The following is a 288,358-nucleotide window of genomic DNA, read 5'->3' on the forward strand; positions in this document are numbered from 1 at the left end:
ATGGAAGGCCTTCAGCTGAGGAGAGAGCTCTGTTAAGGATCTCAGAGAAATACCAGTTGCTCCTCATGATCCCATCTGGTCACAGCCTAGACGTCACCCTGTTGTGCCTGTGAGCCTTTGGCCACTAGAGGCCAAGCCAGTCTTAACAGGGAGCTGCCAGGAATCCTGCACCTCCCTGAGAGCTGAGACCAGCTGTTCTCTACACCCAAAAGGTGCCATTCACAGTAATCGGGGTCAGACAAGGCTCCCCCTGGCAGACGCTGCCCAGGGTGTGTTAAAGCACACCTTTAGACTTAAGAGTCCCCTGCCATATATCGCGCGCACCCTCCAGGGCCAGAGAGGTTCAGTAATCTGCCTCAGGTGTCCCCACTAGAAAGTAGAAGAATTAGAACTACAACTTAGTTTTCCTGCTTCTCCATTAGACCAACCTCATCCTAGGAGACATCTGGTGTTTCTGCATCATTTTCACTCCCTTGCATCCAGCACTTTCTGGCAACCCTTCCTTTAACAAACCTTGGAAACTCTGGGAACAGCAACTCATAACCCAGACTCCTCTGGCCACCCCGGCTGCCACCTCCACTATCATCTGGTGGTCCTAATATATCATCGCTCCCCTGATATGGGAAAAGTGGGACCCAGTCGAGGTAATGATTAAATATGCTAATCCTTCCAGGATAAGTGACATTCAAACAAGGGATCCAGGGAAGCTTTTTAAAAATACATTTCTGAGGCAGGTGTCTATCTTTAAGTCAGACCAGTCCTATGCCATACCACTAGATAAACGTTTTGGACTGCTTTCTCTTTCAATTATCCCTGGCTCTTATCCCCAAATCTTGGGGTGGAGGGAGATTTGGAGGTTACACAGAGAACTTAGCAGGCCACTAAAAAAATTGACCAACCTGGTTCTAAGCTCCAAAGCTCAGGCTTTGAGCAGTTTTCCTGCCCTGCTCCAACCAAATTCAACAACAGTACATATTGATACCTCCTTTGGACCAGTAATGAGGATACAGAAAAGACCATTAATGATAGTAGCAAACACTTACTCAGTGTTCATTTTACTCTGTGCCGGTCATCATTCTGCTTTACATGCATTAACTCCTTTATTCCTCACAAAAACTCTATGAGGTGGGTACTATGGCAGGCCACCCCAAAATGTGCTGCTTTGGCATGTTGATAAGTTACTTAAAAAGCCAGTGCAAAAAGGATGCTCTGCCTCCCCACCCACCCACTTTGTCCCCTGAAAGCAAAAACATCTCCATGGGAGAGTACCCCCCCTGTACCAGGGGCGGGACCTCCCCATCACCAGAGAGAGAACTGAGGGCTGAGAAGGCTGTTTAAACAAACCTTGTTACTTCACTCATTTACTACCCCAAGCCCAGACCCCTGGGTCTTGTCAATTCCTCATGGATGTGTTTGTCTAAAAGGTGTAAAATGTGCCTGCTCCGGTCACTTCTTTGGGTCTCATATTTTCATATGAGTATGTACGAAATTAAATTTGCTTTTCTCTTCTTAATCCATCTTCTGTCAATTTAATTATTAGACCAGCCAATGAACCTAGAGGGGAAGAAAGAAGTTTTCTGCCCCTACAGTATGAATTCTTATTGTACAATTGAAGAAAGAGGCACAGACAGCAGGTGGCTCCCTGCCCTGAAAGCACTTCGGGTGGGGACAGCTCTGAGAAAGACAACAGGTATACAGCCAATGGGGACAGAAGTCAGGGCGCAGCTGATCGCACCAGGATGTGAAAGAAGAGCTGCGGGAGCCCCAAGGAGGGGAAGAAGGAATGGAGAGAACTTCTCCAAACAGGCACTTTGGGAGCTAGACTTTGAAAAATGACTAGGGTTTTGGCCTCGGGGGAAAAAATGAGAAGTGGGCAAGAACATTTTGGAGAAGGACCAGCAAACGGTCAATGCTCGGCTGCCGGCAGGCATGAGGCATGTTTGCGAATGTTCACCGGGACTGAGCGCGGGGTTCTCCAAGAGCCACAGGAGGAGATGAGACAGGAGGAGTGAGGGGCAGGTACCTTCAGGAGAGACTCTCTTTGTTTTAGAAAAACAATTCAGATGGTTCTGTGAGAGCTGTCCTGGACGTGGAAGTGGCCTGGGGTAGAGAGAGCCATTAAGAAGATGCTGCTATTCTCAAGGTAGTATATGTTTCAGCTATTCGTGGAAAAGGTTGCGGCACTAGGATACAGAGGTGAACACAACATAATCCTTGATCTTTTAAAATTTGAATTCTGGTGGGGGAAGACAGGCAACACATAATAATACAATTTAGAGAGGGATAAGAACTATGTAGGAAATCAAAAAGGTGCAATTATAAAATTACCAAGAGAAGGGGTCACGATGGGCTTTCTCAAGTGGTTATTTCCCCCGGAAATCTGAATGATGAGGAGTCAGCCCCCAAACACCCTGACAGCAAGTACCAGGGGCACAGGGAACTAGTGAGTGCAAAGCCTGAGGCAGGACTGAGTTTCCTGTTCTCTTGGAACTGAAAGGAGGCCAACAGCAGCTGAAACCAGGAGGGGCAGGGGAACGATGCGAGCGCCAAGGCCCTCGGCCAAAGACCAGGAGAAACACACCTGTGGTTAAGCAGGTGCTTTATTCCTTGTTACAGCGAGGAAGAATGAACACCATGGGAAACTATGGGGTGTCTCAGTAAGAGAGTGTTGGAACTTACTGTAGAATGAGGCTTCCGCTGGGTGCCTCTGGGGAGGGCCTGGGAAGGCAGAGGTTCGCTCCCGCTTGGACACTGTCAGAAAGGGAGGGCAATTCTATGATTGGGGCTTGGACACTGTCAGAAAGGGAGGGCAATTCTATGATTGGGGATTTTCTGGGCACCACAGGGACTGTGCTTTTGTCTGTGATTAGACAAAATTAGGAAGTGGGCTGTTTGTTTCACTTATCATGGTCTCAGGATAGCTTTCCGTGAGGTAATGGTTCTATGAGGTTTAGATCGGACGAGCTTGTGACGCTACTGCAATCGAGCTGCGCACCTCGGATCAACGCTGCACATCAGCGCCTGTTTTCTCGCTCACGAGCGGGAAGAGTCTGTGTGGAAAGGGATCTGGGTGTTGTTTTAACTGCTGAACACAGACAAGTGTACAACCAACTCTGACAGCAGCCAGTATGGGGTTGATGTTTCCACCCAGATAAAAATGAACCCAATCATAGAATTGCCCCTGCTTTCCCACAGCACCCAATTCAGAGCAAAACTATACTTCGCTGTATCCTTCTCCAAACTAACCCAAGTCCAAAGCCTATAATGAATCCCTGCTTACACTTCCTTACTGAGGTGCCCCAAAGTTCCCCATGAGATGCTGCCGTCTCCCTCACTGCAACAAGCCAATAAACCCATCTTTGACTGCAGGTGTGTTGTCCTAGGAGTCTGGCTAAAGGGTACCGATACTGCAAAGAGAAATCACTGGAAATGTTTAAGCCAGTAAGTGACATAAGGCTTACATTTTTAAAATGAGCACTCAAGCTCCTATGAGCACGTGGGTTTATGGGGGCAAGAGTGGATGCAAAAAAAAAAAAAAATCCTGATGATGGAGAACCTAAATTAAAAGTGACAGGGTATGGAGAGAAGGGGCCAGCTCTGATAATCATGGCAGAGGAGTTAGCACAGGAAGCTGGGGAGAAGGACACTGAGCTTTAGGAAGAGGGAAGAAGCGCAGAGTACCCTCTCCCAAGTAGGAGAGTGAACAAATTAGGCAGGAAACATGGAAGGGGCAACAGATATTGTGGGTAGCATAGGAGAGCACAAGTCTGGTTTTTATTTATTTTTTTAAGACTTTATTTATTTGACAGAGAGACACAGCAAGAGAGGGAACACGAGCAGGGGGAGTTGGAGAGGGAGAGGGAGGTTTCCTGCGGAGCAAGGAGCCCAGTTGGGGCTCGATCCCAGGACCTGGGGATCATGACCTGAGCCGAAGGCAGACGCTTAACGACTGAGCCACCCAGGCGCCCCTCAAGTCTGGTTTTTAAATATGTTGAGTTTGAATGTGGAACATAGCAGTCACGGAAGGAGTGGGGAGGTGAGTACTGAGGAATGAAGCTGGATAGGAAGGTGAGGGCTCTGCCACAGGGGCCTGGAACATCATGCTAAGGAATTTAGATTCATTCCGTAGGCAATGAGGAACCATTCAAGGTTTTATATCAGTGACCCTCTTAAAGTTAGCATGAACAGGACCAAGACCAGAAGGAAGGAAAAATCACCATGGGTCAGGTCACTTCTTCTGCCTTAGTTTTATAGGGAACTGCAAGGGTCCCCTTGTCCAAATCCAAGTGCAGAGCCCCCTGTGATTCTGGATGGTCACCAGAGATTTAGTTGTCCTAAGGCATATCAGGAAATCGCCCTACTCTCCACCTTCCAAACTGGGCAAATTTGCGTCTCCCAAGAAGGTTTTCATCATAGCCAAGTTGGAACTAAGATTGAACTTAGCAACAAAAATGTATAGAAAGGACCAAAATTTGGTTCTAAGCTCTTCAGAAGTCAAAATAAAGACAGAGACCTCTTTATTTTATGTGACCTGCAGTGTCCATAAGATAGCAACAACCCCATTGTCCAAGGCTGCTCCAGGAGACAACGTTGTGTAGTGTCCAAGGAACAACTCCCTGATGGTAGCCTAGCGGTCTCCATTCTGTCAGTGCCTGGGATAGGATGCTGGATGGTTGCACCATGCTGCTACCTCCCCTTCGCCCATTCCTTTTATTTATTTATTTATTTATTTATTTATTTATTTACTTACTTACTTACTTACTTACTTACTTACTTACTTATTTATTATTTCCTTACTTACTTGTTTACTTATTTAGCCTACTTGTCTAGAATATTTTGAGACGGTGAAAACTTGTTTTATTCACATTTCTATTTATTCAAGCACCTTATGATGGGCAAAATGGGGCTTAAAACTGGTTTATTAATGAAATAATACATTGAATAATCTCAGAGGAACAGGTAACCTAAAAGGATTTGATAGCTGGCTCTTATTACTTGGGGTCCCGCAAGACAACTTCTGGTTTTCTCTCATTCAGCAAACTTGTACTCATTAGGTGTTCTGCCTGATGCTGAGCTCTGGAAGTAACTATGATGAGCAGACTATCCCTGCCCCCCATCCAAAGAGCTCACAGTCAATTTGGGTCAAGAACTCATGCCAAGTGACCAACTCACAGTGACATGCCTGCTAAAGAGGTTGAGAGGAGTAAGAGAGGATTCTTCCCGGGAGATTGAAGGAGTGTGTGAGGTAGGAGGAGAAGAGGCAAATAGAAATGTATTGTCAGGGGCGAATTGAGACTATCAGGAAGGAAAGAATCTGTTGAATCCTCCCAGGCCAGCAGAACTGAACCTATTTGAAAATGTGCCTACCTGAGACCGAGCCCTGTCCCATCCAGGAAGCCTTGCCAGATCCTTCCCACTTAGAATTTGTGTCCCTCACTTTCCCATAATGTTTTGTTGGAAGCTCTGTGACATTTCCACAATGAGTAATTTCTATTTTGTGGGTGTCTGACCCACTCAGTTGTAAGTCTTGATGATACATCTTTGTGTATCCAGTGCACTGCCACTCACCTCCGCACATCACCATCAGAATTATCTGCACATTATGGGCTGCCTGGATGGCTCGGTTGGTTAAACATCTGCCTTCAACTCAGGTCATGATCCAAGGGTCCTGGGATAGAGCTCTGCACTGGGCTCCCTGCTCCTTCTCACTCTGCCCTGTCCCCCCGGCCCCCCTACTCATGCTCTCAAATAAATAAAATCTTAAAAAAAAAAGGGGGGGGGGCGCGTGGGTGGCTTAGTCATTAAGCGTCTGCCTTCGGCTCAGGTTGTGATCCCAGGGTCCTGGGATCGAGGCCCACATTGGGCTCCCTGCTCCGCGGGAAGCCTGCTTCTCCATCTCCCACTCCGCCTGCTTGTGTTCCCTCTCTCGCTGTGTCTCTGTCAAATAAATAAAATCTTTAAAAAAAAAATTATCTGCACATTGTGACAGCTCAGGGTGACGTGCCAGGCACTGTACTAAGGGATTTCCTTGCATTTTCTTGTTTAATCCTTGTAACAATTTGTGACATCAGTCTCATGATTATCTCCAATTTATAGATGAGATTAGTTCTCAGAGAGGTGAGACGATTTGCCCCTGTAGACAAGCAAGTATTCTGGGACTGGGACATGAGCTCAGGTCTGTCTGATTTGGCTCTGGGATCCCACTCTTAAGGCAGTGGCAAATCAGACCTCATAGATTTAAATTTAAATTTAAATTTAAATTTAGAAAATTAGTTAAATTTTAAAAAGTCTAGACTGTTCCAAAATGCTTTGTATCTATTAGCTCATTTAGTCTTCTCAAGTAACGTAGGAATTTAACATGCTACCTCCATATTATGGAGGACCAAATTGAGGCACAAGGAATTATCAGAGGCTGATATTTGACTTGGACCAAAGCCATAGACTTACTGCTAAGCTCAGCTGCAGTTTCTTGCTTCTCTGAGCCTCAGTTTCCTTTCTGGTAAAATGGGGATATTCCCAGTACCTAATGAAAACCATTTTTCAAGCAATTAAACAATTTTGGGGTGCCTGGGTGGCTCAGTTGGTTAAGTGTCTGACTCTTGATCTCAGCTCAGGTCTTGGTCTCAGGGTCATGAGTTTGAGCCCCATGTTGGGCCCCACTCTAGGCGTGGAGCCTACTTACAAATCAATCAATCAATTAATAAACCGAACTTTGCAAAGGGCAAAGTCTAAAACTCAGTAGGTACCAGGCATTAGTATTCGTAGTATTGGAGGCATGAGACTTTGGGCAAGTCACCTAACCTGAGCCCCAGTCTCCTCATATGAGCATTACTTACTGAACTTAGGGTTGGTGAAGATAAAGTGAGATGCTTTTAGAAAGGTACTTCTCACATAGAGAAAGTCTCTATAAATGGTAGTGATCACAAGTCCGGAGAAGGCGAAGGACAGGCAACAGTCAGTCCTTAGCTGACTGTCTGCTCCGATGTGCATACATCACAGCAGCAGGAGAGCTGATCTCAAATAACCCAGTGTTACTCGGATTTCAACTGCCTCTTCCTCTCAGGATTTGGAGTTGGCCCCAATACTATCTCATCAGTATCCGGGTATCTTCCCATTTGTAGCTTGAGCAGTTGAAATACCAAGAAGTAAAACCGAAGTTAGGGAAGTGGGGTCTTGTCAACCCTGTGAGGTCATGCTTTCCAACTACCGGAGCCTGGAGTCTCTCCATGTGCCTTCAGAATTGGCTCTAAAAATTCACACCCCAAGAGGCCATTTGAACTAGGTTCTGCATGCCCTGTGGTTCTAAAGTTTAGGGTTTAAAGGGACACCCTCAGTTTGCTCTTGTGACAACCAGAGACCCACTCTGGGGTTAAATTGTGATGAAGCCTGTGTTTCAAGAACGTTACAAAACTGGCTCTCCAAGAGACGGCTGTCTTGGGTTAGGGAATGGCAATTCACTCTGGCATACCCGAGCTAAACAGCACCTCCACCAGGAAGGCTCTCTGATAGGGGTGGTTGGAAGTGACGTAGATTTTGGGGATGCATGTAAGTTTTCCAAAGTTAAGCTTCCTGGTGCATCCTTCCAAAACAGTGGCCCTGTTGATTCCTTCCTACCAAAGACCATCAGGAATACACCTGTATTTGAACAAATTTGGGCTTATTGGCCCCTTACAAAGAGGGAGAGGAACCTGTGAACCACAGTGGAGAGGGTGGGGCTTCTCAGCAAGAGGGTGTCAGGGCAAGGGACCGACAGGACTTGAGTGTTAGGTGATTTGGAAGAGGGTCTGAGGAAACACAGTGTAGTTCTACAATGGTGCCTTCCCAAAGTGCAACCAGTTCTATGTTTGGATGTCTGACTTTTTATCTAGGTGGTAGAAAGAAGAGAATGGGCTAAAACCTTAACTAGTAATGATGCAGGAGTCCTGTTTGGTTATTTTTAAGTTCGGACAGAATTCTTGTCATTATCTATGCATTCGGACTGGGCTGGGTTCTGCAGTGGCTTGCTTGGGTGGCCCCTAGGCCCTCTGTTCCTGTCAGGATGCCTCCTTACAGTCTCCTGTGCCCTCTCCCTGCCCCCCTTAATGACCACTGGACTCAACCAGGACAGAGAGCCTGCGGGTACTGCTGCTGTTAAGCAAGGGGGGGCCTGGAAGAAATGGGGGCATCCGGTCAGCTGTCTGCTGCCGGTCCAAGAGGGGCCCAGCCCTGAGGCAGGAGAGGATTTGGCAGTCATCGCTGAGACCACCCTGGTATTCGTTGTACCCTGAGGGGCACTTCGTGGGGTGGTCCGTGGGGCTGTCCAGATAGAACATCTCCCTCAGGGGCCCAGGGCTCTCTGGTCCTTCACAAGGCCCAAGGGATGTACCACCTGGCAGCTGAAGACAGCCCCAAAGGGGACGGCCTGGACTGCACCCAGCTCTGGGTCACTGCTGACACACACCTTGAGGTGCGCCCGCGGGTGCAAGTAGCAGGGGCAGGCCTGGGCCCCGGTGAGCCGACTTGCGGACTGTAGGGGGCCTCCGAAGAGGACGCCCAAAGTGGCGGGCAGGGAGGCCTGCGAGGCGCACCCCCACACCGTGCTGCTCCCGGCGGGGTGCACCGCCTGGCCGCGGGGAGGGAAGAAGAGCCGGCCCTCGGGGCGGGGCGGGCCCGTCTTCAGCTCGACCGCGGGAGCTGGCCGGGCAAGAGGCGTTGCCGGCGAGCGGGCTCGGGGTGCGTCCTGCACGCACGCGACCTCGCCCTCCTGGTAGTCGGCCCCCAACGTCAGTTGGCACAGCGGCCGCCCGCGCGCGAGCCCCGTTTCCGGTGGCTCGGGGGTTAAAGGCGGGCGCCGCGCGCCTCAGGCAGCCCGGGAGCGCGGGGAGCGCGGAGTGGCGGCGGATGGCGCGGCGCGCGGCGGCCGCCCACCTGTAGCGCGGCGGGCACCTAACTGCCGCGGGCCTCCCGCCGCTTCTGCGGGGTGACGCCTGCGGGGACTGGGTGGGAAAACGCGGCGGAGGCGGCGCACGTGACGTCGCTCTTCCCGCGGGCGGGCGGGTAGCGGCTCCCGCCTCACCTGGTCTTCGCGGGTGAGTACGCGCGCGGAACCTCGGCACGGCGTCTCTGCCAGGGGCGCGGCCCCGCTGGTCTCCCGAGCTCTCAGCGTCCGCAGATGCTGCCGAAAGGCGGCCTGCGAGTCCGGGGGTGCAGGGCTCGGGGCCTTCCTGGAGGAGGTGCTGGGGCGTGACCGGCTGGGACTCCAGGCTGTGCATCTCCACGTCCCGGCAGCGGCCGGAGAGCGCGCCGCGGAGGCCCGGGAGGAGGGAGAGCGGGACGTTGATGGAGGCCGCCCAGGCGTGGGTGCAGCCGAGCCAGTGGGCAGTGAGCTCGGCGCGCTCTCCGTGAGCTCTGTGAAGAAAATCACATCTCATCTATTGAGCACCTAGTATTTTAGTCTCTCGCGGGCTCCTGGTCACAGGATGCACGTAGGGCCCCGCTACTGCTCTTGCACTGAATGAGGAAGTCGCCCAGGGGCACAGCCTGGAAAACTGGGTCTTTTTCCCCTTGACCAGGCAGCTTGTGCGTGAGGCCCTGTGGCTGGGAGGTCACACTTACTGCAGGCTGATTTCCGGGTGGGCCTTCGGCAGATATTCCAAAAAGGAGCCCCTTTCTGGCTGGGGCAGGCTCGAAGTAGCTCTAAGGTGGCTGTGTCAACGCTCCAGAGCCCGGGTGTATGGGCAGGGCTGAGCTTCTGAAGGGGGCTTAGCTACCGGTAAATAGTCCAGGGTCCAAGAACTGTCATGCTCCTTTCCCAGCTTGGAGCTCTCCAGGGGTGCTCTGTTCCTGAGATCAGCAGCTCCTCTCAGTGTGCCTCTGGGCGAGGTGCTGTATAACCCTATTTTAACCTCTCACCAGTTGCCTTTTACATTTTAGGAATCTGAGGCCCAGAGAAGTCAGGCAAAGTAGCAGGGTCACAGTTGGGTACACAGTGGAGCGAACATTTGAATCTAGGTTCAGTGAATGCCAAAACACACCATCCACGGATCTGTGCCTGTCCTTCCTAAGCAGTGTCAGGGTCTGGATTTGGGATCACTTAACCCAGTGGGATCACTCTTGGGTAGATCTGGTTTCCGCAACATACTTAGAGCAAGTCTTTTCTCCCCAGCATGTGTGGGAGAGAGGGCACCATCCAGAGGAATGGGTGCTGGCCTTCATGTCCCGCTATGAGTTGGAATCCGGGCCTTAGCAGTTTCATCAGCTGGGCCCTCCCACATTGTGGCTTTCTTCCCAGAGTCCCACTTCTCTCGTCTGTTATACATTGAGAACAATACAAACCTCTTCAGACTTGAGCTATTAGTGTAAAATGCCCAGCAGAGTGTCTGGCACAAAATAAGGTGTCCATTTAATAAAGTCGGTTAAGTGACTTATTCAAGGTTTGGACTTGCACCCAGGTTGGTCTGAATCCAAAGCTACATGTGGTGCCTTCCAATCTCTATTTGTGCATTCTTTTTTATTAAAAAGTGTAATTGATTTCTCATAAGGTACTTTGGGGTGGATTATTTGCTAGAGAGAAGACTATTCTCTGGGGAGACAGTAAAGCCTTTTCCTCCTGTTTGTGTATCTTCCTGTGACAAGAACAAGTAATCATGCTGCTTTCGCACATCCTGCTCAGTCCCTTGGGCTTGTGACTTAAGAACAAACACCTCACGTCACTGGAAATCTAAAGGAGTCTGGAAATTCATCGTGTTTGGTGATAGCGCTTTCCCAGGACCTGGGGCAGGTTTGGGCATTTTATAGCAGTGGACAGGGGAGAAGATAAACGTGCTTCGGCTGAGTGGTGGCTGAGCATTTGCTGATGTGGATCAGATGCAAGCAGGAGGAGGGCAAGGAAAATTCTGAAGATGTTTTGTTACCAGCCCAGGGCAGCATTTGCTGAGGTCTGGGACACGGGGGTCAAATGGTGGCCAGCACTCACATCCCCTAATTGTTCAGAGGCAGCATAAGGAACATACAGGCAGGACAGCCTTGAGTTAGATGCCAAGGCGCTGTGGCCTCGGATAAGTGTGACTTCCTCCAAAACTGGAACAGATAGGACTTTCTTCACTATTAACTTGAAAAAAATTACGGCAAATGCTTGTTGTGGAAAATTAAAAGAGTAAAGACATTAGACAAAGTGAAAAAGACCTCCTCCAGCCTGTTCCACTCCCCAGAGATTACCACGTGAACAGATGGGTGTATCTCTTTTCACACATGTGAAAGACACATATACACACAGTTTTCTTTTACAAAAATGGTACAAGGCCATACACACCTTCATTTTACCCACAGAGAAACTGATTCCCAGAGAAAGGGATGTGCACAGGGTCACACAAAAGAGATTGTAGCAGGGCTGGGTCTGAGTCCCTGCTTCCTGACTCCACATCCCAGGCTCAGTCCACGCCCCACCCTGCCTCACGGCATCTGGGCCATCCTTATTCCAGCGGAGCTCTCCAGGGGACACACATACAATTGCCCCTGCAGATAAGCAGAGGAAGTAGTCCAAATATTTAATGCAGTGCACATTGCAGTCCCAGCCAATCAGAATCCACACTGGCTGGAAATGGCCTTCCTGAGGTTACTAGCTAAATATTGGCCCGCCTGGGGAGGTCTCATTTCATACCTTATCTGTCTCTCAACGCATAGTTAGGAAGGGAGGGAGGGAGAGATGAAGGAAGGAAAGAAGATGCAAAATGGTCTTAAATAAAACCACAGAGGAAGAAAAAAAATGCTTTCAACAGAATCACAATGTTATTAACAGTAGCATTATCTATTATTTTTTAAAATAAGGACAGAGGCAAGGGAAGCAAAAGTAAAAATGAACTATTGGAACTTCATCAAGATAAAAAGCTTTTGCACAGCAAAGGAAACAGTCGACAAAACCAAAAGACAACCGACAGAATGGGAGAAGCTATTCACAAATGACATAACTGATAACGGGCTATAATCCAAAATCCATAAAGAACTTATCAAACTCAACACCCAACAAACAAAAAATCCAGTCAAAAAATGGGCAGAAGACATGAACAGACATTTCTCCAAAGAAGACATACTAATGGCCAACAGACACATGAAAAAATGCTCCACATCACTCAGTATCAGGGAAATACACAACAAAAGCACAATGAGATACCACCTCACACCAGTCAGAATGGCTAAAATTAACAGTGCAGGAAACAACATATGTTGGTGAGGATGCTGAGAAAGGGGAACCCTCTTACACAGTTGGTGGGAATGAAAACTGGTGCAGGCACTCTGGAAAACAGTATGGAGGTTCCTCAAGAAGTTAAAAATAGAGCTACCCAATGACCCAGCAATTGCACTTCTAGGTATTTACCCAAAAGATACCAACACTGCACCCCAATGCTTATAGCAGCAATGTCCACAATAGCCAAAACATGGAGAGTCCAGATGTCCCTCAACAGATGAATGGATAAAGAAGATGTGGTATATATATACAATGGAAGATTACTCAGCCATCAAAACATGAAATCAGATGGGGATATAACCAGACAATATTATGCTAAGCAAAATGAATCAATCAGAGAAAGACAATTATGATATGATTTCACTCATTTGTGGAATTTGAGAAACAAAACAGGATCCTAGGGGAAGGGGGGAAAAATAAAATAAGACTAAATCAGAGAGGGAGACAAACCATAAGAGACTCTTAACTATAGGAAACAAACTGAGGGTTGCTGGAGGGGAGCAGGGTGGGGGATGGGGTAAATGGGTGATGGGCATTAAGGAGGGCACGTGATATAATGAGCACTGGGTGTTATAGGCACCTGATGAATCACTGAACTGTACCCCTGAAACTAATATAATATAATATAAACTAGTATAAATAAATAAATAAACTAATATAATACACTATATGTTAATTTATTGAATTGAAACAAAATAAAGTTTAAAAAAATAAGGACAAGGAAATCGTGCTGCTTAAGAGAGGGGAAGATACAACAATGAAAAATGAAATAAATAGGAAGAATTTGGCTGAACTGGATTTGGGGTACAGCTTTGCACTCAGTGGCTCTGTAACCTTGGACTTAATCTTGAACTTCCTTTCTGTAGATGTCTGTGAACGTGAAGAGGGAGGGGAGGAACAAAGAGGAATTGAACCAAGATAACACCAGTTAAAGACTTGAGGGGTCTGGGACACTTTTAGTCTGATGGCCTAGATTCCAGATGGGCGTCTTAAGGTCTTTCTCACCCTGAGTCCAAGCTGATGGGGATTCTGGATTAAACCTCTAAATAAGTTTCATTCTTCAAAGTCGTATGGTTTATTTGGTAGAGGCTGGGGTACCTGTTGAGAGGATATGGAGGTGTAGTTTATAGGGGCAAGTATAAGGGGAAAACGTGAAGGATGGGGTGGCTTTCAACCTCCTCTGTTTATGGAGCAGCCTTTTAACTGAGTTTTTACCCCCAGCAGCATACTTTCTGCCTGCTTTAAAAGCCATGAGTGACCGTAAAATAAAAGGCTCATGGAGTAGGGAATTTGATTTTACTCTAGAAGCCGAGCGCTCCTCCCTGCATCAGCTTCCCTGACCAGCAGAGGGCAGTGCAGACAGCGACATCACTGGTTTGTGGTTTGTGCCCTGAAGGGACTTTACAATTTTTTTTTAATCCCAATTATGGTAAAAAACAAACAAAAAACAAAACAAAAAATACACACGTAACATAAAATTTACCATTGTAACCATTTCTAATTGTATAGTTCATTAGTGTTAAGTCTATTCACATTGTTGTGCAAACAACCTCCAGAACTTTTTTAACTTAACAGAACCGAAGCTGCATACCCCTTAAGCCACTACTCCCCATTCTCTCCTCTCCACAGCTCCTGGCAAACCACCATTCTCCTTCCTGTCTCTGGGAATTTGACCGCTCTAGGTACCTCGGATAAGTGGCATCATCCAGTGCCTGTCTTGTTGACCGGCTCATTTCACTTAGGATAATATCTTCAAGGTTCATCAACAGTGTGGTGAGTGTTGGGCTTTCCTTCCTTTTTGAAATGATTATTTTTGCCTTTTGCACAGTATGCAAATGTCACAAATCTCCTCTTGCTTGATTTGAACTCTTCCTGGTATGTCACGTATCAGTGTCCCCCTTCAAGTCCTGCCTGTGCCAGCCACGTATGCATGTTCACTGGACAGCTTGGTGCTCCCTGTGTGGGGTTGACTGGAGGAGGGGAAGCCTGGTGCTCCCTGTGTGGGCTTGACTGGAGGAGGGGAAGCCTGGTGCTCCGTGTGTGGGACTGAGTGGAGGAGGAGGTAGGAGCAGGACACCAGTACATTCACTCAGTGAGCTGTCCCTGCAAAGGGCATCTTGGCTGTGTGTATAAGACAGGATATTTCTGCACACTCCCCTTTAACGCGGGGTTTCCACGTCTGGGGATCCATTTGAAAGAAATGATTCAAATAGAAAGACAAATTCACATTCAGTACATTTAGAAAGTCATCCGTGGTGGTGCACAGCTCACAGCTCCCTGCAAGAGGGAGTCTGCTGTGAGGCCTCCAGTTGCTGCCCATTTGGGGTCTGCTCCACATTTGGGCCAAGTGTACACTCTTCTAGGGCATGGGAGGAGATGTCTCTTAGGAAGTGGGCTTTAAGCTAAACCCTGAAGGACACATAGGACTTACTCAGACCAAGAATGGATAGAAGAGTATTTAGCAGAAAAGTTATTTATAGGTCAGGCAATCACAGAATTTCACCCCTCCATCTTGGTTGCCAAGGTCTGTGCTCCCACTGGACCCATCTTGTTCCCACAAATGGCCCCAGACATGCCCTCACCTTGAATCTGCAAATGCTACTTCTAGTTAATGATGCTTAGCCAGCGAGGGACCTCTTGTAAATCCCCTAGGTGTTTAAAGATTTATTTATTTAAGAGAGAGAGAGAGGAAGCGGTGGTGGGGGCAGAGAGAGAATCTCAAACAGACTCCCTGAGCACAGAGTCTGACATGGGGCTCAATCTCACAACCCCGAAATCATGACCCGAGCTGAAATCAAGAGTCAGACACTCAACGGACTGAGCCACCCAGGTGCCCCAATCCCCTGGATGTTTAAAATAGACTTGCTAAGTGTTGGTGCAGTGATCAAGGTCATATGTCATCTCCCAGATGGGTTAGAAAAAGAAACAGAAATAGAATGGACTTGGGAACACTGGGGGAATCTATGCAAACACAAAACGTGTTCTTTTTAGCTCCGGCATAAATATCATAGAGAAATGAGCTCAGTTTCCAATAAAAGAACAGTCACTCCTACCTGCTCTTGTGGGCAGAGGATGACTGTGTTAAACCTAGGCCACCTGTCCACCAGCACCTGAAGCTCAAATGAGTCCCTCAGGTTTACATGGAAGATTGTACCATAAACTTGTAGCAGCCCAAACAAGAGGGAGAGTCAGACATGGGGAGCATCCCATGCCTGTGAATAAAGCTTGAAATAAATTCACACACAGGCTTCTAGGGTTGGAGTCTGTGTACAGCATGTTCACCACTGGAGACCCTTTCCACTTAGGCAAGGCTAGCAAACTGCCTTGGGAGTTCAGCTTCTGGTGTGTCCCCTTGGAGGAGTAGGCTGGGAAGGCTGGAGGGGAGCTATGGTATATAATCTTAACATAGGGACTTGGCTTGTTTACCGCAGGACTTGTCTTTCTCAGGCCTAAATTGCCTGGAATAGGAGCTGCAGGCTTGTAAAACCTGCAAACAGGTGATGCACCTAAGCCTTCCTGCCCTTCAAAGACACCCCACGGAGGCAGGAGGAGTGAGGGTGGCTCAGGGCTGCCACACTCCAGAGCATTCACCTTTGACTGTATCAAAGTACAGGAAACCGCCAGGACGTTGGAAGTGGGATGGGATAAATAAAAGAAGAGCTGCATGCCTGGCCCCAGTCCATGCTCAGAGACATACATGCTTCAGGGCTGAGACAGAAGGCGAATTCCATGTGGTTTCCTATCACGGGCAGGCTGGGAGCCTGTCGCTCCACCCTGAGTCACCCCTCCTAGTCAGTGGCATTGTAGTCTGTCAGCCTTAGCCTGAAATCCGGCCACTGGACAAGCACTGGGCAGCTTGAGTTGTTAGTAAAAGGGTTGAAAGCATCTCCTTCCCAACTGATCAAATGTGCTATGGGCAGGGAGTGGGGGAGTGTGTGCTCACGCCCCTGAGCTTCTGGAATGGGGGTTCTTTGATAACACATTTTGAAGTAGGCTGGGAACTTTGGTGTAAGACATCTGCTTTCAGACACAGTGGGGGTGCTAGGAGGAGCCTCTCTCCCTCTCTTTCTCCCTTGTTTGAAACCATTTTTTATAATGTGAACTCTCTGCTGTTTACACTTCCTTATACTCATATTCATATTCTGCCAACCATTCTAGAGACCAACCGCAAACAGGGCTAAAAACCAAGAGAACACAAGAGAATAGTTATGCCAAGTGAGGGCAGGTGTAAAACCAGAAATTGCTGTAAAATAGAGAAGAATAAATTAAAACGATGATATTAAAACAAAAGCTGTAAGCATCCTAAAATAAGAAGAGAAAAAATTTTTCAGGAGTGCAAAATTTTTTTAAAAAGATTTATTTGTTTGTTTCAGAGAGAGAGAGCAAGCGAGAGAGTGAGAGCACAAGCAGGAGGGGCAGAGGGAGAGAGAGAGTCCCAAGCAGATTCTGTGCTGAGCGTGGAACCCGATGCGGGGCTGGATCCCATGACCCTGAGATCATGATCTGAGCAGAAACCAAGAGTCAGTCGCTTAACCGACTGCACCACTCAGGTGCCCCATGAGAGCAAAATTTAAATAAAATTCATCAATAATAAGATTGAAAAAAAGGGAAATCAGGAAAATAATATTTATTCATGACAATAACTATAATTAGCTAAAAATGTCTCAGTCGTTATACATGAGGTACTGTCTGAGCACTCCACGGGTCTCACACACTTCTCACAAGGACTCTGAGTGAATACAAGCAGTTATTCCCACAGAAAGGTTAATGACCTGGAGGCCTGACAGATCAAACAGCTGTTTCAGGGCCAGCTAAGCTAGTGAGTGTCAAAAATGGGATTCCAACCCAGGATGTCTGATTCCAAAGCCTACACTCAAAACTGGATAAAAAGCTTCAGCCGTTTTTATTCACATTACTTCTGACATCAAATGAGAGTGTTTTCCTTTTCCTCCAACACCAACTACGTGGTAGCTTTTCAAATGTCACTTCTCCAACCCTCTGAGGCCAACTAGATGCCCAACAATTAAGTTCCATTCTGACACTGGCAATGAATACAGACCGACAGGTTAGAGGCTCAGTTCCACAGGACGGTCCCATGTCGGTCGTAAGTCCGGGGCACCTGTACTTCTGACAGATTGGCTATAAATCAGAGGATCCCCTGACCCCCTCCTCAGCCTCCATAATTTGCCAGAATGGCTCACAGAGCTCAGGAAAGCACTTTATTTATGTTTACTGATTTCTTATAAAGGATACAAATGAACAGCCAGATGAAAACGCACATAGGGAGCGGCCAGAAGCATCCTGAGCGCACAATCTCCTGTCCCTGAGGCATTGGGGTGAGCCACCCTTTGGGCATGTGGATATGTCAAAGAGGAAATTCTCCAAGTCCTATCACTTAGGGGTTTTTATGGAGGTTCCATTACATAGGCACAATTGATTAAATCATTGAGCATTGGTAACTAAACTCAATCTCCAGTTCCTTTCCCCTCCCCAGAGGTGCAAGAGTGAGGCTGAAAGTTCTGGCCTGCTAATCACATTGCTGGTTCCTCTGGCAACCAGCTACCTTCCCCCTCCTGAAGCTATCTAGGGACCCACCTAGAGTCACCTTATTAGCATAGACTCAGGTATGTTTGAAAGGGGTTGTTGTGGATAACAATAGATTCTTCTGTTACCCCATTGCTTAAGAAATTCCAAGGGTTTTAGGAGCTCAGTGCCAGGAACTGGGGGGCTCAGTTGGTTAAGCGACTCAGGTCAGGATGGAGTCCCGCATTGGGCTCCTTGCTAAGCAGGGAGTCTGCTTCTCCCTCTGACCTCCCCCTTGCTCATGCTCTCTCTCTCAAATAAATAAAAATAAAATCTTAAAAAAAAAAGCTGAGCAAAATTAAAAGAAGTATTGTGTCTTTGATTTGAACTTCCCTGACGGCTAACGATGATGAACATTTTTTCATGTGTCTGTTAGCCATTTGTATGTCTTCTTTGGAGAAGTGTCTGTTCATGTCTTCTGCCCGTTTTTTGACTTGATCATTTGTTTTTTGGATGTTGAGTTTGAGAAATTCCTTATAGATCTTGAATATCAGCCCTTTGTCTGTAGTGTCATTTGCGAATACCTTCTCCCATTCTGTAGGTTGCCTCTTTGTTTTGTTGACTGTTTTCTTTGCTCTGCAGAAGGTGTTTATCTTGATGAAGTCCCAAAAATTCATTTTTGCTTTTGTTTCACTAGTCTTTGGAGATGTATCTTGAAAGAAGTTGCTGTGGCCAATGTCGAAGAGGTTACTGCCTATGTTCTCCTCTAGGATTTTGATGGATTCCTATCTCACATTGGGTCTTTCAGCCATTTTGGGTTTATCTTTGTGTATGGTGTTAGAGAATGGTCGAGTTTCATTCTTCTGCATGTGGCTGTCCGATCTTCCCAGCACCATTTATTGAAGAGACTGTTTTTTACCCATTGCATATTTTTTCCTGCTTTGTCAAAGATTATTTGATCACAGAGTTGAGGGTCTATATCTGGGCTCTCTATTCTGTTCCACTGGTCTATATGTCTGTTTTTGTGCCAGTACCATGCTGTCTTGGTGATCACTGCTCTGTAATACAGCTTGAAATCAGGCAATGTGATGCCCCCGGCTTTTTTTTTTTTCTTTTTCAATATTTCTTTGGCAATTCGGGGTCTTTTCTGATTCCATACAAATTTTAGGATTCTTTGTTCCGGCACTTTGAAAAATGTCATTGGAATTTTGATCAGGATGGCATTGAAGGTATAGATTGCTCTGGGCAGCATAGACATTTTAACAATGTTTATTCTTCCCATCCATGAGCATGGAATGTTTTTCCATCATTTTGTGTCTTCTTCAAATTCTTTTGTGAGTGTTCTGTAGTTCCTAGAGTATAAATCCTTTACCTCTTTGGTTAGGTTTATTCCGAGGTATCTTATGGTTTTTGGTGCTATTGTAAATGGAATCGTTTCTCTAATTTCTCTTTCTACAGTTACATTGTTAGTTTATAAGAAAGCAACTGATTTCTGTGCATTGATTTTGTATCTTGCCACATTACTGAATTGCTGTACGAGTTCTAGTAATTTGGGGGTGGAGTCTTTTGGGTTTTCCACATAAAGTATCATGTCATCTGCAAAGAGAGTTTGACTTCTTTGCCAATTTGAATACCTTTTATTTCTTTTTGTTGTCTGATTGCTGTTGCTAGGACTTCTAGTACCATGTTGAACAATAGTGGTGAGAGTGGGCATCATTGACATGTTCCTGATCTTAAGGGAAAGGCTCTCCGCTTTTCCCCATTGATGATGATATTCGCTGTGGGTTTTTCATAGATGGATTTTATGAACTTGAGGAATGTTCCCTCTATCCCTACACTCTGAAGAGTTTTAATCAGGAAAGGATGCTGTATTTTGTCAAATGCTTTTTCTGCATCAATTGGGAGGACCATATGGTTCTTCTCTCTCCTCTTCTTAATGTGTTCTATCACATTGATTGATTTGTGAATGTTGACCCACCCTTGCATCCTAGGGATAAATCCCAGTTGGTCGTGGTGGATGATCCTTTTAATGTACTGTTGGATCCTATTAGCTAGGATTTTGTTGAGAATTTTGGAATCCATATTCATCAGGGATATTGGTCTGAAATTCTCTTTTTTGATGGGGTCTTTGCCTGGTTTGGGGACCTTACACTAGTAGAATGGCAAAAATTGACAAGGCAAGAAACAACGAATGTTGGAGAGGATGTGGAGAAAGGGGAACCCTCTTACACTGTTGGTGGGAATGCAAGGTGGTACAGCCACTTTGGAAAACAGTGTGGAAGTTCCTCAGAAAATTAAAAATAGAGCTACCCTATGACCTAGCAATTACACTAATGGGTATTTACCCCAAAGACACAGATGTGGTGAAAAGAAGGGCGATATGCATCACAGTGTTCATAGCAGCAGTGTCTGCAATGGTCAAACTGTGGGAAGAGCCATGATACCCTTCAACAGATGAATGGATATAGAAGATACGGTCCATATGTACAATGGAATATTACTCAGCCATCAGAAAGGATGAATACCCAACTTTTACATCAACATGGATGGGACTGGAGGAGATTATGCTGAGTGAAATAAGTCAAGCAGAGAAAGTCAATTATCATATGGTTTCACTTATTTATGGAACATAAGAAATAGCATGGAGGACATTAGGAGAAGGAAGGTGAAAGTGAAGGGGGGAAAATTGGAGGGGGAGACGAATCATGAGAGACTATGGACTCCAAGAAACAAACTGAGGGTTTTAGAGGGGGGGGGGGGGAGGGTTAGCCCTGTGATGGGTATTAAGGAGGGCATGTACTGCATGGAGCACTGGGTGTTATACGAAAACAATGAATCATGGATCACTACATCAAAAATTAATGATGTATTGTATGGTGACTAACATAATTGAATTTTAAAAAAGCAATGAACTAACTAAAAAAAAAAAACCAATTCCCTTCACAGTACCATCAAAAATAATAAATCACTTAGTAATAAATTTAACCAAGGTGGTGAAAGATCTGTACATCAAAAATAATAAATCACTTAGTAATACATTTAACCAAGGTAGTGAAAGATCTGTACACTGAAAACTACAAGACTTGGATGAAAGAAATTACAGATACAACCATGTCATTTTCGTCCTTAAATTTCCTTAATTCACCCTGTTTTTTCAGGCCTTATGCTTTGCAATTGCTATTTTCTCTGCTTTGAATTCCATCCTACCCTGCCACCATATAAAAAAATCTTATTTCAACATGCAGCTTTGGTAAAATTTCCACTGGGAAGCATCTCTGAATCTCTCCCTGAAACCTCCAGCACATATAATTTTTTTCTGCCTTGTTTTATTGACCTTATTAATGACAGTAGGTTTCAATAACATGCAGCATCTTAATGGGACGGCAGTATCACAATGAGAAGTTGTGAGTTAATGTGAATGAGTTGGTATGGTTTACAAAAATACTAATTTAAAGGGATACATGCACCCCGATGTTTATAGCAGCATTATCTACAATAGCCAAATTATGGAAACAGCCCAAATGTCCATCGACTTGAGTGGATAAAGAAGTTGTGGTATACACACACACACACACACACACACACACACACACACAATGTGATATTACTCAGCCATAAAAAAGAATCAAAATTTGTGTTTTTAAAGGTAGGAAATATATTTTTCCCTTAGGTTAGGAGTTAAAAATTATTGATTTATTACAATTTGGAAGTATAGCCTGGTATATTAATTATATTAATATTATTATAGCCTGGCATATTAATTATACTAATTTCCTTTAATATCTTTAAAAAAAAGATCAGCCTCTTACCTATGCCATCAACATAATCTTAAGTTAGCACATCCTTCCATTGGTTGCCTCTATTCCCACAAACCAGATGCAGGAAATGACAAAGTGTGTTTGGTCTTTAGCATCAGCAGGATGCTGTTTGGGGGCCTGTTTTGAAAACAAAACAATGAATGAATATGGAAGTGTACCATATGGTTTTAATTAACTTTCTACCTGTGCTGTTTCTTTATCTTGTTCATTCTTCTGTTTCTGCACATTTCATGCCATGTTGTAATTTGTGGACTTATCTATATTCTCCTCTAGGCTGTGGATTTTTTGGGGGATAAGGACTTGTTCACTATCACTATGATTCATTTCTATATCCCTAGAATCGATCACATTGTTAGGCACATGATAGGCACATAGAAAATATGAACACAGAAGCATATTCATTCCACATCTGGCACCTTACCTGCTTCTGAGGGCAAATAACTACTGTGTTAAAATCAGACCTCTTGTCCACTAGGGCCTTTAGCTTGAATGGGTTTCTCTGGTTGCCGCATTCCAAGAAAGGGCGAGAATCAGCTTGTTAGGAAGGGATGGTAAAGTGCCTTGTCTGATCAGGACAAGGATTATTTCCATGAAAGAGTGAAGTTTTATGATTGGAAGTTACCTAATGAGCATTTATGCCAAACAGTTTTTAGGTTCTACTTTTTTGCCTCATAAATATATCTTTTAAAGACTTTTTAAAAATTATTTTAGAGAGAGAGATTGCAAGCAGGGGGAGGAGCAGGGAGAGGGACAAGCAGACTCCACATTGAGTGCAGAGCCTGACATGGGACTTGATATCACAACCCTGAGATCGTGACCTGAGCTGATCAAGAGTCAGATGCTTAACTGACTGAGCCACCCAGGGGCCCCAATAAATATATCTTTTAAAAAATATTCATATGGTAAAATTTTCAGACCTTATAATTTGTGAATAAAAATCATGAACTCTCCCATTGTAAAATTTAATAAGATCTTTAATGGATTTCCTTCTATTCATGTACAAACATAATACCTAATGAAAATTGAAGTGAAAATTTTCAGATAACATTTGATTTTGAAATGTTTTCCTCTCATTGAATAAATATATTATAGCCATATTTCTTTTACAAAAAATAAAAATGATTTTTAATGACTGCATAGCATTTTATAATATGGATGAACCAACATTAATTTTTTTACACTTTTTATTCATTCACATGAAGTAGCAAAGATAGTACAAAGAGGTCCCATCTACTCTCACCCAATATTCCCCAATAGTAAATCTTAAGTCACTGTAGTACAATGTCAGAACTAGGAAAATGTCAATTTTGGCACATTGGCACAATGTGTGTGTATGGCATTTTATCCAGTAGATTCATATAAACACCACCACAGTCAGGATACAGAATTACCACCACTCCTAGAGCTACCCCTCATAGTCAAACCCACCCTCACTTCTCTCAACATTGACATCCTTTTACCCTCCTCCAATTATAGTAGATTCTATATATTACATAATCTTAAATATTCCTTCTACATACACTGATAACCACATCAGTCAGTGTTACAATTTTTATGTCAACAGTTAAATATAATATAGAAAACTCAAGAGGAAAAGTCTTTTGTATTTATCTATATTTATAATTTCCATTCTATTTTTCTTATGTTCCAAGATTTCTTATTTTGTTGTTTCCTTTCTATTTAGAGAATTTATTTTAGCCATTCTTTTAGGATAGGTCTGCTGGCAACAAATTCTCTTAGTTTTCCTTGATTTTCTCTTTATTCTTGATGGATATTTTTGCTGGGTATAGAATTGGTTGGTTGACAGTTTTTCAGCCCTTGAAATATCTATGACATTTTCTTCTAGCCTCCATGTTTTTTGATGAGACATCTGCTGTCATTCAAATTGGGTTTTTTCCCCTAGAAGTAAGGTATCATTTCCCTCTTGCTGCTTTAAGCATTTTTTCTTTTGTCTTTAGTTTTCAGAAGTTTGACTATATGTGTTGGCATGGATTTCTTTGGGCTTATCATGTTTGGGTTACACTAAGCTTCTTGAGTCTGTAGGTTCATGTATTTTGCCAACTTTGGGGAGTTTTCAGCCATTACTTTTTCAAATACTTTTTCAGTTCCACTCTGTCTCCTCTGTTTTGGGGGCTATAATACTGCAAGTGTTAGACCTTTCAGTATAGTCCTATAGGTCTCTGAAACTCTCTTCTCTTTACTCCCCAGTTTTTCATTTATTGCCATTGTTTTTGTAATTGTAACATTTAATGATGGATGCTTTAAAATCCTTGTCAGTTAATTCTAAGATCTGTGTATTTTATTGTTAGTATCTGTTGATTTTCTTTTTTCAGTCAAGTTGTGGTTTTTCCTGTTTTTTAAATGATAAGTGATTTTTAAATAGAATCCTGGACATAGTGTTGGACAGTATGCTATGAGACTCTGGATATTATTTAAATTTTCTGTTTTGGTTGGCTTTCTCTGACACTGCTCTGGCAGGGGAAGAAGTAGGAAGGGGAGGGATATTCCTTACTGCAAGCTGGAGGTAGAAGTCCAGGTTCCCCATTCAGCCTTCAGTGACACCATAGCGGGATAGAGTCCACCTATTATTATGGTAATGGGAGTTCCAGTTCCTACCAGACCTCCACTGATACCCTGGCTTAGAGGGACTGGGTACTGTTTTGCTGCTTTCCATGTACTCTACACTGATGCCATCATAGGAGTGTATGGGTTCTTTATTGCCTGGTGGTAACCAGAGTTCTTGTTTCCTTAAGAATGACCCATTCTCCCCTTTAAGGACTCAGGAAGGTTCTTCCTCAAGGATTTTTCTAGCATCTGAGCATCTGTGAACCCTGCAAGTGGAGCATGTTAATAAGTAATAAGTCTGGAGAGAGGACCAAGAAACAACCAGGAATGGAAAATTATGAATCAATAGTGACTAGACCCACATACCTCTACCTGGACCATAGAAAGTAAGAGGTGAGATAAATTTTCCCACTTCTAAAATAACTGCCTTAGGAGGGGGAAAGAAAGTATAGTCACTCTAGATCTCTAGACTTACTGTGATAGAAATTTGGGGTGGCATAATGAAAATTTTGAGAGGATGACCTCATAGAAGACACCAGGAACACAGGAGAGTAGCAGGTTCTACGCTAATGGGCAAGCTCAGGACCTTCTTCAGTGCTCTTTATTGGTGTCACTCTCATTTAAGTACTCACCACCTCCAAGGGAGGATGAGACTGGCAGAAAGCACAGGGTCTCTTTTTGATAATTTACATTTCACTTTCTTACACTACCCTCAATGTCAATCATTAAAGACACATTTATTTTAACAAACACATTCTTTAAATACACAAGTGCATCTTTTGGAATTGAGTTGCTGTCTGTGATTATCTACTGTCACCACTAACAAGCTACGTAATCTTCAAAAGGTTACTTAACTGGGTTCCTGGGTGTCGCCATCAAGTGTCTGCCTTCAGCTCAGGTCATAATCCCGGGGTCCTGGAATCGAATCCCACATCAGGGTCCCTGCTCCACGGGAAATCTGCTTCTCTCTCTGCCTCTCTTTGTCTGTCTCTGTCTCTCTCTGTCTCTCATAAATAAATCAAAAAAACTTTTTTAAAAAAGGGTTACTTAACCAATTTGTACCTTGGTTTCTTCATTAATAAATTCTACTGTAAACAGATCCTAACTCAGAAAATTGTTGTAAGGAGTAAATGAGTTAGTGCACATTATGTGTATAGAAGGGTTTCTAGCATATATTAACTCAAAATGTTATTTTTAATATTGTTATTATTAATATTATCAGTGACAGTTAACTACACAACAGTTTGAATAATCCATTGGATTGTGTTTCTGTGTTGAAGGCATGGAAGGTAACTTTAACTTAGACCACAATGGGAATGCATTGGTGCAAATAGTGCCCTTGGAAAAATACTAGTACATATATATCATAGCGATGGTATGATGATCAAATGGGGTAATCCATGCCCTGGCACCAAGGAAATGAAAAAGTGCATGTAAAACTCTCAGCAGAATGCCTGGCATAAAATAGTATTAATATGCATTTGTTATTATCATTCCATGGAGGAAGCAGGAAAAAGATGGTTTTATGTACTTAGTCCTTTAGTGCTGAAGCACTTTGGCTTCCCAGATCTGTAGCTAGCACATTCTTGTCTTTCTTCTTTTTAGAAACACATGTCCTTTGGGATGATCAGTTAAGATACAGACTTGTAGAGATAAGATTAGTGTTGTTTACTTTCAGTGGGAAAATGTTTCTGCTTCCAAAGATCTCATTAGCTTTTTAGAACCTGCTGCATGAACAGGTTTGAGATTGCTTAAAGGAGTTAATATTCTCGACCTTTCCATGTCCATGTGCCCTATCCCTCAACCCCATTTGCTCCTCATTCCTTTGGGGATACCAACAGGCCATTTCCCCTTCTAAATCTACTTATTGGTTTGAGGAAAGGAGAGTCTTTGTCAGCATCTTTATAGCTGTGGTTGTATCTTTTTAAAGAAACTTTACTGCTGAAAAACTTAAAGAGGTGTGGTTAAATGCATAAGTGTACAGCTCTACAGGTTTGACACATGTATATGCCCATGAAACCATCATCACACTTAAGATCTATAACATTTCCTTCATCCCTAATGTCCCTGAATTTCCCTTTGTAGTTGGTTGCTCCCCCCTGTTAGCCAACTCAAGAATTGATCAGCTTTATTTTTTCTTAATAACATTCTTTTTCTCTAGCTTACTTTATTCTAAGAATACAGTATATTATACATATATAAATTATAGGTGAATTGTTTATGTTATTGGTAAGACTTCCAGCCAACAGTAGGCTATTAGTAGTTAAGTTTTGGGGAATCAGAAGTTATATGTGGATTTTTGACTATGTGGGGGGGGGGGTCAGTGCCCTTAACCCCTGTGTTGTTCAAGGATCAACTGTACTTCTCTCTCCTGCTTAACATTTATCCAAGGAACAAGCTGCCACCTTTAGAATGTTTCCTAAAGGAGTAAATAGAATATTGCCCTTGTAGTATCCTTATACTACAAGTGTGAAATAAATGTTACTTGGATAAGCATCCTTCCTTACAAATGTTATTACCTCTCCATTCACTCACTGCCTTTCCAAAATCCTTCCATACCATTTATCTTTTCAGACAGGAAACCTGACTTTGTCCTTCCAAGAATATTTTCCACAGTATATCTGCTGGGTACATTGTAGGTACAGATGCATTATTTTTCAAATTGAATAGATTGCCTTTCCTCTGGTGTAAGTGTCAGTAAAGAGGGGCGCCTGGCATCAGGGAAATCCAAATCAAAACCTCAATGAGATATCACCTCACACCAGTCAGAATGGCTAAAATTGACAAGTCAGGAAACAACAGATGTTGGCAGGAATGCGGAGAGAGGGGAACCCTCCTACACTGTTGGTGGGAATGCAAGTTGGTGCAGCCACTCTGGAAAACAGTATGGAGGTTCCTCAAAAAGTTGAAAATAGACCTACCCTATGACCCAGCAATTGTACTACTGGGTATTTACCCCAAAGATATGAATGTTGGGATCTGAAGGGGTATGTGCACCCTGATGTTTATAGCAGCAATGTCCACAATAGCCAAACTGTGGAAAGAGCCAAGATGTCCATCGACAGATGAATGGATAAAGAAGAAGTGGTATATATACACAATGGAATATTATGCAGCCATCAAAAGGAATGAGATCTTACCATTTGCAATGACGTCGATGGAACTGGAGGGTGTTATGCTGAGCGAAATAAGTCAATCAGAGAAAGACATGTATCATATGACCTCATGGATATGAGGAATTTTTGATCTCAGGAAACAAACTGAGGGTTGCTGGAGTGGTGGGGGGTGGGAGGGATGGGGTGGCTGGGTGATAGACACTGCAGATGGTATGTGCTATGGTGAGCGCTGTGAATTGTGCAAGACTGTTGAATCACAGATCTGTACCTCTGAAACAAATAATACAATATAGGTTAAAAAAAAAAGAAGATACAGGAGGGGCAGAATGAAGGGGGGGAAATCAGAGAGGGAGTTGAAGCATGAGAGACTATGGACTCTGAAAAACAAACTGAGGGTTCTAGAGGGGAGGGGGTTGGGAGGATGGGTTAGCCTCGTGATGGGTAATAAAGACGGCACATTCTGCATGGAGCACTGGGTGTTATACACAAAAAATGAATCATGGAACACTACATCAAAAACTAATGGTGTAATGTATGGTGATTAACATAACAATAAAAAATTTTAATAAAAGAGGGGTGCTTGGGTGGCTCAGTCATTAAGTATCTGCCTTCGGCTCAGGTCATGGTCCCAGGGTCCTGGGATCGAGCCGTGTATCAGGCTCCCCGTTCAGCGGGAAGCCTGCTTCTCCCTCTCCCACTCCTCCCTGCTTGTGTTCCCTCTCTCGCTGTGTCTCTCTCTGTCAAATAAATAAATAAAATCTTAAAAAAAAAAAAAAAGAAACTCAGCACTTCCTATCCAAAACCAACAAGAGCATTTGCTTTTCCCCACCTTGTTGTAGGAGAATAGGAAGGAGGAGGCATCACAAAGCAGTGATTCTCTCCAGTGAGATGAACACTCACCTGAAAAATTGTCTCCACACAGAGAGGTCCCCAGGAACAAAAGAGAAGCAGCAGGCTTTTCCAGAATATGAAATTCCCTTTGTCCTGGCATGTACAGCTAGGACCTGTAAAATGTGTTTTTTTAATTTAAATTCAATTAGCCAATATATAATACATTGTTAGTTTTAGATGTAGAGTTCAATAATTTATCAGTTGTGTATAACACCCAGTGCTCATCATATCACGTGCCCTCCTTAATGCCCATCACCCAATTAACCCATCCCCCTACCCACATCCCCTCCAGCAACCCTCAGTTTGTTTCCTATAGTTAAGAATCTCTCATGGTTTTTCTCCCTGTCTGATGACTTCCCACTCAGTTTTCCCTCCCTTCCCCTATGATCCTCTGTTTTGTTTCTTAAATTCCACATATGAGTGAAACCATATGATAATTGTCTTTCTCTGATTGACTTATTTTACTCAGCATAATACCCTCCAGTTTCATCCACGTCAATGTAAATGGTAAGTATTCATCCTTTCTGATGGCTGAATAATATTCCATTGTATATACCACATCTTTATCCATTCATCTGGTGATGGACATCTTGGCTCCTTCCACAGTTTGGCTATTGTGGATATTGCTGCTATAAACATTGGGGTGCAGGTGCCCCTTCAGATCACTACATTTCTATCTTTCGGGTAAATCCCTAGTAGTGCAATTGCTAGGTCGTAGGATATCCCTCACACGCACACAACCGTGCAGACATGCAGAAACCCGGGCAGGTGGCCAAACCCCTCACAGATATCAGACACAGATCTCCCCACATCCCAGGTTAGCCGTGTAGATCCAACCCCACGATACCAACGGGCATTCAGACACACATAGGATGGCAGGGGTAGCTCTATTTTTAACTTCTTGGGAACCTCTATACTGTTTTCCAGAGTGGGCTGCACCAGCTTGCATTCCCACCAACAGTGTAGGAGGGTTCCCCTTTCTCCGCATCCTCACCAACATTTATTGTTTCCTGTCTTGTTAATTTTAGCCATTCTGACTGGTGTGGGGTGGTATCTCACTGTGGTTTTGATTTGTGTTTCCCTGATGCTGAGGGATGTTGAGCATTTTTTCATGTGTCTGTTGGCCATTTGTATGTCTTCTTTAGAGAAATGTCTGTTCATGTCTTCTGCCCATTTCTTGACTGGATTATTTGTTTTTTGGGTGTTGAGTTTGATAAGTTTTTTACAGATCTTGGATACTAGCCTTTATCTGATAAGTCATTTGCAAATATCTTCTCCCATTCCGTAGGTTGCCTTTTAGTTTTGTTGACTGTTTCCTTTGCTGTGCAGAATCTTTTTATGTTGATGAAGTCCCAATAAATTTTCTACAAAAATCACTAAGCTGAAGCTCTTAATGTAGACCTAGACCTTTTAAAAAGCTGGAGGTGTGGATAAGTTTCTATTAGTTGGTATAGGAACCAGAGGCATTCAGTTTCTCCCTCTGGGTCAAGGGTTCAGAGAACTGGTTCTGCAAGTTTGGAATTCTGGTTGTATCCCAGGGTTTGGATCCTGAGGCTACCATTTACCAGTTGTGTGTCTTTGGCCAGTTATCTAATCTCTCTATGCTTTAGTTTCCTCTTATGTAGGTGGAGTTAATAATACTACCCACTGTTACTAATTGTTTTTTTTTAATTAAATAGGTTAGCATTAGTGAAATGCTTAGGCAAGTTCCTGATGAATATAAAATATATATTGTGTTTCTTTTCTTTTTTTTTTTGAAGATTTTATTTATTTATTTGACAGAGAGAGAGAGCGAGAGCAGGAATACAAGCAGGGGGAGTGGGAGAGGGAGAGGGAGAAGGAGGCTCTCCGCAGAGCAGGGAGACTGATGTGGGGCTCGATCCCAGGACCCCAGGATCATGACCTGAGCCAAAGGCAGACGCCCAACGACTGAGCCATCCATGCGCCCCTATATTGTGTTTCTTAAGTGAAACAAAACAAAACAAAATTACCCTAATGTAGGTTAGGTTGCCTATGTAAATGTGTCTCTCAAAATACTGAGTGAAATACTTTTCCCTGTGGTTGGAGATCCAGCCCCTTTTTGATATGATTATGCTAATAAAGAGAAAAATGATGCAACGAAGAGAAGAATATAAAAAAGAGATGATATGTTGTCCTACAGCACAGTCGTACACAGTCCAGATAACTGTGTGTGCTTTTCCTGTTAAACGTCCTCATCAAATTCCTCATCAGTGTTGACTCAAGGCGACTATTCCTAACCAGCTCATTATATGTAAGTGGAAATGTTCAAGTCACAAAGTTAGATAAACCTTTGCCTTAATTTGAGATTCCTGGTATTGAAGAAAAGCAAAATCATGTTAAAACATTATCCAAATGTAACCAGATATCTTAGCAGACATGAAGTAACTTGAAAACAGATAAAAGTATTGAAGTTGTCTCCATCTCATAAGGGAACTAACTTAGGAGAGGAAGAAGTCGTTTGAAGTCAGGTAGGATTTTATTTATCTTAGACTAGATTGTTCCAACTCACCTTTGGTGTTAATCCAGTGTGTTTGCAATGGCACAGATTCCCAGCAGCTGGCCAAAGAAAATCCAAGCCTATTGTAGTACCCCTAACCCTGTGGGCTGAAGTACATAAGCTAGTTTGCTATTGCTATACGGCTTGACGAGTGTTATTTGTTATGAGAGATAATTGGAAGCACAGTAATAGATGACCACCTTGGGCTGTCCAGTTCCAGTTCTCAAGAGGTGTCTCATCAGCTAGCAGGTATAATTCCAGGTGTACTTGACACTTTCAGACTCTTTGAAATGACGCACGGTCCACTGAGGGAGCTGGGGGAGAGATACACTGGAATGGCCTAAGATTCCCACAGTCCTGGCATGGCATAAAAGAATGTGATTCCCTTAGAGGATAGGAAGACAAGAGACTTTTGTGAGGTATGTTTAAATTTGCTAATGCTGTGGGTTTTGTATATCTTGGTTTTACTATGAACAAACAGTTTCTGATTCTCAGGAATATTTTATATGTCCATCTTTACAGCACAAGGACATTTCCTTCTTCTATATATTGTACAAAAAGAGTATAATTATTGGTAAGATTAATGTAACAGTATGGTACCATCTTTAAACTTCTTTCTATGTCTAAGAATTTTGAACCTTGTATTGCTTTGTTAGGATAACTCAAGGTTTCAAATGTTTGAGTCCTTGTGGGGGTGCCTGGGTGGCTCAGTCAGTTAAGCATCCCACTCTTAGTTTCAGCTCAGGTTGTGATCTCATGGGTCGTGGGATCAAGTCCCACGTGGGGCTCTATGCTCAGGGGGGTGTCTGCTTGCAGATTCTCTCCCTCTGCCACTAACCCCCTACTCACTCGCTTTCTCAAATAAATCTTTTTTTTTAAAAAAAGCAAATATTTGAGTCTTTGGGATCTGATTTGCAGTATTACTACCAAGAAAATACCTCTGAAAGCTCACAAAAAGCTAGTATGACCGAGTGTTGGAGTGATTCATGTGGTTAAGATTGAGTGATAATATTTGATAAGTTTTATCAAATTTGGTCAATTCTTGTTGACAAAACTTTACAAAAGTGTTGTTCCCGCAAACATTCCATGAATGTTTATCAATAGTATCTTTCTAATCTTCCTAAAGCCTAGTTGTTGACCAGAATATCATTGTTCAAAATTAAATTCAATAGCATCAGTTGAATATATGTTCATTATTTGTGGGGTTTTCCCCAGGAGCGGCCCTGTGTAGAAATTCTTTAAGTTGACTGCATTAGCAATAGCTTGAAAGAAATAAATTATAGAATTAAGATGGAATTGTCCTTAGAACCTAAAGAAGTTGGGGTGCCCAGGTGACTCAGTTGGTTAAGTGTCGGACTCTTGATTTTGGTTCAGGTCTCGATCTCGAGCCCTACCTTGGGCTCCAGACTGGGCTGGAGCCTGCTTAAGATTCTCTCTCTCTTTGTTCTTCTGCTCCTCTCCTGCTGTGTTCTCTCTCTCTCTCTCTCAAAATAAAAAAAGAACCTAAAGAAGTTAATTAGCAGTTAAGGGGAATATTTGACAGAAAATCAGAATTGGATAACTTTAAACTGGAAAAAAGGATAATACAATAAAAAATCAAAACAAGAAAGGATATAAACATGTGAAGGAAAATGGGACTATTAGTAGAATCTTGTTTCTGTGGTCTTTAGTGGAAGCTGAGAAATTTATCTGGATTTCTGGTTTTGTTTTTGTTTTGCTTGTTTTCAGGCAGTCATCTTCTGCATACTATCTGCTTTCAGAGGTTCCCTGGAAAAACTGCCTTTACAACTTTTAATGGGTGAATTCTTCCAATTCTTTTCATCTGGGGATAAGCCTTTGTGTAAGCTTACAGCTATATTGGCTATCAGGAAAACCCGATAGAATCTTTTACAGTGAGGGCCCAGGGCAGTCTTTTTTAGATTTCTTTTTCCAGAATTACCTGCTTTTATTTTTTTTCATTTTTTTAAATTGACTAGAGGTGACACATCCTGTTACATTAGTTTCAGATGTACAGGATAGTGGTTCAACATCTCTATACCTTATGCTGTTCTCACCACAAACACAGCTACCGCCTGTCACCATTCAGCACTACTACAGTATCATTGACAATATTCCCTAGGATGTACCTTTTATTCCCATGACTTATTCATTCCATACCAGAAGCCTGACTACAAAAGATCCGTCAGGTCAGATTTCCAACAGCCCTGGTAAATGGTCATCCTGGGCAACTCTTAGCACCCAAAGGTCTGTGTTTTTCCATGGAACAGTGTTCAATAGCTGAAGATATTCTTTTCCTTTATTAAAAAATCATTCTCTAGTGAGCAGGTTTTATGGGGAAGTAATGAAAGTATAATGTGGTGTCTGCCTATTGCACTGTTTAATGACAATGTTTTAGAAGCTTTAGCAATTTATTTTTTTAAAATTTTTTTATTATGTTATGTTAGTCACCCTACTGTACATCATTAGTTTTTAACGTAGTGTTCCATGACTTATTGTTTGCCTATAACACCCAGTGCGCATTGCAACACGTGCCTTCCTTAATAATGAAATAATATTATCAATTTGAATGTAAATTTACATTATACCTACAGAAGTAAAACAATATGCCTAAGTAGTGTGCAATATGAATTTTCATCTATGGCTTTAGGACATAATATATTCTATTATTTCTCTAAACCAGTGGTTATCAAAGCCTGGTTCGTGGACCAGCAGCATCAGGATCACCTGGAAACTTGTTAGAAATTTAAATTCTGGGGCTCTACCCAAAATCTACTGAATCAGAAATCTAGGAGTTAGGCTACAGCCTGTGTTTTAACAGCCCTGACAGTTAAATCACAGTCTGTGATTCTGATGCAGGCTCAAGTTTGAGAATCCTTTCTCTAGACCAGTGTCTCTCAGTCACAGGTGACTTTGCCTGCAGTGCACACTCAATATCTGGAGACATTTTTAGTTGTCAAAACTAGGATGGAGGATGCTACTGGCATTAGTGGGTAGAGGCCAGGGGTCCTGCTAAGCATTCTACAAAAGCACAGGACAGTCAGAGAATTGTCCAGCCTAAAATGTCCAGTGTGCTAAGGTTGAGAAACACTGACTGGCCAAGAAATTAAACCTCAGTCCATTTCTGTGTGTGTGGGTGGGTGGGGCACTTCATCCCCAATTCCATAGCCTAATGCCAGGCTTAGGTGGACCAGAAGGAAACAGGTTCTTAATCCAGGTGATTTGCTGGGGCAAAGGAACCCTCCCAGCTCACCTGTCCCTACCAGGAAGAATAACCTGCCACACTCCCAACCGGATTCTCCCATGAACTTCATAGAATTCAGGCATCCTGAAATAACGTGCTGAGGACAAGTGGGGCAATACATATCCATACCCTCCCTATCATCTTCTGTCTCTTCTCAACTACTCCCTGGTTGCTCCCACTTCCCTCTCTCCATAAACTCACCCATGCTCTCCCCATCACGAACCACTTCATTTCACCTTATGCAGTAAAACACAAAATCTCTTTATTGTTTTGGGTTCAGGTGGGTTTAGGAAAGTGTGGGAGTGAGGACAGGCTAACATATCTCTTTTTCTTATTAACTCTCTCTGCTACATCATGTGTAACTATGTTTAACCTAACATCTCATATATATATTTGTATGTATTTAACGTACTTCTAAAGCAGCAATCAGAGGATAAGATAATCTCTACAAACCTAATGAGCAGAATACACTCGCTGATAACTAAGGAAACAGCCAAAGAAAGGAAGAGGAATAAATCATAATGCCCAGAAAATATTACCCCTCCCTGAAAAATTTGTCAAAGCTCTACTAATCCATGTCCTAGGAATTCTGGGAGAAGTGATTTGGGGCAACATATAGCTGATGAACGAGTGTCACAGAGATCCCAGAAGTGTGTGTGTGGGGGGCTCAGTTATGTAGGGGCCACATCGGGAATACCTGGGGCTGTTTCATACTGATAAATCTAAAGAGGCCCACCTGCAATTTGTGTGCAGGGACCAGGGTGGTTGTGTTGACCAATCATGATGCTTCCCCAGAGCCCAAATAGTGGCATTCCTTTAGTGATGGTTACATTTACAATTTCTTATTTCCCTCTGTCCACCCAGGCCCAGGCCCATCTGACATGGTCTTATGTTCAGGGCTGCTTTACAGAGGCACACAGTACCACTGGTTCCAGTCACAGGGCATGGGGACGTAATGCAGCCTGTAACACATCTTCTGCATAATTTTGTTATTCTTGTCTGTGTGAGAATACAGGGGGAAGCCGAGTTTGTCTAGAGCCTGGGTCTGGGAATAGATGATGTGAGAGATAAGGCCTTGGTCCCGGTACTCAGGCACGGTCCCCGCCATCCGCATCTCGCCTGTCTGGTCCATCAGGTCCCAGGACACAGGGGTCCCCTGGGGCCCCAGCAGGCAGAAGGTGGGGAAGGTCCGGATGCAGCGCTCGATGAATCTCTGGCTCCTCTCATTGCCACCGAAATGCCAGAATTTATTCACCAAGGGAGCGTGGGTAACATCCAGGGAGGAGAATTTAAACATCTCTTGGTTGCTATTGGGGGTCCAGGAGAAAAACAAAATCTATGAGAATGGAGGTTTGTGTTTGTTCTTACCTCTATTGTCTCGAGAGACAGAGTAGTCAGGGGAAATAGCAGATGCAAAGTCCCTGAGTATTGGTGAGCTTGCGGTGACAGAAGGACAGAAAAAGGCCACTGTTGTTGGAGCAAGCATGCAGGAAGAACAGGATAGATCAAAGAAGCGGGCAGAAGTTTGATATATTCCAGATGAGAGAGGAAATGGTGGAGTATTTTCAGCAGAGGAAGAACATGGTCTGCGTTACATTTTTTTTTTTTTTTTAATTACTCTGGCTGCCTTGAAGAATGTTGATTGCAGATGGGCCAGAGAGGAAGCAGGGAAAGAAAACGGGAGGCTACATCACAGTGGGGTTTGCGAGTAATGCAGAGTGACTTGTAGCAAACTCACATAGCCTTGGGTTTGCCACCGCTGGGTGACAACTTCTTTATGTCCAGCAGGGAAGGAACCAGTTTCTTTACTGCTTTAGCCATCATATAGAGAAAGCACTGTGTTTGCTTGACTTGGACAGATTGAGAGGCTGCAAGATTTTCTATCACCTCATTCAGGCTGGGCTGTGAACCTAGATGGCATTATAAGGAGAGACGGTGGTTTAAGAACATTCTGTGGAGAAGCGTTCCAGTGGAATAGAAAGTGTCTGGGATTTACAGAGAACTAGGCTCAGTGCTGCTGCAGGATTTGTGAAATTTCCCCCATTTTACATACGTGAAAATGGGCCCGGAAATTCATTAAGCCATTAGTGGCAAAGCAAGACTGGAACCAAGTTTTCTGGACTTCATAATCATGTAGTTTTGATAATGAAAGGAGAGAAGTGTTTTAGAAAAATAGTAGTCAGTGTCCATTGTGCACTTACTGTGTTCTCAGCGTAGTACATTGTTGCAGGAATGGCCTACATTTGCCCACATGTCCTTGTATCCATTTCCTGGAGTAGTCCTCTCCTGCACTGCATCTAACCTTGGCCATATGATTTGCTTTTGCCAGTGGGGAAAAATAAATTTGATGCGGGGGAAAAACTTAAAAATGCTTGAACACTGGGGCTAGCCCTCTCCTTGTGGTCTCGATTACCTTGAAACCAATATCATATGAATAGGCCTCAGCTAGCCTGCGGAAGTCACGGGCTCCTAACATGCCATCACCATAGCAGCCAACCCTGATGGCCAGAACCATCATTCCGACATGTGACTGAGGCTATGCTGCAGCAATCAGCCCATAGTCCACCCACCAATTGACTGCAACTGCATGAGCAAACTCAAGTGAGACCAGCCCACACTTGATTCACAGAATTATGTGGTTTGCTACACATCAAAAGTTAACAGACCCATCCAGGTATTGTAATAAGAGATTCATATTCAAGATTTCATTTAATCTTCAATGCCCCTGTGTTCTAGAAACTATCACTATCCTCATTTTTGTATATGAAAGTCATAGTCTCAGAGAGGTTAAGTCATGTGACTAGAATCACATAGCAAGTAACAGGCAGATGCCGTTCTAGGGAGTCTGACTCTGGGGGCATGTCCACAACCATGACAGTTGCCCTTCATGATCTGGGAGGAGCTTTATGGCACAAGTTGTCATTCTTATTCCAGGAATGGAAGGCCCTAGGGGAAGCTCTGCTTTGGTATCCAGTCATTCAAAGGGATCCTGGATATGTCTGCAAAATATGCCATAAATCCTTGGCTATCAAGAAATTATACTGTGGTTCCTTATAAAACCCATTCTTTGCAAGCTTTGAGGGTATTTTTTCCTCCCTTTACAAGTGAGTTAAAAATTTGGCAGTAGGCTGAGGGTCTGGAGCTCCGGGGGTAGGAGATATGACTCATAGGGAAAATTGTTCAGGACAGAGAAGTGAGTCTGCACACATCCCATTTCTCTTACTTTGGATCTGCAAATGCTGTTTCCAGTTGATGACTTCTGGTGAGCCAAGGAATTCCTGACAGTTCTTGAGGTCCTTGGAGTAGATTTGGTAAGTATTGGTGTAATGATCAAAATCATCTATCATCTCCTATTGTCATTGGGAAAAGGGGAATAAAATAAATTCTTCATGTTTCATGGTTGCAATACTTTTTTCTAAATTCCACTCTACTGTGAATTTTTAAAATTGAAGTGTAGTTGACACACAATGTTACATTAGTTTCAGGTGTACAACATAGGGATCCAACAAGTCTGTAGTCTATGCTGTGCTCACCACAAGTAGAGCTACCGTCTCTCACATACAAGGCTCTTCCACGCCCACTGACTGAGTTCCCTATGCTGTAGCTTGTATCCGCATGACTTATTCATGCCCTAACAGGAAGCCTGTCCCTCCCACTCCCCTTCACCCATTTTGCCCATCCCTCCACCCTCTTCCCTTTCGGGAATCATCAGTTTGTTCTCCGTATTTATGGATTTGTTCCTGATTTTTTTTTAAAGATTTTTATTTATTTTTGACAGAGAGTGTGTATAAGCAGGGAAAGCAGCAGGCAGAGGGAGAGGGAGAAGCAGGCTCCCCACTCAGCAGGGAGCCTGATGCGGGGCTCGATCGCAGGCCCCTGGGATCATGACCTGAGCCCAAGACAGGTGCTTAACTGAGTGAGCCACTCAGGCGCCCCTTGTTTCTGATTTTTGTTTTTTGCTTGTTTGTTTTTTAGATTCCACATATGAGGGAAATCATATGGCATTTGTCTTTCTCTGTCTGACTTATTTCACTTAGCATTATACCCTTTAGGTCCATCCATGCTGTCACAAATGGCAAGATATCATTCTTTTTATGGCTGAGTAATACTCCACAAACACTAAATTTTTTTATCCATTCTTCTATCGATGGACACTTGGGTTACTTCCCTATCTTGGCTATTATAAATAATGCTGCTATAGACATCAGGGTGCATCTGTCTTTTCATATTTGTGTTTTCCTTTTCTTTGGGTAAATATCCAGTAATGCAATTATTGGATTAATGGTATTTCTATTTTTAGTTTTTTGAGGAATGTCCTTACTGTTTTCCACAGTGGCTGTACCAGTTTAAATTCCACATATGAGTGAAACCATATGGTACTTGTCTTTCTCTAACTGACTTATTTTGCTGAGCATAATATCCTCCAGTTCCATCCATGTCATTGCAAGTGGCAAGATTTCATTCTTTTTGATGACTGAGTAATATTCCATTGTACATATACACCACATCTTCATTATCCATTCATCTGTCAGTGGACATCTGGGCTCTTCCCATATTTTGGCTACTGTAGACATTGCTGCTATAAACATTGGGGTGCAGGTGCCCCATCGAATCACTGTTTGTATCCTTCGGATAAATACCTAGGAGTGCAATTGCTGGGTGGCAAGGTAACACTATATTTAACTCTTTTTAAGAACTTCCATACTGTTTTCCAGAGTGGCTGCACCAGTTTGCATTCCCACCAACAGTGTAAGAGGGTTCCCCTTTCTCAGCATCCTCACCAACATATGTTGTTTCCTGCATTGTTAAGTTTAGCCATTCTGACTGGTGTGAGGTGGTATCTCATTGAGGTTTTGATTTGTATTTCCCTGATACTGAGTGAGGTGGAACATTTTTTCATGTGTCTGTTGGCCATTTGTATGTGTTCTGTGGAGAAATGTCTGTTCATGTCTTCTGCCCATTTCTTTCTTTCTTTTTTTTTTAAGATTTTATTTATTTGACAGAGAGAGAGAAAGAGGGCACAAGCAGGGGGAGGGGCAGAGGGAGAAGCAGGCTCCCTGCTGAGCAGGAATTCTGCCCATTTCTTGACTGGATTTTTTGTTTTTTAGGTGTTGAGTTTGTGCTTAGTTCTTTATAGATTTTGGATACTAGCCTGTTATCAGATATGTCATTTGTGAATATCTTCTCCCATTCTGTAGGTTGCAGTTTTATTGATTGTTTCCTTTGCTGTGCAAAAGCTTTTTATCCTGATGAAGTCCCAATGGTTCATTTTTGCTTTTGTTTCCCTTGCCTTTGGAGATGTGTCTAGCCAGAAGTTGATGTGGCAGAGGTCAGAGAGGTTGCTGCCTGTGTTCTCCTCTAGGATTTGGATGGATTCCTGTCTCACATTGAGGTTTTTCATCCATTTTAAGTTTATTTTTGTGTATGGTGTAAGAAATTGGTCCAGTTTCATTCTTCTCCATGTGACTGTCCAATTATCCCAGCTCAATTTATTGAAGAGACTGTCTTTTTTCCATCAGATATTCTTTCCTGCTTTGCTGAAGTTTACTTGACCATAGGGTTGAGGGTCCATTTCTGGGCTCTCTATTCTGTTCCATTGGTCTATGTGTCTGTTTTTGTGCCAGTACCATACTGTCTTGATGATGACAGCTTTCTAATATAGTTTGAAGTCCAGGATTGGGATGCCTCCAGTTTTCGTTTTCTTTTTCAACATTCCTCTGGCTATTCGGGATCTTTTCTGGTTCCATACAAATTTTGGATTGTTTGTTGCAGGGGTCTTTTTTTTTATACATTATGATACCCTATATCTTTTGATTGGAGCATTTAGTCCATTTACATTCAGAGTAATTATTGAAAGATATGAATTTAGTGCCATTGTAGTACGTGTAAAGTCACTGTTCCTGTAGAGTGTCTCTGTTCCTTTCTAGTCTTTATTACTCTTGGTCTCTCTTTCTGCTCAAAGGGTTCCCTTAAATATTCCTTGCGGGGCTCGTTTAGTGTTCATGAATTCCTTTAGTTTTTGTTTGTCTTGGAAACTCTTTATCTCTCCTTCTATTCTGAGTGACAGCCTTGCTGGATATAGTATTCTTGGCTGCATATTTTTCCCATTTAGCACATTGAATATATCATGCCAGGCCTTTCTGGACTGCCAGGTCTCTGTGGACAGGTCTTCTGCCAGCCTTATGTATCTACCCTTGTAGGTTAAGGACCTCTTGTCCCCAGCTGCTTTCAGAATTTTCTCTTTATCTTTGTAATATGCAAGTTTCACTATAATATGTCAACGTGTTGACTTATTTTTGTTGATTTTGAAAGGAGTTCTCTGTGCTTCTTGTACTTAGATGCCTGTTTCCTTTCCCAAGTTAGGAAAATTCTCAGCTGTAATTTGTTCAAATTAACCTTCTGCCCCCTTCCCCCTCTCTTCTTCTTCTGGGACCACTATAATACAGATACTGTTTTGTTCTGTGGAATTGCTGAGTTCCCTAAGTCTGTCTTCATGATCTAATGCTTTTCTTTCTCTCTCTTTTCAGCTTCCTTATTTTCCATCATTTCATCTTCTGTATTACTGATTCTTTCTTTTGCTTCATTCATACTCATTTTTATGGCCTGTACTTGGGGCTTCATCTCAGTAATAGCAGTTTTTAATTTTGGCCTGACTAGATTTTAGTTCTTTTATGTCTATAGTAAGGGATTCTCCAGTGTCTTCTATGCTTTTTTCAAGCCCAGGTAGTGTCTTTATAATCGTTGTTTTAAATTCTAGCTTGGACATCTTACTTATATCCATATTGATTAAATCCCTGGCTGTGAGTACTATCTCCTGTTCTTTATTTTGGGGTGAATTTTTCTGTCTTATCATTTTGTCCAGAAAAGAAAAGAAGAAAGAAACAACAACAACAACAACAATGAAAAGACCCCCTTGGTCCTGGGTGTGTTTTGGTATGCTTGTTAAAAAACTAGATCCCAAAATAAGAAAGAAAGAAAATATATATGTATATAATATATATACATATATGTGTATATATATAAAACACAGTACAATGATATATACATATATATAATATGTATATATATAAAATACAATACAATGAAAGGAAACAAAAAATGAAACAATAAAGATGTAAAGTATGTATAAAAATAAAAAAAGAATAAAAAATAATTGAAAAAATAATACTAAATGACTAAAGGATAAAAATACAAAGAATGCTGTATACTGTTTTCCCCAATAGCTGAAGCTTTGCAGGCCTCTATGATCAGTTAACTTGATGTGAGCGAGTTGTTTGTGCTGGTGGGAGGCACCACTTGAGCTGCTTCTTAGGAGGACTTGTCCTAGTGGAAATGCACCTCCAGCGTGCAGAGGCAGAGCTCAGTGTAAGCAGCTCCAGACTCCACTAGGTGGTGCTGTTTTGCTCCGGGAAGGCTTTCAGCACTGAAGCGGGGGGATGAAAATGGGGGAGCCAGGCTCTCTAGCCCTGGAGCTGAAAAGTCTTGGCGCCCACTCAGCCGTGAGCCCTCAGAGAAAAGCAATCAATCACTGTTGTCTCCTTGGCTTTTGTCAGGATTCTGTGTTCACCCTACACGTATCCAAGCATTTTTATCTCAGGCACATGGCTGAGTTTCAAAACTCCGCAAATTTTAGGGACTCCTGTGGTGGAGACCTGCGCTGTTCCTCCCAGGGAGGGTCTCAATATGCTTCTGCTTTTTGCTGGACCTGTTTGCAAGAAAGCTTCACACAACCACGCAGCCATTTGCAGTTTATAGCAACACAGAGCAGAAAGCCAGCACCTACACTCACTGTTCTCAGCTGTTTTCCCCGTTCCTACACCTGGAAACTCTGCCGCACTTAGGCACCAGCCTCTCTTCTTGCAACCCAGGGGATCCTGAGACCATGCTGTCACACCTGGGATTCTGCCCCAATTCGCCACCTGAGCCGCTTCACCAACTGAGCACCGTTAAGCCAAGCACATCCCCCACTGTAGCCGACTACTAAAAGTTCCAATGCTGCACTCCACTGCTTATAATACTTTGCAATAGTCTCCTTAAGCAGGCTCTCTCCCTGCCTCTGTATCCTCACCTGTATCACCCCAGATTCAAGTCTCTGTACCTCTTACCTTCCAAACAGTGGTTGCTTTTCTACTTGTAGACTTGTATTTGTTTTTTCAGATCTTGGATTGTTTTCTTGGGTGTTTAGAATGATTTGATAAGTATCTAGTTGTATTCGAGGGATGAGAGAAACTTAGGGTCCCCCTACTCTTCCATCATCTTAACTCCTTCTGATAACCGATGGGATTACTGGGCAAAGGGAGGCATAGGAAAATATCACCACAGCTCAGTGCAGAATTAGAAAGCTTCTTAAAAAATAATTGGAAAATGTGCCCAAAAATACACTGACAAGTAAGCAAGGATACCCACTAATACATTTTGTTCCTTAAGATCACGTTTAACATAAAAGATTAAATAATTTTATCTCAGTTCAGTTTTTATTACTAATACAAATTTCTTTATATATTATTTAATTTAGTGGTTTTCAAATAATTTTATTTCTATGAAAGATATAATATTTGTATTTTTATAAATTTATGATTTTACTGGGTGTTTAAAGATAAGCTTAGGAATTTTTGTCTGGAATGTATTAACTGTTTAGTTTCTCTAGTTTTTAAGTGTTTCCCCAAAATGTGGGCATCTGGGTGGTACAGTTGGTTAAGTGTCCAACTCTTGGTTTTGGCTCAGGTCATGATCTCAGGGTTGTAAAATCTAGCCCTGCATCAGGTTTCACGCTTAGTGCGGAGTCGGCTCGAGATTCTCTCCCTCTCCCTCTGCTCCTCCCCTGACTTATGCTCTCTCTCTATCTCTAAAATAGAAATAAATCTTTAAATGTTTCCCCAAAATGCATATGAAATTATAGTTTTATAAATTTACTTTTAATAATCGTTCTACTTCATCGTTCTGTCTCACACCTTCCTATCTTGACCCTTGGCGTTTTCTCTGGTTAGAATGGCCTCTTTTTCTTGTCAGCCTAACACTATCTACAAAATATGCACAAAATCCAGTGCAGATGAAACCTCCCAACAGGAAGTATCTCTGACCTTATCCTGTAACCTCCATCTCCAACCTCCATAGTTGAATCAGCTTTCACCTGGGCTACTTCTGTGTTGTACATCTTCTGTTCTTGCACACTTCACACCGTGTTGTTTTATTTGCTTATTGATTTTTTCTTCTAGGCTACGAGCTCCTTGAAGACAGAGACTTGCCCACCATCACACAATTCATGTCTGTATCCCCTGGGGCTGCCACACTACCAGCTCCATGGTAGGCACACAGCAAAAATGAACACAGAGGCATATTCATTTCACATCTGGCACCTTACCTCCTCCTGAGGGCGGATAACCACTGTTGTAAAATCAGGCCACTTGTCCACCAGGGCCTTCAGCTTGAATGGATTTCCCTGGTTTATGTGGAAGACAGTCCCATAAACCTACAGCATCCCAAGTAAGGGAGAGAGAGTTGGCTTGTTAGGAAGGGATGGTAAAGTGCCTTCTTTGATCCAGACAAGGATTATTTCTATGAAATCATGGAATTTTATGTTGGAATAAGGCCAAATAGGCATCTAGGTCAAACAATCTCCATGTACTACATTTTTTTTTTTTACCCTCTAATGAGGAGAGCTTTTTCTCCCCATCCAATATAAATCACTCCCGCATACAGTAAAATGTTTGGACAGATAAAATTTGATGATTTTAAGAATACCACTCTTCATTTTAGGATTTAAATATATCTCTTCCAAGACTTTCTTCTATTCATACACATAGAAATACACAATTTTGCAAACATAAAATGATCTGCTATATTGTGTTTTTCCCCACTGAATGCATTGTGGGCATATTTCTTTGTTCATAAACAGCAAATTTTTCAATTATTTTATGATGGCTGCATAGGATTCTATCATATGGCTGTATCACAATTCAATTTATTTGCATATTGGTGGTAATTTTAGCAATATCCAACTTTTCACTTTGACAAATAATTCTTCATAGAACATGCTTGCACAGAAATCTTTGTGCAGACACCTATTTTCTTAGAATATCCAGAAGAGTAGTTGCTGGCTCAAAGATTATGCACATGTTTAAAACTCCTTAACATAAATGACCACATTATTCTCTGGAAAGATTAAATGAACCTCCACCAACAAGCAGAGGCTACAGCAAAGTGCTCAAGAGAATAGGCTGTGAGGTCCCATGGATTGGGGTCCAGTCTTGGATCCCCACCCTCATCCTGTTATACGAGCTGTTGAGAGAGTAGGAGGAGGGGGAGAGAATGAATGAGACCTAGCCTGTGGACACTGTGTTTTTGTGGTTTGGGGATTGGGGAATACAGCCATGGATACCAGCATGGGCCTCATGGCAACTGTAAACATGAAGCCTCTGCAGATACCAGCATGGAAATATGCAAGTGCCCGAGGTCAAAAAGATGGTGTATACTTTAATAATTTCCACCATGGATAGATGATGACCAAGGACTATACCAGCATAATTCCCCCCTGCTCTCCACCCCACATAAATTATTGATGTTAGACCAGGGAGAAAGAGAAGGGAAAAAAACTCAGTTGAGGAGTGCCTGGGTGGCTCAGTCGGTTAAGCATCTGACTCTTGGTTTTGGCTCAGGTCATGATCTTAGGGTCATGGGATCAAGCCCTGCATCAGGGTCTGCACTCAGTGGGGAGTCTGCTTCTCTCTCTCTCTCTCTCTCTCCCTCTCCCTCTGTTCCTACCCTTGCTTGAGCATGCTCTCTCTCTCTCTAAAATAAATAAATAAATCTTTTTAAAAAATCTCAGTTGACTGAGTTTATCTAAATTTATTTTGCTTTCAACCATAAGTGGAGTCTTGATATAGAAATTCAGTATAGTTTGGCAAAATATAGATGTTATCTTTTTACACATTTGCAGTTGGGGCCTGTAAAGTTAATTTGCACTACAAAATTATCCATTATGGGACCTGAAAACATGTAGAACTCTTACTCTTTGTTATTCCCATGGCCTAATTAAATAAAAATTTTTTTTCTTTTTTCCTGCTAAATTCAGAACATACCAGGCAGCTACTCTAAGTTGACTCAACTGGAGTTGACACAAGCACTACAACATATTTATTTATTTATTTATTTATTTATTTATTTATTAGATTTTATTTATTTATTTGAGAGAAAGAGCACATGAGAGGGGGGAGGGTCAGAGGGAGAAGCAGACTCGTTGCCGAGCAGGGAGCCCGATGCGGGACTCGATCCCGGGACTCCAGGATCATGACCTGAGCCGAAGGCAGTGGCCTAACCAACTGAGCCACCCAGGCGCCCAAAGAATTTTTTTTTTTTAAGGATTTTATTTATTTGAAAGAGAGAGAGAATGAGAGATAGAGAGCACGAGAGGGAAGAGGGTCAGAGGGAGAAGCAGACTCCCTGCCGAGCAGGGAGCCCGATGTGGGACTCGATCCCGGGACTCCAGGATCATGATCTGAGCCGAAGGCAGTCGCTTAACCAACTGAGCCACCCAGGTGCCCCGCACTACAACATATTTAATATCTAACACTTAGAGGAATGGCTGGACTTTTTCTCAACTGAGACTCAAGTAAGTTTTGAGTTTTAGGTTATACATCCATTAAAAGTACCTGGCATACAACTATTCTAGATTTCAGTTGGGGGGAAATGTATATCTTTAATATGCAACCAAAGGAGAATGCTAATCCTTCATGAAAATTGAGGCACTAAGAGGGCCACCTTATCCTACCACAGAGATATTCCAAGAAAGGACACTTGGGATGTACCAAGAGTTTTCTCAAAATATTTGGGGTCCAATTAACAGAAGAGGTAAAGAGAAATTTAAATGACAAAATTCTACACTAAAGCACAAAGAAAAACTTGTGACCTGAAGAATTTATAAAATAGCTACTCACCATAAAAATATCTTAGGCAACTGTTGGTAGAGTGTCTGACTAATGCAACCTCCTCCCCCAAAATTGACTGTCTCTCTGCAAGGTTGCCTAGATCTTAAGGATTACCAAGGGAAAGGAGTTAAATATTAGGTAAAGAGATTAATGTTAGTGAGAAACTATGAAAGTGGGTGACTTTAGTTTTGGATCACAGTTAGTCCTTGAACAACATGGGGGTTAGGGACACCGATTCCCCGCATGGTGGAAATCTGTGTATAACTTTTAATTTCCCCCAAACTTAACTATGAGTAACCTACAATTGACCACAAGCCCTACCAATGATATGAACAGTCGATTAAGATGCACTTTGTATGTTATATATTGTATTGTTACAGTAAAGTAAGTTAGAAGAAAATGTTATTAATAAAATTACAAGGAAGAGAAAATACATTTACAGTAGTGTACTGTATTTATTGAAAAAAATCCACATATAAGTGAACTCATATAGTTCAAACCCATGTTCTTCAAGGGTCAGCTGTGGCTCAAAGTCATTTTTTTCATAGTAATTAAAGAATAGTGAAACTTGTTTCTAATAATTAAAAATTAAGCCATGTGATCTTCAAATAAAGTAATGCTAATATTTTTCTCCTTTATACTGAAAGAAGGGAGTAACAGACCCGTGAGGAAGTGAGGGAGTGAGGGAGGCAAATGCATTTATCTTATCTAAAATGTATGCATCTTATAGGGATGTCTTATAACAGTAAAAATCTAATTTCTATGTCTACAGAAATTTCTTTTTCAGGGAAAAACAATTGTCCTCTAAACACACATACACAATACACAAAAACACACAGTTGTATTTTGGTTCCACTGGAGTGCACCCTATCCCTTTGGTGCTACTGAAAAACACAAGCTGGGGCACCTGGGTGGCTCAGTCATTAAGTGTCTGCTTTCAGCTCAGGTCATGATCCCAGGGTCCTGGGATCGAGCCCCAAGTTGGGCTCCCTGCTCAGTGGGAAGCCTGCTTCTCCCTCTCCCACTCCCCCTGCTTGTGTTCCTGCTCTTGCTATCTCTCTTCAAATAAATAAATAAAATCTTTAAATGAAGGGGAGGAAATCAGAGGGAGAGACGAACCATGAGAGACTATGGACTCTGAGAAACAAACTGAGGGTTTTAGAGGGGAGGGGGGTGGGGGGATGGGTTAGCCTGGTGATGGGTATTGAGGGCACGTACTGCATGGAGCACTGGGTGTTATACGAAAACAATGAATCGTGGAACACTACATCAAAAACTAATGATGTATTGTATGGTGACTAACATAACAAAATAAAATTAAAAAAGAAAAAAAAGATTAGTAGAAAAAAAATCTTAAAAAAAAAAAGAGTCCAGAGCACCAACCGAGCATGTCATTAGAGTTGCTCTTGCACAGTTCTGGATGTAGGTATTTATGTGTACATCTTACTTAATCCTGAGATTTCTGATCAGTTGTACTAGGTTAAGGAAGATACCGGGAGTCAGTCACAAAATAGCCTGATGTGCAGTCATTCAGTGAAGCTAAGAATTTTAATTCAAAATAGGAACTGACTTCTTATGAATTTTAGAGAGGACATGATGGTTAACCTCTCACCTAGGAAGTGTTCTTCTCAGGAGAATAATTTAAACATTAATATGTAGTCTCAGTGAACTTTGGAAGAGAACTCTGGACAAAATTCCAATGTTATTACAGAATGGTTTTTTTGGAAAGGAGTAAGGGAGCACTTTATTTTTTTCACATCTGTTTATCTGAGAGAGAGAGTGAGAGAGAACATGAGCAGGGGGAGGGGCAGAGAGAGAAGCAGATTCCCCACTGAGCAGGGAGCCTGACGTGGGCCCCGATCCCAGGACCCTGGGATCATGACCCGAGCCGAAGGCAGATGCTTAACCGATTGAGCCACCCAGGAGCCCTGGGGAACACTTTTGTAACTACAGAGCACAAAGCAAAAGGCAGTTAGGTTCCAAGCATACCTATGTTCATAACATAGCACTGAACTTACTATTTATGTGGTATTAGGTAAATCACCTGAGCTCCATCTTCTCATCATTGACACAGACATGATAGCAAATATCTTGTTGAGAGGTAATGCAAACTCAGTGAGAGAAAACACCACTACCACCTGTCACAGACCAGATGCTCTTTTCTTGTTTCACAGGAAGTGTCTATTCTTTACCTCCCCCCGCCCCACAGAATTTTCCACTATCACCTTTAAAGATTCAGGAAGGCTCTTTCTCAGGGCTTTCTCCAGTGTCTGCAGCATCTGGGCACCTTGCAATGGGAACATTGTGGAAGATACTTTAACCTAGAGGGAGAACCAAGAAACAGCAGGAATGAGAAGAAGCTGGAGGCAATTCAGAAAGATGAGTAGTAAGTTCTCTTCCAATGGCCAGGTCCCCCCTTAGTGTCTCTTCATCCGTGGGACCTTCACTAAAATCTTCACCAACTCCAAGGAAGGATCAGACTGGTAGAAAGCACAGGACGTGCTTTCTACATTTTTTAGTTCGCTTGCTTACACTTCAGTGTATTCCAGCTATTAGTTTCACTTTAGATTAACAAGCACATTTTTAAGTATAAATAATATCTTTTGAAATTCATTTGCCGTTAGTGATTCTCCTGACTCCACCAGGAAAAAGCTGTGTAACACTGGGGAAGTTACTTACTCTTTCTGAGCCTTGGTTTCCTCTGTTAACCTAAAAAATAAAACTCATTTATTTTACCATCAAAAATGGCTTACTTGCGAATAGCAAGGAATTGCAATCCAGGATAAGGAAGCTATAGAAAATTGTAGGCAGGTCTGGAGAACAAAGGAGAGAAACACTCTTTTATAGAAGGAACAAAGAAGTTGGGAAGGCTGTTCTAAACAAAAAGCCCATTGGAGGAAAGGAAGGGTTTCAAGTCTGGAGGCTTTTTATTGGCTGAGTTGTGACCCTTGCTCATTGGCTGGGCTGTTGCTAAGGGGAGGAGGAAACCTTTCTTCCTGCTGCATGTCCAGGTAGGAGCTAGAGTAAGATGGACTTAGAAGGTGCTTACTTTTTTTTTTAATTTAATTTAATTATGTTATGTTAGTCACCATACAATACATCATTAGTTTTTGATGTAGTGATCCAGGATCCATTGTTTTCATATAACACCCAGTGCTCCACGCCGGACATGCCCTCCTTAATACCCATCACGGGGCTAACCCATCCCCCCACCACCCTCCCCTCTAAAACCCTGTTTGTTTCTTGGAGTCCCTATTCTCTCATGGTTCAACTCTTCCTCCGATTCCCCGCCCCCTTCATTTTTCCCTTCCTTCTCCTAATGTCCTCCCTGCTATTCCTTATGTTCCACAAATAAGTGAAACCATATGATAATTGACTTTCTCTGCTTGACTTATTTCACTTAGCATAATCGCCTCCAGTCCCATCCATGCTGATGTAAAAGTTGGGTATTCATCCTTTCTGATGGCTGAGTAATATTCCATTGTCTATATGGACCACATCTTCTTTATCCATTCATCTGTTGAAGGGCATCTCGGCTCTTTCCACAGTTTGGCTATTGTGGACATTGCTGCTATGAACATTGGGGTGCATATGGCCCTTCTTTTCACTACGTCTGTGTCTTTGTGGTAAGTACCCAGGAGTGCACTTGCTGGATCATAGGGTAGCTCTATTTTTAATTTTTTGAGCAACCTCCACACTGTTTTCCAAAGTGGTTGTACCACCTTGCATTTCTACCAACAGTGTAAGAGGGTTCCCCTTTCTCCACAGCCTCTCCAACATTTGTTGTTTCTTGCCCTGTCTATTTTTGCCATTCTAACTGATGTAAGGTGGTATCTCAATGTGGTTTTGATTTGAATTTCCCTGACGGCTAACGATGGTGAACATTTTTTCATGTGTCTGTTAGCCACTTGTATGTCTTCTTTGGAGAAGTGTCTGTTCATGTCTTCTACCCATTTTTTGATTTGATTATTTGTTTTTTGGGTGTTGAGTTTGAGAAGTTCTTTACAGATTTTGGATATCAGCTCTTTGTCTGTAGTGTCATTTGCAAATATCTTCTCCCATTCTGTGGTTTGCCTCTTTGTTTTGTTGACTGTTTCCTTTGCTGTGCAGAAGGTTTTTATCTTGATGAAGTCCCAAAAGCTCATTTTCGCTTTTGTTTCACTAGCTTTTGGAGATGTATCTTGAAAGAAGTTGCTGTAGCCGATGTCAAAGAGGTTACTGCCTATGTTCTCCTCTAGGATTTTGATGGATTCCTGTCTCAGATTAAGGTCTTTCATCCATTTTGAGTTTATCTTTGTGTATGGTGTTAGAGAATGGTCGAGTTTCATTTTGCATGTGGCTGTACAATTTTCCCAGCACTGTTTATTGAAGAGACTGTCTTTTTTCCATTGCATATCTTTTCCTGCTTTGTTGAAGATTATTTGACCATAGAGTTGAAGGTCCATATCTGGGCTCTCTATTCTGTTCCATTGGTCTATATGTGTGTTGCCCTGTCCCCCTGTTGCAGGGGATGGGCTCAGTGGGAACTGGTTTTTTGGGGCTTTTGTTCTCTGGCGGCTTTCCCTGGCAGGTTTTTGTGTCTCTTCCAAGACTCAGAGCAGAAGAGACTGTTTCCAACCCTCTGCCTCAAAGCAGAGAGATTGCAGTCTGTTATTCAGTGAGCTCTCCAGGCCACAGTCTCTCTGTTTCTGTCTATGCTGCTATAAACTGCAGTCCTGGGTTGTGCGCCCCTCCACAGTGTTCTCAGTCCTGCCTCCAGGTTGGGGCACATCTCTGCCCTTTGTGCTTCTAAAACTGCCAGCCGCCCCCAGTTCACACGCATGGCCACACTGCTCCGGTTTCCGTCTAAAGTCCTTTCCCTGCCACTACCGGTCTGCAAGTCTGTGCCCTATCCCCAGAGCAGGAGGCTGTCACTCACCAGTGGTGTAGGATCCCCGCCGCCAGGCTCCCTCCCGCTGCCGTTTATCCTCTGATATCTGCCCGCTGAATCAGGGCTCCCCGCTTTGTACCTCGAAACCAACTGCTGGCGATCTTCTGTTTGTAGAGATCCAGATCTAGCTTCTTACATCTCAGGCTGATTTCGTGGGTCCTCAGAGTCTGGTAGATATCCAGCTCAATTTCCTGGGACCAGTTGGAATAGGGTCCCCTACTCCTCCGCCATCTTTTCCCTGCCGCATGTGATGCTGTTTGACAGCATTTTACCCATAGTAGAACTTTTTTTTCAAAATTGGAGTCAATCCTCACAAACCCCACCTCGTTTCTATCAGTGAAGCTTATGTAACATTCTAAAAATCGGGCAAGGAGCCTGATGCGGGACTCCATCCCAGGCCCCAGGAATCATGACTGAGATGAAGGCAAACGCTTAACTGACTGAGCCATCCAGGCATCCCAAAGATTTTATTTATTTATTTGTCAGAGAGAGAGAGCGTGAGGATGTTAGAGCACAAGCAGGGGGAGCAGCAGGCAGAGGGAGAAGCAAGCTCCCCGCTGAGCAAGGAGCCTGCTATGGGGCTTGGTCCCAGGATCCTGGGATCGTGACCTGATCTGAAGGCAGATGCTTAACTGACTGAGCCACCCAGACCTCCCAATTTACCATAATTCTTAAGGGCCCTAGGATTTTCAGAATGTAAATGAACACTGGCTTTAACTTAAAGTCACCAGCTACATTAATCCCTAACAGGAGAGTCAGCCTGTCCTTTGAAGCTTTGAAGCCAGACATTGACTTCTCTCTAGCCATGAAATACCTAGACGGCAACTTTCAATAGAAGGCTGTTTCATCTACATTGAAAATCTATTGTTTAGTGAGGCCACCGTCATTAACATCACAGCTAGATCTTGTGGATAACTTGCTGCAGATTCTCTCTCAGCACTTGCTGCTTCACCCTGCACTTTGATGTTATGGAGACATCTTCTTTCCTCAAACCTCATTAACCAACCTCTGCTAGCTTCAGACTTTTCTTCTGAAGCTTCTTCACCTCTATCAGCCTTCATAGAATTGAAGAGAGGCCTTGCTCTGGATTAGACTTTGGTTTAAGGGGATGTTGTGGCTGGTTTAATCTTCTATCCGGACAACTAAAATTTTCTATATCAGCAATGAGGTTGTTTTGCTTTCTTATTATTCTTATTATTGTTGTGTCTCAGGGAATAGAGAGGCCCAAGGAGAAGGAGAGAGACATCAGAAGGGCAGTCAGAACACACAGCATTTAGTGATGAAGTTCATCATCTTATATGTGCACAGTTCATGGCGTCCCCAAAAAATTACAAATGTAACACCGAATATCACTGATCACAGAGCACTGTAACAAATATAATAATGAAAAAGTTTGAAATACTGTAAGAATTACCAAAATGTGACACAGAGACACAAAGGAAACAAATGCTGTTGGAAAATGGTGCCCATAGACTTGCTTGATGTGGGTCACCTCAAACCTTCAATTTGAAAAAACACACTATCTGCAAAGCACAACATAGTGAAGCTCAATCAGACAAGACACGCTTGTATTCATCTACTTCTTGCTTTTCTGACTTTAAGTATCGCAACCTTCTTAACAGTCACATGCAGGGAAAAAAAACTACCTCCCTTGTAATATAACCAGAAGGATTAAATATGATATTATGTGCAGTCCCCACACATTAAGGGCTCCATTCACCCCCTGCTTCCAGAAAGTGTCCAATCTCTCCTCATTCATTTATTCGTTCAGATCAGAGACCTGCAAGAATTTTTCATATTATATAACAAGTTACCCTTCACAAACTAAGTGCCAGATACATGTTTCTTAAATTATTCCTTTTCCTTAAGTATATTTGCCCTCATAGTCTGATCACATTTTGATTTGTCTCACTTAAGTGGAGATGAGGTCATAAAGCAATGGTTATCTTTTTTTTTTTTAAATATGAGTCCCCACCTGGAAAGTTGTCTCCACACCAATCCTTGCAGGTGTCCCCAGGAACAAATGAAGAAGAGCAGACTCCTAGAGGATGAAATTTCCCTCTGATGCTGTCAGTTCGGCAGGGTTTTGCAGACTGCGTTTAGGTTTGTCTCCTTCAGAAATTACTGAGCAGACCTTGCATGTAAGCAAAAAAGTCTGAGTGTCAGCTCTTGTGAGATGCAGCCCTTCTTCTCTGTAACTCTTGTTGAGGGAGCTAGCTCTGATAGGGTGAGAGGCTGGCCATGTGCCACCTGAACTTATTTTTCCAAAACACCAGATTGCTCTTTGCTCCAACCAGCCCTGCCAAAATTCTGCAATCCTAAAGCTGTGTGATACCAAAAGACCGGGTCCCAGGAGGGGCATGTTGCATTCCCATTCTCAAGTACCTGCAATGAGGGCAAGGTGATAGGAAAGATAGGGAGGTGGTCTGATTTGCAGAATCTGGTGTCTTTTCTTACATGTACGCAGAAAAGAAAATATTTGCATGGAGTGACTAGAGTTGTTAGGATCCTCTTTTTTAAGGATAAGCTGTGCCCTCTCCCTTGCCCATTTTGAAGCTGTGGTTAAACACACCAGTGACTCAGTGTGGGCATTTCTTAGTCTCACTATTATGGAGGAGGACACTGGGGCTCAGTGTGGCTGAATTAGATAGAATTTAAACCCAGAGCCTTTTCACTCTGAAGTGCCCACTACCCCAACATTATCACAGTCTTAGCACTTGCTCTCCCATTCTCAGGAAAGAAAGGATGGTTCAGAGGAAAGATATTTTGAGTCTCCTCTCCTCTGTGTAAAACAACCAAGAAGGGAAGTTTGACACTCTCTGGGTCCTTGTCCTCATCACCTTCATCCTTATTCACTGGGTTAGTGGTTGGTTTCATTATAATGGGAAGAAGAGTCCTTCCCATCAGAAGAGCAGGGACAGAAGTGACGAGTGTCGAGAGAGAAAGTTGAAAAAGCTTGTGTGCTCCTTCAGTCCATGGACCAGCAGAGCACACGTCTGCACATATTTCTCTCTGTCCTTTCTAGGAGTCTTGATTCCCAGAATACTAATTCTCAGTTTTATCTCCTATGGTTGAAGTCATTATAATCATTCCTTACTCTTTCTCCAAGGCCAAAGGCCACTGAAACTGCTCTGTCCCTATCAGCAGAGTGGGCGCCTTGGTCCCTGTAAGAGTCCACATCTCACAAAGGCTGACTATAACAAAAGAGTAATGTCCCCTGTGCCCCATCCCCCGACACCAGAACCCTGAGCCTCTGTCTCTTTCAGCCTTAACACTCAGTCAGTCAAGATTTGGGTCTCTACGACCTGTATCTTAAACTAGTCTTTTAACCTCTCTGGGTGGTTTCCTCAGCTGACAAAAATGTTGTATCAGGTAACCAAGAATTTTTCATGTTCTTCCTTGACTCTGTGGTTATTATCCTTGCTCTGTTATATGAAATAAGAGTTATAAATCTTCTCACACACTTTGGGGTCAAATACAAGGTGAAAGGTTCAGGAGCAGTGACATTAGTTCTATCTATGTGTTTTCCTCTGGGTGCTGGGTGCAGGGCCAGGTAATGATGATAGAAGCCACATCATAGTGGCTCAGAGGGAAGATGATGGGGCCAAACCAACAAGGTTGAGATCCTGACTGCACCACTTTCCTGCTAGATGACCTGGGACAAATTATTTCCTCTTTCCATGGTTCTGTTCTTGTATCTAGAGAGAGGAGTAAAGAATGGCACTTACTCTGCAGGGTTTTGAGGAAATATTAAGTCCTTCCCCTGTTCTGCCATAAGTGAGTCTGTGTGTCCTTTCTTACTGAAGAGGGGCCCTTCCTTAACTGGAATTCCATCTGTTGGGTTGCCTTGTGCCTGCAGATCCTTAATGAGTTCCAGAAGAAGTATGATTTGTAGTTTATCCAGCCTTCTCTTATCATTAGTGTGGGAACAATGCTTTTTCCAGCTTCCCAAACCCTACATATAAGCAGAAATGAGATTACATCTTTTCTTCATTTAGATATACATAATTATAATGGCATAGACAATAATTGCTCAAAGAAGTTCCTGATACATGGTAAGCATACATAAATGTTTTATTAAATAAAGAAAGGATAATTGAATATAATGCATTATGCATGTACAAATATTTAGTGGAAATAATTCTTTTCTGGTGTTCTAGGTTTAGTCCTTTTCCATAAGGCTCATATTCATGAAATGACAGAAACAGTTCTTTAAAAGTTTTCACTGCTGGGGGGGGAAGCAATATGGCGGAGGAGTAGGAGACCTAAATTTCGTCTGGTCCCAGGAATTCAGCTAGATGGGGATCAAACCATTCTGAACACCTACTAACTCAACAGGAGATCAAAGAAAAGAATAGCAGCAACTCCCTGAACAGAAAAGCAACAACTATCTGGAAGTAGGACGTGCAGAGAAGTGAATCCGAGGCGATATTTGGGAAGATAGACGGCGGGGGAGGGGCCCTCCGTCTGCAGCTTCTGGCAAATGATAGAGCAGCAGAGCACAAAATTGGAACTTTTGGAAGTCAGCTCTGCTGAGGGACGTCGCTCCAGTGGCTAAGCCAGTGTTGGAACACTCGCTGGGACAGTGTGGTCTCAGGACCCTGGGGGTCACGGAAAAACCGGGGGTGCCTGAGTGGGCAGAGCTCCCAGGTATCAGAACGGGGAAGCCGGCTGCAGAGACGGAGCTGAGGCGCGGGCTCTCAGCTCGGGGTTGCCATAAACCGTGATTCGTGGCACACTCGGGCCACTGCTCCTCCAGCAGGGACCCAACAAGCAGCAGATCCGGGGAGACTCCCCTTCCTCGCCCAGGAGGAGCAGCGCGGGAGCACACCACAGGGATCTGCTGGGTTTGGAGACTCCACACAGGGTCATGAGCCAGAGATAGAAATGCTCAGTCACAGGCCAGGTGAGCACGGAGTGAGGCTGGAGACTGGGAGACGGGAGTGATTGACTTTTTTTCTCTGGGGGAGCACTGAGGAGCGGGGCCCCAAGTTCTCAGCTCCTCTGGGGCAGAGATTGGGAGGCCGCCATTTTCACTCTTGTCCTCCAAAGCTGTGCAGAAAGCTTGCAGGGAACAAAAGTTCCCAAGAGCAACCCCGAGCAGATTAGTTAGCCTGGACCTGGCAAGGGTGGGGCAATTCTGACTCTGGCAAAGACATTTGGTAACCACGGCAACAGGCCCCTCCCCCAGAAGATCAGCAAGACCAGCCAAGACCAAGTTTACCGATCAATGAGAACGGCAGAACTCCAGCGCTAGGAGAATACAGCACATAGAATTCATGGCTTTTCCCCCCATGATTCTTTAGTCTTTCAAAGTTAATTTTTTTTAACTTTCTTTTTCGTTTCTTTTTTTTTTGAATTTTTCTTTTTTCCCTTTTTCAACCAACATCTTATCAATCCGTTTTTTAAAATTCTTTTCATTTTTCATTTTTAGAGTCATATTCTATCCCTTCATATTAGTTAACCTTATTTTTGGTATATATATATATATAAGTTGTTCTCTCTTTAAAATTTTGGGATACAGTTTCTTCTAAGAGACCAAAATACACCCTAAATCTCTAGTGTATGGCTTTGTTCTAGTCGCCTGCCTGATCACATTCTCTCCATTTTTTTTAAAATCATCTTCTTTCTTTTTACAACCAACTTCTTATCTTATAAATTCCTTTTATAAAATCTTTTATAATTTTCATCTTTAAGGTCATATTCCATCCCTTCATCGTATTAACCCTTATTTTTATACATATATAAGTTTTTTTTCTTTAAAATTTTGAGAAGCACTTTCTTCTAACAGACCAAAATACGCCCAAAATCTAGTGTGTGACACTCATCTATGCACCAGCCTGATCATATTTGATCATATTCTGTTTTTTGTTTTTCTTTGTTTCTTTGTTTTTATATTTTTCTTTTTCTTTCTTTTCTTTCTTTCCGTTACTTTTCCCCCGGTTTCAGGTCTCTTCTGATTTGTTTAGTGTATATTTCGTTGGGGTCATTGTTACCCTGTTAGCATTTTGTTCTCTCATTCATCTGTTCTCCTCTGGACAAAATAAAAAGATGGAAAAAATCACCTCAAAAAAAAAAAAAAGAACAAGACGCAGTACCGAATGCCAGGGACCTTTTCAATATGGACATTAGTAAGATTCAGAACTAGAGTTCAGAATGATGATTTTAAAGATACTAGCTGGGTTTGAAAAAAGCATGGAAGACATTAGAGAAACCCTTTCTGGAGAAATAAAAAAACTAAAATCTAACCAAGTTGATATCAAAAAGGCTATTAATGAGGTGCAATAAAAAATGGAGGCTCTAACTGCTAGGATAAATGAGGCAGAAGAGAGAATTAGTGATATAGAAGACCAAATGATGGAGAATAAAGAAGCTGAGAAAAAGAGAGATAAACAACTACTGGATATTTAGGGCAGAATTCGAGAGATAAGCGATACCATAAGATGAAACAACATTAGAATAATTGGGATCCCAGAAGAAGAAAGAGAAAGGCAGAAGGTATATTGGAGCAAATTATAGCAGAGAACTTCCCTAATTTGGGGAAAGAAACAGGCATCAAAAACCAGGAGGCACAGAGAACCCACCTCAAAATCAGTAAAAATAAGTCAACATCCCGACATCTTAATAGTAAAACTTACGAGTCTCAGAGACAAAGAGAAAATCCTGAAAGCAGCTCCAGACAAGAGGTCTCTAACCTACAATGGTAGAAATATTAGATTGGCAACAGACCTATCCACAGATACCTGGCAGGCCAGAAAGGACTGGCATGATATCTTCAGAGCACTAAACGAGAAAAATATACAGCCAAGAATACTATATCCAGCTAGGCTGCCATTGAAAATAAAAGGAGAAATAAAAAATCTTCCAGGACAAACAAAAACTAAAGGGATTTCCAAACACGAAACCAGCCCTACAAGAAATATTGAAAGGGGTCCTCTAAGCAAAGAGAAAACCTAAAAGTAACGTAGACCAGAAAGGAACACAGACAATATACAGTAACAGTCACCTTACAGGCAATACAATGGCACTAAATTCCTATCTTTCAATAGTTACCCTGAATGTAAATGGGTTAAAAGCCCCAATCAAAAGACACAGGCTATCAGATTGGATTAAAAAAAGCAAGACACATCATTATGCTGTCTGCAAGAGACTGATTTTAGACCCAAAGACACGCCCAGATTGAAAGTGGGGGGTGGTGGAAAACCATTTACCATGCTAATGGACACCAAAAGAAAGCTGGGGTGGCAATCCTTATATCAGACGAATTAGATTTTTAAACCAAAGACTTTAATAAAAGATGAGGAAGGACACTATATCCTACTTAAAGGGTCTATCCAACAAGAAGATCTAACAATTGTAAATATCTATGCCCCTAACATGGGAGCAGCCAATTAATAACAAAAGCAAAGAAACACATCGACAACAATACAATAATGGTGAGGGACTTTGACACCCCCCTGACTGAAATGGACAGATCATCTAAGCAAAAGATAAACAAGGAAATAAAGACTTTAAATGAAACACTGGACCAAATGGACTTCACAGATATATTCAGAACATTCCATCTCAAAGCAACAGAATACACATTCTTCTCTAGTGCCCATGGAACATTCTTGAGAATAGATCATATCCTAGGTCACAAATCAGGTCTCAACTGGTACCAAAAGACTGGCATCATTCCCTGCATATTTTCAGTCCACAATGCTTTGAAACTAGAACTCAATCACAAGAGGAAAGTCAGAAAGAACTCAAATACATGGAGGATAAAGAATGAATGGGTCAACCAGGAAATCAAAGAAGAATTAAAAAAATTCATGGAAACAAATGAAAATGAAAACACAACTGTTCAAAATCTTTGGGATGCAGCAAAGGCAGCCCTAAGAGGAAAGTATATAGCAATACAAGCATTTCCCAAGAAACAAGAAAGGTCTCAAATACACAGCCTAATCCTAAACCCAAAGGAGCTAGAGAAAGAACACCAAATAAAGCCTAAACGCAGCAGGAGAAGAGAAATAATAAAGATCAGAGCAGAAATCAATGAAATAGAAACCCCCAAAAAACAGTAGAACAGATCAACGAAACTAGGAGCTGGTTCTTTGAAAGAATTAACTAGATTGATAAACCCCTGGCCAGACTTATCAAAAAGAAAAGAGAAATGACCCAAATAAATAAAATCATGAATGAAAGAGGAGAGATCACAACCAACACCAAAGAAATACAAACAATTATAAGAACATACTATGAGCAACTATATGCCAGCAAATTGGATAATCTGGAAGAAATGGATGCATTCCTAGAGATCTATCAACTACCAAAACTGAACCAGGAAGAAATAGAAAACCTGAACAGACCTATAACCCTAAGGAAATTGAAGCAGTCATCAAAAATCTCCCATCAAACAAAAGCCCAGGGCCAGATGGCTTCCCAGGGGAATTCTTTTTTTTTTTTTTTTTAAGATTTTATTTATTTATTTGACAGAGACACAGCAAGAGAGGGAACACAAGCAGGGGGAGTGGGAGAGGGAGAAGCAGGCTCTCCACTGAGCAGGGAGCCTGATGCGGGACTCGATCCCAGGACCCTGGGATCATGACCTGAGCCGAAGGCAGACGCTTAAAGACTGAGCCACCAAGGCACCCCTTCGCAGGGGAATTCTACCAAACATTTTTTTTTTTTAAGTCAAGAAGGATTTATTGCAAAATGACTACATATGGAATGTTGTGAAAAGTATCGAGTTGGATAAGAATATAATTATTTCATTATCTGCCTCTCCAGACTTCTGTTTTTTACCCCAAAAAAAGACATTACCATATCCTTTTGGTTTTTTTTGTTAAATTTTTTTATTGCTATGTTAATCACCATACATTACATCATTACTTTTTGATGTAGTGTTCCATGAATCATTGTTTGTGCATAACACCCAGTGCTCTATGCAGAACGTGCCCTCTTTAATACCCATCACCAGGCTAACCCATCCCCACAGGCCCCTCCCCTCTAGAGCCCTCAGTTTGTTTTTCAGAGTCCATTGTCTCTCATCGTTCGTCTCCCCCTCCGATTTACCGCCCTTCATTCTTCCTCTCCTGCTATCTTCTTCTTCATTTTTTTCTTAACATATATAGCATTATTTGTTTCAGAGGTACACATCTGTGATTCCATAGTCTTGCACAATTCACAGCGCTCACCATAGCACATACCCTCCCCAATTTCTATCACCCAGCCAACCCATCCCTCCCACCCCCCACCACTCCAGCAAACGTCAGTTTGTTTCCCGAGATTAAGAATTCCTCATATCCGTGAGGTCATATGATACATGTCTTTCTCTAATTGACTTATTTCACTCAGCATAACACCCTTCAGTTCCATCCACGTCGTTGCAAATGGCAAGATCTCATTCCTTTTGATGGCTGCATAATATTCCATTGTGTATATATACCACTTCTTTATCCATTCATCTGTCGATGGACATCTTGGCTCTTTCCACAGTTTGGCTATTGTGGACATTGCTGCTATAAACATCGGGGTGCACGTACCCCTTTGGATCCCTACATTTGTATCTTTGTGGTATATACCCAGTAGTACAATTGCTGGATCGTATGGTAGCTCTATTTTCAACTGTTTGAGGAACCTCCATACTGTTTTCCAGAGTGGTTGCACCAGCTTGCATTCCCACCAACAGTGTAGGAGGGTTCCCCTTTCTCCGCATCCCCGCCAACATCTGTCATTTCCTGACTTCTTAATTTTAGCCATTCTGACGGGTGTGAGGTGTTATCTCATTGAGGTTTTGATTTGAATTTCCCTGATCTTGAGCGATGTTGAGCACTTTTTCATGTGTCTGTTGGCTATTTGGATGTCTTCTTTGGGAAAATGTCTATTCATGTCTTCTGCCCATTTCTTGATTGGATTATTTGTTCTTTGGGTGTTGAGTTGGATAAGTTCTTTATAGATTTTGGATACTAGCCCTTTATCTGATATGTCATTTGCAAATATTTTCTCCCATTCTGTCGGTTGTCTTTTGGTTTTGTGGACTGTTTCTTTTGCTGTGCAAAAGCTTTTTATCTTGATATGTGTCTGTCTTTGTGCCAGTACCTTACTGTCTGGATGAAGACAGCTTTGTAATAGAGGTGGAAGTCCGGAATTGTGATGCTGCCAGCTTTGCTTTTCTTTATCAACATTCCTCTGGCTATTCAGGGTCTTTCCTGGTTCCATACAAATTTTAGGATTATTTGTTCCATTTCTTTGAAAAAAGGAGATGGTATATTGATGGGGATTGCTTTAAATGTGTAGATTGCTCTAGGTAGCATTGACATCTTCACAATGTTTGTTCTTCCAGTCCATGAGCATGGAACGTTTTTCCATTTTGTGTCTTCCTCAATTTCATCCATGAGTATTTTATACTTTTCTGAGTACAGATCTTATGCCTCTTTGGTTAGATTTATTCCTAGGTATCTTATGGTTTTGGGTGCAATTGTAAATGGGATCGACTCCTTAATTTGTCTCTCTTCTGTCTTGTTGTTGGTGTATAGGAATGCCACTGATTTCTGTGCATTGATTTTATATCCTGCCACTTTACTGAATTCCTGTATGAGTTCTAGCAGTTTTGAGGTGGAGTCTTTTGGATTTTCCACATAAAGTATCATATCATCTGCAAAGAGTGAGAGTTTGCCTTCCTCTCTGCCGATTTGGATGCCTTTGATTCCTTTTGTTGTCTGATTGCTGTGGCTAGGACTTCTAATACTATGTTGAATAGCAGTGGTGAGAGTGGACATCCCTGCCGCGTTCCTGACCTTAGGGGAAAAGCTCTCAGCTTTTCCCCATTGAGAATGATATTTGCTATAGGTTTTTCATAGATGGCTTTTATGAAATTGAGGTATGTACCCTCTATCCCTATACTCTGAAGAGTTTTGATCAAGGAAGAATGCTGTACTTTGTCAAATGCTTTTTCTGCATCTATTGAGAGGATCATATGATTCTTGTTTTTTCTTTTGTTAATGTATTGTATTACGTTGATTGATTTGCGGATGTTGAACCAGCCTCGCAGCCCAGGGATAAATCCCACTTGTTCATGGTGAATAATCCTTTTAATGTACTGTTGGATCCTATTGGCTAGTATTTTGGTGAGAATTTTTGCATCCATGTTCATCAAGGATATTGGTCTGTAATTCTCCTTTTTGATGGGGTCTTTGTCTGGTTTTAGGGTCAAGGTAATGATGGCCTTATGAAACGAGTTTGGAAGTTTTCCTTCCATTTCTATTTTTTGGAACAGTTTCAGAAGAATAGATATTAATTCTTTAAATGTTTTGTAGAATTCGCCTGGGAAGCCATCTGGCCCTGGGCTTTTGTTTGTTGAGAGATTTTTGATGACTGCTTCAATTTCCTTCGTGGTTATAGGTCTGTTCAGGTTTTCTATTTCTTCCTGGTTCAGTTTTGGTAGTCGATAGATCTCTAGGAATGCATCCTTTTCTTCCAGATTATCTAATTTGCTGGCAGAGAGTTGCTCATAATATGTTCTTATAATTGTTTGTATTTCTTTGGTGTTGGTTGTGATCTCTCCTCTTTCATTCATGATTTTGTTGATTTGGGTGATTTCTCTTTTCTTTTTGATAAGTCTGGCCAGGGGTTTATCAATCTTGTTAATTCTTTCAAAGAACCAGCTCCTAGTTTCATTGATCTGTTCTACTGTTTTTTGGGGGTTTCTATTTCATTGATTTCTGCTCTGATCTTTATTATTTCTCTTCTCCTGCTGCGTTTAGGCTTTATTTGCTGTACTTTCTCCAGCTCCTTTGGGTTTAGGATTAGGCTGTGTATTTGAGACCTTTCTTGTTTCTTGGGAAATGCCTGTATTGCTATATACTTTCCTCTTAGGGCTGCCTTTGCTGCATCCCAAAGATTTTGAACAGTTGTGTTTTCATTTTCATTTGTTTCCATGAATTTTTTTAATTCTTCTTTGATTTCCTGGTTGACCCATTCATTCTTTATCCTCCATGTATTTGAGTTCTTTCTGACTTTCCTCTTGTGATTGAGTTCTAGTTTCAAAGCATTGTGGACTGAAAATATGCAGGGAATGATGCCAGTCTTTTGGTACCAGTTGAGACCTGATTTGTGACCTAGGATATGATCTATTCTCAAGAATGTTCCATGGGCACTAGAGAAGAATGTGTATTCTGTTGCTTTGAGATGGAATGTTCTGAATATATCTGTGAAGTCCATTTGGTCCAGTGTTTCATTTAAAGTCTTTATTTCCTTGTTTATCTTTTGCTTAGATGATCTGTCCATTTCAGTCAGGGGGGTGTTAAAGTCCCTCACCATTATTGTATTGTTGTCGATGAGTTTCTTTGCTTTTGTTATTAATTGGCTGCTCCCATGTTAGGGGCATAGATATTTACAATTGTTAGATCTTCTTGTTGGATAGTCCCTTTAAGTAGGATATAGTGTCCTTCCTCATCTCTTATTAAAGTCTTTGGTTTAAAAATCTAATTCGTCTGATATAAGGATTGCCACCCCAGCTTTCTTTTGGTGTCCATTAGCATGGTAAATGGTTTTCTACCCCCCCACTTTCAATCCTGGGGTGTCTTTGGGTCTAAAATCAGTCTCTTGCAGACAGCATAATGATGTGTCTTGCTTTTTTAAATCCAATCTGATAGGCTGTGTCTTTTGATTGGGGCTTTTAGCCCATTTACATTCAGGGTAACTATTGAAAGATAGGAATTTAGTGCCATTGTATTGCCTGTAAGGTGACTGTTACTGTATATTGTCTGTGTTCCTTTCTGGTCTACGTTGCTTTTAGGCTCACTCTTTTAGGCCTCTACGTTGCTTAGAGGACCCCTTTCAATATTTCTTGTAGGGCTGGTTTCGTGTTTGGAAATCCCTTTAGTTTTTGTTTGTCCTGGAAGCTTTTATCTCTCCTTCTATTTTCAATGACAGCCTAGCTGGATATACTATTCTTGGCAGAATATTTTTCTCGTTTAGTGCTCTAAAGATATCATGCCAGTCCTTTTGGCCTGCCAGGTCTCTGTGGATAGGTCTGTTGCCAATCTAATATTTCTTCCATTATAGGTTACATATCTCTTGTCCTGAGCTGCTTTCTGGATTTTCTCTTTGTGTCTGAGCCTCGTAAGTTTTACTATTAGATGTCGGAGTGTTGACCTATTTTTCTTAATTTTGAGAGGGTTTCTCTGTGCCTCCTGGATTTTGATGCCTATTTCCTTCCCCACATTAGGGAAGTTCTCTTCTATAATATGCTCCAATACACCTTCTGACCCTCTCTCTCTTTCTTCTTCTGGGATCCCAATTATTCTAATGTTGTTTTGTCTTATCATATCACTTATCTCTCGAAATCTGCCCTCGTGATCCAGTAGTTGTTTATCTCTCTTTTTCTCAGCTTCTTTATTTTCCATCATTTGGTCTTCTATATTGCTGATTCTCTCTTCTGCTTCATTTATCCTAGCAGTTAGTGCCCCCATTTTTTATTGCACCTCATTAATAGCCTTTTTGATTTTGACTTGGTTAGATTTTAGTCCTTTATTTCTCCAGAAAGGGTTTCTCTCATAACTTCCATGCTTTTTTTAAGCCCAGCTAATATCTTTAAAGTCATGATTCTGAACTCTATGTCCCACATCACACTCATGTCCATATTGAGTAGGTCCCTGGCAGACGGTACTATCTCTTGTTCTTTTTGTTGAGGTGATTTTTTTCATCTTGTCATTCTGTCCACAGGAGAATAGATGAATGAGAGAACAAAATGCTAACAGGTGTAACAACATCCCCAGAAAATATACTCTAATCAAATCAGAAAAGACCTGAAACCAGGGGGAAAGAAAGGGAAAGAAAGAAAAAAGAAAGAGAAAAAAAGAAAAAGATAAAGATAAAAACAAACAAAAACAGAACAAAACAAAACAAAAAACAGAATATGATCAAATATGATCAGGCTGGTGCCTAGATCAGTGCCACACACTAGATTTTGGGTGTATTTTGGTCTGTTAGAAGAAAGTGCCTCCTTAAATTATAAAGAAATAAAGACTTATATATGTACAAAATAAGGATTGATACGATGAAGGGATGGAATATGATTGTAAAGATGAAAATTATAAAAAAATTTTAAAAAGAAATTGATAAGATGTTTGAAAAAAGAAAGGATTAAAAAAAAGGAAAGAAAGAAAAAAAAAGGGGGAGAGAATGTGATCAGGCAGGAGACTAGAACAAAGCCATACACTAGAGAATTAGGGTATATTTTGATATGTTAGAAGAAACTGTATTTCAAAATTTTAAAGAGAGAACAACATATATATATATATGCCAAAAATAAGGGTAACTACTATGAAGGGATAGGATATGACTCTAAAAATGAAAAATAAAAATGTTTTTTTAGAAAAAGGGATTGAAAAGATGTTGGTTGAAAAAGGGAAAAAGAAAAATTCAAAAAAAAGTTAAAAAAATTAACTTTGAAAGACCAATGAATTATGGTAAAAAAGCCATGAATTCTATGTGCAGTATTCCCCTAGCGCTGGAGTTCTGCTCTTTTCATTGATCGCTAAACTTGGTCTTGGCTGGTGTTCGTGATGATCTTCTGGGGGATGGCCTTGTTGCCATGGTTCCCAAATGTCTTTGCTGGAGGCGGAATTGCCCCGCCCTTGCTGGTCCAGGCTAAGCAATCTGCTTGTGTTTGCTCTCGGGAGCTTTGGTTCCCTGCAAGCTTTCTGTACAGCGTTGGAGGACGAGAGTGAAAATGGCGGCCTCCCAATCTCTGCCCCGGAGGAGCTGAGAACTCTGGGCCCCCGCTCCTCAGTGCGCCCCCAGAGAAAAGCAGTCACTCCCGTCTCCCCGGTTTCCGGCCACACTCCGTGCTCACCCAGCCTGTGACCGAGCGTTTCTATCTCTGGCACCCGACCCCGTGTGGAGTCTCCAAACCCAGCAGATCCCTGCGGTGCGCTCCCGCGCCGCTCCTCCCGGGGGAGGAAGGGGAGTCTCCCCGGATCTGCCGCTTGTTGGGTCCCTGCTGGAGGAGCAGTGGCCCGACTGGGCTGCAGATCACAGTTTATGGCCACCCCGAGCTGAGAGCCCGCGCCTCAGCTCCGTCTCTGCAGCCGGCTTCCCCGCTCCGATACCCGGGAGCTCTGGCACACTCAGGCACCCCTGGTCTTTCTGTGACCCCAAGGGTCCTGAGACCACACTGTCCCGCGAGGGTTCCACCCCCCACGTAGCCACTGGAGCGACGTCCCTCAGCGGAGCCGACTTCTCAATGTTCCGATTTTGTGCTCCGCGGCTCTAGCACTTGCCAGAAGCGGCGGACAGAGGCCCCCTCCCCCACCATCCATCCTCCCGAATATTGCCTCGGATGCACTTCTCCGCACGTCCTACCTTCCAGAAAGCGGTCGCTTCTCTGTTCAGAGAGTTGTTGCAATTCTTTTCTTTGATCTCCTGTTGAGTTCATAGGTGTTCAAAATGGTTTGATCCCTATCCAGCTGAATTCCTGAGACCAGACGAAATCCAGGTCTCCTACTCCTCCGCCATCTTGCTCCGCCCCCTGACCTCCAGTCTTAAGCAGGACCTCGACACCTATATGCCTGAGAGGGGAGTTCCTCAGCATGCTTGCCCCTCCTCCTCATGGCAACCAACCTCAGCCTTGTCTCTATGCAGGAACTGCATGGAATAGTATTTCCTACCACTCCCCCAGTGGTAGCCTACGTTTACTAGTGTTTAAATAGGATCCTGGGCTCAGGACAATTTCCTGTCCCTCTCCAGGAACAGTGGGCTTTTATTTATTTTACTCTTCTCCAGCAACAGTGCGTCTTTGCTTATGCCTTGAGGGTGGCAGGAGTTGTTAACTCTCTTCCAGCAATCTAACAGTTTTGCTACATAAGAGAAGAGAGCCCAGATAGGGGCTGCATTGTATGCCTTTCCCAGAGAGACATTCCCTGCAAAACCAAGGGAGGCACTTTCTGGTCCTCAACCTGTCCCCATTCTTTAATATTAGCACCTGGGGAAGGCCCATGGAGAAGAATCTGTGAGTAGATAGGACTCTTGTGTCTGGGGCTCCAGGTGCTTCCTACTGTCACACTAGCTCACGTTCAGTCTTAAGCAATTTAATAAAATTCTAACTAATTTCTTACCTGTTGTTATGGAAGCCACCTTGTTCTTCTTGTGCTCTGCCACAGGTAAGACAGTCTATGTGTCATTTCTTCTTTTCCTTGGTATTCAGCCTACTCGGTTGTCCTGTGCCCTCGGTTCTCTAGTGAGTTCCAAAAAATTATGATTTTGTAGTTTTTATCCAGCTTTTTCTCATCATTAGGGTGAGACCAGTGTTCTTTAAATCCCAGTCAGAAGCAGAATTAAGGTTATCTTTTCTTAATTTAGATATGCATTATTCTACCTTACCTTTGGTATCAATCTAGAAACTACATGAAGGGTTGGCAATGGCAAAAAATAAAAAATCCAAAGCTATTCCTTTACTCATATCTAGTTGGACTATAAAATTTTATTTGATTCTCTTGGTCAGGGTATGTGTTATGGTCTGAGATATTTATTTTGCCAGCTAAATTGAAGGATACATGTAACCATCCAATATGTTCATCTCCTATGGGTAAGATCACCCATTATCAAGAATCCATTCTACCAGTTATAATGTGCACCCTCAGGAAGGTTTTTTTCCACTTCAAATTCTTTGTAAGGAGAAGTAGTCCACTAAGAATACTTGTAGTCAAACACTTGGAATGGCCTAAGATCCCCAGAGGACAAGGAGTCTTTATCCTTGATTGGCACAGAAAAGCCAGAGGCCCATAAGTGCAAAGAAGCCAGACACTCCTCAAGAAAGTAATCAACTTTAGTGGAGCTGTAAGTTTATTTTCTCTGGGTTTTGACATGACAGACCATCTCAGGTACATCCAAGAATATTTCTACCTCCTCTTTCAGCACAAGACCATTTACTTCACTTAGATGTTGCTTGTAAAAGTTGCATTATCAAAAAGGTTAGTGTAATATCCTATTATTCCATCCCCAGCTTTTTCTATACCCAAATGTCCCAACTTATTTCTTTTTTAGGAATTATTATTCATGGTTTCAAATGTTGAGTCTCTTTGTTATTTAACTTTTAGTATCTATAAAAAGAAAATATGGGAAATTGACAAATGGAGGATCGTCTGGGTGGCTTAGTTGATTAAGCAGTGGACTCTTGATTTGGCTCAAGTTGATATCTCAGGGTCGTGGGGTGGAGCTCTGCATCGGGCTTCACACTCAGCATGGAGTCTGCTGGAGATTCTCTTTCCCTCTCTCTCTGCCCCTCCCTCTGCTCTCACCCTCTCTAAATAAATAAGTAAATAAAATCTTTTTTTTTTAAATATTGACAAAGGGAAATATCTTTTGGAATTGAACTGATTCATATGATTAAATCAAGTAATGATATTTATGTAAGTAGAGTTGTAGCAATCCTACCTTAGATATTTATTTATAGTTATTTTATTTTTGTAAAGATTTGTTTATTTACTGGAGAGAGAGAGAACAGGAGTTGGGGGAGGGGCAGAGGGAGAGAATTGTCAAGCAGACTTCTCGCTGAGCACAGAGCCTGACTTGGGGCCTGATCCCACCACCCATTAGATCATGACCTGAGCCAAAACCAAGAGTCGGCCACTTAACCAACTGAGCCATTCAGGTGCCCCTATTTATAGTTATTTTAAGATAGTTTTTATTAGAATTTTTTTTTAGTTTTTATTTAAATTCCAGTTAGTTGACATACAGTGTAATATTAGTTTCAGGTATACACTTTAGTGATTTAGCACTTACATAGGACACCTGGTGCTCATCACAAGTGCCCTCCTTAATCCCCATCACCTATTTAACCCATTCCCCCATCCACCTCCCCTCTGGTAGCCATGCATCTGTTCTCTATAGTTCAGAGTCTGTTTCTTGGTTTGCCTCTCTTTTTTTTCCCCTATGTTCATTTGTTTTGGTTCTTAAATTCCACATATGAGTGAAATCATATGGCATTTGTCTTTCTCTGACTGACTTATTTCACTTAGCATAATACTCTCTAGCTCCATCCATGTTGTTGCAAATGGCAAGACTTCATTCTTTTTTATGGCCGAGTAATATTCCATTGTATATTAGAATATTCTTTTTTTGCATATTAGAATATTCTTGATCAAAATTCATTTTAAAAACATCAATTAGAGGTATGGCTATTAACTGGGTTTTTACAGTTGTCATATCCCATAATTCAGTAAATTAATTCTACTAGCAATAGCTTGGGGTATCTAAAATATAGACTGACCCTGTCTAGGTCATTAATAACAGTAAGTGCAACATTTATGCTATGAAAAACCCTACGAACTGTTCCTCTGAAGATTAAAAAATAGAACTACCATATAACCCAACTACCATATATACTTTGGGTATATAATCAAAGGAATTGAAAATAAGATTTTGAATAGCTATTGCATTCCATGTTCACTGCAGCATTAGTCACAGTAGCCTAGATGTGGAAGCAACCTAAGTATCCACTGACAGGTAAAGAAAATGGATAAAGAATGGATAAAGAAAATGTGGTATAACATAAAATAATATAATTCAGCCTTAAAAGAGAAGGAAGTCCTACATGGATAATAACTCAAGGACATTATGGTGAGTGAAATAAGCCAATCACAAAAAGACAAATACTGCATGCCACCCACTCATGAGGTGTCTAAAATAATCAAACTCATAGAAGTAGAAGGTAAAGTGGTGGTTACCAGGAGCTGGGGAAATAGAAAAATGATGAGCTTCTGTTGAATGGATATAACATGTCTATATGCAAGATGAGAAAGTTCTAGAATTCTGCTGTACAATATTGTGCTTACAGATAACAATAAGGTACAATAATATACACTTAAATATTTGTGAAGGGCTCATATTATTTTTTAACCAGAAATAAATGAACAAACAAATAAATATTAAAAGTAGGGGACAAAGCCATCAGAGACAAAAAAAAAAAAACAACCCACATTTCATACAGGGAGCAATGATAAGAATTGTGGTTGGGCAGTTAGAATGGCAAAAATGGACAGGGAAAGAAACAATAAATGTTGGAGAGGTTGTGGAGAAAGGGGAACCCTCTTACACTGTTGGTCGGAATGCAAGTTGGTAGAGCCACTTTGGAAAACAGTGTGGAGGTGCCTCAAAAAATTAAAAATAGAGCTACCCTATGACCCAGCAAGTGCACTCCTGGGTATTTACCACAAAGACACAGATGTAGTGAAAAGAAGGGCCATATGCACCCCAATGTTCATAGCAGCAATGTCCACAATAGCCAAACCGTGGAAAGAGCCGAGATGCCCTTCAACAGATGAATGGATAAAGAAGATGTGGTCCATATATACAATGGAATGTTACTCAGCCATCAGAAAGGATGAATACCCAACTTTTACATCAACATGGATGGGACTGGAGGAGCTTATGCTAAGTGAAATAAGTCAAGCAGAGAAAGTCAATTATCATACGGTTTCACTTATTTGTGGAACATAAGGAACAGCATGGAGGACATTAGGAGAAGGAAGGGAAAATGAAGGTGGGGAAATTGGAGGGAGAGATGAACCATGAGAGCCTATGGACTCTGAGAAACAGGTTTTTAGAGGGGAGGGTGGTGGGATGGGTTAGCCCAGTGATACAATATTAAGTAGGGCACGTACTGCATGGAGCACTGGGTGTTATATGAAAACAATGGATCGTGGATCACCACATCAAAAACTAATGATGTATTGTATGGTGACTAACATATCATAATTAAAAAAAAAAAAAGAATTGTGGTTGGCTTCTTATCATTACAATTCAAGTTACAGTGCATTGGAACAACATCATAAATAGTGCTTCAGGAAAAAAAATATAATTCTATACTCAGTAAAAATATCCTTCAAAAATGTAGGTAGAATAAAGTCATTTTCAGATCATGATAATCAGCTACTCTGACATTACCAGGATCCGTGCTGTTTTATGTTTTCAGTCGCCAGAAAATCCCAATGTTGTGATGACAATCACAGATGTCACATAAAAATGCTGCCTTAGATGAGCAGAATTTCATGTCATCTTGCTTCTTGCTGGATGCATCAACTTGGAGAATTCTATAGTTTTTTTCTACCCTTAGTACATCCGCTGTGTCTATCTTTTCTGATAACAGTATCTATGTTACACTAATTCATTACAGATGTTTGAATTTTGTTGTTGTATAATTTATTGAGATGTGAGAATGTTGTTTTGGAAAATTCCTATACCGTGGAGGGAAATATATATTTATATAGAGAGAGAGCACGCACGCTGTATGTTAGTGCATTCATAAATTAATGATGCAGTATTCTATTCTCAAATTCCTTTTTAAGGGAGACAAAAAATTCATTACCTTAAAAGTATATTTGGTGACAATGCAAAATTCTTTCTGCTTACTTTCTAAACTTTAGAATGGGGATTTTATTACAAGAGACAGTTAACTGTAAAGTCATCCTCTTGAACATTTTTGAAACTTTAATTTTGTGAAACTGCACAAAACATTAGTGCATAGCAGGCAGTGTTATGCTTTATTAAATTATATAAAAGTTCCACATTTGGTATAAAAATAATGGCTGGTATTAACTGTAAAACTCCTCACACACAATAGAACATGACATTTGAAGTAGCTCTCTCTATCCAGAATGATCTTGTCTTCATACAAATGATTTGCATGCATATTGCAACTTGAAACAAGTTAATAACATGCTAAATTTTCTTTTATCTTGTCAATTTAGGAAAAAAGTCATATTCATCATTTATAATTTTAGTCTAGTTTATAGAATGTTATGTGTGATAAAATTTCACAAATTAGATACAGTCTTGTAGATTTTTTTTCCTGATTTACCTTAAATTTGAACCATTTTTGCTATATAGACTTTCACAGATGTTGCATAATTTTCTTTTTGCATGTGTATTGTTTTCTGGGTATCAAGATGTTCAGTTGTACTATTGGGACATGACAGGGTACTGAATTCTTTTGCTCTGTCCTCCATGTACACACTCCAAATAAGGATTAATAGAATGCTGCTGGAGAGTAGAATAAATGGCACTACTCGAATAGTATCAAAACAGTGATTATAGATATTCTCCTCACTAGCCAGATGCATGAAAAGATAATCAGAAACCAGCAAAATAAGCCAGACAGAGGAACACAAATACTGCACAGTATCCCGTATATGCGGAAGTTTTAAAAATAAAAAAGAAGTGAAACTCATAGAAGCAGAGAATAGAAAAGTGGTTGCCAGGAGCTGTAGGGTGGGGGAAATAGGGAGACGTTGGTAAAAGGACACAAACATTCAGCTATCAGATGAGTAAGATCTGAGGAACTAATGTAAAACATGGTGACTGTAGTTAACAGTATTATGTAATTGAAATTTGCTGAGGGAGTAGAACTTAAATGTTCACACACACACGATAAATATGTGAGGTGTTAGGTGTGTTCATTAACTAGATGGTAGGAGCCCTTTCACAGTGTGGATATCAAGTCACCATTATATACACTTTAAATATCTTAAAACTTTGTCAATTATACTTCAATAGAGCTGAAAAAAAAAAAGAAAATTACAAACCTACAGAAAAATTGCAAGATGATATCATTAGAACTTGTCTATTCTTCACCTGGATTTATCTATTAAGATTTGGACACATTTGCTTTATATACAATTACATGTATAATTACTTTTAATATTTTTTGTTATATCTTTTTAAAAATATTTTATTTATTTATTTGACAGAGAGAGAGACAGCGAGAGCAGGAACACAGCAGGGGGAGTGGGAGAGGGAGAAACAGGCCTCCCGCCAAGCCAGGAGCCCGATGCGGGGCTTGATCCCAGGACCCCAGGATCATGACCCGAGCCCAAGGCAGACGCCTAATGACTGAGCCACCCAGGCGCCCCTTTTTGCTATATCTTTTAAAAGTAATACATTTCACAACTTTTTTCCCTTAAATATTTCAGGGTGGTCAAATAAATAAAATCTTTAAAAAAATATTTCAGGGTGTATCTTTTATTTGTTTTTATTTATTTTTTAAGAAGATTTTTACTTATTTATTAGAGAGAGAGAGAGCAGAAGCAGGGGGGAGCAGCAGGCAGAGGGAGAGGGAGAAGCAGGCTTCCCGCAGAGCAGGGAGCCTGATGTGGGGCTTGATCCCAGGACCCTGGGATCATGACCTGAGCTGAAGGCAGATGCTTAACGACTGAGCCACCCAGGCGCCCCTCTAAATAACTTTTAAGTGAAACAGTAAAATTCACAAGGAGACTAAGTAAATAAAGAATGTCAATAAATGCCAGAAGAACTGCATTAAGGTGAGGACAGAAAACCCCGGGGTTTGTGGTTTAGATTGCAAAAACCATCAAGCTATTATATAGAGTAGGAGAACCTTCTCTTTCCTCTCCGGACCATGTCCATCTCCCTTAAGTGTTTTCTACAGTGATGGTGAGCAAGACCATCTCCACAAAAACATAGGATAGCCTAATGAGTAATATGGAAGAATAAATGTGTAAATTATATATCTACAGAGGGAACATTATAAGGAAACCAACCTCTATAATAAAACAGTGCTGCATGTCATGGTTAAAGAAAAAAGACTCAGTAAAATTGAGGAAGAACTTAACATTACTTTTAAATAGCCTTTGTAAAGTTCGGTAACTTATGACGACAGCATCCGTATTCCCCTTCTTGCTGCACACTAGGAGCCAGTGTCTCAATCTCACGCATGACATGTAATCTTGTCTTTCCAACTGGGATCATGAGGAATCTTCTCTCTCTGAGTGTCATGAGGTCTCCTATAACTACTTTAGTGACACAGTATCCCTCCTCCCTTCTTGACCACAGGATGTCTTAGAGAGGGACCTTAGCTTGTACACCTATGGATGTGATGGCTTGTTACTTTGGTGTGTTAAGGAAATAGACTGTGATGGTCTACAACCTTGGTATGGAGACCTCTTCCCCTCTTCCTTCTGGCAATTCAGGTATACTAAAAAGTCTTAAATTCTGAGTCTCTTGTTTTTTCATGCCTTCCCAAAACAGTATCTTTGGGTATCTGGATTCAGCTAGATAGTAGGTCCAGAAAAAGGATATAAAACACAATCTTTTCTATTGTTGTTGCAGGCATCATAAATGAGAGAAAGAGGAAGAAAGAAAACTTGGGCCCCCAGTTTGGTTCTCAGAGGTTTCTAATATTTAAGGACAGGCTAGGACACATGTCCTCTCACTGTGGAACATCTAGCCATCTCTAACATTTGATAACAGGACCAAGATTGCAGAATTGGTTAATGTCGATGTTAATTTCAGGGACTTTGGGGTGCCTTAAAAATGGCTCAAGATGAGAAGCGCAGCAACTGTGCTATTGCTGAGTGGTGGAGATGGAGGATGTGATTCTAAATATGGGGACACAGAGGACAGAAGGTAGGTGGCAGTGTGGGGAAAATGATCCTTCAAGTAGAATTTCAAATAACTCTGGTGAATGTCCTTGCCAGGCATTTCTTGGAATTCAAAGGTTTATGTCTTTCTGTGTTATTACATATCCTAGCTGAAAATATTCTTTCCTTTGCTATAAACCAATTCGGCTTTCAATAGTCAGCATGTTTAATGGGGATCATGAAAAGGGGTAATTTGTGTCTGCCTAGTAATTCAACTGGTGTCCATACTGGAACTCTAGCCAATAAAAATGTGTATTTCCTTTTCCTGCCACTGACATTTCTGGCACAAGGACTACTGAACTTATATACATGGTACGTGCTAGATTGGTACCCAATTATTTTGAATCCAATTTATAAATTATACTCTGGACATCTTATAGCCTGGTTCCACCCAATTTGCTAACCATTCCCTGCCCGCCCCTCCCCCCCACCTTATAAAGATAATCTTCAGTCCATATTGCACCTATCCTGGTGCTTAATACTAAAACTTACAACTTATGTTTTTGGAGTGCTTAATATGTGCCAGACATTTTTCCAATTTGTTTATATTTTCTCATTCATTTGATTTGTGCAATACACCTATAATTTGGGAACTGTCATTTTCCCTCATTTTAAAGATGAGAATTCAGTGACACAGAGATATTAAATAATTTCCCCCACTTTATAGAGCCAACAAAAGGCAGATCTGTGATCTTCATTCAGAGTCCAGCTCCATAGTATGTACTTTTAATCACTACACTACACTGCTCCACCCGCAGTGTTTATATAATATTATTGATGTGTTTTGTTTTATATTAATAGGTGATTACTAGAATGTAACCTCCTCAAGGGATCTGTTTCATTCAGTATGTGTCCAAATTCCTAGAATAGTCCCTGGCACACAATAGGAACTTTAGCATTCCATATTAAGTAAAGGTTGTGTAAATGTGATATATTAGTACAAATTGAATATTTGTCATTTGATATATATTGATCTCTTTATATATTGATCTATAAATATACACACTCACATATATATAAGAGAGAGATCTATAAACATATTCACAAATATATATGTAGATTCATCTATTATCTATAGACCTATAGACAGACTGTGCCCACTATCCCCTCTCGATGTCTTCCAACTGATGGACCCTCTAGTTTAACTTCCACAATCAAACACAAAATTTGCTTATAGCAGGGTGATTATCAGGATGGAAATTGACCCTTTTCAAGAAAGATAACACTGTTCTCACTCTCTTGGGGTTTCTGTGAGGAAAATGTTACCACTAGTCAGTCTTTCTCTTAAGAACACCCTGAGGATCATATACACCTGATATCATATATTTATGTGCATAATATGTTAACATGATTATTCAACAGAGATCAAAGGGCTACTAGTGAAAGTTGCACTTCACAACACCTACTGAGGAGATAGGACACACTTTGGTCAGTAAATAAAGGGGGTCAGGAGTGATGTCACCAAGATGGTGGGATGTGAGGCTCTTGACCTTCTCTCCTCCCAGGGACACACTCAGAGGGGGCAGTTCCCTCTGAGAGAAATCCAGAAACTTGCAGAGCAACTTCTACACATTAGGTGAATGAGAAGAGTCACAATGAAATGGATAGGAAGGGCTAAGCTATGCTTGCCATAAACCCCACCCCAGCACAGAACCTTACAATCAGGAGGGAACCCCCAACTCCCAGTTTCTTCCTGAGAAGCAAAGGCTAGACCACATATCTAGTACCCAGTTTTAAGGCTACCACACAAGGGATAGGCCCCCAAATCACCTTTCTCTGAGAGCCAGTGTGGCTTGGCATACATGAATCTCACAGGGCCACATCAAACAAAGAAGCAGTTTTAAAATGGGTGCGTGAGCATTTTTTTTTTTGCAGCTATCCCTTCCAGGCTCAGCATAGAAGGAGCAGGCAAAATGCCATCTCCCAGTTTCTCCCTGGAAAGGATTTGACCATATACTTTCCCAGCTGCTGCCTTAGGTTCTGGCTTCTAAACAACTTACATGTGGGAGCTCACTGGGATATTCCCAGCAACCTAAAAGAGCTGGTGGATATATCTTCTGCTTTCTCTCCTCGGATAACTGCAGTAATAAAACAAAGGCTCCAGCTTCTTCCTGAAAGGAGTTTGTCTACAGATCTACCACCTCATCACCTTATCTCTATCCTTTTTTTTTTTAGTACCTCATCTTCTAAGGCTGCCCTTTGAGGGACTGACTTCTAAATTACCTAGCTTTGGGAACCAAAGAGGTTCAGCATTCATGAATCCCTCAGGAACACACAAAATAAAGAGGTAGCTCTTACAAAAGCATTCCCAGAGGCTATCCCCTCTGGCTTAGCACAGAGTAAGTAGGCAAAAACAGCCAGTTCCCAGTTTCTCTCTGATAGGGGCTAGATTGTAATATCTTGACTTTTCCAGGTGCTGCCTGGAGGTTGGGCTTCTAATTAGCTTGCATTGGAAGCTGAAGGGGCTGGCACATAATAGTTCTCTGGGAGCCTAAACAGCCATGTGGGCAATTCCCTAATCTCCTGGAAACCACAAAAAGCAAAGACAGGGGTTTGCACAAACACAGAGGCTTGAGGAAAATAAAGGCTCAGGTCAAGCTTATTGACAAAGATTATTTCCTACATGAGGCAAGTCTGTCAAGACTGGGAGACATGGCTGTTTTAGCTAATGTGCAAAAACCAGTACAGAGAGTTAAGGAAAATAAAGAATAGAGGAATATGTTCCAAACAAACAAACAAACAAAGATAAATGTCCAGAAACCAATCTTAATGAAACATAGATAAGTAATTTACCTGACAGAGAGTTTCAAATAATGGTTATAAAGATGCTCACCAAGGTCAGGAAAGCAATGCATGAACAAAGTGAACATTTCAATAAAAAGACAGAATATATTTTAAAAGTACCAAACAAATCACAATAACTAAACTGAAAAATTCAATAGAGTGATTCAACAATAGCCAAGATCAGATGGAGAAAAGGATCAGCAAACTCAAAGATCGGTCAGTGGAAATAATCTAATCAGAGGAGCAAAAATAAAAAAATAACTAAAAAGAGTGAAAATAGCTTAACCAATTTATGGAACACAATCAAATGGACCAATATACCTATTATAGGTATCCCAGAAGGAGAAAAGAGAGAGAATAGCACAGAAATGTGTTCAAAATAATAATGGCTAAAAACTTCCCAAACTTGGGGAAAGAAACAAACACTAAAATCCGGGAAACCCAAAGAGAACCAAAAAAATAAATAAGTAAAAATAATCCAAAGAGATTCACACCAAGACACATTATAATTTAATTGTTAAAAAGTAAAAACAAAGAGTTTTAAACACAGCAAAAGAAAAGTGACATTTACATAGAAGAAAACCCTAATAAGACTACAAGCAGATTTTTTTCAGCAGAAAGCTTGCATGCTTGAAGGGAGTGGAATGATATATTCAAAGTGCTGAAAGAAAAACAACTGCCAGCTAAGAACTGCTTTACCCATGAAAGTTTCCTTCAGAACTTGAGGGGAGATGGATTTTCCCAGGCAAACAAAAGCTGAAGGAGTTCATTACCACTAGAGCAGCCTTACAACAAATGTTAAAAGAATTTCTTCAAGCTGAAAGATATTCAGTACAAATGGAAACCAAAAGAGAGCAGGAATAGCTTTACTTATATCAGGCCAAATAGACTTTATGTCAAAATATATAAGGAACTCATATGGCTCAAGAGCAAACTAAAGCAAAACCCCATATAATCCAACCAAAAAATGAGCAGAGGACCTGAAAAGACATTTTTTCTGAAGAAGACACACAAATGGCCAACAGGTAAATGAAAAGATGCTCATCACTAATCATCAGGTTAGGCAAATCAAAACCACAGTGAGATATTACCTTCATCTGTCAGGGTTTGTGTTACCAAAACGACAAGAGATAAGGAGGCTAGCAAGGATGTGGAGAAAAGGGAACCCTTGTGCACTGTTGGTAGGAATGTAAATCATTACAGCCACTATAGAAAACAGTGTGGAGGTTCCTCAAGGAATTAAAAATAGAACTTCAATATGATTCAGCAATCCTACTTCTAGGTATATAGATCCAAAGGAAATGAAATCACTACCTAGGAAAGTTTTCTGCATTCCCATGTTCACCACATTGTTCACAACAGCCAACTTATGGAAACAAGCTAAGTGTCCATTGACAGATTAATGGATAAAAATGATGTGATGCACACACACACACACTGGAATATTATTCAGCCATAAAATAACAAGGAAATCCTGCCATTTGTGTCAACATGGATGAATCTGGAGGGCATTATATTAGTGAAATGAGTCAGACAGATAAAGACAAATACTATGGTATCACTTATATGTGGAATCTTAAAAAAAAAAAAAAAAGTCGAGCTCATAGAAACATGAGTGGTTTCTATGAGTTTGAAAAATGGTGGTTGCCAGGGGCTGGGATGTGGATGGCATAGGGAGAGGCTTGTAAAAGCGTTCAAACTTTCAGTCTTAAGATGAGTTAAGTGCTAAGGACCTAATATATAGCATGGTGATTATTGTTGGTAATTCTGTAATGTGTCACTAAAATTTGCTAAGAGATTAGATCTTTTTAAAAAATTTTTATTGTTATGTTAATCACCATACATTACATCATTAGTTTTTGATGTAGTGTTCCATGATTCATTGTTTGTGTATAACACCCAGTGCTCCATGCAGAGCGTGCCTTCTTTAATACCCATCACCGGGCTAACCCATCCTCCCACCCCCCTCCCCTCTAGAACCCTCAGTTTGTTTTTCAGAGTCCATCATCGCTAAGAGATTAGATCTTAAGTGTTCTCTCACACACACACAAAAGTAAGTATATGAAATAATGAAAGTATTAACTTGGTTGCAGGAGGCCTTTCACAATGTATATTTGTATATATGTATATATTACCACGTTTTGTACTTTAAATATATTACAATTTTATTTGTCAATTATACCTCAGTGAACCTGGTTGAGGGTGGGGGGGCTGGGAGAGGGAGGGTAAAGAAAAGAGAGAGGATAATTACACTATACCCTTAAGATAATGCCACATCTTGGCAAAAGTGTCAGGATATGCTCATTAGCAATACTCTGCTTGTAAGATAGGAGTTCCAGGAGAAGCATTAGGGCAGAATGCAACTGAATAGTGTCACTGTAGGAAACTGAACAAGACCAGGGTCCACTACAGGAAGGTCTGGCCATGCCAGGTCTGCTAGACCCAAAGGGGAGTCCATGAGTGGTTTAAGAGCAGGGACTGTGGTGGTTCTGTTGACCATTTGTACTGCTTCCCAGAGCCCAGACAACACACACCACTTCACTGCTAATTACAATTTATTCTTTCTCTCTGCCCACCATCCACTCTTCCTGCCACATCAGCCCACCAAACACTGTTTTGTGTTCAGGACTGCTTCACAGAGGCACACAGTACCACTGGTTCCAGTCACAGGGCAAGGTGATATGATTCAGACTGTGACTCATTTTCTGTATGATTTTGTTGGTTACAAATGTATGGTAATAGGTAGGGTAGTCAAGTTTGTCCAGAGCATGGATGTGAACATCCATGAGATAGGAGATGAGACCCTTGTCCCGGTACTCAGGCAGAGTACCCCCCATCCGTATCTCGCTTGTCTGGTCCATCAGGCTCCAAGACACAGGGGTCCCCTGGGGCCCCAGAAGGCAGAAGGTGGGGAAGTTCTGGATACAGCGCTCAATGAATCTCTGGCTCCTGTCATTGCCCCCAAAATGCCAGAATTTATTCACCAAGGCAGCGTGAGTAACGTCCATGGAGGAGAGTTTAAACATCTCTTGGTTGCTGTTGAGAACAAGGTAAAAGAGCACCCCATAATATCACACATACTGTGGAGTATTATATTTGTTTTCCCCAAAATTGTCTTCAGACAATGCAAATTGGAACACAGTAAAGGCATAAATTCTGCAGCCAGGTTGCATGAATTCATAATCTTTTTATAAAATGGAGATATTAACACAGTGGTGATATTAGTAGCACCTCTGTTAAATAGTATAAGAGCTATCACATGATAAGTACCTAGGACTTGTGCCACACAAAAAATAAGAATTACACAAAAATAAAGCATTATTTTTGTCAACATTGCTGTTACTCTCCACTTATTGATGGGAGAATTGATAACATTCCTGTTCTACACATAAGAATAGGTAAGCAGAAAATAAGCAAGTGCCTCAAAGCATATGCTAGCAAGCTATGAAGCCAGAACTTGGAATCTTGTAATCCTGGAATCTTTGGATTCTCCTTGGCCACTGTGGGAGAGCTGAAGTCCAGGGAGAGGCAGGGATGTGGAGTGCAGGCAGCCCCCGTCTTACAGAACATTGAAGTCTGAAGGCTACTGCAGTGGTGGAGAAGTGTTGGGGAGGTGTCCTGGAAAGAGCCCACAATGTGGAAGCAGGAAATGTAGACATGAGCCCCAGTTATGCCCTTAACCATCCATGTGACCTGAACAAGCTGTTTCATCAACTTGACCTGTTTTCCATCAGGAAAATGGGGATAATGTCTCCTACCTTCTCTATCTCATGGGATGGGCAAGACAATCAAATGAGATTATAGATTTGGATGTGTCTTTCAGATATAAGGTGCAATACAGTGTGAATAAGGCTTTTCCAGGCATATTAACACACAAGAGGGCCATAGGATTGGACATCTCCAGATCAAATCCCTGTATCAGTTTTAATTCTATTCAGGCATAAGTGGAGGGAAATATATAATATGTTTAAATTCTTTTTATTGGAAAACTTTTGCTCTGAGAAGTAAATTCATTGCATATTTATGAGGCATCTACTTTGTTTTCTGTTCTGGCTACTGAAAACTTATTGGTGAACAATATAAAGAGTGTCCCCTGATCTTGTGGAGTTTGAATTGTTGCAAGGGAAGAATCAAACAACAAATAGGTCAATAAATACACAAATAAGCTGATTTCAGATAGTGATAAGTGCACTGAGGAAAATAAAAATTGGGTTTTGTGATGAAGAATTATGGGAAGGGGTGATTTTAGGTTGCTCTGCGGAGAACTCTCTAAGGAAATGACATTTGAGAGAACGAATGGCAAGAAAGAAGCAACTATGCAAAGATCAGAGGGAAGGACATTTTAGGGAAAGAACAGATGCAATGGTCCAAAAGTATGTGTGAGTGTGTGAAATCAAGTCACAGAAAAAAGGCCAAAGCTGGCTGGTAGGAGGAAGCAAGAGGGACAAGATGAAGTCCAAGAGATGGTGGATTGCAGGTCTCATAGGACCCTAAATGTCTGTAATGGGCATGTGAGCTGAAAAAAAAGAAAAAACACTGATGACTTTTAAGTGGATGAATTGACATAATCCATGTACAAAAGGATCACCCTGGAAATGGATTATAAGGAGGCAAGAGTGAACATAGGGAAAGAAGTTGGGAGGCCACTTCCATACAGAAAGATGAGAGTAATGCAGAGCATCTTTTTTCAAACTCACATGACTTTGCGTCTGCCAGATTTAAGAGGTAAGTTCTTTGCCTCCAGCAAGGAAGGGAGCAGTTTACTTGCTGTCTCGGGCAACATATACATAATGCCTTGTTTTTGCTTGACCTTGACCAATTTAACAGCTGCAAGATTTTGTATCACTTCGTTCAGGCTGGACTGAGAACCTAGACAGGGGTAAGGTAAGGTGAGAAATAATTGCCCATGTAGATGCTACAGAAGCTTGCTGGTGGAAATATACAGAATTTAAAGTCAGGCAGTGTTGCTTCTGATGTTGCCATTAACCATGTGACCATGCCTAAGTCACTCGTATGCAAGCAGATAATACTAGACATCCTGACTATATCACTGTGAAATCAATGAGAAATGGTATCTTAAAAATAGTAACCAACCTTGAGTGTGCACATAATTCATGCCCACATATTGGTCTAATACTACATTTAATTCTTCCATTGACCCTATGTTTTAGGTACTTTTACTACCCTCATTATTTTTACATATGAGGAAACTGAATAATAGATAATTTACATCACTTGCTCAAATCACAAAGCAAGTAACAGGAAGAGCAAGGATGCCACCCTAGAGAATCTGACTCTGGAGGGCATGTTCACACCCAGGGTTGTTCTTGTGACCTGGAGGTGCTCCCTGGCACAACTGTCATTCTTATTCTAAGAATGGAAAGCCAGAGGGGGAGCTCTGCTCTCACACCTTATCACCCTAAGGGACCCTGAATATGTCTGCAAAATATATCATGAATCCTCAGCTAACAAGAAATTCCATTACTCACAGTTCCTTGTGTCAAGTCTATAGTTTGCAATGTTTGAATTGGGATAGCAGCTGGTGCAAAGAATGAACATCAAGCTGAGTGGGGTTTGGTAGAGCTTCCTACCCCTACAAAGGCTGTAGGGGAATGTTCTCAGGATGAAAAGTGACCCTGCAGGTGTAGCCGTGAACAGTCACAGAAGCCAGCACACATCCCAGATCCCTTACTTACTTTGGATTTGCAAATGTTGTTTCCAGTTGATGATACCTGATGCACCAAGGAATTCTTGACAGTTTTGGGGATTCTTAGAATAGACTTGGTAGGTGTTGGTGTAGTGATCAAAATCATCTGTCATTTCCTGTTTGGTTAGGTAATGTGGAATAAATAAAATTGAATATACCTAGTGATTAGAATACTTGGCCTTTGTATTTCATTATACTGTGCTATTTTATAAACTTATAAATATTGATATTTTTCTTGATGTATTATCATTATTCCTGAATCATTTAAATCATGAGAGCAAGTCAGGGATTTAATCAATTATTCAATTTATGGTTAAGAAAAACTTGCTAAACTAGGTATTTATATGTTGTGTTACAACTTCAAATCAACCAAATGTACACCGGTTTAGAAAGCATTCTTCTATAATTCTGTAATCCTCAGGAGAAAGAAATTACTGTGAAAGGCAAGCTTCCATTGCAAGAGTAAATCTTATTCTATCTAAAAGAGTCTCAAAAAAAAAAAAAAGAGTCTCAGAACATACGGATTATAAACATAACAATATTGAAACTGACACAGGTAACCTTGTATTGGAATTTTCACTTACATGTGATATAGCTACACAAAAGAAAGGCACATGATGTCCTTATTTTTTATTTTAAATTTTTTATTTAAGTGTAATGAATATACAACATTTTATCAGTTTCAGGTGTACAATACAATGATTCAACAATTCTGTACATTACTCGGTGCTCATCACGATAAATGCACTCTTAATCCTCTTCACCTTCACTCATCCCCCACCCCACCCCCCGCCGCCTCTGGCAACCACCAGTTTTTTTTTTCTGTATTTTAGAATCTATTTTTTGTCTCTTTTTTCTCTGTTTGTTCATTTGTTTTGTTTCTAAAATTCCACATATGAGTGAAGTCATGTGGTATTTGTCTTTCTCCGACTGACTTATTTAACATTATACCCTCTAAGTCCATTCACATTGTTGTAAATGACAAGATTTCATTTTTTTTGAGTAAAATTTCATTATATATATATTATATATACATACATATATAAAAAACACTTTTTCTTTATCCATTCATATATTGATGGACAATTGGATTACTTCAATATCTTGATTATTGTAATAGTCCTGCAATAAACATAGGGGCACATATATCTTTTCAAATTATTATTTTCACTTACTTTGGGTAAATACCCAATAGTAGAATTATTGGATCATATGGTAATTTAATTTTTAAGTTTTTGAGGAACCCCCTTATTGTTTTCCATACAGACTGCACTAATATACATTCCTAACAGTGTACAAGGGTTCCTTTTGCTCCACAACCTCACCAAAACTTACTTCCTGTGTTTTTCATTTGAGCCATTCTGATAGGTATAAAGTGATATCTAATTGTGGTTTTAATTTGCATTTCCCTGATGATTAGTGATACTGAGCATCTTTCATTGTGTCTGTTGGCCATCTGTATGTCTTCTTTGGATAAATGTCTGTTCAGGTCCTCTGCCTATTTTTTAATTGGGTTATTTTTTTTTTTTTGATGTTGAGTTGTATAAGTTCTTCATATATTTTGGATATTAACCCCTTATTGGACACATGATGTCTTTAAAATGTAAACCACAGAAGACATGAACAGACACTTCTCAAAAGAAGACATACAAATGGCTAACAGACACATGAAAAAATGTTCATCATCATTAGCCATCAGGGAAATTCAAATCAAAACCACATTGAGATACCACCTTACACCAGTTAGAATGGCAAAAATTGACAGGCCAAGAAACAATAAATGTTGGAGAGGTTGTGGAAAAAGGGGAACCCTCTTACACTGTTGGTGGGAATACAAGTTGGTACAGCCACTTTGGAAAACAGTGTGGAGGTGCCTCAAAAAATTAAAAATAGAGCTACCCTATGACCTAGCAATTGCACTCCTGGGTATTTACCACAAAGACACAGATGTAGTGAAAAGAAGGGCCATATGCACCCCAATGTTCATAGCAGCAATGTCTGCAATAGCCAAACCGTGGAAAGAGCTGAGATGCCCTTCAACAGATGAATGGATAAAGAAGATGTGGTCCATATATACAATGGAATATTACTCAGCCATCAGAAAGGATGAATACCCAACTTTTACATCAACATGGATGGGACTGGAGGAGCTTATGCTAAGTGAAATAAGTCAAGCAGAGAAAGTCAATTATCATACGGTTTCACTTATTTGTGGAACATAAGGAACAGCATGGAGGACATTAGGAGAAGGAAAGGGAAAATGAAGGGGGGAAATCGGAGGGGGAGATGAACCATAAGAGACTATGGACTCTGAGAAACAAACTGAGGGTTTTAGAGGGGACGGGGGTGGGAGGGATGGGTTAGCCTGGTGATGGGTAAAGGAGGGCACGTACTGCATGGAGCACTGGGTGTTATACAAAAACAATGAATCCTGGATCACTACATCAAAAACTAATGATGTATTGTATGGTGACTAACATAATAAATAAAATAAAATTAAAAAAAATAAAATGTAAACCACAATACAGTATTATTTAAAAAAATAATTTGCATTCCCCAAAACATTGAAACACAAAATTTGTTCAAAAATATCTTCTCAAATTTAACAAATGAGAGTTGAGTTTTTTTGAAGATGAAGGAAGGAGTCAGGAAACAACTACCCAACAAGGGTAGAATAGCTAGAAAGTGCTTCACAGAAATGCACTCATAGCTTCATTTTTTATTTCAATAATTAATGTAAATGTCTTCATTTTTGTAATCTGCTTAGTTCAGTGTTTTTGAAAAGCACTATATATATTTAAATTTTATTTGTAAATTTTATATTAAGATGATATTATATGATTACATATTTTGCATGCATAAATTTTTACTTTATATTTTCCAATATGCTTATATTTGTATTTGAAATGTGTTAACTACTTAGTTTGAGTGATCTTTAAAAGTTGGCACTGAAAATATATTCCTAAATAAAGGCATTGCAATTTGTTCTTTATATTTTCTTAACGTTCTTCATATTTACCTCTACATATTTTTAGGTGTTATTTTTTCTGTTTAGAATGCACCTTCTATTCTTGTCAGCCTGCCAAAGACCTATTTATCTTCAAAATCCAGTCTTGGGGAAATGTCTACCTAGAAGGCCCTCTGATCCTTTACTTGCATACCCTGACATCTGTGGTTTTAATCATCTCTTGGATAGTACTGCTTATATCTTGTATGTTGTATGTTCTTATATGTTTTTGTACATTTTCACTCCATGTTGTAATTTATTCACTTATCTATCTTTTCCTCCAGGCTGTGAGCTTCTTGAGGACAGGGACTTGCTCACCATCACATAATTCATTTCTATATCCCCTAGGTCTACCACATTGCCAGGTGCTTGGTAGGCACATAGCGAATAAGAACACAAAAATGTACTCCACATCTGGCACCTTACCTCCTCCTGAGGGCGGATAACCACTGTTGTAAAATCAGGCCACTTGTCCACCAGGGCCTTCAGCTTGAATGGGTCTCCCTGGTTCATGTGGAAGACAGTCCCATAAACCTGTGCCATCCCAAGAAAATCGGGGGGTCAGCTCATTGGGAAAGGACGGTACAGTGCCTTGTTTGATCAGGACAAGGATTCTTTCTTTTTTTTTTTTTAAGATTTTATTTATTCATTTGAGACACAGAGATACAGAGAGAGAGAGAGAGCATAAGCAGGGGAAGAGGCAGAGGGAGAGGGAGAAGCAGGCTCCCCGCTGAGCCAGGAGCCCAACATGGGGCTCGATCCCAGGACCCTGGGATCTGGACCTGAGCTGAAGGCAGACGCTTAACCATCTGAGCCACCCAGGCGCCCCAGGACAAGGATTATTTCTATGAAATCAAGGTGACAACTGATAGGGCATGTGGTTTAAATCACCTTCAGATTCCACTTTATTACTCCAAATAGAAGGAGGTTTGGGGGTCAAACCATGAGAACATTATATGAATACAATTAACCATTCAGATAAATAAGTTAATTAAAAATCATCCACTATCACATTGTAGAACTTAGTGTTGTATCTTTCCATTTTATTTCATTTATTGACAAATACACATACAATTTTTAAGCAATGAAATTAACTAATATATATTAGTTTAACACGTGTTACACACACACACACACACACACACACACACACACACACACACTATACTATGGGCATATTTCCATGTCAAAAAACACAAATTTATATAATCATTTTTAAGGACTGCATAATATCCATCATATTAAAGAACTCCAGTTCAGCTTTTTTTCTGCACCTATTAAGAGAAGATCATCTGGCTTTTTTTCTTTAATCTATTGATACAATGATATACACATTGATCTTTGAACGTTGAACCTGCCTTGCAGTCTCCTAATAAACTCCCCTTGGTTATAATGTATTATCCTTTTGATATATTGATGGATTTGACTTGATAGTATTTTGCTGAGGATTTTTTGCATCTATGTTCATGAGGAATATTGTTCTCTAGTTCTCTCTTTTTTTAAATAAAGTCTACCTCTGGTTTTGATATTAGGGTAATTCTCGACTCATAAAATGAGTTGGGAAGTGTTTCCTCCTCTGATCTATTCTGCAAGAGTATGCATAGAATTGATATTATTTCTTCCTTCCATGTGTGGTAGAAATTGCCATGAAAGCCATCTGAGCAATGGTATTTTCTTTGTTGGAAAGTTTTAAATTATGAAATCAATTTCTGCAGTAGATACAGGATGATAAAGGTTATATTTTTCTTCTTCAGTGACTCTTGGTAATTTTTACTTTCCACAGAACATAAATTGTGAAATCTATGGGCACAGTTGATAATGGTATGTCTTTATTATCCTTATATTGTTTATGGGGTTGGTATTAATGTCCCCTATTTCATTCCTGATTTGATTTGTGTCTTCCCTATGCTTCTCTGAGTCAGAAGTTTATCAATATTATTGATCTTTTCAATGAGCCAGATTTGATTCATTTTCTTAATTGGTTTTCTCCTCTCAAATTCATTGGTTTCTGCTCTTATCTTTTATAATTTCCTTAATTCTGTTTGCTTTGGAGTTAATTTATTCTTCTTTTTCTGGTTTTTCAGGTGGAGACTTAAAACACTGATTTGAGACCATTATTTTTTTCAAGAAATCACTTAATGCTATATATTTCCCACTTATCACTGCTTTGGCTGCATCCCAAAACTTTTGATATGTTGTGCTTTCATCTTTATTCAACTCAGATATTTTCTAATTTTCCTTACGGCTTTGAAGTATGGTTTATTTAGAAATGTGTTGTATATTTGTAAAATTTGAGTGTTTTTCTAGATACCTTCCAGTGTTTTTTAAAGTTTAATATCATATTACTGAAGGACATACTTGTTATGTTTCAGTTCTTTAAAAAGTCTTGAAAATGTGATCTTTGTACAAGTTCCGTGTGCACTTCGAAAGAATGTGTATTCTGCTATTGTTGAGGGATGTATTCTGTAAATGTCAATTAAGTTGGTTCATAGTATTTTTCAGGTCTTCTATATAGGTTATAAGTTTTCTGCCTATTCTCTAAATTACTTAGGAGTGTTAAAATCTTCAGTTACACATATGGGTTTATCTATTTGTTCTTTCAGTTCTATTGGTTTTTGTGCCATGTCCTTTGAACCTCTGTTGTTACGTGTATACATTTAAGCATTTTTAATGTCTTCATCGCGAATTTATACCTTTATTAAAATGCAGTGGCCCTCTTTATCCCTGTAATATTCTAGTCCCTTTGCAATATATATTATTGCCCCCCCCAATAAAACCCCCACCTCTTTATATACAAAATCATTGATCCATTTCTAAAATAAAATTTCTATCTCATCCCATATTAAACATAAGCTTTTGGAATTTGACAAAATAGAAATTGGCCTATCATTAATTTCAAAGAAGAATCATAATGGTTAACTTTTGTCAGGCACTTGATTGTTTAGAAAGAATAAGTTAAACATTAATGTGTTATTTCAGTCAACTGTGAAATTCTGGGAAATCTTCCAGTGTTATATAATATAATTCTTGGAATGGCACAAAGAGATGCTTTTGGATCAATCACACAGCAAAGATCACAGTGGATTTAAATCATATGATTGCCACTCACTAGTGGTGTGATCTTGGTCAAGTCTTAAAACTGTGCTTGCATTTCCTCTTTGGTTATATGGATATAACAGACTTGCCTTCCAGTTAGGTGATGTAAGCTAAATGAGATGTAAGACGAGTGAGTGCCTGGCACAGAGTTGGTGCTCAGAGAATGCTTGTTTTCCTCCCTACTTCTTTCATGGGCATTTGCTAGTCCTTCACCCCCGCCCCACAAGAATGTTCTGTCACCTTTAAGGACTCTGGGAGGCTCTTCCTCAAGGATTTCTCTAGCATCTGTAGCACTTGTGGGCCTTGTAAGTGGAACATCTTGGCCTTAACCTAAAGAGAAGAACAAGAAATATTAAGGAATGCGAAGCAATGGAAAACATACAAAGACACAAAACAGACACAACAGGCAGTTCTAACTAATGGTCAGACCTTTATTCTTGTTGTTTTATTGGTGCCCCATTCACTGAACTCCTCACTAACTCCTGGGAAGAATAAGACTGGAAGAAATCACAGGTGCATCTTTCCAAAACTATTTTTTAATATTTTCTAAGCTTTTAAAAATTTTTATGAAATTTTTATTTTAATTTTTATATCACCCAGTATACCAGTAATTAAGGATGCGCTACAGTGACCATATATACTATCTAAACATGCATGAACATCTTTGAGATTAAGTTCCCAACCATGACAAGCCTGAGTCTGCCACTTAGAAGCTATATGATGTTGGGCAAATTACTTAATTCTTCTGTTCCTTGGTTTCCTCGTTTATAAAATGGCAATGACTATAGTGCCTGTCCCGTAAAGTAGTTGTGCCAGTTAAATAAATCAAATACATGTGAGGTGCTTTGACCAGTGCATTTGAGCAAACACTTTTATTCCTCTTGAGTAAATATGTAGAAGTGCATTTGCATGGTCATATAGTAAGTATATATTTAACTTTATTAAAAAATGCCAGACTGCTTTTCCAAAGTGGCTGAACTATTTTATATTCCCTTAGCAGTGTTTGAGTTCCATTTGCTTTTCATTCTCTCCAGCACTTCTCCAAATGATTTTCTTATGTAGCCATATTCAGGAATCATTGCTATAATAGGTAACAGATAAATCTGCAACAATACCCTTCAGGGGTCAGAGAGAGGAAGATAACTAGGCTCACCTCATCCCACAAACAAAACTAGGTAAATATCAAATCATCCTAAATACCCCAGAAATCTACCTGAAGACTGGCAGAACAAACTCCACAACTAGAGAGAGAGAGAAAAGGTCACACCAAGGAAGGTAGAGGTGTGGAGATGTGGTTTGGGGGAGAAATGGATCAAGGGTGCTGTATAAGGGAGGGAGGTATGGTCTCAGAGAAAGGTGAGAGAGAGAGAGAGGAACACATGGGTATGTACAAGGAGAATGTCCAAAGCTATTGGCTTGAAAAATGAGAGGGGCTGATTTTTGTGAGCTCTTGCAACCAGCAGGGCTTAAAGTCTGAAGTTTTAAAGATAAGCAGGCTCAGCTGGCACCATTTTCCTCCCCCATGCTCAGCACAAACACAAAACCAACTGTGGGAAGCAACTCAGCACAGACACTGGCTGCATAATCTGCTTACACCAAGGCCCACCCCACTGCACTCTGGCAGGACTGCCCTTCTCAGTCAAATTTGCCTTGGTCCCAGCATGACAGTCCCGTCCTCCAGAAGACCAGCACAAACCCCTGCCCACACTACATCTCCTGACCAGAGAGTTCTGCAGGGTCTCAGTTCTGGAGTAGGTGTCAGGTCTCATTTCACAAGCAGACCAGAGCACACCTAGTTAAAATTCACCACATTCAGGCTGGGGACCGAACAATACCCACTGCATGCAAGGACCCTCTGCAGATGACTGGCCTGAAGCATAGAGCAGCTAAAACAACAAGAGCAGAACACATACAGCATACTAGAAGTCAACCACAAGAAAAAAAGACCACAAATACATGGAGGTTAAACAACATGCTACTAAACAATGAATAGATCAACCAGGAAATCAAATAAGAAATTTTAAAAATACATGGAAAAAATATAAATGAAAATACAGTAGTCCAGGAGAAGAAGCAAGATGGCAGAGGAGTAGGGGACCCTGTTTCAACCGGTCCCCTGAATTTACCTGGATGTCTACCAAACCATTCTGAATACCCATGAAATCAGCCTAAGATATAAGAATATATATTTGGATCTTTGCAAGCAGAAAGGCCTCATGGTGGAGAGGTATGAAGGGTGGAGTGTGAATCTGTGGGCAGATATCAGAAGATAAACAGAAGGGGGAGGGAGCCTCCATAAGCTGACACCTGGAAAGTGATATAACACTGGAGCACAAAAGCATACCACATTGGGGACTAGGCACAAATTTGCAGAACGGTAGCGGCTGGGAAGGGCTGTAGAACAGCCCCCAGACAGGATCTAGGAGTTGCAGGTGCATCCAAGCAAACCAGGGGCAGCTCATGGTTTTAGAAGCACAAAGGGCAGAGACATGCCCTGGCCCTGGGATCGACCTCTGGGAGAGTTGCTGTGGGTGCACACCAGCCCGGGAGGCTGCAGTTTTTAGCAGCGCAGACAGAAACAGAGATTGTGTGTCTTGGAGGGCTCAGTGAAGAGCAGACCACGATTTCTCTGCCCTGGGACAGAGGTTTGGGTGTGGCCATTTTTGCTCTGACTCTCAGCAGCCAGAGAACAAAAGCTCAAAAAATCGGTTTTCACTGAGCCTATCCCCCCCAACAGGGGGCAAGGCAACTCTGCCCAAACAGGGTTGCCTGAGTAACAGCGTCAGCAGGCCCCTCCCCCAGAAGGCAGGCTGGAAGAACAAGAGGATGACAACCCTAAGGTCCCTATAAAACGGGTGCATCTTGCTTGGGTTGTGGTTAATACATTGGACTCTGTACATTCTCTCAACCACCCCTCAACAGAATGACTAAGAGGAGGAACCCCCCAAAAGAAAAGAACCAGAGACTATGGCCTCTGCCACAGACCTAATGGCTATGGATATAAGCAAGATGTCAGAGGTAGACTTCAGAGTAGCAATTATGAAGTCGATATCTAGGCTTGAGAAAAATATTAGCGACAATATAGAATCTCTAAGGGCAGAAATGAGATCTAATCAGGCCAAACTTAAAAATGCCATGAATTAGAGGCAATCTAAACTGAATACCCTGACAGCCAGGGTAAATGAGGCAGAAGAACGAATTAGTGAGCTAGAAGATGATAGAAAGGAAGGAAGCCAAGGAGGCCTGGGATAAACAGCTAGAAACCCATGAGAACAGACTTAGAGATCAGTGATACCATGAAACATTCCAATGTCAGAATTATTGGGATCCCTGAGGGGGTGGAGAGACATAGAGGAATAGAAGGTATATTTGAGCAAATCGTAGCTGAGAACTTCCCTAATCTGGGGAATGAAACAAGCATTCATGTCCAAGAGGCAGAGAGGATCCCTCCCAAGACCAATAAGAACGGACCATCATCCTGGCATATAATAGTGAAACCTGCTAACTTAAGAACCAAGGAAGCTATCTTGAGAGCAGCTAGGGGAAAGAGATTTCTTACGTATGGAGGGAGGAACATCAGAAAACATCAGACCTGTCCACAGAGATCTGGCAAGCCAGAAAGGGCTGGCAAGACATATTCAGGGTACTAAATGAGAAGAACATGCAGCCAAGGATACTTTATCCAGCAAGGCTGTTGTTCAGAATGGATAGAGAGACAAGGAACTTCCTGGACTGGCAGAAAATGAAAGAATATGTGACCACCAAGCCGGCCCTGCAAGAAATATTAAAAGGGATTCTATAAAAGAAGAAAGACCCCAAGAGTAATATAGACCAGAGATTTACAGAGACAATCCATAGAAACAGGACTTTACAGGCAATATGGTAACACTAAAATCATATCTTTCAATAGTCACTCTCAATGTGAATGGCCTAAATGCTCCCATGAAACAGCACAGGGTTGTGGATTGGATAAAAAGACATGACCCATCCATATGCTGTCTATAAGAGACTCATTTTGAACCTAAAGTTACCTCCAGATTGAAAGTGAGGGGATGGAGAACTACTTATCATGCCAACAGACTTCAAAAGAAAGCTGGGGTAGCAATTCTCATCAGATAAATTAGATTTTAAGCTAAAGACTGTAGTAAGAGTTGTAGAGGGACACTATATCATACTTAAAGGGTCTATCCAACATGAAGATCTAACAGTTGTAAATATCTATGCCCCCAAAATGCGAGCAGCCGTCTACATAAGCCAACTGTTAACCAAAATAAAGAATCATATTGATAATAATACTTTAATAGTAGGAGACCTCAACACTCCACTCTCAGCAATGGACAGATCATCTAAGCAGAAGATCAATAAAGAAACAAGAGCTTTGTATGACATATTGGACGAGATGGACTTCATAGATATATACAGAACATTCCACCCTAAAACAACAGAATACTCATTTTTCTCGAATGCACATGGAACTTTCTCCAGAATAGACCACATACTGGTTCACAAATCAGGTCTCAACCAATACCAAGAGATTGATATTATTCCCTGCATATTTTCAGACCACAATGCTTTGAAACTGGAACTCAATCACAAGAAAAAATTTGGAAGAAATTCAAACACTTGGAAGTTAACGAGCATCCTGCTCAAGAATGTTGTGTCAACCAGGAAATTAAAGAAGAACTTAAACAATTCATGGAAACCAATGAGAATGAAAACACTTCGGTCCAAAACCTATGGGACACTGCAAAGATGGTCCTAAGAGGGAAATACATAGCCATCCAAGCCTCACTCAAAAAAGTAGAAAAATCCCGAATGCACAAGCTAAACTTACACCTAAAAGAGTTGGAGAAAGAACAGCAAATAAAACTTAAACCAAGCAGGAGAAGAGAAATAATAATGATTAGAGCAGAAAGCAATGAAATAGAAATCAGAAAAACAGTAGAACAGATCAATGAAACAAGAAGCTTATTCTTTGACACAATTAATAAGATCGATAAACCTCTGGCCAGCTTTACCCAAAAGAAAAGATAAAGGACCCAAATTAATAAAATCATGAATGAAAGGGAGAGATCACAACTAACACCAAGGAAATAAAACAATTATTAGAAATTACTATCAGCAATATATGTCTGGAAAAAATTAAGCAGCCTGGAAGAAATGGAAGCCTTCCTGGAAACTTATAAACTGCCAAGACTAAAACAGGAAGGAATAGACAATCTGAATAGACCAATAACCAGTAACAAAATTGAAGCAGTAATCAAAAACCGCCCCAAAAAACAAGAGTCCAGACCAGATGGCTTCCCAGGGGAATTCTCTCAAACATTTAAAGAAGAAATAATACCTAGTCTTCTGAAGCTGTTTCAAAAAATAGAAACAGAAGGGAAACTTCCAAACTCGTTCTATGAGGCCAGCATTACTCTGATCCCAAAACCAGGCAAAGACCCCATCAAAAAGGAGAATTATAGACCAATATCCCTGATGAACATGGATGCCAAAATACTCAACAAGATCCTAGCCAATAGGATCCAACAGTACATTAAAAGGATTATCCCTCAAGACCAGGTGGGATTTATTCCTGCAATGCAAGGGTGGTTCAACATTCACAAATCAATCAACGTGATAGAGCACATTAATAAAAAAAAAAGACAAGAACCATATGGTCTTCTCAGTTGATGCAGAAAAAGCATTTGACAAAATACAGCATCCTTTCCTGATTAAAGCTCTTCAGGGTGTAGGGATAAAGGGTACATTCCTCAATCTCATAAAAACCATCTATGAAAAGCCCACAGCAAATATCATTCTTAATGGGGAAAAGCTGAGAGCTTCTCCCTTAAGATCAGAAACATGACAGGGATGCCCACTCTTGCCACTATTGTTCAACATAGTATTAGAAGTCCTAGCATCAGCAATCAGACAACAAAAAGAAATAAAAGACATTCAGATTGACAAAGAAGTCAAACTCTCTCTCTTTGCAGATGACATGACACTTTATGTGGAAAACCCAAAAGACCCCACCCCCAAATTACTAGAACTCATACAGCAATTCACTAATGTGGCAGGATACAAATCAATGCACAGAAATGAGTTGCTTTTCTATACACTAACATTATAACTGTAGAAAGAGAAATTAGGGAATCGATTCCATTTACAATAGCCCCAAAACCATAAAATACTTAAGAATAAGCCTAATCAAAGAGGTAAAGGATCTATACTCTAGAAACTACAGAACGCTTATGAAGGAAATTGAAGAGGACACAAAAAGATGAAAAAACATTCCATGCTCATGGATCGGAAGAATAAACATTGTTAAAATGTCTATGCTGCCCAGAGCAATCTACACTTTCCTTGCCATCCCTGTTAAAATACCATTGGCATTTTTCAAAGAGCTGGAACAAACAATCTTAAAATTTGTATGGAACTAGAAAAGACCCCAAATTGCCAAGGGAATGTTGAAAAAGAAAAACAAAGCTGGGGACATTACATTGCCTGACTTCATGGTATATTACAAAGCTGTGATTACCAAGACAGCATGGTATTCGCACAAAACAGACACATAGATCAGTGGTACAGAATAGAGTCTCCAGAAATGGACCCTCAACTCTATGGTCAACTAATCTTCGACAAATCAGGAAAGAATATCCAATAGAAAAAAGACAATCTCTTCAACAAATGGTGCTGGGAAATTTGGACAGCTACATACAGAAGAATGAAACTGGACCATTCTCTTACACCACACACAAAGATATAAATCCATCAAAATGGATGAAAGACCTCAATGTGAGACAGGAATCTATCAAAATCCTAGAGGAGAACATAGGCACTAACCTCTTTGACATCAGCCACAGCAACTTCTTTCATGACAAGTCTCCAAAGGCAAGGGAAACAAAAGCAAAAATGAACTTTTGGGACTTCATCAAGATAAAAAGCTTCTGCACAGCAAAGGAAACAGTCAACAAAACAAAGAGACAACCCACGGAATGGGAGAAGATATTTGCAAATAACATTACAGATAAAGGGCTGGTATCCAAGATCTATAAAGTACTTCTCAAACTCAACATCCAAAACACAAATAATCCAGTTAAAAATGGGCAGAAGACATGAACAGACACTTCTCCAAAGAAGACATACAAATGGCCAACAGACACATGAAAAAATGTTCATCATTAGCCATCAGGGAAATTCAAATCAAAACCACATTGAGATACCATCTTACACCAGTGAGAATGGCAAAAGTCGACAAGACAAGAAACAACACATGTTGGAGAGGTTGTGGAGAAAGGGGAACCCTCTTACACTGTTGGTCGGAATGCAAGTTGGTACAGCCACTTTAGAAAACGGTGTGGAGTTTCCTCAAAAAATTAAAACTAGAGCTACCCTACGACCCAGCAATTGCACTCCTGGGCATTTACCCCAAAGATACAGATATAGTGAAAAGAAGGGGGACCTGCACCCCAATGTTCATAGCAGCAATGTCCGCAATAGCCAAACTGGAAGGAGCCAAGATGCCCTTCAACAGATGAATGGATAAAGAAGATGTGATTCATATATACAATGGAATATTACTCAGCCATCAGAAAGGATGAATACCCACCATTTGCATCAACATGGATGGAACTCGAGGGGATTATGCTAAGTGAAATAAGTCATGCAGAGAAAGAGAAGTATCATATGGTTTCACTCATAATTGGAACATAAGGAATAGCATGGAGGACATTAGGGGAAGGAAGGGAAAACTAAAGGGGAGGAAATCAGAGGGAGAGATGAACCATGAGAGATTATGGACTCTGGGAAACAATCTGAGGGTTTCAAATGGGAGGGGGTTCGGGGGATGGGGTAGCCGGGTGATGGGTATTAAGGAGGGCATGTGTTGTAATGAGCTCTGGGTTTTATATGGAACTAATGAAGCATTGAACACTACATCAAAAACTAATGATGTACTGTATGGTGACTAACAACATAATAAAAAAATAGTCTAGAGATAAAGAAAATAAATTATTTATTTTAGTAAAAAAAAAAAAAATAGTCCAAAACCTTTGGGATGTAGCAAAAGCAATCCTAAGAGGGAAGAATATAGCAATACAGGTCTATCTCAAGAAGCAAGAAAAATCTCAAATAAACAACCTAACTTTACATCTAAGGAACTAGAAAAAGAATAGCAAATAAAGCCTAAAGCCAGCAGAAGGAAGGAAATAATAAAAACTAGGGCAAAAATAAATGATGTAAAAACTAAAAAAACAGTAGAACAGATCAATGAAGCCAGGAGTTGGTTCTTTGAAAAAATTTATAACTCCTTTCATACATTAAACTATTAATAAGCATAAAAACGAAAAAAAATTAATAAAATTGATAAACCACTGGCCAGACTTATCAAAAAGAAAAGAGAAATGACCCAAATAAATAATATCATAAATGAGAGAGGAGAGATAACAACCAACACCACCGAAATACCAACAATTGTAAGAGAATCTTATGAAAAACCATATGCTAATAAATCAGACAACCTAGAAGATATGGATAAATTCCTACAAACATATAAACTACCAAATTTGAAACAGGAAGAAATAGAAAACCTGAGCAGACCCATAAGCAGCAAAGAAATTGAATCAGTAATCAAAAAACTCCCAGCAAACAGAAGTCCAGAACCCAGTGGCTTCACAGGTGAATTCTACCAAATATTTAAAGAGTTGATCCTTATTCTTCTCAAATTATTCCAAAAAATAGAAAAGAAAACTTCCAAATTCATTCTATGAGGCCAGCATTACCCTGATACCAAATCCAGATAAAGATGACAATAAGTAAGAGATCTCCAGGCCAATATACCTGGTGAACATGGATGCAAAAATTCTCAATAAAATACTAGAAAACTGAATCCAATGACATTTAAAAAATTATTCACCTCAATCAAGTGGAATTTATTCCTGGGATGCAAGAATGGTATAAACAAATCAATCAGTGTGATACACCACATTAATAAAAGAAAGGATAAGAACTATATGGTCCAATAGATGCAGAAAAAGCATTTGACAAAGTACAACATCCATTCATGATTAAAAAAAAAACCCACAAGAAAATAGGGTTAGAGGAAACATATCTCAACATAATAAAAGCCATATATGGAAAACTCACAGCTAATATCATCCTCAGTGGTGAAAAACTGAGAGCTTTTCCTCTACGGTCAGGAACAAGACAGGGATGTCCACTCTCACCACTGTTATTTAACATATTACTGGATGTTCTAGCCACAGCAATCAGACAACAAAAAGAAATTAAGGCATCCAAATCATCAAGGAAAAATTAAAAGTCACTCGGGACGCCTGGGTGGCTCAGTCGTTACGCGTCTGCCTTTGGCTCAGATCCCAGGGTCCTGGGATCAAGCCCTGCATCAGGCTCCCTGCTTCTCCCTCTCCCACTCCCCCTGCTTGTGTTCCCTCTCTCGCTGTCTCTCTCTCTGTCAAATAAATAAATAAAATTTTTTTAAAAAATTAAAACTCACTCTTTGCAGATGACATGTTACTATATATAGGAAACCCAAAAGACTACTGAAAACCTTCTAGAACTGATACATGAATTCAGGAAAGTCAGAGGATACAAAATGAATGTATGGAAATCTGTTGCATTTCTATACACCAATAATAAAACAGTAGGAAGAGAAATTAAGGAATCCATCTCACCTACCATTGCACCAAAAACAGTAAGATACCTAGGAATAAACCTGGCCAAAGAGGTGAAAGACCTGTACTCTGAATACTATAAAATGCTGATGAAAGAAATTGAATGTCACCTGGGTGGCTCAGTCGGCTAAGCGTCTGCATTTGGCTCAGGTCATGATCCCCAGGTCCTGGAATCCAGCCCCACATCGGGCTCCCTGCTCAGCATAGAGTCTGCTCCTCCCTCTCCCTCTGCCCCTCCCCCCATTTGTGCTCTCTCTCTCAAATAAATAAACAAAATCTTAAAAAAAAAAAAGAAATTGAAGGGGACACAAAAAAACGGAAAAACGTTCCTTGCTCATGAATTGGAAGAAGAAATATTGTTAAAGTGTTTATACGACCCTAGGTAATCTATATATTTAATGCAATCCCTATCAAAAAACCAACAACATTTTTCACAGAGCTAGAACAAACAATTCTATAATTTGTATGGAACCACAAAAGACCTAGCCAAAGCAACCTTGAAAAAGAAAAACAAAGCGAGAGGCCTCACAATCTCTACTTCAAGTTATGTCACAAAGCTGTAGTGATAAAGACAGTATGGTACTGGCAGAAAAGTAGACACACAGATCAATACAAGACAATAGAAAACCAAGAGGAGATTAGAGCAAAATGGTGGAGGAGTAGGAGACCTGGATTTCGTCTGGTCTCAGGAATTCAGCTGAATAGGGATCAAACCATTCTGAACACCTACGAACGCAACAGAAGATCGAAGATAAGAATAGTAACAACACTCTGAACAGAAAAGCGACCACTTTCTGGAAGGTAGGACGTGCGGAGAAGTGAAACCGAGGCGATATTCGGGGGGATAGACGGCGAGGGAGGGGGCCTCCGTCGGCCACTTCTGGCAAGTGATAGAGCCGCGGAGCACAAAATCGGACCTTTTAGAAGTCGGCTCCGCGGAGGGACGTCGCTGCAGTGGCTAAGCGGGGGGTGGAACCCTCGCGGGACAGTGTGGTCTCAGGACCCCTGGGGTCACAGAAAAACCGGGGGTGCCTGAGTGCGGCAGAGCTCTCAGGTATCGGAGCAGGGAAGCCGGCTGCAGAGACAGAGCCGAGGCGCGGGCTCTCAGCTCGGGGTTGCCATAAACTGTGATCCGCGGCCCAGTCGGGCCACTGCTCCTCCAGCAGGGACCCAACAAGCGGCAGATCCGGGGAGACTCCCCTTCCTCCCCTGGGAGGAGCGGTGCGGGAACGCACCGCAGGGATCTGCTGGGTTTGGAGACTCCACACGGGGTCGGGTGCCAGAGATAGAAACGCTCGGTCACAGGCCGGGTGAGCACGAAGTGCGGCCGGAGACCGGGGAGACGGGAGTGACTGCTTTTCTCTGGGGGCGCACTGAGGAGTGGGGCCCCGAGTTCTCAGCTCCTCCCGGTGGAGATTGGGAGGCCACCATTTTCACCCTGGTCCTCCAAAGCTGTACCGAGAGCTTGCAGGGAACAAAAGCTCCTGAGAGCAAACCGGAGCAGCTTGCTTATCCCGGACCAACAAGGGCAGGGCAATTCCACCTCCGGCAAAGACATTTGGGAACCACGGCAACAGGCCCCTCCCCCAGATCAGCACGAACAGCCAGCAAGCCAAGACCAAGTTTACCGATCAAGGAGAACGGGAGAACTCCAGCGCTAGGGGAATACTGCACATAGAATTCATGGCTTTTTTACCATAATTCATTAGTTTTTCAAAGTTAACTTTTTTAACTGTTTTTTTTTGAATTTTTCTTTTTCCCTTTTTCAAACAACATCTTATCAATACCCTTTTTAAAAAAACATTTTTTATTTTTCATTTTTAGAGTCATATTTTTATCCCTTCATAGTAGTTACCCTTATTTTTGGCATATATATATAAGTTGTTCTCTCTTTAAAATTTTGAGATACAATTTCTTCTAACAGATCAAAATATACCCTAAATCACTAGTGTATGGCTTTGTTCTATTCTTCTGCCTGATCACATTCTCTCCCTTTTTTTCTTTTTTCTTTTTCTTTTTAAATCTTCTTTCTTTTTCAAAAACAACTTCTTATCTTATCAATTCCTTTTATAAAATCTTTTATAATTTTCATCTTTACAGTCATCTGCCATCCCTTCATTGTATCAACCCTTATTTTGTACACATATAAGTCTTTCTTCCTTTAAAATTTTAGCAGGCACTTTCTTCTAACACACCAAAATATGCCCAAAAGCTAGTGTGTGGCACTGATCTATGCACTAGCCTGATCATATTTGATCATATTCTTTTTTTTGTTTTGTTCTGTTTTTGTTTGTTTTTATCTTTTTCTTTTTCCTTTTTTTTTTTTTTTCTCTTCTTTCTTTCCCTTTCTTGTCCCCTGGTTTCAGGCCTTTTCTGATTTGTATAGAGTATATTTGCTGGAGACATTGTTAACCTGTTAGCATTCTGTTCTCTCATGCATCTGTTCTCCTCTGGACAAAACGACAAGACGAAAAAAATCACCTCAACAAAAAGAACAAGAGGTAGTACCGTCTGCCAGGGACCTACTCAATACTGACATTGGTACGATGTCGGACCTAGAGTTCAGAATCATGACTTTAAAGATACTAGCTGGGCTTGAAAAAAGCGTGGAAGTTATTAGAGAAACCCTTTCTGGAGAAATAAAAGAACTAAAATCTAACCAAGTCGAAATCAAAAAGGCTATTGATGAGGTGCAATCAAAAATGGGGGCACTAACTGCTAGGATAAATGAGGCAGAAGAAAGAATCAGTGATATAGAAGACCAAATGATGGAAAATGAAGAGGCTGAGAAAAAGAGAGATAAACAACTACAGGATCACAAGGGCAGAAGTCGAGAGATAAGCGATACGATAAGACGAAACAACATTAGAATAATTGGGATCCCAGAAGAAGAAGAAAGAGAGAGAGGGGCAGAAGGTATATTTGAGCAAATAATAGCAGAGAACTTACCTAATGTGGGGAAGGAAACAGGCATCAAAAGACTTTAAATGAAACACTGGACCAAATGGACTTTATAGACATATTCGGAACATTCCATCCCAAAGCAACAGAATACACATTCTTCTCTAGTGCCCATGGAACATTCTCCAGAACTGATCACATCCTAGGTCACAAATCAGGTCTCAATCAGTACCAAAAGATTGGGATTATTCCCGGCATATTTTCAGACCACAATGCTTTGAAACTAGAACACAATCACAAGAGGAAAGTCGGAAAGAACTCAAATACATGGAGGCTAAAGAGCATCCTACTAAAGAATGAATGGGTCAACCAGGAAATTAAAGAATTAAAAAAATTCATGGAAACCAATGAAAATGAAAACACAACTGTTCAAAATCTTTGGGATACAGCAAAGGCAGTCCTGAGAGGAAAGTATATAGCAATACAAGCCTTTCTAAAGAAACAAGAAAGGTCTCAAATACACAACCTAACCCTACACCTACAGGAGCTGGAGAAAGAACAGCAAATAAAGCCTAAACCCAGCAGGAGAAGAGAAATAAAGATCAGAGCAGAAATCAATGAACTAGAAACCAAAAGAAGAGTAGAACAGATCAACGAAACTAGGAGCTGGTTCTTTGAAAGAATTAACAAGATTGACAAACCCCTGGCCAGACTGATCAAAAAGAAAAGAGAAATGACCCAAATCAACAAAATCATGAATGAAAGAGGAGAGATCACAACCAACACCAAAGAAATACAAACAATTATAAGAACATATTATGAGCAACTCTATGCCAGCAAATTAGATAACCTGGAAGAAATGGGTGCATTCCTAGAGACGTATCAACTACCAAAATTGAACCAGGAAGAAATAGAAAACCTGAACAGACCTATAGCCACTAAGGAAATTGAAGCAGTCATCAAAAATCTCCCAAGAAACAAAAGCCCAGGGCCAGATGGCTTCCCAGGGGAATTCTCTCAGACATTTAAAGAAGAATTAATACCTATTCTCCTGAAACTGTTCCAAAAAATAGAAATGGAAGGAAAACTTCCAAACTAATTTTATGAGGCCACCATTACCTTGATCCCAAAACCAGACAAAGACCCCATCAAAAAGGAGAATTACAGACCAATATCCTTGATGAACATGGATGCAAAAATTCTCACCAAAATACTAGCCAATAAGATCCAACAGGACATTAAAAGGATTATTCACCACGACCAAGTGGGATTTATCCCTGGGCTGTGAGGCTGGTTCAACATCCGCAAATCAATCAACGTGATACAATACATTAACAAAAGAAAGAACAAGAATCATATGATCCTCTCAATAGATGCAGAAAAAGCATTTGACAAAGTACAGCATCCTTTCTTGATCAAAACTCTTCAGAGTATAGGGATAGAGGGTACATACGTCAATCTCATAAAAGCCATCTATGAAAAACCTACAGCGAATATCATTCTCAATGGGGAAAAGCTGAGAGCTTTTCCCCTAAGGTCAGGAATGCGGCAGGGATGTCCACTCTCACCACTGCTATTCAACATAGTATTGGAAGTCCTAGCCACAGCAATCAGACAACAAAAAGAAATCAAAGGCATCCAAATCAGCAAAGAGGAAGTCAAACTCTCACTCTTTGCAGATGATATGATACTGTATGTGGAAAACCCAAAGGACTCCACCCCAAAACTGCTAGAACTCATACAGGAATTCAGTAAAGTGGCAGGATATAAAATCAATGCACAGAAATCAGTGGCATTCTTATACACCAACAACAAGACAGAAGAGAGACAAATCAAGGAGTCGATCCCATTTACAATTGCACCCAAAACCATAAGATACCTAGGAATAAATTTAACCAAAGAGGCAAAGGATCTGTACTCAGAAAACTATAAAATGCTCATGAAAGAAATTGAAGAAGACACAAAGAAATGGAAAAACGTTCCATGCTCATGGATTGGAAGAACAAACATTGTGAAGATGTCAGTGCTACCTAGAGCAATCTACACATTCAATGCAATCCCCATCAAAATACCATCCACTTTTTCAAAGAAATGGAACAAATAATCCTAAAATATGTATGGAACCAGAAGAGACCCCGAATAGCCAGAGGAATCTTGAAAAAGAAAAGCAAAGCTGGCGGCATCACAATTCTGGACTTCCAGCTCTATTACAAAGCTGTCATCACCAAGACAGTATGGTACTGGCACAAAAACAGACACATAGATCCATGGAACAGAATCGAGAGTCCAGAAATGGACCCTCCACTCTATGGTCAACTCATCTTTGACAAAGCAGGAAAGAATGTCCAATGGCAAAAAGACATTCTCTTCAACAAATGGTGTTGGGAACATTGGACAGCCACATGCAGAAGAATGAAACTGGACCATTTCCTTACACCACACACAAAAATAGACTCCAAATAGTTGAAAGACCTAAACGTGAGACAGGAGTCCATCAAAATCCTAAAGGAGAGCCCAGGCAGCAACCTCTTCGACCTCAGCCACAGCAACTTCTTCCTAGAAACATTGCCAAAGGCAAGGGAAGCCAGGGCAAAAATGAACTATTGGGATTTTCTCAAGATAAAAAGCTTTTGCACAGCAAAAGAAACAGTCCACAAAACCAAAAGACAACCGACAGAATGGGAGAAAATATTTGCAAATGACATATCAGATAAAGGGCTAGTATCCAAAATCTATAAATAACTTATCCAACTCAACACCCAAAGAACAAATAATCCAATCAAGAAATGGGCAGAAGACATGAACAGACATTTTTCCAAAGAAGACATCCAAATGGCCAACAGACACATGAAAAAGTGCTCAACATTGCTCAGCATCAGGGAAATCCAAACCTCAATGAGATACCACCTCACACCCATCAGAATGGCTAAAATTAACACGTCAGGAAACGACAGATGTTGGCAGGGATGTGGAGGAAGGGGAACCCTCCTACACTGTTGGTGGGAATGCAAGCTGGTGCAACCACTCTGGAAAACAGTATGGAGGTTCCTCAAACAGTTGAAAATAGAGCTTCCATATGATCCAGCAATTGCACTACTGGGTATTTACCCCAAAGATACAAATGTAGGGATCCAAAGGGGTACGTGCACCCCAATGTTTATAGCAGCAATGTCCACCATAGCCAAACTGTGGAAAGAGCCAAGATGTCCATCGACAGATGAATGGATAAAGAAGAAGTGGTATATATACACAATGGAATATTATGCAGCCATCAAAAGGAATGAGATCTTGTGATTTGCAACGACGTGGATGGAACTGGAGGGTGTTATGCTGAGTGAAATAAGTCAATCAGAGAAAGACATGTATCATATGACCTCACTGATATGAGGAATTCTTAATCTCAGGAAGCAAACTGAGGGTTGCTGGAGTGGTGGGGGGTGCGAGGGATTGGGTGCCTGGGTGATAGACATTGGGGAGGGTATGTGCTATGGTGAGCGCTGTGAATTGTACAAGACTGATGAATCACGGATCTGTACTTCTGAAACAAATAATGCAAGATTTGTTAAGAAAAAAAAAGATAGCAGGAGGGGAAGAATGAAGGGGAGTAAGTCGGAGGGGGAGATGAACCATTAGAGACGATGGACTCTGAAAAACAAACTGAGGGTTCTAGAGGGGAGGGGTGTGGGGGAATGGGTTAGCCTGGTGATGGGTATTAAAGAGGGCACATTCTGCATGGAGCACTGGGTGTTATGCACAAACAATGAATCATGGAACACTACATCAAAAACTAATGATGTAATGTATGGTGATTAACATAACAATAAAAAAATAATTAAAAAAAAGTAAACCAAGAAATGAACCCACGACTATATGGTCAATTAATCTTTACCAAAACAGGAAAGAATATCCAGTGGGGAAAAGACAGTCTCTTCAACAAACAGTGTTGGGAAAACTGGACAGCAACATGCAAAAGAATGAAACTAGATCACTTTCTTACATCATACACAAAGATAAATTCAAAATGGATTAAATACCTAAATGTGAGACTTGGAACCAGAAAAATCCTAGAAGAGAAGACAGGCAGTAGTTTGACATCGGCCATAGCAACTTCTTTCTAGATATGTCCCCAGAGGGAAGGGAAACAAAAGCAAAAATGAAATATTCAGACTTCATAAATATAAAATGCTTTTGCACAGCAAAGGAAACAATCAACAAAACTAAAAGGCAAACTATGGAATGGGAGAAGGTATTTGCAAATGACATATCTGATAAAGGGTTAGTATTCAAAATACCAACTATATACCAAAGAACTTATAAAACTCAACACCTAAAAAATGAATAATCCTATTAGAAATGGGCAGAAGACATGAATAGACATTTTTCTGAAGAAGACATACAGATGGCCAACAGGTACATGAAAAGATGCTCAACAATCACTGATTATCAGGGAAATGAATATCAAAACTACTGTGAGATATCACCTTACACCTGTCAGAATGGCTAAACTCAACAACACATGAAACAACAGGTGCTGATCAGGATGTGAAGAAAGGGGAACACTCTTGCACTGTTGGTGGGATTTCAAACTGGTGCAGCCACTCTGGAAAATGGTATGGTGGTTCCTCCAAAAGTTAAAAATAGAATTACCCTACAATTCAGCAATTAAACTATTAGGTGTTTACCCAAAGAATACAAAAATACTAATTCAAAGGGATACATGTACTCCCAATGTTTATAGCAGCATTATCTATAATAGCCAAATTTTGGAAAGAGCCCAAATGTCCGTCCACTGATGAATGGATAAAGAAGATGTGTATGTATACACACACACACACACACACACACACACACACACACACACACACACACACACACACACACTGGAATATTACTCAGCCATCAAAAAGAATGACATCTTGCCATTTGCAATGACATGGATGGAGCTAGAGAGTATTATGCTAAGGGAAATAAACCAGAGAAAGACAAATACCATATGATTTCACTCATGAAATTTAAGAAACAAAACAAACAAGCAAAGGGAAAAAAGAGAGAGAGAGAGAATCTAAGAAACAGAGTCTTAACGATAGAGAACACATTGATGGTTACCAGAGGGGAGGTGGGCCGGGGGATGGGTGAAATAGGTGATAGGAATTAAGTGGTGCACTTACTATGATGAGCACCGGGTGTTGTATGGAAGTGTTGAATCACTATATTGTACACCTGAAACTAATATTACACTGTATGTTAACTAACTGTAATTTAAATAAAAACTTTAAAAAAACAACAATACCTTCAAATCATTAAAGCAAGATTTGTAGAGCTAATTCCCAAAGCAGGCCAAAAGACTGAGGTCAAAATGTATTTCAATAAATGCAATTATCTGAGGGACTTACAATGTGGAGTTTTACCCACATTGTAGGAATGTTATCCTGGAAAATAGCACTGGTTAAAGAAATCCCTCCATCTACTTTGTGTTCCTGGAAGGGCTTATGCAAGGACTCTTTCTTCCTCCCACCTGCCTTAATAAGACTCACTGCTTACCTATTGCCTATGACAAGGCCAGACACCGACCCTCCAAATTCCCAATCTCTGCCTTATAAATGATTAACTGAGCTGAGTCATCCAATGATATATCAAAACAAACTGCTTGTTAACTAAATGTTGGTTAAATTTCTCTTCTTCCTCTAGACTGAGTCAGCATATAACCCCTTCTTAACAGTCCCTACCAAGAATAGGCTAAACTTGGGTAGAACGTTCTCTGAGCTGTACTGGTCCTGCCCCTTCTGCATCCCATTTCCCCACATTGGATTTTCCAGCCCTGTTCACTCTTCATAAATGGTTAATTTGACTGTTTATCCTCACTGATCCATCAAAACAGTTGTGTAAACTTTAATTAAGCATCTCCCCTCCACACCGGCCTCTGGACTTTGAGCCACCCTCAGCCTGAGCCATCATTGGCATGCAGAAAAACACTCCATGGGCTTTGCTTACTCCTCTCTATAAAAGAATAGCTCTTCTCTGCATGACCTTTCAGTTGTTCATAGATCATATGGCCTTAGGGTTCTTCCTTTTGAAACTGATCTATTCATCCATTCACTTATTCAGTCACTCAATAAATCTTGATTGAGAACTAACTGTACCGGCTTTGTAAGGCCTCACCCCAGCTAGGCTGAACTACCTTTCCTGGAATTCCTTTCCTTGCCTGGTTCCAGCTACAGTGGGCCACATGAGAGTTTCCTAGGGGAGATTTGGAGGACAGAGTTGAAGCATCTGGCATTTAGTTGCTAACTTCATGACATGAGGCTGTGCCTGGGCTGGCAAGTGCTTCACTGTCCCTTGGGTTTGCTTTCAGCTTCTCTGTCTTCTGAGCCAGGGTGTTTATCCCCCTAATGAAGGAACCTGTCTTCTATAGGACATCCAATCTGCCAAGGTCAGAGCCTGCAAGAACTGACAAGATTTCCATTCCTGTGAGCCTCAGCTTTAACATGGTGGGAAATTCTTGGGTAAATTAATGTTCTGATTTTTTCACATGTGCTCCCTTTTCCCCAGGTTCTTGTCAGTTATTTGGATTCCTGCCAGTGAAGCAGTCCCTTCACTTAACCTTGAATTCCCTTCATGATTTGAGGGGAGATCTTGACCAGACCCACTAGGGCAATGATTGTATTTTTTTTCCTTTTTTCCCCAGCTTTACTAATATATAATTGAAACTAACATTGTGTGAGTTTAATGTGTGCAGTGTGATTATTTGATACACAGATACATTGTGAAATGCTTGGCACAATAATGTTAACACCTCCATCACATCACATAACTATCTCTGTTTTTGTTGTGAGAACATCTAAGATCTACTCTTTTAGCAACTCTCAAGTATTATATTAATTATCATCACCATGCTGTACATTAGATTCCCAGAACTTATTTATCATATAACTGGAAGTTTGTACCATTTGACCAACATTTCCCCATTACCTCCAACTCCCAGTTCCTAGCAACCACTATTCTACTCTCTGTTCCTTTCACTTTGGCTTTATTAGATTCTGTACATAAGTGAGATCATATAGTATTTGTCTTTCTCTGACCTCTTCCACTTGGCATAATGCCCTCAAGGTCCATCCATGTTGTCACAAATGGCAAGATTTCCTTCTTTCTCATGACTGGATAATATTCCATCATGTATGTATACCACAACTTCTGTATCCATTCATCCATTTATGGACACTTAGGCTGTTTCCATGTCTTAGTTATTGTCTATAATGCTGCAGTAAACCTGTGGGTACAGATATCTCTTGGAGATTGTGATTTCATAACATATGTATATATATATATATATATATATATATGTATACATATATACATATATATATGTTAGTTAAGTGTCTATTTTTAATTTTTTGAGGAACGCACATACTGTTTTCCATAGTGTTTTTACACCATCTGACACACAGTAAAGAATCAATAAATGTTGGCTGATTGGGTTTATGAAGTATTTGTATCAACATAACCATCTATTTAGTCACTCCACTTACCAAGGGTAAAGACTCATTCATTCAACAGGTACCTCTAGAAGACCTACTGTGTGCTCGGCATGGGAACTTGAAAAAGACCTCAGACCAGAATAGATGCAGCTGTGCTGTAGCTTGGATGGTATCAAGACAGTAGAAGTATATATTTTGAAGATTAATCTGACATTAGCTAGGAGCATCTCACAAAAAGGTCACATGACAATAAGAAGCCAAGTTGAATTTGATGCCAGATTACTGGGGATGTAATATTGAAAACCTTCAGCACGTGCATGCACACACACACTAAAAACACAAATATGATGTTTAATAAACACATTTGACTGAAATAGGAGATTCAAGGGAGCTGACACATTTTGGTGGTTGCCTGCTTTGATAATGGGCAAAGACTTATAAAGGACACTTTGAAACCTTTGATGAAACCATTCCAATATTTGGAATTTATCCAAAGAAAACAATTCAAATGAAAAATGCTCTATGAACAATTTTGTAAAGCAATACTAACTTATGGAGAAGTACTAGACACAATCTCAGACAATTTACAGAAGAAATAATGAACTATTATTATTTTACAACTCTAAGCCCCATTAACATGAAAGCTATGATATATATGCCGCTAGATGGAGAGTCTTAAGATGAACATAAAAAAAGCAGAAAATGACAATACATAAATTCTAATCAGAAAATAAAATAAGACAAAATCAGAGAGGGAGACAAACCAAGAGACACTTAACTATAGGAAACAAACTGAGGGTTGCTGGAGGGGAGGTGGGTGGGGGGATGGGGTGACTGGGTGATGGGCATTAAGGAGGGCACGTGATGTAACAAGAACTGGACGTTATACGCAGCTGATGAATCACTAAACTCTACCTCTGAAACTAATAATATACTATATGTTAATTAATTGAATTTAAATAAAATTTTAAAAATATGAAAATATAGAGGGAAACACCAAATAATATTATAGGAGTGTTACAGCTAAGACTTTTTAAAATTACATTTTTTTATGGTTTTAAATTTACAGTTAATCTCATCTGTATTGTAGTCCTCTTACTAGAATCTACCTCATCCCTTTGCAGCTTTAAGCAGGGCACTTAATTTCCCTGGTCATCATTTATCCAAGGAAAAAAATCTGACTACCTTAGGATATTACTAGAGGATGCAATAAGATAATGTTTACATAATATGTCTCTAAATTGTGTTATATGTCACCCAAACCAGCATATTCCTTCTAGAGGCTGATAGATTGTCTCCCCTCTACCAAAAGCTGGCTCCCTAATCTCCTCACATTTCTTTTTCAATTCAGAGCAAGAGCCTGACTTTATACTGTCAAGAATTTCTCACAGAACTAGGGTATTGCTCTATACACAGTAGGTGCCTGATACAGGTTTCTGAAATGGAAGAGCTTCCTTTTTGCCTGGCATAATTCTCAACCCAAATGGGTTCAGAAATTCTTATCCACATCCAACAGTGGCATTTTGATTCATTCTACTTGAGTGGAGGAAGCAAAAAGAGATGAGGGGTCCCAGAACCATAATTTTCCTTTGTTCTCACCTGCAAAGCTGTCAATCTGAGTCTCTGCAGAGATCCCCGAGTAAAGACAAGAAGCTGCAGGCTGTTCTAGGATGTGAAATACACCATCTGCACAAACTTCTGGCAGCAGAGTATGAAATTTAGTCCCTCCCTCAGGATCCCATGTTCAGAGAGACAGCTCCAAAATATTGATAGGTTGGCAGAATGACCTTTGAGGCTCTTTTCCCAGAAGGCTCAGCTGTTTTCTGGTTCTAAAAGTCCTTCCATTATTCAGCACCTCTGTCTGAACTGTGAAATCAGCTGGCTAAGCACAGGAAGGTAGGTGGACCTCTATAAAATATACCTCTTTTCCTTCCTTCCCCTTTCACAAGCACCAACAAGAAGAGACAGATATTGTTAAGATGTGACTTATAGAATCAGAGTTTTTAACTGTAAGTAAAGGAATTACTTATTTGGGGGTTCCTGGGTGGCACAGTTGGTTAGGCATCCAACTCTTGGTTTCAGCTGAGGTCATGATCTCAGGGTCCTAAAACCGAGCCCCATGTTGGGCTCCACTCTCATTGCAGTCTACTTGAGTTTCTCCTTCTCCCTCTCCCTCTGCCCCTGCCCCTCTCCCACTGCTTGCATTCCCTCTCTCTCTCAAATGAATAAATAAATCTTTTTAAAAAACTACTCAGAAAACCAAACTTTAAATGATGGCTACATAATTTAATTCAGTAGAGTATCTCAAAACTCTTGAGAGGGCACCCAGGGTCAAAGGCTGAGGGCTTTTGAGAGGTCCTTTGGAAAATTTTGTCAGAGGAAGGGGAGGACACCAGAGAAGACACTTTTCAAATCAGCCTTTTTATTTTCAAGCACAGAAGCATGGAAAAGTACAATTCTTTCATGAAAGAAGTCTTCAAAGAGGAAAACATTGCTTTGAAAAGGTTATCCTGGCACTAATGATTGACATTGGATGATTTTAATTCTAAGAGGTCTGTCACCATAAAAGCAAAACATAACACCAAAAGTTCAAGCTTCCATTTTTCCATAATATGGAGGAGGAAAAAATATTATACAAGGGTGGGTTAAGTAATGCATAGAACCCAAACAATTGGATGTTTTTGTGCTAATATAAATTATAACGCTTGTGTTTGAACTGGTATTTTTTTCACTGACCATAAAGGCTTGAAATGGACAATGGCACTAATCAACAATATTTTCTAGGAGTGCATTTCCACTGATGCCAACCACAAGGAGCAGACTTAAACTCCACACTTCTCAGTGGCTGAAGGTTTTCTTTATCTTTTGACACATGGAAATTAAATGGCATTTTTTTCTGAATAAAATACTTTATAAAGTGAGAACCAATTTTCTTCATGTAGCCTTGGTCTCGGTTTGGGGACAGTGTAACCCATTCTCATCTCACAAGACTATTCCATCACAGTCCAAGAGATAGTGTCCCCCTCTGGCCCAGCACACCAAATCCTGGAAAATTCTTGAGGCAGCATTCAATATATTTCAAGCTCCTCCCATTTTTTCCAAAATTCCACTGCTCATTCACAAGCCCCACGTGGGAGGCATCCAAGATGTTCTGAAAGCTTCCTTTCCTGTCCACAAAAGAATGTGTATTTATTCAGCCAACATTTACAAAACACCAGGATTGCAGAAAATAAATATGACATCAATCCTTTCTTTGAGGATCCCACAGCCTAGAAGAAGAAACAGATGGACAAAAAACTACTACTAATTCTTTGTCTGCTTCAAAATGTTCCCAAATAATTAAGAGGGATATAACCCTATGTGCATATGGCCTTTCTTTTCACTATATCTGTGTCTTTGTGGTAAATACCCAGGAATGCAATTGCTGGGTCATAGGGTAGCTCTATTTTTAATTTTTTGAGGAACCTCCATGCTGTTTTCCAAAGTGGCTGTACCATCTCCAAAAGCTAGTAAAACAAAAGCAAAAATGAACTTTTGGGACTTCCTCAAGATAAAAAGCTTCTGCACAGCAAAGGAACAAGACAAAGAGGCAACTCCCAGAATGGGAGAAGATATTTGCAAATGACACTACAGATAAAGGGCTGGTATCCAAGATCTGTAAAGAACTTCTCAAACTCAACACCCAAAAAACAAATAATCAAGTAAAAAAATGGGCAGAAGACATGAAAAGACACTTCTCTGAAGAAGACATACAAATGGCTAAGAGACACAGGAAAAAATGTTCATCATCATTAGCCATCAGGGAAATTCAAATCAAAACCACATTGAGATACCACCTTACACCAGTCAGAATGGCAAAAATGGACAGGGCAAGAAACAACAAATGTTGGAGAGGTTGTGGAGAAAGGGGAACCCTCTTACACTGTTGGTGGGAATGCAAGTTGGCACACCAATTTTAAGAATATTTACACCTACACAGCTATCAAAAAGAATGAAATCTTGCCATTTGCAAGGATGCGGATGGAACTAGAGAGCTAAGTGAAAAAGTCAGAGAAAGACAATTATCATATGATTTCACTCATATGTGGAATTTAAAAAAGAAAACATGAACATAGGAGAAGGGAAGGAAAAAATAAATAAGATTAAAACAGAGAGGGAGGCAAACCATGAGACTCTTAACTGTAGGAAACAAACTGAGGGTTGCTGGAGGGGAGGTGGGTGGGGGATGGGGTAACCAGGTGATGGGCATTAAGGAGGGCACTTGATGAAATGAGCACTGGGTGTCATATGCAACTAATGAATCACTAAAGTCTACCTCTGAAACTTAAAATACACTCTACCTTAACTAAATTTAATTTAAATAAAAAAATTTTTTAAAAGAATATTTACACCTGGACAGGAAGATTGTGGGGAATCCAAGTGAGCAAACTTTCACTTTTTACTTTGAATACTTGTATACTTTGTAGAGCATGTAATATTTTTGCAAGAAATGCATAATTTCAGTAAAAATTCTCTAATGTCACCATGATATCCAGTATCCTCCCAGGAGGACTCTTATGAGAACTAAGTGAGTTATATATGGAAAGGACCTCATCTAATGAAGACCTTGCCCCTGCTCAGCAAACCTCAGCTAATATAGTTCTCCTCCTTTACCCCTACAACTGTGTACTGAAAAATTTAGTGTCAAATTGTGCATTTCTGAGTGTGGCCCTTATGACAACTGAATGATTTGCTGTCACGAATTTGGGGAGCAAAACAAAAAAAATCTCACTTGCTATCTTCATCCATTTTGGGCATGATAAATGACTCCACCAAGTCCACCTGGTTATCACTTGATGTCTTGGGTTCCATTGGTATTTGTGTCATGAGTGTGGTCTTCAGGTAATCCACCTGCACTGATTTTGAAGCTGCTTATTGCCTCTCCCAAACTCTCTTGGCAACCGGGAGAGAGGAGAAAAATAGGCAGTGCATACCCTCTTCCACATCTAATGTGAAAGAACCAAGGGTCTTTCCCTTTTAACTCACATTGGTTACCTTGGATCTGGAAAGGTTGTTCCCAACTGATAACCTGGGGGCATGCCAGGACTTCCTTTAACTTATCAGGAGCTTTGGTGAAGATGTGGTAAGTGTTGGTATAATGATCCAGGTCATCTTTCATCTCCTGATATAACAAATATTAATCATATTTACATGGCAGTACAATTTACAAAATGTTTTTGCATATGCCAAGAGTGTTAGAGGCTCAATTATTTAATACCCTCTGTTTTTGGGAAGCGTGGGTGGCTCAGCAAGTTAAGCATCTGCCTTCAGGTCAGGTCATGATCCCAGGGTCCTGGGATAGAGTCCCGCATCAGGCTTCTTGCTTGGTGGGGAGCCTGCTTCTCCCTCTGCCTGCTGCTCCCCCTCTGACAAATAAATAAATAAAATAATAAATAAACAAAATCTTAAAAAAAATACCTTCTGCTTTTCCCAGAGATGCAGACAGAAAATGGCCTTGGAATCCCTTGAGCAATAAATCACTATTGACAGACTGAAGGTGGTTGGTTTTGGATGGTGCTCTGAAGACAGCTGCTCTGGGAGGGTGGGTAAGTAGCTCCATTGCCTGAGATGGAAGTTGCGCCAGAAATAGGGTGTGTTAAGGGACTGAAAGAGAGTGCCTACCTTATGGAGCAAAATATAGGGAACAGGGTTGATGTCAAGACTTGGGGTCTGTGGGGAGGCCATGCCTAGGCTAATGTTGACTCAGCACTCTGGAGCTGGCATGGTGATTGGCTCTTGGTGTGCATGTGAATAGAGAGGACTTTTAGAAAGAGCAATCGCACCAGAACTCACAGCAGCACCTGGAGTGGAGGGCCCAGTCTCCCACTGCCCCTCATTCCTGCTTACCTTCTGCAGCTCACACTCCCCTAGGGGTTGTTACAGGTGAGTTGTGCTCTAATTCTCCTCATAACTATGGAAATGGAGAAGTGTGGGAGGAGGGGTTAAAATATCCCTACCCTGGGATGGAAGGGATTCACTACTTATACCCCCCAAATCTGAAAGATGGGAAAGACATTTTTACTAAATACATAGTTGGCTCTTGAACAACAGTGGTTTGAACTGTGCAGGTCCACTTTCAAGCAAATTCTTTTCAATAAATACAGTATAATGCTGTAAATGTATTTTCTCTTAGGATTTGAATAACAGTTTCTTTCCTCTAGCTTACTTTATTTTAAGAATCTAGTACACAATCCATGTAACATATTAAATATGTGTTAATAGACTGTTTATGTTATTGGTAAGGCTTCAGGTCAACAGAAGGCTACTAGTATTTTAAGTTTTTGAAGACTCAGGAATTCTACACAGAGTTTTGATGGTGTGGGGGTTGGTGTCCCTAATGTCTGTGTTGTTCAAGGGTCAACTGTACATGATTTATATATAGTTTAACAGCCCTCTGACACAGGAATTTTTGTCAACTTTGCTTTTATAGCTAAGAAAGGAGCAGTCTTCCCAAGGTCACATAACTAGTCACTTGGCACATTTAGATCTGAAACCCAACACTGATTCAGATATTATTGGATTATATTCATTTAGTCCCAGGGAAAGCAAAACATTTCCTATCCATTTCCAGCTACAAACATCTATCTTGAGGTATATGCCTGTGACTAGAATCTCAATGGAAAAGAATTGACCAGATGGGATCCCGATGTTATTTACAAGCCCTGGATTACTGGCTATTTGGTCTATACCCATGACTTATTTCACTATCCTCCCCTCTCTCCAAACAGCCCTTCCAAAATCTATATGGATCAGGGGTACCAAGGTTCTTCTCCTCAGGCCCCAGCTTCAGTTCCCTTATTTCCATACAGAGAACATCCTGAGCATGACTGGCTTGGTATTCAGTAGCTAGTGCTCTTACCACTTTCTGAGGCTGAGTAATGACTATCTGATAATCTGGCCAGGCATCAACCAGCACCTCCATGTTGAATGGGTTTTTATTTTTAATGTTGAAAATGGCACCATATACCTACAAAAGCAACAGATGAAGAGGTGAGGATGATGTTTTCCTTTGAAATAGGGTCTTGGAGATAGTTTGAGATATAAAGCCTGGAGTTAGAATCACTTAAGGGGATAGATCTAATGATTTTAGGATGGCTCACTGAACTATCCATTGGAGGGTATGCTGCAAAAACAAACAAACAAGCAAACAAACAAACGAAACAGGAAAGGTCCACAAAATCTAAGGAAATAGCTAATTCAAGAGGAACTGGCTCCCCTGACATTTTTTGAAAATTCATTCCATTTTTTTTCACTTCATACTATACCAGTTTTTGGCACCTATTGTGTGTCAAGTGTGGAGAATTTCAAGGTGAGTATGACATGGCCACTGCATTCAAGAATAGCAGCATGGAGAGGTACACAGTGATTGTAATAGGACACGTGTTCTGATAGACACATGTACATGGTTGTGTGGGGTCTCAAGGAAGAAAAGCATTACCTTTCTAGGAAGTGGTGGGAAACTTACAGAAGTAATATTGGAATTTGGTCTTCATAGACAAGTCTTTTCCGGGCAAAACAGAGCAGGAAGGCAAGTGATTTCAGGTGAGAGAAAAAGTATGCTTGAGTACCTGAAGGTGTGGCCGATTGTATCATACCTGTTGGGCTCTGAGAGGCTTAGTGGTTGTAGCCTGTGGTATATAGCAGGGATGTGTTGGGAGATGAAGTGGAGAGGCTGGGACATTTTGTGATCAACCTCACAATTAAGGAGTGTGGACTTTATGCCTTGGACTGAAAGTTTAAAACAAGGGAGTGGTATGATCATACTTGTGTCAGATAAATGACTCTGATCACCATGTGTAGGTGAGTTAGTGATACTGGAGAAAAGCAGATATTGCAATAGCCTGGAGCAGATAAGGAAATCCACTAGAGATAGCAGTAGAATTTATTCGAACAAGGTTTAAGAGTCCAAAGGAGAAGGAGGAGGAGAAAGAGGAAGAAGAAGGAGAAAAGTAGGTGTCTGATATGGGTATTAAGATCATCCTTGCAGGGGGAATCTGACTCTAGATTTCTATTTCCATCTGCCTAGAAAGGTTCTGAACCCTGAATCTATATGTCCACACTTTACTCCACTCTCCCAGATTTCTCCCTACTGTCTCACCTTCAAGGACTCAGGGATGCTCTTTTCCAGGGATTCATACATAATCTGCAGCTTCTGGGGTTCATGAAGCACGAACATCTTGTATAGCACCTCAGCCGCCCTTTCTCAGGAAGATGACCTAAGGAAACAACATACAAACAAAAATACCTGGAAAGATGAGACAGGTGTCCAGGAAAAGGAGGGAGGAGAAATCACCTAGGACATCATACATTGCCAGACATAATGGGCTTTAGAAATTATCAAGCCCAAACCTTTCATTTAGTAAATGAGAAACTAAAGCCCAGAGCTGCAGCTAGACATCAGGGCTCCTGGGTGATCTTTCTACAATTCCACAGAAAGTACCATAACACATCTGGTGAAATGAATCTCCCCATGCTCATTGATTCAAATTAGGCCAAGACTCTGAGAAGCAAATGTCATCCGCTGTCCAGATGCAAATGAAGAACAATGAATCTTTCAGAAAAACTGTCCCAAGGGACCCTGAGGTCCCTGGGCATGAAACACTTGCTCTAATGTTGCCATAGGATTAGTATTTTCAGGCATCATGAAAGAATGCAATCTTCTGGAAAAGATCCTAAAGACCATATTACATGTAGTTGCTTTTTCCTGAAGAACAAAATCATAGGAAGGAAAAATTATTGATCAGGGATGATATTACCCAAGTATAAGTGGCAAAATATAGAAACTGGAATTATACCCTAGCTATCTTAAAAAGAGAGCAAATCTTTGTGTTCAATAATTTCACTTTAGAAACTCATCCCAAGGAAGCAATAATAGATATCTATAGAGAAGTAAATACAAAGAAATTCACTGCAGTATTATGATACTGTAAATTTAGAAATGATCCAAAACTGGGGTACGAGGCTGGCTCAGTCAGCAGAGTATGTGACTCTTGATCTCGGAGTTGAGAGTTCGAGTCACACATTGGATGGAGAGATTACTTAAATTAATAAAACTTAAAAAAAATAGAAATGATCCGAAATCCATTATAGAGGAATGCTTAAATTAATGGTGGCATATCCAAATTATGGATTACTGGGCAGCCATGAAAATGATGTCTTCAAAGTGTGTTTATTTTTTATTTTTATTTATTTATTTTAAGATTTTATTTATTTGACAGAGACACAGAGAGAGAGGGAACACAAGCAGGGGGAGTGGGAGAAGGAGAAGCAGGCTTCCCGCTGAGCAGGGAGCCCAATGCAGGGCCCGATTGCAGGACCCTGGGATCATGACCTGAGCCGAAGGCAGATGCCTAACAACTGAGCCACCCAGGCACCCCTTCAAAGTGTGTTTAATGACAGAGGAAAATGTCCATGTTATAAACAAAGGAAAATACCTAATACAATCCCAAAGGAGTAATATAAAAGTGAACAGGTAAACGGTTATCCATATATATGTATGTGTGTGTATATCCACCAAAGTCTTTCTAAAACAAAATAGTATATAAATAAGATACATATATGAACTTTTTCCAGTTTTATACACAAGAATATCTGACTTACATATAATTATATATATATATTATATATATTATATATATTATATTATATATATATATAATATATATTTATATTACATATACCTGATCAGGGTATATATGATACTTAAAGACACTGATAACACTAGCCATATTTTCTAAAAACCAACAAGTACAAGAAATTCAAAGCAATTTTGAAGGCTTAGAGTGGAGCCATCAATTTATTTATTTATTTTTAAGATATTATTTATTTGAAAGAGAGAGTGTGCAAGTGGGGTAGGGAGAGGAATAAGCAGACTCAGTGCTGAACACAAAGCCCCATTCGGGGCTGGATGCCATGACCCTGCGATCATGAACTGAGTTGAAATCAAGAGTCGGACACTAACCAATTGAACTTTCCAGGTGCCCCACCATCAATTTATTTTTAATCATAACAATCCTGGAAAATCTAGCACCTCCTGTATATGTGTGGTATATGTAGCCAGAATCCAACCAAAAGGAAGCACAGTGGTTAAGAACATGGTCTTTGAGTCAAACAGATCAGGACTCAAACCTGGGCTCCTCTACTTGATAGCTGGGTCACTTTAGGTACATTAATTTATGTGAAACTCTCTGAGATTTACTTTCTTCATCCATAAAATGGGGATAATACCTACTTTCTACATTGCCCTCAGGGTGACATCATGAACTGTATATGTATATGAAGTATTTAGTGTTCTGTTAGATGGTGTATACATGTGATTCTGAGGGAAATTGTAAAGACCTGCAAGTCAAATCAAGAGGACCATTCTAGAGGACAGGAACATAACCAAAGCAAACTACAGCTTTACATATTGCACTATATATAACTTGCCCACATAAATCTGTTAACATAAAATAGTCATCTTGAAGCAAACCACAGCTCTAGAGCAAGCTAGTATGTTTCTGGCACTGTCTAGGATGATGGATATATGAACCAAATGGCAAATTATTCTGCTCATTCTTCAGGCCTTTTATAGCATATTTCCCTAGAAGAGTGTAATCTCCTTAAAAAGTAGACCATGTCTTATTCTTCCTTAAGTTCAAGCATCAAGTACAGCACTTAGCATAGTGTAGCCATCAATGAACATTTTGTTCAAGGAATGAATGGAATGAGTGAGGCATAGAGATGGGGCCCTTGGGATACTTTTCCTTGAAGACTAAGCAACAATTTTCTTCACTCTGGGTCCAAGCTTAGTCAACATTCTAAGAAAATGTGGCTGCTACTTCTTTCAAATAAAGAAGAAAATGTTTAGTGATGAGTTGTTTTTAGCATCCTCTGTCAGATATATAAGATGTAGGGGGATGCATTAAGAAGGGATGGGAGAAAGGTTGTGCATAACTTTTGTTCCCTGATGCCACTTGCCATCATCCACAGCACATGCTCTCCCATTTCTGTGCCATGTTACAGCCAACTGCCCTCTGCAGCAGGATCCGTTCTTGGCTCCCACCCGGTGGACACATCTATCTCCAACTCATCCTGGGGCTTCCATGTGGTAGAATCCTTCTGGCTAAATCTAATCCAATAGACACTTTGTTATGATCATCCATAAAAATATATAGACAAATATAGATGTTTATCAAGATTAGAGAAGAGAGGTCAACAGAGGAGACTAGGGAGTAGCAGCCCAAGAAGAGTGTTAAAAGTAAGAGGAGAAACATCTCTGAAGTCAAAACAGGAGAAACTTACTTAAAGGAAGGAATAACCAGAAGAGTCAAATGATGCTAAGAAGCTAAGAGAGAGCAGTACTAAAAATGCCAGTGCAATTTGGAGTGGGGTATTGATTACTGGTCTGGTGAGAGACATACCAGGGAATGATGGAGAAGAAACTAGGTAAACAGGATTAGAGACTAAAATGGACTGTGAGGAAGTGAAGATAAGTTTTTAAAGACATTGGCCAGGAAAAGGAAGAAGAATATAAGAGTATGGAGGGAGAAACAAGAGTGTAGGAGCTCAAATGAAGGCATTTCTTATCAGATGAGAGAGATAAGTATATTTATGCTAACTGCAGAAAGCCAGGTATGATGGAAAGTAATTGACAAGTCCATGGATATAACAGGAAGTGGAATAGGGAAAGATAAATAGCTAAGTCCACTGACCAGGCACTGTTCCAAATCCTTTATGTTTATTAGTTCATCTAATCTTTAACCTTATCTCTAAGTGTAGGTGTTGGGATAGTTTTGGATGGGAAGAATACCTCTTCTACTGAGATGGGAGGGAAAGATTTTAGTTAAGGTGTATGCACGTGGGTATGTGTGTGAGTACCTGGGGTTAGACAAAAGAGCAGAAAGTTGACAAATTATCTTTGACTATCTATTTTATGGAAGAAATAGAAGGACAAGTCCCCTTGGAAATGAGTAGGGTGAGAGAGTGTGCCAGGAGGGTGTAGAGAAAAAAGAATAAGTCTTTATGGGAAATGGTCAGGGTTTGAATGGCATCTGATGTTAGTGGTAGAAAGCGCAGTCCAGGTATACATATAGGGATCTCCAGGCATATCTTATGCAGGTGCAGGTGCAGAAGGAAAACCAACACTTGGGAGTAATATTCATCCACATATATGAGCTTAGTACCCAGAGAGTAGAAGCAGAGAAAACAAATTTAAATCAAACAGTCTAGTGCAGCAAAAAAAAAAAGATAAGGGCCAAACTATTTGAGAACAAGGAAATGAGAGACTTTATTTTTTAAAATATTTTATTTATTTACTTGAGACAGACAGAGAGAGAGAGAGCACAAGTTGGGGGGCAGGGTTAGAGGGAGAGAGAGAGAGAGAAGCAGACTTCCTGCTGTGCCGGGACCCAGACATGGGGCTCGATCCCTGGACCCTGGTATCAGGACCTGAGCTGAAGGCATATGCTTAACCAACTGAGCCACCCATTTCCCTGGAAATGAGAGACTTTAAACTGAATTTAACGTGTGGGATCTAGAAGAGAGAAGGAAGGAAATAAAGGAGGATGGAGACCAATCAAGTGGCACAATATGGAGAAAGCAAGGATGAAAACACTTTATAAGGTCAAAGAATAGCAATGGTGATAGGGGAAATGTATTCAAACTATAGGATAGTGGGGTCATAAATTAGACTATTAGAGGTTAGGATTTCAGAGGTCAGTTCAGGATATATGGCTATTGGCTTCAACATTAAGTCAATAGAGTAGGAGCCAGTAAGGGACAGGGAGCTTTGAGTGTGATAGACATCACCACGATGTGGCAGGAGTTTGACAGAGAGAAAAGGCTGTGAGTCAGGTGCCAAATGCATCCATCAATGAAGAGAAATTTGGCAGCAAACAGGAAAGAGTCTGACTTCATCTTAGTCATCTGGCACAGAACTCAAAGAAAGGCTTTCCATGCAAATTGACAAGTAACACTTTAGAAAATGGGTTAGAGGCCAGGAGAGTGCTGAATCTTATCTTTATCAGTGTTTCCATGGGTGTCTAGAGGGTGCAGGGACAGGTACATGTGTATCAGTTATTTATAATTCAAGGAAAGGATTTGGCCTGCTTACCAGTTTAAAATGACACACACTAGCGTGGTAGATTCTTAAAGTACTTTCTGGGCCCCAGAGACATACATTTTGAGGACTTGGTTCTCAACATTGGAATTTGTGAGTGCTTCTCCCAGGGATTGCAGGGGTGGAAAAGTGATTTAACAAAATCAAATTATTTAGAATCAGGATTCTGATTAATTTAAAAGCCTAGAGAAAAGACTGGCTGTCCAAAACAATTCTGCATACCTAAATTTTCTTTGTAGATGTGGATACACACCACCTTCTGTCACTGCTCAGTGTGACAGTGGAGAGGCTTCGGGAGCTACCACCTTACAGTCTCATCCACACTAAACTTGAACTGACTCAGGTTGTCAGTGTTTAGTATAAAGCTCCACGAAGTTGTGGGTTCTTCTTGAGCAAACTGGAGGTTCTGTCCTTTGACATTAAGTCAGAGGTGTTGTAGACCAGAGGAAGACCAGGATTATGTTCTATATGAGCAACTTCTATGATTATAAGAAGTTTCCCACCGAAGTTTTTGATTTATATGCAATCACTTATAGCTGATTGGCTATTTCAAAGCAATAATAATAAGGCAACCATAGAGTTGGCAAAAATGGCTCGGCTGCAGCATTATTTAAACGGTATCACTAAGACAAACAAAAGACCTGGAAAATTTGACTTCACTGCAAAATGCCTGGTTTAATACCTTCCACCATTTATAACCTGGAAAAGCTGAGAACACCCCTGGGCATTTTCTGTTAGTATAAGAACTGAGTTCATACACCATGGCCTTTGCATTGTTTAGTGAAGTGGACAGTGAAGAGGACAAATGAGGGAGGGAGAAGAATAAACAGTTACTGGACAAAAGCATGGGAGGGGTTGGAATTCATTTTGGAGAGGAATGGAGGTAAAATTGCTTCTCCAAGTGTTCTCCTCACATCGTCTACATCAAGAACATCTGGGCTTGCTTGTTCAAATTACAGGAATTTCTCTAAATCAATGGAATCAAGGTATCCCAGAATGCTTGGGAATCTGATTTCATACAAAGCTACCTAAAAGAATTTGGTCTACATTAAAATTTGGAGACACTGAGAGAGAGAGGAGAGGGTAAATAAGCTTTCAACATTTTACCCACTTTCTGGAAATGCTATGGAACAAGATCAAAAATTTTAATCACTCATGAAGTGAGAAAGGCAAGAGTTATTTTCACTCAAATCAGGAAGATGATGTTGAGAGAATGAATGTCTTCCACAAAGTCACAAAACTAGCCAACAGCAATGTCTCAACTGAAGCCAAAGACCAGGTTCTTTTAACGACACCATGATTCCCTACCCTTGGACAGTTTATATCTTTTATGAACCTACTTCATTCATTTAGATAAAATTGTAAATACCACAGATGAGGATTTGGCACTATGTATGTGCTTGTTATATAAGGTCTTACAGTTTTAGTAATTCCACTTTTTGAACAAAAAATGGTTCACAATCTATCAAAGAATTTTGACACACTTGTAATTTTCTATGATTAATTGGTTCACAAATTTATATTAGTTACAATATGTTAATTTATCCTCATTTTACATATGTTGCTCTATTTCCTCCCAGTAAAAGCATATTTTCTTTCATAGTTGAGATCATACTGTGGATAGCTGAGGTCACACAACTTTGTGTCCCACACTGAGCATCACATAAGTAATTTCTCAAGCTATTGAAAATTTTTCTAAAGATAATCTATAATGGTTGCACAGTTGAATTGCCAAATTAAGAAAGAATTTTATTTCATGATATTTGAACTCTCCTAGAAAGTCCCTATATAGGAGACATAATTACTAACATAAAGTTCCTGGGTGCCCTCTTTCTTACTTACATAGATAGGTATGGACACTCATTTTTGTTTCTAATGGCTTATTCTACCAAATATTCCGACCCCAAATAGAATCACTCTTATTACTCACACCTTTATGCAACTTGGACACTTTGGGATCTTTTATATGCAAACGGACAGTCTTTTGTAAATGTGTAGAAAAGAAGGTAGAAAAGAGAAAAAGAGGGAAACCAGATGGTAGAGTAGTATAATGAGAGATCTTCTCATGGAGACATTGCAAAGACAAGTGTATTAGGGCAGGCCACCCCAAAATTTCAGTGACTTAACATGCAAGTAAAGTAAAACTTTACTTCTTGCCCACATCACAGTGCCATATGAAGTAACAGAGACTCTGTCCCACACAGTCCTAACAGGATGCAGGCTTTAAATTCCAGTTAGTTAACATACAGTGTAATATTAGTTTCAAGTATACCATGTAGTGATTCAACACTTCCATATATCATGGGTGCTCATCCCATCAAGTGCACTCCTTCATCGCCATCACCTATATAACCCATCCCCCTACCCCCTCCCCTCTGATAGCCATCAGTGTGTTCTCTATAGTTAAGAGCCTGTTTCTTGGTTTGACTCTCTCTCTTTAGAATGCAGGCTTTTCCATATTATTATTCTGTCTTCCTCTAAGACTTCAGAGTTTTCTCCAATCAGCTCATAAATAGCGGAAGAGAGGAAGGGCCAGCCCTGGAAATGGTGCCGTCACTTCACTAAAATTCCACTAGCCATAAATCAGGCCTATGACTATACTTAACTACAACTGAGACTGGACAATAGTCTCTAGCCATGGTCTCAAGGGGAAAAAAAAAGAGAGAATATGGTATTGATGAGCACATGCAGAACCTGCCACAATGAGGGAAGCTGGAAAATGAATAAAGAAGCCCAATGGAGGAGGCAGTCAACATCTTCCAAATTCTAAAATCAGAAAGGCCTTGCTACATGAATGTAGAGCCAAGCACAAGGAAATTGGTATTCCCTGCAACAGACTTCCACTAACCTAACTTAGGGAAACTGTAAAGGAGAGAAGTACTGATTCTGTTCAGAAAAAAGCAAATAGACATAACTGCCTGAATCTTTTCTTGAACATGGTTAGGTACAACAACCCACTCACTTGCCATTCCTTTATTTATCACAAGTACTAGTTGAATACCCACTGTGTTAGACACTGTCCTAGACTGTGAGGTTCAAGAGAGCCAGCCAAGTGAAGGAGAGGAGGGATGTTGGAGTTGGTGAAGACCATGTTCCAGGCAGAGGGATAACATCTGTGACTTCTTAGAGCAAGATAGCGTAGAGTACTTTTAGAAGACCTACCTGAGCAACTCAGATATGACTGGAGCATAGATGGGAGGGTGAAAGAGGGTGCCAGGTGAGAAGGCACTTATTGGTCCTGTTAAGAACTTTCTAATTCATCCCCAAGAGGATGGAAGGCTGTTGGAAAGTCAAGACTGGAGAAACATGGCTGGGAGGTGGCTGTCTGTTGGAGGGATACGCACAGAGGTGATGGCCACCTGAGCTGGTATAATAGCTGTTGTCATGGAAAGAGGTGGGTTGATTTGAGATAGTTCAAATGTAGATAGTTCAAATGTAACAGTGACAGAATTTGGGGATTGATTGAGAGGGAGAGGAATGTAAAAGATGACATCTAGGTCTGTGGACTGAGCTAAGGAAACATCAATAATCTTAATTATTTTAAAGGAAAAATATGTGAGTAGGTAACTGTTACATCACCTGAGGTCTCTATTATGGTTTTAGATCAACTGTAAACCCAAATCTCTCTCCTACTTACAAATGTCTTACTTTTGATAGGCTTTCATGGTCTCAAACCTTCTAAAGTCAGTTGCCTCACCCAATTCTTTCCATGAGACCACATGTATCTCCACAACAATTCTGCAGTAAGGGTTAATAGATGCCCAATCCTATCTCCACCTTCTCCTCATGCTTCAGGAGGAAGGATCCACTGTTTACCAGGGGAGCCTTTTAAATGCGCTTATGGACATTCTCCTGGAGGGCAGTGAGAATGTAAACAACACAAATTCAAAGATGGTCTGGAGTTGCCAGGACTGTTGGTTTTGAATAATAATGGTTATCTTTGATTGAGTAATTAACAATATACTAAGCACATTTTTTTCTTTGAAAGATTTTATTTATTTGTTTGTTTTATTGAGAGAGAGAGAGAACCAGGGGAGGGGCAGAGGGAAAAGGAGAGAATCTCAAGCAGACTCCATGCTCAGTGTGGAGCCCAATGCGGGGCTCAATCCCACAACGCTGAGAAATGCCCTGAACCAAAATCAAGAGTCAGACACTTAACCAACTGAGCCACCCCGGCACCCCTACTAAGCAGACTCTAATGAACATACTCTTTTATTGATCCTTACCTATGAGGTAAAGCATCACTATTCTCTATATTTTATAGAGGAGTACATGAAGTACAGATGGATTAAGAAGCTTACTCAAGATCACACATGATGGAAGTAGCTGAGCCAGAACTCAGATCTAGATTGTCTGGTTCCTGAACCTAAGGCCCCAAAAGCTTTGCCAAAGGCCTCCAATGAAATGGAGGTAAACATCGTTTTTGTGCTTCTGATTGCCACCAGCTATTTGAGACCACATTATCTGCCGGTTTCCTCATTGATGTGGAAGCCAGAATTCCCAGAAAGACCACAAAAATGTAAAAAGAGGTACATATTGAGAGATTTTGTTTGTTCAACTCTTGAAAGTGAATTGCCAAAACTATAAGACAGCACTTGATCCAAGAATATTTTCAGGGGTGCTTGAGTGGCTCAGTCAGTTAATTGTCCAATTCATGATTTCACCTCCGGTCATGATCTCAGGGTTGTGAGATTAAGCCCGGGGTCAGGCTCCAAGCTCAACACAGAGTCCACTTGAGATTCTGCTTAATATTCCCTCTGTCCCTCCCACTGCTCGTGAGCTCTCTCTCTGTCTGTCTCTCTCTCAAATAAATAAATAAATAAAATCTTTTTAAAAAATGTATTTTCAGATCAAGCTAGTTCAGAATAAATGTATTGAGGTCCACAGTGTTCAAGGTTATTTCTGGGAGATTAGCAAGTAAGCCAAAAGGAACTTGGACCAGAGGCTGCTTCATCCCCCTTTTCTGGTGAGTCTCCCCCACCCAGCATTGGTAAAGTTGCAGTACAAAGCAATAGTTAAAACCAGGAGTTTTTGGTGATTGGGCGTGGGTTCTAGACCAGATCCTGCAACTTAGCATCTATGTGACATTGAGCACGCCATTTACAGACCTGCAGCCTTGATTTACAGAGCTGTGATATATAAACAATAATACTGTCTACCTCACAGAGCTGTTGAGGATGATAAAATAATGCATGGGGTGCACAAAGCAAACTTTCTGGAACCTACTGCATGTTTTTAAAGCATTGTTATCTCCACCCCCTTTTCCTAATCATGTCACATTCTTATTCAAAAAAATAGTTTGTTCCTCCAAGTCCCTGGTATGGATGCAAGATCAGCCAACCAGGTACTTTCACTGGACATGTTGAATCCTGAGTGGGTGATGCAAGGCAGAAGCATGCTAAACAAAGGGTTGCTTGTGGGAGAATGCTTCTTGCTTCCTGGACCTCCAGAACTTTTCCTAAGATACTCTCTGTTCCCAAAGCTGGTTCTAAGGTCTCTTCCACCACAGTGAACTCTTGATACTTAAATCACCCAGAGAGTTGCTAACAACCAATAACCCTCACTGATTAAGTACCTTTACATGATAGCAGCAGATTTGACATCCATTCATATGGCATTCACTTGATTTGCATGTGTATTCAAGAAATCCACTCATGGGGGAGTCTGGGTGGCTCAGTCGGTTAAGCCACTGTCTTTGGCTCAGGTCATGATCTCAGGGTCCTGGGCTCAAGTCCCCCATCAGGGCTTCTTGCTCAGCAAGGAGCCTGCTTTTCCTTTTCCCTCTGCTTCTCCCTTTCCCTCTGTTGCTCCCCCTACTTAACCCTCCTGGCAGTTTTTTGTGGCTGGGTTACTGAGTTGACTGGGACAGGACTGGTGGAGTTTTCTAAGTAAGAGGGACTAGAGGACTAGAGCACCCAATCAGTGCTCTCTCACTCTCTGTTAAATAAATAAAAATAAAATCTTTAAAAAAAAAAAAGAATTCCACTCATGTAGTCATTTATTCAAACCTTGTTTTAGCTCTGTCATTTACCGAGCTGTGTGACTCAGGCAAAGGAACCTAAATCTCAGCTTCTTTCTCTGTAAAATATGGACAATTAGACCAGCCCCGCAAGGTTGTTTGCAAGATTTCCTGCTATCTGAATATATATAATTTTTAATTACCATGGCAGATAATATTGACTTGAGCTTCCATGTATTTGGGAGAGATATGGCTTTTGGTAGAAAAATAATGCAATGAAGAAGAAAGAATTAATATTTAGTTTTGGTTTCATAAAAATAGGACTATGAAGCAAAGCTTTTTTCCCCCTCTTTATCTCATCAGAAACCAAACCGGGAAGCCTCTTCTCATAGACATCTTCCCTTCTGTTTACGGCATCAAGGCCTGTGATTTGCTGCTCTGGGGGAGAAAAGGGGTTATGACAATGAGGACACCTTTGGGTGCTTCAGGCCTGTGAGAGAGAGGAATGAGGTGGTGGGAGAGACTAGCCATCAGACCTGTGATTTTTTCCTTGAGGGTTTTTGCTTGGGGAAGGCACTGGGGGTGCTGGATAATGAAGGGTAATACCAAAGGTGAAGGATCCTTGACTCCACTTCCCCAGTTGGTACCTGGAGAGGGTCATGTGGTGGGATTCCCTGTACAACCCTGGGAGCAGACCAGGAGAGTGTAATTGGTGGTGCATCATAATCACAAGGAGATCTTGAAGGTAATTGTACCTGGGGAAAAGTGGCCCCTGACCTGGGTACCATATTTTAGAAGGATCAGCATATCACAAACATTCATTTACTCAAGACAACATGCCTCCATTACCACATGGGCTCCTTCTCAGTGCTAACATATAAATATACTTAAGCGTCTGTTCTTGTGACTAACACTATTCACGCCCCAGGAAAATGCTTCACATTTTCAGAACAAAAGGCTACCAATCTAATGCCATGAAGGTAGGTCGGTTGTGCAATTACTGAAACATTGTAAGAAAAAAGACTTAACTTACATTATTTATTACTTAACTTGCCAAATCCTCTTCTCACATAGCCCAAATACAATACATGATGACATTAGGTAGCCCCTGGTGCCCATTTTCTTTGTGCTCCAAATCATGGGTCAAGAGGTTCTAATGACTTAGTAGAGTATTTGCAATAGTTGCATAAGGAGACAAGGGACAGTTTGCAATAGTAAGCAGTTAATATTGTTCTTCAATCAGTAGTCCTATAGATGCAGAGAGGACATGTATGAATTGTGACATCAATTTTTGTATTGTTTTAGGGATCCAGGTATTGCCCAAAGATATAATAAGAATAGTATTAGAAATGATTGTGATTTATATGCTGAAATCAAAACAATTTGGAATAGTTCTACAATAATAATTTATCTTACATGACTGCCTTATTACACCATCTGACATCATATATAAAATTCATGGTTTATTTATGAATTTAGGAATTGCTTTACAAATTTTAATATCTGTTGCCTCTGCCTCAGCAAAGCAAGGTTTGATTGATAGAAATCAATCTCAGAGCTATAATGAGTCAAGAAAGCTTATCTAATTTATCAGTGTTGAAGGAGCAAAAATTATGTGAAACATTGTTTATAAATCATATCTTGTAATTTTGATTAAATGGAAGGAAGGAAAATAAATTTTATTAAATAAATTTATAATAACTGATAAATTATGCAGATCCCCATTGCTTCTCAGCCTTTTGGCTAAGATCAAGTAAAATTATGTAGGCCTTATTGTGTTAGTCACTTAAATGTTAGTAGTGGGTCATACAGAATACCCAAAGATACTCAGTATAACCAAATCCAGGCATCTTTGATACATTGACAACTTTTACTCATATTAAAACTATATTTACTAGGATTCTTTTTATTGTGTTGTTATGCAAGTATATTTGTCAGGGTGGGAGAATAAAACATTCTTTAGTAGTTTGATAACTAATTTCTACCATATACATATTTAGACGTAGGCATATGGGCCTCCATCTGTATCCTTGTCCTGGCTCCTATAAAGGTGGTGATGTGCCTGCTTGAAGCTTAACCCTCCTGGCAGTTTTTTGTGGCAGGGGTACCGAGTTGACTGGGAAAGGACTGGTGGAGTTTTCTAAGTAAGAGGGACTAGAGGAAGGACATAGTGGCAACTACAGGGTTTACAGCCAGGCAACTAACACAGGGGACACGCAATCAGTAAGAGGGAGGTGGCCGGTACTCCCAAGGAGCATTGTGTGAGTCATATAATGGACGACCAGTTCCCCATATATCAATGCCAGAAGGGAAAGAAGCTACCAGGCAGATGGGGTCTAGAAAAGCAACAAAACTTCCAGTCTGAAAACATGAGTCTTTTCTTCTTCCATGAAGTTACAAAAGCTACTCCCTTCCTCCTGTACATTCAGACAGCATCTTGTAAAATTGCAGAGAGAGGAGAAAAAGATCAGAGCCTGAATATTGCCTATAAAGAGTATCTAAATGGAGTAAAGACCCATGGAACTTTCCATCTAACAAGCATATAGGACTCAAGAGGAAAAAAAGAAAAATTATATAGAAAATAAAGAAGCCACAGAATATTTTGTAGGAATTAGAAAAGACGCTTATGAAGACAATATGACAACATGAAGAAAGATTTATTGTCATGATAAATGGAAAGAAAAGTTATTCCAACCTGCATTTAGAGGATTCCTCAATCCTGATAAAGATAATCATTGAAAAAGTCTGGAGGAAACACATAAAAACTTTCAGTGGTTATTTAGGGTTTACGAGCTTTGCATATTAGTTAAGATTCTTTGGGTTACAGGAAGCCAAAACTTTTTCTTTTCTTGTGTAGATGATGTGGTTTGAGTGGTGGGGTTCGCAGCCAAAGGTAAAGAAAGAATTCTTGAAACATCTTCAGTGTAAAAAGGGTGTTTTTATTATAGCACAGGGACGGGACTCTTGAAAGAACTGCACTGGGAGGGGGAGGGGCAGAGCAAAATGGCAGAGGAGTAGGAGACCCAGATTTTGTCTGGTCTCAGGAATTCAGCTGAATAGGGATCAAACCGTTCTGAACACCTATGAACTCAACAGGAGATCAAAGAAAAGAATAGCAACAACTCTCTGAACAGAAAAGCGACCACTTACTGGAAGGTAGGACGTGCGGAGAAGTGAATCCGAGGCGATATTCGGGAGGATAGACGGCGGGGGAGGGGGCCTCCGTCGGCCACTTCTGGCAAGTGATAGAGCCGCGGAGCACAAAATCGGAACTTTTAGAAGTCGGCTCCGCGGAGGGACGTCTCTCCAGTGGCTGAGCGGGGGGTGGAACCCTCGCGGGACAGTGCGGTCTCAGGACCCTCGGGGTCACAGAAAGACCGGGGGTGACTGAGTGCGCCAGAGCTCCCAGGTATCGGAGCAGGGAAGCCGGCTGCAGAGACGGAGCCGAGGCGCGGGCTCTCAGCTCGGGGTGGCCATAAACTGTGATCCGCGGCCCAGTCAGGCCACTGCTCCTCCAGCAGGGACCCAACAAGCGGCAGATCCGGGGAGACTCCCCTTCCTCCCCTAGGAGGAGCGGCGCGGGAGCACACCGCAGGGATCTGCTGGGTTTGGAGACTCCACACGGGGTCGGGTGCCAGAGATAGAAACGCTCGGTCACAGGCCGGGTGAGCGCGGAGTGCAGCTGGAGACCGGGGAGATGGGAGTGACTGCTTTTCTCTGGGGGCGCACTGAGGAGTGGGGTCCTGAATTCTCGGCTCCTCTGGGTGGAGATTGGGAGGCTGCCATTTTCACTCTCGTCCTCCAAAGCCATAGGGAAAGCTTCCAAGGAACAAAAGCTCCCGAGAGCAAACCTGAGCACATTGTTTAGCCCGGATCGACAAGGGCGGGGCAATTCCACTTCCGGCAAAGACATTTGGGAACCACGGCAACAGGCCCCTCCCCCAGAAGATCAGCACAAACAGCCAGACAAGACCAAGTTTACTGATCAATGACAACGGCAGAGCTCCAGTGCTAGGGGAATACTGCACATAGAATTCATGGCTTTTTTACCATGATTCATTAGTCTTTCAAAGTTAATTTTTTTAGCTGTTTTTTTTTTTGAATTTTTCTTTTTCCCTTTTTCAACCAACATCTAATCAATCTCTTTTTTAAAAAATTTTTTTTATTTTTAATTTTTAGAGTCATATTCTATCCCTTCATAGTAGTTACCCTTATTTTTGGCATATATATATATAACTTGTTATCTCTTTAAAATGTTGAGATACAGTTTCTTCTAACATATCAAAATATACCCTAAATCTCTGCTGTATGGCTTTGTTCTAGTCTGCGGCCTGATCACATTCTCTCCCCTTTTTTTTCTTTATTTCTTTCTTTTTTTAAATCCTCTTCTTTCTTTTTTCAAGCACCTTATCAATTCCTTTTTTAAAATTTTTTGTAATTTTTATCTTTACAGTCATATTCCATCCCTTCATTGTATCAACCCTTATTTTGTACATATATAAGTCTTTCTTTCTTTAAAATTTTAGGAGGCACTTTCTTCTAACAGACCAAAATACACCCAAAATCTAGTGTGTGGCACTGATCTATGCACTACCTTATCATATTTGATCATATTCTGTTTTATTGTTGTTTTGCTCTGTTTTTGTTTGTTTTTATCTTTTTCTTTTTTTTTTTCCTCTTTCTTTTTTCTTTCTTTCCCTTTCTTTTCCCCTGGTTTCAGGTCTTTTCTGATTTGTTTAGAGTATATTTTCTGGGGATGTTGTTAACCTGTTAGCATTTTGTTCCCTCATTCATCTATTCTCCTCTGCACAAAATGACAAGACGAAAAAAATCACCTCAACAAAAAGAACAAGAGGTAGTACCGTCTGCCAGGGACCTACTCAATACGGACATTAGTACAATGTCAGACCTAGAGCTCAGAATCATGATTTTAAAGATACTAGCCGGGCTTAAAAAAAGCATGGCAGTTATTAGAGAAACCCTTCCTGGAGAAATAAAAGAAATAAAATCTAACCAAGTCAAATCAAAAAGGCTATTAATGAGGTGCAATAAAAAATGGGGGCACTAACTGCTAGGATAAATGAGGCAGAAGAGAGAATTAGCACTATAGAAGACCAAGTGATGGAAAATAAAGAAGCTGAGAAAAAGAGAGATAACTACTGGATCACGAGGGCAGAATTTGAGAGATAAGCAGTACGATAAGACGAAACAACATTAGAATAATTGGGATCCCAGAAGAAGAAGAAAGAGAGAGAGGGGCAGAAGGTAAATTGGAGCAAATTATAGCAGAGAACTTCCCTAATGTGGGGAAGGAAACAGGCATCAAAATCCAGGAGGCACAGAGAACCCCTCTCAAAATCAATAAAAATAGGTCACACCCCGACATCTAATAGTAAAACTTATGAGTCTCAGAGACAGAGAGAAAATCCTGAAAGCAGCTCGGGAGAAGAGATATGTAACCTACAATGGTAGAAACATTAGATTGGCAACAGACCTATCCACAGAGACCTGGCAGGCCAGAAAGGACTGGCATGATATCTTCAGAGCACTAAACGAGAAAAATATGCAGCCAAGAATACTATATCCAGCTGGGCTGTCATTGAAAATAGAAGGAGAGATAAAAAGCTTCCAGGACAAACAAAAACTAAAGGAATTTGCAAACACGAAACCAGCCCTACAAGAAATATTGAAAGGGGTCCTCTAAGCCAAGAGAGAGCCTAAAAGCAGCATAGACCAGAAAGGAACAAAGACAATACACAGTAACAGTCACCTTACAGGCAATACAATGGCACTAAATTCATATCTTTCAATAGTTACCTTGAATGTAAATGGGCTCAATGCCCCAATCAAAAGACATAGGCTATCAGATTGGATTAAAAAACAAGACTGATCAATATATGCTGTCTGCAAGAGACTCATTTTAGACCCAAAGACACCCCCAGATTGAAAGTGAGGGGGTAGAAAACAATTTACCATGCTAATGGACACCAAAAGAAAGCTGGGGTGGCAATCCTTATACCAGACAAATTAGATTTTAAACCAAAGACTGTAATAAGAGATGAAGAAGGACACTATATCCTACTTAAAGGGTCTATCCAACAAGAAGATCTAACAATTGTAAATATCTATGCCCCTAACATGGGAGCAGCCAATTATATAAGGCAATTAATAACAAAAGCAAAGAAACACATTGACAGCAATACAGTAATAGTGGGGGACTTTAACACACCCCTAAATGAAATGGACAGATCATCTAAACAAAAGATCAACAAGGAAATAAAGACTTTAAATGACAAACTGGACCAAAGGGATTTCACAGACATATTCAGAACATTCCATCCCAAAGCAACAGAATACACATTCTCCTCTAGTGCCCATGGAACATTCTCCAGAATATATCACATCTTAGGTCACAAATCAGGTCTCAACCTGTACCAAAAGATTGGGATTATTCACTGCATATTTTCAGACCACAATTCTTTGAAACTAGAACTCAATCACAAGAGGAAAGTCAGAAAGAACTCAAATACATGGAGGCTAAAGAGCATCCTCCTAAAGAATGAATGGGTCAACCAGGAAATTAAAGAAGAATTAAAAAAATTCATGGAAACCAATGAAAATGAAAACACAACTGTTCAAAACCTTTGGGATGCAGCAAAGGCAGTCCTAAGAGGAAAGTATATAGCAATACAAGACTTTCTCAAGAAACAAGGAAGGTCTCAAATACACAATCTAAACCTACACCTAAAGGTGCTAGAGAAAAAACAGCAAATAAAGCCTAAACCCAGCAGGAGAAGAGAAATAATAAAGATCAGAGCAGAAATCAATGAAATAGAAACCAAAAGAACAGTAGAACAGATCAACAAAACTAGGAGCTGGTTCTTTGAAAGAATTGACAAGATGGTTAAACCCCTGGCCAGACTTATCAAAAAGAAAAGAGAAAGGACCCAAAACAACTAAATCATGAATGAAAATGAAAGAGGAGAGATCACAACCAACACCAAAGAAATACAAACAATTATAAGAACATACTATGAGCAACTCATGCCAGCAAATTAGATAATCTGGAAGAAATGGATGCATTCCTAGAGATGTATCAACTACCAAAATTGAACCAGGAAGAAATAGAAAACCTGAACAGACCTATAACCACTAAGGAAATTGAAGCAGTCATCAAAAATCTCCCAACAAACAAAAGGCCAGGGCCAGATGGCTTCCCAGGGGAATTCTACCAAACATTTAAAGAAGAATTAATACCTATTCTCCTGAAACTGTTCCAAAAAATAGAAATGGAAGGAAAACATCCAAACTCATTTTATGAGACTACCATTACCTTGATCCCCAAACCAGACAAAGACCCCATCAAAAGGGAGAATTACAGTCCAATATCCTTGATGAACATGGATGCAAAAATTCTCACCAAAATACTAGCCAATAGGATCCAACAGTACATTAAAAGGATTATTCACCATGACCAAGCGGGATTTATCCCTGGGCTGCAAGGTTGGTTCAACATCCACAAATCAATCAACGTGATACAATATATTAACAAAAGAAAGAACAAGAATCATATGATCCTCTCAATAGATGCAGAAAAAGCATTTGACAAAGTACAGCATCCTTTCTTGATCAAAACTCTTCAGAGTATAGGGATAGAGGGTACATACCTCAATATCATAAAAGCCATCTATGAAAAACCTACAGCGAATATCATTCTCAATGGGGAAAGGCTGAGAGCTTTTCCCCTAAGGTCAGGAATACAGCAGGGATGTCCACTCTCACCATTGCTATTCAACATAGTATTGGAAGTCCTAGCCACAGCAATCAGACAACAAAAAGAAATCAAAGGCATCCAAATCGGCAAAGAGGAAGTCAAACTCTCACTCTTTGCAGATAATATGATACTGTATGTGGAAAACCCAAAAGACTCCACCCCAAAACTGCTAGAACTCATACGGGAATTCAGTAAAGTGGCAGGATATAAAATCAATGCACAGAAATCAGTGGCATTCCTATACACCAGAACAAGACAGAAGAGAGACAAATTAAGGAGTCGATCCCATTTACAATTGCACCCAAAACCATAAGATACCTAGGAATCAATTTAACCAAAGAGGCAAAGGATTTGTACTCAGAAAATATAAAATACTCATGAAAGAAATTGAGGAAGACACAAAGAAATGGAAAAACGTTCCATGCTCATGGATTGGAAGAACAAACATTGTGAAGATGTCAATGCTACCTAGAGCAATCTACACATTCAATGCAATCCCCATCAAAATACTATCCACTTTTTTCAAAGAAATGGAACAAATAATCCTAAAATTTGTATGGAACCAGAAGAGACCCCGAATAGCCAGAGGAATGTTGAAAAAGAAAAGCAAAGCTGGCGGCATCACAATTCTGGACTTCCAGCTCTATTACAAAGCTGTCATCACCAAGACAGTACGGTACTGGCACAAAAACAGACACATAGATCAATGGAATAGAACAGAATCCCAGAAATGGACCCTCCACTCTATGGTCAACTTATCTTTGACAAAGCAGGAAAGAATGTCCAATGGAAAAAAGACAGTCTCTTCAACAAATGGTGTTGGGAAAATTGGACAGCCACATGCAGAAGAATGAAAGTGGACCATTTCCTTACACCACACACAAAAATAGACTCCAGATGTTTGAAAGACCTAATTGTGAGACAGGAGTCCATCAAAATCCTAAAGGAGAGCCCAGGCAGCAACCTCTTCGACCTCAGCCACAGCAACTCCTCCTAGAAACATCGCCAAAGGCAAGGGAAGCAAGGGCAAAAATGAACTATTGGGATTTCATCGAGATTAAAAGCTTTTGCACAGCAAAAGAAACAGTCCACAAAACCAAAAGACAACCGACAGAATGGGAGAAAATATTTGCAAATGACATATCAGATAAAGGGCTAGTATCCAAAATCTATAAAGAACTTATCCAACTCAACACCCAAAGAACAAATAATCCAATCAAGAAATGGGCAGAAGACATGAACAGACACTTTTCCGAAGAATACATCCAAATGGCCAACAGACACATCGAAAAGTGCTCAACATCGCTCGGCATCAGGGAAATTGAAATCAAAACCTCAATGAGATACCACCTCACACCAGTCAGAATGGCTAAAATTAACAAGTCAGGAAACGGCAGATATTGGCGGGGATGTGGAGAAAGGGGAAACCTCCTACACTGTTGGTGGGAATGCAAGCTGGTGCAACCACTCTGGAAAACAGTATGGAGGTTTCTCAAAAAGTTGAAAATAGAGCTACCGTATGATCCAGCAATTGCACTACTGGGTATTTACCACAAAGATAGAAATGTAGGGATCCAAAGGGGTACATGCACCCTGATGTTTATAGCAGCAATGTCCACAATAGCCAAACTGTGGAAAGAGCCAAGATGTCCATCGACAGATGAATGGATAAAGAAGATGTGGCATATATACACAATGGAATATTATGCAGCCATCAAAAGGAATGAGATCTTGCCATTTGCAACGACATGGATGGAACTGGAGGGTGTTATGCTGAGTGAAATAAGTCAATCAGAGAAAGACATGTATCATATGACCTCATTGATATGAGGAATTCTTAATCTCAGGAAACAAACTGAGGTTTGCTAGAGGGGATGGGGTGGGAGGGATGGTGTGGCTGGGTGATAGACCCTGGGGACGGTATGTGCTATGGTGAGTGCTGTGAATTGTGCAAGACTGTTGAATCACAGATCTGTACCTCTGAAACAAATAATGCAATATATGTTAAGAAAAAAAAAAGAAGAAAAAGATAGCAGGAGGGGAAGAATGAAGGGGAGTAAATCGGAGGGGGAGACGAACCATGAGAGACAATGGACTCTGAAAAACAAACTGAGGGTTCTAGAGGGGAGGGGTGTGGGGGGATGGGTTAGCCGGGTGATGGGTATTAAAGAGGGCACGTTCTGCGTGGAGCACTGGGTGTTATGCACAAACAATGAATCATGGAACACTACATCCAAAACTAATGATGTAATGTATGGTGGTTAACATAACAATAAAAAATTTAAAGAAAATAAAACAAACAAACAAAAAAAAACTGCACTGGGGTTGTGAGGAGTAACTGATTATATAAGATTTTCTATCCCGTAGAGGGGAGGGTGATGTTAGGGTTCCAAGAAATTGAGTCTATAGATATCTGGAGATTGCTTTTTTCTTGTCAATCATTAAGACATTTGCAAACTAATGGAGACTCACTTCCTCCCTGACCATGATCGCTATCAGTTAACCATTTGTTTTTCCCTTTTCTTTGTTCTTGGGCAGCCAGGAGTCCTGAGGACCTATCTCATCTGGGGGGAAGGAAGGGTTTTGAGATATTTGCTTGTGTTTTGCCCTTGGCTTTCCTTTTGTTCCCTCATCATAAAGAAAAGGGGAATATTGTAGAAAGAATCTCTGAATTTGGAAGGAAATTCAGAACCCAAGGATAGCCAATCCAATAGAAAGTCAGCCTGGAAACATGTCAGGAGAAATCCAAAATAATCTTCATACTGCGGCCCCCATGACCAGTACTGCTGCAATGGGGAGCTCAGGCATGCCTTGAACCCTGCTCCAAAGCCCTGAGATATAGGATCTCCTTGACCTAACTTGGATTAGGCATCCATCTTCTGTCCAGGCAGCAGTGACCAGAGCAGCAGGGAAATGGGCTACAAAGTACCATGACTACTGGACTGTACACACTTGTGGCTGGGAAATCATTTGTAGAAAGAGAATGTGGTAAGCAGATAAACATACTCTGTACTCCCAAAAACTATCTACTATTCCACAGTGCATTTGTATCCTGCTTTCTGTTTTGTACTCTCCTATGTACTGTGGGGATTAAGAGCATGTAATTGAGAGCCAGATACTCAGGTTTGACTCCTAGCTTGACCACTTATTGGATGTGTAATGTTGTGCATGGAGCTAAATCTTTTTTGTGCCCCTATTTCCTTATGTTTCATAAGCAGAAATGGTATAAAGCAAAGAAGTGATTATCATCAATTTATATGAAAAAAATTTTGAGGATTCCCAGACCAAAGAAATAACCTTTTTTAGGATTTTCTGATACCTTAGGACACATCTTGCCAACAGATGCACAAAATAAATTGAGATAAAGTAGATGCTCAGAGACACAGTTCAAAGCTCTGGTGGCTGGATGCTGAGATGCACATTGTGGTTCCCAGGGAAGGAGGTTGGAGGGCCCACTCTGGCTGCCTCTCTAACAGCTTGCTGCAAAACAAATATTGATTACTATTATCACATTTCACCTTTTTTCATAAAAGCTAAAATCCTCTTCATATTTCTTTCTGTTAGCAAAAACAGGTACTAATGTAGGTCTTTCATAAAAACAAAATGGCATAATGCAAAATTTCAAAAAATGCAGGATACCCATATCTGACTCATAGGGTAATTATAGGAATCAAGAGATTTAGTATACAAAAAGCACTTTACAGTGTCAGCCACATTGTTAGTGCACAATAAATATTAGCTATTTTTATTCTGGATTATCTTTAATGAACTAGTATATTGACTAAAGGACAACCTAACATATTGCTTTGCATATCACCAGAAGCAATATACATTGTACCAAGCATGGAGCCTACAGCATTTATAAAGTGAAAATGTAAGCATGCCTAGAAATAAGAAAGTATAGGACTTAGCCTCATTGTAAAGAAAATTAAGATTTTTAGATAAAAGACTATAATCCTGTATATTAAATTGTATTAAATTTAAGAAATAAATAGGTTATCTTCTGAAGAGTGAGTCAGTCAACATAAAGACACTTGGAATTCTGTGCAAAGAGTAGAACTGGATGCAAGGGAAATTGAGATAATGGGTGACAGGTCCTCCATATAAGAAAGATGACCTCAGAGCAACATCCTGGAACAAAATTTGGGGGAATCATAAAGCCTTTGTGGGAATAGTCTGGGCATTCCCACAGGGAAAGCAAAAGCTGATGAGTGTGAATGTTGGTGTAAGAAGTCTCAAAAAAAAAGGCTAAAGATGGCACTGTGGTCAGCAATATTCACTTACCTTATCTCTTTCTTCCCATCCAAGCCAGGAACTTAGTGGTATTACCAACTTCTTCCTTTCTTCCTGTCCTTGAATGCTAGAATCCTTCAATGTTCTAAACCGATCCTACTATTTTACAGCTGAGCAAGCTGAGGAGGACTGGAGGAAAAAACATACAAATCACAAAGGGCTCTGCTGTTGTGAGTCACTGGGATGATTGCCCATGGGCACATGGCATGCTGGTGGTTGGGTCTAGAGGCAGAGCCAAGAGTGAATATCTGCAGGTGTGAGCCTGGGGTAGAACAAGGCAGGAGCGGTGTGCTGGTGAAAATGGTAAGAAGTCAGCAGGTAAAAAAAAGCACCATTATGCTCACTTTTTCTATGCCTCACAGCCTTGTTTTCACACCATATTCCCTAATAGTTTGATGACATTTCAACATAGTCTTAGCAAATGTCAGGGCATCATAATATCTCAAAATTGTTGATAAACTTCAAAAAGAATAAAATACCTAGGAATAAACTTAACCAAGGAAGTGAAAGACCTGTCTTCTGAAAACAATAAAACACTGATGAAACAAATTGAAGCCAATACAAACAAATAGAAAGATATTCCATGCTCGTGGACTGGAAGAATTAATATTGTTAAAAAGGCCAACAGACACAGGAAAGATATTCAACATCACTAATCATCAGCATCATGCAAAGGAAAACCAAAATGAGATCTTCCCTCACACCAGTCAGAATGGCTAGTGTCAAAAAGGCAAGAAATAACAAGGGTTGGCAAGGATGTGGAGAGAGGGAAACACTTATTCACTGTTGGTGGGATGTGTATTGATGCAGTCTCTATGGAAAACAGTATGGAAGTTCCTCAAAAAATTAAAACTAGAATTACCATATGATCCAGTAATTCCACTACTGGGTATTTATCCAAAGAAAACAAAAACACTAATTTGAAAAGATATGCACCCCTGTGCTTTTTGCGGCATTATTTACAATAGCCATGATATAGAAGCAACCCAAGCATCCGTCAATAGACAAATGTATAAAGAAAATGTGGTATACACACAGTGAGTTTTATGTAGCCATAAAAAGCAATGAAATCTTGCCATTTGGAAAGACATGGGTGGATGTAGAAGGCTATTTGCTAAATGAAATAAGTCAGAGAAAGACAAATGCTTATTGATTTCCCTTATATGTGGAATCTAAAAAACAAAACAAAGACAAAACAGACTCTTCAACATAAAGAACAAATTCCTGTTTGCCAGAGAGACAGTGGGTGGGGGCGGGCAAAATAGGTGAAAGAAATTAAGAGGTACAAACTTCCTGTTATGGAACAAACTAAGTCACAGTGATGAAAAGTATAACATAGGGAATATTGTGATAACATTGTATGGTAACAGATGGTGACTACACTTGTCAGGAAAGAAAACAGGATGCCTTGGGCTAGAGAGGACAAAATATATATGTAAGGATGCATTCCTCAACTTTTCAACCAGGACACAGGAAGACTCTTCAAAGTTATTTAAGCTAGGACTAGGCTACAGGAAGGGGGGAATTTTCCAAACTTTATAATTGTGCAGATTAATTAAACTAAAGGGGGAAGAACCTCAAGATAGTATGTTGAAGGTGTTTTTTGAAGCCACCACATGCAAAATGCATCACAAAGTAGGAGCAAGCATCCTACAAAAAAAAGATGATCTGGGATTCAGAGTGCCTGTGCAATCATGTGTCCACCTTCTGGGACTCAGTTTCTACAAGTGAAAAAGGATATTGAAAGTAGTCAATCTCTAACTTACCTCCTTTCCAACTCTACTGTCTTAGCAAGAAGACAGGCAGGGGCTGAGGTCAACTCGTTGGTCCCAGAGAACAAAAGCAGAAGGCATTTGGTGTCCCTTTTATCCACAGTTCTAGAACATGGATTTAGAGAATGAATAGCTTACACATCAGAAGGGACTAGACAAATAATAAAAGATGAGTTTGGGGTAGAAAACTGAGGAGCAAGTGATCAAAGAATCGGGGAAGAAAAGATTGAAGAGCAACAGAGAAGATCCCCTGAGGCTTTGTAGCATAGCTGACAATGTATTTGCTTTTCCCTTCCTTAGACACCAAGAGATAAACTTAGATTGCTACAGTGCTCTAAAACGTTCTAGATACCCCAAGCCAAGGAAGCATGTCCTGCAAAACCCACATTTTCCCAAATCACTGTTCCATCCAAGACCATATCCCATTTCCCTACTTCTCAGGTGCCACTGAAAGTTCATCACCTCCCGAAACAACCCCGAGTGACTTGTCCTGTCCATAAGTTCTTTTATCTTCCCCCAAGAAGGCCTCAGAATTCTAGCCTGAGGTCTCTAGTTTTTCCACAGGAGCAGGTCGTTGCTTGTCTCAAACTCCAGGACCCCCATTCCATTCTGGGATCTATTCACATTGGTGCCATCAATCTTTTAACCTAAAGGAATCTGCATCGACATGCCTCTTTTAAGCATTGCCTCCAGCCACTCACTGGCCAGCTAGAGTAGCTTCCTTCTGCCACAAAGTACAACCACACTGAAAGTCACCAGCGTTCCAATTCCCTCTGACTGGCTGAACAAGCCCTCCTTGAGTGTCCAGACATACAGAATCTACTCACTCACCAAAGTTCCGGAATTGCGAGTCAGGCTGCCCTTTTGGACCATTAAGGTGAACCTCATTAGGAATTCTGAGACAGAGTAGGTATATCAGGAAAGTCCCAGCCCAGGTGTCCTCCAGTCATGTCAGAAGCCAGCAAAGAATCCCGGGGACCTAGAAAGACTCAATATAAAAACTGCCTCCAGGTTTGAGAGTAGGAGGGTCTCTCAGTGAATTTCCTGAAGAACAAAAACCAGGAATTCACTGCCACTTAGAAGAGGTGTGCAAGTGTTCAGTCATTGTCTCAAGGTAATTTTAAGAAGTTAGTTTTAAGGTAAGTCAGGGTCAGAGTAACCCTTTTACCTTCAGGTCCCTCCAAAGGGTAAGTAACCTCAGAATCCCTAAAGACCACCAGATGGCCACTTTTTTTCCCAAGGTAGCTCCCAATCTGACATTGCTAAGGGTAAATGAAGGACATCATTATGAAAGGAGCATCCCAGAGATCATTGACACATTGTGAGGGAATGCAGAGGGTGCAACTACACCAGCCTCCCCTAGTCACTGGTCCTGAGATCCCAAACATACAGAGTCAGAGACTCACAAAAGTTCAGGGATGGTCAGTTCATGGCCATTCTTTGTGTTACTAGGGATATTCAAATAAGGACAGACAAAAACATGGTTAAAAATTATAGTAGCTTTATTTCATAGCTTAAAAATGTGTACATTTTATAAGTGTATGCTTAGAAACAACAAAAAATACCATACATTAATATCATGCAATTGCTGTCCTCACAAGATCAGCCCAGGAATTATAAAACATTAATTCAGAGTGGGCTCTTGTCAGTGAAAGTTTATGAGTTCTATTTCCATTCTGTTGGAGTCCATGTATGTATCACCTTATTGGGAGATAACATCAGGGGATCAAGTTTGGAACCCTTTTTGAAAGAAAGGCCATGTCCAAATGGTCCTCCTCATCCTCCGTTCCACCATCATTCCATGATGGACCTGAAGAGTGCTAATGAATGCAAAGAAGTTCAGGACTAGCCAGCTGTGAGGGGCCAGAATCAGAGAGGGAGAGAAGTCACCTTTAAACACAGCCTGGAAAGGCTAGAGCTGATTAGCATGGATTCAGCATCTGTGAAACCAGAATCCAATGCCACCATTGAGAGAGCCCACGTTCCTGCAACAGGCCAGGCTACCATGACTGTTTCAGAAAGTTTCCCATTTTTGCTCGTCATACCGAGTATGTTGGGACTGATTTCAGAACCACACTGGTCCCAGAGAACCCTGAAGCAGTGTCATGGAAAGATAAACTTTCTGTTTTGACTCACATACTAGAGAGAAGTTGATTTGAAGTCCTTCAAAGTGACTACTCTCTCTGAGATAGTAGATGTTCCCAAGAAAGGAAGTATAAGGGTATGTGTAGAGCCTTAGCGCTCTGCACCCCATGAGCCTGGGCTAAGCTCCAAAGAGACTCCAGAGCTCGGCAGCCCTACAAACAGGAGGGAGCCCACAAGGAATTTCTTCTTCTGGCCAGGATCCTGAGACATTGCATTCAAGAAACCCAGGCAGCCTTGAGGCAGATAGAAGCTAATACTGGGACTGGAAATACACATGATGGTGTAGATCTTGTGCCTGCCACTGTCTTAGTTGAATGACCTTGAATAAATCACTTTTTGAGCCTTGGTTTCCGCATCTTTAAAATGAGAATAACTTGAGCTATGGCGAATATTAAAGAAAATATTGTATGTGAAGGTCATTAACACATGGCAGAGGCTTAATAAAGTCTGGCTTTTACATGGTTCCAAAACAATTAACCACCTGTGATTCTCAATTTTAATTCTTGAAATGTAATCTAAGGAAATAATTGTGGCTATTTACAATGATTTGAAAGCATGGAAGATTAATTACAGAGATATTTGGAAAAGTGAAAACTCAGAAACGTATTTAAATGCCCTACCATAGGGAAGTGGTTCAATGAGTTATGTTGTTCTCAATAGTAGTATTAAGTAAAAATACTGTTAAATGAAGAAAGCAGACAGCAAAACAATATGGGGAGCATATCAGTCTTAGAAAAATGTTACCTGTATGAGTTTTGTTTCTCTCCAGACTCCTGTCTGGATCCTGTCCCAAGCCCAACACGTTGCCCCTCCCCTAAGATTAGGAAGATGCCCAGGCACATCTGGACCCCCAAGTACAGATATTTCCTAGGTATACCTCTGCCCTATTGCAGAGATCTATCTTTGGACAATTCTGTGTTTCCCACTGGAGGACAGAACCACCCTAACATTTGGGCAAATATATAGGTCCATATACCATACTCTAAATATTCAGGCACGTATTATAAGCCCTGAAAGTTGTGTTTTTCTTTTTCTTTTTCTTTTTTTGCCTGACCTAAGCTTTGATTGCTGAGGCATCCATTTCAAGGAGGCATCCACTTGAAAGAAGGCTATTGTGAATAAACACATGGTCAACCCCACAACTGGATAAAGAGCCAGGCCACCTCCCCTCACCAAATTTCCTTTGTTTTAGAGATCTTGGTTGATTTTGATTACTAACCATTTGTGTCACTTGCCTTTTCTCTGCCTGTGTAAATTCCTGCTCTTACATTATAAATTAACCAATGAGGAGTCAGCCCATGATATCTCAGGCCCCCAGCCCTTAAACTCAATAAAAACAGAACCCTAGACCCCTGTGTGCTCTCTCACTTGACCTCACTGTGTAGCCCCCAGTGTAAGGTGTAATTCCGAGGTCTTGTGCGTAATAAAACTCTATTTTTTTCAAAGTACCCTGATGGTTACTGTGAGGGCATTTTACAGTCATAATAGGAACCACAAGGGCTATTCCAACCACGATATTGGTTATTGATAGGCTGATGACGACACAAAACAAGGTTACCAAAAAAAAAAAAAAATCTGAAACCTGTTAAATAAAGTATATCTCTCCTCTATCTTGATAAGTATACCTTCATAACTAAGGTGTCAATCGTAGAAAATAGCACTGGAGATATATACATTACAATGTCAGCAGTAGCTATCTCTAGATAGTAGGGCTATGGGTTATGTATGTGTACCACAATCCCCACGTTGTATGAGGAACTTGACACTCAAGAAGTCAGTGGTGGCTAGTAACTGGAGGAGATGGAATATGACCCAGGCATTTGGACTCCCGAGTTTCCACTTGTACTCATTATGCTGAATTTACAAGGTGAAGAAGGTGGCTGCCTTTTGAGAGTGGCTCCAGTTTGCTGAATTGTCAACTGTTATCTAGTCGAGAATTTTGATAATTTTGTAGCAGGGAAGAGACTCAATTGGATAAAGTTATAATGATGAAAAGGAAAACAGGACTTTTTTCTGTTTTGATAATCCTGATTTTTAAATATAATTACAGCATCTTACACGCTTTTTCCACCTTGTATAAAAATAAGATCATACCAATTTTCTTAAAGGAAATTCTGAAAGCCATGTTACCATCACCCCAAAACAATTTTCATGTTTATTTGTTCCTTCCAAGTCCTTGTCCACATGCATGCATGTTTTGCATAGATACCAGGTACAAGTTATTATATATTTAGCTTTTTACTTATATAGTTATTACAACTGCTCTTATATATAGTCTTCTCAGTGACTACTGTGTGAGAGTCATGTTTACTAACTGCCTTTTTCGAATTCATTTTTGTTCTTCAGTGGACTGTAAATTCTTAAGGAAACTATGCACATCTTTTTTCTCTGTATCACAAACACTAGTGCTTTAGATGACTAGTTTATTTTATAAGCTATTTTATATCTTTAGGACACGCTTAAATCTATAAATGTTTTTTGATTAACTATATATTTAGAAACCATCAATCATTTTTTATTTTCACTTTTCTTGTTTACTTTGGGTTTTGTCATTGAAAGTTTAACACCTGACATCTCGATATCTGAGGTAAACTGCTCTTTCAACAAATTACACTAACTCAGGGTATAGTCTGGGGGAGCTTCAGTGTAGTCACGTGTCATCTAGCAATGTTCACACCTTGGGACCTGAATTCTGACAATAGGAGAATGGTGACCTGGAATGGTGAATAGGATTTTACCACTTAAGAAGGGTGGGAAGACACTTGCTCCTTCATGCTCTTTGGTTTCCTGGGTTTGAAAGACATATGGTGTGTAGTAAGAAAAGTCATCTTGGTGAACCAAGTGTGTAGAGGGCATGGTATGAAATGAAACTAGGAAGGTCAGTTGGGGTCTAATTGTCATGGCCTAAAATATAAAATCATAAGTTCAGATTCAGTCTTGACACAAGAAGAGTGTGGGGCAGAGCTCAGTTCCACTAATAATAGCATCAAAAAGAATAACATAGGAACAAAGTTAGCCAAGCAGGTGAAAGACTTGTGCAATGAAAACGACAAAACATTGCTGAAAGAAATTAAAGAAGATCTTAATAAATGGGAAGACACCCCGTTCATGGAATGGAAGAGAAATTTGTTGAGATTGCAATACTACCTACAACAATGTATAGATAGAATGTAACTCCTATCAAAATCCCAATGGTGTTTTTGCAGAAAGAGAAAAACCCATGGTAATATTCATGGGAATCTCAAGGAGCCCCAAATAGCTAAAACAGTATTGAAAAAGAAGAACAAAGTAGGTAGATTCATACTTCCTGATTTCAGAACTTAACACAAAGTTACAAAGTAATCAAAACAGTGTCATACTGGCATCAGGACAGACATACAGACCAAAGGAATGGAATAGAGGGCCCAGAATAAACCCTCATATATATGGTCAATTGATTTTCTTTCTTTCTTTTTTTTCAAGGTTTATTTACCTATTTGAAAGAGAGAGAGAAAGCACGAGTGGGAGGGGCGGAGGCAGAGGGAGAGAGAACCTCAAGCAGACTCCACACTGAGAGCAGAACCTGACATAGGGCTCGATCCCACAACCCTGAGATCATGACCTGAGCTGGAACCAAAAGTTGGATGCTTAACTGAATACACCACCCAGTTGCCCCATTGTCAACTGATTTTCAAAAACAGTGCCAAGACCACTCATACAAAAAACTTAACTTAAAAAAATGGATCAAAGACTTAAATGTAAGACCTAAAACTATAAATCTCTTAGAAGAAAACATAGGAGGAAATCTGTGTGACATTGTTTGGTGATGCTTTTTTAGATTTGACAGCAAAAGCATGGGCAACAAAAGAAACACTAGGCAAATTGGACTTCATCAAAATTTAAAGCATTTGTGCTTTAAAGGGCACTATCAAGAGAGTGAAAAAGACAACCCCAAAATGGGAGAAAATATTTTCAAATCATATATCAGCTGAGGGGTTATTATCCGGAAAGTATAAAGAACTTTTCCGATTTCAATAACAGCAGCAACAACAACAACAATTTAAAAATGGGCGAAAGATTGGAATAGATGTTTCTCCAAAAGATATAAAAAGGCCAATAAGCACGCGAGAACCTGCTCAACATCACTGTCTTTAGGGAACTGCAAATCAAAACCACAAGGAGATCCCACTTTCCACCTGTTGGGATGGCTGAAATTAAAATACAGAAAGAACATGCTGGGAAGAATGGGCAAGCCTGCAATCCTGGCCATTGCTGGTAGGAAACCTCAAATGGCATAGCCACTGTGCAAAACAGTATGGTGATTCCTTAAAAACTTTAACATAGAATTACCATATGATCCAGCAATTCTACTCCTAGGTATATACCCAAAAGAAATGAAAGCAGAGACTCAAATATATACCTGTACACTAACATTCCTAGCAGCACTAATTCTAATAACCGAAAGATGGAAGTCAAGAGATGTCTATCACCAAAAGGTGTCTATCAAGAGATGAATGTAAAAACAAAATGTGGTATGTATGTATACACAACAGGACCTTTTTCCACCTTAAAAAGAAATGAAATACTGATATATGCTACAACATGGGTGAATTTTGAGAGAATTATGCTAAGTGAGGTAGGCCAGACACAGAAGGACAAATATGGTATTCTTCCAATTATATGAGGTCATCTAGAGTAGGCAAGTTCATAGGGACAGAAAATAGAAAGAAGTTATCAGAGGCTGGGGAATGGGGGAATGGTAATTACTCCTTAATGGGCACAGACTTTCTGTTTGTGATGATGAACAAGTTCTGGAAATGGATAGTCATGATGGTTGCACAGCATTGTAAATGTACTTACTGTGACTGAATTATACCCTTAATAAAAAGGTAAACTTTATCTTGGGTATATTTTACCACAATAAAAACAGAGAGTTTGGAGAATGGCCAATTCAGGTTTTTCAGCAATTTTATTATTTAGAAAGAAAAAAAATTATTTCATTTTAATGTTTTATTTAAATTCTAGTTAGTTAACATATGTGGTAAAATTGGCTTCAGATGTAGAGTCTAGTGATTCACCACTTACATGTAACACCCATTGCTCCTAACAAGTGCCCTCCTTAATTCCCATCACCCATTTAGGCCATCGCCCCGCCACACTTCCTCCATCAGTTTGTTCTCTATAGTTAAGAGTCTCTTATGGTTTGCTTCCCTCTCTCTCTCTCTTTTTTATTCCCCTTTCCCTATGTTCATCTGTTTTCTTTCTTAAATTCCATATATGAGAGTGAAATCATATGGCTTTGTCTTTCTCTGACTAACTTATTTCACTTAACACACTCTAGCTCCATCCACATTGTTGCAAATGGCAAGGTTTCATTCCTTTTGATGGCTGAGTAATATATATATACCGCATCTTCTTTATTCATTCATCAGTCGATGGATATTTGGGCTCTTTCCCTAGTTTGGCTATTGTTGATAATGCTGTTATAACATTGGAGTGCAGGTGCTCCTTCGAATCAGTATTTTTGTGTCCTTTGGGTAAATACCTAGTAGTGCAATTGCTGGGTCATAGGGCAGTTCTATTTTTAACTCTTTGAGGAAACTTCATACTGTTTTCCAGAGTGGCTGTACCAGTTTGCATTCCCACCAAGCAGTGTAAGAGGGTTCCCCTTTCTCCACATCCTCACCAACATCTATTATTTCCTGACTTGTTAATCAGCCATTCTGACAGGTGTGAGGTGATATTTCGTCACGGTTTTGATTTGTATTTACCTGATGCTGAGTGATATTGAGCATCTTGTCATAGGTCTGTTGGCCATCTGGATGTCTTCTTTGGAAGAATGTCTATTCATGTCTTCTGCCCATTTCTTAACTGGATTATTTATTTTGGGGGTGTTGAGTTTGATAAGTTCTTTATAGATTTTGGATACTAACCCTTTATCATATATGTCATTTGCAAATATCTTCTCCCATTCTGTAGGATGTTTTTTAGTTGTGTTGATTGTTTCCTTCCCTGTGCAGAAGCTTTTTATCTTGATGAAGTCCCAATAGTTCATTTTCGCTTTTGTTTCCCTTGCCTCTGGAGATATGTTCAGAAAGACAAATTTGATGGTGAAGCTCAAGAAGACTTGTATTTGGCTAAATGTTGGAGGCAGAGCCAGTGTGAGGAGATAGCGAGGACATCTGATGTGAAGAGGAGGCCCTGGACTCAGGCTGGGGTAGAGGGCGGCAGAAGGAAAGGGGACGTGAGGCATTTTACAGTAGGAGGTGGCTGCTGACAGAGTGGTGTGGGGAAGGAAGCTCCGTGTCCTCCAGTGTCAGCACAGGCCACTGTGTTCTCGGGGCAAATGGAACCACAAGTTCTTTTTGCAGGCTGATAAAGTACCATGAATCTGGAATTAAAACCTCTAAAACCTTAACCGAAAGTTAGAAGGAGAAAATAATAGTGAAAGGTTTCCTCAATTTTAGATAAATTGAGGAAGAAACAAAGAGCAAAAAGCACTTGGAGGTGAAGACGAAAGTAACTTTTTCCACTAGCTACAAGAATTCTCAGTTCCTGCAACAGGATGCCTTTGTTTAGAGATTGCTTCATCAAGCCACAGAATAGAGCACAGTTTTAGCCAAGGCTTTAGCCCCAGAGGAGACAAGATATATTTAACTTTTAACACATGTGTACTATTTCACCTCCGTGGATATGAAAAATTTTTAAACATCTGTATTGGCTAATTGGCTAATGACTGCTTTACCTATCTGATCCAGGCCTCTTTCTCTTAATGTTAATTAACTTAATAAGTTTCTCACATTTTTTTTCATTATTCTCCACATCACTGAATATAATTGGTAACTCTATAACCTGGTGTGTTGATGATATAGTCAATACAACCACCTAACATATGTTAGTTACTTTGCGCCAGGCATAACGCTAAGCATTTTACATGCATGGTCTTGTTGTAATACCATACCTCTGAAAGGTCTGCACTCTAATTTCTGGCTTACTGATTAGAAAGCATTTTGAGACTCTGATTGGTTAAACAGCTGGGCAATGAAGTAGGAGGCAGAAGTAAAATTTGAACCCATCTTAATCTTTGAATCACTCTCAGTTCTGCTGATGGCCTTCTCCAAGGAATTGTTAAATTCGTGACACCTTTTCAACAATTTGAGTATCATTTCAACTGAACTTCATGATATGGGTTAACATTTTTCCTTGTATTTCAAATATTGTAATGAAACAGGCAACTACGGAAATGGCCAGTAGGCATAAAATATTGACAAGCTGGACCTTTCAGAAAATGGTTGCTAATCCCGCTCTAAGTTTTCCTTTCCTTTCCTCCCTTTGGAGGGCTGACATTTTTTATTCCCAATAAAAGAGAGCTTGTTAGACGTCTGGTGACCAAACTACAGGAAAGGGGTTATGGGAGGGCTGGAGAGTTCTGTTGTGGGCATTTGGGAACCTCCCAGAATGTTTAATGTTCACTTTTAATATTCATTCCTTTCTGGGGGGAAAAGCGTGTGTTTCAGAGTCATTCATACATAGTCTCAAAATCTGCCTCTGCCTCTCATTTCTGGATGAACTTAAGGACGTTACTCGGTATCTCTGAGCTTTGGTGTCTTCAAAATGAGGAAGATCACAGCCTCATGAAAATTACGTGGTGAGTGTATGTGAAGTTGTATGTGAGTGTGTGTGAAGAAGTATGTGAAGTGCAGTTTTCAATCCCTTTGGTACCTGGAACACTTTCCCTTTACTTACCTTGTCAGAGTTTCTCCTTGAACCGAGACTGAAGCATCCCGCAAAGTGCTTCCACAGCATGATTCCCAGAAGCTGCTGACCTCATACAAATCCTTGGCCAGAAGCATCCCTGAGTCCCTGAAAGTGAGGGAGTAGCAGGAGGTCGGGCTGTTGAAGTGGAGCATTGAGGATAAGAAAGTAGCAAGCTCCTGATTCTGGCCCTTCCCCCCTGCCTTTCTGGGGAGGTTTGAGCTACAAACAGAATGGAGGAGGAGGCACATCTAGACCTGCTGCTGCCTCTCAGAGGGAGGCAACTTGGCCCATTCTGCAGGTTTTTTCATTCACATGGGGAGGCAGTGGAGGATGATGCCTAAGGGCATAGGTTTTGGAGCCAGATTGAATGGATATGCGTTCCAAGTCCGCCACTTTCTAGTTGTGTGGCTTTGGGTGTGTTCCTTCACCTTCCTGCTCCTTGCTCTCTTCATCTGTGACATGGGAATAAAATTAGCACCTTCGTCTTAAGTTGTTATGAGCACTACAGTCCCTAGGATGTAAGTACTAAGAGCCTAGCAAATGCCCAGTTAGTGCACCCTTGCTATTCATTATCATGAGGATGTCTGTGAATTTTTCCAAGTAACTTGCTGGTAACGTCACTTGGTAACTCAGCATGGTCCTAGAGACACGGTCCTAGAGACATCTCTCCTGTCATTGGCTTGATCCCAGTACCCTCTCCTGGCCTATGTGTCTCTCTTGCTTATCATATCCAGGCCCCCATGTCTGAGAAAGCCAGTGCAACCTTCCCAACCTCCCCTAATCCCTTCCACTCCTCCAGCTGTACAGCTCTGTTGATCACATCAGCCATGGAAACCCCTTCGACTGGGAGGTTCAGGTGGACTCCTGGCCTGAGTGCCAGATGCTCATTATCCGGCCTCAGAAACAGGTAAGTACACAGCCCAGGGTGGGTGGGACTGTCAGCTTCAAAGGGCCTGAGGAGCCAATCCAGTTCAGACTCACCATGGCTGCTTGCAGGGTCAAAGAGAAGTTGAGGTGCTTTAAAGACACTCCTTTGGTGCTTCATACCTTGGATGAGCACCACATCCCCACCCTGCCTGTCACAGCATAACACTCATCAGGGCAAGGGAAGGATGTGAGGAGAAGGAAAGTACTGGAAGGGCATCTCTGATCTGATGGAAATTCGGTGCTGACTGAGGTGGAGGCATCAGTGACAGGGGCTGAGACAAGGCCAATCTAAAGGGAACAGTGACTTAGAAACAAACACCAGGCAGAAGTCCACTCCCAAAATCCGCCTCTCAGTAAACATGGACAGTCATAATGACTTATGTCAACTATGTGGAGGCACTTCCCCTGATAGTGGATGATATCCTCAGGATAACCTTGTCAAGTGAGCCTTAATATCTCCAGTTTAGAGAGGAGAAAGCTATGCTGAGGGAGGGAGATTAAATCACATGGCTGCAGGAGATCATGTGTTAAAGCATGGTCTTTGGCTTTGCCTAGTGTGACCCGAATTCAAGTGTGAAGGACTGCCAATTTTACTAGGTCTGCGACCACAGACACAAATTTTTCTGAGCCTCAGTTTCATCTTCTGTAAAAGGAAGATAATAAGAGTAACTTCTTCATAGAATGACAAAATTTAAATGAGATACCATATATCAAAAACTTAGTCTATAGCACATGCTGTAAATATTACCATTGGTACTGGCTGAGGTCACACAAGGAGAAAATGATTAAGTTTAAGCGCAAACCTACATCTGTTTTTGCCCTAAAGCCTCTGAACTTCCCCAGACATCTAGTCAGTGAACTGATGCTTCATGGCCAGCTGGCTTTATTGTGGGTACAGAAGCTGGGTCCCCAAATAATAATAATCTAATCCAGGTCAAGCTAACCTTGCAAACCAGGTTGGGCCTGGAATGCAGACGGTAAGGAAGCAACCCCAGCTTGAGGAAACCAGGGAGACAGGCTGGGCCTGGCGCTCCCCATTTCTTTCTTGGCTCTTTCCCTAGTGATGTGCCTTTGGTCTCCTGGCTTCCCGACAGGCTGACTTTGAGAACTAACACCCAGTTTAGTAAATTCCATGGCCCAATTTCTTCAGAGCATAATGTGCTAAATAACTACAGGTGGCCCATGGTCACATATTTGTTTTCATTTCGATAATTTTGTATTTATGATGTGTATTGGAGCAATGGAACTATGGCATCAAACCCATGATTTCACAACTCCATTGCTTTGAACAAGGCCAGTTTTCAACAAGTGAGTCAATAAATAAAAATACTGAATATATAAACATGCTATGGGACACCTATGTGACAAAAATTGGTAAGATTGTGAGACAATACAATTTATTTTTGAAACACATCCATCTAGCCAAATTCCATGGCATACCATGTTCTTTTCAGTATTAAAAGTTAATCCAATTGTCATGAAATTATGACTTATTTTTAATTTTTTTATTTCTTAAAGATTTTATTAATTTATTTTAGAGAGAGAGAGAGCACGGGGAGGGGCAGAAGGAGAGGGAGAAAAAAATCTTTTTTTTCTTTCTTTTTCTTAATTCAAATTAAATTAGCCAACATTTGTACATCATTAGTTTCAGATGTAGAGTTCAATAATTCATTAGCTGTATATAACAGGGCTCATCACATCACGTGCCCTCCTTAATGCCCATCATCCAATTACCCTATTCCTCCCACCCACCACCCCTCCAGCAACCCTCAGTTTGTTTCCTCTAATTAAGAGTCTCTTATGGTCTGTCTCCTTCTCTGATGACTTCCCATTCAGTTCTCCCTCCCTTCCCCTATGATCTTCTGTGCTGTTTCTTATATTCCACGTACGAGTGAAACCATATGATAATCGTCTTTTCTCTGATTGACTTATTTTCGCTCAGCATAATACCCTCCAGTTCCATCCATGTCAATGTCAGTGGTAAGTATTCATCCTTTCTGATGGCTGAGTAATATTCCATTGTCTATATGAACCACATCTTCTTTATGCATTCATCTGTCAATGGATATCTCAGCTCTTTCCATAGTTTGGCTATTAGGGAGAGAGAATCTCAAGCAGACTCTGCACTAAGTCCGTGGACCCTGAGATCATGACCTGAGCTGAAACCAAGAGTTGGACATTCAACCGACTATACCACCCAGGTGCCTCAACTCTAACTTTTGATCCCAAATTGTATTTTGAGTTTGGGCCTCTTTCTTTATTCCCCTGACCAACTTCCATTTACTTTGTGGTGTCATAAAAGTTCAAATTTATATGCAGAAACTTTTCTTAGAGACTATTAGAATACGTGTCCCACAAATGTTAGGGGTATTATCCAACAGAAGATCAAAATCCTGTTAAAAACTGAAGTATTTAAGGATGAAATCATCCATTGGAGGGGTCAGATGAAACAAGGTTGGTCATATGTTGATAATCATTGAAGCTGGGTCATGAGTCCATGGGGATTTGTTATACTTTTCTACTTTTGTGTCGCTTTTACATTTTCCATTACGAAATGTTTAAAAAAAAAAAAAAAAACCCTTTTTTTCAAATAAAAGAACCAAAAAAATCTAACTTCCTCACAACTTGGGAGCAGTTGCAGAAGAACAGAAGTAACAGGCCGGTCCTTCCTCTAACTTGATGGGTCCTTCCTAACTTGGCTGCCAACTTACTAGTTGACCTTGGGAATCTTTCTGCTACACAGTCTCCTTAAGGACCTTCCTTCAGTTCCCTCATTTGAAAAACAGGGAGTTCACCCTGCATCTGAATCCACTGGTATGCTAATTTAAACTACAGGTTTTAAAGTCTTCCCTAGAGGTAAGGACTAAGAACCTTTAGAAATGTGGGATGCGGGAGAATTTATGTAGGCAAGGTTCCAATCTTATCACAAAGGTAACCTATGCTGATTATACAAGGGGAACAATCCCATATTGCTTTAAGAAATTACTCCCTGACCCCTTCTCTTCCCCTCCTTTCTCACCCTTTGAGGTAATCAGTGCTCTAGCTCATTCCAACACATAGAGGGGTATTGTTATCTCTTATTGCCATCACGTTCTGATTTGCCTTTAACCCAGCATCCCTCCGGGTCAATCAGTGCAGTACTAACACATTCTTTTCAATTAATGGTGTCATAGTCGATACAGTGAACACACTGATATTTAGTCAGCCATCCTACTGGTTCACATCACTCATGGTTCTTTGCCACTACAAACAGTGCTTCAACAAACATCCTTGTACATGGATCTTTACATCTTGAACCATTTCCTCAGTAGAACTGATTCTTGAAAGTGGTATTACCAAGTCAAAGGACATGTGTATTTCAAAATCTGGTAGGCACTGCCTGATTATTTTCCCAAAAGATTGCTGTTATTTTATTTCTGTTAACAGTGACTAGAAGAACTATTTTTCCAGCACTGGATATTATCCCTCCTTTTAATTTATGCCAAACTCATGGATGAAAAATAGCATCTTATTATAGATTTAATTTGCATTTCCCTGACTAGTGAAATTGATAGATTTCGTGTATATCAGCTATTTGGGGTTTACTTCTGAATTGTCTGTTCATATCCTTTGACCACTTTTACACTGGGTTTTCATGTCTTTCTTAAAATTCTGTAAGGATTTTTAAAAATTAGGGATACTAACACTTAAGGTGTATGCTACAAATTTATTTCCCAACATATAATTATGTTTATTTTATCAATGGAAGTTTTACAATCAGAAAATTTTAATTCTCATGTCATCACATACATTTTTCACTATGATTCTGAGATTTTTTTAATTAAAAAGCTTTTTCCTACTCCAAAGTTATACAAATATTTCAATATTTTTATTTTTTACATTTCAGTGTAAGCTTATTTTTACTTTTTACATTTCATCTTCATTTCATCTGGAATATATTTTTGAATAGTATTTTTTAAAAGATTTTATTTATTTATATGACAGAGAGAGAGAGACAGTGAGAGAGGGAACACAAACAGGAGGAGTGGGAGAGGGAGAAGCAGGTCTCCCGCTGAGCAAGGATCCCATTGCGGGGCTTGATCCAAGGACCCTGGGATCATGACCTGAGCCGAAGGCAGACGCTTAACCGACTGAGCCACTCAGGTGCCCCTGTTTTTGAATAGTATTAAGATTCTTCTACATCTTTCTTCCATGTGGTTAGCCAATGATGCCAGTACTATTTATTAAAAATCACCCCACCAAAGCTTAAATACCTCTTTTGTTATATAATACATATATGTGTTTGTATCTATTCCTGTATTGGATTCTAATCTTATGCTGTTTCAGTGGCTTTATGGTGAGTTTTAACATCTCTTTTCCTATCCTCTTTCTTAATTTTCTTTTTTTTCTTATGGTTTTATATTATATTAGTATGGACTTAAACAGACTTTTCCAGTTCCCCAACAAGTATTCCAACTACCTACTACAATTGTGATCTGAACTGGATTCACTTGTTAAAAATAATTTTGAGTGGATCGAGATTTACATGTTACTAAATCTTTTCATCTAGAAACATGATATGTATCCCAATTTTCTCAGTTTCTGTTTTACTACCCTTTGGTAAAATTATACTGTTTTCCTAGGGTAGGCCAAATGAAATAAAAACCATTCAATTTATTCTTGGCTATTTTATGCTTGTCAAGACTTTCAGTGGAATTAGTTTCCCTTTTCCATTTCTGAGTACTATTACTTTGCTATTGATTTTTTATTTCTGTTCTTAATTTTTTTAAAGATTATTTATTTATTTATTTATTTGACAGAGACATAGTGAGAGAGAGAACACAAGCAGGGGGAGTGGGAGAAGGAGAAGCAGGCTTCCCGCCGAGCAGGGAGTTCAATGTGGGGCTCGGTTCCAAGACCCTGGGACCATGACCTGAGCCAAAGGCAGACACTTAACGACTGAGCTACCCAGGCACCCCTCTATTCTTTTTGTTGTTGTTGTTGTTGTATTTTAATCAGAATCAACATTAAGTGGCATAAAACATCTATCTCTTCGCTCTTCCCAATCTCATGAACTTAAAACTCAAATACAACACAAGCAGTTTTCAGAATTATTTTGGCCGGCCTCTCCAGTCCCAAAGGAGATTAAAAAGTAATAATGTAAAAAAGTTAAGGTCAAGGTGTCTTAATATCATATCTTAATAACTAACCATTTGCTTACTGGTGGTTTCTGCTCCATCCTGAAGCCTGCACCCCTCTATTCTTAATTTCTAAACATGCCACACAAGATTCTTTAAGATACTGTTTATGTGTTTTCCATCAGAGCCTCTTTGACTTTGCCAACACACAATACTATAAAATGTACATACAGATGATTTGCTTCTTTTTTCCCCACATAGTATTGGTTTTTTAGTTTCTTGTCCTATTGCATGTGCAGGACCTAGGAAGATAATACCAACTAAGAACAGCAGTATCTCCATCCTTGTCTCATTTCTGACATTAATGAGATGGCTTTAACAATTCACATTTGGAATTATATTTGATCTGTCTTTACATGTTTAGAGTATTTTCCCACGATGCCTATTTTCTTACAATTTATATTTGGAATACTGACTGAAATTTATAGGTTTCTTTTGTATTTGTTTCTTCCTTTTCTTTTATTTTTGGCAGTTGATTACACTCACACAGTTTTTCATCCTTTAACAGATTACACGGAAAGATCTTCTCAGTCTAAGACATTCTTGCCTTTCTAAAATAAACTCTATTTGTTCACATCTACTATTCATTTGATATAATACTGGATATTTTATTCAGAATGCTTGCACCTGTATTCATAAGTGAAAACATTGAATAAATATCTTTTATACCTCTTTTGACCAGATTTCAGATTGAGGGTCTTTCTAGCTGTTACCATGGCTTGATACTGAAATTGTGTGTTAATTCTTGCCTTATGTAGAACTTAAATACAAAATTATCTGATTTTGGCCACCTGATAGTGGATAGACATTTCATTTCCAATTGTTTCTATTAGTATGTTGAGGTGTTTTATTTCTTTGAAGATCAATTTTGAAAATGGATGGAAATCATCCATTTCTTTTATCAGTAAACGTGTTGCCTTGGAGTCACATCTAACCTTCCATTAGAATTCCCTTGTTGCCCTCACTCTCTCCTTCCTCTTCTCTAGTAGTGTCTGATTTTTCGTTTTCTTTCTCTTGTTTTTCCTTAAAAAGTCTTACCAGGAGTTTATCTCAATTTTTTTTTTTTTGACATCTAAATGGGAGTTTATGCTTTGTCTGCTTTTTGTACTATGTCTCATTCGCCATTTCATTATTTTCAACTATTGTTCTTATTGACTGCTCCCTTTGCTTTCTTTTGGTCACTTTGATATTCTCTTTACAATCCCTTGAATACTTTGTTTATCCCAGTCATTCTTTCGAAATGAGGCTTCTTAATACATCTACTATTGTGAATTCATCAAGGTTTGGTTTTGGCCACATTCAGGAACCTGCGTTTATTTTTACAAGCACCCTCCAATTCTTGAAGGATTCTTTAAAATTAGTTATATTACTTTATGTTTTAGTTTTCAGCAATATAATTTTCCACATAATATATTCACTGCTGAAACTCTCAGACTTGTTGTTATTTACTCTCAGAAACAAATATTGTCTCTCATGGAAGCTGTGGCTTGCCAGAATAGGGTTCCAAGTCTCTTTCTTCCAAGCCCATGAGAATAATACCACGGCAAGTTGCCCAGAGTGCCACCAAAACTTCTGATGACCTTATTCCATTTTAGAGGCTTCTGGCTGTGAATAAGGTATTTTTGTTCTCTTAGGTTAATAGTCTGTTGCTTTGGACAAGGGTAATGTCTTATTCATGTTTATTTCCACTGGAGCATCTTGCCCATGCTCTAGACACTATAGATTCTCAGTACATGAAAGCTGGGAAAAAAAGTTCAAGGGCATGATCTGACCTTTCACCATCCCATACAGGACCTGACTGGCCATCCATACACAGGCAGACAATGCATGTTCTCCAAAGAGCCTCAACAGTTATGGGAAGTTCTAAAAAATTATGGCGTCATTAACCAGAAGATGCTCCAAATCCACGGCAACTAGTCAGAGAAAATGAGCAACTGCATTGGTGACCAAAGTGGGTCCCCAACCAACAGTATCAGCATCACCTGGGAGCTTATTAAAAATGCCAATTCTCAGGCTTCCTGAATCAGAAACCATGGGGTCCAGAAGAGGGACAGCAATGTGTGATAGAGCAAGTGCACCACCTGATTCTTTTTTTTCTTCATATTCTTCTATTTATACGTTTATTAACACTTACATCTTAATGAAAGGAAGATGTTTGTTGAAAGACGGTATAAGCACAATGAGGTTTCCACATGGCTTTTCCCTAGTGCTTCTATGTATGAGTTTCAAACACTGATATCTCATGAAAGGAAGATGTTAGTTACAGGATGAATTCTGCACCATGTAGTTTCTAAGAGATAAGCCCATAGTCCTTTCCATAGGCTTCTATTTATGCATTTAGTAACAATTACATCTTAATGAAAGGAAGATGTTAGTTGAAAGACGATATAAGAACACTGTAGTGTCAAGGAAATAAGCACCTGGCTTTACCCAGGTGCTTGTATGTATGAAAACATTTATACCTGACTGAAAGGAAGATGGAACTTGCATGACCGTTTTAGCAGATTGTCATTTCTAGGAGTTAAGCACATGGTCGTTTCCATGTGCCTCCATTATTCAGTTTTTATTTTTTTTTTTTAAGATTTTATTTATTTATTTGACAGAGAGAAAGAGAGGACAAGCAGGAGGAGTGGCAGGCAGAGGGAAAGGGAGAGGGAGAAGCAGGCTCCCCACTGAGCAGAGAGCCCTATATGGGGCTGGATCCCAGGACCCTGGGATCATGACCCGAGCCAAAGGCAGACACTTAACTGTCTAAGCCACCCAGGCACCCCCACCATTCAGTTTTTAAACACTTCCATCATAATGAAAGGAAAATGTTAGTTGAAGTGGGGTTTGAACACCTATGTTTTCCAGGATAATAGCACATGACTTTTCCCTAGTGCTTGTTGAGGAAAGTTTTAAAACACTCGTTATCTTAAAGAAAGGAAGTTGGTAGTTGCAGGACAGATTCAGTACAATGTAGTTTCTAAGAGGAAGCACATGACCTTTTCCATATGCTTCTCTTTTTTTGTTCCTTTTAAAAAACCTTTTTAGGGGCACCTGGGTGCACAGTAGGTTAAGCATCCGACACTTGGATTCAGCTCAGGGTCGTGGGATCAAGGCTGAGTGCTCAGCGTGGAGTCAGCTTGAGGATTCTCTATCTCCCTCTGCCCCTCTCCTACTCACACATGCTCTCTCTCTCTCTAAAATAAATAAAGAAATCTTTAAAAAAATTTCATTTGGAAATAATTTCAAACTTAACACAAATTTCAAGAAAATAGTAGTAGAATGAACACCCATTACTTCGTCCATATTTACCAACTGTTCCCATTTCCCTCCATTTGTTTTAGACTTGAGCTCATGCTTGCTTGGGCTCCCTCCCTCTGTACACACAACATAAATACATGGTATGTTCTCATGACCCATGTGGAGCACCTTGCATGTGCCATTGCACTTCACCTCTACATTCTTCAGCGTATATTCCTAAGAATATGGATATTCATTACATAGTCACAGTATTTTATCACCTGGAAACTTAAGATTGATATAATATGATTATTTTCTATACCATCCCTATTCCAATTTTGTCAGTTGACCCAATAATGTCTTTTATATCATTTTCCCCTTTTGTACAGACTCTAGTTTGGGATCGGGTATTCCATTTACTTACCATGTCTCTTGAGCTCTTCACTGGCTTTGTTTGTTTACTTTTTATTTAAATTCGGGTTATTTAACATACTCTGTAATATTAGTTTCAGGTGTACAATTTAGTGATCCAACACTTACATACAACACCAGATGCTCATCACATGAAGTGCCCTCCTTAATCCCCATCACCTATTTCACCCATCCCCCTGCCCACCTCCCCTCTGGTCACCATCACTAATTGATTCTGATATAAGCAGAGGGTTGGGAACCACCAAGAGCATGTACAGAGTTACTAATCAGGTGAAAGCTAAAGAAGCAGAGAACTCTGAACCATGAACAGGGTTGCTTTCTTACCTCTCTTCCCAGGGTTGTCAGGAAAATTTGGGTGAGGAGACCAGAACAGTTACATTCTCAAAGTCAGTTAGAGTAGAATATCTGAACAAAATCCTCCCTGTAAGGGAAGATATTTTGAAGCTCAGTACCTCCAATGAGAGCAAACTTGGAACCTGGTGTGAACATGCCCTCCAGATGTCGAGTTTGAGACATATTAAAAAATGTGTTCTAATCAATGTTGTGGCTTTCTTCAATATTGTTATTTCTTATACATTTTTGTACTTCTCCTATATCAGTTTTTGAGTGAGGAGAAGACAAATTCATTCCCTGGGATGAATAAAAGTTGTCAAATGGACAAAATGGACAACTTTTCAAAGGCAAGTATCTATCTCATCAAGGACACGAGTGCTTGAGAGCTCTAGAATGGGATGGTATCAGAAATTACAGGAGTGGGGACTAAAAGTTTGTTTCTCTTGTCTTCTTTCCACAGTGAGGATCTAAACTTGATCTCTCTCATTCTGTGCTGGAAAATGACTGCTGGAAACCAGGTCAGAATGAGAGGAGCCTGCCCAACATCCAGCGTGGCACACAGACCCTGCCAGCCCACTATGCTGGGCCTAAAGGGGGCTCAGGCATAAAGGCACATGGACCTCACCAGTAATGTGTGAATAGGCCATTCCTTGGATGGATACTGAAACCAGGGTGTCCAAAGACAGCTAATGGCGTATTACATGAAATATCTGTGTCAAGAGAGTATTCCATATACCTCTCTGTGCTGGCAGAGGTGGGATGCTATCTGGTTTCTTTGTGGCCTCATGTGCATGGCCCCAGTGGACCTGCTACCCACAGAAATTACTTCCATTTGTTTAAATGTCAAAGCTCTTCAGTCATCTTGGGAAAGTCCTCTATAATACTGAAGCACAAGTCACAAAATAGCTTTCTTTAACTCACAGATGTTTATTGGACATTTATGATGTGCCAGGAACTTTTCTAATGTGGAGGCAGGATGTTAAAAGGCCCTGCCACAATCCTAAACAACTCACAATCTGGCGAGACCAGACATTGGAGGTGGTGGTTGCAGAGCCTTTCAACATGTATGATAAGTGTTCTTGGGACAGAAGAGGTTACCAGTAAGCATGTGATAGGGAAGCTAGGGGCAGTTCTTACTTCTGGGAGTCAGAACACTTTATGAAACTGGATAGATAGAATGTACTATCTAAAATATAAACGAGGGACTTTAATAAAATTGTCAATAGAATAGACCAAGTCCGTTTAGAGGGTTTGTTGTAAATACCCCTGCTACTTATGGATTTGTGAGGCACTGCTATGCTAAGTAATGAATGTCAGTCTCCTAGTTTGTGATTAGCAAAGTATAAAAGGTGAAATCCCAAACAAATGGCTTTCCTAGGCTAACTTCACCCACTCACACAAGTATTTTATCACTGTGATGCAGAAAATCGCACCCAAAGGATCAAGTTTCATGGCCTCAGGTCCTCTGCTAGATGTGGTATTTCCTGTGACTCCTTTCTCATACCCTTCACTAGTCGTTTGTGAAGCTTGATCCTGGATTAGGTGTTCCTGTGAGTCTGGTTCTTTGTTCAGCCCTTTGTGTTTTTCCCTGTGTGGTCTCAGGAGAAAGATCTGGTATTAGAAGGGTTCCTGGAAGAAGTAACAAGGATGGCGAGGATGAAAGAGTGAGTAGGAGTGAACCAGATGAAAAAGTGGTGAGAAATTCCAGATGAACAAAAGAACACATGCCAGGCACTATGATAAGCAATTTATAATTGAAAATTGATATTACTAATACAGAATCCCTGAGTTATACACTTCAGGAAGAGCACAAATACAACAATGACCTCTTCTGGCCCTGCCCTGCAACCCTGCCATTGGAATGTGAAACACTGTGCACACTGAAGCTACTGCATAAAACAAGAAATCTTAACAGAATTGACTCTGGATGATTGGCCAATGCCCACCCCCATCTCTCCATCAAAAGGTAAACCATAGAATTTCATGTTTATGTTTGATATGATTATAAATGATGCAACTCCAATAATTACCCTGTAATTACCTCTGTACTGTAAGATGGCACAGCAAGTTTACCTGCAGAGACAGCCCACTCGGATCAATTGTTGGGCTGCCCCAACTCCTGATTTCAGGCCTCATTGAAGGCAGAAGAAAATACTGCTTGCTGTGTCAAGGAAGATTCATATGCAAACCCAAGACTTGGGTCACAATTCAGGGGAGTTCACTTCCACGGGGAAGTAGGGTCAGCCCAGTTTCATAGGACACCAAGGACAACTGTGGGTAGCTGGTATGAAGGTGCTGATACAACGTGAGCACTGGGTCTGCCCTGAGAAAGAGTGAAGAGTCCCAGGTGGAGCGGGGATCAAGATGGTGAACCAAATTGCAGGTGTCTGTCTCCTTCACACCAATAACTATATGAAATAATGGGGAAAATAAAAGAAACAAAATCAGAATAAATCTGCAACAGCAAAGCAAAAGAAAAGAAAAGGCAATGTCAGTTGACCTGAAATTTTTTTTTAATTTTTTTATTGTTATGTTAATCACCATATATTACATAATTTGTTTTGGTGTACTGTTCCATGATTCATTGTTTGTTCATTACACCCAGTGCTCCATGCAGAATGTGCCCTCCTCAATACCCATCACCAGGCTAACCCATCTCCCCAGCCCCTCCTCTCTAGAACCCTCAGTTTGTTTTTCAGAGTCTATCATCTCTCCTGGTTCGACTCCCCCTCTGACTTACTCCCCTTCATTCTTCCTCTCCTGCTATCTTCTTCTTTTTCTTTTTTCTTAAAATATGTTGCATTATTTGTTTCAGAAGTACAGATCTGTGATTCAACAGTCTTACACAATTCACAGTGCTCACCGTAGCACATATCTTCCCCAATGTCCATCACCCAGCCACCCCATCCCTCCCACCCCCAACCACTCAAGCAACCCTCAGTTTGTTTCCTGAGATTAAGAATTCCTCATATCAGTGAGGTCATGTGATACATGTCTTTCTCTGATTGACTTAGTTCACTCAGCATAACACCCTCCAGTTCCATCCACGTCGTTGCAAATGGCAAGATCTCATTCCTTTTGATGGCTGCATAATATTCCATTGTGTATATATACCACATCTTCTTTATCCATTCATCTGTCGATCAGTTGACCTGAAATTTTGAGCAGAGAGATGAACCTGGAGGAAACCCCAGGTCCTAACACGTCACGGGGCAGACTGCTGTGGAGACGGGAACTAAACTCCTTTACTTTACAGCAGAGTCCCCTATTCTTCTGTATTTTCAATACCAAACCTTCACGTTTGGGAATGGGGAAGAAAGAAGTGGGTGGGAGGTGGCCTAGGATATGCCTTCCCTGGGCCCATCCTGTCAAGCCCCGTCTCTCCTCCATCCTCAAGCCCCTGTTGGTCCTCAACAGCAGGGCAGTGGTGACATTTGCCCACAGGCTGACCTGGTGAGTACAGGCACTCAGACTGGAGGTGCAGAGTTTGCTTGGTAGGTAGCTGAGGATCACACGGAGGGACCAGGCACCTCCACTAAGGAATCTTAATTCACTTCTCCATCATATTCCCTGATTAACTTTTTATTGATCAATAATATATTTCCTAGTATTCATAAATGAATACAAATTTCTCTCCTACTATAGGAGATAAAGTGCCAGCTCTTCTCCCTCGGCTTCCCCAGTGCACCCCAATAAGATGATGTCTTTCTAAAGATTCAGCCCCTGTCCTTCTCCCTCCTCACATCCAGAGGAGTGAGTAGATGTCTAGACCAAACCTCTCTTCCCCCAGCCCTGCTGGCTGGGAGCACAACCCTGGTGGTTCAGACCAGATGTGGTAGACTCTCCCTTGCTGTTAGTCATTTCCAGAGGGTCTACCATGGTCATTGAGATTTAACCATATAACATAAATTTGGCCAGACTTTTTTGCTCATCACTGTTTCCTCTCCTCGTTATCTGCTCCTGTCTGAGGTCTGTGCTCCTATTTACTTGCTCTGTGGTTAGCATTCTTCCTCCACTATTTTCTACAGATGTGTATGTTAGTGATATGATTTCTGAAGTCTTCCAAAGCCGCAGATATCTTTCTCTGATCCTCGGGGGACTGACACCCGCGACCCCACGTTCGAGACCAATGACATTCTATTTCCTCCATCTTACGAACGATGAACCTGAAGCACAAGGAAGTAGGTAACTTGTTCAAGGTCATGCAGCCAGTAAGAAGTGGATGACTAGCCATGGGGGGTTTCAGACTGATTAACAATCAAAAGCACAAGATAAAACAGGGCTGAACCCAATGTCGTGTTTATAAAATGATGTAGGGCTGGACAGAGCTGGCAGAGCATATCCTTCCTCCTTGGGAGTGCTGCCGGGGCCCTGGTGCAAATGCCAGGCTCAGTCACAGCCTCCACACCCTGAGTAGGTTTCTCACGATGTTCTCCTTAAATTATGCTGAAACTGGTAAACTCAGAAGATTCATGTGTCATTTGTTCAGACCATCGGGTGGCTAAGAAGTCACTCCAAGGTCAACTCTCCAAGTGTCCTTGGCTCCTGTATAGGAAGTGAGTCAGCTAGGGTGAGGACAGGCTGTTCAACCCTTCTGTTCAACCTGTCTTCAGGGGCAAATCCAGGCTCCGAGATTAGATCTCCTGGCTCCTAGCCCAAAACGCCCGGTACAACCCCACCAGCACCTTAAGAGAGAAGATGCTGAGAGAGACAAGAGCAGAGTCTCTGAACTGTAACTGAGTTCCTGGAGGGATCTGTGTATGGGACATTTACCTGTCCTTCCTGTGGGATAGGGGCTGAAAAGTGGGAGAGAAGACGAAGAGGCTGCAGCTAAGTGGGCCAGAGGAAAGGGCTGGGTGCCCCTGGCCCTGAGGACTGCAAGAATGGAGGAGACGAAGGAGGCACGAACCAGCTGTCCCCCATAATCCCTGTTCTCCCACCTCAGCCCGGGGCTTTCCCCTCCACCTCCCGCCCTTAGGCTCTGTTGCTTTCCTCCCACTATGGGACTCCCCCTTGCCCATCTACAAGCTAGATACTGATATGAGGAGGCAAAACTAAGCCAATGGAAAATGATCCTATTTATTACAGAGTGAGATACAGTATATGAACAATAAAGCAGGATAAGGAGACAGAAGACATGGGGGGGGAGGCGCATATTCAACAGGAAGTGGTCAGGGAAGGCCACCCTGAAAACCTGGTGTTGTTCTGAAGAAAGAAGGAAGAGAGCCAGGCACAGATGAAGGTGAAAGCTTCCAGACTGAGGAAGCTCTGCGGGAAGTGCCCGAGATGGTCCATTGGGGTGAATGAAGAAACTATTTGAACCTCCATTTATATTTTTATCTAAACGTGAAAAGTTACATGTGCCTAATATTCAATATGTTATTAAAATACATAATGTAAATAAGTATATATGGGGTGAGTGCTCAACTTGCTAACAATTATACCCGCGAGAAATTAAAAGTTCAGAGATTACTGTAGCACAGCCTAAGGCAATAATCTGAAAGGCCAGGGTAAATTTTTTCCATCATATTATCTGGAAGAAAACAGGTATCTATATGCTGTGTCTATCTTTTTGATTTCCTGTGTACATCTTCTTCTCCTTTACTTTACAGCAGAGTCCCCTATTCTTCTGTATTTTCAATACCAACTAGACCCATGCCTTGCAGATGAGTCGCTAATAGAGGAAAAGATGACTGGACAGACAGAAGGATGAATCAGTGTAGACCTGTTTCACCGAAACTTCATGCACTGAAATGCTACAAAGGCAGCCTTGGCACAATAAAGGACTTTGGCTTTGGCATCTGATAGGAGTGAAAATCCTTTCAAGGACCACCCACAGGCAACATACTTCCCTTGTTTCCTAATCTGTGAAATAGGAAATGAATTAAGCAGAAAGAGGAAATGAGGCAATGCTCTGGACAATTTCAAATTACAATGCCTGATGTTTAATGGACACTTCGCACTCTGCTCTCCTGACCCCTAGGCCCACGCACTCTGCTCCCCATTGTCAACACCCAGAAATACTTAGCTGCTAAGGCAATGACAGGTACCACGCTGGCTTTGCCCCCTCGAAGCCTTTCACAAAACCTCCAAGGACCCAGAGTGATGAACCCAGAGACCAGCGAAGTGGGCCTTAGTTAACTGAGACCAAGGCAGTTGGAAAAAGAGGGTTGAGCCAGCCTGAGCTAGAGCAAACTTGGACAGACACATGTCCTTTCAGGGAGTACCTGATGCGGCAAAGGCCACTGCCACCTCTCCATCCGGTTCCACAAGTGAAGCCCCCTAAAGGGGTGGGAAGCTCTTGGGCGATAGAGAATGAAAAAATGGACAAACCAACACCAAGCTGCCTTTGGCGACAATGAGTGTCAAACCTCACCCCCTTCCCCGCCTCCTCTTCCCTCCCCTTTCCATCAGGCTCGTTCTCTGGCGCCCTCTGCAGGCCATGCTCGGAACTCCAGCTGTGGTGGAGAACCTTTAACCACCGCGAGTATCCATCCACTGGTGTTGGGAACTGGGTTCCGTTCTTGGGGTCTTTGTTCCCTGCCTGGGCGATCCTGCAAGGGGACTGCCCGTGCTGACCACATCCCCAGGAGCTGCCTGTACGAGAGCCCGCGGGCGAATAGGGAGGGTCACACTGGGAAAAGTGAGGGCTGTGGGGAGCGGGACTGGAGGGGAGCAAGGGGCAGAAAGTGCTGGGGTGGGCTTGGGTCCTGGAAGCTGATTGGAAGAAAACAGAGAAGCAGTGGAAGGGGGCTAAGGACACCGTGCCTGCCTGCTTGGGTCTTAATCCTGGCTTTGCTAATAGCTGTTTGTCTTTAGGTCAATTGCTCGATGTCTCTCCATGGCCACAATTTCCTTTAAAATGGGGATAAGGGTAGCTGCCTCCTGTGCTTGTTAGAGGATAAAACTAGTTAATATTTGTAAATACTTGGAGTACATTTTGGTCACTGAAATTAACAGTTGGCTTTAGAGATGGCCACCAACAGCACTGGCATCACCTCTTCAGAAATGCAAGTTACCGGGCCATACTCCAGCCTTAGAGAGTCAGCATCTTCGCAGAGGGAGCTCAGAAATCTGTTTTGACAAGCTGACCAGAGGATTCTGATGCATCATAAACTTTGCGAAGCACTGGTCTGAGTTTCCGCGGTTTTTAAAGCTACCCAAGTGGTAGCTGGAACAGGAAGGGAAGGAGAATCAGAAAGGGGCAGACCAGTTTAAGTAACAAGTAGGGAATCAAGACCCGCAAGAGGGGAGTGAACTTGCCCAAGATCTCCCTGCAAGAAGCTATGACACTCCTCCAGTGCACCACAGCCCCCAACTAGTCCCACGGTCTTAGGCAAACGGTCCTGTTTCCTAATCTGTGGAATGGGAGCAAAAGCCAACCTAACTCCAGGGGTGACTGCGAAGATCCCATGAGACCCAAATGTCAACTACAAAACACCGACCCGCTGGGAATAGGGTCTGAACTACAGTGATCAACCAACCCCAGGCCCCAGAGCCTGACATGCCAGCAAGCCCCTGGGCCCCCGCTGGGCGGATTTCCCTCTAAGAGGTCCTTGATAAAATAAAACTCCTCCGGCAAATCACGGGGGCGGGGACGGGGGGAGATTTAGGGAGAAGTTCAGATCCCTGGGCTTCTTGCTTTGGCCTAAGTGTGTGCATTAGCACCAGCCTCGGTGAGTCTGGTTCATTCGATGGGGGGGGCCATGTCCCACTAGACAGACCACAGGAGCGCTGCTGCCCGCTTTGGGCCCTTTAGAGCGCTGGAAGCCCGTACTGCGCCCGAACAACACACGAAGGTTCTGGCAGGGCCTCTGCGCAATTCAGGCCGGCCCTCCAGCGGCCGTTGGGTCCCGCCCGGGATACGCCTCGCACCACCGCCCACTCCGCAGGGTCCAGACTCCGGCCCAGAGCGCCAGTCCCGCCTACGCGCTGCGGACTCCGCCCCGCGAGAGCGGGAATCGCAGGCTCCTCCCACTCCCGCCCGCGCTCGCTCAGCTCCCCGCCCGACCGCGGCCCCACAGACCCGGGAGAGCCGGAGGAGAGTGCGCAGTCGGTCCCGAAACGAGATGCCGGCTCAGGGCCAGCGTGGGGAGTGCGTGCGCGGAGGGACCAAGCCGCAACCTCACGCGGCTCCAGCTCACGGGATGGGGTCCGCGCCCAGCCTCTCCCGCCCGCCGCCTCGGTGCCGGGAGTGGCCAATGGGTTCCTGAAGTGGCTGTGTTCCTGGCCAATGAGGGCAGACACCGCCCCCTCGCCTCTAGTTGGCAGGACCAAGAGCGCGGGAGTGCTCACTTCCACTTTCCCAAGGGAAGAGAGCCCGCGGGGAGCCCTCCGTGCCACGTCTGCTCAGCTCTTGCGAATCCCGAGGCAGCGATCACCGGCCCCGTGGACACACTCCGCATCTGTGAGTGGTGCTCTGGTCCTCTGGGACGTGGAGCTCCTAGGGGTGGTCGTCAAGAGCACTAGGCCAAACCTTGGTCCTGAGCCGAGAAGTTTTGGGGGTAAGGGATAAGCAGCCTCCCATTGTAGGAAGCTCCTTCCCGCCCCCCACCCTCAAAGATCAAGACTTTTCCTCCTAGAAAGACACTTGGAGATTTAGCTAGGAAGCTGTTTCAGCTGCCCTGTTGTGTGCCTGGGCATCCGGAGAGGGGGAGGGGGGATGCGGAGGCGGGCGCGTTCTCGGCTGGGGGGGGGGGGCACGGATCAAATATCATAACTGCAGCCCAAAGTCACTGAATCATGATCTTTGAGGGTGGGATCCGGTATATCTTCCTTTTCAACAAGCCCAGAGGGGGTAATTCACAGGAACAATAAAAGGTTGATCTACACCAAACATCTTCATTTACAAATGAGGAACCCCAGATCCCTGGGAGGGGTGTAGGGAGAGGGTTTGACGTTTCAGGGTGGTTCTTTCTTGGCCTTAGGTACTTCCTTCCGTGGCTGCTCTGCTCAGTTCTCCCCGGAATACCTGAGAGGAACCCTCTTCATGTATCCCAGGTTCTCGGTGTGGGGAGGTCATTCCCTTCTGTGTCCTGTCACCTCTGCCACCTCCCTCTCTCTGACTCTTCAACTCAGGGACTCCAGCTGGCTCTGCTGTACTGCCCCTCTCGCAGCCTGGCCTGGGATCTCGCACGCGGTCAGCGGCAGTAAGCACAGGGGGTGCCTTATATGTGCTGTCCTTAATTGCATGATGGCCAGCCAGTTCCTTGTAAATCATTGTTACCTATCTTTTGCCCATTTTGTCTTGCTTTGTTTTCAGTGTGGAGGCTAAATCTGGTCCCTGTTACATTTGGCCAGTGTTTGAAGGTAATAACTATTTCAATGTTCTTTGCTACTAGCTCTGTGAACAGTGTCCCTTCTGGATCTGTTTCTGTTCCCCAGTTTCTTTCTTCATTAGGGGACCTATTTTCCTCTGCTGTTCATGCCTGGTGATTTTGTATTGGACATCCAGCTTTGTTAATTCCACGTTTTGGGGTGCCAGAAATGTTTCAGTTCTCATCGATCTTCTTAAGCTTTGCTCTAATGCCCAGTTATGTGACTTGCAAACAGTTTGATCCCAGCAAACGTTGCCGTTCAGCTTCCTTAGGTGGGACCAGAGCAGCCTTCAGTCTGGGGCTACTTTTATTCCACTACAGAGACAATACCTTCCTGAATACTCGACCCGATGCCTCATGCATGGTGAAGTTTTCTAGTTTGGCTTTTGGGAGGAGAAACTATTCTCAGGCCTGTGTGAGCCTCAGAATTGTTCCTCTTTTTCCTTTAAGTGGTTCTTCCCCTGGCTTCCAGTAGCTTCCTCACATGCATGGACTGACTGATACTCGGCTGAGATTTCAGGGGGTCCCCACTGCAGATGCCGACTCTGCGCGTAGCTGTAGCTCTCTTCTCCCTAGTAGTCTGCCCCACAAACTCCAGCCACTTCGGCCTCCCATGACCCTGAGCTTGTCTTCTCAAGCCAAGGAAACTGCCAGGCTCTGCTGTTTCCCTGCCCTGAGATATGGTCTGGAAACACTCCCCAGGCAGAAAGCTAGAGGTTCATGGGGATTACCTCATTTGGCTTCTGTCTCTGAGGGGTAGGAGATCACTGTTCTGCACTGCCTGGGGCCCAGTGTTTGAAAGTTGTTTCATGTACCTTGTCTTTCCTTCGTTTTTAGTCATCGCAAGTGGGAGGGTAAATCCAACCGTGGTTTCTCTGACTTGGCCACTAGCAGAAGTGAGTCATAGTTTCTCAGAAGTCATCATGAACTCCATGAAACCTGAAGAGAACAAGTCATTCACTGCTACAGAAAATGGCCGGGGTACCAGACCTGAAGATTCACAGGTATGTCTCCTTTTTAACAACTCTTGGCTACAGCAGCGTTCTCCAACCGTAGTATGGTATTAGGATCCTGGAAGGGGAAAAGCTCATAAAGAATGGCGGTTATAAACCCTTCCTCTGTGTTGTGGAAATTTTATATTTGGGAGATCACATCTCTAAGTGCCTGTCAAAACCAAATGATAGTGTATGAATTAGCAGTGCAAAGTGTGCCTTGTTAGACAACAAGATCACTAACAAACACTGTAGATGCTTGATATCAGAAGGACAGACAGGCCAAGATAGTAAGTAAGCAATTACTGCTTACTGAGAAATTAGTGTGTACCTGAAATTACTCTTGCAACGTCCTGTGGATTATCTCATTCAACATTTAATAAAACAACAGATGTTGTTATCATCCCTGTTTTAAAATTGAAGAAACTGAAACCCACTTTTCTATCTTAAAGTTGCAAAAATGATGAACTTGAGGGTGAGGATTTGAATCCAAGCAGTCAGACTTCAGAGTCGGTTTTTGACCAACGCAAAATATGCAAAATGATAATACTGACTCAAGATATAAACAAGTGTTTTGGAGTGCAGAGAGGAAAATGCTTCATTCACACTCAAAATTTAGGCAGTATCACCTGAGAAAGATCTTACAGGATGAATATGAATAGAATTTCACCAGGGAAGTGTATCCAGCATGAGGAAATAGTGGGAGTCAAGTCATATGCACAAGAAAACATATCTGGGAGCAGTATAGTTAGACTTGATGGTGTGGAAGAATTCAAGAATGTGGCAGAAGATTATAGTAGGCTTTATTTCAATAAAAATAAAATAGGAAAAGCAAGCCTTTACACTTTTTAGAAAAAAATAGAATAATTCTATGAAAGTTAATCTTATGACATAGAATGATTAATAAACGTGACAACAGAAAACTAAGGATTTCTTATCTTGAATGACGCCTGATGAGAATGAAAAAGCAAGCCAGATACTCCAAGAATATGTTTAAGACATATAATAAATAAATGACTTGTGTCTGAATATAGAAAGGATTTTCAGTGATCAAAAGGAATATAGTCCAATAGAAAAACGGGCAAGAGACATGAACAGGCAGAAGCATGAAAAGGCATTCAACTCGCATTAGTAAGTAAACTAATTAAGATGCCATTTCACACCCACAAGATTGGCAAATGTCGACAGTTGGGCAGTACTGACTTTGGATGAGGATGTAGATGTCCCACAGTGGAAGTACAAGGTGGTACAACTGTTCTGTAAATAATATGGCAGTATTTAATAAAGGGAAGTATTCAGAGATCCTAAATTGGAGCAGTCCCACTCCTACCCCTGAGTGACATTCTTGCACGTGTACACCGGGAAACATTCAAGGATATTCACAGCAGGATGGAACCACTATTTTTTTGTAGAAAAAACCTGGAAATGAATAAATGCAAAGGAAAAGGAAAGCACCATGAGAGGAAGAAACTCACTGTGCCTGAAACCAGACAGAGCTCATTCAATTGCACTGGCCTCCTAAATAAACCAAGCCCCTCTGTCCCTCCTGAGTTTACTCTCTCCAGCTTTATTCTTCGTTCATATAGAATAGGTCCAAGACTTGAGACTCCACAGGAATTCCCATCCAAGTTCTACTGAATCCTGTGGTGTCATGTTTTTCACCTATGTCCTTGGTTTTGATTCCTGTTGCCATCAGATTATCAATACTTTTTCCCAGGCTATTACCAACTGGTTCTATTTGTATATGTTTTTGAATATGTATATTTATGTGTATATGCCCATGTGTATTTACTTGTATATCTATCCGATCCTGGGATTTATCAATCATTTTAGTATATCATGTGTTTCCTTACTGCTGTTGAAACATGTACCGAATAGAACTAAACAGATACTTAATGGGAATTTTTGCAAGGTGATGTTTCACCTGTCCAAGAGGTGCATTCAGTAGCTCCAGTTTTACTAGTAAGTAATACAGATTTTAAAAACAGTCAAATTAAATGGCATCTCATTTATCATTTGGTAGACATCTAAAATAGTAGTACTGAAATCCTTTGGAGGAATCAACCATATGGTTGGCCTCTTTGGGCAGCAAGGGGGGAAGAATCAGGATGAACTGCTGCAATTTCTCTGGCAAGGAGTTGGGCAGCTTAGATGTTGTGAAGTACATTATAACCTTAGTCTCAGTTTTTCTACCTCAGGGAATCTAGCCTAGGGAAATATTCAGATGTTGAGACAAAATGTTTTGTGTGTAGAAATGTTTGTCATATTTAGAGTAGTAAAAACCTGGAAACAATCTAAGTATCCAGCAACAGAAGAATGGATTAGAAATTATTGTACGGTGAAATATCCTGTGGCCCCTCAAATTGTGTTTTCAGAGGTTGTTGAATGGCATGTATGTCATTAAATGTGTTTCATGACATGTCAATCAATGGCAGATTGCTTAGTGATTTGTATGTGCATGTGAAATCATAGAAACAAATAAAACAACATGTAGAATGGTTATCTCTGGTGATAGAATAACTTGATTGGTATTTTTTCTCCCATTATTCATTATCCATGTTATTATCCAATTCTTCACAGTATCTATTAGTTTTATAATTAGAAAACCATGAAACATTATTAAAGGTGGTTCTTACTAAGGTTTTCATCTTTCCTTTTTTAAGGATACTGTCATGAGGCGGACATGTCCTGGCACACCTGCTGCTCATTCTCTGTCTGACAGGAAAGAGCATAGCAGTCCCATTAAGCTTAAAAGTGAAGTCAAGCAGGAAGCCTCTGTGGAAATTCAGAACCGAGACTTGAGCACCAGTAAAAAATGTTCTTTTACTTTTACTTTGAGTAAAAGCTCCGGGAAATCAGACCGTAGTGTGTTTCGAGGCCATGGTAAACCCACTGAGAGTATCTACTCAGCTCTGATAGCTAAGGAAAATTTCAGTGAAAGGATGGGGAATCATCTTAATAAGAACATCCTTGTTTATGAAGAGAAAACTATAGGCGGATATGTAAATTTAGGAATGCCCCTCAAGTGCCTACCTGAAGATTCCCATTTTAAAATAACATTTGGTCAAAAAAAGGGTAACCAGGATCAGATGTTTCGCCAGTGTGAAGATCCAAACATGGAATGCGTTCTTTTTCACATTGTTGCTGTTGGAAGGAATATAAAGAAGATTGTCAAGATCAAGGAACTTCATGAAAGAGGAAGTACACTTTGTGTCTATGCCTTAAAGGGTGAGACTATCAAAGTAGCTCTAAGCAAGGATGGCCGATTTCGGTCCGACCTTGACAAATATGAATGGAAAGTAATGGAAGATCATCAGAAAATTCATGGAAAGCAGTCCCTGGTGGATGAAGTATGTGGAAAAACCTTAGAAATGGACATTTTTAAGAAACAGGTCAGGAGAAGTGCTCCTAAAAAAATTAATCAGAATGAAAATGCCACTGATGAAATCAGTCCCTGGGATCAGATACAGTCTGAGAGCAAAGAACACGAACCAGAGACCGATGGGGAAACTGAAGTTGTAGAGTCCACCAGAGAAAAACTCGTCCCACCTCAGAGTCTAGGGCATGGTATTGAAGGTAAAAAACGACGCACAATTTCCAGAATGAGGAGGTATTATAATAGTTTTAACAGAAAACACTGGAGGAACAACTCAAGACATAGGCAAAGGCCCCATGTGCGTATGATGCATGTTTTTCAAGCCATGCCGAGGATGGCGACTAACCTCTGGCTAAAGAATTGCCAAATATTGGACAAAAGTATAATGGATCAATATCCAAATTTTAATGGGGAGGCACTTTGGATGAGTAAGTATTTTCAGAATGAACGGAAGAGAACCAAACTGACAACCTTTCAACAATTCAATGTATATAAAAAGTACTTTGGGAAAGTGACTGAAAATTCTACTGCAGTTGCAACCTATGAAGCTCTTATTCATCTTAGTGAGTCAGTTGGGTTCATGACATGGGACAATAATGGAAATCGAGGGTTTGCTACTTGTTTTGTCTTCAATCATGGTTATATTTTCACCTGTCGACATGTAATACATCTTATGGTGGGAGAAGGCACAGATCCAAGTTTGTGGCCAGCTATAATAAGCAAATGTGCAAAGGTAACTTTCACTTACAAAAGGTTCAGGCCTGTTAACGTTGATTGGTATGACATTGAGCCATGGTTTGAAGTGTCTGATGGACCTCTAGATTATGCCATTCTAAAGCTAAGCAAAAATGAAAATGGATTCCCTCCAGGACTGTTTGGACGAATTTCCTCTCAACCGTCTAGTGGTTTGGTTTATTTAATTGGTCACCCAGAAGGCCAGGTCAAGAAGATAGATGGCTGTGCTGTGATTCCTCTAAATCAGCGGTTATTGAGGTACCCAGAACAACACCAAGATGGGATGGTAGGACCCCATGCTGCCCCATATAATGCTTTCTCCATGTTCACCCAAAAAAGTTTCCTACCAGAACTTTGGAGAACTGACACACTTAGCTATGATACCAGCTTTTCCAGTGGATCCTCTGGCTCCCCAGTGTTTAATACATCTGGCGAATTGGTTGCTATTCATACCATTGGGCATTTTTACAACCATGGAGGTAAAATCCAAGCCCTTATTGAATATGGCTATTCTATGGATTCAATTCTTTGTGACATTAAACAGAAAAATGAGAGGTTTTATAAATTCTTAAACGAAGAGAAAAACGAGAACCATAACAAAGACCATAACAAACAAGAGTTGTCACTTCACGATAATCAGATTGAATCCATGGAATATTAGAAAAAAGGTTTTTTTTTTTTCAAGAAAATATGCCAATAATTTAGAGTATTTGGGGCTGTTTCCTTAAAGTATAATGAAAATTCTTTTAAATTAAAAAAGTTTTAGAGAATCATGTGGATATGCAAAACACATATAAGAGTTTAAGTAAATTCTGATTTATTTTCTAATTTTTTTTTTTTTATTTGAAGCTATCTCAAGCCTCTGTTATATACATACAAAGAATTTGGTATTTACTGTTCTGAATGCTTAGGAGGATACATCCATCCCATCTTCCTAACTGGTAAGGTGACCCCATTCTCTGCATCACAAAATAATGGGTAAATAGACTTTAGAGGGAAGGAAAAAAGACTTGTTGTTCCTCTAAAACCCCAAATTCTTTGGTAATCTTAATGTTTTTTCTCTTTTGTGTCACCTGTAACATCAGCCCCTATTGCAAATGCCCACAGAAAATCCTAGCTTTTCTGTCCTTTCCTCTAGTTCTGCCCTTCTGTGGAGGATAGAAGCATGACTTGCTAAGTCTCCATGCCGACCCTCTCTTATCCGTAGTCTAGGAAGCTAAAATATAAATACATCAGTCTAAGTTGCAAGTTAAGATTCGGGTATGAAATAGATGCACTTGCCTGTTATCTGGAAGATAGAGATAAGATGGAAATTGTCTTTTTTTCTCCATCTTCTGGCAGACTATGTCATAGATGTATTTACCCACTCCCCTAGATAGTCCAGAATTTCTGAGTGATGTGCCTGTCTCCATCACATCAGGATGCAGCTTTTTGTGGTCTAGAGATGAATCCTACCATTCCCTTTCACCCTACTCACATACCCAATACAGCATAGTAGAGTATGGCCAGAATCCAACCGCTTAAAATAAAATTTCCACTCAGAAAAGTGAGTGGAAAATACAACAGTCACTGTCCCATGGCAGTGATCCAGTTCTGTTGTATCTATGGTGCTTTATTCCCCAGATCCCCTGCATGAATGGGCCCTGAATATCGGTGTTTCTTTGTGACCTGACCTCTAAGTCATAATTGATAGAATTTTTTATAGGCACAGGGTTCAAACTAAAGTTCTCTCCCATGATCCAGACCTAGAATATACAATTGCTAGTCAGTTTTGGACTGAGAACCTGTACGTTCTGGAAGTATGCAGTGACTTTGCTCATAGAGAAACATAAACCTGACACTCCTATATGGTAGGATGGATGATGACCCACAATGCTATCTAGGTCCTACTACCTAGAAGCTTTGAAAGTTAAATTATGTGGTAAAAGGGACTTTGCTGATGTGATTAAATAAGAATTTTGAGATGGGAGGAGTATGCTGACTTAACCCAAGTTCTGAGTGTAATCACAAGTGTCCATATGAGAGGGACATGGAGAGAGATTTGAGTACAGAAGAGAAGAAGGTTGTGAGGGAAAAGCACACAAAGGAATGCCAGACCACAGCCTAAGTCATAAAGGCAGCTTTTCCAAGCTGGAAAGGGCAGAAAATGGATTCTTCCCTCCAGACTCCAGAAGGAACTGTCTCCCGACCAAACTCCAGAAGCAACTGATGCTGACATTTTGCTTTTCCTCTCCTAAGATCCATTTTGCCTTTCTGACCACCAGATATGTAAGATAATAAATTTTGCTGCTTTAAGCCATTAAATTTGTGGTGATTTGTCACAAAAACAATAGGAAACTAACATAAAGAGACAGAAAAGTCATGCTGGAAATATGAAATTAAGCCACACAACTCAACCTATCCAGCCCTCTGATAAAAGGCTAATCAGAAAAACGAAACTTTCAGGGTTCCTGGGTGGATCAATTGGTTAAACATCTGCCTTTAGCTCAGGTCAATATCCTGGGGTCCTGGAATCGAGCCCCACATCAGACTCCCTGCTCAGCGGGGAGTCTCTTTCTCCCTCTTGCCTTCCCCCTGGTCAGGCTTGCACTCACTATCTCTCTCTCTCTCGTACACACACAATCTTAAAACGTATATTTATTTTCTTCTTGGGAATAAATAAAATCTTAAAAAGGAAAAGAAAACCAAACGTTCACTGATGGCCACATAATTTAGTTCGGTAGAGTATCTCAAAACTCTTGAGGGCACCCAGGATCAAAAACTGAACTTTTGGGGCACCTGGGCGGCTCAGTCGTTATGCATCAGACTTCAGCTCAGGTCATGATCCCAGGGCCCTGGGATCGAGCCCCGCATCGGGCTCCCTGCTCAGCGGGAAGCCTGCTTCTCCCTCTCCCACGTGCCCTGCTTGTGTTCCCTCTCTTGCTATCTCTCTGTCAAATAAATAAACAAATGAATCTTAAAAAAAAAAACTGAACTTTTGAAAGTTCCCTTGGAATATTTTGTCAGAGGAAATGGACAGTAGCAGAGGAGACAAGTTTCAAAATAGACTTTTAATTTTAAAGCATAGAAGCATGAAAAAGCAGGATTCTTTCATGAAAGAAGACTTCAAAGTGGCAAATGTTGCTTTGAAAGAGCTATCCTGGCACTAATTGACATTGGATGATTTTAATTCTGAGAGGTCTCTCACCATAAAGAGTAAACACCAAAGTTCAAGCTTCCATTTTTCTGTAATAATGGAGGACAAAATATTATACAAGGGTGGGTTAAGTAATGCATAGACCTGAAATCATTGGATGTTTTTGTGCTAATACACATTATCAGGTTTGTGTTTGAAAATGGTATTTTTTTCACTGATAAGAAAGGCTTGAAATGGGCAATGGCACTAAGCAATATTTCTTGGCAGTGCGTTTCCATCAATGCCAGCCACAAGGAATAGCATTAAACCCCACATTTCTCAGTGCATGACATTTTTCTTCTTTATCATATGCCACCGCCAAATAAAATGGCATTTTTTTCTGAATAAAATACTTTATAAAATGAAAACAATTTTCTTCATGTAGCCTTGGTATTGGTATGTGGGGACAGTGTAACACATTTTCATCTCACAAGACTGTTCCATCACAGTCCAAGAGATAGGGTCCCCCTCTGGACCCAGCACACCAAATCCTGGAAAATTCTGGAGGCAGCATTCAATGTATTTCAAGCCCATATCATTTTTTCCAAAGTTCCACTGTTCATCCACAAGCCCCACATGGAGGCATCCAAGATGTTCGGAAAGCTTCCTTTCCTGTCAACAAAAGAATGTGCATTCATTCAGCCAATACAGAACACCAGGATTGCAGAAAATAAATATGACATCAGCCCTTTCCTTGAGGATCCCACAGCCTAGAAGAAGAAACAGACAGACAAAAACTACTAATTCTTTGTCTGCTTCAAAATGTTCCTGAACAATTTAAGAGGGAGATAACTCTATGTGCTTTATGATACATTTCATAGCAGAAAGAGCGTCATACGTTGTAGTACATCTCAAAAAATTCCAATCATATATCCCGAGGAAGAAGAAAATAAGCATATGTCTTAAGAGTGCAGAGATACGGATAGACCAGAACAGTCTTCAGTTTTGTCTGAAGATGCATTCTGAAACACGTGGATTTTGAATTCTCCACAAAATATCTAAATACATAATATATCTTTCAACAGATATTTCAATAAAATTTGTATCACAGGAATATGAGAGCCATTTTGATCTTACGGCTTCGTGTGTCCCAAAGCCCATCACCACATGCCTCTAGGGAAGTGCCAAAAATGCAATTTAGGAAGCACCAATATAGGAAAAAGAACATTGGACTTTTTTGGTGATAACAATTAGGATTTAATCCTGATTCTCTCACTGGACAAGTTATCTGAGATAGTCTTCTTATGTGCAAAATCAGAATGACATCCTCTGTGGGTAGAGGAGGTTGAGACAGGTGGAAGAGAGAGCCCAAAGAAGTTTCACCTCTCCCCAGCAAGGAGGAGTTTTCCAGAATTGGTCAGTTTCAAGGTCACTTCTTGTCTGCCAGTGGGTGGGGGTTGCTAGGCACTAAAATGTCCAGAGGTGGGTGAGGCCTCTTTTTGCTCTCTGCCTGCCTGACCTTCTCTGGCTCTGTTTCCCCAAGATCTCAAGCATCCTCACCTGCCCTTCTCTTGTAACAGAGTCAAACCTAGGTTGACAAGATATCAAAATAGCATGTGCGTTTAGAGGAAAGAAAGAATTGCCTTAGGGCAGGTACTCCATTCCACATTTTCAGAGTTATATTATTATTAAGATTCTCATGGGAACACAGCTGGGTGACAGGAAGAATTAATTAATGTTGGCTCTCTTGGCTAAATCACTTGCACTTCTGAGTGGATAGATTTTTTTTTGAATTAGTAATGTAATTATAGAGCATAAGTGGATATTAATGGAAATTAATTCTATTTCTTTGAACCCTGTTGTCCAGCTATACCCTTCTCTAAAGGCTACCAGTGATGTGATATATTTATGTAACCTTCCAACGATATTCTATGCAATTTTAGATGTGTACATACTATGATAGCATACTGTAAATGTGATTCTCTCCATTTTATTTGTCGTTCTTGTTTTCCACTTAGCAATACATTTTAGAATTCTTTCCTTATTAGTTCGTATAAGCTGCTTCATTCTTTAATGGCTGCATATTATTCCAATGTGTGGATTATACCATAATGAATGGACCTATGTTCCTATTGATGGACACGTCTCATATGTTATGCTCGCACATATTAAATTCATCAAAGAATTAAAATCCAATTTGGGAATAGCTTCCATTTTTATACATATTATTTTACCCAACTATTTCGATTCCAGGACTCATCTTTCAGAAATATTTATACAACTGGTGTAATATGTTTATGAAGACTTTTGCAGAATTTTTGTTATTAGGAAGAACTGAACATAAATCAAAAGTGTGCTAGTATGGAAATACATAGCTGTGCATCTCCCCTTTTTAATTTTTATTTATTTATTTTTAATTTTATTATGTTATGTTAGTCACCATACAGTACATCAGTTTTTGATGTGGTGATCCACAATCCATTGTTTTCGTATAACACCCAGTGCTCCACGCAGTACGTACCCTCCTTAATACCCATCACTGGGCTAACAAATCCCCCCTCCCCCCCTCCCCTCTAAAACCCTGTTTGTTTCTCAGAGTCCATAGTCTCTCATGGTTCGTCTCTCCCTCCGATTTCCCCCTTCACTTTTCCCTTCCTTCTCCTAATGTCCTCCACGCTATTCCTTATGTTCCACAAATAAGTGAAACCATATGATAATTGACTTTCTCTGCTTGACTTATTTCACTTAGCATAATCTCCTCCAGTCCCATCCATGTTCATGTAAAAGTTGGGTATTCATCCTTTCTGATGGCTGAGTAATATTCCATTGTATATATGGACCACATCTTCTTCATCCATTCATGGGTTGAAGGGCAACTCGGTTCTTTCCACAGTTTGGCTATTGCAGGCATTGATGCTATGAACACTGGGGGGCTTATGGCCCTTCTTTTTACTACATCTGTGTCTTTGGTGTAAATACCCAGGAGTGCAATTGCTGGTCATAGGGTAGCTCTATTTTTAAATTTTTGAGGAACCTCCACACTGTTTTCCAAAGTGGCTGTACCAACTTGCATTCCAACCAACAGTGTAAGAGGGTTCCCCTTTTTCCACAACCTCTCCAACATTTGTTGTTTCTTTCCCTGTCTATTTTTGCCATTCTAACTGGTGTAAGGTGGTATCTCAATGTGGTTTTGATTTGAATTTCCCTGATGGCTAAGGATGATGAACATTTTTTCAATAAACCACTGGCCAGACTTATCCAAAAGAAAAGAGAAAGGACCCAAATTAATAAAATTATGAATGAAAGGGGAGAGATCACAACTAACACCAAGGAAATAGAAACAATTATTAGAAATTATTATCAACAACTATATGCCAATAAACTGAGCAATCTGGATGAAATGGAGGCCTTCCTGGAAACCTATCAGCTGCCAAGACTGAAACAGGAAGAAATTGACAACCTGAATAGGCCAATAACCAGTAACGAGATTGAAGCAGTGATCAAAAACCTCCCAAAAAACAAGAGTCCGGGGCCTGATGGATTCCCTGGGGTATTCTACCAAACATTCAAAGAAGAAATAATACCTATTCTCCTGAAGCTGTTTCAAAAAATAGAAACAGAAGGAAAACTTCCAAACTCATTCTATGAGGCCAGCATTACCTTAATCCCCAAACCAGGCAAAGACCCCATCAAAAAGGAGAATTTCAGACCGATATCCCCGATGAATATGGATTCCAAAATCCTCAACAAAATCCTAGCTAATAGGATCCAACAATACATTAAAAGGATCATCCACCACGACCAAGTGGGATTTATCCCCGGGATGCAAGGGTGGTTCAGCATTCGCAAATCAATCACTGTGATAGAACACATTAATAAGAGGAGGGAGAAGAACCATATGGTCCTCCCAATTGATGCAGAAAAAACATCTGACAAAATACAACATCCTTTCCTGATTAAAATTCTTCAGAGTATAGGGATAGAGGGAACACTCCTCAAGTTCATAAAATCCATCTGTGAAAAACCCACAGCGAATATCATCCTCAGTGGGGAAAAGGTGAGAGCTTTTCCCTTAAGATCAGGAACATGTCAAGGATGCCCGCTCTCACCACTATTGTTCAACATAGTACTAGAAGTCCTAGCAACAGCAATCAGACAACAAAAAGAAATAAAAGGTATTCACATTGGCAAAGAAGAAGTCAAACTCTCTCTCTTTGTAGATGACATGATACTTTAGGTTACGTGGAAAATCCAAAAGACTCCACCCCCAAATTACTAGAACTCATACAGCAATTCAGTAATGTGGCAGGATACAAAATCAATGCACAGAAATCAGTTGCTTTCTTATACACTAACAATGCAACTGTAGAAAGAGAAATAGAGAAACAATTCCATTTACAATAGCACCAAAAACCATAAGATACCTCAGAATAAACCTAACCAAAGAGGTAAAGGATCTATACTCTAGGAACTACAGAACACTCATGAAAGAAATTGAAGAAGACACAAAAAGATGGAAAAATATCCCATGCTCATGGATCGGAAGAATAAACATTGTTAAAATGTCTATGCTACCCAGAGCAATCTACACCTTCAATGCCATCCTGATCAAAATTCCAAAGACGTTTTTCAAAGTGCTGGAACAAAGAATCCTAAAATTTTTATGGAATCAGAAAAGATCCCAAGTCGCCAAGGAAGTGTTGAAAAAGAAAAACAAAGCTGGGGGCATCACGTTGCCCGATTCCAAGCTATATTACAAAGCCGTGATCACCAAGACAGCATGGTACTGGCACAAAAACAGACATATAGACCAATGGAACAGAACAGAGAACCCAGATATGGACCCTCAACTCCATGGTCAAATAATCTTCAACAAAGTAGGAAAAAACACGCAATGGAAAAAAGACAGTCTCTTCAACAAATGGTGCTGAGAACATTGGACAGCTATATACAGAAGAATGAAACTTGACCATTCTCTAACATCATACACAAAGATAAACTCAAAATGGGTGAAAGACCTCAATGTGAGACAGGAATCCATCAAAATCCTAGAGGAGAACATAGGCAATAACCTCTTTGACATCGGCCACAGCAACTTCTTTCAAGATACATCTCCAAAGGCTAGTGAAACAAAAGCAAAAATAAACTTTTGGGACTTCATCAAGATAAAAAGCTTCTGCACAGCAAAGGAAACAGTCAACAAAACAGAGGCAACCCACAGAATGGGAGAAGATATTTGCAAATGACACTACAGACAAAGGGCTGATTTCTAAGATCTGTAAAGAACTTCTCAAACTCAACACCCAAAAAACAAATAATCAAGTAAAAAAATGGGCAGAAGACATGAACAGACACTTCTCCGAAGAAGACATACAAATGGTCAAGGGACACATGAAAAAATATTCAACATCATTAGCCATCAGGGAAATTCAAATCAAAACCACACTGAGATACCACCTTACACCAGTTAGAATGGCAAAAATGGACAGGGCAAGAAACAACAAATGTTGGAGAGGTTGTAGAGAAAGGGGAACCCTCTTACACTGTTGGTGGGAATGAAGGTGGTATGACCACTTTGGAAAACAGTGTGGAGGTTCCTCAAAAATGTAAAAATAGAGCTACCTTATGACCCAGGAATTGCACTAATGGGTATTTATCCCCAAGACACAGATGTAGTGAAAAGAAGGGCCCTATGCACCCCAATGTTCATAGCATCAGTGTCCGCAATAGCCAAACTGTGGAAAGAGCCGAGATGCCCTTCAACAAATGAATGGATAAAGAAGATGTGGTCCATATGTACAATGGAATATTACTCAGCCATCAGAAGGGATGAATACCCAACTTTTACATCAATATGGATGGAACTGGAGGAGATTATGCTAAGTGAAAGAAGTCAAGCAGAGAAAGTCAATTATCATATGGTTTCACTTATTTGTGGAACATAAGGAATAACATGGAGGACATTTGGAGAAGGAAGGGAAAAATGAAGGGGGGAATCAGAGGGGGAGACAGACTATGAGAGACTATGGACTTGGAGAAACAAACCGAAGGTGTTAGAGGGAAGGGGGATGGGGGATAGGTTAGCCTGGTGATGGGTATTTAAGGAGGGAACGTACTGCATGGAGCACAGGGTGTTATATGAAAACAATGAATTGTGGATCACTACATCAAAAACTAATGTATTGTATGGTGACTAATAGATAAAATTAAATTAAAATTCAAAAAAGGAAGATGTGGCATATATTTACAGTGGAATATTACTCAGCCATCAAAAGGAATGAAATCTTGCCATTTGCAACAGTGTGGATGGAGCAAAAACGTGTTGTGTTGAGCGAAATAAGTTAGAGAAAGACAAATATCATGATTTGATTCATGTGGAATTTAAGAAACAAAGCAGATGGACATATGGAAAGGGGGGGGGGAAGAAGAGAGAGGGAAACAAACCATAAGAGACTCTTTAGAATAGAGAATAAACTGAGGGTTGATGGAGGGAAGTTGGTGGTGAATGGGCTAAATGGGTGATGAGTTTTGAGGAGGGTACTTGTCTTGTTGAGCACTGGGTGTTTTATGTATGTGATGAATCACTAGACTCTACTCCTGAAAACAATATTACACTGTATGTTAACTAGAATTTAAATAAAAATTTGAAGAAAATAAATAATATCTCTAATTTGCAACTAGGATTATAAGTCAGATTCCTTAAAATAGACACACTTGCCTCTTATTGGAAGATAGAAATAAGATAGAAACCATCTTCTTTCTTCTGGCAAACAATATCATAGAAAAATGAGTGTCTAGAGAGAGTAGTGTTGGCCATGTGTCCGTGTCTAGTCCTCAGCTTCATGTGTATCGAGGAGTGATTGCAAGTAGTAGGAGAAGCCAAAATCCATATTGCAGTGTCTGGTCATTTACTTTGAGAGTATGAAGAGGTATTTGTAACAGCTTCCTCATCTACCTTCCTGATTCCTGGTTTGCAACGAGAGGGTGCATTCTTGAACTCCATTCCAGTGTTGGTCTTTGAATCCCTCCCACTGCTTTTGTCATTCTAAAGATGTTCTAGGGACGCCTGGGTGGCTCATTGGGTTAAGCATCCAACTCTTGGTTTTGTTGGCTCGGGTCATGATCTCACGGGTTGGGGGATTGAGCCCCGTGTCAGGCTTTGCACTCAGCGTGGAGTCTACTTGAAAGATTCTCTCTCTCTCTCCCTCCCCACCCTCACAAATAAATAAATAAATCTTTTAAAAAATGTTCTAGCAGTTAATCCCTTCAGTTGAATCTCTTTTACCTGCACAGATCTCTGATACACCCTCCTTACCAACTGGCCGTTGATTGTCCAAGTATGTGATAGCCTTTCAGTTGTTCAAATGCTATAAATGTCAGAGAAAGTGTTGGTTCAGAAACTCTAGATCTGTATGTGTATTAGAAAGATACAGGAACAACTGCTAAATTTCAAAAGAAAAATAACATGAGGTTATTTCTCACATGGTAGTCTAAAGATACAGCCCTCTGTGGTTGTGGGAGTTTCAGGGGGTGATGGTATTAGGTTTCCTCTGTCAGGTCCAAGATGGCTACAAAACCTCCAGCCAGCACCCCTACACCACAGCCAGGAGTAAAAGGAAAATGTGCAAAAGGGGAGTATACCTCTTCCTCTTAAGAACACTGTCTAGAAACTGCATATATCCCAGCTGCTGGTACCCACTGTCTACCACTTGGTTATGTAACTGAAAGTCAGGCTGTGAAATGTAGTGTTTATTCTGGATGACCAGATGCCCAGCCTAAATTCTTTTACTTTGGAATAAAGGGAAAATAGATTTTGGATGAACTAGTTGTGTCAACCCACTCATCTAGCCTCTCTGGTGTCTATATACACTCTTCTTTCCGCTCCCAAATATAGTCCAGGATTCTGGGTGATGGGCATGTCTCTCCATCACGTCTGGATGCAGCTCCTCATAGCCCAGAGATGAATCTGCCCATTCCCTTTCACCCTACTCACACACCCGATAGACCATAGTGGAGTATGGCCAAAATCCAACCACTTAAAGTAAAATTTCAATTCAGAAAAGAGAATGGAAAATATCACTGTTCCTGTCCCATTGCAGTGATCAAATTCTGTTGTGCAGAAAGTGCCAGGATGCCCAGCTCTGGCAGGGAGCACAAGTTTAGGTTAGCTCACTGCAGCTGTTGGTCACTGCTCATGGCAGTTGGAATTGCCTTGACCTTTGTCCTTCCAAACCTCAGATTTTGTCCTTCAGGGTGTTTTTTTCTGTCCATTGTTTTCTGTGACCATTTCTTTTGTTTCTGCAAAGTCTAGTTGTAGTAATTTAGGATTTATGTGTAGTAAAATATATCCGTTTTGGGATACAAGTCTATGAATTCTGACATACATATACTGGAGTAACTACTACCACAATCAAAAAGTGAAGGAGCGTTTATTTTATAAAATATACAGTGCAGTCAACAGGCTTACAGAAATTTAAAGGTAGTTTCAGTCAATGTATAGCTTTCCCTAACTTCTAGGTGCAATCTGAAGTATCTTCCATGATGAAGTGATAAATTTGCTGTTAATTTTCGTTTCTTTTACTTCTGGAACATTCGAATCAGAATCCAAACAGTCTATACATTGTGTTTGGCTCTAGGAGTCTCTTCAGTCCCTTTTAATGTGTAAATTCCCCCTTTATCTTTTTCCTGACATGTATTTATTGAATAAAGTGGATCATACTTGTCCTGTAGAATATTCTACATTCTGGACCTTGCAATTCCATCTTTGTGGTGTCATTTAATGTGTAGTTGGAGTCCCTGTATTTCTTGTAAACTGGTGGTTAGATCTAGAGGCTCAATTATATTCAGTTTGGACTTTTTGCCAAGAATACTTCCTAGGTGGTGCCAAGGGATGTTTGGCCTTCCAGTTACATTTACTGTGGGTCAATATCTGATCCTCATTTTCATAGCATCATGAGATTTAGGTTAACTCCCACTGGCTTCCTAACACTGAGCGTTGAATCGAATCTCTGGGGAGCTCACTACTTCAAAGAACTAAGCGAAAATCATTTTCTATCTTCTTTTATTAAACTTTAAAATCCACTCCCACAAAATTCCCTGGTTTTTGATGGCAAGGTTTAGCAACTCCTGAAAATTCTCTTTGCAAAAAACTTCTTTCCCACACATTCTGCAAAGCGCCCTCAGATCATAGTAAGTTTAACTCTGGTGTGAAGGTTAATGTTATGTGTCAACTTGACTCAGCCACAGGGTGACCAGATACTTGGTCAAATATTATTCTAGGTGTTGATGTGAGGGTGTTTTTGGATGAGATTAACATTTAAATTGATAGACTGAATAAAGCTATTTATTCAGTGGGTAGGTGGGCCTTATCCAGTCAGTTGAAAACCTGAATAGAAGAGATCTGGGAGACCCCCAAGTAACAAGGTATGCTTCCTGTATGGCTGTCTTTGAACTGGGATGTTGACTTTTTCTTGCCTTCGTACTTGAACTGAAACATTGGCTTTTTCAGGGTCTCAAGCCTGCCTGGTTCTCAGACCTTCAGACTCAAACTAGAACTTCACCACCGGCTCTTCTGGGGGTCCAGTTTGCTGGCTCACCCTGCAGATCTTGGAACTTTCCAGTATCCATAATCACATGAATCAATTATCTACACTAAGTTAAATTATATTGTTTTATATATGTTTATGGATTCTGTTTCTCTGAAGAACCCTAATACATATGGTAGCAGGGCCTCTACAGTGAGGCATAGAACTTGAGAGAAATGTCATCTTTCTCCTACCAGAAGAAAAAAGAGAAGCAGCAAAGAGAATGAATGTGTCATTCAAGTTTAGAGGATGCTATTTTCCATGTCTCAGAAGCCTCCGAAACACCATAACTCCAATTCTAAGACACTTACCCTTTGTAAATGAATGTCTTAAATTTCACAAACAGGACAGGGAAATTTGTGCATGCAGTTGCCATCAGAATTTAGTGACATAAAAAAAATCAATCTCAGAGTTCTGGTAATGAAGAGATAGATAGGGGCGCCTGGGTGGCTCAGTCGTTAAGCATCTGCTGTCAGCTCGGGTCATGATCCCAGGGTCCTGGGATGGAGCCTCGCATCGGGCTCCCTGCTCCGTGGGAAGCCTGCTTCTCCCTCTCCCACTCCCCCTGCTTGTGTTCCTGCTCTCACTCTCTCTCTCTGTCAAATAAATAAATAAAATCTTTTTTAAAAATGATTAAGATAGATATTTCATACCAACTCTCCCACCCTACACACACACACACACACACACACACACACACGTACACTGAACAACCAGAAAATCTAGACTTAAAATAGGAAACACCTGTGTGAAGCCATCAGGACTCTACCAACACAGCTAGGAAGTACAGGGCCAATATCCCAGTGAGGAGGGAAGCCCAAAGGTGTCAGCTCTGTAGTTAGTGCTGATTTTACCTTAGAGGCACCTGCCAATTCTGGACGAGATGACTGAGAGGTTGAGTAGCTGACCAGACATTTGAAGAGAATCATGAAACTGAGGAGGCACAAGAATTAGAGCTTAAGGCCTATCAAGTAGTAGAGGTTCTGGTAAACACAGGATTTTGAATGCAAAGTGTTGCACCCATAAATAAGAATGTTCCAGAAATAGCTCAACCTTCACAGGGATACAAATCAGTTTGAAATCACCTCAGTCCAAATTAGGTTAAGGTGATTGGGGATTACTAGTGATGCCAGCCCAGCCACCTCCCAGAATGCATTGTAAAGTCTCTTTGAAGGAAGGTTATATCATGCTGAGTCTCATATTTTTCCTACAAGACAAAATTTGCTGCATAAAAATGAAACCTTGGACTTTTAAAGAGAAGGAAAAGGACTTGTATTGGTGACATAGATTAAGAAAGACGGCCAGGATGTAGACTTGATGAGAAGAATGTGATCATATTCTTCTATCCAATACTAACATGAGAAATGTATTATGATTATTTACTTATATGCCAATTGAAGGGCCCAGCATGTTTACTTGAGAGACAGGCCTTCTTTCCCAATTACTATCTGAATAATGGGGAGTTAAGTTCTACTCTCGGCATTTGACTCATTCTTTCTCTACCAGACCACCACAGGTACTGACATTTCCTGTTTGGTATTTACTGAAATTGAAAGAAGGAATTATGCAACAAAAGGCCACCTATAACTGTAACCAAGAGGATACCTTTAGACGTGTCCACAAAGCTGTGGGCCCTCTTGTCAAATCCTGGGAGCCCAGTACTCCTGCTGCACCACACACATGAGGATTTCAGATCACCTGATCCTGCTGCTGCAATTAAAAGTCCACTGAAAAGTTTTCACAGGAGCTCCTAATTGGGGAAATCAGATCCTGAAACTTATGTTTTTAAAAAGCATGCAAAGGAAGCCTGCCTCTCTCAGTGCCAATCCTGGGAGGCTAAGCATATGCCACTGCTTGAGCTTGCCTGCCGCTTGACCTGCCCCTTTGAGCTAAAGATGGGTCCAACCAGATGCCCAGACAAGAGGTGGTTCTAAGTGCTTCTAGTAGGATGTGTTTTCCACCGTAATTTTCGGTAAAGCTTATCACTGGGATGTGCAGGAGTCAGACACACAGACCCTGGGACTTTGCCACAATAAGCACATCTGAACTTGGGATCTATAGCTCCAGTGTCACCACCTGTGTGCTGGCATCCCTGAAGCCCTCTCTATGCCACCACTCCCTTTCCTCATTTCTGTATTATAGCACACGGGTGGTAACTCTCTTTTTACCTGCCTTTTTCACCTACTAGATTGTAACTTATTTGATGATTAGGACAATGTTACATTCTTCAATGTATCCCCAGTGCTTAACACTCCTTTAGCACACACATAAAGTTCTAGTAGCTCCAAAAAGAGTGAGTACATTTTTTCAAAAGAATTTAGATTTATAGTTCTTAGACACAGGTCAATGAGACGTGAATAAAGGCCATCCTGTAGTATATTCATGGGACTTCTACCCCAACAAATACTTGTCCTGGAACAACACAAATCAGCTAAAGATGAGGCCCCAAGGGTCTGCTCCTCCAGCCCTTCTGTTTTTGCTGCTTGGTCCTCTCAGGCTTTCTCCAACCCTGCAAAGAAAGGGCAGCCAAGAAGAGAAAATCAGAGGCTGGTCCACACCTCCAGGGTAAGATGACTTGCAAATCCACCTTCATAGAACATTGGCTTTGGCCTGGTTTTTTTGTTTGGTTGGTTGGTTTGGTTTTTCTTGTTGATTGTGAAGGTCAGTTATACGGTCAAAGTACTACTAGAAAACCAAACCCTGAAAATGAAATCTGACTAGTGATTCTTCTGGTCAGTCTCATCATGTTGTCCAACCACTTCCCAAACTTACAGCGAGGGAGGAAAGGATGGATACATAAGTTAACTGGTAGGCCTCGGGAAACAGAAAGCGGCTTCGATCCACCCCCCGGGAAATTACAGTGTGCTTTTGCTGTTGTTGCTGCTATAAAAAGGCCAGGGAAGAAACCGAAGGTTGAGGAATTAAACTTCCTAATATGGTATATCTTGATTAACAAAAGAAAAATATATAACAAAATATATTTTAAAATCCTGCCTGCTCTCTCCTTTTCAGGGCCAGAAATACCTGGCGGCTAAGTTAATAAAAAACAAGAATCCCTTTACATGTTTACAATAAATCCACGGTATCATCAATGATGGAGAAAAGGGCACTTGACTCCCAGCAAGGTGAAGTCGATCAATGCTAAACGGTAGAGGCGGCGAGGCAGCCCCAGCAGGCCAAGCCAACTTCAGTTCTGGCACCTTTAGGCCAACAGCTGGATCTAGGAGGAGCACTTGAGAGAGAGCGTCTAGCTCCGCAGCTTCTCCGCTCGCTGCTAATGCCCCGGGCTCGTCAGGCACACCGCGAAGGAAAAGCAGTTTCCTGCCCCCGGGAACAGAGAGTTGGGCAAACGGCCTCCCTTTTGTGCTGCTATTGGGCAGGAAGGATGTCAATCCTCACCTTGGCTCCGCCCCCTTTCCTCTCTCTCTCTCTCTCTCTCTCTCTCTCTCTCAGGCTCATCCTCTCGCGCCACCTGCAGGCGGCGCCCGGACTCGGCTCGCGGTGAAGAAACGCCCTCACTGGGCGGGGTTCTTAGGGACTTAGCTCTAGCGGCAGGGACTTTGCCAGAAGGGGACTTCCTGCGCTGAACTCGAACTCCGAGTTTAAGAGCACCGCGGGCGCCGCGAGAGGATCCTGGAGGGACAGGTGGGGGCGGCGGGACGAGGGGAGAGCGGGGCGGGGAAGAGCTGAGGTGGGGAAGTGCGGACTTGGGGTGGGGTCACGGAAACCCATGGAGCAATGGAAAGGAAGCCGATCCTAGAGCCTGAAGCCGCGGGGCCAGCTTTCTCTAACGCAAAATGGGGGGATAAAAATGGTGCCCATTTCGCAGAGGTGTTGTGGTGATTTAAAATATGTGGCGTGCGTACCACCCGCCAGGCAGAGTGTGCGGTGTTTGTTAACCAACAATTGACTTTAAGGATCTTCTAAGCAGGAGCCTCTCACCGGGGTGATTTTTTAAAGATGCTCCTTACTGAGCCTCACCCCGGATTTGTTGAACTATAATATATTGGGCTGGCTTCAAGAATCTGCATTTTTATTTTATTTATTTTTTTAAGAGTTTATTTATTTGAGAGAGAGAGAAAACGAGCGGTGGGGAGGGGCAGAGGGAGAGAGAGAGAAGCAGACTCTCCTGATAAGCAGGAAGCCTGATTCCGGGCTCGATCCCAGGACCCGGGGATCATGACCTGAGCTGAAGGCAGACGCTTAACCCACTAAGCCACCCAGGCGCCCCCAAGAATCTGCATTTTTAAAAGACTGCCCTAAATAGTTCTTATAGACACTAAAGTTGGGGAATCACTCATCTGTGATTTGCAAATGAAGGAACTGAGAGGTGCCCAAACTCTCTCTGCAGAGTCCTAAAAGGCTGTAAGGCTCTAAGACTAAAATCCTACCGTACCTCTTTCTTTCCTTCTAACTGGTTCCGTGGCGCCTAGCAAATTCACCGGGTTCCTAATCTGTGAAATGTAGACAAAGTCACACCCACTGCCAAAGCGGTGAATGTGAGGATTAAATAAGACTCAGGTGTGTCAAGCACAACCCCAACGGGCGACAAGTGCTGAATGAAGGTTCCCACCCTACCCCATCCAGTTTTCCGAGGTGCAGAGGCCGGTCCCCACCAGGAAGCTCTTAAGTAAAACGGCGTGCCTTGGAAGTGCGAGTCGCAGGAAGGGGGACTGAGGATAGGTGGTTAGGGACTGTCCATCCATGGGGCTCAGTCCCGCTCAGCCAGGTCGGGAGCTGCTGGTGCACCAGGAATGACCCGCGGCGGGTTTCCGCGTCGCTCTGTAGGAGGAAGGACAGAGGGCGCTCCAGCCGGAGCCCCCTGCGCTGACCCAAGGCCTAGGCGCTCTGGCCTCTGGCCACGGCTGCGCGAGGCGCGGAGGATACCGCTCTTCCCGAGAGCGGATGAGCCCCGCATGCAGGCAGCCTCCTCCTTGGAGTCTCTGCAATCAGGGAGGTGCAGGCACCCTCTAAGCAGTCTAAGCAGAGCCCCCGCCTGACGGCGTTACCTCGTCTTTTGCCCTCCAGATCCTGGGTGGATCTGGAGTCTTATGATCTGGCTCTGAATTTAGGAATCCAGGTCGCACAACAGTTTTGACCTCAAGGTGAAATGAACATCACCTCGTCCTGCTGGTGGAAGAGTAATTTGGTACATCCTTTTTGTATTAGTAATTTGACAATATTCCCCCAAACCTAGAAATTATGTGCAATTTTTGACCTAGTGCACAGCCTTGTAGACAAGTGTGCACCAAACAGAATAATATGATAGTCATAAAAGAAGTAACACTGACAGCACCTATCATTTATGGAGTATTTGTGCCTGGTATATTTGGACACTCATTCCATGCACGGCCTCACTGAAGCCTTCCCACATTATGAGGAAGTACTAGCAGGAGCGCGTTCTTTACCTGGCGATGGCAGAAGCCAAAGAAAGGCAAACAGAACGAACCAGTGGCACCCAAGGCCAAGCTCAGCAAGTTTTGGATCTGTGCACATTCCACTGTCTAAAGCAAATCAGGTGGCTAAGCCTGACATTAATGAGGTGGGCGGAACTGCAAAGTCAGGGGGCAAAAGGTGTATATACAGGGAAGGGTGAAGATTTGAGAACAATTTCTCACACCCATCATCTGGTTCTTCCAGTTTCTCCAGACTTTCCCAAATCAGAGAAACAGAATTAGGGTTTCCCTAATTCCCAGAAAATCAAAATAAATGTTTTCTAAGGCAAAATTACATAAAGCTTTACAAAACTTTAAATAGCAAACATGCATAGTGTGTCCTGGAAAAGTACTGTGCGTAGAACTAGATTGTATTAAACTGCTCTGGATCCATGAATGTGAGCAGCATTCATTCATTCAACTCTGTATCCCTAATATCCAGTCCATTATCTGGAAGCAGGAACCAACGTGTGTTTTAAAAGAATGAAACCATGTTGGAAATTCCATTATGTGTGTGCATTTTCCTCCTTCCTAAGGGCAGGACTCTCCTCAACATTTACACTTTATAGCTCTTGTAAATTGTAACTGCACATTTATGTGTTGAAGAAAGCATTGCATAAATGAAAAAAATATGTAGGAAGAAGGGAGCTGCTGTGCCTTTCGCTGTTAAATATTAAAGGCAACCATAGAACTCTTTCAATAGAAAGAGTTTAGCCTTAGTTTCAGTTGAGAGTTCAAATCCTGACAAGGAATGTTCCTGGGCAAATACTTGCTAAACCTTTATCTGTGAATCAGGGCAGATGACCACACCTTCCCCACAGGGTTATTGAGAGAATTAAATGAAGCAGGCAGGACGCCTGGGTGGCTCAGTCGGTTAAGTGACCGCCTTCGGCTCAGGTCATGATCCTGGAGTCCTGGGATCGAGTCCCACATCGGGCTCCCGGCTCAGCAGGGGGCCTGCTTCTCCCTCTGACCCTCTCCCCTCTCATGCTGTTTCTCACTCTCTCTGTGTCAAGTAAATAAATAAAATCTTTAAAAAAAAAATGAAGCAGACATATGCATGGGTCAAGCAGAGAGGAGCTCAGAGCAGTCCCCCAGCAGATCTTATTTGCCTGTATACCCTCTTGACTCCTTCCACCGACAGATATAAATGTTACCCCACCTGTGAAAGCAAATAGCCTGGCTGGCCTTTGCCAAGGAATCCCATGCCCCTCTTTCCATTTTTAAATTACTATAAAAGTAATTACAATAAAATGTTATACACCACCACCAATTTATTTTTAAGAGTTGTTGATATATGTTTCCCATAAGAAAATTAGTCATAGAATATATGAGTGATTTATTAAAGTTAGTGTTTATAGACCACAGTGTCATATAAACCTATCTTGGTTTATGAAACAGGTATTTATTTACAATGCTTCCAATAATTAAGAATGAGTTATAACAGGCAACCAAAAAAGAAGCTTGTATCAAGTATGATGAACCTGGAATTTTTATTTACTTTTTTGGGTTTTGTTTGTTTTTTTACAGAGGAAGCATGGCTTTTAAGATAAATTCTGAAGTAAAAATGGAAAACAAGGCATCTTCGTGTATGATATAATCTTTTCCTGCAAGATGGCCTTGCAAAAAAATTAACAGCAAAAACTCCGGGGGCGCCTGGGTGACTCAGTCCGTTAGGCGTCCGACTCTTGGTTTCTGCTCAGGTCATGATCTCAGGGTTGTTAAGCCCCTCATCAGGCTTGGTGCTGGGCTTGGAGCCTGCTTAAGATTCTGTCTCTATGTCTCCCTCTGCCCTTTCCCCAGGACCTCTTGCACTCTCTCTAAAAAAAAAAAAAAAAAAAAGAAACGAAACAAAACAACAACAAAACCCTGCAGATGAGGTTGTACTTTCACATGTTTTATGTAATGTCTTATAGGCACATTATCTAATTAAGATTTTCTAGCAAGGATTTTACATTCAGGAGTCACAGTAAACATTCTCCAAATAGACCAGTTACCACAGCATAATTATACCCATGCGTATTATTGTTGTTACCTGTTTCCCACAAGAAAATTAGTCATAGAATATATGAGTGGTTTATTAAAGTTAGCGTTTATAGACCACAGTGTCATATAAACCTATGAAAAGCCTATTTTTATGTTTTCCAAAATGTCAGAGTAGTGTCAACTTTGAACATAATAACAGGGCGAATCTCTGTAGCAGAATAACAAACACAGGAATTATTTATAAAAATGATACTGTATTAAGTCCATTTGCTCTTAACTGTTTAACAACATAAAACTAAAAAAAAAACATAAAAGCAAGAGGCAAGAAATAAAATGGAGAATATGCATAGGAAGAAAACTCATTCCATACTGTTACCTTTATATTCGACCTTGAATGTACAAATTAATCTCTTCCCATCACAGAAAAAGCACCCCCTCCTGCTTCGCCTCCCCCCCCCCCAACTACTTACTGGCTGCAAATTAAGTATGGAAGAAAACACTTTTAGGGGCTAATGATGGGAAAGAGTTGTTCTCTGTAGACCTAATCTGGGAATGAAGAAATAACCTGTTTGATTAAGCATTTACAAGGAATTCATCTACTTTTTTAGGAGTTCCCTGGTAATTATAAGAACTCTGGTCTTCAGCAGACAAAGGAAAAAAAGAGGAAGATTTCATAAATAAGTTTAATGGTCAAATCGCTTTTAAAATCTTTTTGGTTTCAAGTCTTGAGAATGTGTTGTATGCACATTAAGTCCGGTTCTCCCCAAATTATCACATATATTGTAGTTACCAACACACTTTTCAACCCTGTCACTCTACACACATCATATATTCCTCTGTCAATTGCAGAAAATGTGTCAGGGTTGTAACTGTGGCTCCTTTTCAAATATAGGATCGAATGCGTGCACATCTGCTGTTGATGCAGATCCTTAAACAGCTGGCTGTCTGCAAGCCCTGTCCTACTGGAATCGTCAGCTCTGAGATTCTTAATTCCTGGAGTCCCTACGGTTTTCTTCATCAGGATTGTAAACGTCTGCCTATATTGGTGGACGTTTGGAGAATCGATTCATGACAAGGTCTTTCACTCCACCTCCATTCTCGGCTTCCCCTTCTTCCTGATTGTCATAGTCAACCATCCGCTGGGAACGCCAGAGTCGCCCAAGTCCCCTCCTCCCCACCCCCCCGCGGCGCCTCCAGTGCGCTGGAGCTGGTGACACGCTGCAGACGCCTGGCTAGTGCCCCTGCCCTCACCTTCAACATGATCTGCAGGAGGGGACAGCCTGGCATCCAGAAGCTACGTTTCCACCCACCCACTTCCGCGGCGGGTTCCTGCGCGCAGGCCAGGAGCGGCCTCAGTGCCTCGCGTCCTGTGTCCCGCCTCCCGCTCCGTCCCACCCCCCCGCCCCCGCCCCGCCCCAGGACTGTCTCGGGGATTCAGGACCAGGGGAAGGAGAGAGATGAAGCAGGCAGTGATGGCAGTGAGCAGCACCGTGAGGCAGGTCCTGCTCGCCGGGACTATGAACGCTTAGGAGGGGAGAGTGCGCGGACTCCCGCAGCCCCGATTCCTGCCTGGGACTGTGTGCACCTTGCAGGGCGAGGGTCCACACTCAGCCTTTCCCGCGCTGTACTTGGCGGCTAGAGCGCGACCAATCGGCTTCCTCAAGAGAGCAGCCATCCAATGAGAGCAAAGCGACTCAGGATCTCTCCGTCCTTTGGTCAGATGCACAGACAGCTTCCCCAGAAGGCGGAATTCCTGGCTGGGGGCAAACGTCCCCCCAAAAGTCGCGAGTGAAGGCGAGTGAAGGCTAGGTCCGGGGCGAACTCTTCTCTTCGGTGAGTGACCCCTTTGGTTCTGGAGCTGACTTAAGAGTTTAGAGAAAATTTATTGACAGGGTCACGAAGGAGAAAAACCTCAGGCTGGGGAGAGGGGGCAGAAAAACCCCATACACCGGGGATACTGTTGTTTCCTGAAAGGACTGAGGTCTGTCCCTGGAAACTTAGAGTAAAATGAAAGCATGTATATCCCTTTTGCAGTGTCCAAGGGGAGAGCAGGTTCTAATTTTAAAAACTGATGTGTCTCTGAAGACCCACCGTTAACTTTATTAAAATGTTTCCTAAGAAGATCAGCCTCTCTGTGTCTGAATTCTGTGTATAGCAAACAAATCATGTCAAATGTGTTTTCCTGAGTGAGCTTCTTTCCAAGATAAAATACTCAATACTCTAAGTGACAAATGGTGACTATGTTCTCAAGCATGTTCATCATTAAGAGTACCGAAGCCATCTACATTCACATAGCTTGCTAACTACATTAATACATTAATATGACTTATCTTCTCTTTTCATCAACATAAATTTACTATACCAGGAAACTTTTGCCCAGGGACAGGAAAGTTGCAAATATCTTTATTGTTTACTCCAGGAACTTCCTCAAAGACCCCTGCACTCTTCAATTGAAAACATCAAAGTACAGTTTCCATCCCAAACCTTCTTGAAAATCCTTGCCTGTCATCCACCAATCCTAAACTGTCACCCAATGCTTGCCCTATCCTAATCAATCCCCCACATTAAAGACCCGACTTAAACCAGACTTCAAAATCTCAATAAGGAGCCCAAACTTGCTCTCCCCTTTCTGAGACACTACCAAAGTTCTGTTCCCCATAACCTCAAGAAGCAGTAGGCTTAGCTTTGTCTTTCAACAGGCGGTTCTGTTGAGACTTCTGGGAGCCAGCATTTGACATCCCTGGAGACCTCACAACACCTAGTCAGTTTCTGCTGCTGTATACCTCTGAGGTCCCTTGAACTTTCTCTCCGGTGCTCTCTGAACTCAATGGTGGGAAAAGTGGATCCTGCCTGATGAGGTTCAGCTCCAGCTTCTTTTCGTTGCGTTCCCCCAAGTGTTGAGTTTATTTTGCCCTTGGGAGTAAAGAAACCTTTTAAGGAATCCTTTTGATTATCTGACCAAAACTTCAAAAGGTCTAGATTTGACGAAAATCCGCCTTCTTAGCAATACAACAATTGGTCTCTACCCGTGTCAGTTGTGGCTGTCCTTGTGTGGCAGAAAAAGTTCCTAGGGAAGAGAGAAGAGGCGTAGACTCCCATGTCTGTTTCTCAACCCGGCGGTGGGGACGAAAGACGTTGGGGAGATTTTGTTTCGGGCTGGAGGGACAGAGACAAACACGCTAATATTTTATTTTATTTATATTATTTTATTTATTTATTTATTTTAAATTTGTCTTTATTTATTTTATTTTTATTTATTTATATTTTATTATTTTATTTATTTTATTCTGGAGACCCCCGACAGCCAGGCCAGCTTCCCAGGTGTCCAAAGAAGCGAAGACCCGGAGGTGGCGGTGGGGAGAGGTGGGTAGATTTGGAGGCTGGGGCTGTTAGATAAGAAAGTGGAAGGAACCCAACAGCCCGCTGAGCAGCCGATCGCGACCGGCGGCACGCCTCGAACCACAGGTCCCGCCTTCCGCCCGCTCCGCGCCGGCCCCGCGCCCGCCGAGCTAGCAGGGGCGCGCCTCCCAGGCCAGCTTCCGCCGAGGGCTCAGAGGCCTGGCTTCCTCCAATAAGCACCGGCCTCGGCTGCGCGCCGGATTCAAGCCCCGGGTGCCGGCGGCCGGCGAGGGGTGAGTGAGCGCGCGTGAGCGTGCGGGGCTGGGGCGGAGGGCTGGGGTCTGCTGGCCGGGGCGGGACAGCGCCGCCCACCCGCGGGGCCCAGAGGGCCCAGCTTTTATTTCCGTGGCGGCTGCTTGTCTCGTCGTGTACTGGGGGGAGCGGGGTGGCGGCCTTGCGGGAGGCCTAGGTCGGCTGAGACCCGATCCCTCTCCTACAGCCTGGCTCAGCTCTGCTCACTTGCTCCAGAGAGGAGGGGGAGGCGAGGGAGAGAGGAGGGGGAGGCGAGGGAGAGAGGAGGGGGAGGCGAGGGAGAGAGGAGGGGGAGGCGTGGGAGAGGAAGAGGCGGGGAGGAGCTAGAAGGAGGAGAAGCAGAGAGAGCTTGGGGAGGTAGAGGAAGAGGGGAAGAGAGAGATGAGTTGGAGGGGAATTCCAAGGGAGAGCCTCTGGGTGGGCGGGCAGGAAATGGACCAAGGACAGGCTGTATATCTTTATCTCCTTACTGGAGGACTTAGGGCAAGCCCTTTAGGTCAGCAGAGCCTTCTCCAACTCCAAGAGTGGGCTGGAGTAGGGTACCTAGCCAAGGACACTTCACATTTGGTATTACATGGTTCTCGCTGGATACTGGAAATGATGTGTGTGGGGGGGAATGTTGGGGTGTTTTCTTAATCTCTTGCCCCTTTCCACTGTGAATGCTCAAGGTCATCCCAGTGTAGTGCAAAATTCACGTTTCCTTCTGTCCACTTCATATTCCTTTTTTGGTCCATATGTGATAATCACTCCTAAATCTCCTAGGTTCTCTCTCAGTCCCTAAGATTGGGTCATCATCAACGGACACACTGAAACCCCAGATTCTGTTAATTGTTGGACAGTTAAGTTCTTGCCTTCAAGGATCTTCCAAAACAGCCCAGTGATAAGTATCTGTTTTTGTTTCCCCAGGTTCTCTGCTGTTTAAAAAGTATCCCTGTGGTAAGTACATTGATTTTGGTAATAGTAACAGTAGTAATATTTACTGTGCAACCTGTTATGTGCCAGGCGCTGTTCTAAAGGCTTTTCACGCATTCTATTTCTCAGTCTTCACAAGGGAATCAGATTCCACCACTCCTCCTATCTTAGAGCTGTGGACAAAGAGATAGACAGCAGTTAATTAACATGCCCAAGGTCAGGCAGCCAGTAAAAGGTCATCTGATATTGGAACCCAAGTGGTCTTACAAAAACTCACTTTGATGCAGCACCTTCAGATTCTTTACCCCACTTAGAGTCATTGCCTCATCTTACAAACAGGAGAGTCGGGCTCAGAGATGCTAGAGTTTCCTGGGTAGCTCATTACCAGTAAAGAATGAAGCCACTGCTCCTGCTCCATAGTGAAGTGGTTCGGAGAATAGTCATAGTCTTTAGAGAACTTGAACTTGACAAGAAACAGATGCGCTAGAGCGTAAGTTAACCACATGATAAAGCAGCCCAGGAAGTGAACGCTCTGCAGACAACTTCTCTGTTCTCTTTAATAAATCAGGGCCTTTTCTAGAATGAAAGAGACATAATAATTAAAGACAACTTGTGCACCTCAATTGGCTCTTCGTCCAAATAAAATAATATTGTGATTATGAAAGAAAAGTTCTTAATGTGTAGAGCTGGAAAGAGACAATTAAGGATAAAATGTCACGATGTATCTAAGTGTAAAATAATCTAGGAAAATAAAAAGATGATGCAAATTTATCAAAACATAACCAATCATTAACTATGTGATAAGCATATGGAAATTCATTATCCTATTCTCTTTTTTTGTTGTTCCTATTTGAAAATGTTCATAATCAAAAGTATACTCTCTGGAGCTTTGTGACCTTGAGTAAATAGTTTAATCTCTCTGGATGCTCAAGTTTTTTATTAGTAAAATGGAACTAATAATACCTGTCACCCAGAGCTGGAAGAATTAAATGAGGTAATTTATAAAAAAGCACTTAGGATAGGTCATAGCATCTCACGTGCATACTCCATTCATTCACTGGATATTTACAAATGTGTCTTTTTTTTTTTTAAGATGTTATTTATTTATTTGACAGAGAGAGAAAGAGAGAGGGCACAAGCAAGGGGAACAGGAGAGGGAGAAGCAGACTCCCTGCTAAGCAGGGAGCCTGATGTGGGACTTGATCCCAGGACCCTGAGATCATGACTGACCTGAGCCGAAGGCAGACGCTTAACCGACTGAGCCACCCAGACGCCCCACAAATGTGTCTTTATTGAGAGCTCGCCACATGCCGGGCATCGTGGTACATGTTGGGATACTGAACACAGAGAACTGCTGCCCTCCATGGCTTTTGTTCTGTTTATTGCTAATGAGGATTTCAGTGTTTTATTTACATTGTTCATTCTCTTCTGGGGAGACATCCGAGGAAAGATAGAAGGAAAACTATCCCTTCAAACAAACAAACAAAAACAAGGAGCAGCTAAACTTCCTGACTGTCTTCCCAGGTAAACTCTCATTCCAAGATTATTTTGTCTTTATGGTTCTTTTCCCATCCATCCCCTGTAATTACACCATCCCTGGGCCACCCCCACCTTAAATGGGGGCCAGATTTCAACATCCCTGTAACTAGAACACACTTTTGAATTCTCATACTGCAAACCCTTCTGCATTTGAATTCCATCTCTGCCACGTGGCTCTGGCCTTGAGGGTCACCTACCTTCTCTGAGTTATATTTTCTTCGTTTGCAAAAAGCAAATACACCAGCTTTGCATAGTTTCTAGGGGAATTGGCAATTGGAGATAATTTAAAGTGTTCAGTGTAATACCTGACAGGCAGTGCTCTATAAAAGGGAGCTTTTATCATCAAAGTGATTGTAGTTGTTGGATAAGCTATCTACTTGCTAAGTTAACATCTCTGAAGAGAGGGATGCTAGAGGCAAAGGGGAAGGGTGGGGTATGGGGTCGCATCAGCGTTATCCTCTACAATTAACATAGCTATGGGAAAGTGCCGTTCTAACAAACCTTCTTGAAATTAGTGTTTCAGCTAACTGTCCCTTCATCTTCAAACCATCATGAGCCCTAAGAAGCGCAGGTCACAGAAGATCGCGTTCAATGAGAAGAGTAATATGAAAATTGAGCACTACTTCTCTCAGGTATGTTTGTAAATACTGTTTATGGAATATGCCAATATGAAACATAGCTCTCCTTGACACTGGGTGTCATAGTGCTTTCTGCCAAGAAATTACCTTCTTGTAGGTTGAGGATGTTGTTAAAATCTTTCTCATCCATTTTATTCTACTTTTTAGTTTTAATACAGTTTTAATACAGTTTTAATACAAATCTTGGCCACATCAAAACAGCCTTCAGTAAAAAGCTATTGTAACACTTCCTGAACAACAACAACAAAAAATCTACCATAACGTATTACAGTCAACTATGGAATAAAAAAAGTAATACCATTTCATGGCATGAAAATATATACTATTCCAAATATGGCTAATCTGATCACAGTAATAACCTACATTTGTGCCATGCTTTCTAGTTTATGAAACAAATTTTAAAATAATCATCCTTATCATAACCTTATTAGGCAGGGAGGGAGGATTTTATTATCCTCAATTTATTTATGCAGAGAGAGAGAGAAATGACTTCTTGCTTGAGACAGACTTGTCTCCGACAGGGGAAGACTTGCACTTATATTTACTGACATTAAGTCAGGGCTTTTTCTAATAAAGGGGCTCTGTTATCATATCAAACCCTCACATTCTTTCCTGAGTCTGAAATGCTCCTTGCATTTATCAGGAAGAAGGCTGAGAATTTTGAGAATTTGAGGATGCAACGTAAAAGCTTTCATTTGTTTTCTTTTATCTGGTTGTAACTAGAATATCCAAGTACCTAGGGAAGCTGAGAAAAGCCTAGTTATGCTTCTCTTTGTCCTACTTCGTGACAAAACCAGCTAATAACCATGTGCTGCCTGGTTCCCTTATTTGAAAATGTCTGTATCTGCCCTAGAATCTTCTGAATAGTTGGAAATCCATTACCGTGTTCCAACAAGGATGTTTCTGACAACACTGGGCTGAAGAGGTGCTCTTTGAGAGTTTGTTATATTGTGCCCAGAGTAAACTTATATTACCTTACGTTCCTTTTTTTTTTTTTAATCCGGAATATTAGCACCATTACAAAGAAGGGAAACAAAAGTGAATCTGTTAATGTGCCAGTCATCATGCTAGGTATTGTTACCCATGACGGTACACTGAATCTTTACAACCATCCTGCCTTGTTATTTCCATGGACCAGCAAGTGATCTTGCCACTATATGAACTTGTATCTGTCCACACCAATGCCATGATGAATGTGACTTGGGAAAAATGTCTCATTCCGGCATAGAAATCAAATGCTCTTAATTTTTCGGGGAATTTCTGCTATTTGATGAATCCTCCTTGTGTAAGGTTGTATTCAGGGTTTTAAAGCATTTAACATTTATTTTTAGGTCAGTAAAAACCAAGAGAATAATTCCAGTATTCCTCAAATGAAGATGGGCTCTAAAAAAGGTCCAAAAGATATAACTAACACCCAGGCTCAAGGACCCAAAGACCAGACCACGCCCCCAAACAAGACAATTAACATCACCCTGGCTGTGAACCAGAGGAAGCACGTGCTCACACATAGTGAAGGGGATAGCTTATACGCAGCACTCAACACTCTAAAGGCTGTCGAGAAGGAACTAAAAACTCAGCAGGGCAAAGAAATGCTGGTGCTTGGCACGGAAGGAATTGAAGGCTACATAAATCTTGGAATGCCCCTCAGTTGCTTTCCCGAAAGCTGCCGTGTGCTAATCACATTTGCCCAGAGTAGAAGTAGGCAGAAAGAAGGGAGCCAGGTATTTGGCCGGCATGACAAGGTGTCCCCTGACTGTGTCAAATTTTATATTCATGCAATTGGGAAGGGAAAGAAAAGAATAGTTAAGCGCAGGCATCTTCACAAAGAAGGGTGCAAACTCTGCGTCTACGCTTTCAAAGGAGAAACCATCAAGGACGCTGTGTGCAAGGACGGAAGGTTCCTCTCCTTCCTGGAGAAGGCGGACTGGAGACTCATCAAAAATCTGGACTCCATTCTAGAAAGTACACAGACTGTTGACAACCTGGAAGGGGAGCTCTTTGAGGTTGAAGTTGAGAAAAGCACGGGCTCTGGAGCGGGAACTGCTCAGAATTTGGAGTCAGAGGAAAGAAACACCCGTGTGTTGAGAGAAGAAATTGTGGCTCAGTACCCCAGTTTGAAGAGAGAAAGTGAAAAAATCAGAGACAACTTCAGGAAGAATTTGGAAAATAAAAAGAACAAAGCTTCATTATTTAAATTGCATGAAGTAAAGTTTGGGAAACTGACAAAAAACTCTACCCTGGTAAAAATGCACAAACTTCTTTCTCATCTCAGTGACTCAGTTGGGTACTTGTCATGGGACAACAATGGAAATAGGGGTTCTGCCACCTGCTTTGTTTTTAATGGGTTGTTCATTTTAACTTGTCGGCACACAGTAAATGACATTGTGGGAAAAGGAATAGATCCAAGTAAGTGGGCAGACATAATTGGTCAGTGCGTAAGGGTGACGTTTACTTATGAAGGGCCCCCTGAGAAAGAAGAGAACTGCTTTTTCGTTGAGCCTTGGTTTAAGGTATCTGATGCAACTCTCGATTATGCCATTCTGCAACTGAAGGCAAATGGACAACAAGTACCTTTGGGACTCTATCATAGAATTGCTCCTGCACCGCTTAGTGGGCTGATATATATCATTGGCCACCCCTATGGAGAGGCAAAGTCTAGTGATGCTTGCACTGTGATCCCTCTGGAGCAGCGAGTCGGGAAATTGCAGGAACATCCTCAGGCTAGAGAGGGAGAGGGTAGCAGTGATGACATGCAATATATCCATATGTACACTCAAAGAAGCTTCCAGGACATCGCTCCTGGTCCTGATGTGATTACCTATGACACCTCTTTTTACTTTGGGGCTTCTGGCTCCCCAGTGTTTGATGCAAAAGGTTCATTGGTAGCCATGCATACTGCTGGCTTCGCTTATAAGTACCAAAGTGGGTTATCTCATGTCGTTGAATTTGGGTGTACTATGGAATCCATCCTCCTTGATATGAAGCAAAACCATGGACAGTGGTTTACAGAAGAATGTATAAATCAGTCAAATGCAGAAGGATGTATAAATCAGTCATACGCAGAAGGATGTATAAATCAGCAGGATGTGGAAATGGTGAGTGATGAGGATTGAGGATGGTGAGAATTCAGTTTATTTCCTCACTTCAGTGGAGTTGTTATTCCATAGGCAATGGTGATCATTTCCTGAATTCCAAAATGGTTACTTCTGTTTAAAAAATTACTGTTACAGAGCACTTCCTATGCACCACTTCTCTAAACACATGAAGACTATAATCCTAACAAGTGGGCTGTTAACCCGTTTTTTAAGTCGAGCAATGGGAAGAATGATGGGGTTGTGACACTTAACACTGGTGTCGCCGTTGTGTGTGTGTATGTGTGTGTGTGTGTTTTCCCTTATCTTCTGTGTCTTCCCCTAAGTTCAAGGGCTTGAAGGCAGGATCTAACGCTTGTTCATCTCTTTATCTGCGGTGTCTGGAAGATGGAAAGTAAGTGCTTAGAAAATGTGTGGGTCAATCAGTAGCACAATTTAGGGCTGCAGTTAATCTTAATTGAGGAACTAAATGCTTAGTTAGAAGTAATCTCACACAAAATCTTTAGAATTTCCCAAATCATCATATTACTAAAACCCAGGATATATGTGTTCTGAAATTCAGAGGGTAATATCACTCTTCCTATATTTATCAGGCTATTAGGACAAAGAGAGTGTCTTAAAGATCATATCACTGTGATCTTAATGCCCTTAGTTTTTACCTTTTTTGTTCTAGGATCGCAAGGAGCATAGCACATTACATTTAGTTGTATGTCTCCTTAGGCTCCTGTTGCCTGTTCTCAGACTTTGACTAGTGACCTTGACAGTTAAGAAGAGTACTGCTCAGGTATTTTGTGGAATGTCCTTCTGTTGGAATTTGATGATTAAACTGGGGTTGTGGGGTTTGGAGACTGGAGGGGCAAAGTACCTTTTCACCGTATCATATCAAGGGTACATATCCCTTTGACATATCCTCATTGGTGTGTTGTTTGTTTCCTGGTTTTTTGAGCACTTTCTTATGTTGCGTTCCTACAAGATGCTCCAGGCTCCACTTGTATATACATTTCCTGCCCCAGGCCTAGAATCAGCCATTTCTCCAAGGAGCCCTGGTTACTTTTCGTGGAGAACAGTATTAGAAACCAAGATCTGGGCACTAGGTATGCTTGTTGCCATTGGGTGTTATTTCTTTTATGCTCACTTAGCAGCCGGAGAAAAGAAATATGTGTGTGTGTATTAACTTATGTACAGTCATCCTTCCCAGCTTATTCTTGATTTTGTTTTCTGGGCCTTCAGTTTCCTGTGGTCAGATGATCTTCCTTCTGACTTATCGCCAGAAGGTCAATGGTAGCCTAGTGCTGGGTCACAGTGCCTTATGTCATCTAGCTCACTTCATCCCGTCAGGTGGGCAATTTACCGCCTCACATCATCATAACAAGAAGGATGAGTGCCGTACAATAAGGTATTTTGAGAGAGGGAGAGAGACAGCATTCACATAACTTTTATTCCAGTATATTGTTATAATCACTCTATCTTATTATTAGGTATTGCTAATCTCTCACTGTGCCTCATTTATACGTTAAACCTCATCATAAGTATGTGTGTAGGGGAAAAAACAGTATATATAGGTTTCAGGCGTCCCCTAGGGGTCTTGGAACGTGTACCCCGCAGATAAGGGGGAGGGCAGCTGCATATACATATATCTGCAAACATTCCTACGTGTAACTGTCTGGATGTACAATTAAGTTGAGCCCGTTTTTACTGATGTCTCCCACTGTAGTCCAGTCCCACATGGGCCGTTTTCGCCTCCTCCCTTGCTCATCTGTGAACTCCCAGTCCCACAGTGAGAAACGTGGCTCCGACCATCCCCCACCCGCTTAATTGTTTAATTCAGTATTCATGCAAAGCGGCATCAGAATTGTTCACCTGTGCTGGGGTGGAAATAACATGGGCAACTACAGTGGGGGGGGCGGTGTGCCATCTCTTTTGCCTCTAGTCTTACAGACTCACTCCCAAAGTGACTGTCGTTCCATGCCCTTCAGTGAAGTGTTTTGTACATTTGCAGTGCAGTTAGGTTCTCTTGTCACAGTCTCCACTCTTTCCTTTCACCTCTCAACCTAAGTGACATTTAAAATTTGCATATATTGGGACACCTGGGTGGCTCAGTCGGCTAAGCAACCGACTCTTGATTTTGGAGCAGGTCGTGGTCTCAGGGTCTCGGGATCGAGCCCTGCATCACGCTCCACGCTTAGTGCAGAGTCTGCTTGAGGATTCTCTCCTTCTCCCTCTGCCCCTCCCCCTGCTCATGCTCTCTGTCTCTAAAAATAAATAAATGAATAAATCTTTTTAAATTTGCATATATCAAGGTTCACTGTCCATGCTGTGAGTTCTGTGGGTCTTAACAAGTGCAATAATGTCAGATCTCTACCATTACAATATTGTACAGAATTGTTTCACCAGCCTAAAAGTCCCCTGTGCTTCACCTGCTTCTCCCTCCCTCTCCCCTGTACCCCTGGGGACCACGGATCCTTTTTACTGTCTTTATAGTTTTGCCTTTTTCCAGAATGTTACCGGAGTGGAATCATACAGTATGGAGCCTTTTCAGCTTGACTTCTTTCACTTAGCAATATTCAACAAAGGTTGCTCTGCATCTTTTTGTGGCTTGAGAGCTCCTTGATTTTTGCCACTGAATAATATTCTCTTGTATGGATATACCACAGTTTGTACATTCATTTACCTTTTGGAAGATATCTTAGTTGCTTCAGTGTTTGGTGATTATGAATAAAGCTGCTGTAAGCATTTGCGTACAAATGTTTGTGTGAACCTAAGTTCTCAACTCAATTGGGTAAATACCTCAGAGTGTGATTACTGGACCGTCTGGTAAGATTGTGTTTAACTCTGTAAGGATCTGCCAAACCATCTTCCAGCGTGGCCCTACCATTTTGCCTTCCCAGCAGCAGTGAATGCGAGTTCCCATTGCTTCACATCCTCACTAGCATTTTGTGGTGTCAGGTTTTTTTTTTTGATTGTAGGCCTACCAATATTGTGGGAATGCCTTGTATTCTTTAGGGGATTTTGGGATTTATTCATGAAATCTGGGCTGTCTTGGCTGTGTACATACTTACAGTATGAGTCTGGAGTCTGTCAGGAGAATAAAGCCACTGAATTATCTTTATAGGACTTTTGGGCTCTGACCTGAAAGTGAGAGAGGAAACCAGAAACCTAGGGAAATATTAACTAGGACTCTTTTATGGGAAGAAATATATTAATTGTGCAAGACTGTTGAATCACGGATCTGTACCTCTGAAACAAATAATGCAATATATGTTAAAAAAAAAAAAAAAGGAAGAAGATAGCAGGAGGGGAAGAATGAAGGGGAGTAAGTCGGAGGGGGAGACAAACCATGAGAGACGATGGACTCTGAAAAACAAACTGAGGTTCTAGAGGGGACGGGGGTGGGGGGATGGGTTAGCCTGGTGATGGGTCTTAAGGAGGGCACGCTCTGCGTGGAGCACTGGGTGTTATGCACAAACAATGAATCATGGAACACTACATCAAAAACTAGTGATGTCATGTATGGTGATTAACATAATAATAAAAAAAGAAATATATTGATATTTAGGTAACATAACAGAAAATGTTAGAGGTTGTAGGTGCTTGAACTGTGTTTTCCAAAAAGATATGTCCAAGTCCTAACCACTAGTACCTGTGAATATGGATGTGACTTCTTTGGAAATTAGAGTCTGCAGGTGTTGAGTTAAGTTGAGGCTCTCTAGGTGAGACAATCCTGGATTTAGGGTGGGCCCTAAATCCAATGACAGGGGTCCTTACCAGGGAAAGGAGAGAGAGGTTTAACACATCCTAGAAAGAAAGCTTTGGGGGGGTGGAGGCAGGGAGAAGAAGAAAAGGAAGATGTGCAGATCTGAAAAGCCCTGGCTGGGACAGTAGGGGTGATGGTCCAAAGGAAGGAGGAAAAATAGCACTGAGTGAGCAGATCAGCTTCCCTCCAGGCTGTAGCCCAGTTCAGAGCCAGTGTCTCCTTTGGATTCACCTCTCCCTCACATCTCACTCAGCAAGAACCACTTTGTCGCTTGTTTCCTAAGCCCCCAGTTCTCTCCAGTTCTTTCCTGGCTTCCACCAAACCTCTGGCCTCTGTCCACGGTGCTCACTGCAACTAGCATTGGGACAACTAAAACATGAAATGTTCATTTGGTCGACCCCAATCCACCACCAGCTACCCAAAACCAAAAATAAAAGCATGTAGTGATTTTCCTCTCTCTCCTCACCCCTGTTGCCCTCCTTCCTCTCTACCAAAACCTCAGCTGCTTTTGGAGAAAGACAATTAGAGATGAAGCTGAGATCACCCTGTCCCCAAGGGGGTCCAAAGACCATATATGCTTGTGTAAATACAGGAGGGAGGACCCAAACTTATGGCCAAATCTCCAGAATACCTTGTCCCAGAAGAGGAAAAGGTTCAGGCACAGGAGTGTTGGAAAGCCCCAAGGACTGAGGGACGGAGCTGGGGGAACTTGAGTAAGGGCAGAAAGGGGTCCCTGGGCCTTGGTGCTCACCACACACGGAGAGGTACACGGAGAGGAACTAGCTCTGGGGCTTAGTGCCCTCCCTTCCCACCCCCCTTCCGCAACCTTACCCCACCACCCTGAACTTTCCTGGGCTCTTGGATGGAGCCCTTGATTTGCATTGCACTTGAATAGGAGGAAAGACACTCTAAAGCAAGTAATGGGGTTTAGGAAAGTTTGAGGTGGGGGAGGAAAACTGAAGTGATCCTGTGGATGGTTGCTTTGGGTGGATTCAATGGATTGCCGTTAGGGAGTTGATGTGCTGTATCCCTGAACTTACCCCATCTCCTAAGTGCCACGGGGCATTCTCCTCTGGAGGAACTGCTTCATATTGGTTTGTCCCCAAACCATTTCCCTGCCCGCTTTGACGATTCCAGCAAAAATAATACAGAACTTCCAAAGAAGAAGGGAAAATCCCGGTTTGCGTTAAGAACGGAAAGGCCGCTGGGGCGCTGAGGGAGGCCATTTCCTGGTACAACGTCGCCACCTGCTGGATGCAGCAATAGCGCACCCCTTCTAAACAAAGGCCGCCATTGACCTGTTGCTAAGCCCTGTTGAAACTGACCTCCGGACCTGAGGAGGTCTCTTCCACCTGGCATGTCCCTCTCAGGGTAGTTCGACTCGGACTCATTTACTGACAAACGAAGGCTCCAACCTTGGTAGTCAAATACAAACGGTATGTACATTCAGGAGCTCAGCCAGCCTGGCTCTGGCATCATTCTTGCCTTTTACATGAAAAGGTGGCAATTGCTTTATCACCTGCACCAACACCTGGATTTTGTTGTTTTCCTCCAGGGCGGGAGATTCCCTATCTTCTGATAGAATACAGTCAGATCCCCTTAATTCAGTCAGGGACAAAACTGACTTGAGACTGAGTCACAGACAGCTGTCGACCTCCGGTCTGCTCCATTTCCAGAAGTTAGTCCTGAGAGCTAGGGATGTTTCCTATTGCCATGTCCCTTTTCAAATCCTGAAGTCCAGTTTTTAATCTCATCAACACTATATAATTCTTTAGAGAACTCCGCCCCCACTTTTCATTGCCTTAAGCAGGGGAGGACATGAATATAAATTAGTGCAATCCTTAAGGATCTAAAGAATATAGGAAAAGTGGTCTCTGTCATATATGCATATAATTTATTAGTTGACCCCTGCAGAAAACTAGTAAGTCTGAAGAACAGCCGTTGACTTCTGCAAAGTCAAACCAAGTGGTAGGCCAGTGTACCACATCTGTGATATCACAGTGTGGTATTTTTGCCAGAGCAAATTAGCACTGCCCCAGGTACACTGCGTGTGACCATTGACCGGATTAACGTGTTCTTTTCTTTCACCATCAGGAAAAAGGATCATAAGCAGCTCAGTGGAACAGACGATAGTACCTATTTTTTTAGTTTTGCCCGAGACTATATTAACACTTTCTTCTTTTGATACAATATAGATATAAAAAGTCTGGACTATTTGTACTTCCTGCAGGACCATCACATCAATCCACTCTGTCAATGACATCATGCTAATCAGGCCAGAGGAGCAAGAAGTAGCCAGTACATCAGAGGTCATGGTAGACACACATTTCAAATGATAGGAGATCGACTCTATGAAGAATCAGGAGCCCACTAAATCAGGGATGTGCCAGGACATCTCATCCAAAGCAAGAGATAAATTATTGAGTCTTGTGTACCTCACTATGAAGGAGGTACACTGCCTCTTTGGTTTCTGAAGGTAGCATATTCCACACCTGTGTATACCGCTTTAGCCCATTTACAAGGGTGACAAAATAGGCTGCTGGCTCTACATGAAGCTCAGATTAGAAAAAGTTTCTGAAGACCTTGGCTATAGTGAAAAAACAAAAACAGTGCTGTTACTTGGATGGTGCCGCCTAGCTGAGCCTGATATTACAAATGTCAGCTGAGGGCAGAGATACCATGTGGAGTTTATGGTGAACTGAACCCAAGTGGGGGAATCACAATACAGACGCCTGGGGTTTTGCAGCAAGATCATGTCGTTTGCAGTGGAGAATTGTATGCCTTTTGCATAGCAACTCCTGGTGTGCTACTGGGCCCTGTTAAAGGTGGAACATCTGATCTTGAGACATCAAGTGACTACGCATCCAGAATTGTCCATTATGTGGTGAGTTCCTTCAGAGTTCCCAAGTCATAATGTCAGGTGTGGCCAAAGGCTGTCTCTTGTAAGATGAAAGTGGTACACCCAGGACGTATGAGCAGGACAAAAGATCACAAGTGAGTTGCATGGGCAATGTGGAGAGCATCTCTACAAGAACAGCCACATCCCAATTCCAGGAACCTGTGAGTATGTTAAATTCCATGGCACAGGGCAAATGTGGGGCATCTCTAATTGGCCATGTTAGCTTCTGAGCTCCCTGTTGGCCAAAACTGTGACAGGGCACAAGTTCAGGAGGTCACAAAGACCACCTTTTAGGTTCAGTAATTTTATAAAAGATCCCTAGAAGTCAGAAAACTGTTATGTTCATGGTTATGGTGTATTACAGTGAAAAACAGATTAAAATCAGCAGAAGAGTGAGATTTATTCAAAGCATGCAAGGCTGGTTCAACCTGAAAAAAATTAATTGATTATTGATGTAATGACATCAGCAGGGTAAAGAAGAAAAATGATATGATCACATCAATAGATTCAAAAAAGCATTTGAGAAATTCCAATGCCCATTTATAAAATCTCTCAGCAAAGTAGGAATAGTGGAGAACTTCCTCAGGTTGATAAAGAACATCTACAAAAACCTACAGCTAACATAATTCATGGTGAGAAACTTGATGCTTCCCTGCTAAGATCAGAAATAAGGCAAGGATGTCTGCTCTCACCTCTTCAGCATCATACGGGAAGTCCTACCTAATGCAATTTGACAAGAAAAAGATACAAAAGTGATACTAATTGGGAAAAAAGGAATAGAATTATCTTTATTCACAGATGACATGATTGTCTATATACTATGTATAAAATCCCAAAGAATCATCAACAACAAAATCTCCTGGAGCTAATAAGCAATGATAACAAGGTTGCAAGACACACAGTTACTATATGGAAGTCGGTTGCTTTCTTATACATCAGCAATGAACAATTGAAATTTGAAATTTAAAACATAATACAGTTTTCTAATGAACTAGAGAATTCTACCAAACTTTTAAAGAAGATTTAGTATCAATACTATACAATATTTTCCAGAAAGTAAAAGAGGGTAGAATGCTTCATTTTATATAGCTGCTATTATCCTGATATCAAAACTATACAAAGATAGTAGAGAGAGAGAGAGAGAGAACTGCAAACCAATATTTTCCATAATTTTATACCCCCAAAGCCTCAAAATATTAACAGTTAGAATCCAGCAATATATTAAAAGCATTACTTACCATGACTAAGTGGAGTTTATTTCAAGGATATAAATCTGGTTCAATATTTGAAAACCAATTAATGCAATCTACCATATTAACAGACTGTGGAAGAAAAATCACATGAACATATCAATCGATGCAGAAAAAAGATTTGATAAAACTCAATAAATGTTTGTGACAAAAAAGTCTCAGAAAAATAGGAATAGAGGAGAACTTGATAAAGAACATTTGAAATAAACAACTACTGGAGCACCTGGGTGGCTCAGGTGGTTAAGCATGGGACTCTTGCTTGATTTTGGCTCTGTTTGTGATCTTGTGGTCGTGAGATGGAGCCCCCCCGCCACTTGGGCTCCGCACTGGGCGTGGAGTCTGCCTAAGAGTCTCTCTCTCCCTCTGCCCCTTCCACCTCCCTCTCTTGAAAAAAAGAAAGAAAGAGAGAGAGAGAGAGAGAGAAAGAAACACGTACAACTGATATATTTAACAATGAAAGACTAAATGCTATCTACCTATGATCAGGAACAAGGCGCAAGAATGCCCATTCTTGGCTAAAATTAACAAGTCAGGGAGCGACAGATGTTGGCGGGGATGTGGAGAAAGGGGAACCCTCCTACACTGTTGGTGGGAATGCAAGCTGGTGCAACCACTCTGGAAAACAGTATGGAGGTTCCTCAAACAGTTGAAATTAGAGCTACCATTCGATCCAGCAATTGCACTACTGGGTATTTACCACAAAGATACAAATGTAGGGACCCGAAAGGGTACGTGTACCCCAATGTTTATAGCAGCAATGTCCACAATAGCCAAACTGTGGAAAGAGCCAAGATGCCCATCGACAGATGAATGGATAAAGAAGATGTGGTATATATACACAATGGAATATTATGCAGCCATCAAAAGGAATGAGATCTTGCCATTTGCAACGACGTGGATGGAACTGGAGGGTGTTATGCTGAGTGAAATAAGTCAATCAGAGAAAGACGTATCACATGACCTCACTGATATGAGGAATTCTTAATCTCAGGAAACAAACTGAGTGTTACTGGAGTGGTTGGGGGTGGGAAGGATGGGGTGGCTGGGTGATAGACATTGGGGAGGGTATGTGCTACGGTGAGCGCTGTGAATTGTGTAAGACTGTTGAATCATAGATCTGTACTTCTGAAACAAATAACGCAACAGATTTTAAGAAAAAAGAAAAAGAAGATAGCAGGAGAGGAAGAAAAGGGGAGTATGTCAGAGGGGGAGACGAACCATGAGAGATGATGGACTCTGAAAAACAAACTGAGGGTTCTAGAGGGGAGGGGGTAGGGGGATGGGTTAGCCTGGTGATGGGTATTGAGGAGGGCACGTTCTGCATGGAGCACTGGGTGTTATGAACAAACAATGAATCATGGAACACTGCACCAAAAACTAATGATGTAATATATGGTGATTAACATAACAATAAAAAATTTAAAAAAAAGAATGCCCATTCTCACTACCATAGTCAACATAACACTGGAAATTCTAAGAATTATAATATGGTAAGAAAGGGAAACAAAAAGCATAAAGATCAGAAAGGAGGAAATAAAATAGTCCCATTTTCGGACAGTGTGGAAAATTCCAAGGAATCCGCAAAAAAACTCATAGACCTACACTTGGACTCATGAAAGGTCACAAGATACCAGGTAAACGTACAAAAATCCATTGTATTTCTACATAGCAACAAACATGTGGACAATAAAATGAAAAATACAATGCCACTTACATGCACTCCTCCCCAAAACAAAATACTTGGGCATAAGTTTAACAAAACATGTACTGTATATGTGTGCTGAAAGCTACAAAACGCTAACAAAACAAATCAAAGATCTAAGTAGAGAAGCATATTGTGTTCCTGGGTTTGACGACTCAGCATAGTGAAATGATGTCAGTTCTCCCCAGACTGATATATGGTTTCAGTGCAATTCCTTAAAAAATCCCAGCACAAATTTTTGCCCATATAGACAAGATTATTCTAATATTTATATGGAAATCAAAAGAACTGGAACAACTAAAACAATTTTGAAAGAGAAGAATGAAGTGGGAGGAACCAGTCTACTTAATTTAAAACAAGACATCATACAGCTTATTCATCAACACTGCGGCACTGGTGGAAAGACAGACAGATACGCCTATGGAACAGAACAGAGAAAGCACAAACAGAGCCACATAAATATGCCCAACTGATTTTTTTTTTAAGATTTTATTTATTCATTCATGAGAGAGAGAGAGGCAGAGGGAGAAGCAGTCTCCCAAGGAGCAGGGAGCCCGACGCGGGACTCGATCCCAGGACTCTGGGATCATGACCTGAGCTGAAGGCAGATGCTTAACCATCTAAGCCACCCAGGCGCCCTGCCCAACTGATTTTTGAGAAAGATAGAAAAACAATTCAAAGAAGGGAGGATAGCCTTTTCAACAAATGGTGCTGAAACAATTCAACATCCAGAGGCAAAAAAAAGAAAAGAAAGGAAGGAAGGGAGGGAGGAAGGGAGGAAGGAAGGAGGAAGAAATAAGAAATTCAAGCTAAACTTCATTTTCACACAAAAATTAACTCAAAATGGATCATAGATTTTAAACACAAATTGTAAAACTATAAAAATTTCCAGGAGAGGGGCACCTGGGTGGCTCAGTTGGTTAAGCGACTGCCTTCAGCTCAGGTCATGATCCCGGAGTCCCGGGATCAAGTCCTGCCTTAGGCTCCGAGCTCAGCAGGGAGCCTGCTTCTGCCTCTGACCCTCTCCCCTCTCATCCGGTCTCTCCCTCTCTCGAATAAATAAATAAAATCTAAAAAAAAAAAAAACAACAAAAACCTTCCAGAAGAAAATACTCAAATCCTAGGACTAGCCAAAGAATTCCTAGAATTGACATAGAAAATAGAAACCATAGAAGGAAAGTATGGTAAGTTGGACTTCATCAAAATTAAAAATGTTTGCTTTGTGAAAGACCCCACAAAAAGGGTGAAAAGGCAAGCTACACATTGAGAGAAAATATTTACAAACCACATATCCACCAGAAGGTTATTAACTAGATATATAAACAACTCTCAAGTTTCAACACTAACAAAAATTAGTGGCAAAAGACACGAACAAACATTTCATTAAAAAGGATACATAGATGCCAAAAAAAAAAAACAACTAAGCATATGACTTTGCAATTGTACTCCTGAGTGTTTATCACAAAGAAATGAAATGAAAACTTTATGTTCATGCAAAAACTGGTATATGAATGTTCATAGCAGCTTTATTCATAATAGCCCAAACTAGAAACAACTGTATGTCTGCAGTGGGTGAGCAATATGGTACATTTGTTTTATGGAATACTATTTAGCAATAAAAAGGAACAAACCCTTGATATACACAACAATCCGGATGAATCTTTAGAGAATTATGCTGAGTAGGAAAAACTGGTCCCCAAAGGTTACGTAGTCTGTGATTCCATTTACATAACATTCCTGAAATGAAAAAATTATAGATTTGGTAATATATTAGTGATTGCTAGGGGCTCAGGACAGCATGGTAGGGGGAAGATTGGTTGTAGCTATAAAAGGGCCATATAGTGGAGCCTTGTGGTAATAGAAATATGTATTGTATACACTTGTAGACAAAGTATATATTTTGTATACATTATATAATATATGATACAATGATATTGTATCAATAAGGGAGCAGAATTATAACTATTCTGTATCTTGACTGTATCAATATTAGTAGTGATATGGTTTAATACTTTTTTTAAAGATGTTATTATTTTTAAGTAATCTCTATACCCAACGTGGGGCTCAAACTTAAAACCCTGGCATCAAGTCAAACGCTCTACCGACTGAGTCAGCCAGGCACCCCATGTACGATACTTTTTTTAAGTACAGGTTTTTAATATGTTACCGTTGGGTAATATGAGGGAAAAAGATGCATGGGAGCTGTCTGAATTCTTACAACTACCTGTGAATCTACAATTATTTAAAAATAAAAAACTTAAAGAGAAGACAATGCAACTTCTGTCTGGCTCTTTCTGTTGGGTCATACTCATTTGGAACCCAACCTCTATGCTGTGAAGAAGCCAATCGGCAACATAGGCCATGTGTAGGTGATTGGGCAGATAGCCGTAACTGAGTTCCCGGATGACAGCCAGCAGCAGGCACTGGATGGGAGTGAGAAAGCCTGCACATGCTTCCAGCCCCCAGCCATCCCTCAAGCTGCCTTGAGCTACATGTGGAGCAGAGACTAGCTGTCCTCGTTAAGCCCTCACCAAATTGCAGATTCGTGTGCAAAATAAATGTTCGTTGCTGTTTTCAGCCACTAATTTTAGGGTAGTTGATAAGAGCAATAGGTAACTGGGAAAAATGAACATTCCACAGAAAAAGAGAATGCCTTTTTCATTGAAATTTAGTGTTAAGTTATGATGGCACTTTTTGGAGTATCATCAGATTATACCTTTAAACAATTCAGACTGGCTTCATTCCAATCAGTCCCAATTAGTGAGGTTTTATTATAGCTGCCATATTCCAAATTACAAATTGGGCACCTCACTTGGTTAAAGATTAGTATGCCACTTGGGAACAGGAGGCAATTAGGGAGACATAGTTTGGATACTATAATAAAATGTCTGAGGTTTTCAGGGGTTTATGGTATGGATTATTTGAAATTAGATTGTCTTGGGAGATCTGAGAAATGTATAAATGAATACATTACTCTTATTGTTGACACATAATTATAAATTATGATTGCCAAGTGGGTTGTTATAAATTATAACTCATCATAGCTTATCACAAATACACACATCCTATAACTGTAATTAATGACTAATGTCAAGTCATCTATATATTCACTTCTTCGTACAAGTGAATCAGGCTATATACAAACCCTCTCTTGTGTCATTGGGCGTTTTTGTTCTCTTGTAACACACTGCCATCTTTCACATGGCAGGTGCAAGAAGACCAGACACAGAATCAAGCTGGACATAGGTAAGAGCCAGCTTCTTCCTACTTCCTATTCATCTTTCAAATGGCCGGTCTAACATTTGTCCACAGCCCTCTCATCTGGTTTAGGCATTTTCTGCTTGAGAATTTCTGCTTGAGCTGGTCAGACTCTGTTTTCTCCCTGGTACTTCCAGCATTCCTTAAAGCAATACTGACAGTTCTGGATACTTCCCCAGACCACAAGAAATCTTCCAGAGTCTTTATACTCTTGGTCTTACGATTGGAAATAAAAATAGCTCAATAAAGCTCTAGATCACCTTTTCTTTACTTCGACTTTTGTTCTTGCAAAATACCTTTTCCTCGTGTTCTGCCTTCCCTTGTTTCACACTGAGGCTCTTTCACATTGCCACATAACTTGTTTCTTACTGCACCACCTCCTTGTCATGGATGGAGTATGCATTTTTTTTTTTTTTTTTTTTGGTGGGGGGTTGCCCAACCAAGTTTTGAATACCAATTTCACCTTTGGCTAAATATGTGACCTAGAGCAAATTGTTTAAATTCCCTAAGTCTCATCATTTGAAAAATAAGAATAATAACGGCTCTTGGTAGGATAAATTGAGATCTCCTTTACTCCTTTCCCCTTTGTCCTTCAAACCCTGAAATTTGATGTTTTAATGAAGGTATTGATTGAATCGGGTTGGGAGGCTGGCCTTTGGCAGATACTAACTGGAATCTTTAGAAGTCATGCTAGGGAGACTATTGGGCAAGGGCACCATTAGGAACAAAGCTCCGAGGTAGCCTCGATCCTAGCGCTTTTTGGAGGCTGGAAGAAGAACATTTCTGATATTTTTCTTTTGCTTTTTGTTTAGAACCCCGTGAGGGGGAAGGCAAGGTCAGAGGGATGAAGAAGATATGGGCAGTACTAACAACAGAAGAAAGGATGCCTGTGGGAAAGTAAATCTTTCACAACAAAAAAAGGTTATGATATTATGAGAGAAAACGATTATTTCAAAGAGATCCCAGTCCCTAACACATATACTGTTTTTATTTTTCTATATCCTATCCTGCATCATCCTCATCATATGAATTCATGTGTGTGGTTGCGACCTCAACAAAACGAAGTCTGTGTTCTCTGGCAAAATTAACACTAAATCTTGATGTTAATCTGCCCTTCTAGATTATTGTCCATGCTAACTAGTGATGGCGAAAATAACCAAGTCTAGCTTGTGTTTGTCCTAGTGTCTCATTATTTCGTTCATAGAAACCCTGCAGAATAAATCCAGTTAGCCTGTATCTTCTGGACTATAGTAGTATTGAAGCAGGCTAAGAAAAACACATTTGCACTCCACATGGACGACACAGACCCATCATCCACCAAATTGCTTCATCCCTTTTGCACTGGGTCTCGCTAGCAAAAGGTTAGAGTCGAGCCGTAGTTGTGTGGCCATTGGCCCAAACGCGCGTCGCCCCGGGCCAGCAGGGGGCGTGCGAGCTCTGGGGCACCGGCCCGGCGGTCAGGGGCGTGGCTCCGCCTCCTTGACGGACAGCTAAGGATGCGAGCGAAGATGAGGTAATAGGAGCCAGAGCGAGGAGGGCGTGGGGGCGCGGGGCGCGTGTGTACGAGAGTGTGAGTGTGAGTGCGTGCGCGAGCCGGAGACCTGGCGCCGCGGACACCGATCACGCTGAATTAAAAAAAGAAAGAAAGAAAATTCCATTTCTGGGAGGGAGGCTGCAAGGCGGTGGCGGGCGACAGCTGCGGTCCCGGGGCCGCGTCATGGCCTGTCGCTTTGGGGCACCTGGGGACGGGGGAAACCCCCGCAGGCGCGGGTTTGCCTTAGCGCCCAGCTCGGGAGGGGCGCTTCATTCTGGAGGCGACTGAGCAGAGCCGCAGGGAGGGGGAGCTCTCGCCGAGGCGGCGACAGCGTCCGCGCGGCCACAGGGTGGGCAGGGAGGGGCGGGCGGGGAGGGGAGCCCGGCGTGCCTTTCCGAGCGCGAGCGCGCGGCGAGATCCCACCCCGGCGTCTGCAGAGCCCGAGGCGCAACTGGTGCGAGGGCTCCGGGCTCGCCTCGCGGTCCGCCCAGCTCCGACCGCCCGCGCTCCGGCCGCGCGCCCGCCGGGGCTTTGCAAGGCGGGGGCCTGTCTGCGGAGAGCCGGGCATTTGCATGAAGCCGCTGGACCCCACGGAGCAGCGGCAGCAGCGGCGGCAGCGGCGGACCCCGGCGGCGGCGCACGGTCGGAGCCGGGCGGCCCGGGTGTCCGGGCCCCGGTGGATGCGCGGCTGGGGAGGGGCCCATGGGCCGGAGCTGAGGCTGCCGGGGGCGGCGGGGCGCGGCGCGGGGGGCGCGGCCGAGGCCCGCGGGCGGCGGCGCAGGAGGAAGCGGAGGAGGACCGGCGCGCGGGGCCCGGGAGGCAGGCAGCGCAGCGCCGCCGCCGCCGCCGCCGCCGCAGCCCGGGGCTCGCCATGCTCCTGGCCTCGGCCGTGGTGGTCTGGGAATGGCTGAACGAGCACGGCCGCTGGCGTCCCTACAGCCCGGCCGTGAGCCACCACATTGAGGCTGTGGTCCGCGCCGGTCCCCGCGCCGGGGGCAGCGTGGTGCTGGGCCAGGTGGACAGCCGTCTCGCGCCCTACATCATCGACCTGCAGTCCATGAACCAGTTCCGCCAGGACACGGGTGAGCCGGCGCCCCTGCCCCGCCCGCGCCCGCCTCCCCTCCCTGCCCTGGGATCTCCCGCCTCAAGAGCCCACCGGGACCCACCCAGTCCGCAAGTCCGTGCAGTGTGTCACCGGGAGGTGGTTGTGGAGGGGGCGCTTTACTCCCCACCATCCTAAGATCCCTCTGCGATAAATGTCCATGCAAGTAATATCAGTGCCCTGGATATGCAAATGGAGCTTCCAGCGAGCCCCTAAAACCCCCCCTTCCGCGCCCCCTTTTAAGCGCTCGGTGGCCCCAAGTTCTGCCATGTAGAAATTCGAGGACCCGCCCAGCCCATAAGCAATCCCGGCCGCTGGGAAAGGCTTCCTGCTCTCATCCTCACACCTTGGCTGGCCCTGCTTTGCCTCAGGCACCCTTGGGACTGACACACGTCCCCCTTGTCACCCACCTTCCTGCCTCCGCCCCTTCCGTGTGGGATGCCTTCTCACAGCTGGGTCCTCAGGGTGGGACCCGGGGGAGGGAAGAAGGGATTCCCTGGGGGCATTGGCGGTGCTCTAGCATGGGAAGGGTTGTCGCCCTGGGAGGGGAGCCTGGAGCTAGGGGCTTCCAGGGCATGGCACGCCCTGGATGCTGTGGCGTTGGCCAGTGCCGAAGCAACAGGCCAGAGCAGATGTGGGGGGGCGGGGGGGGGCGGCTCCGGAATGCCTGGCAGGAAAGCCGCTCTCTTTGTCCGCGGAGGAGGAGAAGGAGGTGGATTCCTAAGGAGAAAGGGTCCCCAAGCTTCCTCCTGAAACTGTCCCCAGCACTAAACCCCTGTCTTTTTATGAGAATCAAGTTGCCACTGTGGCCACCACAATCCCGCTTCCTTGTTTTCCAGGTCAGAGCAAGGCGGAAAGGCTGCAGGGAGAGGTGGGGGGTGGGCACCGTCAGGGCAGAGCGGCTTGTCTTTGCTCAGCTCAGGGGGTCCAGGCTTAATTGAGGACCTGGGACCGGTCTTGCCTCTCCAGTAGTCTCTTCACAGGGGTGGGAGGTTGTTTCTGGAATTCTGGCGGCGCTTTCCCGAGGGGGTGACCCTGGAGCCTGGAGAAGCAGGTGTGGTGGGGAGGGGCTAGAGAAGATGACCCGGGGAGTCCCAGAGGATCCACGAACAGCTGCTTGAGCAGGGCATCCAGCCTCCTTGGAAAGCCCCCACATCCTGTGTGCTAATTAGGATTGTCATGGGAAAGGGGCGTCTTTCCACCCTCGTGTCCCCATCTTTAGTCATAACTCCCAAAAGCCTCTTTGCCAGGGACTTTGCAGATACTGGCCAACTGAGTAAAGCTTTCTGGGGGGAAGAATTCCAGAAGTGTTAGCATCTGGAGGGGCTTAAACCCTAGTGGGAAAGGGAGGGTGGTGGAGCTGAGAGAGATGAGGGGGGGGGGGAATGTGGGGAGATTGAGAAAGAGGATTAAGTGTGGCTGGGGGGAGGGGGAGAATATAATTGGGCAATTGGGGTAAAGGTTGTGGAGGTGAGGGTGCAGGCAGCAGATGGGGGGGGAGGGTTGCTGAGCCCTGGAGGTGGGACCAGGGAGGACTAGCAGTTAAGACACCTGACCGGGCATTCCAGTCCTGCTCAGAAGAAACAGGCAGGTGTTAGCTTTTCTGTTTCAGACTAAATCTCTGCAACATATGGAGAAACACTCTGGTGACATAAAGGTCCCAGCCGCTGTCCCACATTTGGGAGAGAGTGAAGTTTAATCACTGTTTAGGGGTGTCTAAGACAGAGATGAAGCGTGCCCTTTCCGACAGAGGTGAATTTACAGAGAAAACGGGGTCGAGGGAGGGAATCTATATCCCGCCTGCCCCAGGTCTGACCACCCTTCCCTGAGGACAGGCTGACTACGGCCTGGTGGCTCCTCAGACTGGAGACTGGAGGCAGAGAGCTAGCCCTGCATCATTTTAAAGACTGCCTCGGGATCTGTTTTACATTCGAGTCTGTCTTAGAGGCGATCAGACCGCTTTAGATTTCATCCACTCATTCTAGTTAGTGGTCAGTGGGTGAGCGGGTACTGAGCGCCTTTCTCCTAGTGCCAGGCCCTGTGCTGGATGCCGAAGGCACTGGGCTGAATTCCCAGGAATGCCGGGCTGTCAAGGAGCTTATCAAAGCAGAATAGAATCTCTGGGTTTCTGGGCTCGGAGCCCCCTCCTCCCCCTTCTCTGCCAACAGACACTCAGTTCCTCTCAATATAGCTCATTGATGAGGCCATGACAGGGTAGGAACTTTATACTGCAGGCGCCCAGGCAACCCCAGCCAAGCCCTGGCAATGTTTAATTAAATTACCCGCCATCCCCAAGCCACAGTTTGAAGCTGGGAACCAGAAACATCCCCACAAACAAAGGAGAGCTGGAAGTCCCCTGCCTAGAGGCGAGTCCTCTCTTTTTTTGTTGCCTCCTCTATGTGGGGACATTTCCTGACATGGGAGCTCTGTTTCTTCAGAAGTTGACTGCCCTGCCGCGAGGGAGGCCTCAGGGAGGCCTCACACTCTCGGCTCCCCTGGGCTCCCGCCTCGCCCACCCTGTCTCCAGGGAGATGGCTGGGAGGTCACAGATACCCTCTGTCGCCTTTGTTTGCCCTGGGCCCTTCCTCCCCACACCGACTCTGGGTTTGAGCTCATTTGCACTCTATGCTGGTCTCTGGGAGTGTCTTGGGCTAGGGAATCTGGAAGAAGGGAGGAGATGGGGCAGTGGAGGGGATGGTCTTGGCTGCTTCCGGAGCCTTGCTTGGGTCCTGTCCATCTATGGTCATTTATTTTGACTCACCTTTTCTGTCCCAGGGCAGTGACTGGAGTGCTGTCCTTCAGCATTCCAGCCCCTTCTATCTTCCAGGACATCTGATTGCCACCACCCCCAGGGCTCCAGCAGTGGGACATGGGGAGCCCCAGGCTGGGGGTGGGGAAACGGGACTCAGGCTCTCACCCCAGACTCATCGGCTTCCTGTGTGACCTTGGACAAGTCCCTTAGCTGCTCAGGCCTCATTTTTCTCTGTGGAGCGAAGAGCAGCCTTGAGAGCCCTCTGGTTCCTGTCCTGTCATCATGCAGTTGGGCAGGTGAATGGGTTTGGTCTCTGCACCAGTGAGGATGCTGTTTAGGAGTGGCCTGGTGCAAGGCAGAGTCCTTTCCAGCTCAGTTTTCTCTGCAACTTTTGCCTCTTTTATGTCTTTAATATGGTGAGAAAGGTCAGATGGCGAGAGATGAATGGTTTTGACAGAAGCTGATTTTTAGGTCCCCACAGGGTACTCTGCCCTGTGTGAGCACAGGTGTGGAGGAGGCAAGTGTCACGAGGCCCACGTGGTCGTGACAGTGTGGGGGATGCTCCAGGCCCCTTGCGCACATTGTCTTGTTTAGTCCTCACATCGATCTTAGGAAGGACCTACTGTGCCCATTTTATAGGAAGGGCAACAATTTGGAAGAGATTAAGTTGCTCGAAGTTTTACAGCTAATCAAAGGCAGAGCTGAGATGCCAAATCAAGTGTCCCACGCTCTACTCTGTCATCGGTGAACACTTCCGGGGCGCCTACTTGGCACAGGCACTGTTCCAGGCACGTGGGATACCCCAGTAGCCGAACATCCGGGACTTTGGGGCCTCCTGGGACACTCCAGTGGGGCTGAGGGGCGCTTTGGAGAGGCCCGGAATTTCTCTGACACGGCGATGCGCGGTTGTAAAGTGCCCTTGAGACAGGGTCATGCCTGGAAGGTGTTTCTCCCATTTCCCAGAAGCCCAAAACATCTCAGGTGCTTTGGAATGCAGGTGTCTGAGTTGCCAGGAAAAACTGATTTTCTCTTTCTCCCTGCTGAGTTTATGAACATTCTTTATTCCTATCCCATTAGAGGCCTTTTCTTTGGGTCACTGCACCCAAGGACTTAAATGGATTCCTCAGATCATCTAGTTCACGGTCCTGCGTTTAGAGGAGGCCAGGACTAGCCAGCACATTCCAGATTACGGTGGTCTCTGAAAATAACCAGAGAAGTGAAATCCCACAGTGACATTCTTTTGTCCCACAGCTTTGGTTCTGAGGTCTGCCTTCTGTCTCTAACTAAGCTGCTGGGGCTGAACGAACTCAGCGCCTTTCCCTCCAAAAACCAACTCTTCCTCATGACACTGCTCTGCCTGCAAATCGTGCCACCATTTTACCACTTGCCCATCGTCAAGACCTCAGGATTCTTCGACTCTGTCGTTCGGAGTCTTGTTCGGGTGCCCAGTATGTCGAGGCCCATGGACCATGTGGCCCAGCTGTTAAAGTTAGCGTGCATGATGAAAATCCAGGGCGGCTATTCACATGCAGATTCCTAGGCCCAGGCCCCGGCGAGCCTGATGATTCTTCCTAGCGGCCAGTGGGTACTCTAGAAGGTGTTGCTCATCTGTACCCCCAGGAGATTCGGAAGCAGGTGATCCTGGAACCTCTCTGGGAAAGCATTCAGCTACTCAAGGTCAAGTCCTACCCACTTCTCTGTAGGGTCCCTCCAGTCTGTCACCTCCTTTTCATGTTCACTGCCAGGACCCTCATTACTTCTCACGTGGAACGAATTAACAGAGCAGCTCTGGTCCTGTCACTTCTCTGAGTCACAGACTTCACTGGCTCCTCGTTGCCTACAAATAAAACCCGTCACAGCCTGGTGTTCCAGACCGTCTGTGCTTTGGCCCTAACGTAACTCTCCAGGTTCCTCTTCCGCTCTGCCTTATATTTTCCCCTACTCCTGATAAACTGATGTCCTTTCTAGCCTCACGTATCCCCTCAGGGTTCCCTAACACCCCGTCCCCCAAACTATTCACAAAGCCCCTTCTACTGAGATGCCATTTTCGCCTATTGAAATTGTCCTTCTCATTCAAGCCTTATGGTACCTGTCATCCCATTTCGGGAAATGTTCTCCCACCCGTCATTCCTTCATTCAGTCAGTCAGTATTTATGGAGCTCCTAGGACATGTCAGGCACCGGGAATACAATCAGGAGCAAACCCCCAGATACCCACTTTGCGGGACTGGGAGTCCAGTGGAGAGAGACAGACGTTCACCAGATTAATCACACCAAGAAATGTGTGACTGCACATCAAGACAAATGCTGTAAAGAAAAAAAAAAATAGGAGTGGGAATCCGATCTGGTCAGGGCAGCCTGGAGAGGTTTCCTTGAGGAAATGAGCTGGACTCTGAAGGATGAGCAGCAAAGAGGCATGCCGGAGTGTTTGGGGGAGGCACCAGCCTTGTGAAAAGGCCCAGAGAGGAGAAGCCTGTGGGGGATTCTAAGAGGCCAGTGTCACACCAAAGTCGCAGAGCCACTTAGGCTGTGAGGCGGGCCCGCAGAGATTGGGGGCTGGGAGGGTCAGGTCCTGACCTAAGGGGAGGTCATGGAAGGGGTTTAAGCACAGAGGGGATGTGGGCGAATTTTCTCAGCCCACGTGCATTTTGTTGGCCCCCTTCTTCTGGCATATTCTTCATAAATAGTCATTCGCACACTTGTCTAGTTTTAGATTGTAAGCTATTTGAGCAGTGCCCGAATTCCTCAGAGCAGTGAGTACTCAGCAACATGGGATAAATGATTAAATGCCAAAGTAGGCGAACTTCAGTCAATCACAGCATGTTTATGGAGCCCTCGTGAGTGCCATGCACCGCCCTAGGCGCTAGGGCACAGAGCTAGATGGTGGTATCTGGTACCTCCACCTAAGGCCCGTATGAAGAATGCCGAGGCCCCGGTACACACCAGGCAGGCATACACAGATACGCACCCCAGACCTCCTGAGGCGGGGGGCCTGGACTGGGAGAACATCTCAGGAAATGGGTGGCAAATGGCATAGGACCCGAATGAGGACAATTTCAATAGGTAAAAATGGCAAAGGAGGCAGCTCGGGCCGGGGGGCGGGGGGAGACCTGGCGAATAGTAGGTGAGGGAATGCAGGAGGGTAAAAGGGCATCTGTCTGCTGGGAGTAGAGGAAGAGACAGGCATGGGGGAGCTAAACCTGGGAGAGCCACAGCTAGCTTCCAGAAGTTCTGCGGCAGCTCTCCAGCATCTCTGAGATTGATCCCACTGTTGTAAAAAATGCCTCTTGAGGACATTGAGGAGCACTGGACTAGTGCATTGCCCCTGCCACCCTGGAGAGAATATAAAATAGGGTCATTTAAGCTCTCTAAACTTAATCTCCTCATTTCTAAAAGGTGTTTCTTAGGATTGCCATGAAGATCATATGGGATGAGTTAGGTGCCTTCTAAATAATAAAGATTGTATAAGGAGTTATATATAATCTCTCTCTCTCTCTCTCTCTCTCTCTCTCTCTCTCTCTCACACACACACACACACACACACTCCCCACATCCTCTGAACTAAACTTTCCCTATGACTCCTCCATTCTGCTTAGACATATAATAGAAAAAAATTACAATGATAATCAACCAACTTTTATTGAGCCCTTGCCCTGTGGCAGGTGTTATTTTAGCGCTTTATATTCATTCCTTCCTTTAATCCTCAAATCCACCCTTTGAAGTCGCTACCCGGCCCAAGCAGAGGAGGAAACTGAGGCTTAATCACACAGCTGGAAGGGACAGAGCCTCCACTGTTGGACCCAAAGCCTGTGCTCTTTGCTCCCCAGCAAGCTGGCTATTTAGGAAGGAAATGGAGGCAAACCAGGGTACTCCTGCCCATCCCCCCTTCTTCCTCCTCTCTTCCTCCCATCCCGCTTCCCGCCCCGCCCCCCAAGTCCCCCAGCAGAGGTCCTGGTGCTGAATAGGGGATTGTTTTGCTTCTCCCTCCTGCCTCTGAATGTTGATGTTTTGGGTCATTAAGGGGCTCGGAGTTGGGGTGGGGGGTGGGTTATGACCCTGGCAAAGGCCTGAATAGCCATTGTTCCTTTTCTTCCCCCCTTGAATGGAATTCTGTCCCTGGTCTTGGTGTCTCCCTCTGGGTTGGAGGAGGGGGTGGGTCAGAGGCCTGCGAAGGGGAGCCTTTTCCCACCACTTTGATGGATAGAGCTTAAGCTGACAGATGCGAGATTCAAGCACCCTTGGAGCCCTCCCAGGCCCCCCTCACCCTGCCTTGACCCTGGCATCTTCAGCCTTGATGTTGATACCCATGAAATGAGCCCTGATTGGGCGTGAGTCTGAATCCAGGTTTGGGGTGGGTAGGGGAGGAAGAGGCAAGAGTTACAGGCCTAGTTTCCCTCCAGTGCTGCAGGCTCATTTCTGCTGTGCTGCTTCCCTGCAACTAGCCCCGGCCCCCCTTCCCTGCCTCCCCTCCCCCAGTGAGACCGAAAATGAAGACAATCCTATCTTTAGGAGGGTTTGGGCTTTTTTAAAGAACAATGCTAGAGAAATAGAAAATTAGTATGATCATTACTACTGCTTTGATACAAGATTGAAAGCTTGCAAGTGTAAGAGTTCGCTCAACCTGATTTTCTATTTTTGTTTTTGCTGCACCCTTAAAGGGACAGGGAGCCGGATCTCTAGCTCCACCGCTGGGGGGCTGCCTTCCTGGAGACAGTCTTCTTCCTCTGCCCTCTAGGCTTCCGAGACCGTTTGTTCTTTCTCTTCACAGCCCTCCAGGCAGGGGCATTTAGAGAGTACGGGAGAAGTGATATGATACTTATGAACACCTACTCTGTGTCGAGGGCTTTAGGTGCCTTAGTGCCAATTTCAGGTGCAGGAGAGATCCAGAACCTGGCATATACAGATACGTATTTGTTGAATGAATAAGTGGGTCACATTTAATTTTCACAAAACTTCTGCAAAGGACTCATTGTTTCTCAGGGGAGGGAAGGAGGTTGGGGAGTTCTACATAAACTCGGAAGTGAATCAATCTGGCCGCAGACCAAGGTCTACCGACTAAGAAGGGGCAGGTGCTCTTTCCAGTACCCTGCACGGCCCCGCACCCTTCACACTGTCACCGAGCTGAGCTGCTCCCATCCCGTGCAACTGCACAGTCCTCAAGGCAGGAAGGAGTCTCATTCAAAGCTGATACCTCAGCAGGCAGCCTAGGGCCCGCCCACAGCAGGACTGACTCCTGTTTGCCTCTGGACCAAGCACAATCCAGTTTCATTCCTTGCTGACCCTGACCCTGTCCTCCGTCCCACTCTGGCAGGGACCCTCCGCCCAGTTCGCCGCAACTACTACGACCCGTCCTCGGCCCCCGGCAAGGGCGTGGTGTGGGAGTGGGAGAACGACAACGGTTCTTGGACGCCCTATGACATGGAAGTGGGCATCACCATCCAGCACGCCTATGAGAAGCAGCACCCCTGGATCGACCTCACTTCCATCGGCTTTAGCTACGTCATTGACTTCAGCACCATGGGCCAGATCAACCGGCAGACCCAGCGCCAACGCCGCGTCCGCCGGCGCCTGGATCTCATCTACCCCATGGTCACCGGCACCTTGCCGAAGGCCCAGTCCTGGCCGGCCAGCCCCGCATCGGCCGCCTCGCCCGCGGCCCCGCCCTGCTCCTGCCCGCAGTGCGTTCTGGTGATGAGCATCAAGGCGGCCGTGGCCGACGGGGGTACCGGGCCCCTGCAGCCCCCAGCGGCCCGCAAGAACATGCCCCCACCTGGAGCCGTCAAGCTGCCCCCTCAACCAGGTCCCGGGGCCAAGCCACTGGACAGCACGGGCACCGTCCGAGGGCCGGTGAAGACTGTCCCATCGCAGGCGATCCGGCGACAGGCCTCCAGCACGCCGGCAGGGGTGACCGCAGGCTCTCCCGCCAGTCCCCCCGGAACCAACGGCAAGACCGGAAGGGTGGCCCTGGCGACCTTAAATCGGACCAACCTGCAGCGACTGGCCATTGCCCAGTCCCGAGTGCTGATCGCCTCTGGGTAGGTACTTCCAAGGCTGCCTCTGAGCATTTACTCATAAAGGGCATAGGACCCCACTGAGCCAGGCCAGAGGTGAAAGAGGGGCTGCCAAGACTTAAACTCCCTGTCATCTTGTCCTGACCCTCTGGTTGCGGGTGGAAGGCTGCGTGGTGTGGTGGCTAAGGGTGGGCTTGGCCTCTGGGGTCCGTCAAAGCTTTGCCATAGCTATGCGGTTTGGTACAGAGCCCTAACACCCCAGGGTCCTGACTTCCCCCTGTGAAAATGCCGGTGATAATCCCCATGTTAGGCTAGCTGCTGAGGGTTCAAGGTTACGCACACCATGCCCTAACAGGCAATACTAAATGAGCTCCCACCAGGATCTACTTTGGGGGCTTTATCACCTACATCATCTTTATCATCTACAGCAACTCTTTTGAAGTAGGCATTTTGATCCCATTTTACCCATGAAGGAATCAGAGATTCTCTTGCTCAAAGGCACGGAGCAATCATTGGCTGAGACCAAGATTCAAACTTCAGGAAGTCTGACGTCAGAGCCAGACAATTCTGACTCAGCCGTGCTGCTTCTCTGTCAAGCACACACCACAGTGCCCAGCACACAGTAGGTGCCAAATAAGGTCAGCCCCTTTCCTTGGTCTCTCTGGAAAATGGAGGGGTAAGTCCAGATTGGAATTAACAGCGCATATTTAGCGAGTACTTACTATGTGTGCCAGGCACCTTCTGTGCATTGTCTCAGTACTTCCTGTGACCGCCTGGTGGTGTTGTGGGTTCTATGATCACTGTTCTTCATGATCTTCTTGCTCTTCCCAATCTTCAAATGGGAGAGACCCAGGTCCATGTGGTGCCCACGGCCTTTGCCTTGCCAGCTCCTGATTTCCGGTGAGATGGGCCTCTCACACTGGCCCACTCTTCCTTTCTCCAGAAGGACCTGGCCCCACCTGTGACCCCTGAACCCCAGGCGGTCAGGGCGGTTTGCAGTGAGGTTGAACCCCTGAGTGTGAAATTCAGGCTGCCCGGAGGAGGCTGTCTGTACACAGAGGCTCAGCAGTGGGAGAAAAGAGGAGGAGGAGGATGTACTGCAGAAGGAGAGGCCCAGCCTTCACTCCAGCCTCCGCCACTAAACGAAGCCACAGAGCCTCTGCAAGGTCCAGCTTCCTTGTGCGTGCAGTGGGGATCGTCAGGCTCGCCTTGCCCGCCCCATGGAGTCACTGTGGAGACCTCCACAAAGGGAGTTCATCCCTTGAGAGTTTACCAGATGCACTTGCCAGTGCTACCTCATTCCCTGGCCCTGTGTCAGGCATGGGCACCAAGCTCAGAATTAACTTTCCAAGGAGGGCCACACAGCTCAGGTGTCATAGAGTGGGGGGGTTGGAGCCCAGGGCTTATTTCCCTCGTCCTCTGCCCTTTTGGCTAAAGCTCACCTCCTCGCTGTATGTGAAGGCAGTTTATAAATGGTCAAGTGCTGGTCGGATGCATGGGATTTTCCTATGACTACTTCTGAGCTGGCAGAAAATTTGGGAGAGGGGAATGGGCATCTGAACCATACCACTGCTTCCTTTCTTCCCCAGGTCAGCCAGCAGCCTCCTGGGGGCCTCTTACAGAGTTCTGGGGTAATTATTTGTGTGGCAGAGGGAGGCTCGTATAGTGGACAAAAAACACAGCCTCCAGAGCCTGACCACCCAGGCGGGAACCCACGTTCCTTGGTGTGTAACTTGGGGCAGATTATGCACCCTCAGTCTTCAGTTTGTTCATCTATGAAATGGGAGAGTAATAGTACCTTCTTTCTCAGGGCTGCCACGAGAACTAAATGAAATATTCAGTGTCTAGATTTAGCACAATGCGTGGCACATAGGAAGAGTTTGGTCAGTATTAGCTGCGGTTATTCACCTGTGTCTATTGAAAGTCGTTGCATTGAAGTCAGAGCCGAGCAGAGTCCGATGCCCCACCTCATTGCTGGCGCCCTTGGCAAATGCCAAGTGACCTCACACCATAACTGAGGGAAAGGACTCCCAGATCACTTTAAATCTCACCCAGGGAGCCAGCCGGCGGCTCTTCATCTCTCCGCTTTATTCCCCCTGCCTGCCAGTGGAATTGGAGCGAGAGAATGGGGCTGAGGTCCGGGCAGCGCCCCCTTCAAAAGGGCTATAGAAACAAGCTTTCTTCTCTGCTCTGTTTCCCTGACAGGGGAGGCCCCGCCCTACCCCTCTATCTTCCAGCTCTTTCCTTTTTCTACCTCTTACCACCGCCCTCACCCCCCACCACCATCTTCTCCTCCAGTCTTTCTTGGCCATTTAATTAGCGTGCTTGCCCCCTTTGTGCAGCACTGCCGTCGACCTTCTGTCGCGGACTGGCCCCTTCCCCTCCTCTCCCTGTCCGCGAGCTCTTCAAGCAACTTTCCCACGGAAAAAAGGAAGACCAGGGAGGGCGGGAGAGGTGGGCTGAGGAGAAGGGTTTGCAGGGAACAAAAGACCCTGTGAATTATTCAGAGACACAAGCAGGGGGTTTCTAAAGAGACGAGAGGGGGGCTGCGGAGTGGGGGGCAGGAGTGGCCCCTCTGGCCCGCTCCTCCAGAACTGAGGCTTCTCTATCTCTGGCGAGACTTCAGTTGCTGGAGAGACAAGACCGTTGTCCGGCCTGAGGGTTCCTGGGTCGTCTCACAACTCCTCGGAAAACCCCCACTCCTTCTCACCATGGTATCTGCAGAGCTTTTTTCCTGCCATCGGCCCCCTCCTTCTGCCACCTTGCCAGCTCTTCTCTTTTCTTAGTTTTGTGCTTGAGGGACAGAAATGGAAACTGAGAACAGCCCGGTGGCATGGGGGAGGGTGTCTTCTGATGGTTAGGCCAGACAGCTTTGGCTGAGCTGAGTTGCCGGGAGGATGTGAGCCGCATGCCAGCCATTGCGTTGCTGATTTCTGGAAGGAGGGCTCAGGCATGGACAGCTGGGGCGCCAGCAGGGTGCCACCAGTGGGGACGACATGGGCCACCTCCCTGGTTTCCATTTTAACCAGTCACAACCATGCGGGAGGAGCTGATCAGGTAAGGCCAACTCAACAATCCTAAGCATTGCCCGCCTCTCAACCTTACACTGTACACTCGATGTCCTCAAGAATCTGAGAAAATTGGACTATTACAGCAGAGAAAAGGCTTTATCGAGCTCAACTTCCTCATATAGTTGGGAAACAAAAATGTAAACAACCACCCAATTTGCATAGGGCTTGCCTGTTTACAGAGTATTTGACCTAAATCCTCTCAGGGACCCCGGGGACAGAGATGGAGGGTGTCAGCAAAGTGCAGGGAGGCTGTGTGGCTCTCCCAAAGGCACAAAGCCAGGGCCAAGCTGGACAAGAAGGCAGGTTTCCTGACCTCTGTGCAGGGCCCCCTCCACAGTGCCCTTCTGCATTCCATAAGCAAATATCCCCTCTGCCAGTTCGCTGCCACCATCCAGAGCCTACTGACGCGTTGTCCCTTTCCTGGGAAGACAGGGACACCGCCTCTCCCACAGTATTTCCCGGAGTCCAGGGTCCTCATGAAGACCCTCCCTCTCTTCAGGCCTGGCCCCTTCCCCGGGTTCTTGGGCTGCCCAGGGTGTGCTCTGGGGATTGGACTCTTTCCTGGTTAACCAGATTGGGTGTGGAAACCTGCCAGTCCAGTTTGTGGGAACAAAGGTGGCTTTTGTCACCCAGATCACAGCTACTTATCAGCTGGAGGGAGGGCGCCTTGGAGCTGGTGGGGGAAGGCAGGTGCGGGGCTGGACTGCGAGTGCTGCCCCCTGGTGGGGAGCCGGGGAATAGACCCTTCACTCGGGTCCCCAGACCAGCTGTGCAGAGGCCAGTCAGCCTGGGAGGGAGACCCAGGGCTCAGGCAGCTGCCTTGCTCTTAAGCACTAAGGTAGGGAATCTTCAGGAAGTCCCCCTGGCATCTGCTAACTCCAGACCCTCACAGGTTCACAGGTAAGGAGATCGAGGCTCGGAAAAAATTGAGGGAGGTCGTGAGGAGTTACTGGCAGGGTTGGGACTCGAACCTGGTTTTCCTGACCCTCATCCACCCTACCATGCCTGGCCCTGTGGGGCAGGCCACGGAGTCCAGAAGCAAGGCTGGGCCTCTTTCCTTGGCCGACTTTCCTTTGTGTTGAATGCAGCCTTCCCCTCCCCCCCCCATGCGGGTTTGATTTATCCTGGGGGGAAAGTAGCCTGTGGTGGCCTGTTGAGACACAAACACTCCCACATTTGTTCTTTCACATCCTTACAGCCCCAGCGCACATGTCAACGTCCCGAGAAGGGACAGCCCCCCCCCCCCCCACCGCCCCCCGCCGAAGATTCAGCCAGGGAAGCACCCATCCCTGCGGGCTTGTCGGGGACAGACAGACCCCCTGCTCAGCCCCATGCCAACTCCTCTGTCTTAGTCGTGGGTTTATTCCGTACGCTCTCTGCACTCCCATGTTCTCTGTCTGCAACGTAGGGTGACAGAAGGTTCGCACGGACACGAGAATGCAGCCCGGTGAGCGGCTACAACAGTGGGCTCTGTGGCCAAACTTCCTGGGTGGGAATCCTTAGCTGTGTGGCCTCCATCGAGTTTGCTTAACCTCTCTGTGCCACAACCTCCTTGCCTACTAAAACGAGGTTGATGATAATAGCCCCTCTTGCGTAGGTTGTTGGAAGTCTGAGATGGATTTATACACCCTGAGCGGTTATGACTGTGCGTGGGAGCAGATGGGCCCTGTGCCTCTTCGCCATGACCACACAGAGATGAAGGGCCACGGGCTGTCTTGTCCACGGCTGTGTCCCCAGGCTCTAACAGAACGTGCCAAACGAAGTAGGGCTCAATAGGAATGGGCAAATAAACAAATAATAAACAATATAAAGACACAACAGAACATGCCCTTCCCCCTCCTGTTTTCCCTGCACAGCCCTGCCCCCACAGCAGAACTGTTGGCTCCTGGAGTCATCTGTGACCCAGTCCATGTGTTTCCAAGCCCACTTCCCCTCCGAGCCCAGCTGTAGAAGCCTGGGTGGCAGTGGGGGGGGGGGGGGGGAGATGGCGCAAGACCCAGCCCCACATGTCCGCTATTTTTCTCTTCGGCATCGTGGGAGGGCTTGCCTTTCCCAGGCAGCTGTGAGGACTCCTCTCGAGCCTGGCTCGGGTTTCTGGGGACAACAGAAAGAGGAGGAGGCTTTGCCTGATATTTAGATTTCTGAGGGAAAAGGAGGGGTGACAGCTGTGGGGACAGTGGTTTCCCAATGCTGGGCTGGGACTGGCTGGATCTGCGCCCTTTCAGCAGAAGGTGGTGGAAATGCAGGTTCTTGGGCCCCCCGATGGGAATTCTGATTCAGGCCTGGGGCTCTGTCTTTTTAAAAGCTTCTTCGGTGACTCTTACGTACACCCAGGTTTGAACTTGCTTCTTTATTTATCGTTCTGTCGACCAATACTCACTGAATGCCTGCTAGCGTCAGGTTCTGAATGAAACAAAGATATCTGCCTTTATAGAGCCTCTGATTCTGGAAGGGGAGGTAATAAAGCAACAACTTATTTTAAAAAAATCCTAAGTTCCATGAAAAAAAAAAGAGAGCGAGGTAAGAGGGATTGAGATGGGATGAGAGGGATGAGTCATAGTATTAAATGAGGTGGTCTTAGGAACCTCATGAGAAGGTCAGCCATGACCGGAGGGTCCATAGGCGGAGGCTGAGCAGCTATCTGATGGTAGAGCCTTTCAGGCAGAGGGAAGGGCACATGCAAAGGCTCCGAGGAAGGGGCATGGCTGGCATTTGGGAAGAACAGCTGGAGCAGACTGGGATGGTGAGCAATATGTGGAGAGACGAGGGAGGTGAGGGTTTGAGAGTGGAGGGTGTTGGCAGGTCACAGAGGGCTGTGTAGGCATTGCTGGGACCTTGAGTGAACTGAGGAGCCATTCTGAGTTTTGGGGTTCTGAGTGGAAGGGTGACCTGGTCTTAGATTTTAAAGGTAACACTTCTAGGGATGCCAGGGTGGCTCAGTCGGATGAGCGCCCGATTCTTGATTTCGGCTCAGGTCATGATCTCAGGGTCCTGGGATCGAGCCCCACATCGGGCACCACACTCAGCGAGGAGTCTGCTTGAGATTCTCTGTCTCCCTCTCCCTCTGCCCCTCCCCCCCAAAATAAATCACTAAAATCTTTAAAAATAAATAAATAGGGCGCCTGGGTGGCTCAGTTGGTTAAGCGACTGCCTTCGGCTCAGGTCATGATCCTGGAGTCCCGGGATCGAGTCCCGCATCGGGCTCCCTGCTCAGCAGGGAGTCTGCTTCTCCCTCTGACCTTCCCCCCTCTCATGTACTCTCTCTCTCTCATTCTCTCTCTCAAATAAATAAAATCTTAAAAAAATAAAAATAAAAATAAATAAATAAAGGGAACCCTTCTGGTTGGGGTGCTAAGAACTGACTCTGACTTTAATCGGGATGCGTAGTTTCTGTAGAAAAGGGGAACCCCTCATTGTGTGAATTTTGGGGTTTCCAGCACTGACCCATTTTATCCCGCTTGTGAAAACCATAACGTACTTGCTCTTGCCTTCCACAGTGTCCCCACTGTGCCAGTGAAGAACCTAAATGGGTCCAGTCCTGTGAATCCTGCCTTGGCAGGTAAGAGAGACCCTGGTCTACCCTTGCTCGGGGCAGAAAAAGGGAGCAGTAAAGCTGGTAGTGAGCATTTTATAAGAGAGAAAGAATTAAAGTGAATGAGGATTTTGGGAGTAGGGCTGGAAGGGCAGGAAGAGTGTGGGGAGAGCTGATTGTTAAAAGCAAGACATGCTGTTGAAGGCGAGTGAATGCATGTATTTCTGGGGAAAGCTGCAAGGAAGAGGAGGTGGAGAATAAGCGAGTTCCGAGAACTCTGCTGAGAAGCGGGAGGGCAGGGTTATGGGGAGGGGAGTTTATGGGATGTTGGGAGCTAACTCTGCAGTCCTGCCTCATGCCCTGCCCTTCCAGGCATCACTGGGATTCTCATGAGCGCCGCGGGGCTGCCTGTGTGTCTCACCAGGCCCCCAAAGCTGGTCCTCCACCCACCGCCGGTCAGCAAGAGTGAAATCAAATCCATCCCAGGGGTTTCCAACACGAGCCGCAAGACCACCAAAAAACAAGCCAAGAAAGGTATTGGCCTCCTTATCCTAAGGGGTATGGGAGTCAAAGGTTTGGGTCCCAGCCTTGGCTCGGCCACCATCACTAAAGGTCATACCCGTGGCTTTTCACCCTGTGCGCCTTCGTTTCTGCCTCTGCTAAGTGGGCCCAGCAAGTACCTGTTCCGATGACGGTACCAAAGTGGATTGTGTATGAATCAGATGGAGACGCTTTTAAGAAGGATAAAAACGCAGCACAGAAATACAGAAACATAAAACCACAAAGTGTGACGCAGAATAAAATACAATACAGAGGGAGATCGCCACGGCACTGAAACCCAAACAGACTGGGTTCCAACCCCAGCTTTGCCACTTGCAAGTCACGTGACCGCAGAGGGTCTGTTTTTGGACCTTTCCGATGGGGTGAAAATGCTCACAGCCAGTATCGGGCAGGTGTGCCCCAGAATGCATCCATGGCAGCTGGGGAGTAACCACTGTCCTGTGTCCCTCTAGAGCCCCTAGACTCTGGCCATGCGAACCTTCCTTCAGGGCCTCCTTCCTGCCTGTGCGCAATCCGGCCACTAAGGGGTCAATACCTGTACCTACAAACTCGCACCAAAGGACCCCACCTCAGCTCTGCAGCTGCTCTTTCTGGCCGCTGGTACTGGTTGTTAAATGTTTTGACCATCACCCCAAGCCCCCACCTTGCAACCATGTTTTGAAGTTCCAGTGGGAGCGCACCTATATTGTAACTTGGCCCACGGCCTGGCAAGTAACAGGCTCTCAATTAAAAGAAGCTTAATTCTTAGAAGCAGGACAGTGGGAAGGAAGGGCCTGCCTCCCGGCTCTTGGTGGTTGCATGATCCGCCTCCTCAAACCCTTGCCCTACTTTCCTGCTCCATCAAGAGTTCTCTACTTAAATGAACTCGATTGCCTTGATCATCATCTGATAGGAAATGACGGGATTTCACACTTTCTTCGCACTCTTCCTGTGATTATTAATAGCGCGTGTTGGACCCTTAGCTGGAAAAGCGCTAAAGGACTGCGCGTCCATCTGCTCTCTGAATTGTCAAAGCAACCCTCTGAGCAAGAGCTGTTGTTCTTCCCCGTTTTATAGGTGAGAAAACGGAAGCTCAGAGCGGCTAAGAGACGTAGGTGCCCAGGGAGGCAGTGACCCTTTTTTAGGCCGAGTCATCCTGCCTCCTGCCTTCAGATTGGGGCTGCCGCCTCCGGGGCCCGTCCCCAAAGAAATTCCAGAATCACGGCAGCCCGGCGGGCTGCTTCCCCACTGCGGGGCTGTCTCTGCTGAGCCGGGAGGCAGGCCCTTCCTTCCCACTGTCCTGCTTCTAAGAATTAAGCTTCTTTTAATTGAGAGCCTGTTACTTGCCAGGCCCTGGGCCAAGTTACAATATAGGTGCGCTCCCACTGGAACTTCAAAACATGGTTGCCAGGTGGGGGCTTGGGGTGAAGGTCAAACCGTTTAACAACCAGTACCAGCGGCCAGAAAGAGCGGCTGCGGAGCTGAGGTGGGGTCCTTTGGTGCGAGTTTGTAGGTACAGGTACTGACCCCTTAAGTGGCCGGATTGCGCACAGGCAGGAAGGAGGCCCTGAAGGAAGGTTCAGCCGACGAACAGCATCCCGAAGCTGTGGGCACCCCTTCCTACTTTCCCAGGGAAATAACATCACCCCGACACCACATTATAGATCGAGACAGTACTTAGCACGTTGTAACAGGAAAGTGATAAGCCTACCTCGTGGGTTGTTTTTTTTTTTTTTTTAATGTGTAACAGTTTACACAGTGCCTCCAGCTGTCGCCTCACCACATGCTTTGGGCTTTGCCCAGGCTCTGATTATATGGAAGAGAAACCCACTCAGCCTATCTCAGGCAAAAAGCGGGTTTGTTGAAAATAGGCACGGGGTGGGGGGGGGTTGTCAGGGAGAAGACCACAGGGGGTAAAGACGGGCACGAACACCTCCCACCTCCTCTTCCATCTGCTGATTCCCTTTCAGAGTCTAAAATCCGATTGCAGAATGAATTCCTCCCCTTTCCTGCTTGGAGCCTGGCTGATAACTCCCCTCTCTGGCATGCCCCGCTTGACAAGGCTGTTTGATCCCTTATCCACCAACCGTCTTGTCCCCCAACAGGTAAAACCCCCGAAGAAGTGCTGAAGAAGTATCTGCAGAAAGTCCGGCACCCGCCAGATGAGGTGAGCGCAGGGGGAGCAGGGCAGGGCTCACACCCCCCAGCATTTCCCCTTGCCGGATTTCTCCGCAGGATGCAGTGGGAGCAACTTTCCGTGCCCTGACTGGGACAGAGCTGGTCAGAGCTGACACAGGGCTCCAAGGTCGGTGGTCCGGAGCTGCAGACACCCCCTGACCCCCGACCCACCCCGTTCAGCGAAGGGCTGATTGATTCCAAGCTATCTTTCCATTAGCAGTCTGAATTTAAGACCAATAGTAGGATAAGCTACATTATCATATCATGAACTGACTTTTCAATGGGTTTGATGTAGATCGGTGGTTCTCAGCCAGAGGGGATTTTGCATGTCTGGAGGGGAGAGGGAATGCTTGTGGGGACAGGCCAAAGATGCCAAACACCCACCCGTGCCCAGGATAGCCCCCTCAGCGAAGAATTCTCCAACCCCAAATGCAAGTAGCACCAAGGTTGAGAAATCCCTTTATAGACTTATTTAAACAGCAGCCCCTCTGGTACACTTGAGGTACAATTCCTTGGCCGATGTTCAGCTTAAAGGGTCTATTGGCAAGAGTCTATTTCCTCCCCAAGTCACTGGAGAACACCAAGAAAGGACAGTGCATCATCCTATAGTCCTGAAGGAGATTACAGCTTTAGGGGTGAGCCCCAGGTAAGCACGGACCACCACCAGCAATTATTTTCAGAACTCTTCCATTGTGTAAAGTGAGGTAAAGCTATATTTAGAATCCCAAAGGCACATCTGTCTCTACCTTGGTTTGTGGGTTTTCTAGAAGAGCAGCAGGGACATTTCGCCTGACCTCTGACCATGCAAGAATCACAGGGGAGATGCTCTGGCCTCCCGGGCCGGGTGAGAGCTGAGAGCCTCTCTGCTCTGTCCCCCCTCCCCCCCCCGCCCCCAGGACTGCACCATCTGCATGGAGCGCCTCACGGCCCCCTCGGGCTACAAGGGCCTGCAGCCAACAGTCAAGCCTGACCTGGTGGGCAAGCTGTCCAGATGTGGCCACATCTACCACATTTACTGCCTGGTCGCTATGTACAACAACGGCAACAAGGTTAGTGCCGGCCCGTGGGGCGCTCACCTCCCACGCTGGGCCCTGTTGGGGTTGCACCCCAGTGATCAGGATCAAGCCTCCACAAAATGATAACCCGTCTTAGCCAACTGCTCCCAGTCTCTACACTGGGTGTGATGGTCCGAGAGGTATAGACTTCCAGTCCCTGAGGGGCTTTTTGGGGGGGGGGTGTCCATGACAATGGGCCTGTGGGGGTGTTCATTACTACCAGTGTAGATGGATTTCCCTAATTACTTGTTCTTCTCCAGGGCTAGTGATTTTCGTTACAATTCATTTTCTTTCTTTTTTTTTTCTTCAAGATTTTATTTATTTATTTGACAGAGAGATAGAGAGCACAAGTAGGCAGAGAGGCAGGCAGAGGGAGAGGGAGAAGCAGGCTCCCCGCTGAGCAGGGAGCCCGATGCGGGGCTCGATCCCAGGACCCGGGATCATGACCTGAGCCGAAGGCAGATGCCCAACCGACTGAGCCACCCAGGCGCCCCTACAATTCATTTTCTTTGGACAATTTCAAAACACCCTCAGAAGCATTAGGGACTGTTGCCAAAGTATTCCTGGTAGGCCTCTGAAGCTCCCTGCTGGAGGAGGGGAAGGCCTTTTGTGGTGCTTGTCTTGTACATCACTGATGGTGGAGTGGTATTCCTCCAGGAAGCTGGTTCCCGGGAATCTGGGAGACTCCTTAGATGACAACTCTCTCCTTACACTGTCCGAGCTTTCATGAAGCCACTGACTTTTCTCCAGTTCTTTGCTGTGCTGGGAATAACCATCACTCCCTTATCTCCATGAATTCAAATCCTACTTGCTTCTCCGGACCCAGCTTGGATCGCATCAGAGTCTGAGATTTCCCTGATACCCGCAGCTGCTTACTCATCCCCTCGCCCCCAAAAGAGTCTGGCTTTTGGAGAGTGCTCTGGACTGCTCTTGCTGTGGGAAAAAGTAGAGGCAAGAGAGGCAGTGGACCCAAGCCGGAACCCTGGCTTAGCAACTGAATGACCTTGGGCCAGATTCTCAATCTCTCTGAGATTTCATTTTCCATCTGGAAATGGAGATAAAACAACATCTACTTTACAGGGTATTATTACCATTATTATTCAATTTGATATCTCCTTGATATGAGAGCTGTAATTTTTTCCCCTTCATCTTTATATAGCCCTGTGATTTAAGTTCCCATAGTGCTGACCTTGGGATCTTTCTTGTCTCAGAGAGCTCACACTCAGTCTCTGATGGATGATGCCTGTCTGGTCTCGTGCTCACTTTTCTGACCCTCAGTTAAAAGGTTTCACTGGGATTTTGCGTTTTAAGAGGTTATTTCGGATTTAAAGGGGTTTTTAGCACATTCATTCCATTTTTGGTGTCTGTTTTCAAGAATAATCTAGCACCTCTTTGTATTTATTTCCTTAGTGCTTCAGAAATATGCCTCAAGACACTATCCTTCATTCTTTTTGCACTACTTTGAAGCATGCATTTTAAATTTTCTTTGCACAGAAGAGGGAACAAAAGGGCCCAGAGACAAATGAAGTGATTCACCTCCAAGGTCATGAAGCAAGTTAAGGCGAGAGCAGAGAGCAAGACCCTGGGCTTTTGACCCCAAGCCTTGGGTTCCTATCCATCGATCACGTGAAGGAACCTTCTCCATCACCCTGAATACAAGTTATTCGTTTAAATTCATAGAGCTTCCACTGAAAAGTCCCCACATAGCTCCGCAGAGGATCTCTGCCCTCCTGAGGTGGTGCAGACGTCCTGGAGGGCTCCGGTCCCTGTTGTGCCACAGCCCTTTCTGCACACACTGCTCCTTGCTCACATCTTCCTTCTCACCCACTCTCTTCTGGAAAGCCTAGGAACAAGGCTCCTCCCACCCATGCAGTTCCCGCCTCGCTGGGCCCCGCTGTGAAGCCAGGGTCCCTTATATCTCTGCATCCGGAGTCTGGCCCTGCACCCCAACACAGCCACCGAGGTGCAGTGCGGAGCTGGGGTGTTTACACACACCTGCTGGGACCCTGGCCTTCAACTGTGCTGTGCCTCAGTTTTCCTCTCTGTCAAAGAGACTCATTTTTAAGACTAATAGTAATAATAAGGCTAACATTCTTTTTCAGCCACTATCAGGTGAGCCTGAATGAAACAAGATGTAAACTCTGTTGTAAGGTTTAAAATGCTATAACTAAGGACTCATTCCCCCCTTCACTGCATGTGCAGACCTTATCCTCCCTCCTTCAAAGCCAATTCACAGCTCTTCTTCAGGGATCATTTTCTTAAAAGTCAGCTTCATCTACTCCGGCACATGGCACCCACTTTGTCTTTTCAGAGCAGTGGTTTGCAAACCTGTACCAGCATTAGACTCGCCACAGAGATCATAAAAGCACGAATAACATTTAGATACACCACTTCATGGTATGCAAGACTTCCCGTGGGTTATCTAATTTAATCCTTCCAACAACCCGGTGAGATAGATACTATTATTTTCCTTGTTCTGTGGAAAAAAAAAAAAAATAACAAAACAAAAAACAGAAACAAGACTCAGAGAAGTTAATTAATTTGCTCAAAGTCACACAGCAGGGTAGATGGCAGGGCTGAGAATCAAATCCAGGTGGTTTGACTTCAGAGTTCTTACTCTTAACTGCTATGTTCTGTAGCTAACCCCCCACCCCCAACCAGTCCAACTCGGTGTCCTGGGGTGGGGTCCAGGCATCTTTATTTCTAGCAAACTCCTCAGGGGTTGTGAGGCTTGGCAGTTCGGCAGTGGCTGCTCCCTGGTGCTTTGTTGTCTGCCCCCCTCATCTGGTACTTAGCGGGTAAATAATGATTTAACCTGCCCCCGTGAGCTGGTCTCCCTTTCAAGGGTGGGGTCTCTCTTACATGTCCCTTAGCAGGGAGCTGAGTTGTGGAATTTACTTGTTTGGGTGCATTTCGTTCCCCTGGCCCTTTATCTTCGTTTCCTTGCAGCGTTAGGTGGGGAGGGAGGTTGTTACCAAAACTGATTCCCAATGTGGCTGTTCCGGCCTTGTCCCCTCAGGATGGCAGTCTGCAGTGTCCAACCTGTAAGACCATTTATGGAGTGAAGACAGGCACCCAGCCTCCGGGGAAGATGGAGTACCACCTCATCCCTCACTCCCTGCCTGGCCACCCCGACTGCAAAACCATCCGGATCATCTACAGCATCCCTCCCGGCATTCAGGTGAGCTCACTCTCAAGCCACTGGCCATTTTTTTTTTTTTTTTTAGGTTTACATGTTGGCAGGAAATATGTGTGTCTTAATCTCTTCAGGCGGCTGTAACAAAATACCATAGACTGGGTGGCTTTTAAACAACAGGAATTTATTTCTCGCAGTTCTGGAGGCTGGGAAGTCCAAGGTCAAGGTGCTGACAGATTCACTGTGTGGTAAGGGCCTGCCTCCTAGTTCATAGATGTCTTTTTGCCATAACCTCATGGCAGGAGGGGCCAGGGAGCTCTCTGGGGTCTTTTTCATGAGGGAGGGTTCCTTTCTGATCCCATTCAGGAGGGTTCACCTTATCACACACCGCCCCCTCCCCCGCCACCAAGGCCCCACCTCCAAATACCGTCACCTTGGGGTTAGATTTCAACCCATTAATTTCGGAGGGACACAGACTTTCAGCCTATAGCATCCCATCGGCTTCCTGTCGTTGTGTGCAAGATGCGTTCTGTTCCAATAGTGCCCAAAGTCTTAACTCATTCCAGCATCAACTCGAAAGTCTAAATCCGAGGTCTGGCCTACTGACCATGTAGATCAGCGGTGGGAGAGACCCCAGGTGCAAGTTCCTCTCCAGCTGGGAACGTGCGAAACCGAACAGTTTATGTGGTGGAGCCCCCACAAACAGGTGCCCTTGTAAAAGAGTCCCCAGGGACCCCCCTCCCCTGGCCTCATCGAGGCCACAGGGAGAAGACAGGATCTGTGAACCAGGAAGGGGGCACCCACTAGACACTGGATCTGCTGGCCAGCCTCCAGAATGGTGAGAAACACACTTGTGTTGTTTAAGCCACCCTGCCTGTGGCATTTGGTTACAGCAGCCCGAGAGGGCCAAGATAATTTTATACTATGAAAACTTTCCTTTCTCCCATCTACACGGTCTCAGCCCCTGCCCCTGACCTTCCACCATTGTTCTGACTTTCTTACGTGTCCCCCAGCTTTCTCTCTGCCTGCGCAGCGAAGATTCTTTCCGCGCCGCCCATGCGCACCCAAAACATGACATATTAGACACACCGTTCTGCACCCTGCATTTTTCAATTAACAACATAGTCTGTAGATCTTACCATGTCAGTGTATCTTCCTTGTTCCTTCTTAGCTCTGGGTGATAATCCATCGTGTAAGTGTACCATAGTTTATATTCAACAGTCTCCATTTGACGGGCATATGGATTGTTTCCAATCTTTTACTACAACAAATAATGCTGAAGTGAATAACCTTGTATGCCTGTGAGTGTATCTGTAGAATAATTTTCCAGAAGTAGAATTTCTTTGTCAAATGGCATTTGCATTTAATATTTGATAGATGTTCCTTGGCTTTGATTTGGGGGAGGGGCATTTCTCTCCTCTTTTAAGTCTTTGAAAGGCAGTCCTAAGGAACAAATTGAACAGTATTCCTGCCAGTAAATACAAATGCGTTCCTTCCTTCACACATTGAAGCTTTTCCAAAATGATCTAGGGTACTTATTGGATTCATTTATTGGGCAAATATTTATTAGTTTATCCTTCCTTCCTCCTCCTTGCCTTCTTCCGTTTTGTCTCTTATTTTTTTTTGAAGATTTTATTTATTTGGGAGAGCAAGAGGGAGAGAGCGAGCACGAGCAGGGGGAAGGGTGGAGGGCAAGGGAGAAGCAGACCTCCCACTGAGCAGGGAGCCCCCACACAGGGCTTGATCCCTCCCCGAGATCATGACTTGAGCCGAAGGCAGACGCTTAACCGACTGAGCCACCCAGGCGCCCCTGTCTCTTATTTAACAAATATTGGAAGATGGTTTATGGGCCAGGCACATTCTAGGTGCTGGAGAAACAATGGTGAACAAAACGGACAGTCCTTTCTCCCCTAATGTCCCCACTCTAGGGGGATGGGGAAGACAACACACAGATGCACAACCAAGGTACTTCCAACTAGTGGTAAGTCACATGGAAGAAATAAAACGGGGGGGGGGGGGGGGTGATAGTCAGTAAAAGAAAAGAACTGAATAAAAAACAGGGTTCTTCCCTGAGGGACTTACCAGCCAGTCAGGGGAAAATAAATACACATCACGAAACTATAGAGCAAAACACGGTGCGCACCATTGATGAAGGCTGTGGGAGGCCACACAGGGTCTCCAAAGTCTGGCAGACCTGGGTTCTGACTGCTGGTTGACTCCTTATTGGCTGGGACTTTGGATGATCCCTTGACCTTTCTGAGCTCGGTTTCTTTATCTGTATAGCTGGGAACCTCCTGTGCAGAGGGTTTGGAAGGCCAGGAGATAACATTTGTATGTGCACATTGTGGTATTGGGCACAGTGCTGAGGTGCTCAGTGCCTGGTCACTGGCATTATTGGAGTATGCTACTTGCCAGGGTAAGGAAGAGGGCTTATGTCTGTCTATCCGGGAGGGTCGGAGGAGACTTTCTGGTGCAGGGCACATGGTAGTAGAGCCTGGAGAGCCATGAAGAAATGGAGAGATTTGTAGTGGGCGGACACAGCGGAGTGGTAGCGGAGAGGAAGTGGGGGTGTTGGAAGAGTTTAATTTGGGACTTATGGCCGGCAGAGGTGGGGGATGGGAGGAGGGCGCATGAAGGTTGGAGAAGACTAGACAAAGGAGGGCTGTGGCCGGGCCGTGGAAGGGCGCCAGCGTGTGGAGGGCGGTAACTTCACTCGCCAGGCTGGGGAGCGCTGAGAGGCTGCTGGGCATGACTAGCGGCATGGAAAGTTGTGCATTGGGAGTGCGGTTCAGGAAGGTGTGCAGGGCAGAAGAATGAGGGCCGATGACCTGATAGGCCAGTTAGGAGACCACTCTGGGTCATGGGGCCCGAACGCCGGAGGCACTGGCAGCAAGGGAGAGCGAATTAGGGCTGGATGCGGGGGCCGCCGAGACTTCTGCAGTGACCGGAGGCAGCCAGTTTGGATGGTAGGGACATGACTGACAATATGGGAGTCGGGAGACGGCCGACGGCCCCGTGGTGGCAAGTAGAAGAGACTGAAGTGGGCGAGGATCGCGGCAGTGCAACTCTCTTGCAGGAGGTGCTTTTCTCAGCCTCCGGGACGGAAGAACAGACAGGTGGCACTAGGGGGTAGAGGGGCCCCAAGCCTGTGTCAGGGGAAATGCATCTCTCTGCGGTCAGGACAGCCGCCCCGTAAACCCACCCCTGAACATCCGCAGCAGGACACCAGGGCCACGTCTGTCCCTGTCCCCAGAGACTCCCAGAGACTGCACGGGCTTGGGCTTCCATGAGGAGTCGAGAACTTGGAACTCCGCCTTCAGAGAGTGATTCCCTGGGGGAGAAACTCTGATCCGGGGGAAGCAGAGTCGTGACTGTTCTGCTCAGTGACAGGCCGGAAGCAGGCAACCCTGCTGGGTCCGGGCCAGGCCGGCGTCTGTGTTGGCTGCACCCCGGGCACGTCCCAGGCGGGCGAGGCGCGGGTAGAGCCGTGGTGGGAACCGGCCCTTCCGTCGGGCAGCCTGGCCGACAAACAGCCGTGGCCGTGAGCGTGTTGTAAATGTGGAGTGGTTTCACATGAATACGGGATTCAGGGCTGTCAGGTCCCGCATCTCCAAGCATCCCCAAGAAGACGGTGTTGCGGCTCTCAGCCCACAAGGGACCTTTCCCTTCGCCGATATTGCACTTAACGCTGTTCAGTTTGCCAAATGATAGACGATCTACCACGCTATTAAAAATTTTCTTAAATCACAGGATTTTAACATCGATTTGGAACCACCATCCATTATAAAACAAAAAAGCAAAAAAGATCCCCAAAGTCTGTGTTTTCTTGCAATTTTGGTGTTCGTGCATTCATTCACTTTTTTTCAGCCAGAACTCATTTAACCATTTGTGTGAGAGCTTATGCGAGGAGCTGCATGGAATTATCATTGTTATATTGGTTTCATCTAGAAGGGATTTTTCAAGGGGTTCCACAGACCCTCACGGGTCAGAGAAGCTCAGAAATTACAGGCAGACATTTGTGTGTGGGCGGGGATGGGTTGGGGGAAGTACGTGCAGCAGTACTGGGAGAAAATCCTGCCCTTTTCATGAGCTGCTCAGGGGGCCTGTGGACACGTTCTGGACCCTGATTACGAAGCCTGGCTTCTGGCTGAATTCTGCTTCAGTTTCTTTCCCACCCAGTGGCCCGAGACTGCTTTTTTCACAATAGCCAAGACAGGGAGGAAACCTAAGTGTCCACCAGTGGATGAATGGATAAAGAAGGTGATCGCATGGCCCCTGGCTCAGAGGCACTTTTGTGATTCTGAGTAGTTTGGAGGTAAACCGTTCAATGTGCCCCAGGAAACCTGGGCTTAAGTTTTGGCAAAGCCATTGGAGAAGCCCGGTAACCTCTCTAGGCTGCAAGTTTTCCTCTTTTGTAAAACAAAAGAGCCGGCATAGCTGATGGATGATGATGATGAACATTTACTGAGTTCTTACTATGCTCTGGGGCCAAACGCACTTAACATTCATATTCTCCCTATTTAACAGCCGGGGTACCCACATGCCAAGAGAGGGCTCCAGCCAACACCTCTGGGAAGCAGCAGCTCTGGGTCCAAACCCAGGTGAAACTGCTACTGTCAGGGCTTTGGGATCTGTTCTCTGTCTAGACACTACGACCCTTATTCTTGTCATCATTATTTGAATTAGTCACGGTCTGCACCCCTTCGTTAAAAATATTTTGAAAGCTGCCCTTCACTGTCTTTCTTTCTGCTTTCAGGGGCCAGAACACCCAAATCCTGGGAAGAGTTTCAGCGCCCGTGGCTTCCCACGACACTGCTACCTTCCGGACAGCGAGAAAGGGAGAAAAGTAAGAGCGGGCGTCTGGGTGGGGTGGAGGAGGATTTACTTCTGTGTCAGGGCCCCAAGTTTTGCTTCCTGCCATGCGCAGGCTAAAAAGAGCAGGGTCTCTTTTTACTCTAGATGCACATGGTAACGAGGTCATATTTGAGTCAGCCATAGGTAAGGGTGGATAGGATTAGAATTTTTTTCTCTTGCAGGGTGGTGAGGGCAGGGCTTTTTTCTGTCCTGGATAATACTGGCAATAATTCATCTATTTTGGGGTCCTTTCTCTCAGGCTTTGCTGCTTAGCAGCTGGTCCTGGGACCAGCACCAGGGGCCACACCTAGAAGCTTGGTAGAAATGCAGAACCTTAGAACCTACTTCATTTTAACAAGATCCCAGGTGATCTGATAGCACATTAAAGCTTCAGAGGCGCTGCTCTGGGACAGGGATCTTAACTGGGGGGAGATTACTTTTTTATAGTGTACTTTTGTATTCTCTGACTGCCCCAAAAAGGCAGAGGGAAGAAATCACTGGGTTTCCGGATTCCCAGTGATTCATGGTCAGACTTCAGTGCTTCTATAAATTGTAAAGTTAGAATAAAGTTTTTGTGTTCATTTCTCTGTGGCAAAGGCCAGAAAATCATTGGATTTTCTAAACCTTCCCTAACCTCAAAAAGGATAAGAACCATCGATCTAGGGGGGTGTTGTGCACCTTGTGGGGTGCTAGGGCACAGTGCTGGACAAGAGGTGGATTTTATTTTATTTTTTAAGGTTTTATTTTATTTATTTGAGACAGAGAGAGTGAGAGAGAGAACGAGCAGGGGGAGGGGTGGGGCAGAGAGAAAGGGAGAAGCAGACTCCCTGCTGAGCAGGGAGCCTGATGCAGGACTCGATCTCAGGACCCTGAGATCACGACCTGAGCCAAAGGTGGATACTTACTGACTGAGCCACTCAGGTGCCCCAAGAGGTGGATTTTAGCTAGCTCTCTCCAGGTCATGCTGTGTAACAAACAACCTCAGTCTCAGAGGCCAACTTCAACAAATGTTTATTTCTCATGCACTTTGCATGCCAGTGGCTGTAGCTTGTTTGCTGCTTGAGTCAGCTCAATCTGCTCCACTGGGCTCCATGTCCTGGAATCCGGCTTGAAGGAGCAGCCCTTCTGTGATCTATGCCCTTCCCATGGAATGGGGCCGAGGACCAAGAGAAAATCCAAGTGGAATGGTACAATCCTACTAGAGTTGCCCCTGAAAGCTTGTTGCTCCTACTCACATTTCACCAGCCCTGGGCACTATACAAGCAATGGGGTCATGAACTGCCCACAAGTGGCTCTTTGGGTCCCATGGCAAAGGGTATGGATATGTTCTCTTTGTACAGAGGAGAAAGCAGATCGTTTGGAACAATGAGAAAATCAACCACATCGTGAAGATGTGCTCAGTGCAGGATCCTCAGATTAGGAGTCAGGCTTAGTCCTGATAACTGATTGCCCTGAACAGGCACAAGTCGGTGCCTGAGCCCCAGATTGACAGTCCCAACTGCTGGCTAAACATGTCCACTGTGAAGTCCTACTGCTAAAACTTGAATCCTCTTGCCAAGAGCTGCTCCTCTTCCATGCCTCCTTCCCCATGTTAATGACATACCCAGGATCCTTGGGACCCAGATTGGACACGTTAGTGGACCCTTGCTCTGAACCACCACCCCATTTGGGGCATTTCCCCATGAACTGCCCACTAAACCACTTGACTCTTTTCTAATCCTGCCATTCCCAACCTAGTAAATCCTTTCATCTTTCACCTGCTACCAGGTTAAATATCCTGTTTTTTAAAAAAGTAGGCTCCATAAAAAAAATAAAGTAAAGCTCCTCGCCCAGCGTGGAGCCCAACGCAGGGCTAGAACTCACAACCCTGAGATCAAGACCTGAGCTGAGATCAGGTCAGATGCTTAACAGACTGAGTCACCCAGGCGCCCACAGGTTAGATATCCTAAAGCACGGTTTCTAGCATCAAGCTTTTTTTTTTTAATTTTTTTATTGTTATGTTAATCATCATACATTACATAATTTGTTTTGGTGTACTGTTCCATGATTCATTGTTTGTTCATAACACCCAGTGCTCCACGCAGAATGTGCCCTCTTTAATACCCATCACCAGGCTAACCCATCCCCCCACCCTCCTCCCCTCCAGAAACCTCAGTTTGCTTCTCAGAGTCCATCATCTCTCCTGGTTCCGTCTCCCCCTCTGACTTACTCCCCTTCATTCTTCCTCTCCTGCTATCTTCTTCTTTTTCTTTTTTCTTAAAATATGTTGCGTTATTTGTTTCGGAAGTACAGATCTGTGATTCAACAGTCTTACACAATTCACAGCGCTCACCGTAGCACATATCTTCCCCAATGTCCATCACCCAGCCACCCCATCCCTCCCACCCCCGACCACTCCAGCAACCCTCAGTTTGTTCCTGAGATTAAGAATTCCTCATATCAGTGAGGTCATATGATACATGTCTTTCTCTGATTGACTTATTTCACTCAGCATAACACCCTCCAGTTCCATCCACGTCGTTGCAAATGGCAAGATCTCATTCCTTTTGAAGGCTGCATAATATTCCATTGTGTATATATACCACATCTTCTTTATGCATTCATCTGTCGATGGACATCTTGGCTCTTTCCACAGTCTGGCTATTGTGGACATTGCTAGCATCAAGCTTTTTTGTTGAGAAGAAATAAAGTGGGAAAAAAACCCCAAAAATTGTTTTGATATCTTTCCCTTCCTTCTTTACAATGTACAACCTTCTCAGTTTGGCATATAAGACCTACAGCAGTGTGGGTCTAAACCTTCCCCTCATACTAATTCCTCGCCCTTATCCTTCATTTGTCGGCTGGTCCAGGGCCCTAACCTTGGGCTCTTGCACAGCAAGGTAATAAAGAACATGGATTTGGGAGCCAGACTGGCTTTGGTCTGAGTCCTAGTTTTGCAGTTTACCAAAAGTGGGGACTGGCATAAAGATTAACATTCTGAAGTCTTAGTTTCCGGATCTATAAACTAGTGGTGATCATTTCTATCTGCATGGACAGGATGTTGTAAAAATTAAATGAAAGTAGCATTTGTAAAATGCCCAGCATGGTGAAAACTATTGTTGTAATTACACACGCTTCAGCTCATATTTATTTACTGTGTCTACATGTCCTTTTCTACTGATATACAGTTGACCCTTAAATAACTCAGGCGTCAGGGGAGCTGGTCCCCATTTCCCTGAAGTGGATATCCACATAAAACTTTTTTTTGAAAGATTTATTTATTTGCGGGGGGAGCAGAGACGGAGTGGGGGGAGGAGCAGAGGGAAAGAACCCTCAAGCAGACTCTCCACTGAGCGTGGAGCCCTACACAGGGCTCCATCCCAGGATCCTGAGATCATGACCTGAGCCAAAATCAAGTCAGACAGTTAACTGCCTGAGCCACCCAGGGGCCCCTCCACATAAAGCTTTTGACTACCCCAAAACTTAACCAGTGATAACCTTGCCCTTGACCAGAAGCCTTGCCGATAACATAGGCAGTCAATTAACACATATTTTGTATGGTATATGTATGACATGCTGTATTCTTACAATAAAGCAAGCTAGACAAAAGAAAATGTTAAGAAAACTGTAAGTGCTGTCCTGTAAAAGTTTTTATAGGACTGTAAAAAAAAAAAAAAAAAGACCACATATAAGTGGACCTGAGCAGTTCAAACCCGTGTTGCTCAAGGGTTAACTGTATTCACACCCTCCTCTCCCTCCGATCCTCAGTGCAGAAGCATCTTCCTCCCTGAAGTCTATACAGATTCGCATCTGAGAGTCAACAGAGTAGTGATTCAGACCATGGACGGACAGTGGAGTCAGGCAGTCCTAAAGTCAAGTCCCCCTCTGCGCTTGCCTGGTGTATGACCAGGGCAAGTCTTATTCTGCTGAGCTTCTTCATCTGCAGAAAGGGGATTAATGAGAATACCTGTTGTATTTAATTGTCGTAACTACTACATGACCCAGTGCTTGCTACTTGTAAGTGAACACTCAGGGGAGCTCGATCATATTTCTAATGTATGCTATTGTTATTGCTGTAACAGTTATAATTACCCACCTCCAGCCCATACCATGTTGATGGTAGTTCTTTTTTTTTTTTTTTAAGATTTTACTTATTTATTTGACAGAGAGAGACACAGCAAGAGAGGGAACACAAGCAGGGGGAGTGCGAGAGGGAGAAGCAGGCTTCCCGTGGAGCAGGGAGCCCGACGCGGGGCTCGATCCCAGGACCCTGGGATCATGACCTGAGCTGAAGGCAGACGCTTAACGACTGAGCCACCCAGGCGCCCCAGTGTTAATAAGTCAAAAAAAAAAAGAGAGAGAGAGAGAGCACAAGCACGGGGAGCAGCAGAGGGAAAAGCAGGCTCTCTGCTGAGCAGGGAACCCAATGTGGGGCTCGATCCCAGGACCCTGAGATCATGACCTGAGCCGAAGGCAGATGCTTAACTGACTAAGCCACCAGGTGTCCCAATACTTATTTATTTTTCAGAGAGAGAGAGCAAGGGGAGGGGCAGAAGGGGAGGGAGAGAACAGATTCCCCTCTGAGCATGGAGCCCATCTCAGGGCTCAATCTCACGATCCTGAGATCATGACCCAAGCTGAAATCAAGAGTCGGACGCTCAACCGACTAAGTCACCTGGGTGCCCCCTGGTAGTTCTTTTTTGAATCCAGGGTATTTTCATCGGGTGCTTTCTTCATGCTGGATAGGATATTAGGCAGTTGTCTTACTCAACAATGATTTTTTTTTTTAATTTCGCTGAATTAGAACATTCTGCAAGGCCTAACACCTCACTGGGCCTCACTTATGAAATAGAGACGATAATAGCCCCTGCCAGATCTGCCTCCAAGTGTGCTCGTGAGGACCAGGGGAGCAAATAAATATGAAATAGCCTGGTAGAGGTCACAGCACTTCAACCACGTCACTGGAGAACTACGGCACGTCTTTAGCTGCATGTGCACTAATACCACCTTTGGCGGGGGGGGGGGGGGGGTGCGAGCGAAGGCACAGCTTCCGAAGCTCTGGGATCATAAGTGCCTTGAATTCCTAGGTCCTATCTTTTAGCCGTGATGTTGGTAGCTAACATTTCTTGAGTAGCGTGTGCCAGTCTCTACTATGAAAACTCTGGTAACATTTAGCAGATCATAGCATTGCCATTTTGTAAGTAAGGAAATTAAGGCTCAGAGAGGTGACATCATTTGTCCAAGTTCCCACAGTTCACTGGTGACAGAACCAAGACTTGCGCCTCCCTGACTCCACACCCAAAGTCCTTCTATTCACTGTGCCGCTTGGGGCATCATGATGCAAGAAGAGGTGGACCTTTGGGAAGACTCTGCCATCCAAGGCATAGTCTTTGACCGGCACTAAGTGTCTGCCTTTGGTCTCCTGCCTTGACTCACTCAGGTGCTGAAGCTTCTGCTTGTGGCCTGGGATCGCCGCCTCATCTTTGCCATCGGCACCTCCAGCACCACGGGCGAGTCAGATACCGTCGTCTGGAACGAGGTCCACCACAAGACAGAGTTCGGCTCTAATCTCACAGGTCACGGCTACCCAGATGCCAATTACCTGGATAATGTGCTGGCTGAACTGGCTGCCCAGGGCATTTCTGAGGACAGCACTGCCCAGGAGAAGGATTGAGCTGGGCGGGGGGGGGGGGGTCTTTGGGCCAGGAGGGGCCGTGGGGACCACAGGGCGGGAAGCGGGAGAATCAAGGTGGAAGTCGGTGCCATGCCCTCCCGACTCTCATTTCCCCTTCTGTCCCGTCCCCCCCCCCAGACGGGGGGGGACAGGACATCCCCCATCCCTCCAGGCCACAGGGGGCAGCCAGAGTAAGGTGATGTCATTCATAAACCTCATCCACCACAAAGGGGACAAGGGATGAGGGCCATCCTCGGTCTGTTCCCATGGAGTTTTCGGTGCTGGGTAGGCAAGGAACCCCCCCACCCCCCTAAGTAGGGGACATGGTCAGCACACTTAGGGTACGGACAGTGCACAGGCACTCCATACCCTGGCCTTGTGAAGCCTGAGGTTCAGTACCTCAGCTGGCTTCTTGCTGCTTCCACTCTCCTATGAGAGCGGAGTTTCTGCTTTTCTTTCCTTCTCTGGAGGCGAGGAGCTCTCACTGTGCAAGATTGGGGGGCAAAGGGGTGAACCGCTAAACTGCTGTGACATCAGAAATCGATGCCTCTGTGTACAGCGAGGAAGTACTTCTCGCCAAGAGGGTCAGGGAGGCAAAGGCTTCGGGGAGCACATTCAGCTCTCATAATAGTCCTTGGCTTCTCTGGGCCCTCCCTCCTCACATTTTTGACCTGTCCAAAGAGGCGTCTGGTTCTCTTGTGTGGATGGATGGACTCTGGGATTCCTCTCTGGGGTGGCATCCCATGATGTTTCCAGCCCCTCTCTGATCAGACCAGAGTCTGCATCCCACTTAGCATCTGAACTGTCCTCAGGGAGAGGAGCCCAAAGCCTTCTTCCCAACTCATCCCAGACCAGCTCAAAGATTCCATGAGTTTCATCAAGTCACTGTGAGTAGAGCCCACGCTGGGCTCTGTGCCGTCTGTGTATGTGCATATGTGCGTGTGTGCATGTGCGCGTGTGTGCGTGTGCGCGTGTGCGCGTGTGCGCCACTGGGCCAGGTTGGTGGACAGTCCCACCCTGTTCTCCCATTCTGTTTTGCAAACTGTCAAACTCCAGTTCTGATGCGGACCAATCAGGCTGTGGTTCCTTAACTTTCCTCACCCTTTGCAACCCATCCCATAGAAAACTTGGACCCAGATGGTAACGATCACGCATCTTGCCAGATGCCCCAAGGAACTGTGCTTGTGAAGAAGTGTAAGGTGAGGGCTGGACTGACCCCTTTTTATATCCCTTTCAAGACTGGATCTAACCAATTCATCCAGTCTTGTTTCTATGAGGGCTTTGATCTGTCTCCATGTACATTTGCTAATCAGAGCTCAGAGGTGGTGCTGGGCCCTTCATCTATTACAGATTGACCTAGAGCATGGAGGGAGACTTTTTAGCTCATTCCTAACAGGGTTGGGACCACATCATGGTCCAGTCCAACCTGCATTTGGGTTGTGTCCCAAGACTCTGTCCCCTCTCCAGCATCCCTCTTGCTTTTCACTTCCCTTAAGGAATGAATTGGGGGTCAGGGAGGACAGAAGGGGGATCCAGAAGGGAAACCCGATTCCCCCTTGGAAAGTGGGTTCTTTGAACTATATGTTTGAGGGAAGTTCCTCTGGATACTAATTTGAATTTATATACCTCATGTTTTGGGGGTTTGACGTATATATATCCATATATATTTCATAATATTTGGAAAGTTTTTGATGCTACAAAATGGAAACAAAAGAACCTTCAGAAATGGTACTTAAGTTAGAACCTGAAGCCAGGCTTTCCTGCGAACTGGCTCCGTAGCTGCTTGCTGTTCGCCCACAGCCGTTTTGACATTCATGTGGCCAGTGGGTTCCCCTGAGTGTCACCCAGTTCCTTGGGACATGCTGGCGCTGAGCCTTTCCTCATTCTCCAAATGGCTATCAGGATGCTAACTGGCTCCAGCAGAGGGAGCTCTGATAGGAGGAATTGTTCCTGTGACACCTTAGGTCCAGTTTCTCCCGTCAGCCAGCCGCCATCTCATCTCACCTTTGGACCAGGACGTTGGACCTGAGTTCACTGCACCACAGGGCACAGTTTCCTGCCACAGTCAGGGAGGAAACATATGAACTCAGTGGAAGGGACATCACTGCGGTGTTTAATATCACACCCTGTGCCCTCTGCCCGGCTACTGTGTACCAGAGATCATTGAAGAGCCTCACTGTAGACTTAGTACCATCTCCACCTTCAGCGGGAGACCCGGGTCAAGTGTCTGCTGAGCTTCTCACCCACAGGAATCAGGACACAGATTGAGGGTCGGTGGGTAGAAACACACAGCTGTGGAGTAGGTGGGGAGAGGAAGAAAATACACTCTGACAACTGGCAGTGGTCAGCGGGGAAAGGCTGGTTTCCCTGCAGCAGGCAGAAGAAGGGGTGGGCGGGGCAGGGGACAGCTGAGCGAAGAAGGGAGAGGACTGAGGATGGACCAGGCAGGGAGCCAGGGGCAATAACCACTTTGAGAGCAAGTCTTCATACCTTCAAGCCTTCCCTGTCTAGGATGCTGACTATGTCTGTGCCCCGGGTCTCTTCCTCCCTGAGGATGCTCCATAGGCGCGACCTCATCCTAATGCTGTTCTTCTGGGGGGCTTTCTAGGCAGAAGGGATCTTGAATCTCCTTTCTAACACTGTGCCAGGCAAGGCGGGGGTGTCCCTTTGCCCTTTCTCTGGGCCAGCCTGGCAAGGCGCAGTCTCGGGCTCAGTGAGAACCCTGCCAGCAAGGGTCCTGAGCACCCACCCCTCCGACATAGGATGTTTTCCCACCACTGCTGTTCCCGCTGTGTCTCATGGCCCGCGAGGGGAATCCCATGCCTTTCCTTTCATGCACCAGCAGCCTACTTTCTCCCTTCCTGAGTCTCCAGGGGTGACAAATGGGATTGAGGACAAACTCTGTCAGATGTGCATCCCTTAAAGGTTACTTGTGTATATGTGGTGGTGTGTGCCTTTGTGTTTCATACCCTTTCCTCTACCTTTTTTGTAAAACTTGGACTTCTCTGTGGTTTTACACTTGGTCAAAAGTACTCGTCCTGTTATTGCACTGTTGTGTGCATGAGAGGGTAGGGGGCAGGCCCCGTGTGGTACAAGAAAGGGCCCTGTCCCCTTTTCTTGTCTGTGATCACTGGCAATTGAGTGGGGGTTTTCTGGGAGAGGGAAGGTGAATGTCCTAATGTAAATCTTTGTAGCTGGTGTGTTTTGAACTCCTTGGTGTTGCTCTGTGAGAGGACATCGCCACCTGGTGCTCATGAGGTGTATGTGCAGAACAATAAATGGCAAGTGAACAACCACAAATTGCTGTTAACCTTCTGCTTTTTACAGATGTGAGGCATGTGGGGCGCCTCCCCGACCTGTAAGCAACCACAAGCCCCAAGATGGGGTGGGGGAGTCCCTTTTCTCTTTTTCCCCCCCACATCTTTTCCACCCACACATTTGACCAAGGGACCCGGCTTGACTTCTTGTTCCTCTCAAGATCTAGACGGCGCCCACGGCCACGATGGGGGAAATGTGAATCTATGTGGGAAACACCGCCTTAAAAAACAAGCATGTTTCTTACAGTTTCCTCCACCTGACTACTATGTAGCGTATGTTTCAGTAATTTGCAGGCTGTCGTTTCTCAAATAAATACTTAGTATTAATCATCCCGACACTAACACGAACACAAGATGCAAATGCAAAGCTGCCCTGATCACCCAAATGTGTCTCTTTTTCTGAGAGTCTAGAGAGTGTTGTTTTCGCGAAGCCGAGGTTCGTCTTCCCACAGAGCCCAGCCTGAGCTCCTGGGTCAAGGCAGCAGAGCCTGTGAAATTCCTGCTCTGGGTTCTGACTTTGCAAAATGACCCGAAAACTGCAAACTCCCGCATTTTCATTTCCTGTGGGTGAGCAGTCAGACGGCGTGTTTCTTAAGTACACATTTTAATGCATACTTATGCATAATTTTGTTAGAAATGTAAGTTTGTGAAGAACTTTTATTTCAAAGGGCAGTTAGCATTAAAAGTCCGAGAGCCCTTAGCTGTACTTTGTCTCTCTCAGTCATCTTCAAGGAATTCACAGGGGAATTTGCAAAAAAAAAAGTGGTTAGTTCAGCTGAAATTTACCCACAAAACCCCCAGAGGTTTAGGAGAATATTTTAATGCTTAAGTGGCAGGGTTCAGAGACGAGGTTGCAGAAATCAGTGTTGGCAGCTGGGCAGTCGGGGATGAGTGTGAGTGTGAGTGTGAGGGTGAGACGAACGAGTAGCCTCCTTCCCATCATCCCACAGGCTGGGATGCTGCAGGCTCCTCAGAAGGATTTATGTAAGCCTAAACTCGTGATTGTGAATGTTAACGAGGTGAGGACAGATTATCCTTCATAAAAATTAACTCATTCGTGGCATCTGATTCAGTGAGGAGATATGTAACTATTAAAAATGTTGTAGAGAAGGGGCGCCTGGCTGGCTCAGTGTGTAGAGCATGTGACACTTGATCCCAAGGTTTGTGAGTTCAAGCCCCACGTCGGGAGTAGAATTTACTTAATAAAAAAAATTTTTTTTTAGTGTCGTGGAGAAGTATTAATAGACTCACCTTAATCATTACAATTCGGTGAGGCTGGTATAAAAATTGGGCCAAGCCTCCCACCTAAAAAAAAAAAAAAAAAAAAAGGAAGAAAAAAGAAAGAAAGAAAGTTGCGCAAAGCCCCAAATGCCAGGAAATACTCATGCATCCTGCTGCGTGCCTGAGGGAGGTCAGCCTGGAACTGAAATAAATGTATCACAAATGGTGTCGGATGCCTTTTTTGTTTCATTTAAAAACATAGATTTGATCATGTCAGGCCCTTTTCTGCTGGGGGAAAAAAAAGACAAAGGTAGGGTACATAATTGGTAGGTTCTGCTCTGTTTTGTTTTAGGGAGGAAATAATACTTAGGTGTGGGCTTACTTTGTCTCCTGCCCCTAGAAAAATGCAGACTTCTTGTTGGAATGTGGTGTGTGGGGAGAGGGTGGGGGTGTGTGTGCGCACATGTGTTTGGAGTATGTGTGTATGTTTGGGGGGGTGTTCGGAGGGTGCACACCTGTGTGTTTGGGGGGGTGTTCGGAGGGTGCACACCTGTGTGTTTGGGGGGGTGTACACGTGATGCGAGGACAGAAGGGGGAAGGGCCCCTCATGGACGAAGCAGGCCCCTCTGTTACCCCTCTGGTAACAGAGCCCAGGAAACTGTAATGCTTGTTCTACCCCAATCTGCAGCTCCATAAGCCAGGGAGGTGGTTAAGGGTAACCAGTTTACCCTGAGTGCCAGGATCTTGTCCAGTTCTCACCCTTTTTTTAACTTATGCCTTGTCTCCAAACCATCCCTTCTCTCTTGACCTCCTAATAGAAGATTGTAAGTTAAAATATTTTTTTGAGGACTTTATGACAGTCTGAAGTCCAAGAGTGACCTGGTCTGAGTGAGTCTGGATTGTGGCTGGAAGGCTGGAAAACGTGGACTTAGTAGAGACAACATCTTGCTGTTCAGATGAGCTTGAGAGGACCCCGTCCATCAGTACAGAGCCCTCAACGGTGAAAATCAGTGGCTAGGCGGGACTTCCCGTATCTTCTGGTGGAAATTTCAGCCTCCAGGAGCATGAACTCCAGAGAGATTTTTAAAAAATCAAAACAGTAGGAGGGTTAACACTTACAGACAGAATGTCTTACAGCTCGTGAACTGGAAACCGTGGCCAATCTCAGATTAAATGCATGGTCTCCAAATCCAAAGGTCAACACGCTCCCCCCTCTCTTTTCTCACGTATGTATTCAGGTGAAGATAATCAACGATGCACACAGAGAAAAGATACCCCCTTCGTGTTTTAGCCCCCATGATGACTTTGGCTTAAAAAGTCACGTTGGCTCTCCTACCCCACCCCAACCCTGTCCACGCAGCTCTGTTCACTTCATGGCCGGGAGCCCTAAGGAAGTCACAAAGTTATACCTGCTTTTTCTTGCACCTGCCACGCCAGTCCTCAAGAAGGCGGAAGTGAAGAGTGAAGGGATGAAAGGCATGCTTGCAGAGACGAGAGAGATGTTTCCTGGGAGAGATTTAGGCCGGACTCTGCTCCTGCTCTTGGTCAGGGGCGCCCCCCGTCTCTGCAGAGCCCGCTGCCAAACTCTGCCTCTCGTCCCCCAATGCCTGGTAGCCCCTCTTCTTGTACTTCCGGGTGCCATAGATGGCCAGGGCAATGGCGGCTGCCAGGACAGTGGTGACCCCCATTGTGACCCCAGCTGCTACCCCTCCCGAAAGACCACTGCCGTCCCCGCGGATGACCCCCATGGCCCTGCGCAGCTCTAACGGCTCCCCCAGCCTCCACTGGTGGGTCTGGGAGTCTTTAATCCAGGAACTCGCCGTCTCGCTATTTGTCACGATGACAGTGTTGGTGGCAGCCTGACTCATGAGGGGTGGTGTGGTGTAAGGTGGGAGCCTGGCAGGGGGCAGAGCCCCTCCTGTGAAAAGCCCAGCCTTGACACAGTAGGACACTTGGCAACCATCACTGATGAGGGCCAGGTGTTGGCTGAAGCCCCCGGGACACTTTTTTAGAGAAGGTGCCCCTAAATCTTCGGCTATGGCAGAATTTACCAAGGGGTTTCCGACTGCACAGCTAAAGAACCCACCAAAGGGGACGGAAAACCTATATCCCAACTCATAGTCCTGAGAGGCACATACCTTGAGGTTTTCAAAAAGTCTCAGTAGAAAATAGCCAGCCGGGCAGGACTGTGCATTTGTCAAAGGGTTTATGCTCTTACCAGTGAAGAGGCCCCCGAAAAGCAGTCCTGAGTTTTCTGGCATTTGGCCACTCGCCACGCACCAAAAAGCCCTAAATTCAGCCTTTGCCACCCGGAACACATCTTCACACACCGTCTTGCAGAAGATGAGGAGGGTGCATCTCCGTTGACACTCCAGGTGGTTGTAACCTTCCTCGTGGATCTGGGACAGCAGGCGGACTGGGGAGTAGCCAGAGGGGCAGGAGAAATCACCAGTGAGGGGATTCTTCTGCTCCAAGTTTTGGCAGAGCTGGGCAACCTCCTTCCCTGACAGCTGGGTGCATTCCTGATAAACTCCTCCGAAGGAGAAATTGGTCATTTTCCCCTCGCAAGAGCCATCATCAGTGTTGGCCTGAAAATTGAAGTTGGGCGAATTGACATCTGTGCATCCAGGGTAGGTGTTGAATGTGTAATAGTGCCTCACGGCAGCCTCCACCGTCCGGGACAACTTCTTCACCAAGGGCCCTGGCAACTCAGGCAACGTGTCAGGGTTGATGAAGAAATGTAGAGGCAGGCCATCGCGGTCTATGGCCACCAGGTTGTTGGTGATGTTCTGCTGCCAGGCCTGGAGGGTGATGCCTGGGTAAAAAGGAACCCCTCCGATGCTTCGCACCCTGGAGTTGGTTCGGTTTGAGAGATAGCTCTTGGTGAGGGCACTCTGCGACGTGTAGTTCTCCTCAAATTTGTAGTTCACGACGTTCATGAAGGCAATCCCAGCAGATGCGGTCACAGCGCTGTGACTGCTCTGGCTGTCCTGTAAGAATGAGGATCTGATGTGGTCCTCCTGGATGAGAGCAGCTCCAGCATCCACACTGGTGATGATGTGGGTGCCATAGTTGAGGACCAGAAGCTCTGCCAGGTAGGTGGCCATCCGCGTCTGGTTGTTCTCCAGGCGGTCAGAGATGTCCATGAGCTCCTTCTTAAACTTCCAGCTTAGTTCTGAAGCTAAGTTGATTTTGACCGTGTAGATCAGGTTTCTTACCTGAACCCGTGTAGTTATAGCTTGGTCTTTCACTTGAAGGGTCTTCATCTTCTGGAAATCAGAGGAGAATTTGCCATTGACCTTGGAATAGAGGGAAAGCTCCAAGTTGATAGAGAAGGAGGTGCTGCTCTGGTAATTCACCCAGGACTCCAGGATTTCGGAGTTCATCTCTAGGTCGCTCTGTTTCTGGGCGATGCTGACAATTTCATCGGGGATGATGTACTGTCCATCCTCCGTGGTCCTGCAGCTCCTGTAAGTCAGGTCCATCACCCGTCCCATGTCCACGTTCCGCAGGTTATCCCAGCCCCCTCCGGGTAAGACTTCTAGAGCAGGTAGTTTTAACGCATTCTTGCATTTTTGAAATCCAGCCTCATTTGTCTCTCCCAAAGGCTTGTCCGTTTTAGCCCACACTACTACTGCCCAGAAGAGGATAGCACCCCTGAGGCTGTTCATGGCTCAGACAGCCCCAGCCACACGCCAGCCCTAAGTCGCAGCCAGAGAGCTTGGTGCAAACTGAACAGATGGGAAAGAAGGCAGCTGCTGAGACAAACACATACAACGGTTCTCAAGCCACCAGTTCCTCTTTAGGCTAATCTAATTGCCAAATAAGGAAATGAAAGTCTATCGGAATACTAGGGCCCATCAGGACTTTGAAGAAAATCATGTTGTACTAGATACGCAAACGCAGCCCTATATCCCGAACAGCCCTATATCCTCTAATGCCCCACCACCACCCCCCAGCCCCAGGCTAGTGACTGCAGCAGCAGTGGGCTCTCAGAAAAAGGGCGACCGCATGTCTTAACTGCTTCCTTCACGGGAGATTTCTGGCTTTGAAAGAAAGTTTGGTTTCATGTTTTGCTCTGATGTTTCAAATTTTCCTTGACGTCTCTCTCGGGACTCTAGTATCAGTTTCCTTTTACTGTAAAATGCAGAGGTGAATGGCAACATCAGCGTTGCTGAGGCACCCCGCCTCCACCTTACCTAGGCTCGCGGTAGGTCAAGGCCAAGGCCTGGGTTCCCATTCACCTGAGGGGGAGGGCGGTTCACACACGAGAAAGGAGTGAAAATCTTGGACACAAGTCCTGTGGAGTTTCACTGTCACAAGCCTAATAGTCCAGGCTTTGGAGGTGCCATTACCTGAGACAGAGCTGTAGAGACCTGAAGAGGACTCGGTTTTGCTACATGCTGGAAACCTCAGTGTGTACTGTCCTCAGCATTCAGAGTGCAAGCAAGTGATCCGCACACTGTGTTGTTTCCTTCCATGTAGAAATGTTTAAGCAAAGAGAAAATCCACACTCTAATCTAGATTTTGATTGATGCAAAGCAGACAGTGGCCAAGGAATATTTGTTTGTATATACACACTTATACATCCTCTGTGTGTGTGTGTGTGTGTGTGTGTACACAGTTGGCAATAAGTGGGTACCTGCTGTTACATCTTTAATTTTTTGTTCTGCTGCTAAGTTCATGTACTCAATATAGGTGCGTAAAAAAGAATGTGCCTCTTTATTACTTGTTCTTTTAAAGCAACAATTCATTTGTTCTATCGTTAGGAGAACATAATTTCATGAATTTCCTTCTGTGCCTATTAGACCCTGTAATTTGGAAGAGTGTTTCCAGACCCATTGATCTAGTACAGGATTCATCAAAGCCCAGCTCCATCACTACTTTAAGACCACTAGGGAGCATCTTAGTACATTCAGTGGTAGCCAAATAATCCAAAGCAATTAACGAAGCTCCCAATGGTACCCTCAGGGCCCCCCAAATCTTACCACGAACCAGATGCAGTGCTGAGGCTGAAAACATCATGTTTCAGTTTACAGGTATCACGACACTATCACCTGAAGCAACCTGGGAAAAGTTTTCAGGGACTTGAACAGCGGCATATGGCCCCTGATGCAGTGACAGGTGTTTTCAGATAGAAATAGACCAGTTGTCCAGGTTCACAGGTGGAACTCACTCTTACTAAAACCTTGGTGATGTTCTGGGTTTATTCATGGCTAGGTTATGATGCGTGGAGGAATCTATTTATATCGGGGAGGGATTAATGTATAAGCCAGTGTCCAGTTTATATTTGGCCAGAGAAGCAAGCCTGTGCACAGGATGTCCTGGCTAATTTATAAATGAGTTAGTTATAAATTTGTAGCTCAGTAGAGTGATTCGACCACTAGAAAAATTAGAAGTTGGTGCCCTCGAGTACTTACAATAAGTCTATTAAAATCCCCACACACTCCTTGTCAGACTGTCGCAGGGCTAGTTCATCATCATGAGAAAACTCTCATACTTACCCGGTTTTGGAGACATGCTGACAGTTTCTTACTTTTTGTTTACTTGTTAACAGATCCTGTTGCATTCTCACTCTTCTGCAATGAGAATAAAAGCAAGGCAAATATAGACCATTCTCTATACAGGTGTTACTATATCTCTGAACGCACACAATTGTCCTGTTGTTTGGATAGTCTTCTTCATTTTTACCGTAGCAAAAAGTGGAAAAATAGCTAAAAGAGCCAGCAGGAGTGAAATTATATTGCATCCATATGACAAAATATTTTACAGCCATCATAACTATATTTGCTTTATTTTATCTTTTTTTATCTGGTAATTAGGTTTTTTTTAATTTTTATTTTTTTAATATTATATTCAGTTAGCCAACATATAGTACATCATTAGTTTTTGATGTGGTGTTCAATGATTCATTAGCTGTGTATAGCACTGGGTGTTATACGTAACTATATTTTCAAAAAATTTTACTAGCATAAGAAATTCTTATGCCATAATGTTAAGTGGTAAAAGCATGATAGACACAGTGTGATCTCCACCATGTACACATATATATCACAAGAGAGATATACACCAACTCATGGACAGCGATGGTATCCAGCTAGTAGGTTTTATAGATGATTTAAATTTTTCCCTCTCACTTTCGTATATTTTTGGAGTTTTCAACAAGGAGCATATCTTTACTCATCTGACACATTTTTAGTGAGAATCTACTAAGTGGCAAACACAGGGATGGGTATGGAATAATCATCGCCTTTGTACTCAGGAAAATAAGCAATGAAAATGCATTTTAAACACAAAAGAAACAAATTATTTTTGGAATTTCCATATACCTGAAATGATGTGAAGCCTGCGATTGCTGTGTTCAAGGAAGTTCTCTTTTCTATTCATGGAGAAACAATGCAAAGAGAAGTGTAGAATGACGGGAATTCCAGCACAACTTGAATTTGCGTGCTACCGGCAGGACTTGCTGCTCCTGGCGGTCAGGTGTGAGGAAGTGGCCATGAGACCTTGACTGTGGGGGGGGTCACACATTCCTTTCCCGCTTTATTCTGCTCACTGGCAACTTCCTCTGCTTTTTCTCGTGCTGAAATGCATATGCAATCGCAGAAACTCTCCAGATGGCTACTCTCAAAGGGCCTAAAAACCCGAATGTTGGTCTCTAAAAGAAAAAGGCCACTTTTATGCAAAAGATATACCTCAGTGCTGCGGAAGTGTGATTTCACTTCCTCCAGAAAGAGGCGAGAGGGAAGTCCCACGTCTGCTTTCTTTCTCAGTTTGAGCACGTGCAACCTTCTAAGCCAAACCATGATTCACATCTGAGGTGCAGTTCTGTGTGGGCTTGGGGCAGGTCTAGCTGTTTCCTACTTCTGCGTATCACCTGCGGTCTGACACGGGCAGGAAACCCTGGCTGTGTTTGCGGGGACCAATCCCTTTCTTATTTTTAGCAGGAATCCAGGAAACCAGCCAAATGGTTGCAAAATGGGTTGAGGAACAATGTCTTTTAGAGATTCTGGAATAAACTTGGTTCTGGAAAATCCAGGAGGTATCAGTTAACAAAGTGACCACATTTTCTTTTCTTGAAGAGCTGATTGCTAAGCTGATGTTTGGAGAGCCGCTTTGTCAAGCCCTTCCCCTCTGAGACTGTTCTTCCCTCCAGGATTGTTTGCATTCTGACCCCCAAAATAAGAACACCATGGTTCCTTGAGTCCTTTTAACCTTGGTAAAAACAGAAGGCCCATGTGAAATGCCGCATATTCCCACTGGAAGCTAGGTCAGGATTTGCCAACCTGTGCCGTTTTTCTTCTTTTCTTGGTTAACACTTTTCCCTCCCCTCTTCCTCCCAATTTTGCTAATGCTGTGTCTCCTCATCCACTATTCCCTTTCTGTTCCTTTTTTTCTCTTTGCCATTTCCACCTGTAGGTTTGAGGGACACAGTCTGTGGTGTAAGGTGACATTTTCACTGCAGTAAAGAAGAAACAGTCACTGACTCTTTAGGCTGCACTTCCTTATTCCACGTTATGGCAGACATCACTCGTCAGTCGTACCGTTCATTCCTGCTGAGCTCTGAGGCTGCCTCCGTGTGTGCCTTTCCAGCACAGTTCTCCAGGACATTCTAATGAAAGCCTGATTCATCCACCCATTAAATAGATACTTATTTTTTTAAATTTAAATTCAGTTAGCCAACATATAGTACATCATTAGTTTCAGAAGTAGAGTTCAGTAATTCATCAGTTGTGTATCACACCCAGTGCTCATCATGTCATGTGCCCTCCTTAATGCCCATCACCCAGTTACCCCATCCCCCCAAGCCACCTCCCTAAATACTTACTAAGCATCTCTTATTTGTTGGGCACCCATTGTAGGTGCCATATTTGGATTAGCCAATACCAAATTTAATGCTCTTTTAAGAGTCTGGGTGACTGAGTGAGCCCTCAGAGCTCCTTTCCTTTTCCATCTCCTCTCCAATCTAAGCTCTGCGGAGACAGAGCAGTTAGGACCAACCCATTCCCCTTCCCCATCTGCCTTCGGGGTTCCTAATGACATCAGTCTAATATGAAGAGTGCTTCTTGTATTCTCCTTCAGCTGAAAGCAGCTTCACATGAAGGGCTTTGTACCCAACAGGACTGGAAATACAGTGGGATTCCTCTATGTCCTTGATTCTCGGTCCCCACATCTTTCCTGTCATGTAACTTCCTCTCTGAAGAATAGCGGAACAAAAGAATTGACTGAGTGGCATTTGACCTCCCTGGGTCAACTGCTGGCAGATTTCATATTTCTATATTTGTTTCATTACTGGGTAACAAAACAGTCTAACATTCAATCTTTCCCTCTTTAACCACAGGATCTTCAGATGGGACTTTGAACAGAGATATTTTTCTTTCTACCGGAAATAATCATGAATAGGTTAAGGTAAAACAAGCAAATTAGGTGAGGTGGTTCTTCCAGAATTATCTGGAGTTGGGAGCTTTGGGTCCTCCACTGAAATATTCCTATTGTCTCAGGAGTGCCTGGGTGGCTCAGTGGGTTGAGCTTCCGGCTCTTGTTTTTGGCTGGGGTCATGATCTCAAGGTTATGGGATTGAGACCTGCACTGGGCTCCTTGCTCAGCGGGGGGTCTACTTGAGATTCTCCCTCTCCTTCTGCCCCTCCCCCAGTTGTGAACTCTCTTGTTTGCTCACTCTCTCTAAAATAAATAAATCCTTTAAAAAAGATATACCTATTGTCTCTGCTTTTTTTGGTGATCTAAATGTGACATTAACAGCCTGGGCTGTGTTGTGGGTCTATTCAGTCTCTAGATTTTGTTCTGCTTAGTATAGTAACTCAAAATACCTTAAGTCTGGACTGATAAACATGGATGGGAAACAGTTTTCAGAATTGAAATGTAGGCAACATCCTGGCTCCATATGTGACTTTTGGGCAAGTTCTGGAGCCTCCCTAAACCCCCGTCACATCAACCATGAAACATAAGAAGTAACATCTACCTGTATGTAACAGGTGAAGTTGTAAATCATCCATGTAAAGCAATCATCCATGTAAAGCTCCATATGACCCAGGTAGGAGCTCGGTGTGTATCTGCTTTCAGCTTTGCTTAGCTTGCTGCTATGTTCAGGTTGACTCTGTAGTTCAGTCCTTTCACAATGGAAATAGGAGAAAAGGCATATCTCAGGAGCTTGACTTTCTTTTGGTTGTCCATTTGACAGCATGGGAAGCCGTACTGACTCTGAGGGATCACCTGAATATTTTTTACTGATATCCTAAACAAACACAGGCATCTCTTTAAGAAAAACAATCTAGTAGCCATGCCATCTGGATTAATGAGAAAGGTAAATTAGAAGTGATTGGTTGCTTTATCAAAGAATTCATCCTAGGAGGCTTTTAGAAGGGGGTTGACAAATTTTTGCTATAGATGGCCAGTGAGTAAAAAAATTTAGGCTTTGAAACCAAATGATCTCTGTGGTAACTATTCAATTCTGCCCTTGTAATTCAAAAGTAGATGATATGTAAATTAATGGGCATGCTGTGTTCCAATAAATCTTTATTTACAAAAACGGGTTGGGGTGGGGCTGGATTTTGGCTATGGTCTGTAGTTTACTGATGCCCAATTTAGAATCATAGAATTATAGAATCCCATAATTGGAGTGGACCTGCTCTCCCAGCCAAGACTTAAGCCACCTCCAATATAGTCTCACAATCCAATATAATCCAACCTCTGCTTAGGTGTCTCCAGTGCAGGGTGGCTCCCTACCTACTGTCTGCAGATAATTCTGATTCTTAGAAAACATTTTCTTCAATTGAACCCAAATTGTCCGTTTGATCCTCTGGTGGCTGAGATCAGACTTTTGGGCTATGGCCATCTTGACAGTGATGCTGTATACCAGATCCAAGCAAGAGAATGTGGTTGGCTTACATGCCCACCATCCTGGAAGTCCTGTGGGAGTATGATTAAGTCTTTCTTGTTTAATGACTAATCAGAATGGGTGAGGACCATAGTGTGAGTGTCCTAGAGGCCTCTTGTTGACCCAATTATTCCTTAATCAGTGGGTCATGAAGAATTTCAGGGTTTCCAAGGCAGGGATCAGAGCAGATAGGGTACTTGGTAAGCTTGGAAAAGTAACTGTTAACCTACAAGACAAACATATTTCTTTCTTTCTTTCTTTTCTTATTATGTTATGTTAATCACCATATATTACATCATTAATTTTTGATGTAGTGTTCCATGATTCATTATTTGCGTATAACACCCAGTGCTCCATGCAGAATGTGCCCTCTTTAATACCCATCACCAGGCTAACCTATCCTCCGACCACCCTCCCCTCTAGAACCCTCAGTTTGTTTTTCAGAGTCCATTGTCTCTCATGGTTCATCTCCCCCTCGGATTTCCCCCCCTTCATTCTTCCCCTCCTGCTATTTTCTTCTTCTTCTTTTTTTTTTTTTAACATATAATGTATTATTTGTTTCAGAGGTACCGGTCTGTGATTCAACAGTCTTGCACAATTCACAGCGCTCACCATAGCACATACCCTCCGCAATGTCTATCACCCAGCCACCCCATCCCTCCCACCCCCCACCACTCCAGCAACCCTCAGTTTATTTCCTGAGATTAAGAATTCCTCATATCAGTGAGGTCATATGATACATGTCTTTCTCTGATTGACTTATTTCGCTCAGCATAACACTCTCCAGTTCCAACCACATCATTTGCATCCCAAAGATTTTGAACAGTTGTGTTTTCATTTTCATTGGTTTCCATGAATTTTTTTAATTCTTCTTTAATTTCCTGGTTGACCCATTCATTCTTTAGTAGGATGCTCTTTAGCCTCCATGTATTTGAGTTCTTTCCAACTTTCCTCCTGGGATTGACTTCTAGTTTCAAAGCACTGTGGTCTGAAAATATGCAGGGAATGATCCCAATCTTTTGGTACCGGTTGAGACCTGATTTGTGACCTAGGATGTGATCAATTCTGGAGAATGTTCCATGGGCCCTAGAGAAGAATGTGTATTCCGTTGCTTTGGGATGGAATGTTCTGAATATGTCTGTGAAGTCCATTTGGTCCAGTGTGTCATTTAAAGTCTTCATCTCCTTGTTGATCTTTTGCTTAGATGATCTGTCCATTTCAGTCAGGGGGGTGTTAAAGTCCCCCACTATTATTGTATTGTTGTCAATGTGTTTCTTTGCTTTTGTTATTAATTGCCTTATATAATTGGCTGCTCCCATGTTCGGGGCATAGATATTTACAATTGTTAGATCTTCTTGTTGGATAGACCCTTTAAGTAGGATATAGTGTCCTTCCTCATCTCTTATTACAGTCTTTGGTTTAAAATCTAGTTTGTCTGATATAAGGATTGCCACCCCAGCTTTCTTTTGGTGTCCATTAGCATGGTAAATGGTTTTCCACCCCCTCATTTTCAATCTGGGGGTGTCTTTGGGTCTAAAATGAGTCTCTTGCAGACAGCATATGGATGGGTCTTGTTTTTGAATCCAATCTGATAGCCTGTGTCTTTTGATTGGGGCATTTAGCCCATTTACATTCAGGGTAACTATTGAAAGATACGAATTTAGTGCCATTGTATTGCCTGTAAGGTGACTGTTACTGTATATTGTCCCTGTTCCTTTCTGGTCTATGTTGCTTTTAGGCTCTCTCTTTGCTTAGAGGACCCCTTTCAGTATTTCTTGTAGGGCTGGTTTCGTGTTTGCAAATTCCTTTAGTTTTTGTTTGTCCTGGAAGCTTTTTATCTCTCCTTCTATTTTCAATGACAGCCTAGCTGGATATAGTATTCTTGGCTGCATATTTTTCTCATTTAGTGCTCTGAATATATCAAGCCAGTCCTTTCTGGCCTGCCAGGTCTCTGTGGATAGGTCTGTTGCCAATCTAATGTTTCTACCATTGTACGTTACAGACCTCTTGTCCTGAGCTGCTTTCAGGATTTTCTCTTTGTCTCTGAGACTCGTAAGTTTTACTATTAGATGTCGGGGTGTTGACCTATTTTTATTGATTTTGAGAGGGTTTCTCTGTGCCTCCTGGATTTTGATGCCTGTTTCCTTCCCCAAATTATGGAAGTTCTCTGCTATAATTTGCTCCAATATACCTTCTGCCCCTCCCTCTCTTTCTTCTTCTTCTTCTTCTTCTTCTTCTTCTTCTTCTTCTTCTTCTTCTTCTTCTTCTTCTTTTTTCTTCTTCTTCTTCTTCTTTTTTCTTCTTTTCTTCTTCTTTCTTCATCTTCTTCTTTTTCTGGGATAATAACCCCAATTATTCTGATATTGTTTCATCTTATGGTATCACTTAACTCTCGAAATCTGCCCTCATGATCCAGTAGTTGTTTATCACTCTTTTTCTCAGCTTCTTTATTTTCCATCATTTGGTCTTCTATATCACTAATTCTCTCTTCTGCCTCATTTATCCAAGCAGTTAGAGCCTACATTTTTTATTTCACCTCATTAATAGCCTTTTTGATTTCGACTTTAGATTTTAGTTCTTTTATTTCTCCAGAAAGGGTTTCTCTCATAACTTCCATGCTTTTTTCAAGCCCAGCTAGTATCTTTAAAATCACCATTCTGAACTCTAGCTCTGACATTGTACTACTTTCTGTATTGAGTATGTCCCTGGCAGTTGGTACTGCCTCTTGTTCTTTTTGTTGAGGTGATTTTTTCCATCTTGTCATTTTGTCCAGAGGACAATAGATGAATGAGAGAACAAAATGCTAACAAGGTAACAATGTCCCCAGAAAATATATATAAACAAATCAGAAAAGACCTGAAACTGGGAGAAAAGAAAGGGAAAGAAAGAAATAAGGGAAAAAAAAGAAAGAAAGAGATAAAAACAAACAAAAACAAAACAAAACAAAACCAGAATATGATCAAATATGATCAGGCTGGTGCATAGATCAGTGCCACACACTAGATTTTGGGTGTATTTTGGTCTGTTAGAAGAAAGTGCCTCTCAAAATTTTAAAGAAAGAAAAACATATATGTACAAAAATAACGGTTAATACGATGAAGGGATGGAATATGACTGCAAAGATGAAAATTATAAAAGATTTTATAAAAGGAATTGATAAGAAGTTGGTTAAAAAAAGAAAGAAGAGGATTAAAAAAAAAACGAGAGAGAATGTGATCAGGCAGGAGACTAGAACAAAGCCATACACTAGAGATTTAGGGTATATTTTGATCTGTTAGAAGAAACTGTATCTCAAAATTTTAAAGAGAGAACAACTTATATATATATATACACCAAAAATAAGGGTAACTACTATGAAGGGATAGAATATGGCTCTAAAATTGAAAAATAAAAAATATTTTTTACAAAGGGGATTGATAAAATGTTGGTTGAAAAGGGAAAAAGAAAAATTAAAAAAACAGTTAAAAAAATTAACTTTGAAAGACTAAAGAATCATGGTAAAAAAGCCATGAATTCTATGTGCAGTATTCCCCTAGCGCTGGAGTTCTCCCGTTCTCATTGATTGGTAAACTTGGTCTTGGCTTGCTGGCTGTTCGTGCTGATCTTCTGGGGGAGGGGCCTGTTGCCATGGTTCCCAAATGTCTTTGCCGGAGGCGGAATTGCCCCGCCCTTGTCGGTCTGGGCTAAGTAATCTGCTCGTGTTTGCGCTCGGGAGCTTTTGTTCCCTGCAAGCTTTCCCCATGGCTTTGGAGGATGAGAGTGAAAATGGCAGCCTCCAATCTCCGCCCGGAGGAGCCGAGAACTCAGGGCCCCGCTCCTCAGTGTGCCCCCAGAGAAAAGCAGTCTCTCCCGTCTCCCTGGTCTCCGGCTGCACTCTGTGCTCACCCGGCCTGTGACTGAGCGTTTCTATCTCTGGCACCCGACCCCGTGTGGAGTCTCCAAACCCAGCAGATCCCTGCGGTGCGCTCCTGCGCCACTCCTCCCCGGGAAGGAAGGGGAGTCTCCCCGGTTCTGCCGCTTGTTGGGTCCCTGCTGCAGGAGCAGTGGCCCGACTGGGCTGCAGATCACAGTTTATGGCAACCCCGAGCTGAGAGCCCGCGCCTCGGCTCCGTCTCTGCAGCCGGCTTCCCCGCTCCGATACCTGGGAGCTCTGCTGCTCTCAGGCACCCCTGGTCTTTCTGTGACCCCGAGGGTCCTGAGACCACACTGTCCCGCGAGTGTGACCACACCCCCCGCTTAGCCACTGGAGCGACGTCCCTCAGCGGAGCCAGCTTCTAAAAGTTCCGATTTTGTGCTCCGCAGCTCTATCACTTGCCAGAAGCGGCCGACAGAGGCCCCTCCCCCGCCATCTATTTCCCAAATATCGCCTCGGATTCACTTCTCCACATGTCCTACCTTCCAGAAAGTGGTCGCTTTTCTGTTCAGAGAGTTGTTGCTATTCTTTTCTTCGATCTCCTGTTGAGTTCATAGGTGTTCAGGATGGTTTGATCCCTATCCAGCTGAATTCCTGAGACCAGATGAAATCCAGGTCTCCTACTCCTCCGCCATCTTGCTCCGACCCCCAAGAAGAATATATTTCAATATTTTCACAACCTATACACACGAATACCAGTGTTCTGTAGAAAAGCATCTGACACATAGTAGATAGTCAATAAATATTTGTTGTAAAAAATAGCTGAATAAAAGAACAAATGTAGTAAGAACTTTGCAGTCTTAGAACTCTATTAATGAGATTCCAGAACAGTCAATGGCAGAGACCTACAGGCCCCAAGGTGATGGAACAAACAGGGCAAAACATTCCATTTAGGAGGGGTATCCAAGCTTTGCGCAGTGGCGGTATCATAGCCAATGAGGTTTATCCGAGGTGTGATTATTGCTAATAGGAGGGGTATCCAATTTATATTTGAAGTTGAAGACAAGAATCCATATCCCAGAAATTTTATGCCAGCGTTCTGAGGCTTGTCAAAATTGGGACTAGACAGACAAAAAAGGACTGATTCCACTTTATGAGGTTCCCAGAATAAGCAAATTCATAGAGACAGAAAGTAGAATAGCATTTACCAGGGATTAGGGCAGGGAGAAATGAAGAGTGTGAACATGTAACAAAGTTTTGACTATGTGTTTTTATTAGTGGTTGTTGTGGAAGCAAATCCAAACTGAAGAGTTTTCTTTTGACATGCTATGTTGTATCTAGAGACCATAAACACTGCTGGACCCAAAAGACTTTGGCTCCTTCCTCACTTTTGAGCTCAGCTGTAGTACTGGGCCATGTGGGATATGGCTTCTCCAGTAGTTGGCCAGGGGAACTGGATAATACAATCCTGAAGTACAGAGGACTTAATTCCACGTGCCAGTGAACATTAATGAATTAGAGATAAGAGATAGGTGGGATCTGGAAAATAATTTGCTCTTCCTTCCAGTGGACCGTTTGGAGGACTGGTGGCTTCATGCAATCTGTCGGAAGATACTAGACAACTGTATCTTTCCTTAAGCTGTGATCAGCTCAGTAATATACCCCCTTAGTTTGCTTTGTCTCTGTCCCTGCCTTAGCTCCCTTGTGCCTTTACCTTTGCTGCCCTGGGATTGTACCTCCCAATAAAACATTAATTAATGTGGAACATTAGTTAATATTATAATGTCTCTCTTATGTGGTCCATAGCATCCCTTGCATTTGTCACTGTATATTTTAATGACCTTTTTGTTTGACTTTCTTTTCCAGTAAATTGTGAGCTCCTTGTGGGAAGAGACTGTGTCCTTTCATTTCATTTTTATATTACAAGGTCTAGTGCAGTATCTGGTACCTAGCTAATGCCCAACCAATATTTGTTACTATTGAATGAGTAAATAAATGAATAAAGCAGACAAAGCTGGTGATAATTCTCAAGCACACCCCTGGAAAATCAGGCCATGAATGGTCTGATTGGGAATGAATATTCAAGCGGAAGCAACATTATGATAGGATTTTTATTTCAATCTATGCCAATATTTCTGAGCACTTACTCTGGGACTACTGTGTGCTCTTTGTTATTTCTTATTATAAAATAATTTGGTTTTCTGATCCGTAATTATATCCTGGGTGAATCTGGGATTGTGTGAGCCTAGTGTCTTATGTAACAAATGAATCATAAAAGCCCAGAGGGAGTACTCCTACGTGCCAAGAGCTTTTGCCTTATTTGTGTCTGAACTGGTGTTTAAAGCTCTGGCCCTGAAGAAGTGAACCCATATCCACTTCCATACTCACCTTCATCCCCATCCCTGCCAAGTACCTGCGGCTAGTGAGGCTGGCTTAAGGGTACCATGTCTCACCCCTCCCCCCCTCCCTCTCCCTCCTCCCTGATGCTCCTGCACAGTGTGCAAGCAGAGCCTGCCTAGAGGGTGGGGTAGAAGTTGGGTAGGAAGGAGAAACTATCAGAACTGACCTGCCCCAATTCTGACGATAATTCCTTCATGCTGACAGTTGCAACAAGGACTAAGGAAGGTAGAGGAAGAATAGGAAAGAGAAACAGGTCAGCATAATGCAAAAGAAAATAGGAGGGGTTTTATTTAAAATTTCTAGTTGTTACACAACCAAATCTGAGCTTGGTTAATGAGACCAAGGGCCTTGGCTCTGGTCTTAAGGTCTTAAGAACATCTTTCTGTCCCTCTTTCCTCCTGGTTCTCTCTTAAAGCTAGGTTTTTCGTGTCTAACTGGGAAATTAGGGCATCATGGGGCAGTAAAAGTAGCACAGGGTTAGAATTCTGGAGATTTGGATTCTGTTCTTCATCTGCAACTAACCTGCTGGTGACCTCAGATGAGTCACTTCCCCTCTCTAAATCTCTGTTTCTGAATCTATAAAATAATAGTTTGTTGAGCTCCTTTGCAACATCTGCATGATACATGGTCCATGAGGCTACAGTCCAATTAACTTGCTTCAGCTGAAAGCTACAGCTGTGATCTTTTACTAATAAATGTTGAGGATATTCTGTCCCATATGGGTCATGGCATGTACATTTTCGCACTTGTTCCCACTGCTACTTCCTCTTGCTGGCTTGTTTCCTTGTGTGGTTTGTAACTTATGACTCTTGAGCTCCTTTTCCACTGGGGTTTGCTATGGGAAGCCAGTTTGCTCTGGTTCATGCAGTTGTCCCTCCAAGGTGGTTTTAAATTAGTCTCTGCTGAGGCCTGATACTCATACTGGACCAGTGTTTATGTTAATTTCTTGCTTTGGCCTCAGTGTGAAGTAAGACCTCACATTTGCATGAATACAAGCCTGGGGTTCTGATACCCCTTAGAAGATAGCAAGCATCTCAACCATTTCTTACAGGCAAGTGGGTGGAGTTTTTCTCATCTGCAGGTGGTGGCTGAGACAGACAGCCTCTCTTGACTCCCAGTCCCCTGTGAATATTGTACACGGGCCCAGTGGCCTAGATCACCTCCCACAGCCCCTAATGCCCCAGTACCCCGCTATGACTCAGAAAGCCCCTTAGCCACAGAACTTTAGCTCCACTAGCTGCTCTGATTTCAAGTTCTCTTTCTGACACCCAAATATTTCCCTTCTTTGGTTTTGAGCTTGAATCTTTGTGTTTGAAGAAATGTGTCCCTGCATGTGTCTAGGGGGAAGGGGCGTCCTCCACTGGTTGAGTCAGCCCAACCAGCCACATTCTGCCATGTTATGGTTACTTTGTATGGTTGATTTCTCACAGATGTACGGGGGGGGGGGGGGCACACGTGCACTGTGGAATCAGGGCTTTTGGAGGCAAACCTTCCTGCTGTTACACCCTTCCTCCCAGTAAGAGAACTCTTTCACTGAAGTCTGAAGTCCTTTCTCCAGAGACAACTGTTTCCACTGGGAGAGCTCAGGCTTCCAGTGTGACCTGCCTTTCCCTCTTGCTGCACCCCCAGGAAAAGATGGAGAATAGCTATTCTCACAAAATGACAAGAACAGAACTTTTCCAGAGCAGGGAGAGGGAAAGAGAACAGCTGGTCACTGCACAAGTAAGACGGGGAGAGGGAAGGATGAAGCAAGCTGGGCTGCTGGGGTGGAGAAAGGCCTGAGACCAACTTTATTGGTATTGGGATGTTAACAAGAACCACCTCTTCCCTCCTTCCCCTTCACTTCAGTGGTGTGTTTGTGTGTGTATTTATATGTTGTATGATTGTGTATGAGTGTATTGTGTGTGTGAAAGGGTACTGTGAGTATGTATGTGTGAGTGTATATGTGTTTGTGTGAGAGAGTTCTGTGAGTTTGTGTGGAGTGTGAGTGAGTGTCTGTGTGTGTGTGTGTGTGCGCGCGTGTGTAAAGTGCACAGTCAAGGCACTGGGAGTCAGGAGCAGTAAGCTTGAATCCCAGACTTGTCATTCTCTTGCAAATTGCTTCTCTTCTTCAGCCTGTCATTTCTTCATTCACAAAATGAGAGGACTATATGAAATTTACAGATTATAAGCATAATTTTAGCAGTGGAACCTTTATTTCCAAATGCAAGCTCACACAGAAACTAATACTTAAAACATGTTAAAAAAAAGGGGGGGTGACTGCCTTGATTGATTGAACAAGGGCCAGGGCCCCAAAGCCCAGTGGCTTCCTCTCCTTCTCGCCTCTTGGAAAAGGTCCGTACAGATCCCTGGGACCCCTGGAATACAGTATGAAAACAGCCTGAAGCAACGTGTACTTTCTCCAGTTTATTTCAGTGAGGCCTTACAATTATGATCAGAAGGAGGAAAGTTTCCCTAGCCGTGAAATTCACGCAACAGAGCTGAGTGGCATGATTTCCCTGAAAACAGGAAGTCAGAGTTGCCAAACTGTGAAGCCAAGATCCTTGGCCTACCTGCATTCTTGGTTAGAGCAGTTTCACCTCATCTCGGAGAAGCTGTTGACAGGCCACCACCAGCTGTTAGGGAGTGCTTGGAAGGCTACTGGGCTGTAAAGGGGGTGCTTTCACTAACCAACTGGGAGCCATTAGCAAATCATGTCACCCCCCCCCCCAGAGCTTCAAGTCTTTATTTGTGCAAAGAGGGGAATGGAAGAGATTAGTCACTGGTAGGTCACTTACAGCTCTAAAAACTTTCTGAGATACAGTCATATGATTAATGTACTCACAAAAATTTATTGTGCACAGAGTATGTGTCAGGCACCACTTGCTTAGCCGTGGAGATTGTAGTCTAATGGGAAGACAGATATTGGACAATGATGAATTGTATGAAAGGGCAGTACGGAGGGCTAAGAGAACATTCGGGAGGGCTTCAGCTTGGGCTAGGGGGTCAGGATGGTCCTCCAAGACAGAGAGAGAGATACACAGAGGCTCAGAGAGAGACAGAGACAGAGACTGAGAGGGAACCTGGAGAATTATGGGGAAGAGGTCTAGATTGACTACAGAGTAGGAACAAGGGTGGGATTGGAGCAGAGGTCAGAGACATCAGCGACCTACACGACTAAGGCACCAACCCATTTCTTGACTGGGTTGGTCTAAGAGCACAGGTAAAAATGCTTAACATCACTCGGCATCAGGGGAATACAAATCAAAACCACAATTAGAAATCACCTCACAATGGAATGGCTAAAATTAACAAGTCAGGAAACGACATGTTGGTAAGGATGGAGAGAAAGGGGAACCCCTCCTACACTGTTGGTGGGAATGCAAGCTGGTGCAACCACTCTGGAAAACAGTATGGAGGTTCCACAAGAAGTTAAAATAGAGATACCCTATGACCCAGCAATTACACTACTAGGTATTTATGCCAAAGATACAGATGTAATGAAAAGAAGGGGCACCTGCACCCCATGTTCATAGCAGCAATGTCCACAATAGCCAAACTGTGGAAGAGCCCAGATGTCCATCAACAGATTAGTGGATAAAGAAGAGGTGGCATACACACACACACACACATATATATATAATGGAATATTACTCAGCCATGAAAAAGAATGAAATCTTGCCACTTGCAAGGACATGGATGAAAGTAGAGGGTATTACGCTGAGCAAAATAAGTCAGTCAGAGAAAGACAAATACCATATGATTTCACTCATATGTGGAATGTAAGAAACAAAACAGATGAACATAGGGGAAGGAAAGAAAAATAAAATAAGATAAAAACAGAGAGGGAGGCAAACCATAAGAGACTCTTAACTGTAGGAAACAAACTGAGGGTTGCTGGAGGGGAGGTGGGTGGGGCTTGGGGTAATTGGGTGATGGGCATTAAGGAGGGCACTTGATGTAATGAGCACTGGGTGTTATATGCAACTGATGAACAACTAAATTCTACCCCCAAAACTAATAATAGAGTATATGTTACCTAAACTGAGTTTAAATTAAAAAAATTGTTTAAATGCACCAACCTGGTGTGTAAAGCAAACTCTTAGGCATTTTTATATTCTACTTTGCTCCCAAATATTTGAGCAAGCACTTTGCAGAGATATATAAAATATACATGGTAATAGAATAAAGAATTGTGAGAGACACAAAGTGGGGGTACAGAAGAGAACCAGGCATAAGAATAAGAGTGCATGGCAGGTGACCCAAATTCTAACCACAGATGAGTCACAGATTTTGCTCATAACTTTTCAGCAGCCAGCGTAGACAGAATTCATGTTTCCATGTTCAGTGATACAATTCACAGTGTTGACAGGGGGAATACAGAAAAATTGTTGCTATGAAGGCACTTGTTGGTATAATCCTTCTAGAGTCCTCCAGTAAAACAATTCAATGTGGCTGCTGATATAATATTGTCTCTCTTCTTATCTGGCTTAATCCAGGGGTAGACTTTAAAACATCAATCCGAGTAGGAGACCTAGATTTCGTCTGGTCTCAGGAATTCAGCTGAATAGGGATCAAACCATTCTGAACACCTACGAACTCAACAGGAGATCAAAGAGGAGAGTAGCAACAACTCTCTGAACAGAGAAGCGTCCACTTTCTGGAAGGTAGGAAATGCGGAGAAGTGAATCCGAGGCGATATTCGGGAGGATAGACGGCGGGGGAGGGGGCCTCCGTGGCCGCTTCTGGCAAGTGCTAGAGCCGCGGAGCACAAAATCGGACCTTTTAGAAGTCGGCTCCGCTGAGGGACGTCGCTGCAGTGGCTGAGCGGGGGGTGGAACCCTCGCGGGACAGTGTGGTCTCAGGACCCTTGGGGTCACAGAAAGACTGGGGTGCCTGAGTGCGCCAAAGCTCCCAGGTATCGGAGCGGGGAAACCGGCTGCAGAGACGGAGCCGAGGCGTGGGCTCTCAGCTCGGGGTTGCCATAAACTGTGATCCGCGGCCCAGTCGGGCCACTGCTCCTGCAGCAGGGACCCAACAAGCGGCAGATCCGGGGAGACTCCCCTTCCTTCCCGGGGAGGAGCGGCGCGGGAACGCACCACAGGGATCTGCTGGGTTTGGAGACTCCACACGGGGTCGGGTGTCAGAGATAGAAATGCTCGGTCACAGGCCGGGTGAGCACGGAGAGCGGCTGGAGACCGGAGAGACGGGAGTGACTGCTTTTCTCTGGGGGCGCACTGAGGAGTGGGGCCCCGAGTTCTCAGCTCCTCCGGGTGGAGATTGGGAGGCCACCATTTTTGCCCTGGTCCTCCAAGGCTGTAGGGAGAGCTTGCAGGGAACAAAAGCTCCTGAGATCAAACCCGAGCAGCTTGCTTAGCCCGGACAGACAAGGGCGGGGCAATTCCGCCTCCGGCAAAGACATTTGGGAACCACGGCAACAGGCCCCTCCCCCAGAAGACCAGCACGAACAGCCAGCAAGCCAAGACCAAGTTTACCGATCAAGGAGAACGGGAGAACTCCAGCGCTAGGGGAATACTGCACATAGAATTCATGGCTTTTTTTTTACCATGATTCATTAGTTCATCAAAGTTAATTTTTGTTAACTGATTTTTTTTCTTTTTCCCTTTTTCAACCAACATCTTATCAATCTCTTTTTTAAAAAAAAAACATTTTTTATTTTTCATTTTTAGAGTCATATTTTATCCCTTCATAGTAATTACCCTTATTTTTGGCATATATATATAAGTTGTTCTCTCTTTAAAATTTTGAGATACGGTTTCTTGTAACAGATAAAAATATACCCTACATCACTAGTGTATGACTCTGTTCTAGTCTCCTGCCTGATCACATTCTCTCCCTTTTTTCCTTTTTTTTTTAAATCTTCTTTCTTTTTTCAAACAACTTCTTATCTTATCAAGTCCTTTTATAAAATCTTTTATAACTTTCATCTTTACAGTCATTTTCTAACCCTTCATTGTATCAACCCTTATTTTATACATATATGTCTTTCTTCCTTTAAAATTTTAGGAGGCACTTTTTTCTAACAGACCAAAATACGCCCAAAATCTAGTGTGTGGCACTGATCTATGCACTAGCCTGATCATATTTGATCACATTCTGCTTTTTTTGTATTGTTCTGTTTTTGTTTTTATCTTTTTTTTCTCTTTCTTTTTTCTTTCTTTCCCTTTCTTTTCCCCTGGTTTCAGGTCTTTTCTGATTTGTATACAGTATATTTGCTGGGGACTTTGTAAACCTGTTAGCCTTTTGTTCTCTCATTCATCTATTCTCCTCTGGACAAAATGACAAGACGAAAGAAATCACCTCAGCAAAAAGAACAAGAGGTAGTACCGTCAGCCAGGGACCTACTCAATACGGACATTAGTACGATGTCGGACCTAGAGTTCAGAATCATGACTTTAAAGATACTAGCTGGGCTTGAAAAAAGCGTGGAAGTTATTAGAGAAACCCTTCCTGGAGAAATAAAAGAACTAAAATCTAACCAAGTCGAAATCAAAAAGGCTATTGATGGGGGCGGAGCAAGATGGCGGAGGAGTAGGAGACCTAGATTTTGTCTGGTCTCAGGAATACAGCTGAATAGGGATCAAACCATTCTGAACACCTACGAACTCAACAGGAGATCGAACAGGAGAGTAGCAACAACTCTCTGAACAGAGAAGCGACCACTTACTGGAAGGTAGGACGTGCGGAGAAGTGAATCCGAGGCGATATTCGGGAGGATAGACGGCGGGGAAGGGGCCTCCGTCGGCCGCTTCTGGCAAGTGCTGGAGCCGCGGAGCACAAAATCGGACCTTTTAAAAGTTGGCTCGGCGGAGGGACGTCGCTGCAGTGGCTAAGCGGGGGGTGGAATCCTCCCGGGACAGTGTGGTCTCAGGACCCTTGGGGTCACAGAGAGACCAGGGGTGCCTGAGTGCGGCAGAGCTCCCAGGTGTCAGAGCAGGGAAGCCGGCTGCAGAGACGGAGCAGAGTCGCGGGCTCTCAGCTCGGGGTTGCCACAAACTGTGATCTGCGGCCCAGTCGGGGCACGGCTCCCCCAGCAGGGAGCCAACAAGCAGCAGATCCGGGGAGACTCCCCTTCCTTCCCGGGGAGGAGCGGTGCGGGAACACACTGCAGGGATCTGCTGGGTTTGGAGACTCCGAGCGGGGTCGGGTGCCAGAGATAGAAACGCTCGGTCACAGGCCGGGTGAGCACGGAGTGCGGCCAGAGACCGGGGACACGGGAGTGACTGCTTTTCTCTGGGTGCGCACTGAGGAGTGGGGCCCCGAGTTCTCGGCTCCTCCGGGCAGAGTCTGGGAGGCCGCCATTTTCGCCCTGGTCCTCCAAAGCTGTACCGAGAGCTTGCAGGGAACAAAAGCTCCTGAGAGCAAACTGGAGCAGCTTCCTTAGCCCGGACCGACAAGGGCGGGGCAATTCCGCCTCCGGCAAAGGCATTTGGAAACCACAGCAACAGGCCCCTCCCCCAGAAGATCAGCACAAACAGCCAGCAAGCCAAGACCAAGTTGATCGATCAAGGAGAATAGGAGAACTCCAGCGCTAGGGGAATACTGCACATAGATTCATGCCTTCTTTTTTTTTTTTTTTACCATGATTCATTATTTCATCAAAGTTAATTTTTGTTGACTTTTTTTATTTTTCTTTTTCCCTTTTTCAACCAACATCTTATAAATCCCTTTTTTAAAAAAAAAAAAACATTTTTTATTTTTTTTTCATTTTTAGAGTCATATTTTATCCCTTCATAGTAGTTATCCTTGTTTTTGGCATATATATATAAGTTGTTCTCTCTTTAAAATTTTGAGGTACAGTTTCTTCTAACAGATCAAAATATACCCTAAACCACTAGTGTATGGCTTTGTTCTAGTCTCCTGCCTGATCACATTCTCTCCCTTTTTCCTTTTTTTTTTTCCTTAAATCTTCTTTCTTTTTTCAAACAACTTATCTTACCAAGTCCTTTTATAAAATCTTTTATAATTTTCATCTTTACAGTCATCTTCCATCCCTTCATTGTATCAACCCTTATTTTGTACATATATGTCTTTCTTCCTTTAAAATTTTAGGAGGCACTTTTTCTAACAGACCAAAATACGCCCAAAATCTAGTGTGTGGCACTGATCTATGCACTAGCCTGATCATATTTGATCATATTCTGCCTTTTTTGAATTGTTTTGTTTTTGTTTTTCTTTTTTTTTCTTTTTTTTTTTCTTTTTCTCTTTCTTTTTTCTTTCTTTCCCTTTCTTTTCCCCTGGTTTCAGGTCTTTTCTGATTTGCATACAGTATATTTGCTGGGGACGTTGTAAACCTGTTAGCCTTTTGTTCTCTCATTCATCTATTCTCCTCTGGACAAAATGACAAGACGAAAGAAATCACCTCAGCAAAAAGAACAAGAGGTAGTACCGTCAGCCAGGGACCTACTCAATACGGACATTAGTACGATGTCGGACCTAGAGTTCAGAATCATGACTTTAAAGATACTAGCTGGGCTTGAAAAAAGCGTGGAAGTTATTAGAGAAACCCTTTCTGGAGAAATAAAAGAACTAAAATCTAACCAAATCGAAATCAAAAAGGCTATTGATGAGGTGCAATCAAAAATGGGGGCACTAAATGCTAGGATAAATGAGGCAGAAGAGAGAATCAGCGATATAGAAGACCAAATGATGGAAAATAAAGAGGCTGAGAAAAAGAGAGAGAAACAACTACAGGATCACGAGGGCAGAATTCGAGAGATAAGTGATACGATAAGACGAAACAACATTAGAATAATTGGGATCCCAGAAGAAGAAGAGAGAGAGAGAGGGGCAGAAGGTATATTGGAGCAAATTATAGCAGAGAACTTCCCTAATGTGAGGAAGGAAACAGGCATTAAAATCCAGGAGGCACAGAGAACCCCTCTCAAAATCAATAAAAATAGGTCAACACCCCGACATCTAATAGTAAAACTTACGAGTCTCAGAGACAAAGAGAAAATCCTGAAAGCAGCTCGGGAGAAGAGATATGTAACCTACAATGGTAGAAACATTAGATTGGCAACAGACCTATCCACAGAGACCTGGCAGGCCAGAAAGGACTGGCAAGATATCTTCAGAGCACTAAACGAGAAAAATATGCAGCCAAGAATACTATATCCAGCTAGGCTATCATTGAAAATAGAAGGAGAGATAAAAAGCTTCCAGAACAAACAAAAACTAAAGGAATTTGCAAACACGAAACCAGCCCTCCAAGAAATATTGAGAGGGGTCCTCTAAGCAAAGAGAGAACCTAAAAGCAGCAAAGAGCAGAAACGAACACAGACAACAGACAGTTAACAGTCACCTTACAGGTAATACAATGGCACTAAATTCATACCTTTCAATAGTTACCCTGAATGTAAATGGGCTAAATGCCCCAATCAAAAGACACAGGCTATCAGATTGGATTAAAAAACAAGACCCATCAATATGCTGTCTACAAGAGACTCATTTTACACCCAAAGACACCCCCAGATTGAAAGTGAGGGGGTGGAAGACCATTTACCATGCTAATGGACACCAAAAGAAAGCTGGGGTGGCAATCCTTATATCAGACAAACTAGATTTTAAAACAAAGACTGTAATAAGAGATGAGGAAGGACACTATATCCTACTTAAAGGGTCTATCCAACAAGAAGATCTAACAATTGTAAATATCTATGCCCCGAACATGGGAGCGGCCAATTATATAAGGCAATTAATAACAAAAGCAAAGAAACACATTGACAACAATACAATAATAGTGGGGGACTTTAACACCCCCCTGACTGAAATGGACAGATCATCTAAGCAAAAGATCAACAAGGAAATAAAGACTTTAAATGACACACTGGACCAAATGGACTTCACAGACATATTCAGAACATTCCATCCCAAAGCAAAGGAATACACATTCTTCTCTAGTGCCCATGGAACATTCTCCAGAATTGATCACATCCTAGGTCACAAATCAGGTCTCAATCGGTACCAAAAGATTGGGATCATTCCCTGCATATTTTCAGACCACAATGCTTTGAAACTAGAACTCAACCACAAGAGGAAAGTCGGAAAGAACTCAAATACATGGAGGCTAAAGAGCATCCTACTAAAGAATGAATGGGTCAACCAAGAAATTAAAGAAGAATTAAAAAAATTCATGGAAACCAATGAAAATGAAAACACAACTGTTCAAAATCTTTGGGATGCAGCAAAAGCAGTCCTGAGAGGAAAGTATATAGCAATACAAGCCTTTCTCAAGAAACAAGAAAGGTCTCAAATACACAACCTAACCCTACACCTAAAGGAGCTGGAGAAAGAACAGCAAAGAAAGCCTAAACCCAGCAGGAGAAGAGAAATCATAAAGATCAGAGCAGAAATCAATGAACTAGAAAGCAAAAGAACAGTAGAACAGATCAACGAAACTAGGAGCTGGTTCTTTGAAAGAATTAACAAGATTGATAAACCCCTGGCCAGACTGATCAAAAAGAAAAGAGAAATGACCCAAATCAACAAAATCATGAATGAAAGAGGAGAGATCACAAGCAACACCAAAGAAATACAAACAATTATAAGAACATATTATGAGCAACTCTATGCCAGCAAATTAGATAACCTGGAAGAAATGGGTGCATTCCTAGAGATGTATCAACTACCAAAATTGAACCAGGAAGAAATAGAAAACCTGAACAGACCTATAACCACTAAGGAAATTGAAACAGTCATCAAAAATCTCCCAAGAAACAAAAGCCCAGGGCCAGATGGCTTCCCAGGGGAATTCTATCAGACATTTAAAGAAGAATTAATACCTATTCTTCTGAAATTGTTCCAAAAAATAGAAATGGAAGGGAAACTTCCAAACTCATTTTATGAGGCCAGCATTACCTTGATCCCAAAACCAGACAAAGACCCCATCAAAAAAGAGAATTACAGACCAATATCCTTGATGAACATGGATGCAAAAATTCTCACCAAAATACTAGCCAATAGGATCCAACAGTACATTAAAAGGATTATTCACCACGACCAAGTGGGATTTATTCCTGGGCTGCAAGGCTGGTTTAACATCCGCAAATCAATCAACGTGATACAATACATTAACAAAAGAAAGAACAAGAATCATATGATCCTCTCAATAGATGCAGAAAAAGCATTTGACAAAGTACAACATCCTTTCTTGATCAAAACTCTTCAGAGTATAGGGATAGAGGGTACATACCTCAATATCATAAAAGCCATCTATGAAAAACCTACAGCGAATATCATTCTCAATGGGGAAAGGCTGAGAGCTTTTCCCCTAAGGTCAGGAACGCGGCAGGGATGTCCACTATCACCACTGCTATTCAACATAGTATTAGAAGTCCTAGCCACAGCAATCAGACAACAAAAAGAAATCAAAGGCATCCAAATCGGCAAAGAGGAAGTCAAACTCTCACTCTTTGCAGATGATATGATACTGTATGTGGAAAACCCAAAAGACTCCACCCCAAAACTGCTAGAACTCATACAGGAATTCAGTAAAGTAGCAGGATATAAAATCAATGCACAGAAATCAGTGGCATTCCTATACACCAACAACAAGACAGAAGAGAGACAAATCAAGGAGTCGATCCCATTTACAATTGCACCCAAAACCATTAGATACCTAGGAATAAATCTAACCAAAGAGGCAAAGGATCTGTACTCAGAAAACTATAAAATACTCAGGAAAGAAATTGAAGAAGACACAAAGAAATGGAAAAACGTTCCATGCTCATGGATTGGGAGAATCAACATTGTGAAGATGTCAATGCTACCTAGAGCAATCTACACATTCAATGCAATCCCCATCAAAATACCATCCACTTTTTTCAAGGAAATGGAACAAATAATCCTAAAATTTGTATGGAACCAGAAGAGACCCAGAATAGCCAGAGGAATACTGAAAAAGAAAAGCAAAGCTGGTGGCATCACAATTCCGGACTTCCAGCTCTATTACAAAGCTGTCATCATCAAGACAGTATGGTACTGGCACAAAAACAGACACATAGATCAATGGAACAGAATCGAGAGCCCAGAAATGGACCCTCAACTCTATGGTCAACTTATTTTTGACAAAGCAGGAAAGAATGTCCAATGGCAAAAAGACAGTCTCTTCAACAAATGGTGTTGGGAAAATTGGACAGCCACATGCAGAAGAATGAAACTGGACCATTTCCTTACACCACACACAAAAATAGACTCCAAATGGTTGAAAGACCTAAACGTGAGACAGGAGTCCATCCAAATCCTAAAGGAGAACACAGGTAGCAACCTTTTCGACCTTAGCCGCAGCAACTTCTTCCTAGAAACATCGCCAAAGGCACGGGAAGCCAGGGCAAAAATGAACTATTGGGATTTCATCAAGATAAAAAGCTTCTGCACAGCAAAAGAAACAGTCCACAAAACCAAAAGACAACCGACAGAATGGGAGAAAATATTTGCAAATGACATATCAGATAAAGGGCTAGTATCCAAAATTTATAAAGAACTTATCAAACTCAACACCCAAAGAACAAATAATCCAATCAAGAAATGGGCAGAAGACATGAACAGACATTTCTCCAAAGAAGACATCCAAATGGCCAACAGGCACATGAAAAAGTGCTCAACATCGCTTGGCATCAGGGAAATCCAAATCAAAACCTCAATGAGATACCACCTCACACCCGTCAGAATGGCTAAAATTAACAAGTCAGGGAACGACAGATGTTGGCGGGGATGTGGAGAAAGGGGAACCCTCCTACACTGTTGGTGGGAATGCAAGCTGGTGCAACCCCTCTGGAAAACAGTATGGAGGTTCCTCAAACAGTTGAAATTAGAGCTACCGTTCGATCCAGCAATTGCACTACTGGGTATTTACCACAAAGATACAAATGTAGGGACCCGAAGGGGTACGTGTACCCCAATGTTTATAGCAGCAATGTCCACCATAGCCAAACTGTGGAAAGAGCCAAGATGCCCATCGACAGATGAATGGATAAAGAAGATGTGGTATATATACACAATGGAATATTATGCAGCCATCAAAAGGAATGAGATCTTGCCATTTGCAACGACGTGGATGGAACTGGAGGGTGTTATGCTGAGTGAAATAAGTCAATCAGAGAAAGACATGTATCACATGACCTCACTGATATGAGGAATTCTTAATCTCAGGAAAGAAACTGAGTGTTACTGGAGTGGTTGGGGGTGGGAGGGATGGGGTGGCTGGGTGATAGACATTGGGGAGGGTATGTGCTACGGTGAGCGCTGTGAATTGTGCAAGACTGTTGAATCACAGATCTGTACTTCTGAAACAA

At 43.0% G+C, this 288,358-nt stretch overlaps 7 protein-coding genes, 3 long non-coding RNA genes and 1 other non-coding gene across 19 annotated transcripts; 6 read left to right on the forward strand and 5 right to left on the reverse strand.

Moving 5' to 3' along the window:
* Positions 1 to 8,859: 8,859 nt before the first annotated feature.
* On the forward strand, positions 8,860 to 162,072 carry LOC113915070. The gene is made up of 6 exons (XR_003517583.2): positions 8,860 to 9,068; positions 13,853 to 13,996; positions 114,287 to 114,398; positions 151,450 to 151,521; positions 152,431 to 152,538; positions 161,992 to 162,072. It is a non-coding gene; the product is annotated as an uncharacterized LOC113915070 (long non-coding RNA).
* LOC113915065 (glycine N-acyltransferase-like) lies at positions 34,142 to 52,920 on the reverse strand. Its single transcript, XM_027580772.2, has 6 exons — positions 52,725 to 52,920; positions 48,045 to 48,140; positions 43,257 to 43,364; positions 37,119 to 37,245; positions 35,634 to 35,805; positions 34,142 to 35,202 (listed from the first exon to the last, which is right to left on the reverse strand). Exons 2-6 carry the CDS (start codon positions 48,120 to 48,122, stop codon positions 34,800 to 34,802), a joined length of 888 nt encoding a protein of 295 aa, XP_027436573.2. The 5' UTR covers positions 48,123 to 48,140; positions 52,725 to 52,920; the 3' UTR covers positions 34,142 to 34,799.
* On the reverse strand, positions 79,587 to 89,084 carry LOC113915067 (glycine N-phenylacetyltransferase-like). The gene is made up of 5 exons (XM_027580774.1): positions 89,004 to 89,084; positions 86,094 to 86,201; positions 82,650 to 82,776; positions 81,651 to 81,822; positions 79,587 to 79,989 (listed from the first exon to the last, which is right to left on the reverse strand). The coding sequence occupies exons 1-5, from the start codon at positions 89,079 to 89,081 to the stop codon at positions 79,587 to 79,589; spliced, it is 888 nt and encodes a 295-aa protein (XP_027436575.1). The 5' UTR covers positions 89,082 to 89,084.
* GLYATL2 (glycine-N-acyltransferase like 2) lies at positions 111,581 to 117,028 on the reverse strand. The gene is given in 7 exon segments (XM_027580776.1): positions 111,581 to 111,767; positions 111,769 to 111,847; positions 111,850 to 111,980; positions 113,585 to 113,720; positions 113,797 to 113,974; positions 115,712 to 115,819; positions 116,951 to 117,028. Coding segments are annotated over 7 exon segments (897 nt in total).
* Positions 162,073 to 162,189: 117 nt separating the features above from the next.
* On the forward strand, positions 162,190 to 169,271 carry LOC113915069. Of its 2 annotated transcripts, XR_003517582.2 has the most exons (4): positions 162,190 to 163,389; positions 163,505 to 163,691; positions 165,754 to 165,906; positions 167,338 to 169,271. It is a non-coding gene; the product is annotated as an uncharacterized LOC113915069 (long non-coding RNA). The 2 variants fall into 2 exon arrangements; XR_003517581.2 differs by having other exon boundaries at positions 162,190 to 163,691.
* Positions 169,272 to 169,773: 502 nt separating this feature from the next.
* Positions 169,774 to 181,473, forward strand: FAM111B (family with sequence similarity 111 member B). 6 transcript variants are annotated; one of them, XM_027580448.2, is made up of 5 exons: positions 170,006 to 170,132; positions 170,653 to 170,874; positions 170,988 to 171,034; positions 171,880 to 172,046; positions 174,698 to 181,473. In XM_027580448.2, the coding sequence occupies exons 4-5, from the start codon at positions 171,966 to 171,968 to the stop codon at positions 176,804 to 176,806; spliced, it is 2,190 nt and encodes a 729-aa protein (XP_027436249.2). In that variant the 5' UTR covers positions 170,006 to 170,132; positions 170,653 to 170,874; positions 170,988 to 171,034; positions 171,880 to 171,965; the 3' UTR covers positions 176,807 to 181,473. The 6 variants fall into 6 exon arrangements, with proteins under 6 accessions (XP_027436247.2, XP_027436249.2, XP_027436248.2 ...); XM_027580449.2 differs by lacking the exon at positions 170,653 to 170,874 and having other exon boundaries at positions 170,021 to 170,132; XM_027580450.2 differs by lacking the exon at positions 170,653 to 170,874 and having other exon boundaries at positions 170,117 to 170,229.
* A 16,600-nt stretch (positions 181,474 to 198,073) lies between these two features.
* On the forward strand, positions 198,074 to 208,954 carry FAM111A (family with sequence similarity 111 member A). 2 transcript variants are annotated; one of them, XM_027581559.2, is made up of 6 exons: positions 198,074 to 198,098; positions 199,559 to 199,897; positions 200,823 to 200,852; positions 202,265 to 202,352; positions 202,883 to 202,999; positions 204,337 to 208,954. In XM_027581559.2, the coding sequence occupies exons 5-6, from the start codon at positions 202,919 to 202,921 to the stop codon at positions 206,116 to 206,118; spliced, it is 1,863 nt and encodes a 620-aa protein (XP_027437360.2). In that variant the 5' UTR covers positions 198,074 to 198,098; positions 199,559 to 199,897; positions 200,823 to 200,852; positions 202,265 to 202,352; positions 202,883 to 202,918; the 3' UTR covers positions 206,119 to 208,954. The 2 variants fall into 2 exon arrangements, with proteins under 2 accessions (XP_027437360.2, XP_027437363.2); XM_027581562.2 differs by lacking the exons at positions 198,074 to 198,098; positions 199,559 to 199,897 and having other exon boundaries at positions 200,724 to 200,852.
* A 12,312-nt stretch (positions 208,955 to 221,266) lies between these two features.
* Positions 221,267 to 279,607, forward strand: DTX4 (deltex E3 ubiquitin ligase 4). 2 transcript variants are annotated; one of them, XM_027578975.2, is made up of 9 exons: positions 221,267 to 221,576; positions 229,659 to 230,382; positions 236,927 to 236,988; positions 237,334 to 237,495; positions 239,607 to 239,668; positions 240,576 to 240,728; positions 243,754 to 243,915; positions 248,627 to 248,716; positions 279,542 to 279,607. In XM_027578975.2, exons 1-9 carry the CDS (start codon positions 221,366 to 221,368, stop codon positions 279,545 to 279,547), a joined length of 1,632 nt encoding a protein of 543 aa, XP_027434776.1. In that variant the 5' UTR covers positions 221,267 to 221,365; the 3' UTR covers positions 279,548 to 279,607. The 2 variants fall into 2 exon arrangements, with proteins under 2 accessions (XP_027434776.1, XP_027434775.1); XM_027578974.2 differs by lacking the exon at positions 279,542 to 279,607 and adding an exon at positions 254,144 to 254,410.
* Positions 252,510 to 266,322, reverse strand: LOC113914108. Its single transcript, XR_003517381.2, has 3 exons — positions 265,245 to 266,322; positions 264,420 to 264,494; positions 252,510 to 252,643 (listed from the first exon to the last, which is right to left on the reverse strand). It is a non-coding gene; the product is annotated as an uncharacterized LOC113914108 (long non-coding RNA).
* MPEG1 (macrophage expressed 1) lies at positions 254,419 to 262,719 on the reverse strand. The gene has a single exon (XM_027578972.2). It carries the CDS (start codon positions 262,584 to 262,586, stop codon positions 260,433 to 260,435), a length of 2,154 nt encoding a protein of 717 aa, XP_027434773.2. The 5' UTR covers positions 262,587 to 262,719; the 3' UTR covers positions 254,419 to 260,432.
* LOC113915664 lies at positions 273,630 to 273,769 on the forward strand. The gene has a single exon (XR_003517788.1). It is a non-coding gene; the product is annotated as a U4 spliceosomal RNA (small nuclear RNA).
* Positions 279,608 to 288,358: the final 8,751 nt, after the last annotated feature.

Source organism: Zalophus californianus, chromosome 11 (genome assembly GCF_009762305.2).
Source record: "Zalophus californianus isolate mZalCal1 chromosome 11, mZalCal1.pri.v2, whole genome shotgun sequence".
Classification (NCBI taxonomy): domain Eukaryota; kingdom Metazoa; phylum Chordata; class Mammalia; order Carnivora; family Otariidae; genus Zalophus; species Zalophus californianus.

Excerpts from the sequence above, each read along its gene's own strand:
- LOC113915065 (XM_027580772.2), bottom strand. The coding sequence starts at position 48,122 with ATGTTCCCATTGCAAGGTGCCCAGATGCTGCAGACACTGGAGAAAGCC. Across the intron at positions 37,246-43,256 it reads TTATCCGCCCTCAGGAGGAG|GAGATGATAGATGATTTTGA; the intron begins GTAAGGTGCCAG and ends CAATGACAATAG. Across the intron at positions 35,806-37,118 it reads ACAGCATTTGCAGATCCAAA|GTTCACAGCCCAGCCTGAAT; the intron begins GTAAGAGAAATG and ends AATGCCATCTAG.
- LOC113915067 (XM_027580774.1), bottom strand. The coding sequence starts at position 89,081 with ATGTTCCACTTACAAGGCCCACAAGTGCTACAGATGCTAGAGAAATCC. Across the intron at positions 86,202-89,003 it reads GCCTCCCAGAGTCCTTAAAG|GTTTATGGGACTGTCTTCCA; the intron begins GTGACAGAACAT and ends GGGATGGCACAG. Across the intron at positions 82,777-86,093 it reads TTATCCGCCCTCAGGAGGAG|GAAATGACAGATGATTTTGA; the intron begins GTAAGGTGCCAG and ends CTAACCAAACAG.
- FAM111B (XM_027580446.2), top strand. The coding sequence starts at position 169,959 with ATGAGGGCAGACACCGCCCCCTCGCCTCTAGTTGGCAGGACCAAGAGC. Across the intron at positions 170,230-171,879 it reads TGAGCCGAGAAGTTTTGGGG|TCATCGCAAGTGGGAGGGTA; the intron begins GTAAGGGATAAG and ends CTTCGTTTTTAG. Across the intron at positions 172,047-174,697 it reads CCAGACCTGAAGATTCACAG|GATACTGTCATGAGGCGGAC; the intron begins GTATGTCTCCTT and ends TCCTTTTTTAAG.
- FAM111A (XM_027581559.2), top strand. The coding sequence starts at position 202,919 with ATGAGCCCTAAGAAGCGCAGGTCACAGAAGATCGCGTTCAATGAGAAG. Across the intron at positions 203,000-204,336 it reads TTGAGCACTACTTCTCTCAG|GTCAGTAAAAACCAAGAGAA; the intron begins GTATGTTTGTAA and ends ATTTATTTTTAG.
- DTX4 (XM_027578974.2), top strand. The coding sequence starts at position 221,366 with ATGCTCCTGGCCTCGGCCGTGGTGGTCTGGGAATGGCTGAACGAGCAC. Across the intron at positions 236,989-237,333 it reads TGTGAATCCTGCCTTGGCAG|GCATCACTGGGATTCTCATG; the intron begins GTAAGAGAGACC and ends CTGCCCTTCCAG. Across the intron at positions 248,717-254,143 it reads ACAGCGAGAAAGGGAGAAAA|GTGCTGAAGCTTCTGCTTGT; the intron begins GTAAGAGCGGGC and ends TGACTCACTCAG.
- MPEG1 (XM_027578972.2), bottom strand. The coding sequence starts at position 262,586 with ATGAACAGCCTCAGGGGTGCTATCCTCTTCTGGGCAGTAGTAGTGTGG.